Source organism: Musca vetustissima, unplaced genomic scaffold (genome assembly GCF_032173495.1).
Source record: "Musca vetustissima isolate MV318-11 ecotype Yass unplaced genomic scaffold, APGP_CSIRO_Mvet_v1 utg2750, whole genome shotgun sequence".
In the NCBI taxonomy this organism is placed as follows: Eukaryota; Metazoa; Arthropoda; class Insecta; order Diptera; family Muscidae; genus Musca; species Musca vetustissima.
The window spans coordinates 259,305-547,662 of NW_026884925.1; the positions used below are offsets into that span (position 1 = coordinate 259,305).

A 288,358-nucleotide genomic window follows, 5' to 3' on the forward strand; every position below is an offset into this window, starting at 1 on the left:
AAGAGTATTAGCTTAATGTAATACCTTTGTTTATATAAATCAACAACATTTGAAATTAAATTTAAATGAAAACAAGCAAAAACTAAGTTAATATCTGCCGGACCGAACTTTTTATACCCTCCGTCATGTGATGAACATTCAAAAGTTCTTAAAAGGATTGAGACCTTTATTGGTTCTATGTCGAAAGATAAACCTACATCGAAAATATGTTGGAAATATGTTTCCCCCTACGAAAATCCGGATTGCCAAATTATAGCCAATTGGTGGAACAATGCAACTAAAACCTTCAATATACCGCTTCGAGATGGAATAAATAAGGAATATCTCTTAACATGGACTTATATAGCATATTTCCTGTGAATATGTTTTTCAGTCTCCCAAAGTCCCAGTTTCTACCCAAAGAGAAACCTATATATTAAATTACAGAAATCGCAAAAAGTCGCAAATCGGGATAAATATTTTTAATAACTAGACGCCTTAAAGTAATTTTGGTATTTTGCTAAATAAACCTATAAATGTAAACATATTTCGGTTAAATAAGAAAATTGGTCTGTTTCCGTACTGCAAGAACATACTATTTTATACTACGATAACGAAATTTCATTTATGTTATCGAAGAAAATAGTAAAATCAAGTAGATTCTTGCAGTATGGGAACAGACCAAATGTTTTCATTCATTTTCGCCGTTTTCAACGGACACACATGTAAATAAGGTCTTTGCGTATTTGGGTAATACGAACGTTCAACAAACCCTATAAAGGTGAGAAACGCACTGAATTTAGGTACAGGCCCTATTGATTTTTTAAATATTTTTTTAGAACACACTAATATAAATTTTTAATAAATACCCTTTGTTTTAAGGTCGATCAATTAACTCAAGTAAGCAACATAAACCACATCGCGTTCTATATTCAAATGTACAGTCGAATTCGGATAAGCGAACGCCGATTTATCGAAAAAATCGGTTAATTGAAACTACAAATTTTAAACTAATATTTGGAGTGAATTTTCAAACACTCTACTTCGCTTAAAAGAAAAACCGGTTAATTGAAATATGTATAAGAGAAGGACTCTTTTTTTTTGCAAAAACAAAATTATATCTGAAACGAGCACCGTTTAAGAGAAAAAAAAATTATTTTTGTAAATTTTAATTTTTTAACATTTTTTTGTGCAACCCTAAACTTATGTTGCACATTTTTCCAACCATCCAAGAAAATGTCTAAGACAAAAAATAAGTTCTTACTCAATTCATTTCATATGATTTATAAATTTCACGATTTTTTAGATATTGATTGAAAACTTCATTTAAGCGCAACGAGTTTCGATTATCCGAAGTTCTTTTAATTGAAAATTCTGCTTAAGAGAATTTTTTTTTTCTAAAATTAGGCGTTTTCGCTTAACCGAATTCGACTGTAGTAAACAAATTAAACTTCAGTGGCCCACCGTTATAACGGGCTATTACATATTACAACAACAAACATATTTTTAGAGTGTTTATTCGGAGATTTAAATTCAAAAAAAAAAACTTCAATTTCAAAATTTTATCTTTTGGCCAAAGAATGTGTCAGTTTGGACCATTTAGATAGAATGTATAATGAAGGTTAAAAGATTATCTACGTATTTGCTAGCACATGTGGAGAAATGCATACTCCGAGGTGAAGTTCCAATTTCAGCAGGATGGAGGTTCTAAGCACAGTTATTAGGAATTTGTTATCTAACCAAAAAATTGATGGACTCTGGCAAAGTGCACAAGAGGAATGTAACAGATGAAATCATAAAATATGGTGGAGAATATGCCAAACCACACTAAAATGGTAAAAAAAGAGCATAGATTATGAACAAAGTATTTAAAATCGCTTAATATTTTGATTTTTTTTTTATACGTGCAAAAGTGTTCGAATTGAGTTGTTTTTTTATTTTAATTGTTTCTTTAAAAATGCAATATAATAAATATGAAACCAACCCTGAAATATTTATATTGCGCTATCATCCATTAAATATTTTTGGTCTGTTCCCGTACTGCAAGAATCTACTACTTTATACTACGATAACGAAATTTCCTTTATGTTATCGAAGAAAATAGTAAAATCTAGTAGATTCTTGCAGTACGGGAACAGACCATTTGTTAGGGTTAAATCAAGGAATTTCTCAACATTGGTACACTTTTGCTCCCACTGTATGTTTCCAAATAGCGCTTAAAAACGTTTAACATTGCTTGCACTGTTATGATATCATAGGAAGAGAGAAAAGCCATCTATCGGAATTTGTCGACGTATGAGCCAAAAATATTTGTTTGCAATTTAAAAATGAAAAGAAAAATTACAACAATGGGAATGTTACTGAAATTCGTTTATAAAATGAATAGGGAGAAGCAAAAAATGAGAGATGCGGATTCGAATTTTCGAAAATGGTGGTTGAAAAAAGATTAGTGTTTGCCATATTGTAATTTAAGTTGTAAATGGTGTTGCTATATCGTAATTTAAGTAGTAATGTGTGTTGCCGCATTGTAATTTAAAATTGTAATATTTTTCATTATTTTATTTATTGGGTTTTTTAATTTGTTACTTTACATTGTTATTTAAACTTTATAACAACATAAATGTGAAATATCAAGAATCCGCTGTAAAACTACAGCTGGCACAGCTGTTTATTGTTTAGATACACCACCTACAACAGATTGCAAATAAAAGAAAATTTTGATGATAGCAAAAATCCGTTCAATGCGGTTGTCAAAAACAACGAATGATGAATGAAAAGACACAACGATTGAATTAAATTAATTTGCAGTTTGTTATTTCACTACATAATTGTGCGCCTTTTTATTAAATTTCGATATTTTATATCCTCCAATTCTTAAAGTGACCAATTATTTTATGACCTGTTCCTCCTCCTTCATTTCGTCCTTCAAATTATGCACACGTAAGTTTGAAAGAAACATTTTTTTGCTTTCTTTCGTCAGTACCATGGTATAATTATTACAAGGTAGGGCACAGCTACCAACTGATTACAATTTTTTCTCGAGGTGGCTTGTTCAATCAAATCAAAATACATATTTTGTGTATGTGTGTGTATTGTTTTGAATACAATGCCAAATAAATTCAAAATAAATTGAAATATATTCAAGTTTAACAACGTTAAGGGCTAGGCAGAATGCTCGCGTTGAGCCATCCGTCGCGTTATATGTTATCGAAAATACAACAACCACAAGGAAACGATATGCGCGTGTTAGGTTCTCAAGGAAAGGAATTAGGTTCTCAAGGAAAATATTTTTCTCACTGATTGAATCCTCCGATCATACATAACATGAAGGTTTATTATAAAATATTTTTGTGCAAAATAATAATGTTGTATGTATACTAACAAACATCAGCTTATTGAAATTTAGATCATGATTATAATGTATTTCTGGATTTCGTTAATCGATTCGATTTAAAATCGTATACGTAAATGTACTTTAACACCCTATTATTGGATTTCTGTTATCAAATCGTTTAAAAGTGGATAGTTTTATAATACTTTAAACGTAGGCTACAGAGAGTTCTCCATCTGTACAAACTATCTGGCTGGTGCGCACCATAATCTCTCTCTCTCTCTCTCTCTCTCTCTCTTGGTGTAATGTGATACTAGGTGTGTCTGGTTCAGTGTTGAACAGAATTAAATTAAGAGTAAGTGCTTGAGAGCGTAACTGAGAGATCATCAACAAAAATGACTGACGCATAGAGAGACAAAGAGAAAACTTGTTTGGCCATCACTTTTTTGTGCATTAGTGGTCTGGTTACTTTTCTAGTAACATTTACTCAGTAAGTTCTAGTTCAGAGAGTAAGCTGTTTTTACTCTCTTTTGTGATAATACTGAGAAAAGTAAACAGACAACATTTAGTAAGATTTAGCAAATAAACAGCTGATTCAAGAAAACGTTTTTATTTTCGCCAAAATAAACAAACAAAATATTAAAAATAAAATGAACAATACACGAAAAATTGATTTTGTATGTTCCCCGGGAACATGTAAGCTTCCTGCACCAATACATTGCCCTCTATCTGCAACTTGCCTAAAAATATATAAGGAATTAGTTTCTAATTTAATGAAAATTTGCATTACTTACGAATTTTCAGTAATTTGAACTTTGCAAATTAAAAAAATGTTTTGAATAATTTTTGTATTTGGTCATAAAACAGCTGATCTGAGCTGGCTGAGTTTGCAAAATCGTACTGAATAAAATTCTTCCAGTAAACTCCAGTAAGTTTGTTGTTGTTGAACTGTCAAACTTGCTCTCTCACTCGACTCTCTTTTACTAGATTTTTGGGTAAACAGACAACATCTAGTAACATTTGGAAACAATTCTTACCAAATATGGAGTAAACAGACAGAGCTATAGTAACATTTGGAAACAATTCTTACCAAATATGGAGTAAACAGACAGAGCTATAGTAAAGCAGAAATATACACATTTTCTGTAAATTTGGCAGCACTGGCAAACACTTGTTGTCAGCACCATCTATTGAATGGGTAGATTCAAAAATCGATTATACAAAATTTAATGCGGTGTACACACTGTCATTTTTTAATGGCACTCTTGCCCAAATTTTGCTTGTTTGATAGTGTGGCCTCACATGTTTGTCATTCACCAGGCAACCACAAAAATATTTATGGTTGTTGGACAGTCAGTAATCGATAAAAAAGTTGACAGTCAAAAATGATAGTGTGTACACCGCTTAAACCTCATTTGTTGTTCTTATAAAAAGGCATTTACATTAGAAGTTTTTATCGGGTTAGCCTACATTATGAGGATTTATTTGACATATATACATTGGAATTGACAATTATAACCCACTGGGTTAACTAAATCCGGTATAATGTCAACGTACTATAACTTTGGACACTTAAATGGAAATGGTGTAATGTGAAAGATATATGTTCGCCATAAGGTGTATATATTCTGAAAGTATGTTTCGAGACCTTTCAACTGATGTGGGTCTCCATACTGCATCCATTTTAGTTTTTGCGCAATATGGCGTGTATATATTCTGAAAGTACATTTCGAGACCTTTCAATTGATGTGGGTCTCCATACTACATCCATTTTAGTTTTTGCGCAATATGGCGTTTTCTACCCAGAGTCCCCACTGTCACTGAGACTTGCAATGAAAATCGAGAAGGTGTATATATTCTGAAAGTACGTTTCGAGACCTTTCAATTGATGTGGGTCTCCATACTGCATCCATTTTAGTTTTTGCGCAATATGGCGTTTTCTACACAGAGTCCCCACTGTCACTGAGACTTGCAACCAAAATCGAGAAAATCCGTTAGGCAAAGTTTTTTCCGCCATATGGTGTATATATTCTGAAAGTACATTTCGAGACCTTTCAATTGATGTGGGTCTCCATACTGCATCCATTTTAGTTTTTGCGCAATATGGCGTTTTCTACACAGAGTCCCCACTGTCACTGAGACTTGCAAGGAAAATCGAGAAAATCCGTTTAGCAAAGTTTGTTCTTCGGCATATGGTGTATATATTCTGAAAGTACATTTCGAGACTTTTCAATTGATGTGGGTATCCATACTGCATCCATTTTAGTTTTTGCGCAATATGGCGTTTTCTACACAGAGACCCCACTGTCACTGAGACTTGCAAGGAAAATCGAGAAAATCCGTTTAGCAAAGTTTGTTCTTCGCCATATTCTGAAAGTACATTTCGAGACTTTTCAATTGATGTGCCCCTGTTCTGTGTAGTAAAACTTAGTATATCATTGCAGTACGTCAACAGAGTAATAATTGTATACTTTTTGCTAGTTATAGTAATGCAGACAATTTCCGAATTCAAAATTGAATCCTCAGTTTCTTTGAAATGCGAATGTTATACGCTTCGAAAATTTGACTTCAAAAACTGGTTTACCTTATTTGAATCATGGTACTGCCCATGATGCAATAATAAGGTGATGTATCAAAACAAAAACATTTTTTTTGTCTCGATTATCTGTCACATTTTTCTTTATAATATTTCAAAAACTTGGCAGCATTGCACATCGAATTCAAGTAAAATTTACAGAGTCGCCACTGTCACTGAGGCTTGCAAGGAGAATCGAGAAAATCCGTTTAGCAAAGTTTGTTCTTCGCCATATGGTGTATATATTCTGAAAGTACGTTTCGAGGCCTTTCACTTGATGTGGGTCTCCATACTGCATCCATTTTAGTTTTTGAGCAATATGGCGTTTTCTACACAGAGTCCCCACATTCACAGAGACTTTGAGGGAAAATCGAGAAAGTCCGTTTAGGAAAGTTTGTTCTTCTTCATTTTGAAAATTTTCAACTTTGACAGAACGTATTTTTTTTCTTTTGTTGAAAATAAAAACAAAACATTCAGAAAATATGAAATTTCGAATGTGAACATAAAATATTTGGATTAATTTAAAAAAATGTCAACTTTGTTTTGTGGTTTGTTTTGGGTAATACGACCGTACACAAAATTTTGCAAAAGTGGGGAAGTTGAATTTTTCTGTACGCCCCGTCGGATTATAGGTAAAGGGCTAAGCAGAATGCTCGCGTTGAGCCATCCGTCGCGTTATATGTTATCGAAAATACAACAACCACAAGGAAACGATATGCGCGTGTTATCGTTTCCTTGTGTTTGTTGTATTTTCGATAACATATAACGCGACGGATGGCTCAACGCGAGCATTCTGCTTAGCCCTTTACCTATAATCCGACGGGGCGTACAGAAAAATTCAACTTCCCCACTTTTGCAAAATTTTGTGTACGGTCGTATTACCCAAAACAAACCACAAAACAAAGTTGACATTTTTTTAAATTAATCCAAATATTTTATGTTCACATTCGAAATTTCATATTTTCTGAATGTTTTGTTTTTATTTTCAACAAAAGAAAAAAAATACGTTCTGTCAAAGTTGAAAATTTTCAAAATGAAGAAGAACAAACTTTCCTAAACGGACTTTCTCGATTTTCCCTCAAAGTCTCTGTGAATGTGGGGACTCTGTGTAGAAAACGCCATATTGCTCAAAAACTAAAATGGATGCAGTATGGAGACCCACATCAGGCCTCGAAACGTACTTTCAGAATATATACACCATATGGCGAAGAACAAACTTTGCTAAACGGATTTTCTCGATTCTCCTTGCAAGCCTCAGTGACAGTGGCGACTCTGTAAATTTTACTTGAATTCGATGTGCAATGCTGCCAAGTTTTTGAAATATCTTATGCCGAAAAACAAACTTTGCTAAACGGATTTTCTCGATTTTCCTTACAAGTCTCAGTGACAGTGGGGACTCTGTGTAGAAAACGCCATATTGCGCAAAAACTAAAATGGATGCAGTATGGATACCCACATCAATTGAAAAGTCTCGAAATGTACTTTCAGAATATATACACCTTATGCCGAAAAACAAACTTTCGCCTAACGGATTTTCTCGATTTTCCAGTGACAATGGGGAGTCTGTGTAGAAAACGCCATGTTGTGGAAAAAAATTAAAATGGATGCAGTATGGAGACCCACATCAATTGAAAAGTCTCGAAATGTACTTTCAGAATATACGCACCATATGCCGGAAAACAAACCTTCGCCTAACGGATTTTCTCGATTTTGGTTGCAAGTCTCAGTGACAGTGGGGACTCTGGGTAGAAAACGCCATATTGCTCAAAAACTAAAATGGACGCAGTATGGAGACCCACATCAATTGAAAGGTCTCGAAACGTACTTTCAGAATATATACACTTTATACCGAAGAAAAAACTTTGATAAACGGATTTTCTCGATTTTCCAGTGACAATGGGGAGTCTGTGTAGAAAACGCCATATTGCGCAAAAACTAAAATGGACGCAGTATGGAGACCCACATCAATTGAAAGGTCTCGAAACGTACTTTCAGAATATATACACCTTATACCGAAGAACAAACTTTGCTAAACGGATTTTCTCGATTTTCCTTGCAAGCCTCAGTGACAGTGGCGACTCTGTGTAGAAAATGCCATATTGCGCAAAAACTAAAATGGATGTAGTATGGAGACCCACATCAATTAAAAGGTCTCGAAATGTACTTTCAGAATATATACACGCCATATTGCGCAAAAACTAAAATGGATGCAGTATGGAGACCCACATCAATTGAAAAGTCTCGAAATGTACTTTCAGAATATTTAACCCAGTGGGTTATAATTGTCAATTCCAATGTATATATGTCAAATAAATCCTCATAATGTAGGCTAACCCGATAAAAACTTCTAATGTAAATGCCTTTTTATAAGAACAACAAATGAGGTTTAAGCGGTGTACACACTATCATTTTTGACTGTCAACTTTTTTATCGATTACTGACTGTCCAACAACCATAAATATTTTTGTGGTTGCCTGGTGAATGACAAACATGTGAGGCCACACTATCAAACAAGCAAAATTTGGGCAAGAGTGCCATTAAAAAATGACAGTGTGTACACCGCATTAAATTTTGTATAATCGATTTTTGAATCTACCCATTCAATAGATGGTGCTGACAACAAGTGTTTGCCAGTGCTGCCAAATTTACAGAAAATGTGTATATTTCTGCTTTACTATAGCTCTGTCTGTTTACTCCATATTTGGTAAGAATTGTTTCCAAATGTTACTATAGATGTTGTTTACTCCATATTTGGTGAATTGTTTCCAAATGTTTAGATGTTGTCTGTTTACCCAAAAATCTAGTAAAAGAGAGTCGAGTGAGAGAGCAAGTTTGACAGTTCAACAACAACAAACTTACTGGAGTTTACTGGAAGAATTTTATTCAGTACGATTTTGCAAACTCAGCCAGCTCAGATCAGCTGTTTTATGACCAAATACAAAAATTATTCAAAACATTTTTTTAATTTGCAAAGTTCAAATTACTGAAAATTCGTAAGTAATGCAAATTTTCATTAAATTAGAAACTAATTCCTTATATATTTTTAGGCAAGTTGCAGATAGAGGGCAATGTATTGGTGCAGGAAGCTTACATGTTCCCGGGGAACATACAAAATCAATTTTTCGTGTATTGTTCATTTTATTTTTAATATTTTGTTTGTTTATTTTGGCGAAAATAAAAACGTTTTCTTGAATCAGCTGTTTATTTGCTAAATCTTACTAAATGTTGTCTGTTTACTTTTCTCAGTATTATCACAAAAGAGAGTAAAAACAGCTTACTCTCTGAACTAGAACTTACTGAGTAAATGTTACTAGAAAAGTAACCAGACCACTAATGCACAAAAAAGTGATGGCCAAACAAGTTTTCTCTTTGTCTCTCTATGCGTCAGTCATTTTTGTTGATGATCTCTCAGTTACGCTCTCAAGCACTTACTCTTAATTTAATTCTGTTCAACACTGAACCAGACACACCTAGTATCACATTACACCAAGAGAGAGAGAGAGAGAGAGAGAGAGAGATTATGGTGCGCACCAGCCAGATAGTTTGTACAGAGAGAGAGAGAAAGTATTATAAAACTATCCACTTTTAAACGATTTGATAACAGAAATCCAATAATAGGGTGTTAAAGTACATTTACGTATACGATTTTAAATCGAATCGATTAACGAAATCCAGAAATACATTATAATCATGATCTAAATTTCAATAAGCTGATGTTTGTTAGTATACATACAACATTATTATTTTGCACAAAAATATTTTATAATAAACCTTCATGTTATGTATGATCGGAGGATTCAATCAGTGAGAAAAATATTTTCCTTGAGAACCTAATTCCTTTCAGATATTCATGATTGGGTTGGATCGACAATTTCACAAAAAATTCTGAGATTTTCATTCACAACTTTTTTAATTGCCGATTTATTTAACTGAATTTAAATGTTATTGTCACCCTGTTATTTCGATGACTATTTTGGAGGATTCAATCAGTGAGAAAAATATTTTCCTTGAGAATCTAATTCCTTTCAGATATTCATGATTGGGTTGGATCGACAATTTCACAAAAAATTCTGAGATTTTCATTCACAACTTTTTTAATTGCCGATTTATTTAACTGAATTTAAATGTTATTGTCACCCTGTTATTTCGATGACTATTTTGGAGGATTCAATCAGTGAGAAAAATATTTTCCTTGAGAATCTAATTTCTTTCAGATATTCATGATTGGGTTGGATCGACAATTTCACAAAAATTCTGAGATTTTCATTCACAACTTTTTTAATTGCCGATTTATTTAACTGAATTTAAATGTTATTGTCACCCTGTTATTTCGATGACTATTTTGTTATCGAAAATAAGCAATGTTGTAAGATATGAGGTAGTCGTATCACCACAGCTGTTAGTACAAACTGCTGTCAAACATGTTTTGTCATTGGAAACGCAAAAAATTAAAACCAGAACAATAAATGAAAAAAAATCTGTATTTTTAAGATATGGTTTGATGATGCGTTTTCTAAAATGATTTTTTTTAAATAAAATTGAGGAAACTGCTTCTTTTTCCAAAATATTTTTGACATAGCATTGTTCTACAAATGGTGTTTATTGCAATCGCTTGCTTATGCGGCTACATTATAGAATCACCTTGTTGCTGTATTTAGAGAAACTATCTCCAACTCACATTCCAAACAAAAACAATGAACGGAACAGAGGGTTTAGGCAAATTGACAGAGGAGTCTTTGAAAAGGAAAGAAAAACTAAGGCAACTCAGAGAAAAAGCTAAGAGATTGGAACAAAAAAACACCACTGGAGAAGAAGAAGGTCAATTGGCGAGGTATTTATGCATTTGTAAATAATGATAGATGGCACATTAATTCATGCTATGAATACTCAAATATTAACAAACGCATGATGTTTAATTTACAGGCCGGTATTCAGAAGTTATAGACCACAAAATGAAAACACATTGGGTGAAATTATTCCACAAGAGCCATCTGGCGACATTGAAGAAGCTGTTGGGGAACAATTGAGTTTACTTAAGAGTAATGTTGTTGTAGAGGACATCGATATTGACAATTTAGCTCCACGTAAACCTGATTGGGATCTAAAACGCGATGTTGCAAAAAAGTTGGAACGCTTAGATCGCAGGACTCAAAAGGCAATAGCAGAGTTAATAAGAGAACGACTAAAAAATAACCAGGATGGTCAAGATATTTTCCAAGCTGTAAATGTGGCCACCGCTCATGCAGGGAGTACAAATATTTAAATTCATTGAAAAATTTATTTAAACAAAATAAAAACAAATGTATTGATATAGGCATATCAGTTTTATCCTGTCTTTTTGTGTTCCCTGTCCACAGGTATAATCTTTGTTTGCATAGCAGCAATTTCTGCAAAAAAAATTGAGTTTCAAAATGTATTTGTAATAGAATTCACTTTGAAATAACTGTTAATGGCGTACATACGTTCCGAATATTTTGCATCCAGCGCTGTGGCGTATTTCCTCATTGATTCCAGCTCCTTGGGTATTTCTACCCGCAACGCTTCCACAGTTTGTTTGAGAAATGCTATTTGATCCTCTTGCTGCTTTATTTTAGTATTCTTCGCTGCAATAGAATGCTCTTGTTGTAGTGCAACTTCAGTCCGCCAGCTTATGGCCTTCTTTAGTTTATTCAGTTCTTGACTCTGTTTTAATATAATTTGATTCGCTTTAGAAATTTCCTCAGTGGCAATTTCGAGTGCCTGTCTTTTTGTTTGACTTATTTTCTTTTCAGCTTCTATTTCAGCTACTAATTCTGATTTGTTTTTTTCGTGTCTTTTTATCACATCCTTTAATTCGCTAATCTCCTTTCTGTAGTCCTGCAAATGCATTTCGCGTTTGCGTTCGCTATTTTTTGATGTTGATATCTCCTGCTGAAGTTTTTCATTTGATTCCTTTAATTTGGTCAATTTGGCCTTTAATTCCACTAACTCGTCATTTAAAATTTCATTGCGTTTTCCTTCCTGCCTATTAAAGAATATGAAATAAAAACGTGTATACATATATACATATGAAGCTGAAACTTACATTCTTTCATTAAGTATGGACTGCTTTTCCATAACTATTATATCTATTTGCTTCTGCAGGGAGCTGATGGTGCTCCTACTTTTTTCGCAATCTTGTTGCCGTTGTTCGGTGCAAATCGCAATTTTGTCTTGTAATTGTTGAATTTCATCGGCATGTTTCTGATTTGCAGTCCGGACAGCTTCAATTAGATTTTCTCTTAGATTTTTACATTCTGTATCCAATGTTTCAATTTTTTGATTTCGTGTACAAATTTCATTTTGCAACTGCTGATTACCCTTTTCTTGAAGTGAAACTTTTTTCTGAAAATTTTATTCAAATGGAAAAATTGTTTAAAAGATAAACCTTCAAGAACACCCTATTAATTCAAATTGTTTTAGATTTCCCCTTTAAAAACTGAAAAGGCTTTACCACTAGGGTAGCTCTTTGTCAATGATTTTATTACACTAGCAATAATTCATGTTTCAGAATATAGTGGGCATGACGAATTAAAGGTTTTGTAACTCGACCACTTTTACTACGGTAACGAATTTTCATAGTAAATAACAGTGGATTCTTGCAGACCAATAGATGAAAAGTCTATTAATAACATTTTTTTTTTTAAATATGAGAGAAAAGCTTAATTTTACTAAATTGTTATATAGTTTCTCTTAAGACAGAATGAATTTGCAGAGTACATACTGAAAAATTCTGCATCAACATTAACCTGGAGTTCATAATAAAATTAATGGAATACATTAAAAGGTAAACTAACATTATTGAACGCTCAAAAAACCCAAAAATGGGAACGTGACATATTTTGGAATGCTTCTAACTTCCGATGACGTATTTACTCTAAGAATATAGTTTCATACCATATATACACAGTTGAAATCGTTTATAACAACTGTATTCACAGCTTTCCGTTGTTATAAGCGATTTCGAATGGATATATATATGGAACAAGTCTAGTTTAGGGTCCCCTCCCGGATCGTTTTGAAATTTTTACCACATGTAGTATACTGCTGTAATCAGGGCCCCAAGGACTACATGTGGTAACATTCAAAACGATCCGTGAGGGGGCCCTAAACTAGACTTAAGCCATATATATGTATATATATATATATATATCTTTATAAAGATAGCTTACTTGCAATGCTTCCAATGTGTTGTTCATATAAAATAGAACTACATTAAGTGGTGCCCTTCGAGTTGGCAAGCTTAGGTGAACTAAATTTTTAAACGATCGTCTTTCAATAAATTGTAGTTGGTATCCATCCATATTTTCACTAAAACTGTTTATTGCTGAAGTTGTCGTGCGTTTATCCTTCTGTGGTTCTATTAGATTTAGTTCCAATTTTCCAGCATGACATTCTTTCAGTAAGTATATCAAGTTCTCCACAAACCCCGAGAAACTGACATGGAGAGACTGGTCCTGTTTTAGTTCCTGGAAAGAGTTACTATCCACTGTGCTTATATACATTTTCCGTTGATCACATTTTTCTGTCAAACGCAATTGCTACATGAAATGCACAATTAATTTCGCTTTACATATTACAGATACCATACTTACAATCAATTCCTTGAAATCAATCTTTTCTGCATAAACAAAACAAAGCCTTTTCAAATGCGCATCGCCACGAAATGTGACCATAACCTCAGCAGTTGGTATTACACATTCAATATTTTTGCTATTATTAACGTTAACAAAACAATCATCTTGCACGATAGGAGCAGGAGGTAGATATGGATTTTGAAACATTATTTGTGTATATTGCAGATTCAGGTCATAGAGTTGTTTGCTAGTTAAAATAAAAAATAAATAACCAAAACAAAACCATAAAATAAATCTATTAAAAACTTGGCACGTAAAAAAAACAAAGTAGGATACATTGAGTGGTTTCTTCATTCAGATCATGGAATTTATAAGTTGCTATAGCTTACCTTGAGTAATTGTACCATGATTCAGATATAAAAATGTAATTAAAAACGAGAAAATGGATGAAACGTAAGGATTTCTTCCCAAAATACAGTAGAGAATAGCATTGGTTTATTCTTCTGTCAAATATAAAATTAATTTAAATAAAAATAATAAACCACGTCCTTCCGGAGTATACATGGATCAGCATATATTCCCATTTGACCAGCATATATTACATTCGAGACATCATATATTCATTGCGTTCATAGTTTGATATCTTTATCTTTACAAACTAAATGCTTTAATCGATTTAACTATAACATCTCGGTTTGTTCCCGCAGTGCAAAGATCTACCACATTTTACTACATCTAGGTAGGTATACCTACTTTTCCAGAGTTATATCGGCACTGCAAAATAAATAATTGAAAAACAACGCGCCTAATGCGACTACCTTGGTACCTTGCGCGCCTTTTGTCCTGTATTGAATAAACCGACCTAATTTAAAAACGTTCCTCTTGCAACGAAGAAGAAAATGTGTGATAACGAACTCGAGACAGAATGAACGCTACCTGCTTTGTTTACGAATGAAGGTGATGCATAACACCGATATCATCGTTTCGTTTAGGGTCTCCATGTCATGGAGGACTCCATGTCATGCAGGACTCTATGTCATGGAGGAATGGGAATAGTTCAAAGGGAAGTCGTGCTATACAACTCTGTCGATAGGGCGACAGAACGCCGCCAATATGCCAGTGCAGCGTCTTTGTCAAATTACAAAGTTGTATAGTCCGCTTTTCCACAGGCAGATTTTTATTTGACAATTTTTTTGTTTTCTCTTTTGAAATTTTCGCTTGCTTTTCCATTAGCAAATTTTTCTTTGCTAAATTTGCGAATCAAAATACAAAAGATAGAAAAAAACGTCAAAAGCGTTTGCATTTTAAAGATTTATTTAATATTGTATTTATTTTTTATATATTTTATTATATAAATTGCAAAAATTAAAAATTAAATTTCACTTGCACAAATTAAAGCAACAGGTTTGTAAACAAAAGCCGGCTGTGTGACAGTAAAACGAATATATAAATCATTATATATATAATGATTTATGATTTATGCCGGACTGATTTATTTGGTATGCACATGTACATAAATAGAGAAAACGAGTGGCCTCTAAACGAAAGTACCACATATCCGTTGTCACAGATACAATTTTTCGTATGAGCTACGCGTTGTGTAGTGGTATTTAGTCTACTAAATCCACTCGATCTCAAATGTCAATTCCATTGTGTATTGTTGTTAATGTCCGTTTAGAATTACGGAATCCACTCGATCTCAAATAGAGTTTTTACAAACCATTGGTCTGTTCCAGTATCTGGGATTATTGGCATGATTAAATATACAAAAAACATGAGATATTTGCCTGTGAATTTTGAGTTTTTAGCGGTACATTACATTTTACACCATGATCCGCGGATCACTAAAGTGAATTTCTCTCTCATTGGGAAATTGAAGCAGTGTTGGAAAACATAGGAACTGAAAGTACGAAATTTACCTTCAATTTTACTTCATAATTGTAAAGAAGTTTTGACCAATATTTATGCCAGTTATTTACAATCAAATTATATATTATAATGTAATCCTAAATTTATTTCGAAGAAGATACGAATTTTAGTAAATTCGTACCTTCTTCGAACAAAAAGTAAACTTGTTACAAAATAAAAAATAGCGCAACTCTAATACAAGGCAACATTCGCGATTCTCGAATCATGATGCGAAATGTAAAGTAACGCATATACATTGAAAGAACAGTGTGGTATCATACATGTGGCAACATACTTGCATAATTTACAATATGGCAACATTTTTCGAAAATACATCCGATTCTTTGCGTCTCCCTCTTCGTTAAAAATAAGACGAGTAAAAGAACAGGAAAAGTTTCTCAAACAGATACACGTGCGCTTGATCAATATAGTTTTAAAATTATTAATATGAAACAAAAAACTAGCAAACAGAATAAAAAGGCCGGCAAGGGAAATACTAAAAATGAGATTGTCGAAGATGAGATCTTACGCACTGAAGAGCCCGTAAACGAAGAAGAATGTGGTAAGTACTGAGGGCTAAAGCCGTGTAGTTTTTTTTCTGAACACCAAATTAAATGTCTATTCAGAGAATAACTCCGAAGAGTCGGATGACCAGGACGACGAAGAACCTACCGAATGTGCCATTGAAAAGGATGAGCCAACCATACCATCTAAAGTGAAGGTAGGCCCAGTTGCAGATGATGTACCTATTGACTGTATTGTACATGTAAACAAACTGCCCAAAAGTAAGTGTTTGTGGAATACAGAATTGTGTAATTGGCGGGAATTAATAAATGTTCATGTGCAGAGACAAAAGTGATCGATATTGTGGAGGTTTTCGCGGAATACGGACCAATTGACACTGTACACATACAAGAAGGACCTGCAGCCTGTACTGCAAATATTGCTTTCAAGAACGCAAAATCAGCTACTGCAGCACTATCCGCAGACAAAGCGAGTATAAAAGGTTCCAACATTTCTGTCACTAAGAAGCAAATATCTGCCAAAAAGCAGAAAAAAACAAAAGAGTCAGCACCGAAAGAAGACGCCCGTGAACGAACTGTTTATGTCAAATTTCTAAAGCGTGGAACCACTGAGGAGCAGTTGAGAGAACATTTTAGTGCCTGTGGTGATATCGAAGATGTACGAATTATTTTAAAAAATTCTATAGCATATGGTTTTGTTGCTTTTACCGAGAAGAAGATGGTGAAGGAGGCCCTCAAACTACACAATTCCATACTGAACGGGAGTACAATTGGCGTACTCGAAAGCAGTGCTGATAACAATAAAGTGAGCAAGCGTGATCCCTCTCTCACTATAGTGTTGAAAAATACCCAAAATTTGGAAAGTGTCGAAGGAGATAAACTTGAGTCAATATTTGAAAAATGTGGTGAAATAGAATCAATGGATGTGGTATGTAGAAAAAATACATTGGCCTTCATTACGTTTAAGGAAAAAGAAGCAGTCGAAAAGGCATACAAATTAAATGGAAAAAAGGTCAAGGACATTTCATTAGATTTGGAAGCATACAATCCCGACAAACCAAAGACATCCATATTTGTAAGCCATATTGGAAAAGGTTAGTCAATAGCTATAATAATAATAATTACTCGTTATAACGAATTTCGTATTATTTTGTAGATGTAACGGAGGAAGACTTAAAGGAGCACTTCTCAAAGTCTGGGGACATATCTTCTGTAATTCTGAAAAAAGGATTTGCAATTATACACTTTAAGGATTCCGATGGGTATTGCAAATCATTCTTGTTGAACGAAAGCATCCTGAAAGGACAAATGTTATTCCTGGAGCCACACTCGATCCGAAAACAAACTATGTTAAAGACAAAGAATAACAAGGGTACAAAACGTCGCTCCCAACAGCCGAATGGTGTATTTAGCGCAAAGAAAACGAAGTCTTCGTGATGTATTTAAATTGTGTCAAGATATTTTAGTAATAAATTTTGGTATAATTTTTGATACCTTGTTAAAAAAGTATTTTCGTTGTGACAACATTAAATACTGAAATGTGACAGATATTGTTGTGACTGCATTTAATATGTTTTTAAATTTGACTAATAAGGTTGCATGACTGTACCCATAAGAGAATGTTTTCTTTTCCAACCAAATGTGACGATATTTTGGGAGTGTATGCATTTTACATATATGCAAGGCGTGCATTTTATTTATTTTCATGTTGCTATAAATTGATCCTGCAATTGATTCAATGTTGTATTTTAAAAGAATTTTAATGATATAAACATGCCAAAAGAAAATTGGTTATGGCGCGTTTCATATGGCTCATTTTTTATTTGAGAAATCCACCCTTATTACTAGTAAATGTTTGTGTTACGTAAATCTTACGACTACGCTAAATTATGTAATAGATTTTTCTTTACACTGTTCCAAAATAAAAAAAATCGTAAAATATTTTACTTTAGCTCTGTTATGAAATCAAAACAAGCATATTTTTGAATTCTTTAAAGTTGAATGGAAAAACTACATAATTTAGATGGCATTCTAAAAATAACACAAATGTTTGCTCCCTCATTCGTTGTTCTACCTTTATGAAATAATTACTAAATTTCACACACAGCATACACCAATGAATTAATCCGTTCATACTATTCTTAATTCATATCATTAGAGTTTATTTTTTGACCTTTTTATTTTACACCGAAGTTTTAATATATTTGCGTGAATCGCATATGGATCTAAATAGAAAAAATAATTCTCTTTCTCCATTTCCATTCCAATTTTATATTTTTTCAATTCAAATATCCTCCTTCGAAATGTACGCACAACACGTGCCCAGTGAAAATAATTACAAAATGTTAAATATTTTGCAGTTTCGTGCCTCTATAATCTATAAATATAAATTGTAACATCTATAGTTATATTTAAAAACAATATTAATCATAAAATGGAGACATTTATTTACAGAAAAAAAACTTTTTAATTTTTTAAAAAATCTGCCATAAAATTTTATGGAATTTATTTTTTAAGCAATTTGAAATTGATATATGTGTGAGTTCCAAATTAAAAAGATTTTGTTCGCATTCTCGCTTTCGTCTTATTCTGAATGAAGTTCGAAAGCGAAAAATCCGCTTTGGCGAAAAATTACTTATTCTGGATTACAGCGAGTAGAAGAATGAGATGACATGTTTGTAATATGTTGTTGTTGTTGCACCAAATTGCATCAGCTGTTTCACATGCCATACTGATGTTGCCATATTTTCAAACTTTTATTTATTTTCTTTTAATTACTAAGCAGTTATATAGCGGATTCTTGATATTTCACATTTGTATTGTTATAAAGTTTAATTAACAATAAAAAGTAACAATTTTTAATAAAAAAATCAATAAATAAAATATTGAAAAATATTACAAAATTAAATTACGGAAATTTGAATCCGCATCTCTCATTTTTTCATTCTCTCTATTCATTCCGAATAAGGCGAGAATGTGAAAGCGATTTTTTACATGCGAAATATCTCCCTAGCGAATAAGGCTGATAATGTATTGATGTGCATCATCACCTTATAATCACCCTTATTGCGGTTGTCGTGTCGTTATAGTGCACTGTCGTATTTATAGGACAGATTGGTATTATGAATGTCGTTTCAATACAATCACCCCTATTCCGTATGTCGTCGTCGTTGTCGACGACGTTTCTCTTTCGACATCACTTCGCATCGACATCGACATCACTTCGACACTGATTTGGTATTCTGTAACACTCATGCGACGATGTCGACTATTTATCGATAATATCAATAAAAACAAAAATTTTGTTGCATATTTTTGGGCAAAAATGTGTTTGTATTCTTAACCGCACTGTGGCACAGGGCATTATGTCTTGGTAAATGTGTTTGCAACGACCAAAAAGAAACGAGATAGACCCATAGTTACTTTTTAGTATATAGTATGTACATAGAATTATTTTTCAGTCGATTTATGCATGTCCCTCCATTCATGTATTACTTTAAACAAGTTACATGCCACCATTATGATCCGAACGGTATGAAATTTGGAAAAAATCCATCCAATTGGGATGAAATTTTATTTCCAAATAGACGAGTCCTATTGACATTGGTCAAAATCGGTTTAGATTTATATATAGATCCCATATATTTTTCTTTATTTACACTTTATTTTGCATTAAGTATTGAATAGATTCTAGAATGATGTATCCTGTTCTTGTCCGGTCATGTTTTTTTTTTTTTTAAAAAAAAAAAAAAAAAATGTTCAAACGCTTCAGTCGTCAACAAAAACTATGACGAAGAAATCTTCGACATCGTCGTCGTCACACATTGTTACGGAATACCAAAAATGTTTCAATAGTTATCGATAAATGTCGACAACGACATAGGGAATACCAATTTGCAAAAGACGACTCTCTTCGACGTCGATTCGTGTCGACGACGACATACAGAATAGGGGTGAATGTTTGCTTTGTGTTAAAAATATATTAAAAAATTTGGCGTAGTCATAAAGTTTACATAATACCCATGAAAAACTACTACGACAACGCCTACATCTACAAGAGTTGGATTTAGAATAATAAATTTTCCCCATGGCGGACTTTGTTCACATTGAAACTTTATTTTTGAAATGCGTAAAAAGCCAATAATGAAAACACAATTCTTACATTTGGAATGCATTCGGTTTAGTCAATATACTAAAATACTTCTAAGGTTTTCATTAAACATTCATAATCAGCCTTATTCTGGATATTTGCTAGGGAGATATCTCGCATGTAAAAAATTTTCGCTTTCACATTCTCGCCTTATTCTGAATGAATAGGGAGATGCAAAAAATGCCGAGTTTTCGAAAATGGTGGTTGAAAAAATGATCGTGTAATCGTAAATTAAGTTGCGCTGTGTGTAGTTGCAATGTGTGCTGCCCCATTGTAATTTAATTGTGTAACATTTTTCAATATATTATTTATTGATTTTTGTTATTAAAAATTGTTACTTTTTATTGTTATTTAAACTTTATAGCAATACAAATGTCAAATATCAAGAATCCGCTGTATAAATGCTTTGTAATTAAATGAAAATAAATTAAAGTTTGAAAATATGGCAACCTACAATATGGCTTGTGAAACAGCTGTTCATTGTTTTGATGCAAATTGTTGCAACAACTACAATAGATTACAAATAAAAGAACATTTTTTTATGATGGCAAAAACACAACGAATAAAAGGAAGAAATCTGCGATTTAATAAATTGATTCACAGTTTATTATTTCACTACATAATTGTGTGCCTTTTTATTTAATTTTGATATTTTATCTCCCCAAATTCTTAAAGTGGTCAGTTATGTTATGATTTGCTCCTACTCCTTTCTTTCTTCCTTCAAATCATGCACACGATAATTTAAAAAAAAAATATTTTTTGTTCTTTCATAATTTTTATTTCAGTTTTTCACTGTTAAGCGGCTCATCAGGCAAATTTGGTTTTTCCATAATTTTTAAAATTTTTTTCTTGAGAGACAGATCCTCACACAAATATCTGTATTTCGCCTCCAAAATGCATCAAACTCGACTTAAATATTCCTTATTACCTTCATACATTCTTGGGCAATACTTGGTTCAGCATGCATCGTTATCAATAGGATTTCCAATGGCATTTTATTGGCTGTTTTCCAGTTAAAAATTTGCTTACTATCATTTATAATATTCTAAATCGTCATAGAATAAGTATTGTGTAAATATTTTTCATAAAAATAGTTATTACTTATGTTTTTGTAGTCAACTCCCCTTAAATTTATTAGCGAAAAATTTCGCACAAAATTTCATCTCATCTGTAATTCAGAATACCTAATTTTTCGCCAAAGCGGATTTTTTCGCTTTCGAACTTCATTCAGAATAAGGCGAAAGCGAGAATGCGAAAAAATTCACAGGAAAATGTTGTTCAGAATAAGGCGAAGGGAAAGAGCGAGTAAATTCACATGGAATTGACATCCAGAATAAGGCTGAATATATAAGTAATCTTAATGTCACCAGTAAGATTTGTTTATAACTTTGACTAAGCGGTAAATGCATTCCGATTATCTCAAGACCTACTATGAACAAACAATTTTTTTACCATGTTTATGCTCAGATCACTCCTTCCCAATTTAAAACACATCATACCTTTTAATCAACATTTATTTGTATTTAATGGTTAGTCTGTCTTGAGTATCTCATATGTATGTATGTCAGTGATTCTCCCACCACATATATGTTATAGTGTTATCGTTTTATGTTAGCGCACCAACAATGACGCTGGAGTCTGTGGGGAAGAAAACTTAAATTCATAACATTAAAATAATATTCTAGTCTTCTGAATAAATTCCATATTTTAAATAGCAGTAAATATAGTATTTAAAATGTTTTTCAGTCTCTTTATGTCAAATTCGGGAATCGGAGTGTATTTTTTTTCAGAAAACTCTGTTAATTATGTTAAGTATTAATGTATAATATGCAGAATAATAAAAAAGAAACAATCGTATTTACTCAAGCAATATATATGAAGAGAATATGCAAACGTTACGTTATTTATCGATAATTTTAATAATTGAAAAATATCTGTTTAAGGCAAATCAAAGAATAGGGCACTAAGTAAGGTGAAAATTCAAGCACAGTCAAAATGATTATCTTTCAAACCATATCGTCCGTCCGCCAACAGACCGCCATGGGTCCAAAAACAATAAAATAAAAACAAACCAAAAATTAAGTAAACGTTACTTCACAAGGTATAATATATATTTTTTAAATACTCGCATACAAAAACATAATTTTTTGCTTCTTTAAAAAAATAGGTAAAACGCGAAATAAAATAAAAATAATACACTGGGAACAAGGAGAAATAACATTGAAATGGAATTTCAGCGTTTCATCGTAACAGGAACAGATTTGAAATTCACATCAAGTTAAAACCATAACAGTCTATAAAAATAACTCATTGAATAAACGAAAAAGGTAAGCTGAAACCAAGTTCGATAAATAAATGAAATAAATAAACGAAACACAAACGAATATAATTGAAAGTTGTATGTATGTGTTTTTGAGTGTTGTTCATTAACGAGTCCTGTAGAGTTGAGTAGTTCAATATTAGTAATAGCGAATATAAATATGCTTATAGAAGACTAAATATGTAGAGCATGCATATAAAAATATAAATTAAAATTTTCTCGTTTTTTTTTTGTTCATAAACACAAACTGTTTTTATAAAAACTACTCTAGATATGATTGGTAGACATCTTCTGGTTAAGAAAATAGTATTAATATTTTTTCGTGATCAGAATACTTTAAAAGAGACTTGGTTAGCAAAACTTGCGATTTTCGTGCTACCGGAGAAAACGCCAGTAAGAACACATGTTGTATGTGTCAGTGTTTATTTTGATTCGCATTATTGCACGAACATGTTGGCAGCTATATTCCCATGAACCAAGCCATGGATTCCCAAGTCACTTTTACAATGAATTCTCGATTTAAGTATGCATCTGTGGTATAATAAATGTGTTTCAAATACTTTTTTTAATTATTAAGTTTCAGGCGATTACTGCAATTAGTCTGCAATCGAAAAAAAAACTATTTTTATCAGAGTTCGACAATTTCTACAATAAATTCAATTTTTTATGATCGGCGGACCAATTGCAGATTGCCACTAAAATTGATTCAAATAAAGGTTCGTTTACATGCAATATGCTTTTACGAGAAAAGCTTTTGATGAGTACAATTTTAGTTGAAAAAATAAGCTCCTTGAGAGTGTTAAGCACTACTCATTTCAACTTGCATTGGTTGTTCGGTGTTGCCATCACCCTCGCTCGGAATTAATAATTCGCTGGTGTTAGGAACGATTTGTTCGCCATTTTCTGATGTAGGCTGTTGGGGCTCGATTGGCGCATCATTGATAGGTGATGCGTTTCCATTCAGTTCCTTCTCTCCAGCAACAGGTTTTGTTTGTGTATTCAATTTGTGTTCGGTAGTTTTTTGAGTGTTGGATTTTGTTATAGGTTTCATTGTAGTTTTAGCACCAATGGACGATGTGGCTGACGACTTCGTAGGTGTCTTACCAGCAACTGGTTTTGTTGGTGACGATTTTCGTTGTGTAGCACTCGTGGTTGTCTTTGATGACGCTTGTGTGGTAGTGGATACGTTGGCTGTGCCACCAACTGTTAGGCGTCTATTGGTGGTAGATGTGGATCCTACAGCAGATGAAGTTGTCTTGGGAGCTGGACGAGCAGTAAATTGTTTGGTTGTTGTAGTAACTGTCGTAGTGGATGTTGTTGTTTTAGTGCGTGATCCGACAGAAGATGACGTCGTTTTAGTCACTGAGCTGGATGTTGTAGTATTTTTAGTTGGGCTTTTGGCTCCTGCAGTCGTAGCACCTGGTGCTGTTTTACGCAGTTGCGACGTTAAAGTGGCGCGTGGTGAAGTAACTTTGGGTTTGGCAGCTGCATTTGCTGCTGAAACTCCAAGTGTAGTTGGCTTAGTAGCAGCCAATGTATTACCGGATGCTGGTCGAGGCTTTGTAGTAGACGTAGTTGTGGCATTTGATGACAAAGGCTTGCGTGTTGTAGATGACGTTGATGCAGTTGTGCGAGTAGTTGTTGTTGGCTTGGATGTCAAAGTCTTCGCATTGGTTGCAGAGGGTACAGAACGAACTGTTGATGTACCCGAAATATTTTTCGTTGTTGTTTTAGTTGTAGACGTACCACTTGTAGTAGCGGTTTTACGTGGACCAGCAACGCCAGTAGTAGCCATTTTAATAGGTTTCTTGTCACCGACAGTAGCAGCACTGCTTGGTTTGGTTGGAGCAACTCTAGGTTTCGCCGCAACTCCAGTTGCTGATTTCAATGTTGTCGACTTTTTAGTCAATGGTGCAGTTGCTGATGGTGGTTTTGACTTCGTTGCACCAGCTGTTGCCTTCGATATAGGTTTTTTAGCATCATCAGCCTTAGTTGCCGTTGATGCCAATGGAATTTTGTCAACAATAGATGAAACTACGGGCACAACATCAGCTGCCTCGTTGCTAGATTTTTCTGGTTCTGATTCTTCGGTAGTAGTAGTTGCTACAACAGTCTGCTCTTCTGATATTTGTTGAATTCCTTCTTCGGGTTTTGGGTGCGATCCGTTAATGTCGTTAACTGTAGATTCAAGTGTGTGTGACACAATGCTATTATCACACATAAGTTTTTCGTTTTCCATTGTATTTTCAAAGGGATTCGAGTTTTCGTGAATTGCATCTACTGCTCCGCTATTAGACTGTTCAATTTCACTCTTCGCATCCAAGGAATTATTAACTAATTCCATCGTTGTGTCGTTTGTAGACACATGTACTTCAGAACTCTCATCATTGATCAAATTTGTTGTTTCCTGTGAGGTTTGTTCTGCGGTATCTTTAGATTTTTCTTCGGAAGGAGTGTCCATGTGTATCTCATGTGATATTTCCTCATGACTTTGATTGTCATCTGGTGTAGATACTTCCAGTTCAGATTTCAATGGATTTTCAAGGTCTAGTAAATCTTCAACTTTTTCTTCGGAAGGTGTGTCCATGTGGGACACATTCGATGTTTCCTCAAGAGTTTGATTTTCATTTTGTGCTTGTTCTGTTCCTTGGGCAGAAGACAAAGGTTCTAATACCTCTGGCACATTATCGGTATCCGATGGTTTACTATTGATTAAATCTTCATTTGGAGATTGGATAACTTCGCATACACTAAGTGGTTCCAACGAAGGTTGGTTCTCACACTTATCAACAGATTCTAATTTTTCCAGCTCATTGATTTCTGATGGGCCAGTAAAAATATTGGAACTAATTTTGTCGCAGGATACTTCGTTAGCAACCATTTCATTTTCATCAATTGACATTTCCTGAATATTACTTAGTAAATCCTCAGAAATTTCCAATGGTTTATATTCTGTTTCCAACAACAAGTGTTCAGCGGGTTTAGTGATGTCTTCGGTTACGGTAGCAGCAGGGGAAGTTTCATCCATCTACAAATACAAATTTCATATTTTTTAATACAAATTATAGTATACAAATTAAGTATTTATAGAAAGATAGTTTTGGATGATTTTTTTTTTTTTTTGCTTAATATGCCGTTCGAAAGAAATTAAATCTTTTTAATTTTTCGTTGTGCGACGCGCACATGTTTGACGTTTGTGGCCTGGTGTGTGGATATTTTCTCATTTGTTGCGAAATTTCGTGGAGTGTGGATCAGCGGACAATGTCAAACATATGCAAAAAAACGTTTTGGAAGATTTTTTTTATGTTTTTTACACATACTCTACAGTGTGGCAATAAAAAATGTTTTCCCTGAATAAAAGAAAAGTATTTAATAAATTTATATTAAATAAAAATATTAGGTCTTTTTTCCGACATAACTATCACTGTCCATCTTAAGGCTTCAAAAATAAATAAGAAATGAAGTTTTGTGGATCCGTTTGACGTGTGTGGGCTAGGAGCTTCACACCGATCGAATGCACATGTTTGACGTGTGTGGCCCACTTTACTAAATGTTGTCTGTTTACCCAAAAATCCAGTGAAAGAGAGCCAAGTGAGAGAGCAATTTTGACAGTTCAGCAACAACAAACTTACTTGAGTTTACTGAAAGAATTTTATGCAGTAAGATTTTGCAAACTCAGCCATTTTTGGATCAGCTGTTTTATGACCAAACACAAAGATTTTTCAAAACATTTTTTTAATTTGCAAAGTTCAATTTGAAATTATGTTGTATAAAAATTACAGAAAATGGAACAAAATTCGTAAGTAATGCAAAGTTTCATTAAATTAGAAACTAATTCCTTATATATTTTTAGGTAAGTTCCAGATAGAGGGCAATATATTGATGCAGGAAACTTAAATGTTCCCGGGGAACATACCAAATCAAATTTACTTTTATTATTCATTTTATTTTTATTATTAAATGCAATACTTTGTGCTCGTCTTTTGTTTTTTTTTTTTGCGCAAATAAATGTTTTCTTGAATCAGCGTTTTATTTGATAAATATTACTAAATGTTGTCTGTTTACTTTTCCCAGTAGACTAGAACTTACTGAATAAATGTTACTGGAAAAGTAACCAGACACACCTATTATTTATGCTACCTGGAGTAGTTTTATCTTTTAAGATATATTTAATTGTGTACGATGTATATTGTAATTCTGTTCGTTAATGGGCTCGATCGCCTGGAATTACATGTGAAATAAACGAAATGAAATTTGTGATTTTGGAACGAGTTTTCAAAGATCGTACATATAAATATAAAAGTCTCCAGAAAAGTAGCGAATTTGTAAAAGTTGTTTTTATACCCTAAACAATTATGTTATGTTATAAGTGTTACGCAGCGAAATGTTGGGTCCACCGTTTAGTACACCGATCATCATAGCTATCGAACAATCGAAAAGGCTACAGGTTTTATAAGTATACAATAATAAATAAATTTAGTTTATAACAGTTGTATAATTTTCGAAGATATTCGTTAATTAACGAAATTGTGAACAAATGAAAATTTGGCAATTTCGTCTTTAAACAGATACATTAATGATTTGCCTACTATATTTAATCTTCGAATTTCAATTCAATTTATTAATCAAACAATTCATCATTGGGACACATTTATTTGATTTGGGCATCTTTGTATGGTGCGAACGAATTAAACTATTTGAGAATTATATGTTTATATATAGGATATTATTATATTGGATACTTAAATTCAAAACACACATTGATTCGTTGGCTGGTTGAGTTTGGGAAACATTACGCAGGGGATTAAGTCTAAAATGGTTTTCTCCCTAAATGGGAAAACATATTTTCCATTTGGTGTGAACAACATTTTAGCTCATTAACTTGATGGGGCTTCTTGTTATACTTAAAAAAACTCCACCAAATCGTGAACACAATCGTCAGATTTTTTATAACATTCGTATGCGAGATCATACAGTGGTGGTCATATCATATACAACTGAAATTGATTATGTGGAAATATGCACCCTTATTACGGTGGGTGTAGTCGACTACGACTTTTTTTGGTGGGTATTATGTAGAATTTACGACATGGTACAATTATAAAAGGTAACAGCAAATCCCAGCTGATTTGATTCCAACGTAATACTAGTGTCAATATGAATTTGACAAATTATGTTTTTAAAAATCACCCAACAGGAAAATTTGATACAATTTGAAATTGTTCATTATTAAATGTGCTCCCGTATTCAATTTACTCAATAAAAATTGAAACACATGAAGAAAATCTTTCAAATTTATATTTCTATCGCTTCCCAGCATTTTCATATGTGTTACACATATATGTGTAACACATTATAGGAAAATGCTGGAATAGCGAGAAATATTCCTTGAAGAAAGATTTTCTTCATGAAACTTTTTCAATTTTTATTTTGAGGATTTGAAAATATTTCATTTTCAAAATAAAAATAATTTGATGATAATTTGTTTGATTTTTAAAAACATTTTTTGTCAAATTCATATTGACACTAGTAGAACTTACAACAACAAATTTCCATGTGGATGTTGCTGTTTTTTTATAATTGTACCATGTATTATACCATGAATTTACGACAACGTTAAATTTTGTAATAGATTTTTTTACTCTGTTACAAAACCAAAGCAGAAATTGTACTTTTAGAACCCTTTTTATATTGTATTGGAAAAACTATATAATTTTGTAATTTTCTGGTAAGTGTAATTCTTATGAATATTGAGAAATGCAATAAAATAAAATCTAACGTAACAGTAATATTGTTAAAATGCAATCTTAACATATTTTTATTATTTTTTTGTATGCTGTCGTCTAAAGAATCTTGAACGACAAATTTGGCGTATTGTAACGACTTTCATCATACCGATTTGTCGTATAAGTGCGACAGGGGCCAATTATCGACACGAAAATCTGTGTGGGCAATTAGAAAAACGATTGGAATATCACTAAGAGACATGTCTGAAGAATATAATGTACCCCGAAATTCAATATCACAACGTCCTGAAAAAAATTAACTGATTTCATGCCATGTTCTGACGGGCATTCGAACAACGTAGTTCGCTCTCAGAATTACGTACATGAATTAACCCGTTCATACAACACTATTCCTAATTCATGTCATCAGAGTTTTTTATTTCAAACTTTTTGTTTCTTGTTTTACGCCAAAATTTAACATATTTACATGAATCACATATGGATATTAGAAAAATTAATTCTCTTTCTCCTGCTAATTAGAACCATATCTATTTACTTTTAATTCATGTTTTCCATTTTTTTCTAAAAATATTGTTGTTTTCATACATTTTTATATTTTCTAAATTCAAATGTCACATATAAAAATTTTATAAATTTTTTGTTTGTCTGTCAAAATTTGTTTCTTGTTTTGTACGCTAATTAGAACCATGGGGAAAGAAATTCACATTGCATTATGTAGATAACAAAATTTGCATCCTGCTGCCTATATAAAAACTAGACAATTTTTTACTTTTCATTCATCATTTTCAATATTACTAAAAAAGTTTGAAAATTTTATAAATATTTTCAAGCTGTCAAAATTAATTTATTTTCGATAATGCTTAGTTGTTAGGGATGGGACAAATTTCTTGGTGATTCAAGAGATCGAACAACGTACAAAAGTCGGTGTTGGCATCACATTGTCATCAAAGAACAATTATACAAATATTTTTTGCTATGAGAGATGTTAATTAAAAAAAAAAAACATAAAAATGGATTAAGTGTCAAACAATCCGGATTATAGAATACGCAATGTTGCGAAAAGTAATACGGATTCGCGAGGTTCGTATTATATCGATGTTAATGTATATATATATAGCCCAATTGTTTTCAGAAGAAAAAAACATTAGACCCAACTCTATCAGAAAATTTACCATTTGCATTGTTATTCGGAGTACATGTTGTACCCTCTCGTTCTTCATAAATTAAGTTGTATGTATACTTCCCATGAACACAGCTTGATGCCATAACGGGTTAATGACTTGTTCATTTAATCGTTTTTTTTCTCTTGCTGTTTAGTAAAATTTAGGAAATTCATTACTCGTCATATTTCTTTTTCTTTTGTATATTACACTAGTTTCATAGGAATTTCTTCATTTCCCAAACCAACAAAAACCGGCGTGTGATTGATGTATGTGCGTGAAACTTTCACTTTTAGTCCCGGACAGGGTACTTCTTGACAGGATAAAATTGCATTCACATACAATTCTTGCAATAACGTATACTATTAATATCTTTAGCAGAAGTTTTATCAATTATACTAATTACCATCAATAATATTTGAACGTTCAATATTTTGTTTCTGACTCATTTCAATTATTCATCATTTTGTTATGTCTTCTTTTGGTAAAACCATTGTTGGTACAAAAGAGTGGAGTTATGTAGTTTGTATGTACGTACTTGTGCGACACATACACACAGACGCTCTGTGAAAACATATAAATTTCTAGAAATACAACGAACGATGACATCAACAGACTGACTGAGTTCCAACCAAACAGCAGCACTGCTTGCAGTAAATTTAAATGAATGCCGGCAAATGAAATTGTAAGACCCAATAGAAAATCGCACACAGTCTGCGCCGCAGAGCAAGGCAATAGCAAAACGTATGTAGCACAACCTTTAACAAAGTCGACATAACATCCGAAATTCGTGGTGCGTGGTGGATGTAATATAACTATGGTCATTCGTATAATTTACTTGTATGTACAAAGCGCGAATGAGTAATATATGAATGAAATGTGGCAACAATTGTATATTTTTAGTATATATTTTTCCAAATGTCCATTTTTGTAAAGCCACGAAATATTCAAAGATATGATAGATGGTTTTGGTTTTAAATATGTAGGAAAGGCAAACGTTGGGGTGTTTGATAGTGGTTGATTGTATGGGTTTCGCACTAATGTACCCATTTGAATATTCTTATTCTCTGAACAACTGCTTCGATCTTGTTGAGGCATTGTTTAAATAATCTGGTTACAATTGATGAAGGTGAACAATCATGTACCACACATACAATTGTGATGGAATAACTCTCTCCATTCCAATTAGCTCCAAAACCAACGATTCGTCATTCAACGTTCGCAAGATGCTATGAATCCATCCGCATGCGACGCACATTATATTTCCAACAAATTCTACTAATTTGTTAGATGTCAACAATAATTCCCAATAAGGTCAAGCATAATTGCTACGATAAGCAATTACCCATAACAATATTCTATTACCATACGACTATGTAAATGCTTCCCAAAGTGTAAATTGTTGGGAATTCGAATGGGTATGACGGCTTCAAATTATCTATTTTAAAATCGTGATTACAATATTTTCGATATTCTTCAAGTTTTATAAGAGTTGATCATGATGATGAGATAGGATATTTTCAATTTTTAAGTCAAACAAATACATACCTGCATACATTCATCATCAGCATTCAATGACATTTTGCCCATTTGGTCTTCCAAGTCGCAGTTTTCCTGAACAATACTTATAGGCGTCTCTTTGGTTTCTTCCATTAAATGCTTCTCATCGACATGTGATGGATTTGACAAGGTATCAACATCACCCTGAATAAAATCGTCTATTATTTCGGAACAGGGTTGATCAATACTGCCACCAAGCGTCGATGGCAGTGGCTGTTCGTGAGAGACTTCTGTGGGACAAAGGAGCTCCTCCTTTTGGACATCCCCTACAGATTCATTTGTATCTTTGATCATCTGACCTTCGGCATACATTAGGTTATCAAAGGTGCCACTATTCGATGGCGGAGCATTTTCAAGTTCGACTTGCATTTCCTCAGTAGATGGAGAATTGGATATATGTTCCTTTTCTTCTGTTTGCAGTTGTTCTTTCTCACCAACGAAGTCTTTCTCAACAGTAAAGTCATCCATGAATGAATTGTTGACGCTATCAATTTCTGTTGGTATTGGTTGAACGCTGTTTAAAACATCTTCAATAGGCTCATCACTTGCCATGTATATTGACTGTTTCATAACATCATTTTCGATTAAGGATATCTTTTCAAATGCCTGTTCTTTGGCCATATCCTCATCAGGGTCAACAGACGTCTCGGGACCTTGGTCTTCGTTCATATCTAATATGGGTTCGCTGCTAACTACTTCAGTGTTCGGCATATCAAATTGCATGTTGTTATCCGATAATACTACTTCGTCTTGTGTTAATTCATGAGGACGTCTGTCAGCTTCCTCATCGAATTCCTGTTCGGCCGGTAAGGAGATGACATCCATGTCCCCGCAGCGACCTTTTCTTGGGCTGTGTGCAACAAAATCATCATCATCCATTAGACGACGAGGTACAGCCGACGGGGCTTGTCCAAAGAAGTCGTTACTGTCGAAATTGGACGACATAATATCGTTAGGATGTGGCGAAAGTGGAGATGCTGGATTGGACCCGAAATTAGGGACAAATTCTTTAGCATCTGGATTTAGTGGGCAATGCGTTCCCTCAATATTGACATTTGGTTGTAATTGTATATCCATATCGCCCAGGGGCGTCGAAAGCTCCTTAGTCTTTTCCATTCCGTTCGCAAACTGTTGTGCCACGTTTTCACTCAAAGAACTTGTGCCATTCGAGGCCAACGAACTTATGTCTTCCTCATCACCACCATTGGCAGAGTATTTCTTGTTCTCCTCCACCTCCTCCTCCTCCGACTTTTCAAAGCTTAGTGGGGAATTTGTGTTTTGAGGATTATTATTGATATTTTCCATTACTTGTTGTTGCAGTTCTTCAGTCTTGTTAATTCCATTGTGTTCGTCGTTGGAATTGGTACTCACAACATTTGCGATTTCTTTTTCATCTTTCATGTCAACAGCAGCAACATCGCCATGGCCAATTTTGTATTGCTGTGTTGCCTCTTCATTTTCTGCCAACTCATTGCCGCTGTTGTAATCACCAAAGTCTTTACCACCCGTCTGTTGTTTTTCGCTCTGTTGCACTTCTTTAACGTACTTCAATTCGTCATCATCGCCAACGTCATGTTCTTCGGCTTGAAGTTGTTCATCGTATTTAACGCCCAAGATTTCGCCACCACTGCCAACAACATCAGCAACCCCAATACCACCACAGCCGGCAACGGCGTTCATATTATCTATGACAAAATTTTGTTGTCTGTGTTCTAAAAATTGATCCAAAATTTCATGGTCCTCCATTTTACTTAAGTGTACCCTGAAGTTAGCAACTCCTTTTTTTCTGCTTGAGCCGATCCCTTTTCTCTCGCCGCTCTCTTTTTAACACCGTTTACACCTAACTTTTGTCCTGCGCCACCAAGATGGTTGGTCGTTTCGTTCCTGCTTTTCCTTTCCTTTCACTTCTTCTTGTCGACAAATAGTCCTTCTTCCTTACAACCTACAAAGGCAAAGAGAAAAGAAAAGCGAAAATATGACTGGACTGTATGACTATAATAATTATAAATATAATTTCTTTCATTCGAAATGAGTGGTCCGTTCGCTCGCTCACTCGCAGTAAATGCAAGCACAAATTTGTTTCGCGTGATTCACCTTTTATTTTGCCGATTCTCTTTTGAAATGTCTTCTATTCTTTATATATCTATTTTTACATACACATATAATTTTGCACGCACTGAAAAATCTGTATAATGTTCAAGCGGAGCACGTATTTTGCATCCTACAGGAAGATAAACTTTAGAAAATGTTTTTTTTTCATCTTTTTCTCATTAACCAAGACCACCACCACCATCACTGAATGAACTTTGTCTATTTTTAAATTGTTAATTTGCAAATGGAGAGAATTTGAAAAGACGCGCCTACTTTTTCTTGCTCTTTTCTGGTTTCGCAATTTGGCAATTGCCGAGTTGGTAACTTAATTTAATTTCTGTAATGTTAGTGCACTCCAAACTCACTGTATGTTCCGTTGCGCTTTTTATTTGTCTATATACGTATGTATTTAATTGTTTAATTATTAAACAATCTCTCTCGCTCTTATTCAAACTCCTTGCAATACTGAAAATACGCTTAACCAACCACACAAGCACACAATGAAGTGAAGTGGAAGAATAAAAGGGATAAAAATTAGTATCTCCTATTTATAGACTTTTGCCAAACTCCAAGGTCGGTATGGATAAATCCACTTTGCCGGCGAACTCAACTAAAAACTAGCTTTGTAAAAGTGGATGATTGTTACCATATTGTCCGAAGCAATAATACAAATTAATGAAACTGTCATGGTACAATTATTTAAGGAAGGCTAAAGCATATAATAATTTTCTTTTTTTTCATATTGTGGTTTGTTATGCCAAAGTCGTATAAAAATTAGTAACTACATGTGTGATGTTTTGAAAAATAAGAGCACTACCTAAAATTCAACTAGGGTGTTCGACGTTATTCACCACATAAGTAAAACACATGTATTTATAAAAATGTTACCGAAATACGTAGACGTACGAATTTTCGAAATTGAACAAATTCAACAATGACAGAACTTAGTTTGGTTTTTTTTCTTCTTTTGTTGACAATAGAAACGAAACAGAAATAATATGAAAATTTCAATAAAAATGTAAAATATTTGAATATATTTTATATTTTTTTAATTTTGTTTTAGGTCGTAAGATATGTCAATTCGACGTATTACAGCCTTACCTAAAATTCAACTAGCTCGTTCGACGTTTTTCACCCCAAAAGTAGAACACATGTATTTTTATGAATGTTACCGAAATATGTCGACGTACAAATTTTCAAAGTTGAAAAAATTCAACTATGACAGAATGTAGTTTTGTTTGTTTTCTTTTGTTGAAAAAAAGAAACTAAACATAAAGAAATATAATTTTTTTCAATAAGAATATCAAATATTTGAACACATTTTATAAATTTTTAATTTTATTTCGCGATTTTGTTTAGTTCGCTAAGAGAAATGGATTCGACGTATTTGAGTAATACGGCCGTACAAAACATTTTGCCATAGTGGGGAAGTTGAATATTTTTGTACGCTTCGTTGAATTTTAGGTAACGTTGTTAGGGTAATACGGCCCTACAAAATATTTTGCCATATTGGGGAAATTTAATAATTTTATACGCCTCGTTGGATTTTAAGTAACGTTGTAATATATAAACAATTTTATTTGTTTAAAGTTGCATTTTATAAAAGGTCGTTTACATTGAAGCGGATTTGGTTAACCGAGTGGGTTTAAATTTTTAATTCCTTTGAGTGTCTTTTATTCAAAAATGTAAACAAAACATACAAATTATAAAAAATGATTTATTTTAAAAACGAAATACAGTACTTTTTACCATGGTACAATAACAAGAGGCAATGATTAAAAACGATAGCCATTTTAGGTTCGTTCGTTTACTTTCCAAGTAATATTTACTCAGTAAGAATTTGCAGAGAGTAAATACGAATTTTTCCTTTTCAAGAGAGAAAACTGCAAAAAGTAAACGAACAACATCCAGTAAAAAGATTGTTTCGACACAGCTGATTAAAACAACAAACAAATTGGCTCAAACTAAAAAACAGCATTTTTATTAGAAAAATGGATAACAAGCGGAAAATTGATGTTGTTTGTTCCCCACAACCATTTAAAAGTTTGTGACCTGTTATTCCTGTATCTGCAATTGATATTGGGGTGGACATAACCGATGGTGTTCCAGACATGTTAGGGATGCACACTTTTTTGTTTGGATTTGGAACCTAAAAAATCGTTCGCCAATTACTCTTGTATTACCTTATTTTTAAATACTTGCGTTTTCTTCATCCATTTTGGTATTTAATGATACAAAATAATATAAAATTCACAAAACAATCAATTTTCTTGAGAACAATTTTTTGTTTGTTTACAAAACATAACAAAACAGCTGATTAAATATCAGCTGATGGTACAAGAAAAGTCTTACTGAGTAAATTGTCCTGGTATGAATTTGCAAATACTCAGTAACACAACTGTTAAATCTGCTCTCTCAATTCACTCTCTTTTACTGGACTTTTGGGTAAACGAACAACATTTTGTAATAATTTGTTCAAATTCGTACAAATTATTGAGTAAACGAACGAACCTTTTGTGTGGTTTGCGATGATGTTTTAAAAAGTAAGACTGTTTTTAATTTGATATTCCCTGTGCAGCTAAATTCAAGAATTTTAAGTAATGAGTCGGGATAAGTTCAAATATGTTTTGTGTGTTTAAACAAATTTTTTGGGAGTGAATCTGTAAAAAAGTACCAAAGAAATGTATTTTGGGTAGCTAAATCCAACTATACAGCTACATCCATGGTACAATAACAAAAAGTAGAAATACTTGACGAAATTAACTAATACTGTAGTCTAGTGCAAAGTCTTAAAATGTCACATTTCCAAAATTTTTTGTTTATTTGACATATTTTTACAATTCTATTAAATACGTAAAATATCGCGAAACGTGAATGGAATGTCAAGTTTTTTTCAAAGTTTAGGGTTGAAAACTTGATTAAATTATATTTCTTCCCTTTTATTTGCAACCTATTTTGAAAATATATATACCAATTGATTTATTGTTTTGACAGAAAAGGAACACCACAAGAAAAAAATGTAATCAGTCGGAATGTCAAGTTTTTTTCAAAGTTTAGGGTTGAAAACTTGATTAAATTATATTTCTTCCCTTTTATTTGCAACCTATTTTGAAAATATATATACCAATTGATTTATTGTTTTGACAGAAAAGGAACACCACAAAAAAAAAATGTAATCAGTCGGTACCACCAAACTACCTCTTGTCATTGTACCATGGCTAAGCTATGTACAAGGCAGTTAAATCAAAACCTCAAAATAAACCTGAAAAAATGGATGGCTGAAGGTTTTGTTTATTTTTCATGTCAAGTTTCTTTAACAGAAAATACATTTTAAACAAATTAAGCAAAATGAATAAATCCAGTGGATTATATTAGACGTATACCGTATGAAATTGTCATTTGAGATTATGTGGATTTCGTAAATATAAACGCACTTTAAAACTTAAAATATTAATTAAATCAAAGGCAATTTTATTTTTTACAATTCACCCTTAATACTTTTTGCAGTATTCTAAGGCTATAAGCATGGTACAATAATACAAGGTAGGGCAGCTTAAGGTGAATAACAAAAAAGCAACTATGCACGTGTGGCCTCTTCTGCCAAAAATAAAATAAATATATGCAACAACACATAACTAAAAACGCTAAAAGTGAATGAAAGGTTATGATTTCTTCCCAAAATTCAGTAGGGAATACCATAAAATGTTTGTTTCATCCATAACAAAGTAATTAATTCCAGACGAACGTGTTAAAAACTTTGCTTTCATTTCAATTAAACTTGATATATTTCAATTTATTTTGAATTTATCTGACATTGTATTCAAAACAAAACACACATACACAAAATATGTATTTTGATTTGATTGAACAAGCCACCTTAAGAAAACATTGTATTCAGTTGGTAGCTGTAATAATTATACCATGGGTATAAGTATATTTACATATACATATATAAAAATACACCCAAATTGTTTACACATAATTGTTACACATGTTTGTTAGTATAAATACAAAATTATTAATTTGCGCCAAAAATATTTGCTTGCAGTATGAAAATGAAATGACGAATTACAACAATGGAAATGTTTTTGCAATGCTGTGATCGTTTAGATAGTAAAGGGAAACACCTTAAAACACACAAATTCTATAAATAATTTTTATTTTCCTTTGATCTTTCATTTTTGTATTTGGCAACCGTTTTTTTCGTACAAAAACAGCGTTGCATCTCAGTAGTATCATGATTTAAAATAAACCCTGCCGCACGATTATTTAAATTTGTATGATAAATCATGGTAAATTCGGACTATGAACCCTGATTCAGCCCTTAATCATGATTAAAACGGCATATACATTAGAACTTTTTACGGGGTTAATCTACTTTATGAGGATTTATTTGGCATATATGCAAAGGAATTGACAATTGGAACCCACTGGGTTAACGAAATCCGGTTAAATGTAGACATATTATAGTAGTACGTTTACATTGTACCGGATTTCGTTAACCCAGTGGATATAAATTGTCAATTCCATTGTACATATGTCAAATAAATCCCCATTAAGTCGGCTAACCCGATAAAAAGATATAATGTAAATACCGTTTAGATGTTACATGTAAATTTATTTTTCTTATTTTAACGTACTTTATTTAAAGTATATTTTTAGTGTAGTTCCGGCCGTTCATTTTACACTTGAAATAAAATGTTTGCAAACAGGATTTGTTTTGGAACGCTTAAAACTCCATCTTGTTGTGTCACGTTTAGTTCTTTTGCATTTATTATTTTAGATCATTGAACATTGTTCGCCGGTTAAGTCCTGTCTATAACCTCACATCATATCACCATTGCCCGTTGGTATTCGCCAGAAATCTGTCCACTTGTGAAATAAGATGGAAACGAAGAAAAACTGCCGAAGAGAAGGTAAGAATAACAAAAATTAAGAATTTGGTTACATTATTACCGGTTGTTACATTACAGAAATCTCCGAAAATAATAGAATATTCTCCGAAAAAGAAGAACACAGTAGACCTACAGGGAACTGTTGAGGTTTGGAGGCACATGACCGTTAAACAATTATCAGAGTCAATGAATAGATCATTAGGTATGATTTGAACTCAATTTATATTATAAGAATATGCACGGTACCTAGCAGAGGAAGGAATGCCACAAATATGGGGCTTTTCCCAAAACCGCATTCAATTGTAATAAGCATGTGAATTGCAGCTTTATTGCAAAAAAAAAATCAAATTGTTTTCAGTCTACATCTATTTTCGGCTTGGTCGATATAGCTAGCCTTTATACTGAAGTTAGGGTTTACAATAATTTACCGAATACCACACTCGAATTGAAATTTATAGATATTATTTGATTGTTAAATTTAAGATGATGTACAGGAAGCAATGCTCTTTGTTAAGGATGCTGATAATATCGAACCAACAGCCCAATTACACGACATAAAAATTATACAAGAAATTGCCAAAAAGTTGGGCACTCGCATTCGCATTGTAGCTGAACCGACGCTTGCCGATGTAGATGTAGAGTGTAAGGACAAAGATGTAACGCCAAGACCTCCAGCCCCTCCTGAATTATTAAAACCGCGACCTCCAGTAGTAACTGTAATGGGTCATGTCGATCATGGCAAAACGACTCTGCTTGATTCTCTAAGGGGTGCCGACGTTGCATCTGGCGAAGCAGGTGGTATAACACAACATATAGGTGCGTTCACAGTTACTTTAGAAAATGGTGATAAAGTAACATTTCTCGACACTCCTGGCCACGCTGCGTTTAGTTCAATGCGAGCAAGAGGAGCTGTTGCAACAGACATAATCGTACTGGTGGTTGCTGCTGAAGATGGAGTAATGGCCCAAACAAAGGAAGTTATATTATTGGCAAAGGAGGCTCAAGGTAAATTTGTCATAACATTCAGTGTTCTATTAATCGTTAACCTATTATCCGTTTCTTCTTAAAGTTCCTATAATTGTAGCTATCAACAAGATAGACAAACCCGAGGCAGACATCGTGAGTACTGTGAAATCACATTTAGAAATTTCTCATAATATGCCAGCTATCTTACAGGAAAAGACAAAGCAGGAACTTTTTCAAATGGGGTTGCCTTTGGAAGATTTTGGTGGAGACATCCAAGCCATACCGATTTCAGCGTTAAAGGGTACCAATCTTGATTTATTGGCAGAGGCTGTTAGTACCCAGGCTACACTAATGGGCTTGAAAAGCGATTATACTGGATTTATGGAAGGCGTTGTTGTTGAATCAAAAACGGACCCACGTAGAGGGTATGTTTATTTAACAAAAATTATGTACATATTTGTAGTTTTCAACAGTCGTTATATCAATTGGTCAATTGGCTAAGGATCAGATTTAAATTGAAATACTATATTTGTTAATCCAAATTATATCACATTTTAAAATACTTTTATTTATTTGAACTGCTTTAACATGTATACTAAGCCTCCGGGCCAAATAAGAGGATACATTATGCTTAACTACTTCAACAAACATGCCCATACTAAAAGCAAAGAAAAAAACTAATAATATTAATCTTATCTAAAAATCACTATATTCGATATACTTTGCAGAATATGATATGAATATATATGATCAGGGTCCGTTGTGCGACAAAAGTCGCAATTTGCAACCTTTTTGATGCCTTGTAACTCTGTTTGCAACTTTTTAAGCTTTGTGCGACCTTACTTTCCTGCTTTTGTTAAGTTATATTTTCCTTTTTATGTGTAAATTCAAACTTATTTTGATTCGTCTACTTCATTTTTAAAGTCCAAGGCTTTCTGATATATTCTAGGAACAGTTTTATTGACGATTTTACTTTTCTGTGCGACTTTTTTCGAGGGAACGATTTTTTGTGCTACTTTTTTAAAATTCCCAACGGTAACACTGTATATGATAATAGACTTTAATTATATGTCATATGTTGATGTAATTAAATATCATAAGCTAATTATCATTTAGAATAACACATAATACATTTGCAATATTAACCATGTCTGTTATTTCAAGAAAGCTTTCAACGGCGATTGTTAAAAGGGGTACTCTGCGTAAAGGATCTGTTCTTGTAAGCGGCTTGGCACATGCCAAAGTACGAGGCTTATTCGATCATAATGGTAAACCAATGGATAAAGCTGAGCCGGGAACGCCTGTAGAAATTCTTGGTTGGCGAGAACTACCATTAGCAGGAGATTTGATTCTAGAAGTGGAATCTGAAGTATGTATTCTCGTTTTTTCTCCTAACTTACGTTAATTTAATTTAATCCCTAAGAAAAAAGCCAACTCTGTTCTAAGATATCGCCAACACGAGGCACAAAAAGAGAAAGCTGAACAGAGTTTAGATGAAATTAGAAAAAAAGAAGAAGAACATTTGGCAAAGTACCGAGCAGAGCGGGATGCACGTCGACTGGCAGGTCGATTCCGTTTGCGACAGGGTCCACGAGCGAAGGAAGTGGTAGATGACGATGGAACTCCACGCGTTAGTGTTATTGTGAAAGGAGATGTTCATGGATCCGTAGAAGCAATTTTAGACGTGTTGGAAACATACACTGGCCATGACAAATGTCGCCTGGACATTGTGCACTACGGTGTTGGCAATGTATCAGAATCCGATGTAGAATTAGCCAAGTCGTTTAATGCAATTATCTATGCATTTGCCGTAGATCCACCTGCTAAGGTTTCAAGTGATGTGTCCATACGATTGTGTAACATAATATACCGGTTAATCGACGATTTGAAAGAAGAAATAAGCAGTAAACTTCCACCAGTAGAAGTCGAAGAGATCTTGGGAGAAGCCAATGTTTTGCAGATGTTTTCAATTTCTGAAGGACGCAAGGAAGTGCCGGTAGCGGGCAGTCGCTGTACAAAAGGCGTTTTGAAAAAATCACAAAAATTCCGTCTCATTAGAAATGGCGAAATTATATATGATGGTAAACTGTCTCAATTCAATATTTGTCATTTTCTGTAACAGCTGACTGTCGATTTTTATAGGTGCTTTGGAATCCATGCGTCACTTAAAGAATGAAGTAGATACTATCAAGAAGGATGTAGAATGTGGACTGCGGCTCAAGGACACCAAAGTTATACCACAGGCTGGTGATATAATTATGTGCTATTCCACTCGCACGGAACCTCAGAAAACAGATTGGGACCCAGGATTTTAATAAAACCCTTAATGCGGAAGGAACTCATTGTCACTACATATTTTGTTACGTTTGAACGATTTTCTAGTATTTGCATTAAAACAATTATCAAAGTTCTCCTATTTTGTATTCAATTGAAGAAGGAATAGTAACAACATATAAATCTATTAATTGAATAATCACTGCCACCGTAAATATCGCTGTTTATGGATGATCTGCAACTAATTGCTATTGTGTTTCTGAGGTACACGGCAATATTCTATATAATAATTCATTGATAAACTCATTAACATAAAAATAACAACTAATATACAAAATAAAGGCGCAATCGTTCCAAGAATTGCTAAATATCTATAAATATTTTGAAAATAAATATGTGAAATAAAAACACAAAAATTCACTTCAAATTCTTTTTTTTTTGAAACTCCCAATCTTTTGACTTTAAGGCTGTATACAGCAATTAATGTTAAGCAACAAAATTATATGTTGTGAATTACTAATGGAATTCTCGAATTACATTTGATATGTTTTGAATGACATGTGAAAAACGTGTAGACAACTGGCAAGAACATGTGTGGTAAAATTATACAAGATAATTGCAAAACCCAGCTGATTTGATCCCAAAGTAATAATATGACAAATTATTAGATTATATGAATAACATTAATATTCGTATGTTTTTTATGACTAAATAGGGTATATCACTTTGCTACGGCAAAAAGTGCCTCATCGAAATATTGGTTTCGACCAATATCCGTTTCAGACAATTTGGAGTCGATTTACATGTCCGTACGTCTGTCTGGCTTATAATGACTTTCCTACACAAACAACACTTGCAATTATTTCTGTGCAGTCAAGTCAAAAGATACTTAAATCGCTTATCTGTCTCAACGTGCACGTAAGTGAAATCACTGCATAAAAATAGGACAATGTTAAATTTGTTTAAATACGCGATCAACGCTAAAAATCTAATTATGAAACAGAAGGACTATTGTTTTTGCCGCTGTGAGGATATTCGTTTTAACAATAAAATTTAAGATTTTTCAAAAAGGGTGCAGTGAACGCTTCATATATACTTCAGATTTAAATTTAGTTCGCATATAGATTCGGTCAATAGTATCTAAAAATAGCCCCAAATATCCGACATTAACAACGATATAATATAATTTATAAATATTTCATTGGACATTTAAGTTAAGTAAACTGTAAATCAGGCGAACAGATTTTGAAAATGAAAATATATGACTCAAGAAAAGATAAAAATGTATATCATTATTATTTTCATATTTTACACGACGGGAATAGGCCATATAAAAACTACAATAAACAATAATCATGGTATAATATCATAAGGTAACAGCAAGTGTTTTTTACATTAATCGGAAACAACAACAATATAGAAATTTACTAATGTCTCACGACAGCTCGATTCAGAAAACTTGGACTTCATTCACTGTTCTTAACATACAACACTTGCATTCAAAATCAAAATATAGAAAATAAATAATTTTTTTAGTTATATAATGGTCCTTTCATTCAGAAAATTGTTGTTTATTAATTCACACTAATATTACCCTCAATAAAATGTCAAGCAGTTATCTTGTATAATTACACTGTGGATCAAGGTTTAAAAATATAGATGGCTTAAGATGACATATTATAGAAATAGATGACATGAATTTTATAGATCACTGCAAGTTAAAATATATGATTGTCCTCTAATGATTTCCTATTATGATTTCTTTGATCTCAGAATAGACAATTGGACACACGCTAAAGGTTGTAAAACAAGATGGAAATCAAATACATGATTTCCATGTGATGATAATACAAAAAAATGTAATGTCATTGTTCGATCTCCCATCCGTTTGTCGATCCTTAATTATAAAATAATTACTTAGTCCTCCACATTGCACAATGATAAATGTAGAATTACTTGACTGAGGGTTCCTGTTGGTACATAGAGGGAAAGTACCGCACAAAAAGTTTACGAACTGTGGCCATAATTTGATGTATTGTCCAGTTTTACTGTTAATGCGAAATTAAAGGCAGTCACTAGAAAGCTAACAAAATTATAAATGTTTTGGTAAAAATGATATAAAGAAAATCGATTTTGAAAAACTGGACTTTGCATTTTTCTCCAAGATCAAAAATTGACTTTAACTTTTTTTGATTTTTTAATCGATTAGTCGAAAGGATATTTCATCAAGCCTTTCGCGCTAAATAAATAAAACAAATATTACTGCTTATTAAACATTTGTGAATGAATTTTCCCGTTTCGTCGGGTGGACGACGTCAAGATTGCTACATTTGTACGTACGTTCATTCATCGTGACCCATTTTTATTCTAACTTTGATAAAAATTCTGTTTTGCTTTCAATGAACAGCATACATCGTTACAGTAACGCTGTGTGTATGCATCGAAGAAAAATAACGATCATGGTTACTTCGAACAGTGAACAGCAATTTTGAATTCTGTTGCTGTGTTTTGCTGTTATCAGTCCTTAGTTCCGCTCACAGTGATCTCGATTTGCCTGTATCGCTTTTTTATTTGTTGTATGGAGTGTTGTTATCCTAAACAGCTAGCCAGCATGTGGGTGAAGGGTGACTGCCATCCATTGGCGTTCACAACTTGTTGTTGTAAATATTAGTAGATGAATGAATGATGAATAAAAACACATTTATTCGAAAGTGTTATTTTTCAATGAATCGCTACGTTTTTTCTATTCTGTTGTTGTTCCTAATTATATAAAACGGATTTGTGTATAAATCAACCATTAGAATATTTTAACCGGAAGTTAGTTTTGTTTAAATTTGAAAACTTCTACCACGATAAGAAACACAAAATAATATTTTATAAAAATAAGATGTAGTTCTAAATTTAAATAGGATATCAGTTCGATGTTGACAATATCCGGAAATACGACTACCGAGTTATTACGATCATTAGAATCATCACCGAGCAAATGCCTTACATAAATCCCTGTAATTTTCACGTGTTCATAATTTTCCAATATTATTACATATACATATGTATAAAATATTGGATAGTTTGAAACACGCAGTGGTTTTATATCGTACAAACGTCTTTATTAAAGTTCTTGAATGGAATGGAAAAAATATTGAAAATATTTTTTCACATAAAACATGTATATGTATATATATCAATGTCTACTAAATTTCTCTAAACAAGGTAGATATATATACAGTACGATATTTGGTTATACATTGTACACCAACACCCCTTCTCAATGTATCAGATATAGTTAACGTAAATACATATGTATATACATTTAAAGCTAAACTGATAATCCAATTAAATATCTAAATTTACAAATATTAATTTTTTGTAACGGTTTAGTTAAAATATCAGCTAACATTTTATCTGTTGGGCAATATTCGTAGCTTATTTTTTCAGACCTTCGCAAATCACGAATAAAGTAATATTTAACATCAATATGTTTGCTTCTTTGATTAATTTTATCTTCCTGTAGAATTTTGAGGCAACTTTGGTTATCTTCATACATTACTGGATTGGATATTTTGATTCCAAATTCTTTCATTAATTGACAAATCCATAACATTTCCTGCGATGCTTCCGCTAAAGCTACTAACTCTGCTTCCGTTGATGACAAAGTTACGTTCGATTGTTTTCTACTTGCATAGCTTATGATGGCGTCACCAAGTTTAAATACAAAACCGCTTGTTGATTTTCGATCATTGGCATCTCCAGCCCAGTCAGCATCAGCATATCCTTTTAGATCCAAATTTGACTTAGAACCAACACACAATTTCAAATTTGGACTGCCTTTCAAATATCTTAACACTCGCTTGACTTCTGTCCAATCTCTTTGACTTGGTTTTTCTATTTTTCGAGATAATATGGACACAGCAACTGAAATATCCGGACGTGTATTATTTGCAAGGTATAGCAGAGATCCAATTGCCTTTCTATACAAATGATTATCTTCCAGCAATTTATCATCTTTAATATCCTTTAAATAACCCGGATCCATAGGAATTGGAGAAGTTTTTGCATCAGATAGCCCAAATTCTTGCAACAACTTTGTAACATAATTTTCTTGACACAAATAAAAAACTCCATTTTCGTTACGTGTAACTTCAATTCCCAAATATAATTTGATATCTCCTAGTTCGGTTATTTCAAAGTTCTGCTTAATGGTTTTTGTAACTGTCCTTATTTCCTCGTTACTTTTACTGGCAATAATGATATCGTCTACGTAAATTAAGACATAAACAGTTGAGTTGTTCAATTCTTTTACGAAAAGACATGGATCAGCCTTTCCCCTTCTGAATCCAGAATTAACTAAAACATTGTTTATTCGCAGATTCCAACAACGAGCTGATTGTTTTAGACCATAAATGCTTCTTTTCAATTTACATACCAAATGTTCTTTGCCCTTTTCAATGAAGCCTTCTGGTTGCCGTATATAAATTTCAGAATCAATCTCACCATTGAGGAAAGCGGTCTTTACATCAATGTGTTTCACGTTCATATTTTTATAGCTTGCCACTGCTAATAGAGTCCTCAACGTTGTTTGCTTTACCACAGGCGCAAAAACTTGATCATAAGTTTCTCCGTACTTCTGGGAATATCCCTTTGCTACATATCTGGCCTTGTACTTGGCTCTGTCGTCAATGGTTTTCTTCACTTCAAAAACCCACTTACAATCAATCAACTTGTGTCCTTTAGGCATTTCCACAAGATCCCATGTCTGATTGTCATGTAGCGACTTGATTTCCTCATTCATAGCTTTCATCCACTCCTTGCTGTCGGATTTCGATACAGCATCCTTGTAAGAAACAGGATCATCAACATAAGAAACTTTACACGCATATCTTTTAGGCGGTACATTTTTGTTTGCTCTCGTTGAGACTCTTCTTTCAGCATTGTGATTTGATGTAACATTTTCAAGAACTTCTTCTCGTTGCGATTCATCAGAAGATGACGTAGAATTTATTTCATCTGCAGACTCAAAACCATAAAACTCGTCTTCCTCTTCTCCACTTGATATGCCTTCATTTTTCATATCAGAATTTGAAACTTCCGAGGGTACATCAACCATATTCTCCGACGATCTTTCAACTTCAATTAAATCACTACCCTTGTGACGACGACAGTCTGGTTCAATAAATTCCACATCTCTACTAATAACAATAGCGTTTGTCTTAGTATTGAGTAATCGATATGCTTTCGATTCATCACAGTAGCCAACCAAATTGCATTTGATCGCAACATTATCTAACTTTCTTCTCTTTTGTTTGTTAATATGTGCGTACGCAACCGATCCAAAAACTCGAATATGGCTTAAGCTTGGAGTTTTGTTGAACCATAGTGAAAAAGGAGTAACATTTGTAATGGAAGTTTGAATCCTGTTCTGAACATAATTTGCTGTATTCACAGCTTCCGCCCAAAATTTTACATGAATTTCAGAGTCATTCAACATGCAGCGAGCCATCTCCATCAAGCTTCTATTCTTTCTTTCGGTTACTCCATTTTGTTCAGGAGTGTAGGGGCCGTTAATTGATGAACTATTCCTTTTGACTTTAGGTATGTTTCCATCTTATTGCTACAAAATTCACCCCCACGATCAGATCTCAATATTTTCATACGCTTACCGAATTGATTTTCCGTCATTTCCACAAATTCTTGTATTTTATCAAAAACCATATCCTTGGATTTTAAAAAATACACATGACAGCATCGGCTGTAGTCATCTATCATTACTAAAAAGTAACGGTTACCACTCGGAGTTGTATTCTGCATTGGTCCGCATACATCCGGGTGAATTATTTTCAAAATAGCCTCGGACTTTGTTTCTGACATTTTTGGAAAAGACTTTCTTGTTAATTTTGATTGTAAACACACCTCACATGCTGACGAACATGAGCATTTCTTTATATTCAATCCAGCCGCTAGACCTTCACTAGCACTATTTTTGATTGCCTGAATATTTCTGTGACCCAGTCGACGATGCCAAACATGAACGCATTCCGCATTGACTCGACATAATTTATTCGCCATTTGACTACTATTAAGTATATACAAATTGTTCCTCAGACTTCCGGTAGCACAAACTTGACCATCCATCAATATTGAACAGCTATCTGATTCAAAATGCACCTTGTATCCTCCATTTGTCAATTTCCTTACTGATAATAAACTTCCATCAAGTTCAGGAATGTACAAAACATCTTGTACACATATTACTTTATTTTGACAAAACAGACGACATTCACCGATGCCACTTGCTTTTAATTCGGTACCATCAGCCAAATATATTGAATCATTTCGTTGCCTATTCAATCTGTAAAATAATTCTTCATTGCAGCACATATGGCATGTTGCAGCCGAATCTATGAACCAATTATGTTCCTTTCTTTTCGATGTAACACCGAAACAATGATTTTTATTTTCCTTATTCTCCGCAACATTTGCTCGACTTCCATTCAGTTTTCTATTCGGACAATTTTTCTTTATGTGTCCCATCTTACCACATGAAAAACATTTTGGCTTGAATTTCTTTTGCGTTTTAAAAACAGTATCAGCCATTGGAGCAACTTCAGATTTCCGTGTAAATTCTTGAAGCAGTTTTTCTTTTACCAAATCCACGGTTAAATCATTCTCTGGACGCATTTCCAATGATGAAACCAACGAATTGTATTCCTCCGGCAGGCTCCCAAGCAAAAATGCCACCGTTTTGTGCTCACCAATTTCCTCACCAAGGTCATTTAAACGATCCACAATATCCATAAATTCTGTGATGTGTTCTTCCATCGCTTGACCTCCTTGCATTCTCTTTGTTGACAGTTGGCGTAGAAGACTTACTTTATTTGTTAAATTTGACTTTTCATGGTGCTTCTTTAAAACATTCCAAAATTCCTTAGCTGTCTTAAGCTTCTTGATATGTACTTTTTGAGATTCTTCCACCGCTAAACCGATAGTTGCCCTTGCTTTTCCGTCGCGAATTAACCACTTCGCATCAGGAGCACTTGGCACTTCTTGAACGATGATATCCCATAGTTCCCGTTCCAGCAACAATAGTTCCATATTGAATTTCCAATTATGATAGTTGGACTTTGAAAGCTTGGGATATTGCACATTTGTTCCATTCATTTTTGCCGTTAAAATACACGAATTACTGATTTAAATCAGTTCTTGCAAAACGAATTAAAATTACCGATATATTCCACGTAAGCTCTGGGCCTATAACCTATTGGATAGTTTGAAACACGCAGTGGTTTTATATCGTAGAAACGTCTTTATTAAAGTTCTTGAATGGAATGGAAAAAATATTGAAAATATTTTTTCACATAAAACATGTATATGTATATATATCAATGCCTACTACATTTCTCTAAACAAGGTAGATATATATACAGTACGATATTTGGTTATACATTGTACACCAACATAAAATACTACTCCGTAACTTACAAATACCTAAATAAAAAGGATATGCGTATAAAATAGCCACATTTGCAGTTTTCAATGTACTTGTGTCTGTAATTGTGAGTAATAAAGTCTCGTATGATTATCCCAATTGTGGTTATTCAATGTCACAGTCTGCCGTCCAATTAACCATTTAAATGTGGCAACAACGTTTTACAAGTTTCATTCATGGTTTCATTTTACAATTTTCATTGTCGTCGCAGTGCGATGTTGAATGATGTACTTATTGGCGATATCATCATTACCTTCCTGTGTGCAGCGTTGGTGCACAATATGTCAATATTTTTAATTGTTTGTGAGGCAGCCATCAAATGCTCTGAGATATGAGTTTACATTTCATGAATATTTATAAATATGGGATCGGGATCCATAAGTGTTTATTCATCATCGAAAATAGCCCCCCACAAGGGGTCTTTTTTCAAATAACACTTGTGACAGGCAAAAGGAAAAATCCAAGGTTGCTGTGTGGGGACACGGTAACATTTTCGAATTGCCTAGGGAATTCCTTGCTCCATGAAATTATTCTAAGTGGGAAATTACACATGTTAACAATAATATTTTGATGGAGTTTTTATGACAATATTTATGTACACATGACAGACAATGACAACATCTCACGAAGGACGATTATCTCTTTGGGTAGTTGATGTGGCAATATTCATTGTAGATCTAAATATTGTTGTGACAGATCTTTACATTGGGATGATATACACTAAATATAGGCTTAATTGTTCGTCTAACATTTGAAACTCTATGGAAGATGATCGCTCAGAATACAAAGAACTCTGCCAAATGTGTGGACAGTTAGTGAAGTTCACCGGCATCATTCGGTGGTTTTTTGCCTGTAATTCGGTGGTTTTTTGCCTTCAATCAAATATTGGATATACAAACGTCATTATGGTGATATTTGTTGAGTTGTGCTTATAGTTTGCATGATTATAAAAAAACTGTTTAAAAAAAAAATTAAATATATGGTAAATTTTTATAATTTTTCCACACCTCAGCAATGATTTCACAAAGTTTGATGCACATATGGGAAATTACAAAAATGTTTTAAATTCCTTGAAGCTGAGGTTTGCAAGCTTATAATTCGCGAAATATGAAATGAAGTTTTCTTGTCAATATTTTAAAATATTGTTAATAAATAATAAGTTGCGTGGAAGCTGTGATGGTGGTAATATAAAACAAGTGAAAAAGCTTTAAGTTCGGCCGGGCCGAAATTTAGATTCCCTCCACCATAGGTATACTGACAGGTACTTAAAATGAAAACATAGGGAACATACCAAAAAGTGAACCTATGTAAACCACAATGTACACCAACACAAATTTCAGTAATTTTTAATGGATATTTATACCCACAGACTTATAGCTAATGAGGGTTTATGCACTTTGATACGATGAAAATGTGCCTCATCGAAATATTGCTTCTAGACCCCATGTTTCTTTGGACCGAATCCGTTTCAGAAAAGTTGGATTTCATTCAAATTTTGCACCTCTTATTATTTCTTCCAAAGTTAGTTAAAGTTCGAAGATGGCGAATATCGGTCCACTCCTTCTGGTACGTCCCACACAAAATTGTGGGACATCCCAAAATACCGAAATTTGGGGGGTAACCTTATATGGGAACTATGTCTAAACGTGGACCTTACCTGCCTGCAGATAAAAGACAACATTGTGCAAAATTTCAGCACCCTATCTCAATTCCTTCAGAAGATTACCGCAGACGGACGGACAGACAGGCGGACGGACATGGCTAGATCGTCTTAGAATTTTACTCTGATCAAGAATATTTCGGTGAGTTACAAACGGAATGACAAAATTAATATACCCTCCATACTATGGTGGAGCGTATACAAAAGGGGTGAAAATGTGTTGAAGCAACAAGTTTTTTTGTGTTCTTTCCTGATTTGTGGCTAAACTACACAACGAACGCACATGTGATTAGTGACTATGTAGAAGAATACCCCATGGACAATAAGGTTCCAATGTATGATTTTTTTATATAATCACTGCATCGACCCAAAACGGATGCTGACATTTTGCTCCAAATTCTTGAAGACATTAGTAGACTTTAGGGGATATCATATTCTATTTTTTATTTAAATCATAACTTTTACTAATATATTTCTTCGGGCGCAACAGGATTTCGTAAATCGAGTGGATTTAATATCGTATATGTAATTTTAAATTTGAAATATAAACGCCGCTATAAACAATAATCGTTGAATTTGCCAACACTTATCTTAATAATTCTCTTCCAGAAAATACCTGTTCCTAGCTAAGAGACTCCAACAGTCTCAGAAGAGAAAATGCTCCCACAGCATCCATTACATACAAAGTTTGGCAACACATCAATAACAAGAACAACAACAACAACAAAGGGAGATACAAACAATCTGCAATAAGTGATCATGTGAAAATATTCGCACAGAGGCGACCACCAACCAATCTCATATATTTTCTGACTATCTTTCTTTCAGATAGAATTCAGCGAGAATGAATGGATGGACAATGATGCATTGGATTTATCTGTTTGCCTTCTCCTCAGGAAAGAGACCGAACAAATATTTTTGTTTTGTCGGTTAGTCAGTCACATCGATAGAGTGTATTGGTGGTTGTAACGCACTGAGAATTTACTTCACTATCCAAATTATTATTTTTAGCAATGTGCCCGAACTTTTGAAATGGAATTTCAATATAGAAGTTTGATTTGTTTTATCAACAAGTGGGGCTGTGTGACACTTTAGCCAATTGGAATTGTTGTTGTTGGTTGTGGCTGGCTTCGGTGACGATAAGGCCCTGGAAACACCGACAAAATGTTCATATCCGTTGTTAGTTTGTATTTCCAGAGTTTGAGTGTGGTAATCTAATGACAAGCCTTTCGAGCAAACTCGGCAACACATATGCAATTTGAGTCTTGCAAGCGTGCTACAGATTCGTGATGGAGGACGCCGTCCCTCATTCGTACACATGCACACATAAATAAAGCGGAAGTGTCCGCGATTGATTCGTGGGAGTGTAAAAGTATGCGTTCTAATGAACGAACTGCTTCGTGAGCTCCACAAAAACTAGAGAACTAACCGAGCACTGATATCAGTGGCGATCGTGTGTGGTGTTCAGCATCGGGAGCCGTTGGGATACCACCACCACGTGTGTATCAGCACTTATGTGTGTGTGTATGTGTGCGCGCATTGGCATGTTCTTTTGGTATTGCTGCTACCACAATCACCACAAGTTCTGCTGTCGCGTTTCCCTTTTGGGGAGCGATCGAGAGTTTCGTTTACAGTTCGCTTTGAGTAGTATGGTCAGTTGCTCGCTGGCACTCTTTCTCAACGGTTGTGTTCGTTCGTCATTCATTCCAGACAAGGAATGCCAATACTCTTTGCTTTGACCCAATATTGTGCAGAAAATAACGCGCGGTCCTGCGGGATATATCCATTCTGTGCCGTTGTGCTTATATCGCACACACACATATATAACTGCTGAGTACAAGGATACTACAAAGGATATGTGCGAAAAATAATTATTAAAATACATTAAAAAAAACAGTTTATTCAAAAGCAAAACCAAATTAAATTGAAAATTGAAAGTGATCTACACCGTTTGAGTGAGAATTTACAAATAACATTACTCGAAAGAAAAGGATATTGTGTAACAATAATAGTTAAACCCTACCCAAAATGGATTTATCAAGGCGGTCCCGGTAAGCAAAAACGAATTTCTATAATAATATTAGTTTTTAAAAATAATAAAAGCAGCAAGGACAATATGAATGTAGGTCATCCTGAAGTGAAATCCTAGACAATTGAACGTTTACAAATGCAATAACTAAATAACAATATCTCTGCGGTGAATTGCGTGTTCATCGAACAGGGAATTTCAAAACTATATTTTGATTATAGAGTAGTGTCATGTATCTACGATTTTGCATTATATATCCCTAATAATTGGCCAAAGTGGGCTTTGTTACATGTAAGAAATTAAATAAATAAATATATTATGCACAATAGCTTTAAAACGTCGAAATATTAAATTATATATTTTTTCAATCCTGTTATATAAAAATGTGAAATTAAAATCCTTATGAAGACCAGAACTATTATTACAAATGTTGATCGAAGATCAATATGATATAAAAATATAAAAATATATAAAAATAAAATTAATAATATATATTTGTGAAGTGATGCTAAATGCAAATCACATGTCCACCATATTTTACATTTAAAAATAATAATGTTAAAGCTATCGACATTTTAATATTAGACGTTACCTATATTATTGGGATATTGCTGGAATGTCATGATTTATTTCTAAAACGGAATTTAGAATATTTTAGACAGGTTACTTTTGGTCTATTCCCATACTGCTAGACTCTACTACACCTTTTCCACACGTTATTAAAAACATATCAAATGTAATTCCATTTGTAATTCACAAACATATAATTTGCAATTCATAGAATATCTTTCGAATTCATAGAATTCCATTTGAAATTAATAAAATTCCATTTTTCCTAACACAATTTTTGGTAACACATAAAGGATATGTATGAATTTGAAATTAATTGTTACGAATTACAACTGAAATTTCATGAATTACAAGTGAAATGTTAAGAATTTCGAATTTAATTCTTTGAATTTTAAAAGAATTTCTTTAAATTTCAAATGAAACTGTACGAATATCAAATTGAAATATACGAATTACAAATAAAATTTTTTCAAATTTCAAATCGATTTTTTTGAATTTCAATTGAAAAGTTTATATGTAAATTTTTCGGTGAATTTTAACTAAAATAAAAGAATAGCTCTAATATTTGTTTCTGAAATTTCTTGTAGTAAATTAAAAAATTACTATGATTTCATTATTTCTTCGAACAAAAAACGAATAATTTTCCTCAATATCTTGTTTTGTTGTTGTTGTAATTTACAAACCGCTACACAGACTTGTGTGATTTTAATCAATTTATCAATTTATAGATCACGTACATATTTATAAATAATTTTTTAGGTGGATATATGACTTTAATATAATTTTAATAATGATACAATCTCCTATAATTTTCCCATATTTCGCGAAAAAAAATTCACGAATTTTTATAATATCTTCATATTAAGCCATATATCCATGCTTTTGGTCAATATAATAAACAGCGAAATTTAATAATATATAAATATTAAAATATATATATATATATATATATAATGCCCAAAATTAAAACCTCCATAACTTTTGCACGCACCAACCAAAAACTTGATCGCGGAATCAGAGTCAAGACATTTTTCTATATATATACATAGTTAAATCATCAAAAATCATTGATTTACTACGAAAAAAAATTCGATTTTTTGAAAATGGAATATTAAAATATTGCATATATATATATATAGGATCAGTCTGTTAACCTCAGATATATTGATATTGAAATCTGATTCTATCCTGCTACGAATGCATGTTACGAACAGTTTTGTATTCCATTTTCTTTGGGCAGTTGTTGATAATGTTTAAGCAGTCATTTTCAGCGGTGTTAACAATTTCAGAACTTTACTTGTTAGACAGCAAAAAAGCCCATCTTCATAAAAGATTATATATTGTAATAAAATTATATAAAATTACTTTCTGCCCTATTGTGGCAGACCATTTTAGAGTTTTACAATTCTTTGAAACTTCCAGTAAACAGAAATGTAAAAAAAGTCACATAAAATGCCTCACTGCTTGGACTGTGTTTTAATTTATTACCATCTTCATCTTTTTGAAGGTATCTATGAAACGGGCGTAATAAATTCTTTATAATTCCTCTGGTTCTTCTTTTTCTTATTCGTGGACGGTGTTTTCTTCTTCTTTTCGGTTGCGTTATTTTATACTTATTTTTGGGATTGTATCTTTTTAGTGTTGCAATTACTTGACCTAAGTTAACGAACTGAAATGACGACCGAGTTGCTGACTGACTGGCTAGTTGGCCAGACGGCAGAGTACTGTTTCACGTGTATAACTCAAATGGATCAAGAAGGGCAGGTGGGGTGTACGAGGGCGACACAAGCAAACATGTGCTATGTTTGTACGTATGTATGAAGATGGCCAAAAGAAAAGTAAACGTTAATATTTTTTTTTTGCGTTTCGTCCACATTCGCATTTGCCGTTGCCGCTGTTGTCGTTTTTTATGGCTTATTACGGACATGGGACATGCGACTGACCGACAATATGAATGTCTGCCCAAATTCGAAGGAACAAGCAAACGGTTTTCATGTTGGTCACGAACATGTGGGCACACAGAAAGAATTTCCATTCGAAAACCAATGATTTGAAGTTAATAATATTGCTAATCTTTCGCGTGTTCTTTTTCAATTTCACAAATAAACATTGTGTCTTGATCAACATTTTCAATTTTCAAACAACAAAAACAACACTTTCAAGTGTTAAATTTTCGTAGTACAGTAAAGTACGGTTATAGCGAACTAGTAGGGACCAATCAAATTAGTTCGTTATAGACAAAGTTCGTAAGGCAACACCAAGGATTAGGAGAAAAACATATTAAGTTCACAAATATGTAATTTTTGTGTCCTTTTTGGCAATACTCTAGCTTCTATTTTCCTTTGATGAACCTGAGATTTTTTGTGAAGATTGCAGAATAATTTTTGAGCAGGTTTGTCATCATTAAGTATTTTGTACATTTATGACAAGTTCGTTATAATCGAATTAAATTAAATAAAAGCAGAAAGATGGGACCGAATAGATACTTCGTTATAAAAAAGTTCGCTATAAGAGTAAAGATTTGAATGAAAAGTATGTCTTCAAGCGTTGGGATCAGGAAATGTGTTCGCTATAAAGAAAGTTCGTTATAAGCGTACTCGACTGTAGTAGTACGTGCACGTCTGAACTCTGTGGCCACTTTTGGATTGTCGAGATCTGTGCCTTTCACGCACAATACTTGTTGGAGGAATGCATGTCGATTAGGATCACATGAAACCAATTGAAATCTTCATCATTTCTGTACCCGCTAAGCAGTGATTTGATATCGGATCTCAAGTGCTACAGTTCAGGCATTAGAGCAATTGCATGTTAGGTAGTTGTTAAAATATTGATTTTCTGCAAAAATTTGCCAGCATTCCAAAAATGAAAATAAAAACCTTCACATTCAATTATGTTTAAACAAAAGTTCTACGTTCCAACATATCGTATCGCTGTGTGTTAAATTCGCCTTCCATATGTTGATGCGATAATTCGGTAATGTGTATGACCGAAAATCAAGTGAAAAATATTTGGAAAATGAAAAAAAAAACAAAAAAAATTTTTTTTTTTTTGAATTGTTGTGACTGAATTGTCGACACGGACAATTGTGGATGATGGAAAATTATAGTTGTTGTGTTTATCGAGCATTTTTCTATTATGTTGTTGTTGCTGATATGAAAATCGCTTCACCATATATCGCTCACTTGCTGCAATACCGGCATAAATCAAAAATAGCGATTTTTGAGTTAATAATACAGAATTGTTCGCAATATCAAACTTTGTGTTTTGGGAAAAATAAAAAAATGAATATCTCTTTCATACTCTGATTGAGAAGCTGTTAGAGTTAATTTGTTCTTTATAAGGTGTAAGTAACTGGAAAATTTAAAACAAATTTTCTGCAAAATCGCTTTTTTATTTATGCCCGTCTTTCAGCAAATGATCGCAGTGTATGTCAGCCGTTAAATAATTTTGGTTTTCCTTATGCCCATATACGGATTTCCGATGACAAAAGTTGAAAGTGTTGAAGTTTTCATCATAGCCAAAGCTGGAAAAAACTATTTTTTTAATTTTTGGTTATATAACAATCCAATCGTTAACTTTGGATCCAAAAGAACTAGTAAAAATATTATTTAAAACGACCGCCGGATTTGTGCGCTTTAAACGATAGTCGTTATATGCGATACCAAATGAATAGCTTTCGTTATAAACTATTTCGACTGAATGTTAAATAAACACCGGCAATATAAAGTTATGTTAATTTGACATTTTTTCACACATTTATTTTTTCCATTTAAAGATTTTCCACAATTGGAGTTCCACGTAAATCTCTGAAATTTTTTCCTTAACAAAAAATTAAAAATTATTTGAGGTGAAATATGAAGATATCCATTATATTTTGTCATATTTACTTATAAATACATCCAAAATTAGTTTTACATATTTGACATTATTAACTCTCCAATATTACTCTAATATAATTTATTTCGAAAACGAAAACGATTGTCTCCACAAATCTTGTAATACTGAATTGTAGTTACAAGCAAGTTTGAAAATATTTTATTTTTGCCCAAACACTACACATGTACAGGATGGCGATTTTATCCGTTTTAGAGGATTCTAAGATTTGACCCAGTTCTCCTCGACTTGTGGCATTCTGAGATGAAATCTAATTTCATCTCCATGTCGGATGCTCCAGTTATACATTTGTTTAGATTTAAATAAACTTGAAATTAGTTTGTCTTTCTCTGGCCGTCCAACCACCCAGACCATAGCTGGAGAACTATGATGCGCACTCACTTCAAAGTGCTTCAGTGCGGGGAAACACCAAATGCTCCTTTATTTGCCGCTATTCAGTGGTTGCGTGAGTGTTTACATGGAAATCTTTATTTAGCCGAATTAGATTTCTAGTTTTCGTTAAGACGGTGGCAAAGGTGAGGTTGGCTGACTGACTGAATGACTGTCGATAAAATAAATATTTACATTAGCGTTGAACGTTAAAAGCTAAACAATCGAGGAACACTTTGTATAGCTGTTGCGACGGCCAATTGATGGGTGGGGAGGATTCTGTAGCGAATACTTTATATTTCCTAAGTATTTTTTAGTAAACTCTTCAAATCAGTATCTGAATTGAAATACACAAAAAAGTTACATTTATCTTTAGATAGATGAGTAATCTTCCATTTTATGAACTCATACATACGTATATGAACTCATACATATATAGGATACGTGTGTGTTCAGGATTGAATAGTTTGTTAAATTTCGAACATTTTCGCGGTTTATTTTCACGTTGATGTATAATAAATATTAATTAGGCAATAAATTATGAATGGACCGAGGAGTGATAAGATATCTTATTATGTATTAATTTTAATGTATGTATGTATTAAATAAACGTTAAAATTAGAAACGGAACACGATATGCAATTGTAAAGATTTCTTTGGTTTTGATAGTTGAGCTTGTATGTAGTAATTTTCTTCTTCATACGATTTCAATTTCAAAGGCAAATCTATAACAAATGTATTTTTTTTTTTCAAAATGTTAACTTTTACAAAGAACTTATTTGCCCTTTCGCTAAAAACCATATTGAAATAGTGCTGACCTTATACAAAACTTGGCATTTCCATGTGTGTCTTTACTTATTCTATCTAAAGTCGAAAAAATATAGCTAAGTACAGGCACTCATGCCTAATCATTTAATGTTGGTAAATACACTCAGAATTCACATTAGAAATGTAAACATATCATGGTTCAATATCAATCCAATGCTCTCATGTTTTCTTTTTTTTTTTTTTTGGTTAATCAAAACACTGCTTTTGTTGATGGTTTCGTAAAAATCTGACGTAACATTTCATTGTTTTGCTTTCATGGACGACGGGAGATTTCTTGATGGACATACCAAAATGTGAGGTGGGGCCAAAATATAAGTTCCAATGTGAAACAAATTAGAATTGCAATTGCAAGTTGCAGGTGATTGGAGTATTTTTTTTTCTTTTAGAATTTCAATTTGAAGTGTAGAAAATCATGTTACATCAGTTATGCAAATAGTTTCTGGCTGTCATTGGCGAACTTAAAACGTTTCAATCAAATCAAATTGACAACAACAGTAATGCTATAGTTTTATTCCACGAGCAGGAGATATTTGGTGGTTTTGAAAAGGAAATGAACATTAACAACATACATACATGTACACATGTATATTAAGAAAAACTTACATTATTGTATATACAAATGTGATTTCATAGTGCAATGTCGTCTTCGTCTTCTGATATTTTGCCACAGCATTATTTTCCCTAGAAAGTTATGTCCCGCGTTTTCCATTTATTAAAAGTCACAGTAGCCGTCATTTTAATCATGCGACTAATTGCTGTCATTCACATCATTCGGCTTCTCTGGAGTGTTCAATATGGCAAATGCAACAATCGGATGGCCCATTACGGTCCACATTAGTATGATGCGTTCTTAGCGGTCCGTTTCTGTTGTCGCCGTCACTGTGGCATATGTATGTGGTTGCAGGGCAACTTCATGATAATCATTCACCCTTACCACGAAATATGTCTTCAACTCCTTCTGTCTTCTCATCCATCGAAATAAGTGCAACAGAAATACGTCTTTGTATATTTATTTTTGATGGGATGATTGAGGATAAATTCCAAGGAAATTTATGGTGGTTTAAAAAGGAATTTCTCAAGACATTTTTTTGAAATCTTGGGTTAATTTGTCTCAAACCAATTGCAACATGTGTTGTATACCGAGTTTAGTTTTTAAGCGAATAGTATAATAAGTTTGGAACATGTATAACATAGATGGATGGAGTCATTCTAAAAGTGTTTTAATTTCATTCACCCTAATGTCACGTCAAAGAAATTAGAATGAATTTCCTCAATGGTATTTAGAGAGAATATACGTTCATGCATACATATGTATGTAATACTTGTATTTCCAAAAAATGGAAAAAAGATAACACTGCCCATAACAAATGCCAAGAAGATGAGGTTTTTCTTTTAGAATTTGATTAACCTCTGCATGGAACACATTTTATGTTCACATGCGTTCTCTGAGCCCCATGGCCGAACTGAACAACTTTTATGGAAATTTCAAACATAAACCACAAAAATTTGCATTCTCCCAACAGTTTCCACAGTGTTTGAGTTCGTTTTAATTAAATCAATGGATATGGAAACACTATTGAATCTTATCGAACATCGACTTTGGGGTAGGTGCTTAGTATTGGAAGTGCCCAGAATACACAGGAGTACTTGCCACCATTTGTGGCACCTCGACAAGATGTTTGCCCATTGGTAGCTGTCTTGGTAGCAACATCAAATTTGTTATGCCACTCGAAGCATGCTGCCCCGACTGTGTGGCTTGGCACATCAACATTTATAAAAGTGTTTTATAAAATAAATATAAAAGCCTTCGGGCTATGTTTAAGAATAACAACCAAAAACCGCCACACATTTGTTAAATGGTGCCCAAAACATAATCAAAAAAGAAACGAAAAACAACAACAAACTCGGATGATGTTAGTAAATGTCAGACTTGGTTTCAAGTTTAAGGAGCCAAACCAGAGAGATCAGGTTAATGAACTTCATTTCCAGAAACAGTGAATCCCTTTGTTCAGATTCAGTTATAAAAGATATTGTGCTCCCCTCTCCCTCTTCCCAATATGAAGAAGGAGATGTTGCACACCATCGGCAAATGTGGCAAAGATCAAGAAAATTTTTATATTCAAAGAATTTTTATGTTGCGGCAGTCTTTCCATATTTGGGTTGTTGCAGAACAGTTAAACCGAAAGCAAAAACAAAAAATTGTCGCATGTTTCAGATGACACATCGGTAGTCGGACTAAAAATGCATTTTTTGTGGCGGATTTTATATTCAGCAGGTTCCCTAAGGCAAAGTGGTAGATATGATTGGTTGGAATTGCAGAAAGGCAATGTGTCCATACCCAACCAAATTTATTTATATATGTACATATATATAGATTTTATTGTGTCACTTTGTCTTAATTATGTTCAGTTGCTTCTATTAATTAATTACTATTCATCGGCCCGAATTGGTGTTACCTTATTAGGAAATTAGACGTGATTTTAATTATCAAAGATGACAAAGATGTTCTCGCATTCTTCCGAACACTTCCGTATTCTTTGTAACTATGCAGTGCTGTGAAAATAAGCATAATTTCATTGTAAAGCGTGCGGAAGACTGATTAAGAAATTGAAATGTACACACTACATTGCGATACAATCCAAAATGGACTGTTTATAAAATTCTGTGTAATGGAGCGTAAGCGAATTTCACTGTCTACCACTGTTTGTCCTGCTACATAACAGGTTTACCTGTGTACGCGTGTGGTCGACTTTGAAAACGCAAAAAATAACCGCAAATTTGTCGAAAAGGAGAAGATGTCAACACCGAAGAAAGAAATTCAGTTAAGCAAACGTTCAAGATTTATTGTTTCATTCTTTGAACTTACAAAAGTGTTCGTCAAAATGAAGACAATCATAAGGAACAGGTTAAATACATAGGAATGCCGATGTATGTATGTGTGTGGATTTTTCAAATATTCCAAACAATGTTCAATAGTGGCTTCTAATGATTGGCGGTAATCTGGATGCATTAATTGCTTGTGGTGAAGTCATCTTTATGTGCATTCACTTATTGCTGTGTTCTTTGGAATAAAGTACTTTACAGCTTACAACAACAACTCGTATGGATGGCTGAACTTGGGAGATACAAAACACAAGGCAATCATACGAGTGTCTGTCTGGACTGTTTGCTTCGTGTTCATTTAAACCACCAACCACCAGTGGTTGCTTTGTTGAGGTATGCCTTATATGGTGTGGATGTCTGCGGTGCATCTCTGTAAAACACTTGTTTCGTCATGGCGTTGGCGCCTAGTCTTCCTTTTTGATTTTTGGAGCAAGTTGTAATGTGTTGATGTTGTTGTTTGGTTCTCCCGAATTTAGGGAAAATATTTTTTTTTATTGCCATTATGTTGAAAGTAAAGTAATATTGATGTCATGAGTACCTTACATAGGATTTGGTAAGGTAAGGCAGTACTTTAAAGATATAATAGCATGTCTCTAAATGTCAGATTCTTTGATGTTGTTAAATTATTGTTATTGCAACTAGTCCATGTAGAATAAGTGTTGTATTTGAATATTAAATATAAATGAAACTTGCATGAAAATTGCTTGAAAGGTTTCCTAACTGATCCAATCATAATTGACGTAATACAGCATCCAGGAATGGTTTTGAAAACATTGGTGACGGAAGTAAATATTTACAAAAGTAACAAAACAACAACAACATATACTTTTAATTGCATGCGATGCTACATAGTTTTGTGTATGTACATAAGATGGGGTCAAAGCAAGAAAAGTTCTCGCTGTTCTAGGCAAAAAAAAATGTTAACAACAATTTGGCATTTTATGTGTTCTCTTTTTTTTCTTAAGTCATTTCATATAGAGGATATTCAGTTACTCTCCCACACTTTTATATTTTTGAGCATTCCTGGTCTGGAACAAATATATATATATTTTTCCTTTTTATTAACAATCATTGATAAAAAAAAAAAAACTTTGACGACCCTCTCTAATAACTATACAATGTACGACTGAAATGTATCGCCTGATTAAGAGGGTTTGTAATGAAAGTAAACATTTGTCAGTGCGCATAAAATTGAGAAAAAATACACCACTCGTTGCAGGCGGCGCAAATGAATTGCATTCAGATTGCGATGCCTACATACACACACATATGGTATGTTGCATGCAACGCATTCGCAATCATCCTTGTAGCATTGTAGCCAATGCTGACTGGCGATGACAACTTCATATGGCACAGGAACACATTATTGTTTTTGCGTTCATTTGAAAACAAACAGAAAAAGAAAAAGGAAAATCCTGAAAAAATAATTAAAGCTAATTGGCGGTACAAAATAGCACACACACACACACAAAAGACAACAAATAAACATAACAAAACAAAATTAAAAGAAAAGAAAACGGGTAGAGGAAAACCAAAATAAAAGGATAGTACTTACAATGCCGTTCGGGTAATAGAAAAACGTATACCATAGACTTGCTGGAATGAGCAGTAGATATAATTGAAGTCAGTGTATTTTAGCTAATCACTGTCCGCTTACTTAAGACAGGTATGCCATTGTCGCACATTGCAATACAGTTGAATTCGGCTAAGACAAATTTCTAGCGCTTAAACTTATGATAAACATGAAATTAATAAATAATTAAATGAATTGAGTAAGAACTTACATCCTCCGTAGATATTTTGCTTTGATGGTTGTCAGAATGTGCAACATAATTTTACGGGTTGCATATTTAAGAAGTTTTAATGAATTTCGTCGGCATTACAAAAATGATATATTTTCAGTTATTCAAAGCTCGTTTCGTATATATTTGTGTTTTTTCCAATAGCCTTTCCTATAAACGGATTTTAAATTAACTTGTTTTTCTTTGAAGGCAAATAAAGTGTTTGAAAATGCATTCGAAGTATTAGTGTCAATATTAATCGATTTTTCGCTTATACGAATTCGACTGTACAATGCAATTTACTGTCCAATTGGTCATTCTTATTGGAAAAAATCTTTCTTTTTCATCGTAGTAGTAGCCGAAGCAGTGGTCGATATTTCAGCAAATTGTGTCTTGTTTTCCTAACACATTTTTTCAAAAGCAAATATTCAGCATTGCATTTATTTCAAAAACTTTCTGTCAACAATTTGTCAAGTTCGGAAGATTTTATGTTCAGCCAGAAGTGCATGATCAAAGGTCTGGCATAAACGCTGTTTACGTCACTTATAAACCTAAACACCTGGCCACTTCTCTACAAGTTAGGATTTAAATCTTATATATCGTATAGTTTCTTGGAATTCATTTACAAATTAATCAGTATAATTTAAAAATTATAGTATAACCCATACTCAATAAAAACTGAACGAATAATCGTGTCTGACTTGTCATCTTGTTTTCTTTTCCATGTTAGAATCACCACACTGTGGTGTAGGGTGTTGCAAACATGCAGATACCTCCAAGTATGCTGCATGAATTTCTCGATATTTGTTTATTTTCTATAAAACATTGTTCAAGTTCTCAACATTCCACACCCCTTACTCTGGTACTAGGCATGAACAATTCACAAACGCACCTACATAGTTAATGCGAAACATTCTGTTTATCCTACGTAATCGAATTGACCATCGACCATCGCATAGCGATGATTAGTTTTATATTTCAGCATAGAGAAACGATGAACAATGCCATTGAAAAAATAAAGAAATTGTATGTTTAGCTTTTCTCAGTTTGTTCTAACCAGATCCGCCCACATCGCCAGCGGTCAGAGGCACCACATAGTTGGAAACTTTGATCACGTCTATTGGTGTAGTATTCGGCGTACAAAGGAAAAATGCCAAATGTTTGGTTTTGCACGTTATCATCGAAATGAGTGAATTTATTGAATTTGCCGCAACAGGATTTTTTGAGATATTTTCACAGACAGTGCGGTCTATATAACAAAATATTTGATTGCCTATTTGTGTGTTTTTGTAAGCGTATACCGCGTTAATTGTTATGACATGACGATGATGTATATTAGTATGAATATCTGACAAACTTCTCGACATATATTAATATATTAATATTTGTATACCTAATTTAGATGTCGGGTTCCATTCAAATTCAAATCCCTTAGCCTAATTATGGTATCTGTTTTTTAATTATTACTTGATATGCAGAATCTAAATATAATTTTAGGACATAACATAATTTAATGAATAATTTTCAGTCCTTTATAAAAAAAACATCTGGGGATAGTATAGGCAACAAAAATAATTATATACTTTACTTTAATTCTATACTTTAAATAAGGATACACATTGTTTAAGGCATAACCTCAAGATCATTACATCATAGGACGGCCAATCAGGTTAATATACCTGATTGGCCGTCAATCAGGCAATTAAAAATTAAACAGAAACAATATTGGTGTTTTATGTCTTGGAAATCGTATCTACTCATTGCCCACAGTGCCCGCAATAGTTTAGTACAGCATCAATCAATGTTTGCCAAATAAATTATTGGAGGGTATTATTTTTTGTTTTAGTATTTCAACACATAATTAGAGAACTTTTACTTCAAAGAGATGAATGGTCTGAAAAATAATCAATTTATTTGTTGACCTCATTTAAATTGTTGGCATTGGGATGTTTCGGGGTAATGCCGCTGCTTCCTATTTGAGTTCACTACCAGTACCTGGTATGTGTATTCCACACTGGAAGGATTTCTTGTTTATTGCCAATTGTGAAGTGTTTTTAAATTGTTCGTAAGAAATTTGTTTATTGTAATGTTGGTGTTGTTAGTTGTTGCTGTTATATAGTCATTTATTATAATAAACTCTTCGGTGAATAATTTGAGAACATTTTCTATTTTAATAATTTTATGTTCAAAGAAATAAACATAATTTAGATGTTGACGTACAGAATTTGCAATTAACAGATAAATAATATATTTTTTTTTGAATACTTTACGCTTCATCATTATGATAAAATAATTTACCCTAAAATTATGTTCTCTACATGAAACGGGACGAAATCAAGGGCATTTGTTGTTTTGCATATTATAATATTAGTGTAAATAAAAGATGGTACAAAGTCCAAAGTGGACCTACTCGTATGTGAGACATTTTATTTGAAGGTTTTTAGACACTAGAAAGAAATTAGAATTATGTTTGCGAGATCGATGATTGGGAAAATAACGCGATTTTATTTGGTATTAAACGCTGACTCATATAACTTCAAATTAGAGATAGGTGCCAATTCAAATCAAAGTTACCAGAAGTTAGACCGATTCTCACGTAATTCAATAGGGTCCAATAGGGTCAGTGCCAAAATGTATAATTTGTAAAATTAAAGTAATATTTTGATATTCTGTAACCGCTATATAATAATGTCGTTAATTAAAGAAAAAACAAATCGGAAAATTAACAACTAACATAAAATAGTCGCTAAGCCCAACCGGCATATAGAAAAATAACTTAAACCGACATTTATTGTTAATGGCTAATAAAAAAAATACCCGAAGATGACTGCCGAAAACAGTCGAAATATTGGAAAATAAAAATAAACAAAAAGAAAAAAAATAAAATTAGCGATTTATTCAATTGACCTAGAGCTAAGCAAAAATCCACAAATGATTATGTTAATCCCACTAAGCCTTAGCACTGATTTATTTCATATGCTTGGGTATATACGATACTCATATGTCTAATTTTTTTTTAAACAAAAGCATGATTTCCAAATTAATTCCTTGAGTATTTATATCATGTAGTATATGACAATCGGTAACATATCTACGATAAAAACCGGCCCAAGAATCAGCCTATTGCATTCCGGACACCTGCATGTTATTCTTTCTATTATTAACATATTGAGTTTCATTAGAATAATACTCAAAATATACTTCTTAAACTGGGAAGAAATTAAACAAACTAATTTATATATCCGCTGTATGTTCTGACACAACAAAATGTTAAAATTATAGAATTGTTTGTTTGTTTATAAAAAATAGAATACGGAATAAATTATTGCACAGTTGGGGTATTAGTGGGAAATTTGAATAATTCCATAGAAATGGGGAATTTATGTGGAAAAACTATTAAAATATATAAGTGTGCATGTGTGTGTGTTTGTATTGCATATTATCTAACCGATTGGAAATGGACATTTTTTAAAATATCTGTTTGTGTGTTTTCAAATAAATTGGAGCATAAAGGATTGTCTGTCCCCAAACCGGAATACACGTACGAAGCTTCTGGAAGGTTTTTCTGGCCGACACCACCCCATCGTACATTTCCCTCCTACGTATGTGAGTTCAATATCTCCAATTGCACCATGCCATGTGATGATACAATCACTGTTTATGCGAATTCTGAAACACATAATTATCGAAACATAAAGTTTTTTATGTGTTCCTTTAATGTCTTTTGTTTAAAAAAAGAACATTTTCACAAGAATGCCACTTGGCACACATGTTGCATTTATAGCAAAAAAATATTTTGTTTGCAACAACTAAAATCGCCAAAATAACTCGAAGCAGAATACATGCGTTCAAATAGTTTGACAAGGTCGATTTTCAAACCACTTTCCTTGTCGGCACGAGTCGAAAATGAAAGTGATCGCAGCTTTCGACTCCCCTTTGGTTTGTCATTATGACAATGAGCTTTCTGTAAAATATATTTGCTTCTAAATATGACAAAAATCCGAAAGTACCTATTCTTCAATGCAGATACATTTCTTTTTTCCAAGTGGCATGATAAACAGATATTACTGAGCGCACCCAATAAAAATGCGAAATATCAGCAGCAAAAGTTGCATTTGTCTTCAGCTGCCCTGCATCCAGGACAGTAAAAACAGTCAAATGATTCCCTCAGTGTTGTTGCTGAAGCAGATACGCATACAAAGCCCACATCATTTTGAATGGGTCGACGAAGCAAGGACGGACATAGAACACAAATGCCGCAAAACTGAAAGCGATTACAAAACATGAAACAAGTCTCCTTCTCACAGGCACTAAGCGACGAGACCCACAGACGCACACCAGTTGCGGACGACGATGATGCTGTTGCTGCTGCTGATGATGGCCCAGTCACAACAGCCACTGCCGCTAAATTTGATGGTGTTTGCTACAAAGAAAAGCATGAGGCAATATTTGTGCAAGTAAACAACGACATGATAATAAATGATTTTATTATTTATTTCGTTAGCTTTTGTACTTAGATCGCACAAATGCCGGCGAACACACTGAGTCAGTGAATTAATTTTAGGCTCGAAGGTGTACAATTAAGGCGGAAAAATCTTCGATATGTAAAAAAGGACATTTTCGGATGTGGATTGCTTTAATTGACAAATAAATTCGGATTATTCCTCAAGACTATCGACTTTGTTAGTTTTCAATTTGATTAATTTAGAGAAAATAGACATCCATCATGTTGGATGGTTGTATGTGCAAAATGAATATTTTAAAAATAAAGAAAGCAATATCCATCTGGTTGTAATGGGGGAGTGGTGTATGTGTCATCATGCACGCGCCTTTCACAAACAAGAATAGAGGTCCAACAATAATTTACTGACTAAATTATTCGTCTTTCTTGTATCATCTTCGTCTTGCTGCATGTGCAACGGCTTGTTGTATGCGACATTATTGATATCGTTGCAAACAACATACATATCTTTTTTTTGCGTAGCATTTATTAGCGGCTTCTTAACTAGACATCATAACTATAGACCTCATGGCATGGCTGATTCGCCTTTGTTGTTGGTCTTCTTTATCGTCGCCAAGAAACGTCCCAAGAACAACAGCAATGAGTAATTCCATAGGCACCTAACCATGTCCAACTGCACAACTACAGAGTGGTGATGGACACCAATGTGTGTTGGTGTCCGACCATGTATGCATCTGTTGACTAGAAGAATTTCTCGGGTATCCCTTTACTTTAGTAAGCACTGCTTTCTTCATCCACAAATTGGCTGTGCCATAACACAAATGGGAGGAGGTGCCCTCATCATCTTCTTTAAATAAATTGTTGTAACGATATTGTAGTATAAACACCACCAACAACAATAACAAACAACAACAACAAAGTAAAAAAGAATCGGCATAGCCAGAGAGAGCATCGTTGCAGTGTTATTGCATCGGGTTAATCAAGTGGCATGGGAAACTGTCTGTCATGCTGTACACTTGCCCATTGAAGGCATTTCTGGGTTTATTGATGGGGCTTTTCAACGCACATCAATAAAAGCAATACCATGGTGAGAAAGAATTCCAAACATCTCCATTGGAATAACATCGAATTGGTAAAGTAAAATAAACATTTTTTTCCATCATCCAGAAACCGAGCCATAAATTCTAGCAATTACAGCCGGTGGTCTATGTGAATGTGTGTTGTATTTGTTTTTGTGGATTTCAATTCAACAGGTGTAAATTTTCGAATATAAAGTTGTGTAATTGTTCTTAAAGTGGCTCTATTTTGCTATGCATTGAAACTTTGTTATTCGTTTAAAGAAGAACAGGTTGTTGTTTGTTTGTTTTATTTTCATTAACACCTCAATATTGACTTCATTGATCGAAGGATCAAGTGGCAAAATAGTTCAACAGATTTTAACAGAGTGAATTTTGCCTGGAGTGTGTTGCAAAACAATTTGAATGCAATTCATTCATTGAGGCATTGCTGGACATTTAGATGGAATTCATTCAAATTTATTGAACGCAAATTTTGCGGCAATTTCAAAAAGTGTATTTCTTTCTTTGGTTATTACTGATCCAATTTTTTTATGAACAAGCATAACTGTCCACATGGATTGGATGTAACATATCACATCGAAGCTTTGGTAAGGCTTCTTCCGTCGTTGTTAAATGGAATTTTGCAGACGCATCAGAGGTGCATTCATTTTTTTAGGTTTCACCAAGAAATGTTTGTTAGGGTCGTTGTTGGGTAGATTTCGTTATTGTATTTTTATAGCTGATTATGGCAGACATTGTAAATAGTGACTTCTTCAGGCATATGGAGGTTTTTGATGGCCAAAAACTAAAGCAACTGAAATTGTAAACTGAATAAATTACCTGTAACTTTTTTACAATTACAAATAAACTTGTACGTGGCATTGAATTTATAAGAAGCTCAATTTGATTCTTGGGTGTACTTTTCCTGATACCTTGAACCTTTGGGAAGAGGTTATGTCTGTTCAACTGTTCAGAGAAAAACCTTCGAGAATTATTTTTGTTAACATTTAGGAAACAAATAATTAACCGGGTAATTTTATATTAAAAAATAATATTCATATAAATACAATTAATGTGAATTTAAAATGCTTCCGATTGTAGAGTCTCAGGTCAATACTACGATGCGTTAAATATTTGATTCCCCCAACAATCGACACTGTAACATTAGGACAAATATGCAAAACGTACAAACGTGTATGACACGCACGCCAAACAAATATCATGTGAGAAAGTATGACCATAAACGTAGACAGTTGGACGCCTGTGTTGCGATACGGCTCAACCAAATAATAATGAACAACGATAATCTCTTCTCTCCCGGTCGTACAAACACAGACAGGACCATGCTAAATATTTATCTGTTTGTATGTAACACCTCCCTACCAGGCCCCTCCGATGTTCGTGCAATCTAAACGTATAAACGAAATGACTGCAAGGTTTTGTGTTTTTGTTTGACTATGTTTGATTTTGGATTTTGGTCCGCTGCCAATTTCATTTTGTCACTGCGAGTGGCACGCGACTTTCACATGCCAATATTTGTAGCAACCAGCGATGGCAGCGGGAGGGACAATACTGCAATGAATTGGTAGTGGCGCTGATATGTAACGTTACGCTTTGACGCCTTGCCCCCAGCAGGCATTCGCTGTACTAGACTAACTGTTATTTTCCTTGTTCGGTGTGGAAATTTATATTCCAAAAAAATGTTGATTACTGTGTTTGTACGAAATGTGAGAAAGATGAGTGTTATGAAGAAGATATATATCGACACGACTGAAATTGGTTCGATATTGGGGAATCTCTCGACTCGTATGTGTATTTTCATCATAAAACGTATTTTCATCGTAAAACGTACACAAAACTTCTTGATTAAGATGCAATTATTTATGTGACTTATTCTCAACAATAACAACAAGAATGGGTTGATTTCTTCGGTTGGAAATTGTACCAATGTCCATTAAGACAAAATACCGGCTGATAACACCCGCAGGGTGGTTGTTCTTATTCACCTTTACATATTGTGGTGAATAAGACATGTTTAAAACAAATCGTTCGCTATAAAAAATTATAGCATTTTATAGTATATAATGCGCCCAAAAATATGCTATTTCTAAACTGGTTGACTGTAACACCAGTGTTGGTAAATGCAATTCTATTTTTGTATGCATGCCACAATAAAGGACATTGAAATTGAGTTCAGTTTAAAATAAACACGAATTGATACGTTGAATTTCATTACATTTCGCACTCAAACAGGGGCATAAACAGAAAATATTTTTTTCGATTTAGTTTGAGTTAATTACAACAATTTCAAAATTAGTATTGAAATGGAGTGCATCTCCATCAGATGTCACTTATCCCCCCGCCTACAAAAAGAGTTTTGTTGATATGTTGAGTTTATTTCGTTTATTTCCGGCCGAAGATGAAATTGTGTTACATGTCAAGCATGTGGCATTCTGAATATAGCCTCTTAAAGACATCACAAATGTAAGATGAAAAATATGAATATTCCTAAGAAGCAAATAGACATGTTTGTGTCTTTACACACACATGTGAGTAGACCTACAATCGACTACGACATCTAGAATTTTTGGCTCCCAAAAATAGAAATAATTCGGGGAGTATTTTAACTCCATACCGGAAAACGAATGCAAACAAAAAATATGAATGCGTCATTTACGATAATGGATTTTCTCAGCAGGCCATTTGGTTACGATGAAGTTATGTTGTACAATGTTGATCTGTGCAAAACACACGGTGGCACCAAATAATCTACGCGATTTGGCCTATTCGATTGCTCTCAGTTAATTCGTAGTTTAAATTTTAAACTGAGGGCTAAGGGCTGAGTTTTAAACTTTAAACCTTGCTGTGTGAAACAATAAAACATAATAACTAAGTAAAGCTGAACCTTACCCCATAGCCCATTGCCATCATTTTGCAATTGCTATCCATTGAGCAGCGATTGTATCCATAGATATTGGAAGTGATGCAAATGTGGTATAGGTTGGTAATGTGGTATAGTCACTTTTTTTTGTAAACTGAAAATTTTAGAATAACTGAAACATGTTGTATAGTTTGTTGTTCTCAAAAAAATAAGATAGCAATGATCTGTTTAATTTATTTAAATCACGTTGAGAATCAGTACCAAAAATTAAAATTTTCATGAAAATGACTTTTTTCGGTTCAAGTTTAAAAATAATTTTTTGTTTTACGGATGTAATTTAATCGTTATTACTAAAGCATTAAAATAATTAGTATGAACTAAAAATCAAATAATATGCGCGATTCCACCACATAATCACCAATTTAGGAAAAAACTAAACATTTCTTCAGTAAACACAAGTGCAGGTAATGTGGTATACCTTGAGTCTGCATGAAAAAAGCCAGCACTAGACAAAATCTTATTACTATTTGAAACATTTGTACTCTACGAGAGTACCACAAGGATGAAAAACAAAGGCTATGAGTTTTAACGACTTCTCCATACAAAAATTAAATATTGCCATGTGTAGACATTATTACATATTACAAATTAAAGTTCCACTCAACCTATCCGTTCAAAATCTTAACAGACATAAATCTCGAGCTAATTCGCATTCATTAAAAACAATAAATTATATAAGATATTAATTGGAAGTGAAAATTATACTATACCACATTAACATCATGTGGTATACCACATTACCTTCACTTTTTTTTATATCACTTTTAATGGAATTTCAAATATTTTCTCAAATATCTCTTAAATTGTTAGAATAATTTTATTTTCAAATTGATACATGAAAAGACAACACATGTAGCATGTTATGTGCAAAATTTCAATTTAATCGGATAAAAAATAAAAATTTGGCAATCTAAAAACAAATGGGTATACCACATTTGCATCACTTCCTATAATACTAATTTTTGGGAGCTTATATTTCATGTCATATCCTATTTATATTATTTAACGATGTGGATTCTTTGAAACAAAAAAAATAATAATTATAAAAACACTTTTTTCCAAAACTTAGATCATCAAGCTCGACTCGAAAGAGTATAAAAAATCTCTTAAAATTACTTTCAAATGATCACTGCCCTTACAAGGCAAAATTCAAATAACAAAAATCACTTTTTTCCAATTTCAAAAATGTTTACAAATATTTTGGTTCAATTATATTTATTTATTTAATTCATGATTAGTACCATGTGAAATATATAAAAATAACTTTATACTAAAAAGTAGTGAGTTGAAACAAATTAATACGAACAAAAGTACATCAGTATATTGATAATCCGCCCTCTATAATTATCTGATCCTCATCAGTTGATTTCTTGGAACTTCCCGTTCTTACTACGCGTTATGACCATATTAAAAATATTTGTTTACTTTTTGGTAATTTTTAAAATTGTGAATGTTTGTGCAAATTCAGATTGATGAATGAAAAAGAACATCAAACAGCGACTTAAATTCAATGAAGAGCTTAGGAAAGGAACCGGACGTGGACTATTTATCCTTGAATTTAAATGCATTCCATGTACTCCAAATGAAATTCGAAACAAATTTAAATATACCATGAAGGCATACAAAACGTATTTCGGTGTCGGAAATAAAGCAAAATTTAACTGCTCCAAGATTCACAAATACGGACAAAATATTCTGGATGTAGAATTTTGTTCCAAAACAAGTGTTTCCACTATATTTTTTTGTTTAAATTTCATCTCCTTTTCTGTGTAAATTTCATCTCCTTATGTTATCTGTTGTATCAACTGAAATTCAAGTCATATCTGTGTGCCCATCCATCTGTACTTCATTAAGTTATGATGTTCTTTCCGTTCTGGTCAAAGGCAAAACCAATAGTTTTGGCAATGACATTTTGAAATGGACTAAAAACTTTATTTCATTTTCTATGAAAGTCATAACTATGGCATTGTTAGAGGCTGAAGTATAAGATAATCACCGCATAGTTTTGCTCCGCAAAAAATTTAAGTTCATAACATGTATTTCAATAAAAATAAAAAAATTTCAAACGCATTGTCATGATTTAGATTAGGCGAGTTTACTTGCGGCAAGTCTTTGTTTGTAGGAGAGAGGGGCAAAGGGATAAATATACCTTGCTCCAATCTGTTCTCATTTTGGTAATATGTATTTGTGTAAGGAAAATTGACATCACTTGTGTCAAATTTGGAATATTGAGTAAAATTTCGTGTCAACCGGAATATCTGAACCGATTTTCATTTTTTTTTCGCATTTTTAGCAATAAAACATAAATCTAATTTCATTTTTTTACTAATGTGTTCTTAATTATTATCCTCAACAGATTACCGCCCTTGATAGCATTCCTTATAATTGTCTGTGTGCAGAGTTCTCAAGCCAGATTTGTAAGTTAAACCTACACACTACACACAACCTTTCGGAATTCACCCATCACATTTTCTCTTTTGCAGTTTGGAGACAGACTTAAGCGACAGAATGGCGCGAACATGTATTTACCAGCTAGTTCAATTGTTCCCGGCGGCGAAGGTAATGATCCTAACGAATGGACCGAATGGAGTTCTCCATCCGAATGTTCACGTTCTTGTGGTGGCGGTGTTTCGTATCAGACGAGAGAATGTAGGAGAACGGGGTAAGAATTAATGCAAACAAGTGCTGGAGAAAAGAAGGATTCCTTTCAACATATTGTGTATTTATAGGCCTGACGGTTCGCCATTGTGTAATGGTGGTAATCGCCGATACTTCTCTTGCAACACTCAAGATTGTCCCGAGGATGAGCCCGATTTCAGAGCTCAGCAGTGTTCGCGTTTCAACAATGTACCTTTTGACGGTATCTACTACAATTGGGTGCCCTACAAAAGTGCGCCCAATCCCTGTGAACTCAATTGTATGCCCAAAGGTGAACGATTCTACTACCGACACAAGGCTAAGGTTATCGACGGAACTCGTTGCAACGATGAAGATTTGAATGTGTGCGTCGACGGTCAATGCCTGCCGGTGGGTTGTGATATGATGTTGGGATCGAATGCCAAAGAAGACAACTGTCGTCAATGCGGGGGAGACGGAACTACGTGCCGCACCCTGAAGGATCGCTTTACAACTAACAACTTGGCTGCCGGTTACAATGACATACTCTTGGTACCGAGTGGAGCCACCAATATTCGTATAACTGAAACCGAGCCTTCCAATAATTATTTGGCATGTCGCAATCTCACCAGTCACTACTACTTGAACGGAAACTGGCGCATAGATTTCCCCAGACCAATGTTCTTTGCAGGTTCCTGGTGGACATATCAGCGCAAACCACATGGATTTGCCGCACCAGACCAGCTAACTTGTCGTGGTCCAATTACCGAATCGATTTATATTGTTGTCCTGGTTCAGGATAAAAATGTCAGCGTTGATTACGAATACAGTATTCCTCAGACGGTTATTTCCAATACCCCAGCTGTTTACAATTGGACGCATATGGAGTTCGGACCCTGTAGTGCTTCCTGTGGTGGCGGCATTCAACATCGTAATGTCAGCTGCAACAATCGCTTCAACTTGGACAAGGTGGATGACCATTTCTGCGACGAAAGAACAAAGCCTGTCGAAAGCCAAGAATGTGGAACTGAGCCATGCGCTCCCCATTGGGAAACATCTGAGTGGGGCAAGTGTTCCAAGGGCTGTGGTTCGGATGGCACCCAAGATCGTAATGTCACTTGTGAAAGGATATCTCCAACTGGAGAACGCACCGTGGAAGATGATTCGGTGTGTTTACAAGAAGTAGGCAACAAGCCCGCCACGCAGCAAGAGTGCAATCGCGATGTCAAGAATTGTCCAAAATACCATTTGGGCCCGTGGACACCGGTATGTATAATTTAAAAAAGTACACCAGTCCAGATGTACCATTAACTATTGCGACTCCGCATTATTTTCAGTGCGACAAATTGTGCGGAGAAGGTAAGAAGACGCGCAAAGTAACCTGTTACATTGAGGAGAACGGTCGCAAGCGGGTGCTAAGTGATGAAGACTGTGTCGAGGAGAAGCCCGAAACAGAGGCGACGTGCATGTTAGCCCCTTGTGAGGGAGTCGATTGGATAATTTCTCAATGGAGTGGAGTAAGTGGAATCGAAAACGTGTTTAGAGAGTACCCTTTTCAAACCATCTTTCATTTCAGTGCGATGCATGTGGACAAACTACAGAAACACGCACCGCCATCTGTGGCTCGAAATCTGGAAAGGTTTATCCCGATGAATTTTGCGCTCCTGAAGTTCCTCTCCTCTCAAGACCCTGCGAATCGAAGAAATGTAAAACTCAGTGGTTTACATCGGAATGGAGTAAATGTTCGTCTCCTTGCGGCAAGGGTGTCCAATCGCGAATAGTCCTTTGTGGAGAATTTGATGGAAAAACGGTAACAAAGGTCACTGATGAATCGAAATGTGACGTTGCAACGAAACCAGAAGCATCCAAGGAATGCGAAGGAGAAGAAATGGAATGTCCTGGTCAATGGTTTACTGGCCCTTGGGGATCTTGTAGTAAACCATGTGGTGGCGGTGAAAGAAATCGTGAGGTGATGTGTTTAGCAAATGGAATAAAATCCGATAACTGCGATGAAGACAAGATAGAATCAATTTCTGAGAAGTGTAATACACACGCTTGCACAGACGATGAAGTCATGCCCGTTGATAGTGCGGACAAAGACATTTCCGACGATGATGATGAGGAAGATTGTGAGGAGGAGGAAGACGAAGATGTTAAAGTGGTTACAGCCAAGATGAGTGAAGATCTAAAAATCTCTGACGGCATTGAATTGGATGAAGAAACAACTGTTTCCTCATTCATCACCGACGAGCTCATGATGAGTGACAGCACTCCACCGACTGACACAACAGATGAAGCTGGCTCAACTGATGCCACCTTTACTACTGTCGAAGGTTCTGGAGATGGTACAGAAAGTACTTCCGTATCAAGTATGGATACCGTCGAGGGTAGCGGCGACACAGAAACCACTTCTGAATCAGGTGTCACGGAAACACAGACAGGATCTACTGAAGGTTCTGATGCTACCGAAGATACAACTGAATCCTTATTGGAGACGACTGGTTCTTCTATATCCGATGATACTACAGAGGCACCAACCACGGACACAACCGAATCTGCCGCTTCAACCGAATCTTCTACAGATATTACTAAAGAAACTGAAATAACCTCTGATTCCACTCAAAGCTTCTCTGAAGAAAGTACCGAGTCGTCTGCCATCACTGATGGTCTTACCGAGGGAACTGAACCTACTGATATGTCGACATCTACAGATGCTACCCAAACTACTGATATTAGTGCTTCTACTGATTCTTCTGAGCCCACTGAAACAACAGGCGCAACAGATTCATCATCCATCTCAGGTTCTACAGATGCATCTACGGAGTTCTTTACTACCAGTGATGTTAGCGACACAACAGATGTTTCAGATTCAACTGATACAACGTCATCAACTGATGTTTCGGAAACCACAGATGCATCAGTTTCGACTGATGTTACAAGTTCAACTGATGTCACAAGTTCAACTGATGTTACATCCACAACTGAAGTCTCGCCTACATCAGATGCTTCAACGGAAACATCCGTTTCCACTTCTAGCGATGTCACTGAAACGACATCGAGTGATACAACAGTTACCACCGACACCACATCAACCGATAGTACACCATCCTCTGACAGTACAACTGAATTTACGACCAGTACTGACATTTCGGAGTCAACTGAAGCCTCAAGCTCGACCACCGAAAGTTCTTCAGGTTCTACAGATGTTTCTGATACCACCAATGCATCAGTCACAACCGATGTTTCGGACTCAGATGTATCTGCCACAACTGAGGTTACAGACACAACAGAGGAATCTACATCAACTGAAAGTTCTGACTCGACAACAGGTGTTTCCGAGACCACTGCTGCATCGGCTACCTCTGACGCTTCTGCATCTACAGATACGACGGTTAGCTCTGACACCACCGATATTTCCGGTAGCACTGAAAGCCAAGTCACTACTGATTCATCTGTGTCCACTGATTCCAGCGATGTTACTTCCGAATCAAGCTCTACAGATGAATCTACTGAATCGTCTGGTTCCACTATCACAGATGCTGAAACGACATTGTCTACAGATGAAACTTCCGATTCGTCATCTGATGCATCCACAGTATCTACAGACGCAGAGACCACAGAAATTGATTCAACCACACCTACAGTTATCACCGACTCCACAACAGATTCCGGAATTTCTACCAGCACTGAAGTTACAGAAGACACCACAACTGACGCCGGTGAAGAAACCTCATCTTCGGAAACAACTGGAATTTCAGACGTTACAACAGAGGCATCATCCGATTTCACCACATTGGAGTCAGAGACTACGGAAAGCGCGTCAAGTGAGCCGACAACGACTTCACAAGGTTTGTCTACCCCATCAGATCTTTTCGATTCGACCACCGAAAGTTCTGGTGACAGTTCACTCTCAACTGAAGATGCTACCACAGTTGATATTTGGACATCGGAAGACGACGACTTTGAGAAGAGTACTCCCAATACCTTGCAAGCTATCATCACCAAAGAATCTAAACCCAAAAAATGCAAGCGTAAGAAGACAATACAATGCAGCAAAACCGAACACGGTTGTTGTCCAGATGGAAAAACTGTTGCTAAAGGTCCATTCGACGAAGGTTGTCCCATTCCCAAGACATGTAAAGATACAGAATTTGGTTGCTGTTCTGATGGTGTGTCACCTGCCGCGGGCAAGAATAATGAGGGATGTCCCAAGTCACAGTGCGAAGAAACACTGTTTGGATGTTGTCCAGACAAATACACCCCCGCTGAAGGCGAAGACAATGAGGGTTGTCCTGAACCAACTACTGTACCACCTACAACAACCACCGAAATGCCTGAAGAAGAAACCACAATATCCACCGAACCAGCACTCGACAATTACGTGTCAACTGAAATTCCCGAGTCTGCCGAATCTACCGAAGTTCCCGAAACAACAGAGGTCCCTGTTACGCCCGAAATTATTGAATCCTGTTCCTTTGCATCATTTGGCTGTTGTCCTGATGGCACAACTGCTGCTTCTGGTCCCGACTTTGCTGGTTGCGATGTTGCTCCTCCTACCAGTTCTACGGACTGCAGATTTTCTGAATTCGGTTGTTGTCCAGATGGTCGCACACCTGCCACAGGTGCCGACAACCAAGGCTGTGCGGCGTGCACATATGAACCATATGGTTGTTGCCCAGACAAGGAAACTCCCGCTCACGGTCCATTGGGTGAAGGTTGCTGTCTGAATTCTCCATACGGATGTTGCCCCGACAACATTAACAGTGCTCGTGGTCCCGACTTCGAAGGGTGTGACTGCCAGTATTCTCCATACGGATGTTGTCCAGACAACAAAACTGCGGCCCGTGGTCACTACAACGAAGGTTGTGGCTGTGAAAACACTCAGTTTGGCTGTTGTCCCGACAAACTTACACCGGCTCAAGGACCTAAGTTTGAAGGATGCGCTTGTCACACACTCCAATTTGGCTGCTGCCCCGATGGCATCACCATTGCCCAAGGACCCCATCACTACGGCTGTCATTGCTCACAAACCGAGTTCAAATGTTGTCCAGATGAAAAGACGCCTGCCAAGGGACCCAACTTTGAGGGATGCACATGTCTGGAAAGCAAATACGGCTGTTGTCCTGACGGTGTTACCTCAGCACAAGGCAACAAATTTGAAGGATGTGAAAATGTCAAGGAACCACCTCAGAAGGCTTGTGGACTACCAAAAGAGACCGGTCCATGTGGCAACTTCAGTATCAAATACTTCTTTGACACATCCTACGGAGCCTGTGCCAAATTCTGGTATGGAGGCTGCGAAGGCAACGGAAATCGTTTTGAAAGTGAAAGCGAGTGCAAAGAAACTTGTCAGGAATACAAAGGAAAAGAGGCCTGCTACTTGCCCAAGAGTTCTGGTCCATGCACCGGCGACCTTACTAAATGGTACTTCGATGCCGAACGCGGTCGATGCGAGCAGTTCAAATACGGTGGCTGCTTCGGCACCAACAACCGTTTCGATACAAAGGAAGAATGCCAGTCCTTCTGTGCAGTTAGCGAGACGACACGTAAGTTCTGCCGATTTATCTGAGATATTTAATGGAAAACTATGTGTATGTGTATTTGCAGCTCCTTGTGATCAGCCCATGGACGAGGGACCATGTGAGGGTAACTTTGAACGCTGGTTCTACGACAACCAAACCGATGTCTGCCGCCCCTTCCGATATGGTGGCTGCAAGGGCAACAAGAACAACTATCCCACGGAACATGCATGCAACTACCATTGTCGCCAGCCAGGAGTCCACAAAGGTTTGACTATTCTCAAATTGTAGATGCAAATATATTTTATGTAGTGTTAGCCACTGGCGAATGCTTTTGGCGGTTGTGATTATAATTACAAGCTCTCATTATACCCCTCCTCATTTGGTGATGGAATATTTAATGCTCACATATCCATTTATTTTCCCCCTCCTCCCACTTTATGTTTGTCATTGCTTGCTTTTTGTATGCCTGTTATCCCCCACACACATACACACGCTCTCCTTTCCAACTGAATCGTATGAATGTAATGCACGTGCACGATCCCCGCCTGTCAAGTAGATTACTGCTCGCTTCCCAAGCAAGCCGGTGATTGCAGTGAGAAACATCCACGTTGGTACTTCAGCGAGACCGAGAAGAAGTGCTTGCCCTTCTATTACACGGGCTGCGGTGGAAACAAGAACAATTTCCCCTCATTGGAGTCTTGCGAGAACCATTGCCCCAAGGAAGTTGGTAAGGTTTTCCATATTGATAACAGTGCCTGCAGCCATATGTGGAACGTGCCGTGGCGATGTTCAGCAGTTTTGCCTTTGAAGTAACTGGCCAGTGGTCACTGTTCCAACTATATGGCTGTGGGTACGCGTTTGTCGGTCCAACCGACTGTCTGCCGTCTTTTGTAAATACCCATTTGATAGATCGATGTTTGTCAGCTTAGATTGGCAAGTCAGTGTTGTGAAACAATCGTAACCCCGTTCCGTTTTGCAGTAATTATTATTAATTGATGGGTTGTGGTTTTTCTTCTTGTGCCAAATTTAGCTAAGGATATTTGCGAAATCCCAGCCTCAGTGGGAGATTGCAACAATTACGAACCCATGTGGTACTACGATACGAAAGATCAACGCTGTCGCCAATTCTACTATGGAGGCTGCGGTGGTAACGAAAACAAATTCACTTCCGAAGAAAGTTGCATGCGACGCTGTGAAAAGAAACCGGAACCGGTCCCTGAGCCGGAGCCGGAACAACCAGCAGTCATTACCAATGTTTGCGATGAGAAACCGGACCAAGGTCCCTGCGCCGACTATACTCTTGTGTGGCACTACGATAAGGAAAACGATCAGTGTCGACAGTTCTACTACGGTGGCTGTGAAGGAAATGGAAATCGCTTCGAAACTAAGGAAGAGTGTGCCCAACAATGTGCTAGCCACGTCGAACCCAATGTGGAATCGCAGCCCGTTGAAGAACCTTCACTCGCAGCTATACCTGAACCAGCGCCCGCACCTGAGGAACCTGTGGAGGAAAATGTGTGCTTGCTTGCTCAGGATATGGGTGATTGCGATAACTATGTCTCCATGTGGTACTATGATTCGCAGGATTCTCGCTGTACAATGTTCTATTATGGCGGTTGTGGCGGCAATGGAAATCGTTTTGCCACTGAGGAAGAATGTAACAGACGCTGCTCCCCCGAAGCCGCACCAGAAGCCGTACCCGAAGCTGCACCCGAACCTGAGCCAGAATCTGTGGCCAGTCCTGAAGTTGAGAGTAGCAACAAGTGTTTCCTTCCCGTTGCCCATGGCAATTGCCTGGAGAATGAGGTTCGTTGGTATTACAACAGCGAAGATGGTGTGTGCGATCAGTTTGTGTACACTGGATGTGGTGGAAATGCCAACAACTATGCCACAGAGTCCGAGTGCGAGGATGAATGCTTCGCAGTTCACAGCACCTGCCAGTTACCTGCTTTGGCTGGAAATTGCAACGAAACTATGATCAGATGGCACTACAGCGAGAGTGAAGGAAGATGTGTCGAGTTCGAATTCTCCGGATGTCGCGGTAATCGCAATAACTTTGTTACCGAACGGGAATGCATGTCGATGTGTGGTGGTGACGAACCACAAGTACCGGTAAGTGTTAGTGCGGGTTTGGCTACGTCTGTATATGTGATGAGTCTTAATTTTTCGTCTTAATTCCCGTCCTTCCAGAGCTATTCAGTTTGTGACCTACCCTTGGAGGCTGGTGAGTGCGACAACAGTACCACTGCTTGGCACTACGACAGGGAAAGCATGTCTTGCGTGGCCTTCACATATACCGGATGTGGTGGTAATGGAAACCGATTCTTGTCGAGGGAGCAATGTGAACGCCAGTGCGGCGAGTTCAAGGGAGTGGGTAAGTTAATCTTCCATAGTTCTTTAGTAGTGTTATAAACGGGTAAGTTTAATCGCATTGAGCCTCAAGTAGATGTCTGTAACGAGGATGTATCGTCCGGACCATGTCGCCAGTGGCAGACTCGCTTCTACTTTAACAAAGAGACGCGAACATGTGAACCGTTTACTTACGGCGGCTGCCAAGGTACTGCGAATCGTTTCGAAAGTAGGGCTGAGTGCGAATCCCGGTGCATAATTGGACAAGAACCCACGTACAGCGATACCAAAGGTATATCAATTAGCTTGATTATTGTTTATCTTGAAACTGGTTATCTAAATGTCCCCTCCGTGTTATGAGTTCAGATATCTGCAAGCAGCAAGTGGATGTTGGGCGCTGCAATGGACAGGCTCTCACCGAACGTCGTTGGTATTACGACGATGCTCGCGGCAACTGCGTGTCGTTCATTTATTCGGGTTGTGCTGGCAACCAGAATAATTTCCGCTCCTATGAATCTTGTTATACCTACTGCTCAAGTAAGCCCAGATTGCCTGCATGGGCGCCTTATTCCCGCACCTTTGTAGCGTAAAAATAAGCACTTGCACCATGACCATCCACTGCACCAATTAATTAATTTAAATGCACCTTCACATATCCACCCAGTCATACTGATTTTCCCTTTTGCACGCTCACCTTTGTAGTTAGTTTTTAAGAAGCACGGGTAATCTAATTGGGTTATGGGTTATCTTTGTATTGTTCGGGTGACGGGGTAGATGTTATCTTTAAAGATTTAGTTTCCGAACGAAATCTAATCTAACACAAATAATTCCCTTTCCGTTTAAACAGAGGCCGATCCCTCAGTTAACGAGGTGTTGCCCGTCAATAGATGCGAAGAGTACGAAAAGGAATGCTCGGCGCTGTCCTGTCCATATGGCAAACACCGAGTGGCCGTCGACGAGGAATGTTCGCGTTGTGAATGTGACAATCCATGTGCTGACTATGTCTGTCCCGATGGCCAACAGTGCGCTGTAGAGGTTTCCAGTGAAAGGTCTGGAGAATTCAAGCCCGAATGCCGCCTAATCAACAAACCTGGTACATGCCCCCATCTGACGGCCAGCGATGGTGTTTGTGGCCGTGAATGCCACACTGATGCTGATTGTCGTGAAGACAATAAGTGCTGCAGCAATGGCTGCGGTTTTGTGTGTGTACATCCAGCCGTACCTACCAGGCCGACAACAGCACCCACCACCCCCGCACCGGTCGTAGTTTATCCACAGGATGTCAAGGTGTCGCTTATTCCCAAAGAAAAAGCCGAAACAGATGTGAATACTCCATTGGGTGGAATCGCAGTTCTCAGGTGCTTTGCCACTGGCAATCCCGTGCCAAATGTTACATGGTCGCGCAACAACGTCGTGGTAAGTGCACAAAGTCCATCGAAGGTTGGCCCTACCCTCAAGTGAAATTCTTTTTTTAGGTTGACACCAACCAAGGACGTTATGTTTTGACATCTAGCGGTGATCTGACAATTGTCCAAGTGCGTCAAACTGATAGCGGCTCATATGTGTGCTTGGCCAGCAATGGCTTAGGCGAACCTGTGAGACGTGAAATTGAGTTACAGGTGACAGGTATGTAAATGGCCAACCAGCCAAGCCGAGTTAGGCGGTGTTTGGATAACCTTTTACTAACAATTCCTCCTTGGAATGGGCTTTTTGTTTTCATTTGCTTTGTTCTATGCATGCTCTGGTGTTTGTTGCTTTTGCTTTGTTTTCCCCGACACTAACCCTCAACAGATCCCGTCCCAATGCCTGCTTATGTATATGGCGATAAGAATGTAACCCAAATTGTTACCCTGAATAGACCGGCTGTGGTGCGTTGTCCTGCTGGTGGTCATCCAGAACCGATGGTGCATTGGTGGCGTAATCGCAGACGTTTACCCTTGTTGAGTAATCGCTTCGAATTGACTCGAGATTATTCCTTGACATTCCGTTCGGTGCAATTGACCGATTTGGGTCCGTACACATGTGAAGCCTGGAATCGTTTGAGTGTCCGTCCCTCGTCGATAAAGGTAACATTGGTAGCTGTGGGGCCGGTGCGAGCTGCAAACAATGACGAGTCGAAATATCTGCAATACATCATTGAGTCACCAATGGCACCGGTTACCCAAAGACCTACGTATCCATACAGACCCACCCGACCACCAGCAGTACCACCACCATATGTTGTTGGTAAGTGTTCGAACATGACATTTGTATTTGTATGCGGTGTTGTGTCATCTTTTCTTTGGACAATAAATTACGTTTTATCTTCGTTTAATTGCATGTGTAATTACGCACATTGTACACATTTACATGTTGGTATTAAATTAATATTTGTATTCGGCCGTTACATAGAAATTCTTCTGCGTCTACGATTATTCGAAGTCTCCCAAATGAAAAATCGGCAATAATTTAAAGTTCTTGTAATGGAGGATGTTAATGTTAATGCTAATAAAATACTAAAAAATATATGATCTCAAATAACGGTGCCGGTTAAATACCCCAACAGAAGAAAATGCTTCGATTTAAATCTTAAATCAATGTGTGTGAGTTTTAATTAAACTATGTTGCATAACGATTTATTTATTTACATCTAGGGTTTTAGGTTTTATTTATTCATAATACTTATAGACGTTTATCTCTTGGGATAATCTTTTGTTAAACTGATAGTTATATAAAATGATAAACAATGCTCCCATTATTGCTGGGAATGCCGGTGATTTGAACTTAGCTATCATTTGATTGATACCGGCTGATTTTTTTTTTGCCATGTTCATTTAATTTCCAAATCAAAACGTTTTTAAATTATAGCTTATAGCTAAAAAGTTTGAAAAATGCATATCCATATAATTTAGAAAATGTTCGGGAAATGTGGTATAGTTATCCTTCAACGATGCAGTCGAAGGATGGTCAAGATTCGTTGACAAATAATACTCAATGTTTTTTTTCGTTTCTGGGTGAAATTTGTAAAGATATTTTTTAAATCCTGGCCCCCATTTTCTTATTTAACCAGGGACTTATTAAAAAGGCATATGAACTAAAACAAGACTAAATAAAAAATGGTTAACCTTTAAGCTTTATTTTTAGAAAATGTTCTAGTCTTTGACTAAGGAATACCAAAATGATTGCTTAAAGCAAACGATTAATTCTAAAGGTTTGACAAATGTCAACAATAACACCAACTTCAATTTGGAACAATAAAGAAAATACTCTCACAAATACTCCCACGTATTAGTCAGTTAGATTAGTTAGTTAGATTTATGTTTCGAGCTTGATACCTTTATTGTTATGCTAATTTTCCAAATTTATTTTATTTTCTCTAAACTTAGAATGGGTGAAGTTCAAGTCCAACATGGGTATAATTAGCTTTACGCTACTGATTATTTATCAAGATACTGATATGAATAGAATACACCATAACACTGAATCGATGTTTTGTATATACCGATTGGTTTTTATTTGCATGTCGTTTTGTAGCGAATTTAATTTATTTAATTTTTTTTCTGCCATCTAAAATGTTTTTTGTTGCGTTACTCGATACAGTTCCCGTCAACGCTGTCATTGGCAAGGATCCTTCAAATACCTATCAACCCGGATCTACGGTTGCCCTCAGCTGTTCCGTTCAAGGATATCCAACACCAAATGTGACCTGGACAAAGGATGGTCTGCCATTGGTACCCAGTGAACGTATCCAAATATCAGTTCGTAAGTAAAACTATTCACGCAGTGACAAGCAAAGTCAAAATAACTTATTCTGAACTCCCTATGTTCGATGCAGGTGAACCTTATCGCGTGATTATTAACAATGTCAGTACAGCCGATTCCGGTAAATACGGTTGCAAGGCCGCCAATGCTGTTAACTATGGCTTCAGTGAGGAGAATATAAATATTGAATGTAAGTAACCACATCGATCTCTGAAGGCACTTCATAACTCACACTCTGTGTCCTCTTTCTTGCAGCTACTATACCATTGAATCCAGAGTGCATTGACAATGGCCATTTCGCCAATTGCAATCTGATCGTAAGAGGACGATACTGCAAGAACAAGTATTATGCCAAATTCTGTTGTAGATCGTGTGCCCTGGCTGGTCAGCTTTGAGGTTTCTCTGCTGGAGCCCCAATCCACTGACTTACGACAATCTTTAAATGATGCTACATTTTCTATTTGATATGATACTAATCTAATGTAAGAATCACTTGGGGAGACTCCTCCCTCTAGCTATCCTGTCGATCACCTGCAATATCGAAGAGCGCACAAATTCTTGTCCTGACCTTTAGACGAACCAATAATTCATCTTATGCACATTTTCCATTACTTAACCGTTAAGAGTAACCTCAGGCCATCGTAAGCGTTATTTGTTAGCCAAGTATGAATTAATTTGTAGAAACCAAAAATGTATCTTTGTTCCGAACAGATTCCGTTTTGTAATTACTAATTGATGGATATGGTTTGTGTCAGCAGCATAGAATTCAAATTGTAACCGAGTTTATTTTATATATTTTTTTCATATTAACTTTAAGAAATGTTAGTGAATAATTTGTTCCTATTTATTGCCCGAGTCAATAAAGTCGATGCGATCAAGTATTAATTTTTAAATTTGCCCCAAATGAGAAGAATGAGAAACAATGAAAACTAACGAACCCACTTTATAATGAACCCCTAATCTATTTAGAATAATATTCATAGATGAAGCATGTAACAGAAATTTGTGCATTTAATTATAAAACATTTTTTTATTATATATAAACTTTGTAAATAAATAAAAAGATAAACTGTATGAAAATGAATAAAAATGTGTTGAGGTTTTTCATTCATCCAGGTGGTGCTGTATATTGTAAATATGGGCTATTCAGAAAGCGAATTGCTACAAAAAGTACAACGTTAACACATTTCCGGCTATTTTCGTTACATGTGCATCATTACATATTCTTACGTTCTTGGATTTTACTTAATCCCGTGTAGACGTTGTTTTATTTCCCAATACAGTTCGTACTAAATAAAACGCGGGTTCTTTCTGATTACGATTATTACAATGATTTTATTGACACAACTTTACAGCTTTACGTTACTTGACGGTTTCAATTCGCGATCTGATTCATAACTGACTAACTGCCTTGCCATTTCCCCTATTTATATGAGCGTTGCCTGTCGCTACAGAAGTTTCTAGATTTCTGGTAACACCTAGATTACGAACAATCTACCAATGCAACAAACACATACAAACTTACATTGAGTGAACAATAACAACAACACATATACAGGCGAAAGAGGAATTAAGCGATCATCAATGATGACGTTTAACAAGAATTGTACGTCAATAACAAAATAGACAATGAAAGAGGAAATGGAAGAAGGTAGAAAAATCTATACAGTAGTTGTTGTTGTGAAGTTATTCGAATAAACTGCGTAGTAGAAATTTACGTTACAATTCAAATTCTTAAATTAACGGAATTCATCTAAATTAACTTAAGGGGACCCCCCCCATTCTCGAGATCAAAAATTTTGTTGATATAATTCGAATCTACACTAATTAAAGAATGTCCCTACAAAATTTCAAATGAAAATCTCAAGAAGTCTTGAAGATATAGCCGATTTATTGTATCAGCATTAAGTGACGGCTGAAGGGCTTCTCAAACTTTAAACGCGTTTTTCTCTAAACATTTTTTTGCGAATGGCGGGCACGATAACTCAAAAACTAATAACCCAATCGACTTCAAATTTTTACACGTTTCTCTGTGAGTGTGTAGCTATCGTATGAACTAGGATAAAGCCAATCGGTGAAGTTCTTCCTTATTTTTTGACTTGGGTTTTGGTAAAAAATCGGCGATTTTCCAAAAATATTTTTTCAAAGGTCCGCCACTTTGTTAATTTTAGAACGAAGTCAATAATCCTAGTTCATACGAGAGCCAGAGATGTACTCTTTCTAACACCGTTGGAATTTTCGGATTCCGATGTTCCAGTGAGGAGTTATCATGCCCGCCATCGAAAATAAGGACTTTTCTTTAATTACAAAAAACAACAACAAAACAATAACAAAATTGTTTTGTAAATTATTTTTCTTCTCTTTTAAATCTTCAATTATATATGTGTAAAGTTACAAACCTTAACAAGCATTGGTATTGATTTACCAGCCCATTGAAAATCTTGAAATATTAAAATCGAGAATGGGTGGGGTTCCCTTAAATCTAAAGTTATATTCCTAACAATATGGAAGATATATAAATATCTTCCATAAATAGTTTCGTTCGAAAAACACCCCAAGTATATGTAATTCCAAATTTAGTATAAAATGGCGTGTCTCAAATTTTGTTTATATCGAGATGTATTGCAAAATGGGGTAGTCCGTCCGACTTTTGTCCTTTGGAGTAAGTCATTTAGACTTACGTATATATGCCATGGTCTTGTTTGTAGTACATACAATTTCATTTGCTATTTTATGAGTATTTTCTCAAAAATAATATGACCATGTCGGAAATTTATTGATGATGATAATATATAGTGCCGAATTTTTACAATTTATTTAATCGAATTCTGAATTACAATACAGTATAAACTCGATAATCCTGACCTCGCTAATCCGGATTATTCGGTAATCCGGACTGCATTTCACAATTCATTGCGTATCCTATAATCCGGATTGTTTGCAACATGACAATCCGGATTATGTTCAAACATTATTTATTTTGCTTTTTTATTGAAGTCGTAAATACAGTTTGAATTATGAGCAACGAATGTTTTGTTGTTGCACATTCTTTATCAGTTCAGTAGTTTTGCACGATGAAAAAGAAAAAAAATGCTCCTGAAAGAAAAACGTGTAAAGAAAGAATAACATTTCTTTGCGGTTCCAACAAATCCGGTGACCACAAGCTAAATATTGTTGTAGTCGGCAAATCTCGGAACCCAAGGGCATTTAATAAGAACCCTCCTGTAGAATACTACTCCTCAGAAAATGGTTGGATAACAACACATTTATTTACAGAGGATGAAGAGGCTGATACTTTAATTAAAGCTCAACCCGTAGAAGCAAAATATGCTGTTCAAAGTTTAGAAAAGTCAATTAAATGGGCTGAAGAAAATAATGTCGGCATAGAAAAAGTTTTTGTTCTTCATGAATTGCGGGAAAAGGCATTAGAAAAATGTTTATCTAATTCGCGGCAAACAACTATACTTGATTACTTTCCGAAAAAAATGAATGTCGATTTATGTTAACTATGAAATATATATTTTATATGTCTGTACCTATTATATTTTAAGTTTGTATGTTTGAAATGAATTTCTTTTTTAATAAAAACAAAAAAACTATTTAAAATAACACTAATTTAATACATATTTAAAACATTTGGAAAAAACTCGATAATCTCGGTAATCCGGATTTGGGTCTGCAATCAATTATCCGGATTAACGAGTTTCTACTGTATATTAATTTATATCGCTTATAACAACTACCTGTTATAGCGTTTTCGACTATACATACATATATTATTGTTTTGAAATTATTTTCAAGTTTTCGAATTTCAACTCCATTAAAATGTTTTTTCCCAACTGGCAACACGCGTCGTTTGACACATGTCTAACGGTTATGTATGTACTCCAAAACTGTTTTTATCTTCAGCTGATACGACTCAGACATGCGCAATGCTTACGAACATAGATTATTTTTTTTTTCTAAAACAACGCACAATTAAAGGAAAACAACATCAAAATAATATTCACGAAAATTGAAATAAAATTATTTAAATGCAAATAAAATGCCACTTCTCGAAGACAGTGGCATTGAAAGTGAAGACAAATCATCGTTTATTATCGAGGAAGCTGACATGGATACGGTAAATAGGTGTACAAAAGTGTCCAAAGACACGAAAAGGCGAATAAGTTTCATTTTAATTTTTCCATGGACAGAACACTCGTTTGAATCATGACGACACTGTGGACCATATGGCAGAATTGGAAGTGAGCTTTCGGGGAGCAGTTGATACCAAAACTACCTCATACAATGCCAGAGATTCATCACCCACACATCACAGTAGCAGCGACCTAGAGGACAACATAAAACCTCCCAACACTTGTCGCATCTTGCAACGGAAGTTGGAATTGAAAGTTGAAAGGGCAAAAAGGAACTACACCCACTATCAAGAGGAAAATGTAAGCATCGATGTAAAACTAGAACCTCAGTGAAACATTAATCCGCAAATTTTCAATTTAGAAACGGAAATCACAATCGGCAACACTTATACCCATCAATCGGCTACCCATACCTGGAGATGTGGAACAGAAGCCCTTGGTAGACTACAAATCGGAAAGGTGAGTCCATTGTGGTTGGTTAACCATTGTATTACTGAATGGCTTCTCTTTTCAGTGATGAATGTGAGGAGATCTCCTTCTTTCCTTCGCACATGCATAAGAGTCGCATGCGGAAACAAGCTGAACTCTCCGATACCTTCAGCATTCAGGAAATGACAATCGATTCGGATTTGGAATCGAATGATTCACAGAATTTGGAACTGCTAACACCGCATCTGAAGAGAAGTTTTGTTGACTATTTGAAAACTTGCTTTTGCCTACAGCCCTCGAGTTAACGAAACGGTTTCAAAGTGCCGATGTTTATCGCTATATTTGCTTCCAATACTATTTATTATATCTAGCTCTATATAAATGCTCCCTAATAAAACAGGTTTTCATTTACTTTAAGTCATCGAGAATGTAAAGTCTTGTGAAATAAATGGGTGAACGATTTGCTAGGACTGCAATACCCAAAAGAGAATTTGCTATTGTAGAAATGTGTATAGGTAAGGGAGACTGGGGCACCTTCGGCACTTTTTGTTTAGAGCTCTATATCACAGTACTTATTCTACAGATATAAAAACTTTATGGCTGATTATTGTCATCTGATACTTAATTATAAAAACTAGTACCAAATACATATAATAAATTAGTATTAGTTAAACATTTTTACAGTTTTGTAAACTGTGTAAAATTCACCGAATGTGCCCCTACCCGGTGTAGCTTCGGCATTTAATCAGGCACATTCGGCAGCATAGTCATAGCCTGGTAATTATCATTGCTATCAGTCTGGTTGAAATTCAGATCCTCTAAATGTTCTATTTTGTTTTAATACGCGACTCAATGTTTGACTTTTAAGCCTATATTTTCTAGCGGCGGTCGTTGACATCTCAAGGCATTTTCGTCAAAACAAGCACGTTTGGTCTTATATAAGTAATTTTGAGACATATTAAAGGATTATTTTTAGAGACGCACTCAAAAACATTTTAAGGAAATAATATTCCACTATCTGTATATGGCCGAATGTGACCCACTTCAAATGCCGAATCTACCCCGAAAGTACTTTTTATAGTTTTTTAATTTATTTCTATCCGTCTTCTAAAATGAATATATTTTTAATTGTTTTTATAAGAATACTCATTGCAATTAACTACTTTTTAATAATAATTCTTTAAAATTGAAAGGTTTTATACACGAAATACTTACGAAATGGAATGGGATTATTACAAAAACATTTGTAAAAATACAAAAACATGTCTATTTAAATAAGATTATTAGCTAGAGATTTCAAACTTTGTGACAGTTATTTATTTTTATATTCTAAGCTAGTGATCTACGGGGAGAGCTTCATATCGAAAGCGCGATTGTCGAATGTGCCTCGATGCCGAAGATGGCCCAGTCTCCCCTATAGGTTGCCATCGATATAGATTGCAATGTAGCTTATTAATTTGCAGTTTGTTTTACCATCCATCATCTCATTCCGTATGCAACACCTCGAAATATTCACCGGAGACCACATAACGTAAATATTCTTGATCTGAATAAAATTCTATGTCGATTTGTACGTGTCCGCCTGCATATCTGCCCGTCTAGAGCTCTGAAATTTTGCACAAGCATTGCAAGTTATTCTAGGATCTTTGGTATTGCAAATGCAAATATCTGTCCACGTTTTGGTGTAGCCCCCATATAACGGTACCGCCACCCAATTTATTGTTTTTTTAATGCCATCCTCATGGTGTAAAATATTCGACCTGACCGGACTGAAAATCGTTTTTACTTTTTGTATTTATATTTTCATAATGAATGATTCAAAATTATGGGAGAATCATTAAAGAACACAGATAATCTTAACCGAAATGTTAGAAAACAGAAATATGATTTAATTTTATCGGTCTATCAATTGCCACTCAAAATTTATGGAAGCCTAATTATAAAACTTGAGGCTATTTTTTTAAATATAGGCGAGAAATATTCCATTGCAAAATTCACCCATGAGGTTTCAATCAAAATATTCAAAATTAATGGGGACTCTTAGGAAAACTCCATATTATGATAGGACCTTGAACATATCAATAAATAACGTGAGAGAAAAATGATTGAAATGCTCAAAATATCTAATAGTGGTGCTATCGTTGTATGGGGCTATAAAAAACCCTTGATAACCCAAAATACTAAATTACAGGCAGTTCGGTTGGGAAACGTATCCAAAGTCTCCAAAATACCGAATATTTGTGGCGGGATACCGTTACATGTGGTATAGACTTACCATATAGGTTATACCATGGAAACCCAAAATACCGAACGACAACCAATTCGGTTAGAAAAGGTCACCAAAAATCCCCGAAATACCGAATATTGGGTGGTATCATTATATGGGGGCTACACCAAAACGTGGACCGATACAACCCATCGTCTATTGCCGTACGTGCAATTATTGATAGCTCACTATCTCAATGGAAATTATTAACTGGTATTTTCCAGATATCAGTTGATTAAAGAAAACATTTTATTAAAATAATGTCATAATTCTAGCAGTCTTATGTTCAGTATAAAAAATATAACATTCAGTCCCGATTTAATGTCAAACAAACACCCTGCAGTATCCAATGACTCAGGTCTTCTGCTGTGGCCAAATCTGCTTCGAAGACAAGTCCAACGCCCATGGCATTACGTCGCAAGGACGTTGTATAGACTGGAGCACGGAAGGTGTTCTAAAGAAAATTACATTGATCATGAAATAGAGCTACTTAAATTACAGATTGTCAATACCCACTTGTAATTTCAGTCTGTGTGATTCAATCGGAACCACCGACAATATTGGCAGATCTTCGACCAGTACTTTTGGCAACGAACGTCCCAGCTGCATGCGTTCCATATCCCAACGGGCACCCTCAATATGTAATCCAGATATATAGCAACCCTAAAGAGTTGGCATAAATATACATACGTTAGCAGTGTAATGCTCTGTGTCTGATTAGAAATGTTGTAGATACAACTTACCGTTACAGGTCTTTCTTCAATATCGTCTGGATCAATGAATTTCGTTACACACGTATACATCTGAGACCTATCCAAGGGCCAGCCATTTTTGCGACAAGCAATCTAAAAAAAATGTTGGTGTCTTGGTAAAATATGAATGGGATATACTTGTTTTTTAATTACCTGCACCAAAGCCGTTAGGTAACTTTGCGGAATGTGTAGACCTGATAGCCACATGACCAGTGGTTCGCCAGACATTGACCAGTATTTGAACTGGGTAGCACGGCGCTGTACGCATCATACATCCGAGGACAGTGGGAAATAAGTTGGAATGATAAAGCAAATTTGATGATGTTTTGTTTACAAGTAACAAAGGTAGATGAGATTGGACATGAGTAGAGAGCGGTATATGTGTATATTGTAGCTTAGCATTTCTTTTGCGGCTGGAATTGATGTAGTTGGGAGTGAAAGTTGTCGATATTGCTATTGATTGATTTATGATTGCAGAAGGAAGAGAAATGACTGTTGTTTGTTACGACCATGCAACAAACACACACACAAATACATTTTCGTATTTGTTACATATAGGGAATCCATTTATAAAAATAATGTGAGCGGGGATATATGAGATATTTGAGATTTCGTATTTGTATTTGGGGTACAAATCATATATTGGTCTTACTCAAGATTCGCACACTCTTCTTCTGGGTTCGAATTTGTGATCGAACGGAATACCCTATGAGTATATGCCTACTTTATAATATCAGCACTTGAATAGAGCGTTGGGATACATGATAAATGTTGCAAGGTATCGAAAGACAATTGCCTCAATCATTTGTTATGCCGAGAAGTTTATTGTCTTTGTGGTCGTACAAGCCATCAAGTGTGTTCGCATGTGTTCACTGAAGATTTTTTATATTCCTGCACACTGATGTGTGTGTGTGCGTGTGTGTAGGCGTGTATGTGTGTTACTTGGATTACGAAACGTTACCTGTAAATGTTCCATCCAACTGCCCAATTGTTTACATGTATCTGGGGCCAATTTGCGCCAATCGTTGGGCAGCAGACCGTTGAATAATGAATTTGCAATGCTGTCCAGAATATTGTCCATACCAATTTCACCAGCAATTGCCTGTAAACGAAAAATATATATGCATATAAATACAATGTTACTTGAGCTCCAATATAGCACTGAATATGATTTGTCGGAAGGGGAGATTTCCAATGTCTTGGCCTTAGGTTATTCAAATGCATTGTAGAACACTGATACGTAGCCAGTGATGCAACATCAATCTACTCCATTAACATTCAGCACAATATCAAAATTGGTATTTACAGCAGAGAAATGTGTCAATCTGGCGCCACAACCTCATGTGCGCGAAGTGCAAATTCACAGACTTAAGTTGCCCATTGTCAATACCTAAACGAGTCATTTTGGCAAAAATAAATCTTATGTTATAATATGAAATAGATACATAAGGTGTCGACAGATTGCATTGTCACATTTAAAATGTCCAAATTTAAATGTTCATCATTAAAAAAAAGATTTAATTAAATAGTACCATTTATAACATTATGTAGGGTATCAAATATTTTGGGGAAACATTTTCCATTGTCCTTTTGTTATTCCAAATAGCAACTTTGTTTATTTATAGATATTCAAATACTAGTTTGGCTGACGTTCAATAACGAACAAGTCTGGAAAATGTTTTATTTTTTGCTGAAAAGCAAACAACAAAGTCCTTGTTGGATATGGGCATTGACTAACACAAACTAAGGAGGATTTGTGATATCTATGTGTGGGTGTGATGTACGTTTTACTCCTTTGGCTCGGATTTGTTGTGAAATCAAATCGCATTAAAGTTTATTAATGCGCCAATGTTTTCGGAAAGCAATAATTCACGTAATGTCCTGGATAAAATACATCCAAATAGATATGTTTGTCGAAATGAAACGTTATATGCATTTACAACATATACACTAGTGGCCAAAACTAAAGCAACTAAAATTGCAAAGATAATAAATGCCGCATGATATTCTCAAAAATAAAAATAATGTGTTGGTTCTTTCAGTTTTAAATAAGGGCCTTTATTCACTTTTAAGAAAACTTAAGCCTAAATGCAAAGTTGATTTTGAAATAAATAATAAGATATGGAAAAACAAATTGTCTCAAATGTTGCATGGACAAAACTAAAGCAACTCTTCTGTACAAACAGATGAACTCCGACATTTTAATTATTGTTACCGTTATAATTACTATGTTTTGATTTCTACACTTACTTCGACTCTTGTCGATAATTTTTAAAAGGCTATTATTGCAAAAACGATTTTGACTTACTGCTAAAAATGGCTAGAAACAAATACAGTACAGCAAATATGAAAATAATTTCTGACAGAAAATGATTTCGGAGGAACGCTCTATGAATATGTCAGCGATTTCTAGAATTTTAAGTCGGTTTTTGTGCATCTAGACCAGTAGTTACAGTTCTTCACGGAGGAAGGTTGCAAAAGAACATCACTTCGTACTAGTCAACAAATTGCTAGAAAAAACACCCATTTAGGAGTTCAACGGAATTGACGAGAGGGTTATCTTTGGATATAAACTCAGAAACAGAGAGTAGACAAGCTGTGGTCTACATACCTGGAAACCGTAAAAAATCCATTTATTTCTTGAAATGAATCGGAAAGCCATATTGGCTTATTTCAGTTGAAATCCGAATCAATGGAGAAATATATGTTGGAGAAATATGTTCTTGGATAAATTTAAGTTTAATAGTTAAGGCTTAGACGCGAACAAAATTTGCTGTGAGAAGGCCTAAAAATGAAAGACCTAGTATTGCTGGGAAGCACGGAAACGAATCGGAAAGCCACATTGGCTTATTTCAATTGAAATCCGATTCAATGCATAAATATTATATTCTTGGATGAATTTTAGTTTAAGATAAGGCTAAAAATGAAAGAGCCAGTATTGCAAGGGTACATGGAGGAGGTTCAATAATGGCCTTGAACTATTATGAAGTATTGGATCGGATTGTTTATATAAATGTGTTGGAACAGACAATGGTTCCCATCGCTGAAGTAAATATAGCATGACAGTAACCTCAAACATACATGGACACATGTCAAACGTTGGTTGCGGAAGTCAAAACTCATGGTTTTATAATAGCCAGCACAATCATAGGATCTTCACCCTATAGAAAAATATTTGTAGTATCATATGTAGTAAGTAAAAAGAAGAATTTCATAAACAAACAGACATAACCTCTTCCCAAAGATTCAGGATGCAAGGAATAGTATACGCAAGGATGAAATTGAGCATTTTTTGATTCAATGCCTCGTGCTGCTGCCTTAATAAAAATCAATAGTTATGTTGTCGATTACTAGCAAAATTCACTTATTCATAAGAAAAAAAAAAGAAAGTTGCTTTGGTTTTGACCAAACAGGAGTCGCAGAAAACAAGGATATTTTTTCTAATCGTATATGGCTTGAAGTAAAATTATACAAAGTTACATTAAAAATATTCGAAGAGGAAAATGGAGAACGTGGGATCACTCTAATCTATCCTCAATAAACGGATGTGAGTGGTAAATAATTTTGATTGACAGTTTTGATGAATAATGGTGTTTTTGTATCAATATCTGACATTTATTTAAAACTTGTCTTCCACAAATTTATTTAAATTGCCATTTATTTAAAATTTATCGTAGTGGTCCTAATGTTGGGTGTGTCAGCCGGAGTACGAACTAATCGTAGTGTTATGCAGTTGAAACACTATTCCTCATGCAATTTGTAAGTGATCTCGACGTAGTCTTTGTTGACTTATTTGTGTTAAACAATTCTAACCATATGCTTAACGAAATATATCTTGCCTCTCTACAATTTATACTTTACAAATTACACTAAAACACTACCGAAACTGAACTCACAGGGTGTTATTTAGCCAGCCAGCCAACCAGTCAGCCAGCCAGTTGTTCGTTGGTGGTTGGATGCCACACAAACTTTAATAAGAAAAGTTTAATTAAAAGAAGTAACTGAAACAGTTTCTCATTTTCAGTGATTTTTGCATATTCGTGTCGTTGCATGTTCATGCAAGTGATTATGTGCAAGCTTCCGGATGCAAGTCAAAGCTGGCATTTGCATTTAAATGATTTTTGTTACCTACGATTTGGAAGTTGGTTGCAAGTAGGACGTTCTCATTGAGTTCTTTCCCTCAGATTTGGGCGTAGTGCGTGTGGTTTTTATTTCCTTTTTTAGTTTTGTTTTTGTTGGTGGAAATAAAGTTGCAAATTGCCTTGTAATTATTCAGGTGATAATTTGTTGTAATTGCTCTTACCTTTCTTAGCAACTCGAGAGTTTTCTTAATGCGCGCAACGAGAATATTGAAACGATCCAATTCTTGAAGTAAAACAATGCCCGTCGGTGTGAGACTCATTTGAATCTGTTTCTTGACACGCCACGTTTCGAAAGCTGCTGGCAGTTTATCGAGAATATCGGCGGCTACATTGTCGATGAAATCATCTCGAGTAAGACCGCCCGATGCATCACCTATGTAATATCAATAACATATTAATAATATCAATAACATTAATGTGTGTAATTTTGAATATTCAGATATTATAAATATTTTAGATACTTTAGTAATTCCATCCTCAAATAGAGCCTGTTCGAGATATAATTTTTTAATGCGGTGGACCTATGTCTATTGTATTCTCAAAAAAAAAAAAAAAAAAAAAAAAAAAACAAAATAACAAATTATCAAGAGCCCAGCATTTTAAATTATATGTCCATCGGTTGGAAAATGCGCCTAGGATTGTGAAAAAAGTGAAAGGGGTCGTGACCTACATACGAAAGATATGTCTGTCGGTGAAATATTTTAAATAAAGTTTTGAAGTGCTTTTCGAAATTGCTCATGTTTGCAGCATATTTGATAATGACGGATACATCGGCCAACTTTTGGAATTGACTCCATATGTGTCAACATCATTTTGTGATGTGACTGCATTTCAAATTCGAATTCTTATAAGGTAGAATATAATCTGCCAGATCGTAGAATATTTTATAATACGGTTTGCATTGATGAGGCTGTGTGGCTACATCATAATATAGAAATATGATGTGGCCATCGTACAAAGTACAGGTCGCATTTATGATCCGAATTGAATGAAATTTGGCACAGCTCATTTATTTGGCTCAGGGACGAACCAAATTGAAATTGGGAAAAATTGGTTCAGATATAGATATAGCATATATATATATATTTTCGTCCGATTTTTTATAAATGGTGCACAAAAGCCCCACTATTTTTTTCGATTTCCACGAAATTTTGCATAGCGTACTGAATCGAGTCTAGAACAAGTAAAAAAGTGTCAGTCGGTGTTGCCGACAGATATATACCCTCACCCTATGGTATGTGGAGGAGGTATTCGGAGTTATACACACGTTTTATTATTCGTTTTATATAATGTACATGTATAATTAAAGATGCTTCGGATTTTATGTTGATCAAAGGGTCAGTCCCTTTTTGTAGGATGTACCAGATGAGTTCCGAACTTCGGTCTTGATATAGGCTTGGTAAAGATAATAGGTTGTGCAAAATTTGGTTCAAATCGGGCATTCCATTCGCCTAATATTGGATTTATAAATATTGAAAATGTTGACCATTTGTGTGGGAGGTACCAGAAGGAGTGGATCAATGGGACCCATCTTCGGACTTGATCTAGATTTTGTAAAGATAACAGGTTGTGCAAAATTTGATTCAAATCGAACATTCCATTCGCCTGATATTGGATTCCTAAATATTAAACATTTTAATCCTTTGTGTGGGGAGGTACCAAAGGGGTGGACCAATGGGTCCCATTTTCAAACTTGTCCAGGCTTAGTAAAGATAATATGTTGTACAAAGTTTGGTTTAAATCGAACATTCGATTAGTCTGATATTGTATTCGTAAATATTGACAATTTTGACCCTGGACTTGCTAAAGATCATAGTTTATACATCATTCGTTCGGATAGATCGTTTGCATGTTATTATAAGTTTGGAAGAAATATTAAGATGTGCACATTTTCTGAAACGGATTTAGTTCAAAGAAACATGGGGTCTTAAACCAATATTTCGATGAGGCACATTTTTTACGTATCAAAGCGTATGTACCCTCATTAGCCATAAGGCTGAGGGCATAATGCTGTGTGCTAAGTTGCGTGGAAATTGGCATAGATCTAGATTAGTTCCCATATATATTTTCGTCCGATTTTACATAAATGGTGCACCAAAGCCCCTATATTTCTTTCGATTTGCACTAAATGTTTCATAGCGTACTAAATTAGGCCAAGAATGATGCAAGTCTAGAATTTTGTAAGTACTAAATGGGACCTACAATAACGTGTATTGGATTTTTTTTAATATTAAGATGTATATATATGTATATATTCATGTAAATAGTGACCCAAAAAATTGAGATACAATGCAACTTTTTTTATAGAGTTCAGAATGGTATTTGTATGTGTTGATTTAATTTGGTTCAAATGTCTATATAGATCACATATTTAATTTCGTACTATTCCATTATTTTCTATCGGCAGGATATTGAGCATGTGAGCAGCTCTTGTATGTACCCAAAGTGGTGAAGGCTCGGTCCGTCCGACTTTTTAACTTTCCTTACTAGTTTTTACACACGATATGTCACAATTTATAAATTAAATAACTAAAACTAAATAAACATTCTATGGATTTAATTCTAGCAGCTCCAAATATGTGCCAGGCCGGGAACATGCTTTATTCCTATGTTAAGATGTGAATTTGAAATTACCTTTCTCCGAAGGAATCCATGGGTCAGCTACAGATTGGACATTTTTAATGATTTAATTAACGTCTAATTATTAATATTTTAAATGTGTTAGTATTGTATTTATAAGTATTAGATTGATAATTTACAAATTGTGTGTTTTCGATGTAGATTATTTAATTTGTCATGTATTTGTTGCTATCGGACCTGAGACGCGATTCAGGGTGACCGAATATACGAAAAAGATATATCTTGTGGTAACAACAAAAAACGAAAATCTGAACACTTTTAGTCTTTTTTTTCTCAAAAAATATTTAAAATTGTATTGAATTGAATGAATGAATGTTTGATTATTAATAATTAAAATTAGGTTTATTCCAATTAATTATTTAAAAAACACTAAAACTTTTTATGATTATAACAAATAAAGGCATTCGTGGGATGTAACCGGTTATTCTAAATTGTGTGTGGCTCTAAAGCTTGTGATAAATTATATATTTGCTTCCAATGACTCAAACAAGTTTTCAAAATTTCTTATACATTTTGAAATGTGTAGTGTAGATTTTTTTCGAATATCCTCAAGATGTTATCTAATCGCGTGTAAAAACACATGCAAATATTAAATCCTCAAAAAAGTCATAACCCTACTGAACACACACACACCTACATTTGTGCACTTTCCAACAGATACATTACACTGGTCTACAATTTATTGATGTACTGACAGTGCCAGCAACAGTTAACAATGCGGTGCAACGGCTATGCCGATAATGATCTTCCAAACCACGGCAATGACAAGGACGGTAATGGTGTTAGTATTGGTGGTGCCAATAATTATGATGACGGTGTCGTTGGTGGAATTTGTAATAATGACGATGCTGGCTAGCTGGCTGGCTGGCAATGCATCACCGATGGCGGTGCAAGTGGCAGGCGGTGTGCAATAAAGTTAATTGCAAAACCACAACTAATTAATTAAATTTAATTCAATTCAATTGAATATCTATAATAAAATATGTATGAATTCATTCATGTTTTATGTGCATTTGTTGATGTCCTTGTTGTTGTTGGTATTTGGTATTGTCGTTGCTGTTCTGGGTGTTGTTTTTGTGTCCATTTGCCTTTTCACGTGCAATTGCCAGCCGTGCTAACGATTATTTGTTGTTGCTTTTGTTATCGTTCGGCCGTGATACTGAACTAATAACAAAAAATACAAAAAAGCGAGTCAGTCAGCTATGCGAATGCAAATTTTTGGTGGTGGCCAACAAAGTAATTAAAAAAATAAAGGATTACTCTGCGGTTGGTGTAAAGCAATACGGCAAATTGAAAGGACAGTGCAATGGCCGCAAATGAGTGCTAACAATTGCAGGATTAAGGCGACATGCGATTCAAACTCAATTCAGTGGTGACCGTTTCAACAATGACTTACCGGTTTGTGGCTGCAGTTCTATTAACGAATTCCATATGCTTCGCGCTGCCTGTGTGTAGTAGCCGATTTCGGCATTTGGATGTAAACCAAAAACGTCTGGCTTGTTGACAAGTGGCAGTTGATCAATGTGCGCTGCGGAATTTATTGATGTTTCAAAAGGGAAAAATTAAAAAAAAAGAAGAATTTATTTCTTTACCAATGAAATCCTCCTTTTGTACCACGTCTGGATCAGGTAAGTAATAGTCGCTGCTGTCATCTTTATAGAAATGAAACGGTTGCGAGGAGTCGAAAAGGAAATCACCCATATACTCGTCCATATAGCAACGTGTTATCCGCCGATCAAAATCATCGATGACACGCCCACCGTACATAACCTAAAAATGTGTGGAGAACTTAGACTTGAAAGACGCTAAGTTCAATATCTATTGATTTACCTCTCCGATAAGATATTTTAAGCTATTCCATGGTACTTTGTCATCGGAGATTTTATTCAGGTAAGTTTGTAAGATATCTAAGCAAACATTGAAATCTGATTCGTTAAAATCATAGCATATATTCCAACCAAGTTTGTCATATTTACGACGTTCCTGTAAGAATAAAATAACTGTCAAGGATAAATCGTTCCCAGAAATGGCTTATAAATTATATTGTATAGTTGTATATTATAGTTAAAAACATTACGTACAATTTGTACCGACCGATTAGAGGTACATGACAGAAGATTAAACATGCCATAATAAGTGTACAACGTGTGAATATTTACTATTACGTGTGAATATTTACTATTATTTTGTAATATTTTTTAACAGATATTACTAAATAAATGTATGTAGTAAATAATCACGGAAAAATATTTCATTGAATAAAATAAATACTAAAGTCGTTTCGTTTCAACAGTCAAATGATTTTGAGTCGCTTTACTATCTGCTAATTGACATTTTTCCCGTTGCCCATACATTTTTTCGAGTAACTATTTTTGCAAAATGATTATTGTTTCGAATTTTGGTCTCCAACAAAAAATAATGAATATGTGAGTATGCAATTTATTCTCATTATTTTTGCGAGTCAACAATTACAAGGGCCACATGTTTAACGAAATAATATGTAAGTGATCAATTATTATTGAGTGACCAATAACAGCTATCCTTTTAGTACTTACTTGCACTACGCCATGGAAAAATGCCAGAACATAAACTAATGGCAGGAACGCTTTGTGCGAACAGCTCTCCAAACGGTCCTGGCGTACTTTGAAAAATGTGGATCGTAAATTCAGTTTCAATCCGTTGGGCGGTTCGGTGACAACTGAAAAATGCAATAGATGGAAACAATAGAATTGAATGAATATTTTATGTAGTTTTTAAAATGGAATATATTTTAATGTTAACATCTAAGAACGAAGCATTGGCATCTTTGAAAGCGTTATCGAATGGTAGGCGAAATTAACTTACCCTTTAAGGATTTCTGTAAAATTCCAATTGGAAAATTATCATTAGCATCTGTAGTAATCCATAGACGGAAATCGGGATGGGGAGCATCGATTTTTTCCAAATACTTTTCCAGTTGTCGGACAAAGCTAATTAGTAGATGCCCATTTTGCAGCATTAGCCACATGCCCTGTCGTACAGCATTGTCCAAAAGAGTGAGAGCAGCCTACAGCCGACATGTTAGGATGATATTTAAGCGGATGACTTGCATCGAAGAAAGTTCTTATTTGCCGTAGTGTGTGTGTGTGTGTCTATATGTATGAATAATACTATGTATATTCATCCCTCTTGAACTCGGTTGCTTTTATTGCCGATATATAAATACGAATATATAACAACGTCGAAAAAGCATAAGCAAGAGCAAACTAACAACATAGGTGATTGTTTTTTATTGAACACCCTATAGATTTCACTCATTCCTCATTCACTTATTAGCTATGTACACCGTATGTCGTCAAAAGTTCGTGACTGCCAGTTGATGTCTGATATTCGAGTAAGTATGTACATACATACGTATGAGAACTTGTGATGAAGTGCCGGCACAAAGGAATAAATCGTCAAATGGAAGTAACTGACACTAGCGTTACTATCACCGACTACGATGATTATGTTCATATCGAGGACAGTATGCAGATAATGAGGAATTTTAAACATGTTATAGAACATACCTCTTGAATGCATCTATATGTGCTATAAAAATGTTTTTAATTTATATATCTTCCACAACCTAAATAATAATTGTAGACCGAAGGAAGTCTATTTATAATCAACGTGATATTATGCTTGGCAATTGTCGAACTTATCATATCGGTATGAGGTAATATAATATAACCTAATTTTCTGATCACTTGTTCTTCTCATATGGAGCTTTTGGGGGTGTTCGATTTTATTAACATTTTTATAATAGTAACCCGAGGGAGTTTGTCAGTCTCCTACCGGGCGCGTCCCCAGGTGGCGGATAGGGGGAAGTTGGATGATCAGACTATCTCATTACTATCAGCTAAACCCTGGAGGTAAAGGAATAGTCTGATCACCCCACTTTAGGGCTTTTGCCCCGCGGACCAAAACTGACTACGGGGGTGTTCCCTTAAAACAAAAAACAAAAGATGGAAAGTAAGGAAGAAAGAATAAAAGTTACGGTGCAGAGCCTAAATAACTCAGTACCGGCGGGTGTCGTTGATCTGCCCACGAGTCACGCCCCGTCGTCATCCAGCGATCGTGAGCAAAAATCTCCTACAGATGTGGGTGCCTTGGCATCTGTAGTCGAGGGTATTGCTACAAGCACTCAGCCAGCAGGCACAAATAAGGTAGACTTCAGTCACCACCGGGGAGGCGAAAGCCTGACCCAACCTTCAGAGGCAGGTGGGGACTCGAATTCTAACTCCGGGTCTGACCAAGAAGGTAAGACCGATATAACCGTCCTAGAATGCCGGAAGAGAGAAGAGGCCGATAGGATGGTGGAAGAAGTGAGCAAGGACATAGCAAAGCTCACAACAAAAAGAAAGCAGTTATCTGGGGCACAAAGGCGAAAACTGGCCAGGATGAACCGGAGAAACAAAATCAAACAGGAACGGGATGCCCTGAAGGATAAGCCTGACCTTCCCTCCACTTCCTCGGAAGCGGCGAAGAGGATTAGGTCTCCGGAGGAGCAGACCAGTGCCAAACCTGCAAAGAAGAAAAAGAGCTTCACGTCGACCGATAGCAAGAGAAGGCTAAGCACGACCCCTAGTCAAGGAGGCTGTCCACAGAATCCATCGACTGAGGTTGGCGAAGCTGGCTCTAATATCGAGAAGACGGGCGCTACACCGAAATCTTCCGATAAGACTGGGAATCCCAAAAGGAACGCCCGGTCTTCGCGTAAGAGGAAGGCAGTAGCAACAATCGGTAAGGAGCCGCCATCTTATGCAAAGGTTGCCAGAAAGCGTTACAGGGACGAGCTCTGCTATGCAGTAATCGATGAACGTAGCGCATTCGGTAAACTAAAAAAGGAGACGCATGATGAGGTGATGAATGCGGTCAACAAAAAGCTCATGGAGCACCTGCGGTAAGGAGGGGAGCCCATAGATCTAAATAGCTGCGAATTCAAAGGGGATTTCTTAATGCTGGAGTTCGAGTCTTCGAAGAGCATAGAGGTCCTCAAGAATTTAGTGGCAAGTATTGCCCCCACGGACGAGGCAATCAAATTAAAGCTTGTGAGGAAGAGAGACATCCCACACCTACAAAAAGCTACGGTCTTCGTTAGAGGTTGGGGCAGCGACTTCACGACAGAGGACATGCTTGAAGTCTTTGGTCTACAAAACAAGACACTGCTGGTGAAGAAATGGGAGGTCTTCCACAGGGAGGAGAACAAAGACGGGACCCTCCTTGTGTTAGGCTTGGACAGGTCTTCAATGGCAAGTCTGGCCAAGACTAAAGGCAAAGCCCACTACGTGTCAAACGCTGTCTACTTCAAGATCGGGAAGGCGAGGATCGGAGAAGAAGAAGCCAAAAAGACCAGCGAGGGAGAAAAACCCAACAATAACGGCGAGGGAGTCGAGGAGAAGACAACTGACTCCCAAGAAGATCGCCTTTTGGATGAAGAATGATCGAAGTCATCCAAATAAACCTCCATCGGAGTGAGACGGCAACAATGGCTCTGATGGAAAAACTAGTTAAAGGTAATATACACATCGGTCTAATCCAGGAACCATGGACTGTTAAGAACAAGGTCTCTGGATTAAACCACATAAATTACCAATTATTCTATGCAAATACAGGTTCCCGACCAAGAACCTGCATAATATGTCACAAAACTAACGACCTAATTACTCTTAACATAGGCAACGAACCTACCTTCGTTAATAGAATTAGAGAAGAAGTATTAGACATAACAATATGTTCAGCAAACCTAATAGACGAGGTACAAGAATGGAGAGTCTCACATGAATACTCCTTCTCGGACCATAGATATATTAGGTTTAAAATCCTACGGCCACCGCCGAAACCCATATACTTTCGAAACAAGTCCAAAACAAATTGGATAAAATTAGGAAAATTACTCAAAGAAAGGCTAGGGCAACATAACTATGACAGCATAAGCACTGACGATATAGACAAAAATGTCAATAACATAGCGGAAGCAATAGTACCCAAGCCCGGCAAGGCAAACTACGCAACACCAAAAGCGTATAGGCCAATTAGCCTTACTTCATTTCTACTTCATAAACAAGGCAAATACGCAACACCAAAAGCGTATAGGCCAATTAGCCTTACTTCATTTCTACTCAAAACCATGGAACGAACAATCGACACCATGACAAAGAGCAGCATCCCCAATGACACGTTGAAATACAAACAACATGCGTACGTAAAGGGGAGATCAGTGGAAACCGCTTTACATGAGGTAGTACACCACATCGAAGGAACTTTCGATAAGAAAATTTACACTTTAGCAGTCTGCATTGACATCGAAGGAGCCTTTAATAATGTCAGCACCGAAACACTTATCCAATCCTTAGAAGCCTTTAGTGTTGACCAGGCAATTATAGACTGGGTCAACCATATGCTAAGGAATAGATGGATAAACTGTAGCCTACAAGACATAACTATCAGGGACAAAGTAGGACAAGGGACACCGCAAGGAGGGATACTGTCACCACTCCTGTGGGTCACCACTATCAGTAGTCTCTTAAGGAACTTAACCGAAGATGGTTTTGAACCAGTCTGTTATGCAGACGACGTTATAATAATTCTAAGGGGAAGGAACCCTAACTTACTATGCAGGAAGGCTGAAACGGCGTTAAACATCGCCTTTAATTGGGCGAAGCCGAGGGGTCTAAACGTAAATCCGGACAAAACGGAAATATGTCTCTTCACTAGAAAGACAAAAATAGGACAGTATGAAGAACCAATCTTTCAAAAAAAAGTTATAGCAATATCAAATAAAGTCAAATATCTTGGTGTCATCCTAGATTGAAAACTTAGATGGAAAGACCACATACATCAACGGGTCGAAAAGGCCCATAGATGCTGGTCTTTCTGTAGAAGAGCCGTGGGCTCTAAATGGGGATTCAACCCAAAGATGGTACACTGGATCTACAAGAGCGTTATTAGGCCAATTCTAACTTACGCGTCTGTAGTCTGGTGGACAGCAATAGACAAAAAATGTAATGTAATAACATTACAGAAAGTCCAAAGAACTTGTTGTCTAGGCATATGCGGGGCAATGCGGACAACACCAACTAGGGCACTGGAAACTATACTGTATATACACCCAGTTGACATCCAAATAAAATACGAAGCGGCCATCGCAGCTTTAAGACTTAAAACCATGAACGAGTGGATCGAAAACGGACACTACACACCGCACGAAAACATACTGCAGGCTACGATCGGATACTCAATTAACCACTTTGAGTCAGATCGAATACCTGAAACAAGAGCAATCACGTTGTGTGAAATCCTGATAGCGGGAAAGACGGGACTGGGACTCTTTATTGAAGAACCGGGGACTGAAATCTCACTTCGCCTGCCAGATCACAACACGATCCTACAGGCGGAGGTTCAAGCTATAACGGAGTGTCTAAGATGGTTAAGCTCTAACTCTGGGCATAATAACATAAACATCATGACAGATAGTAAACATGCTATTAATGTAATAACATCCAAGACAGGTACATCAAAAACTGTACTGGAATGCATAAAAACAATAAACAACTTCTCACGACACGGTCTTGTACGTATAATATGGGTACCGGGTCACTCAGGAGTCATAGGAAACGAGATAGCCAACCAACTCGCCAGACGTGCTACGGACCTAATCAACATAGATGTGAACAGTGCAAAACCTTTTAGCGCTTCACGTCTAGAAATGAGGTCATGGACGAAAGAGGCGCACAAAACACCCTGGAATAACGAGAGGACTGGAAAAAAACACAAAAATCTTATGGGGAGACCCAAATGAGGATAAGACTAAGCAAATACCCACGCTAAACAAGAAAGAACTAAGCAGACTGATGGGCATTCTCACAGGACACCTTAACCTGCAGTCACATTTACACAAGATTGGGTGTTCGGGAAGCAGCAGGTGCAGAGCGTGTGGGGAAGACAACGAAACGTTGGAACATTTTCTATGTCACTGCCCAGCTTTTGCATTCATCCGAACCCAATTCTTGAAAACCGACACTATTCCTGAACTTAATGACCTAAGGGGGTGTGAATGGAAAATACTAAAGGACTTCTGTAAAAACACAGAATTCCTAGAAGAATAGGGAGACCAAACAAAAGACTTAAGAATAATTCCAATCTAAATACCTTTCCTTCCTAGAGCGCACAACAGGCCTACTATGGCTTATGTGTATGTCCCATAATGGACATGTGGTGGCTTTTAAACCACCCCTCTTTTCAAACTAATAATAGTAATAATCGATATTTGGTCCAACGTTGCATATCTTAATAGTACTCGTAATATCAATCTCCTTCAAGAAAAAAAAATTAATTAAGGTCCAAGGTCCCATGTATATTTTATAAGTCTCAATAAAAAATAAGTAAGGTCCAATATACATTTTATAACTCCCAATAAAAAATATCCTGAATTTGAACTACACATCGAACGCCAACCCTCATATTTTCAACTAATTGAGTTCGCCTCAGTGGCTGTCAGCGATGTGCTAGTTTGTTGTTTGGTTATTCCTTCATAGATTTATTTATTTGTTTGTTTATTTGGCTGTACTCCTCCCTATCCCTTTATGTTTTGTGTTTCTATTGTTTATTTGCTTTGACAGCAAAAATAGAAAAAAAACAACAGAACAACAAAATAAAATTGACACAATAGACGTGTGTTGGGCTAATATTCATTCGTTTGCTTCATCCAATGGATTTCAAGGATATCATGAACCCATCATCAATACCACTCTCTGTACATCCAATACACAGATACCGATGCGTATTTACTAAACAATGTTGGAGTAAAAACCAGACCAACACAGCTATACCACACAACAATAAAAACGCGGTCATAACGTGTCGTTGCCGAGTTTGTTAGGAATGAACTCCTCATTTGTAAACAGTAATTGTTGTTAGTGTTGCCTCAGATGCATACACATGCACATACATACTTATAAACACACACCCACACGCCGCATGGATATTCAGTTAGATTTGCACTTACCTTTTCCTGTCCCTGGCCCAGAGAAATGTGACAAAAGTTAGCCAGGCCACCGCCAACTTGTTCTGCTAACTTCATCAAATCACTCGTCGGATCCGAGCCGGCGCTCAATATGAAGCACACGGGTATATGGCATGTCGTCTGTTCGTAAATGGCTGCAAAGCTCACAACCGGTGGCATAATGAAAAACTCATCCATGGTGTCGACAATATACTGATTTATCGAACGGAAAATTCGATCGACACGGAAACACCGCAAAAACATTAATTTCTTTAGTTGGAAAAACAAGAACGGGAGAACAGCAGGTTAGTCACGGGGCGACGATGCGATGCAGTCGAAGCAAATAGCACGAATGTAGATATAGGAACTAATGAACCACAATAACAAATGCAAGTGGCACAAAGCAAAAACGAAAAAGATGCAATTTCTTCTAATAATCTGGAAAATCTGTGACAGTCGATAATGAAAATTTATTATCGTATGCTGAAGGGTTATAAAGCTAGTCAGGAACAAGTTTTTCTAGTGGATAGTCTTATTTTCCAAGAAAAAAGAAGCAATTGCAAAAAAACGTATCTATCATTTCAGTTGTGTGTACATTAGGTTTTAGGATTTTATTTTAATTTATCAATAATTGGTGTCCAAATATTTCGCATTCGAAGCATTTTTGTTCGAGTGAGAATATGATGCCGATGCTCTCGCTATATCTGAATTTATTAAGGATGTTTTAATGAATACATACACTGAATCTTCGCATTTGTTACGTTTAGAGGAAAATTAATTCAATTTGTCCTATTCCAGCTGGAACAAAGATTTCCGGTGACCACAACACACTTATGGAAATCATAAATTTTTATTTCTGAAATATTTTTTTTATTTATAATGTCACAAACACAAATGCAAACAAACATACTCGCACACACACACAACAACAAATGCCAAGAAAAGCCAACACAAACAATCATAATCCACAAAAGGACATAAAATATCGTAAAGTGGAATCCAATTAAGTGTCTGCTGTTGTGTGCGTGTGTGTACAGTGGTTGGAGGACGGTCTGAGGTTGTGTTGGTGTACGTATTATTTTCCATTGGTCCGTCCCATTGGACAATTTAGTCAACCGATCGATGTTGGCATTTTAAAGTAGTTTGTGTGCACGAGTGTGCGAATGCAATACAAAATAAAACGCCTGCAGAACAGTAAAATAAAAATCCTTAATAAGTTTCTCTACGGCAAGTTGCAGCTGGGTCGGTGCTTTCGACAGCATATCCATTCACAATAAAATACTTAACTTATTGCATTTTCAAATGCATATGTGTGTGTATCCTTGCCTGTACCGACTTGTGAGTGTGTGAGCGAGCAGTATTCAGCTCCTAATGGAAAATATAATATTTCCGAGCTCTAAGCAACATGGACAAGAATAGTGACAAACGGAAAATAAGTGGTATCATCATCAACATCACTATCATTGCAAAAATAATAAAAAAAAAAAACGAATAAAATATTTGAGTGAGCACAGTAATTGGAAGGAAACCAATGCCAATATTATTAACAAATCTTAATTTTTGTATATTGAGTTCGTTTTTCGTTTGTAATTCATCAAAGTAACCATTTATGACCCTATATGTTGTCAAATAGAAATTTTGAATGGTCTTTTATCTGCAGGTAGGTCAAGTCCGGAGATTGACTATATTCATTTCCAAAAATCATTTGCAATATTCGTCCAGATTTGATACAGTTAACCATAATCACTCCGTATTCAAAATTGTCACTTTAGATCCTACAAAGTACATATATTCAATTTCGGACTTTATCAGTCTACGTTTTGGCATTGCCCACTATAACGATATTCACAGTTTTTTTTTTTATTTTAGAAGTCTTATACAGTTCTCGTAAACTAATTTTCTTAAATTTGATATTTTGTTTATATAACGAATTAATGTATGGTTTCTGACTTAGGGACAAATCTTCTGTATTTTATTTTATTCAAAAACAGGATTTGTCGAAACGATGTTGATGTAATTTGACATTGCGTGTTATCATTGTTGGCAAAATTGTAATACCAGAAGTAATCAATATTAGTTTATATTTAGATATAGGTGGAGTCTCCAATTCGCTGAATTTTGTTCCACCCTCCAAAAATTATCAATATCGGTTCACGTGAGGGGGTTTTTAGAGTTTTGAGATCTTTCGAAAAATTCCCAATATCTCAAAACCACCAAAGAACTATATCAGACTACGGATTCGATTTTTAAGGTCTTCGATATTTTGATTAAAAAAATTGCCTATATTTGGTATTTCTTTTCCATGGTTATATGATTCTCTTGAAAAAATGTTTGTATAGGTCCACTTTTTTATACCCCTTTATATATGAATCTCGCCCATTATTCATTACCTCATAATATGTTCCATTAATGTCAGTACCCCCTGGAAGGAAGTCAAAAGAGGCTGGGACCGAGTAATTTTGGTGCGCAGTGGGTTACAAGATCTCAGTGGAAGACATTATGTTCTTTTTTTAATACCACCCTAAATGAAATTCCTTCCCGGGATTTTTTTGCATCGGAAGTAGTACACATCTATAAGGGTTTGTTGCATTTAATTGCAACTAACTGTCTGTATCTCTTTTTACTTGTTGTTACTTAATTTTCTGATTTGTTAAATTTTGAAAAACAGCCTATCTCGTTTTGTTATATCATTTAAATAAAATCGGACAAAGTTATATGTGGAAGCAATTTTTAAATTGGAAAAGATTTCATTCAAATCGGACTAACTAACCCTATACAGTCTAATTGCAAACACTGTGCAATGGTATGTCGACATGTGTACTTGTAGTTTTCAAGTGGATTTTGTGGGAAGCGCATTAACTTGCCTGAAAGTGTTTGCAGTTGATATTATATTCCCTCGGACAAGGGACATCTTCGGGATTTTCTAAATCATACCACTAGTACGGCAGAATACCATCCATGACGTCAAAGGCGTAATAGATGAGGTTGTGGTTTTCAAAAATGAAAATTCAATTCGCCCAAAGGAGCAGCAGCGGCAGTCGTGGCATTATAATGACCAGCATGCACAAAGCGAGAATAGCCAATGCAGAAAATTCAATGTTCAATGGCAAAGCCATCGGTTTCCGCAGCCATGGCAGGATTTGACCAGCAATCATCGTCGTCATCGTCACATTAGAGGACCAACATTCACAGCGACAGTCGGCAAATATCGAATGTCGTACATACGAAAAAGACGAATTTAAGAAGAGAAGGAAAATAATGCGTTATTAATCGATTCTATTGCGTGTCATAAATATGTAGAACTTCTTCGAGCACATACGAAATACATAACACTTATTCGCGTCACCGAAACTATTATGTTGAATTCCAACGAGTAGAATATCTTGCAAAATACATTTATCTCCATGTGATCATGTTTGGGGAAGCGCACATCTCACATCTATTTTGTAATATTAATTTAGGTTAAGCGCGGAATAACAACATAATAAGCTTTTAGATTTTTTTTGGATGTGCTCGGAGGTTTATGAAATGCTCATTTAATTTCTCACCTCTTTCCATTCGTTGGGGTATTTGGCAATGTGATCGGGTAACGATTCGAACGGCTGGGGAAATTCGCTTGCCAGCTTCATTATATCTTCCCAACTTTTGTCGGGCAGCCATTTGACCGGACAGGGTCGTTCGCTTTTTGTTAATGACACAGATCCCTTGATGAAAAAGTCCAACTCTGCTTGACTAAGCTGACCTTCCCGTTGAGCTAGTTTGGTGGCAATTTGAAAAGAGAACAACAGTTTGTGACGTTCGAATATGCCGGTGCAGCCATAACTGTAGACATTCTCCGTGAGCGTCTTTATGATGTTGTTGAGACGTTTCGAAAGCACAGTGTCCGGGACGGACTTTCGCAACGAAAAGGTGAATACGTCTAGATAGGCTGCCAGTGCGTACTGGTACATTGTGTTGACGGTGGACATGTCGGAGAGGGCAAAGAACAGAACTGCACCCCGTTTGGCCGCCGGCCTGTAGCCATCTCGTAGCTTTTCAATATCTTTTTGTGTTTCAGCAGATAACACCAGTTGTTCCATGACCACTGCTGCCTTGGACTTTGTGTTCTCCAATGTGTCCACCAACTCGACATTGTCCAACATATTGCCCGTTGAGGTGGCCAATTCCCTCAGCAGGGAGTCCTCCAGTTGTTGTAACAACTGTTTATTTTCACTTGTTCTGGCTATCAGCGTTTCGCGTTGGGCTTCTAGATCCGGTCTTTCCGCTCGTACAACAACGCTCAATAGCTGATCCTCCAGGCCAGTAAGTGTTACAGTGTAGTTAATAACCATCGCCTTTGCAAAGACGGCCGGATCAAACTTAGGATTAGAGAATTTTGTGGTCAAGTACATTCTGAAGTTTGGGTCATAGTCGACATCCTTGTCGCCTAGCATGACAAATTTACGCCCGCTCACTAACTGAATGTTCTTTTGGAGGACATTGTCTATCACAGGGTCAATGTAGTCGTCGACGTCTTCGAAGAGGACGGGAATGCCGTACATGATGGACATTTCCAACTGTTTGAGGAAGTCTGAATCGTTGAATGAGAGAACTTTCAGGTGATTCTTTTGTTCCTTTCTCTTGATCCATGTTAAAGCCTGTAGCTGAGGATCGATGCATAATGGGAAACGTGATGCCCGAGCTGTGAGTATACCGTTTTGAACGGACAACTCGTCGGGAGGTAGGCCTTCTGAAGTCCACGTGGATATTTCAACATCGGTTGTGAGGCTTTCGTCAATGTGAAACGGCGTTTTAATGGGTATTTCTTTTTGGATAATGTCAGGCAACCAGTCCTCAAAGACCATAGTCTTGCGGAATTCCCACGAAAATGCTCCCGTGTATGCCAGGAAGGAAGCACACAACAGACATTGGCCCAGCATAACCACCAGTTGCTGGCCATAGTTTTCAAAGTCGTGGCTCCAACGAATACGTTCAGAACTCAAGCCGCTAATCAATTTGTCCGAAGCAATCTAGAAAGATAGGCATATATGTGTTAGTATCTCACATTGATGAAAAGAACTAGATTGGCTCACCAGTCTTCTTTCAGCCGTCTGCATCATCTCGGTTAAAACCTTCATTTTCTTCATTGACTCTGCATATCGGTGGTTTAGTGAGTCCAGCTGGGCTTCCAACTTTGCAATTTCTGCATTCAAATGGTTCAGAAGTTTGATCTGCTGTTCCTGCTCAGCCACCAGGAAGTCGACCCGTTCCTTTTTCGGCTTTACTTCCTTGTAAACTTCGTAGAATCCAATTACGGCTCGGACGAACTTCAATAGACCAGCACCAGCAATGGATATCTTTTCCATTTCATCCAAATGCTGGGTTTTCATGTGATTGCGGCACTGGTTGATTTGTTTGCCTGTCAGAGCCTCACAGTCCATTTCCATGAGGCTCTTCAGAAAGTTGACATCAGACATCATTCCCTTGGCCGTTTTCCAATTGATTTCCTTGTAGCCCTTTAAAATGGCAACACATTCGCATACAACCTGAACCTGAGGAGGTGGGGTGGCGAACGAACGGATTTCAGTTATTTGAGCCTTATCCAGTTCCGAGAGAGCTCGTCGAGCCTCTTCCAAGGCAGGCATTGCTTCCGCCAAGGCTTCTTCGGCGTCTTCCTTCTCAATTGCAATTTGCTTGCCCTTGATCTCCACCTCTACGGACTTTTCTGATGCTTCGGTTTTCTTGGTATTGGCTTTTTGCGTGGCTTCCTCGATTTCTATCAACATCTGCTCGCATTCCTCCGATGCAATGCCCACCTTATGTTTCTGTTCGGTAACCAATATTCGAAGTTCGTCGATTTGTTTGGACGCCTCGTCAATTTTGTGAATGCCTTCGTGTAGACGGTCTCTCTGCATTGTTATGAAGGCGTTTTTCTCCTCTATACAAAAATGGCAAAATGTTTAGGAATTCCGCATAATTCTCCTGAAATCTTACCCAATAGTCTTAAGTATGTGTTGATGTAGTCAAGATAATGCTTGGGCGTAACATAATTGTTGCGCCGGAGCTTTTGCAAGTAGTCCTTGGAGTAATGATGCATGCTACTGTGCACATGAACGACATGGTTCATAATGCGTTCGCGTTGAGTGCCAGGAATCTAAACAACATCCGCATGAAGTCGTGGTAAGATATAGAGTATACGAGGACTTTCGCTTTGAACTTACCAATTCATGTTCACTTAGAAATAGCTGGGCTACTGCGGCTAGTGCCTGCCTTGGCCATGGGAATACCCAATCGATGTAGGTACTGCCTATTAAGCCCGGAAAATTGCGGCAACGATTTCGTAAAGCATCACCCGATGGAGACATACTCAAAACCACGTGCATATTCTCAGAACATTTGCCCAAAAAATAGGTCCATACCGAATCTCTGAAATGAGAAAACGCCGATTTTAAGCTGAGAATAACATCGAGTTAAGTCGAGTTTTACTTGGAGGCAGAGAAGCCTTCCTCTTCGGCGGCACTGCGACACGAATTGACAATAGACTCTTTTTCTTCGTCGCTGAAGAGGGCCGGAACAAGACCAACAGTCAGTATGTTATTGATGAGTTCTAGAAATCCTTCTTCCACCACCTGTAACAAATATCGGTCAATTAATGTAATTCTGTAGCCATTGCATGTTCGTCTACCTGTGCCGCTGTAAAGATGAAAACCGTTTTCTTCCGCTGCACACCAGCCATGGTGTAGAGAGTCTTCAAATCTTCCCGGAATGATTGTTCGCCATATCCCCTAGCCACAGTGATTTCAAAGACTTCACATTCCGCCGCAAATGCTGACAAGCGACTTATACACTTTTTACCGCTTCCACCAACGCCCACTAACAGGACATGACCGCGGTGCATTCTCAGGGTTCGATGTACCCTTGTTAAATGCTCCAAGCAATCCTCGAACAGAACTAAAGGCATGTTTCCTCTACGTTCTTGGTATTCATCCAATATCTTATGGATCAAGAGAAATTAGCTGGTAAATTAAAGATCGACATCGGGTTTACTTACTTCGTCGTAAAGCGCATAAACTGCCTCGTAATCCAGGAGATCCTCATAAAACCTCGGTTCAGATTCATTGACAGCATTACGAAAATCGCCGAATAGTAATGGATCTCTCATTACGTATTGAACTAACGTAAGGGGTAGATCACCATCGACGTCTTCTTCTTCATCGTCGTCCAGGTGATCTATGCTACGTTGCGGTAATCCTAAAATCGGAAACAGAAATCATTTTCGGGAAATATAAATGATTATTTTATCAAGGTTTGTGACTATTCTCAGAAATCAATCCAATGACCTAACATGTGGTGCCTACGAAAAGTATTTGCTATATTTCAAAATCGACATAAAAGCGATAATGGCTCTGGGATTCGATTCCAGCTGGGTTGCTATGTCCGGACTGGCGCGCACGATAACTTGCACAGGGGCAGGCGTCTTCCAAACTTGGAAGTTGAAAAAATCAATCGATTTTTTTACTATCATGCGATTTGAACAACACTTTGAGCATCGAAATAGGTTTACGAAACCTGAAGTTGAAGTTTGTTAATCCGCGGAAATATTTTCTAGATCAGGTTGAAAGATGAAGCCTATCGGTTTTCTTATTCCGATATTTTACACAGGAAAGCCAGAATTACAATTAAAACATATACCTTATATTAAGAGAATGAGAATCTGATTTTGCCCGAACTTTGTACCACTTTAAATATATAACATTTATTTGATGTATATACGTCCATATATATATATCTATAATTTTATAACTGATAAACCACTATTTATTAAACTATAACTATTATTAAATAGACACTGCAGATAACGCCGACAGATATATTCTAAATAGTTCAAAAAAATACCAAAACTATATAATCCTTACCTGGAATAACAATTTCCGGTTCCGCAAATCCATTTTCAATTTCAAAATCAGCTGGGAATGTTTCATTCAATTCCTTCTCCATGTGATGTTTCATCAATTTCAAATCCTAATACCAACGATAGAAACATTATCTCAGAATAGAAAAAAAAACGAAAAATAAGCAGGACACATAGGTGATATGTGGTACGATTTGGGTTTTACATACAACTTGTCATCGATTATTGCAATCTGTTCAGACATATTTATTTGTTTTTCAATTGTACACAACCTGAAGTTCGACGGGCGAAAGAAAATTCACTTTAGTTCGTCTTTTTGTATTTTGCCGATTCAGTCAGTCAGTCAGTCAGCCACCCATCCATCCATCCGTCTGTATTAAGTTATAAATGTAATTGATTGTAATCTTGGCAGCGATTGTTACCAATTACTTCAACGGAAGACGTTGTCGCTGTTATCCATGCAGAAGCAGTCTTGGTGCCAGTCTGTCTTCATTAATGTTGTACTCAATGAATTATGTTGCTTGTGTGTGTGTGTGCTTGGGATACATCGAAGTTTGCGGGTGGGGAATGCCCTTGTTTGTTAAGCATTTTAAATTAAAATAAAGGTAATTCAAAATCAATGCAAATAAATTGAATCCAACAAGACCTTCGTGCCCTTAATCCAAATATCTACCGACAGAGATGTGAACGAAATCAATCAAAACAAATAATTTGCATGTGTTTCGCAGCAATCCGTTGTATCGGCTCCCAGCCACCACCCCACGCATTCGTGTGTGAGTGTGTATACATACGCCTGTCAAACAAGGAGATGGATGCGAAATTTCATAAGCTTATTTATATATGCATATGTATGTCTGTTATCAGCGGATACATTGGCGTATACCTGAGGACATTGGGGGTAACAGTATACACCAGCTCTTAGTATTAACTTAATCTCTTCAAATTACTTTCAAATGCGGCATGTGTCTCAATGATTTTGTCATACACCGGAGAAAAAGGAGATGCTACCCGGTTTTAGATGAACATTTGGAAAAATCTATGATAATTGGAAATGTGTGATGGTATGTACGTGCTATTTATTTGGATCGGATAATGTCTATATTGTCTATTGGCACCCGTAGCAATTTTTTCGAGTGTATTCCATTCACCTTGCACCTTGCATGTCCTTGGAACACTTACCGCTTCAGAAATTAAACGGTCGCATATAATGCGTGTAAACTCATTACGCCATACACGCACCAGATTCCGCAATGTTTTAAAATAATTCGAGTGTATCAGCAGCATGCCGGCAAAGATGCGTGAGAGATCCTTTAAATTGAATATGTAATGGAACTTCGATGGTGTGGGAGGCAGTTCGGCAATAACAATCTGAAACGAAAATGGGGCAAAAGAGCAAACCGAGAGGAAAATATTTTGTCAATAGTGGTAAGCAGGCGACAAATCGAAGGAAAAGTTTTTGTTTGGTAAATATTGACGAAAATTGCTAATGAAGGGGAAATAATCCTGTCAGAAGGATGTGCCATTAGATATGTTCCACTTGGAAAGCAAAATGTTTCGAAAAGTATTTAATGACCTATGACCTTAAATGTGGTAGTGAGAAATCACTGGGGCTGGAAAGTGACAATGTGTCAAAGTTCGTAGCGTCATGTACGGAACGGATGTTGATCAGGATTGTTGTCAGCCACCACATTTCTTAGGTTAATATGCTAAATGTCAGGTTGGCATTTTGGTGTGGCCGTCACCGTTGTAGGATAACTGTCAAAAGTTTATTGAATAACACAATCAGCAATTGTTTAAGAGCTATGGACACATCACACTAACTTCCGTCATACGGTCAATAGACGTGTATATATGAGTGTGTGTACGTCAAAAATGCAAACTCTTAGCCAACATTACTAATAGGAATTTATACATCAATACCAATAAATAGTGAGATAGAGAGTATGCCCACAAGGCTCCAATATGGATTGAGAAACATTTTCAGGACTGTGAATTATGCAGATGCAGACGCACATACACACACATGGTTATTCCTTTTGACTGCAAATTATATTCAATACCATCCGCTCCTATATTGTACGAATGTTAATGTGTGTGTGTGTGCAATTGTATGACATTTATAATGCTCATAAAGACAGTTTGCATCTTTATGGGGTGTTGTAGCATTAATGGTATGTGCTAAACACTGGACTGTATGGGGAATTTCAATTTTATTCTTATAACTCATTCTCACTGCTTTCGAAGTCGTTGTACACTGCATTAATAATGCCAACGACAAACCGCATAAAGAATGGCATCCAGTTGAAATAGAATACAGTGGAACGGGAGTTCAAATGATCGGCCTAACTAAAACTAACGCTTGGAAATGGGTATTACAAGGCGATGTTACGTACGGATTTTATTACATAGGGACTGCTGAAAAAGGACTAAACTATTTTGTATAGGTTTTTAGGGATTGCAATTATGAAATTTTTCTATGGCATTATTTTACACCGAAATAATCAGCAGTGTTATATGCTGTCGCATATGGTAGATGTGCTAACATATTTATTGGGGATTGCTGATTATAATATTGATATATCGGCGAACATATTTGAGTTCAGTTTGCATTGCGTTCTAGATGTAGGCCACCATTCCATGTTATTTTTTCGTTTAATGTCCATTAAATATTAGTATTCATAACTGACGAAAAACTAATTTCATCTTGCCAAATCGATCGATATTTGTTATTTAACTTTTTCGATTCTGAATATTTAAGTTTCAAATTAAACGTTTAATTGAATTACTATTATTTGGTACATCGAACTTAATTCCGACTGTGTACTGTCATTGATATGGAAAAAACAAACATTGAAAAATATATTCTCAATAATAATTTAAACAAAAAATAACGTATTCACTATTCAGTGTAAATACCAATTGAAGAATTGAAGGCACAAAAGACGGGGAGGCGGTGGAGATGAAGGAAGACGAAGTAAAATAAATGTTACCGACTACCATAATATTTCAGTGACAAGAATTGCTTAAAGTACCATAAACTAATATTTCACAAGGTATTCAATTGAACGACCACAATAGCTTCTTCGTTGAGTACTTGTGGCCATGTTCCATAAATGCATCCACTCATTTCCTCTTTTCTTGTGGAACGCATTCAAGCGTAAATTTATTAGGGATTTTCCCCTCCACGCCGTCCGCTCCGTTCCTTGGCCAACGTACTTAAGATGTCACTCGAAGCAAACGGAAGTAAAAAAGAAACTGTTATTTTGGTTTTCCTTTCTGACTATGTTCAATATAATCGAATCTTCTTGACCACAATTACAAAGGATCCACCTAAAGAAAGGTTGCTGCAGCAACTACAACAATAACATGTGATGCATCAAGCTCTGCCAACAACAACAAATGAGGTTTCTCCCGGGACAACGGTATTCATGACTGCAGCTGAATTGTAGTGTGGAACACTGAACAGTCCAGAGGCTATGTACACTGGTGATGATGTCGATGTAAGTATTTGTGTGCGAACCCATATCTTCAGCTACAACTCGATACTGTTCTGTTAGATTTATTGTCGTTCTCAACCCAGCCAGTATAGTTCGGCAGCTCTGGCTCAGTATGGGAGGAGGAGGAACAAACGTTTTTCCGTTGAATGGCTTTTGAATAATTTTCGATTGTAAAATAAACGATTTGGCAAAGATTATGAAAAATTGATGTGATTTGCATATGTAAATCGCTTGCCATAAATTTTCTACTCACAACATCGTCACAAATTATTTACACAATTTTTCTTTGAATGAATGTTTGCTACTGCGGAGGCAAGCACAGTCGTTGGGCCAAGACTACGATGGCTGCTACCAACTTACCTTGAACAATCTCAAAGTCATTTGAACAATGATGTCAGCAATTGGCAGAAATTTACTCTCGAACGAACTGCTATACTGCAGGTGGCCTCTGAATATTGAGGTGTAGATCTGTTGCAGGGACTCGTCGTTTGGAAAGACAATATTGTAGACCGAAAACATTGATATAAATCGGGGATCAACTTCATTGCGTCCCCCGCCAGCGCATCCCATGGCCGCATAGAAGGATATATCTTTGAATTTTTTCCATGACAGATCCTTTTCCCGGTCGTACATGCCACCGCGTTCGAAGAAAAGCTTAAGGAGAGCAATGGGTTGTTGTGTTCCGTATCTGAAAAATTTAGAAAATACAATTGAATATATGAGTAATTGTGAAGTACATAAAACAACGTCAAATATAAATATGTCCGTCAGTCACTCAGCTATTTAAAAAATATTAGCAAAATGGCATTTCATGTTGTACATCGAAATGTCGGCTTTCGGCCCTAATTTTTTTGGTTGGATTAAAAATATAATATGGATGAGAGCAATAAAACAAGTTTAAGTTCTAGTAATAGTTTGTTTATGTCATACACTTTGTCCTCATAATATTTGGTTGTGATTTCTATGTTCTATTGTATCGGAAGTAATGTTATTTGATTTTTAAACATCGTTTGAATACACCTCAATCACCGGCATAGACATTTGTTATTACATCTTCAAACTACTCCACTCTACCCTGCACCATTGAAGACATGATAACGATATTTTGCACCTACCATTCATATGTACTCCGCGTTCAACATTCATGTCGAAGATGTAACTTATGGTCGATGTTCGTACTTACTCATCAACTTGCGGCATATTCATGTCATCAATAAAACATGCAATCTTCTTTCCCATCGGTGGGCCGAATGTGTCTTTTGTGCGCTTCTCAACAGCTGCCTCCAATGTGCGCTGCACATCGATGGATGAAGTCCTCGATGAAAAATTAATATTCAATAAAATCTGTGGAAGGAGATAAAAGGAAACAATATTTTCGTCATCATTGCCAGGCATTAATGTTTGCACAAGGGGTAGCATTGCAGGTAAGTGTATAGCTTAAGTATTGTATGAGTGGCTGGACTGATTAATTATTATCGGTGAATTCGAGACAAATGTAATTAACAAACATTACAAAATATAGACTTAGGTCTGCAAACAAAACAAAACAAGTTAGAACCTCGTCGTGTCCGACCAGATCCAACATTGTATAGCTGTCACGAGGTGAATATTTTTGGATTAAACCATGGAAAATCACTGTCAGGTTAAAATATGTTTATGAAATCTTCAAAATACCGAAAAGTTCTGGTACCGATATATTGGGAGGAAGGGGTGATTCGGCTCGAACGATTTTAAACCCAATTGTAACCCGAACTTTCTAACTAGAGGTTAAACAAGGGAAAAAGCGTTAAGTTCGGCCGGGTCGAACTTTGGATACCCTCCACCATAGGTATACTGACAGTGGACCATAATGTGAACCATGTTCCAGAAATTTTTGATTTCATCCAACCTGTGCCTATCTTATTATTTCTTCCAAACTTAGTTCAGGTTCGAAGATGTGGACTCCTTCTGATACCTCCCACACAGGGACTAGGCCTAAATGCGGTTTATAGTTCATGTATTTCGATATCCTCCGCAGGTTAAATGATTACGACAGACTCTTAGAACCAAACCCAAAACCCGGAACAAATTAGATAAATATTTTAGTATAAAAAAGGGAGTTATATGGGGACTACTCCAAAAAGGGGACGAATATAAATAATTTTTGGTAGGGAGATTTGTTACCATATACGACTACTAAATACAATATTGCAGCGAATTCGGTTGAAAAACGCGCTCAAGAAGTCCAAAATACCGAATGGGAGCGAATATGGGAGCTATGCCTAAACGTGGACCGATCCCATCTTCGAACTTGACCTGCCTGCAGACAAAAGACAACCCTATGCAAAATTTCAGCACCCTATCTCAATTCCTTCAGAAGATAGCGTGATTACAACAAGCGAACGGACGGACATGGCTAGATCGTCTTAGAATTTTACCCTGATCAAGAATATATATACTTTAGAGGGTCGGAAATTAATATTTCGATGTGTTACAAACGGAATGACAAAATTAATATACCCTCCATACTATGGTGGAGGGTATAAAAATGTGTCCCAAGTAGCCAACAAATCGAGATATTCCAATCATTGAGGCTTCAGTGGGTAATCTTAAAATCTCATAAAATTAAACATTTTGGGGAGTGTTACTAAAAAATCAATCGAGCGTATATAGTCAGATTCATGTAATAGGCTTGGATACACAATTCTGTAGTAATACTCACATTGACATCCTTGTTGAGACTTCTCAGGTACTGTGATATAATAGCCGTTTTCGATGTACCAGCTTCACCAACCAATAACACGGGTCGTTTTATCTTCCAAATATATAAAAACAAAAACAATCTTAATAATTGGTAGGAAACAACACTCGTTATTAGACCATGCAGACTGCACGCCTCTAACAATACTCGACTGTTGTTTTTTGTCGCAAACAAACAAACTTACATCACTATTCAAAGCCAACGTGTGCACCGTTCGTGTGCTGTCAACTGTTGGCACCAAAATTTCACTGAATTTCATTTGTGGGTCGTGCTTGTACTCTGGCACTACCCACTCCCATGCCATCCAACAGTTGTTCTCGCGGCAATAGAAATATTCGTATAAGGTCGTTTTGCTCGTGGGTAGCTGTCCCCCCGACGCTGGCTTATCTTTGGAATCCTGTACACAGGGAAAGCCGGAGATGCGCTTTAAAAACTCATCAAAGACTGTCTGATCATGTTCAATTAAACAGGCACCCAATGACGAATAAATGCATTGAATAAATCCGCACTCCAGTGCATCCGTATCGTAGGCCACCGGTGCTGGTGCTCCAAATGCCAAATCATCCTGCTTTTCGAATGGTGGCAGCAGAGCATCGTACATGTTGCAGAACTGTACAACCATATTCAATTCCGTTTGCATGATTACTGTTTTCAGGGGATTACCTTGCGATGTGCCATCCAGGCCTTCGTGAATGAAAGCAATCGCTGGTGTTATGATTTTTTCAAACATATCCTAAAAGAGGGGGGAGCAGAGTAGTACTTGTATCTATGATATGTTTTGTTGATAACATATCATAGATACAATTGGGTTGCACTCACATTCAGAAGTTCTCTTTGAGACTCGGGTCTGGTTAAGACCCACCTTTGCCAATAGGGGCTGTAGCGCAAATTCTTGGGATCAACATATACCATTCCGGCACGAGAAACAGTTGCGGGAGAAGCGTAATTTAAATTGCCAACCTGTTGAAAATATAAAATACCGAAATACCTAAGTATCGTGTGCAATTTGGGTGTTGTCGTGGATGCTTAATTTTAAGTTGAAATACGATTTAATCATGTGGTCGATTGCATTTGTACATATGCTAATTGGGCATACAATACAAATCTACACATATATATTTAATATTAATTCGATTTGGGGTTTCCTCATCTCCCTGTAATCGTTATACGTATAGCATTCGCAATGTTGTGTTTATCATATTTATTTACTTTTCTCTGTGTATTTATGCCAACTCTTTTCCATAATTCTTGATTACACAATTTGGTGTTCAATGGATGGAGGTAACGTACCAAAGGTTTGATCGATTAAATTCTACTATTTTCCAATCTGATAGCATTCATCTTAATTCAATGCAGAAGGAACTGTCGTACATTGTAAGCAGATATCTGTCAAAAAGTGAAGAATCTCGCTTACCCATTATTAATGTAGTCATCTCTGTTCGTAACAATCATTGCCGGGACACATGCCGACAAAGCGCAGTTGGTGAAAACTACTCCACCAATTCTCACTGTTGGTGAGAGGCCCGGTCGTGGAATGAGTGATATAGATTTCACATTATTTACTTTGTCTAAAATGTCACACAATACTGGCAAGAATGTGAGGGAGTGTGTGTGTGTTTATTTTTTGTTTTCTGGCGTTTATGGTACTGTTGGCTGGTCTTGAAACTAAACCTGCTGCAGTTTAATGTTGCTAGTATACCTATCCTCCTGAGATAAAAATCTCCCTGCCAGTACACAAACAAAAACTAAACTCCCTATAATATTGAGTGTTTCCTCCTCTTCTACACCAAAATGGGAGGCACGGTTGTTTGTTTAGCTTCACTCACCTGTGATGCTTGGGTGCATCATTACCTTTCGTTGGCCCCTTCTCACTAACTCACCTCGAACAACAGAGCGCAGTAGTTTTCCAATCTAATACGTTCGCCATTTGCTAATGTCAGCAGCTTATTATCATCCATAACCGAGTTCATGTTTTCAATCCATAGCGCATCAACGTCTCCGTCAAAACAGACATAACGGCGTTCCTGTGGGAATGTGCATTAAACTGATTGTATTAGTTACAGTTTTTTTGTTGTGTTTGTATGGGTGTTTGCTGTAGCATGTTGCCGTCTTTCCCATGCAGTGCCCCATCATCTCATTTGGAGCGTTGTTGTTTCAGAACCACGCCATGAAGTGGTTCATGAAGAATCATAACAACGCCACCCGGCCAACATCCAACATCATAGTTTCGTTGCAAATGTATTAGTATTATGTGATATCGTATAGAGGGGTATGTGTCTAGATGTGTGTGCGACTGTGCGCGACTTTAATCATACTTATGTAAGCCGTGATATGGCAATGCTGATTATGGATGGGAAATGCTCTTAACTTTTATGTTGCAATTCTAAAAAAGGAGATGTAATTTCGGAGGATTTTTAAGCCCGTTGATGATGATGTAAACCTCTGAATAGGAAAACAGAAACGTCTATTAACTTTTTTGTGAAAGAAAAAGAACTACCGTGGTCGACCAACTCATATGAATACTCTTATTGATGTAATTAATAAGTAAATCAAGGAGAAATCGACGAATTATTTCGATGCTGTGTATACGTGAATACGTTATGGAATTTACATGAAGCCATAGAGGCATTTCACAATCTTTTTAGGCTACATTTCCTTATGAGGTCCTTAGGGTTATCAGACCAGTTATTAAATCAAAACATTACATTTATCTAATTAAATTAAGATATTTGCTGCATACTCCACCTTTGCATAACCACGCAAGCATTCAACAATAAAATCCGCTCTTCCTTGCATCATTAGGAAATGATGCAACATAAACCGAAGGAAATGGAATCATTAAAAAGTCACTTTGCATGCAGGAACATCTCATTTAGCGACTACGTCCGTGGGCCACAGACTCATTGGTTATCCTTCCCTTTCCCAGCTGGAATATCAAAACGTTGCACGACGATACATGCATGCCACACTATGACGCAGAACCGCGGGAGGGATACACAAACTTGTGATTTTGCATCAATATTATTACAGAGATGCATTTGTGACTTTGTAATTGGCACTGACGTTGGTTGCTGCCATTGCAAACGTGAGCTTTGTCAGGATAGGAACACTAATCGGAAAAGGAGATTGTGGCGTTGCATCTGCAACACAGGCGCACACATTGCACCCTCATATGAAAACATACTCGCCGCTTCATGTTGTACGGTTGCGAATGAGAGATGCAAAACTCATTCCCCGCTGCCTCCCGCTCCCGCATTGGTTGCCTGCAGGGATTAAGTCAAGTTGCCATCTCAATGACACCACAGGTTTTGCCGTTTGTGTAAGCTTAAAAATTAGATAATATGCAAAATACTAGAGGATCTCACATTTCTGCCACGCGTTGATTTTCTCTGGCTGTTGACAACAAGGCTGTTGCATGAATTTGTTATTGGTGTCGGCAATGATGACCTTTTCACGTTACATACTTAGCAAACTGTTTTGACATTTATTTGCTTTGATTTTATTAAGCAAAATTGTTTAAGCATTGCAGACTTCGACAATTTTGATCAACACATAAATGGAAAGTGAAAAGAAATGCGTTGGTGTGAATTATTTTTATGAAACTAAAGATGTTTAAAATTTCGTATTCCATCTTCGTTCCATATATTGTTCTACTGTGAATCGTATGATGTTGGGCTGGTCCACACAGTTTCTATTTTTTCTACTTGTATATGTTTATGGGTCGTTGGTTGCATGTATTCGAATGAAATGATTTCATCGTATTCGTCTTATTTTAACTTTTTTACCTTTTGAAGCATTTCAATACATTATCATGATGGATGTCTGGTTTCGAATATCATGGGCGAAATCGGGTGTATATTTCTCTAACAATCCAATACTTACGTCACGTTCTATTGGTTTATTCATCTCTCGGAAAATATTCGAAAACAAGCCATCCAACCAATCACGTGTATCCGGGTCCAGGTATCCGTATAATTCAATTACGGAACATGCCTGTAATTAAATCGAGGGGAAAAACACAAAATGCAATGAATTGTTTTTTATTGACATCCTTGTAAATGTCATTTAATTAACACCCTTCCCTGTTTGCACGTTCCCGCACGAATGCAAATTGAAATGTGTCACTAAAAATATTTGAAACGCATTTCAAAATGCAAACCACACACATTAAAAAAAACGAAAATACAGGGAAATGTAAAAGGTTTAGTTGTTTCATTTAATGGTCGATATAAATACACTATTTGTATGTTGCCGGTTAGTTTGATTTGCAGACATCAGTAGCTAGATTTTGTGAAATCAACCAAAGCCAAAACATTGATGAATAGTCTATAGTATACCTAAATTGGGACCGTCCGATTTCACAACAGCAGATGAAGTATTTGGTGTTAGCTATCATATGGGAAATACTAAATTTTAGTGGAAGAAGTGTGAGTCGGTCTTAACGACATATATTTTAGTATCCGTTAAAAATAATTGCCATTAACGGTTTTCAGCTAGCCACGTATATACATTAATTATATAATATGAAAATTCAAATTAGTTGAATCATTAAGGATTTCATTTAAATGTCAATCGCTCATCAATTATGTTAAATGCATTGTGACTTCTGACAACTAATTTGTCTGTGCTGTAATTATGATCTAAATGAAATGGGTTTTTGTGAAAATATCGTCATTAGTGGTCAATAAAATATGACATTGTATTAAGATATTATACATAAGTGATTTTGTGATATTAAAGTCTATTAGATAAATTAACAAACTGCGAAACGCGTCGCATAGTGGTCCGTAGGTTCTTCTCCTTGACTCGAAAGAGTATAAATAACTCACTTATATTTTTTTTTATATCTAGACAATATATATCATACGAGTGGGGAAATCATCAAATCAAAAATAAAAAAAAAATACATTCGATATATGTTTGTTAATATTAGTCCAGAGTTGGAGTCCATGTATGTTTGGTCAACTGCGATACCGATTCTGCAGCCCTGGAAGTAACATATACTCATATTTATGTTTTAGCGCAACGCGTAGAAATCGTAAAAATTCACCCTTTCCTGTCAAACTCATTATGAAAGCAATGCAAAAAGGGACAACGAAAGGAAACCATCTCACCATGTCATGATTGTTACTTACCTTCGGGTTAAGTGTAATGCATTTTGTTGGCAGACCCATGTAGGTTTGAGCCTTAATTAGAGTATTTATGACAACCGTTTTGCCGCCACCTGTTGGACCAACAATCATGGTCGAGTGTCGGGTCATCATCGTTTCGTACATTTGAACTACTTTATCCTCCTGAACGAGACAGCAAAGTGGTACGACATGCAATGTAAAAAAATTGGAAAGGACTCATTAGTACTAAGAATAAAAAGTAGTGTTATGGTAAATAGAATGGACTGACAGATAAACGAAATTTGTAGGAACCATTGGTCGAAAAGTCATAACAAGGAAAATGCTGTGATAAGTGTGTGTGTGTGTAGCAAAAAAGTACAAGAATCTATTGTCAATGCTTGTCAATCCACAATCTGCCTTCTTTGATAATTACAAGTGTTATGTAGCAAAACTAAAGCAATTAACATAAAAGGATATGGGGATGGCAATGACAACCAAGTCAAAGGCAAAAACTTGTAATGGCCAAGGATCAAGTACCAAAGGTATTTGCTGTTCTTCTGCTTGTACGTGTGTATGTTCACAAATAAAAAACTCACCATTGATCAAATCTGCTTTGATGTGGAAATCTTACTTAAAGAATCCTGTATTGAAAGACTAAAATATAAAACCATTATCCTGATACATTTAAATCTAGACAGAGCTACATACATATGTGCCAGTCCATTATCTATAGTAAATAATGGATTAAAACGATAGATTATTAAGTATAAATTTATGTTTGCCATACGAATCCCAAACGGCATAATACCAAAAAACATATTTCGATTTTTGAAACTACATATATTATGGAGCAGGCCATACGGTGTTAATTCAGGCACTATGTTTTTCTACAATCTTTAATGCGTCAAAATGTCTACGCCTGTTAGGTTGCACGAGAAATAGCCATCAAGGTATTTTTCTTTCTTTTGTCTTGTCATTTCGTACCGTCCTTGATGTGGGTGTTTTGTTTATCCCCTCAAAATCATTGTTAAGTGTCAGGGATAATAATGGCAAAATTATGACATTGTTGTTGGCAACGTTTGCACAGTGTCGAAAAATTACAGTCTCTTTACGAGATATTCATATTAATCAAAAATAAAATCAGGTGTTTAAAGTCATAATTACAAGTACGTCACGGAGGATGATGACGTGCACAGACCATTTTTTTAATTATAACGACAGTATCTAAAGTCTCGAACACAATTCTGTCCTTTATTTAGTATAGCTTACAACGACTTTCGCTTACAACGACTATCGCTAATAACGAATATCGTTTATAGCGACCAATTTGGCCGCCCCCTTGGTTGCCGTTATTAACGTTTCCGACTGCAGTTAGTCTTTCAATTTTATACTGAATATACTTTGCAATTTGATTCTACTGTTCGAAGGTTCGTACAGTATATAACGCAATGTTGTGTGTAAAGTAAAATTACTTGTTCGAAACAGATGAAAAAAACATTGCAAAAATATATATGTATGTGTAGTGGTGTTTTGGTACTGCTGCAAACAAACAAGAACACAAACAAGCCAAGATCGAAACTATGTAGAAAAACATTGCTATTTTCAATGCCGGAAGCTTGCTTAGAAATATTTTCGTATACATAGAAAAGTGTTTCATACTTCTGCAGTCATTGTTATGAACAGTCATTGTGATGTCCATCCTGAAAAGGACAAGTAAAAAGAAACGAAAAGGCGTTCTTGAAAGAAAATATTCAGGAAGCAAGAAAATTGAATCCGTTCAAGAATTTTCCGTTCCTACACTAATGGATATTTCACTTTGAATTGAACGAAATAGCACAAGTAAAATGCATAGTTTTTCTTTCAATGCCTCGAAAATAGTTTTTCCTCGTCTAAAACGGCTGAATATGATGTGGAGGATGAATCATATTCACGCACCGTCGTATGTTAAAATATCCATTTGATTTATTTTGACATAACTTGTTACTGTTCTAGTCCATACAAAGTGAAACAACTGAAAAAAGGGAAAACATACCTGGTCCGCCAGAAGAATATAGCCGTCATTTACCAGACATTGGCGTACGGCGGCATTGAAATCTGGGTAACCCACACGAGGACACTCAATGCCCGGAAACAAATCCTATGGGAAACATTATATTAAATATGTGATAGTTTTATTTTCGGAAAGTTCTGGCAAGTCAGTTATGCATTCACATATATTATGGCTTACCTTAATGAGTCCCAAAAATAATGGCACATCTTCAAAAACAAATTTCGGAAAGTTCATATCACGCAGCACTCGCATTAGTACCACCGCCTCGGGCAAATCATCTGATTGGCGTTTCATAACACCCGCCATACGAAGCACAGAATTTAATGAGCGCAGTCCCCAGTCATAGTGGCACTGCTTCGACAGCTGTTCCTGAGCCAGGGCATATAGAACAGTCATCTTTTTGGCTAAAACCTTTAAAAAGAGTTAAAAATTAACAGCGACGACACTAAAACAGAACGACCAATAACATAGATGTGGGGTATATTCAAAATTTGTCTTTTTTGTAAGAGGGATGTATGAAATTATTTAGAATATGTGAGCCGCCGGAATGCAAAATGGCAGCCACATCTGCAATATAGCGACTACGTCAAACCAAGAACAAACTAAATAAAAATTGAAAATGTTCTTCAAATATCTGTTAAGAAATATTGCAGGTTGCCTCAAATTACCGAAACTGGTTTGGTACTGTTATACGAACACTATACAATGTTTCAATACCAAACAACACAGGCAGTGGCAATGTATTTTTAGGATCTTCCCTAAATATTGTTATTCCTATCGTGATTTAATCGGACGGATATGGCTAACTCGACATTGACTTTCATGCTGATCGAGAATATAATTTATGAGGCCTCCGACAAATATTTTGGGGTGTTGCAAACGGAATTACAAATTTACTATATACTCGACCAAATTCTGCACAGCAAATACAACAAAAAGTTATAGAGAAAACATTACTAATACTAATATTTGTTACTAAATTATTATACCCAGCTCGAATAGAATTATAATTAAGTTGCTGTTCTAATTTCCATACGTTTGTACAGAGTACATAAGGGGCGTAATTGTTATGGTGTTGGCTGTTGAAAAGCTTGACATTGATGGCGATGACGGTTGTCGGTGGTGATGGTGACTGTGGTAGGATTTCGCCGTTAAGACTCATTCTGTCGAATAGTCTACAACAGCTGTTCGTGATGATGTTGCGATGATGACGGTGATAGCAATGACTGGCATCGAAGAAGAAGGAAAGAGTTCTAATTATGTTCAGTGTAATGGGTTTTTTTTTTGGAAAATGTTACTACGAAATCGTGTATACCCTTGCAGTGGTATGTTTATGCATGAGAAAATTAACTATTAGCGTTTACTGTTGCATTTGGGGTTAGGACGTCTCTTTGGGTAATTGCCACCTTTACTTACTTTCGCTGTTAGAAAACCGTCTGAGAATAAAGAGATCAAACAAATTAACTCCAAATCCGGTTTTATACATGTCACCGGTCTAAAAAGAGCCTTTACAGATTCGGGCAATTCCGTGCGTCCAGCATAACCAGGATTCATGGTGACAAAAATGCCCACCTTACGATCGATTCCAATTTCACTTCCTTCAAACTGAAAGGAATACAAATCGAATTAGATGACCCGAAACATACCAGCCCTCCAGCCTACTTACCACAAATCGATCCAATTTCCTTAACAGAGCATTTCGTATGGTCTGTAGTTGAGTGGAAATTACACTGAGCACAGAAATATCGATGCGATTGAATTCGTCGAAGCAACCCCAAGCACCACATTGTGCCAGCCCTGAAAGTATTGTGCCCACCGCTCTAAAGTCCATTCCTTCGCCGCAGTTAGTGACGACACACAGCAGAGCCATGGCTTTGGCCAAATCCTTTGTGGTTTCAGTTTTACCAGTTCCTGCCGGGCCAGCTGGCGCGCCGCCCAAATTCATAAGAAGGGCTTGCGTAATTGTAAGATAAATTCGGTCTGTCAGCGGAGTAATTACCAAGCGAGAATTTAAACCCAAATACTCATAGCCGTAATCAAATCGGCCCGTGCACTGGATAACATACAAATTGTCATACATTTTAATCCAATAGAAACGCAATTGGCTCTCCCAGCTAAATTCTCGTGCATCCAGCACATTGTCCCTTACGAATGTTTCGATAATGTCGCGGGCATGTACGTCTATTGTTGCAATGGTTCGGAATTTCTTGCGGTCGTTCGAGCTGAGGTTGGAACGCACTTTCAACACCAATTCATCCATTTGGTAGTTTTGTTTGTCCAGAAAATCTTTCATGGCTCTTAAATTGCCGAAATTCTGAGCTTGGTTGAATGCCTCCTCCACCTCTGAAGTCCACCATACCTGGCTGGCGGCCAAGCCAACCATACTTTGGTAATTCATTAGCCAATCTGGTCTGGTGGTGGAAGTTCAATGAAAGGAAAAAATGGATCGTGGTTAACGGCAAAATGTGAATGAATCAATTTTATGACATAAAAGCGATTTCATTAAATTTTACGACACCAAATAAAACCGACACATGCACATCCTCCATACACCCCCTTTATACCCTGTGGTCACCACGGCAGTGTGGTGGTACAATGAACATCAGGATAATGTTCCACCGACCGGCGCTCATCCCCATGACACTTGCCATCCACCAACCCCGCCAAGAACTCAACCATCAGCGGCAGCAGCACCATCATGGGGAGTGTCATTATCATTGGCAAACGACAGTGTTATATTGGTCTTGCGGTTAATCGATGTCAATAAAAAGATAAATCGCTTATAACGACAAAATTATTCATTGTAGGTCGTAAAAAATATAATCGAACAGAAAAGCCATTGCAACGACCAACAGCCGTCGCCACATTTCAGTTAATGTTTAAATATAATGTTCTTCCAACATATTTGGGGCATGTGCATGTTGGCTTTGATAAATTGGAATTGGAATCGGAATTGGTCACAATGAAAATGTCTTCAATGTTGACATTGGTCATGTACTACTGGTGTCAGTAAGACTGTACACTATTTCTCACCTGGTTATTTCGAGATCAGTTCCATAATCATAAATTGCTTTTTTGGTTAGGTATCGATTCGATCGCCGCATCTCGTCCAAAACGTCATTCATCCAATTCTCCACACGTCCCTGGGCACGAACTGTGCATTCAAATTGTGGAATATCGTATAAGAGAACACAAATAGGTAAAAGAGTGAGGGAATTTTAAAAAAAGATTTTGAATAAAATGATAGAGGGCATGTCGATATTTATAATAAATTAATAATTAATTTTATAGCGGAATTTTCAACACATTTTACTGTTATCATTTGAATTAATAGCCCAAAAATGATTAGTTAAAATCCAATGAAATACATGTTTTGAAATGGCTTGCCCAATCCCCAGGTCAAAATTCCAAAGAACATTTTTGGGAAAATATCAACATTTACGAAGAGTATCAGAGGCAACAATTGACAAATTAATTGGGTGAATGCCTCGTTTTATGTTTTTATAAATAATATTTTAGTTTACATTGTTATATCAAGACTTCAAAATTGAATACATTTTTTATTTCATAATATTGGAGAAGAGTCTCTTGTAAAATTTAAAGTAAACATTTTGCCATTGAATTGTCATACACAATATGTCCCAATAATTGTAATTGCCTTTCATAACAAACGAGAAACAAAAAAAAAAAAAGCAAATTCTTGAATTGTTTAATTTTCTTTCACAATTTTTACAACGGATTCTTGTCCCTTGAAATCATGTTCCCACGTTTGTTGTGTTTTGTGGCACACAAATTGGGGCTGGTTGGAGGCAGAAACGAAACAACCGATAGATATTTTCGATTCACTTTGATTCCATTTTTTGGCCAAGTTAACCATTATTACTGTTGTACTGCTTCCTGTTTCCCTTTCAAATCCTCTGTTCTTTTCTTTTCTTTTTTGCTGTCGCATGTCAAAAGACTTGAATCTCTTCATTTGATCGCATCACAAACGGAAGAATTGCTTAAAACAGCATTCGTTGGGTCGTTGGACATAACCACTCAGCCAGAGAGAAAGAGAGCGGGATCCAGATTTTAGGAAACGGAAGTTTGAGAAATTTCCTATTTGGAATTTGGTCAAACGTTTGATTTTAATGAATTCTTTATCGTTGTTTCGTTTTGCCTCCTTCTGTTGCATTGCAAATTTCGTTTGGACTTTTTATTGTTCTGGTTTTCTTTTATTAGTCGCACCAATTTATATTGCCATTGTCATAGCCGTAACGAGCCATTGAGTCGTTATTAATGACTTCGTAACAATAATTAGATCCGTCAACAACAAAAACAACATTTGGATTGGTTGCATTTGTGTAATTATTTATGCTTGATATATTGTCGAGGGGCGTTGGCTTCAATTTGTATTTGTTTTTATTAATGTTGATAAAAGTCATTCATAATAAATTTAAAAAGATAAAAATGAAGAACGAAGGCTCGAAAATTGAGTAAGTTGAGGACTAATGGTGTTATAACTGTAAACCTGGCGAATCCATAAATGTGCATGTGTATATATATATATATACATATCGAACAGTAAAGAAATATACATAATATATATAATGAGTAAAGAAATTATCAAAGTCGGACAGTACCTTTGTACCTTTGGGTATATGTAAAATGTGTTCAATATAAAGTACAATTGAATTAAATTCGAGAGTTAACATAACAAGCTTATGTGTCATATTGTGTTTCAAAATTAAAATTCCTAATCATTATGATTTAGAAAATTTACAGGACTAAGTATGTTGATTTATTGTTATATTATGGCGACCAATGTTATAATGACATCGAATAAACTGTGCATTTATACGAAATATTGAAAATAATCGTCTTCAAATAATTGAAGAGAAATAGAAAATAATAAATTTTACTTACCTTTTTTATTTATTAATTTTTCCGGCTTGAGGTCATTGAATATTAAAAAGATTTTTGGTTTCTTTTTTAATTTATTTTTATTTTTCCAATATTTCGATCATCGTCGATAATCATCATCAGGGATTGACTTTAAAAAACAAAAAAACATAATTACAAAAATATATTAACAAAATTACAAAATTGGTTTTTAGTTACATTTTATTTTTCTTATTAACACAGATTAACTTCCACTCTCATTGAATTGACTAGATCAACTAACTTTTTTTTTTGATGGCGCTTTTTTCAATGATGCTCCTGTAAATTTGTGCACAATGTTCTGTATCTGTCTTAAAATTTATACGGTTTTTGGCAGGTACATTTATTATGTGTAACATTTCTAACATAAATTAACAAAATATGTAGATGACATATTTTGCATAGTTAAGAAAGACCAAATTGACAATACCCTTGCAGTACTAAACGAATATAACAAACAAATAAAATTCACAATGGAATGTGAATCCGAAAATAAGCTGCCATATCTTGACTCAATGATACATAGAGAAGGACGCAAACTAAAACTAGATTGGTACCAAAAGCCGACTGCATCCGGAAGAATCATAAATTTCCATTCCACCAAACACTCTCGGAGTATTAAAATTACCACTGCCACAAATTTTATAAGGAGAGTGCTCAATATCAGTGACAAGCAATTTCACCACAAAAATAAAATAAAAATCAGACAAATATTAAAAATGAATGACTTCCCGAGCCAAACAATTGAAGATTTAATAAAACATGTAAAAACGACTAAAACTGCTAAGGACGAACAAAAACCTGACACAATATACAAAAAGTGCACATATGTACCTGGTCTATCGGAACGCTTCGCCAATTCCAACCTATATGACAAAGAACATTACAGACTTGCTTTAAAAAGTAGCAATACAAATAACAACTTCTTTAGTCGAACAAAATCAAAAACCCCTCCAGACGAACAATCTACAATCTAATTTAGTTTATGAAATCAAGGTATATGTTGGCACTACAAAGACAAAACTAAAAACAAGAATAAGCGGCCACAAGTCTGATCATAAAAATAAAAACAAACCTCTAGAACAGAAAATAGCCTTAGCAGTACACTGTTCTCAAACTGGACACACACCTAACTTTAGAGATGTTAACACGCGAGGAAAACTATAAAAGAAGATTTATGTTAGAAATGTTACACATAATAAATGTACCTGCCAAAAACCGTATGAATTTTAATAAGAAAAATGTGTTAATAAGAAAAATAAAATGTAACTAAAAACCAATTTTGTAATTTTGTTAATATATTTATGTATTTTGTTTTTTAAAGTCAATCCCTGATGATGATCATCGACGATGATCGAAATATTGGAAAAATAAAAATAAATTAAAAAAGAAACCAAAAATCTTTTTAATTTTCAATGACCTCAAGCCGGAAAAATTAATAAATAAAAAAGAAAGTCCAAAGGTCAACAATCATTTCTCAACATTTTACTTACCGCTTTGACGGAACTCCAAAATTTCGCCTTCGGTAGATATCATTGCGTTGACAATGCTCAGGGTGGAACTCTCCTTGATTATACGCAGCGATTTCACATTGTCGTACATCTGATCGATATATAGAAAATGATAGAATTTACAATAACAAACAATGTCGTAAGTTGCCCTTTTCGTAACTCTAAAATTGTCGTAATAACATTTATAATATTCTTTATTCGAAAATGTTTAGTTTTATACAAGCGGCTAAAAAGCGTTTTCTAATTGCTTGATAATTGTCGTTATATACTTTACCTTTATGATATGATGTTGGACAGCAGTTGGTTCCGAGCTTCCCAAAATGGACAATAGCTCATCTGTGGAAATGAAGTAAAATCTGGGAAATATTCGTCGTTTGGATTCGAGATATTCGTTCAGAGATTTTTGACAGTTTTCCAGTCCCAAGCTCAGACCTTGAATTTCGGGTAGCCGCCCGGGTATTGTACAGAATGGTACAACTAACGGATTTTTAGCACAATCGATCATTATCTGAAAATAAGAGCATTATTCCACTTGAATAAGCCTTCCACGCAAAATTTTATCGCCACCATAAATGCAATGGTACGTAATTAACTTTTATTTATTTTACAGGTGAAGGAAAACACGTTATAAAATCTATAAAAATGGAGCATGTATGTAAAGTTTTAATATACTCGTTGTTAGTAGGTCGTAGCTCACATTCCATATCGATCCACGTTTTCTCAATTTCCCTAAAATCTGACTTCATTCGGAAATGTGGCACCAAAAGTCGGTATAATTCCGAAATAATATATGTAGCCGTTTGCCTATTGTTGTTGCTAATCACTTTCAATGAAAAATATTTTTTAATAGAGTATAGAGTATAAAAAAAATTACATAAATCCCATTATTAATTGTAATTGTTACTATGTTACCCATAGAAAATTGAACTAGTTACATTAGTATTAACAAAAAGTGTCAACATCTCCCCACATGCCCGAAAATTGATGTCCGAACCTTAACCGTAGCCAATCTCTTTTCTATTCGAGACAAAAGAACATTCACAGCCATCTAACGGACGCCTATATTTGTAATCACTATGAAATCGTTATCACTTTTGTAACAAACAAAATTGCTTATTCAGTGCACTGCAATTTTATAGGCAATCAGTCCTCGCGGTTACGTTGACCCCAAATCAAGCCGGCTGCTTCCCATATTTTCAAGACGTTGACCCTCGATCGATTTGTTTTGATTGCCATATTATCTACACAAGCACGAGTTAGAAACAATCAGCATTATGTTTGGTTTTTGTTAACAGCTTTGCAAACATGTGTCCTAGCTTTTTTGTTTTTTTTTTTTTGCTACGAATCACTTTCGTCAGACCAGAATAGATGCAATCTGATATGTAATCAGTTTTAAAAACGTATAAAAAGGGCTCGTGCAAGGTAGTTCAGTATGATTTCGCAAAATGAAGTCGTTCACAGCAGTTTCAGTCGTCTGCTTGGCTATCTGCGCCTTGGCCAATCCGGTCACGCAACAAAAATTTGCCGACAAGGACTTCTTGGAGAAGCAAAAGTTTGTGTTGGAAGTCCTCCAGCATGTGTACCAAGACGATGTGTTTGTGACCAAATTCGATGAGACCTACACCACGTACAAGCCTTGGGAACATTTAGACGATTACAATAATGTCGATAAGCTGACGGAATTTTTTGAATTGTGGCAACACAAGCCGCTGTGTGATGAAGTGGTGTTCTCCCCCGTCTATTCCACCCATGTTGAGTACGCATTGGGTCTGGGACGATTGTTTTATTTCGCCAAGAATTGGGAAGCCTTCACTCATGCTGTATACTGGGCTCGCGTTCATGTGAACAAACAACTATTTGTGTACGCCCTTAACCTGGCCACTGTTCTGCGCGACGACTTACACGGCGTCACTACTCCTGCCGTCTACGAGGTTCTTCCATGGCATTTCTTTGATGTGGAAACTGTGACAAAGGCTGAACATTATGCCCTCCACGGATTCCACAATGTCAAGCAGTTGGACAATGTTTTCAATGTTGTTGTCAAGTCTAACTACAGCAATGTGTACGACAACGTTAACTACGACCACACCTTGGCGTACTTCACGGAGGATGTTGGACTAAACGCTTTCTACTACTACTATAATCTGCATTATCCCTACTGGACCAAGGGCCCCGAAACTCATGAATTCAGCAAGGATCGTGTGGGTGAATTGTATTTGTTCTTGCACAGACAACTGTTGGCTCGTTACTATTTGGAACGTTTGTCCAATGATTTGGGAGAAGTGCCTCAACTCAATGTACACCAAAACTATGGTCCCGGCTATTACAGCAACCTAGCCTACTACAAAGGAGTTAGCTTCCCCGACCGTCATAACGACTATAATTTTTATAACAAAGAGAACTACGACCTGGTAAAGGAGCTCGAATTTTACTTAAAACGCGTAGCTGACTTTGTGGACACTACCACCGATGAGTTCCATACTGCTGTCGAGAAGCTTGGAAACACCTTGCAGGGTAATGCTTATAGCCTGGACAAGAAGAACTATGGCAGTCTCGATAATCTTCTCCGTGAAGTTGTGAACGAAGGACGTTACTATGGCAAATTCGGTGATGTGCTACCCGGTACCTTGTCTCAGTACGAAACCTCTTTGCGTGATCCCTTGTTCTATTCCTTATATAAGGAGCTCCTTAGTTATTATTGGCGTTTGGCTGGTAACTATCCAGAGTACAAGAAGGAGGATTTGGAATTCACCGGTGTAACCCTTGACAATGTCCAACTGCCTGAAAAATTGACAACCTTCTTTGAGTATTTCGATTCTGATGTTAGCAATGTTGTCAACGTTGAAACCACAAAAGTGGAAGGTTCTAATGACGCTCTCTTCAAATTCGGTCGCAATTCCGTCCACAATGGCCAAAGTTTCGTTGTTAAGGCCCGCCAGAAGCGCGTTAATCACCAGCCGTTCGAATTCACTTTGGATGTCACCTCGGACAAGGCACAGAAAGCAGTTGTCAAAGTATTCCTTGGACCCAAATACGATGAAAATGGCCGTCTGTTGAAATTGGAGGATAACTACCAAAACTTCTTTGAATTGGACCACTATGTTGTTGACTTGGTTGCTGGTGTGAACCATTTGAAACGCAGTTCGGAAGAATTTGCCTGCTCGACAAACGATCAAACCACATACTTTGAACTCTACAAGAAACTTTTTGATGCTACAAATTCTGATTATCAATTCCCTCTTACATCTGGTCAATGTGGTTATCCACGCCGCTTACTTTTACCCTTGGGTAAAAAGGGTGGTCTAACGTTCCAATTGTTCTTTGCCGTGTATCCCTACCACGCTCCTGAAGTAGCTCAGTACTCCACATACGATCCCACTGTAAGCTGTGGCGTTGGTTCCGGCAGTCGCTATGTTGATGCTTTGCCTCTTGGTTATCCTTTGGATCGTCCTGTCGGCCATGATTATTACTTCCAGGTTGGCAATTTCAAATTTTACGATGTCACCGTTTACCACAAAGACGATACTACCAATGTGGTCTAATTTAAAATTATTTCCCAGTGTGGATTTGATCCGACTTGATTGGCATTATTTCTTTAAATTTATCTTTGTATTTTTCTTTTCTAAATATAATAATAAAAAATGTACGTAATTGAATGATATTTTTATGCGTAATATAATTGAAAAGACGACGACATAATGTAATCTTTACATTATGTCTCATATGGAACATTGGGGAAATTTCACCACACGGTGGTACAGGGTATTGGGTATTTGTGCATATGTTTGTAATATGCAAAAGAAGCCATACCAAAATTCCATGTTAGGCCCAATAGCGATCCTCATACTGCATTTCATTTCAAGCTCGAAGAAACATTTAGTCGTTACTGCTCTAAGAGTGTCATTCACTGATAAATATTGTACGGGACAATCTATCCCATCACTCTAAGGGGCTGATGCGTGTGGGTGGTCAGTTGGCTAACACGACTTTGTTGTTGTTACAGTTGTAAAATGTCTCGGTTATTAACGCTTCGAGTTTTAAGAACAGAATTTTGGATACCACGAGCAAAAACCTTGCACCAGACTCGAAGCCAATTAATGGACTCTTTGCCGATTTCCCGGACTATACCGGATAGACCGTTCACGTGAACAGGGGTTGATTTTTCATGGCCTTGTGATATTAAAAATTACACGGGACGGACTTGTTAAGTAACGAAGGGTTACGTTTGTCTTTTTGTGTTTTTTTGTCACACGTGCTATTCACGTGCAGTCGTGACTCCTAAGAAACCCGTTGGTGCTCGAAGTGTGGAGGAGTTTCCCGGATTGCAGCTGGCTGACGAACATTTTTACACTTTGGCTCCACTCCACATAACATTAGGTGGAGGTGCTCTGGGAAAACCCTTGGCATAATTCACTATGTTTGTGTACATAATAACCGGGACTTATACCCCATAGTTACATGTAAGGCATCACGTATATTTCCTTTAACCATGATACAATTTGCAATTTAACCTCTTGCAGATTCCCTCCAATTGGATTTTTTTGTTCAATTTGCTGAACATATTATTTTAATGAAATTTAGAATTATTATAATTGAATGAATTTTACTGACAGTTTTGTTTGCTTTATTTATGATTTCTAAATTGTATTTAAAGTGAAATCAATGTGGATACTTTATTGTGCACTATTACGACAACCTAATAATTCTTTTTGTTTCTATTTTTATTTTTTTTCGAGCTGGTTTCAGAACATTTTGGTTCCGTAAGATTAAAAGGTGGCCGGGCGGTGCACGTTCATGAAATGTCTATGTTTGGAACACCCTGTCTGACTGAATGGCTGAATAGATATCTATTAAGTTTTTCTTTTTGTAAAGTGCTCCCTTCTACTGTTGAAAAAAAAAACAAAACAAAAGATTTCTAGGAAATTTATACTCAAATTTCTGCGTCACAAAAACCGCATATTAAATAAGGGACACGATGACAAGTCGCCATTGTCTGACTGGCAGACAATATCAGCATATCATCGTTGTCATAATTATTATAATAACGATGATGAGGACGACGACGATCAACACGATCATTTGTATAATATAATTACATACAAACATGCATCCACATATCGACTATGTACAACAATAAACGTTTAACAAACTACCTCCCAGAAATAACTGGAAAAACAAAAGGTCAAACTCATCGCATAATATCTGTCTGCATCATATCATCATCAACATCCAGCATCCATCCATCCCACCAAGATGACCATTGTGTTTTTTGGTGTTTTCGTTATAAATCTTGTAGAAAAGTTAATATTTATCCAATGGTAAGCCAGCAGCAACAACAACACCACCAACAGTCAAATAGCCAACCAACAGCAGCAGCAGCTTATGGCAATAGTGGATGTAGGGTTTGTAGTTTGTAACACCATCGTAGTCTCGCCGAACAGCAATAGTTTCGAACCTAAATCCAGATGATCTTGTTACTTCTTTTCGATCTTCTTCTCTACGTACGACTGTGGTTTTGTTGTCTTTGTGTTTTGTTTTGCCATGCCATTGTGCCTGTCCATTTTTGAAGAACCGATAGCGTAGGTATCCTGAAAGTTGATGTTAGGATCACTGTTGGGGTGTAGGATTAGGGTATGTATGAAGTTTTGGAAACTCGTATTAATATGTACCAAATGGTACCAAAATTGGATAAACCGATTAAGCTGGAAATAGGGTTACTGTTGTAACGTAGGGTTTGGGTATAGATGTAGTTTTTGGAAATTCATATTAAATAGTACTAAACTTGGTACAATTTCAATTTTAGATAAACCGATTGAGGTATGATCCTGAAATTTGGAGATAATATCAGTGTTGGGGTGCAGGAAGTTTTGGAAATTCGTATTAAATGTTACCGAATTTGGATTAGGGTCAACTGATAGAGCTGGAATCTTGAAATTTGGAATTAGGATCACTGTTGAGGTGTATAATTAGGCTATGTATGAAGTTTTGGAAATTCGTTCTAATGTGTACTAAATTTGGTTCAATTTGAATTTTGGGAGAACCGATAGGGCTAGAATCCTAAAATTTGGAGTTAGAATTCCTGTTGGGGAGTAGAATTGGTATATGTAGGTAGTTTTGGAAATTTGTACTGATGTGTACGAAAAGTACTTAATTTGATAAATTTGGATCTAGTTTAGTATTGAGTTTTGTAAATAGATTTGGAAATTTGACTTATGTGTACCAAGTGGTATAAAATATGGTACAATTGCAATTGGATTTAGGCGAACCGTTAGATTGGTGTATGTGGGAAGTTTTGGAAATTTCTACTTATGAGAATTTATATTAATGTGTACTAACTGGTGCTAAATTTGGTGAATCTATATATAATTTGTATTTTTTGGAAATATATATTACAAGAGTAAAAGGGGTAATGACTGATGGCAAAAGAATTGGTGTGTAGTAAAATATTGTTTTGGAAATACCAAAAACATTTTTAATATGTTGGTAATATATATATACAAAAAATTAGCTTTTTTGTTTTTGTGGTACATCAATGATTTTTGGTACACATATAGAAAAAAATGCTCCGAAACCGTTCGCGATCAAATTTTTGGTTGATGCGCGCAAAAGTTATCGAGGTTTTAAGCATAAGAAAAAATAAAATTGTTTATTAATTGACATAACACACACCTAAAAATTAATTTAAACATATGTACATAATCTACACACCATGATGAATCAAATGATATCAAAATCACACAAGTCCGTGTAGCGATTTGTAAATTACAGCGACAACAAAAAAATATATTGAGGGAAAATATTTGTTTTTGGTTCGAAAAAATAATGCCATCATATTTATTTTTTAATTTTATACAAGAAATTTCAGAAAAAGTGATGAGGTTATTCTGCTATTTTACCCGAATTTTGCCGAAAAATATAAAACATATATAAAAATAATCACTTTTTGTGTATACTTTGTGTGAAGTACTGAAGTTTATCTTCCAATCCATGTATATTTTTCCAAATTTCATTTGACGGCTAAGATGTACTACATGTTGCATTGAAGTACCCAAAAACTCGTAAAACGCGAATAATTTCGAAAACTCCATATGCCATTAACGCGCATCCGATTTCGGTGTGCACCCTAAAACAATATATCGATCTATACCGATTTCAACGCCGTCCATTAAGGACCATGGATGACCCAGCACAATCTATTTTTGAGATAAATTGGGTACATCCCTCTTTCGGCTGAAGATTTTAATGCTCTCTTTTCACAAAAGTACAAAATCCGTAACAGGTCATTTATTGAAACGGAAATGATCCACAGAAAATGCAAATAAATCCGCGATATGTTCAAAAACATTTTTTGCCAAATTTCGTGTTTTCGGAAGGCCAGTTCCCGCCGTTCTAGTAGATGGATTTTCACGAAGAAGATTTTATATCATCAGAAACGTAAAAACCCTTAAAAATTTGGACCGAAAAATAGGTTTTTTAGAAACTTGATCGCACAAAATTCTCACTTTGGAATTTTAGGGTTCTTGAGCGCGGTTTTCAACCGAATTCGCTGAAATTGGGTACATTGGGTTCTTATTGGGTACCAAATTTCCCCACTAAAAATTATAAATATAAGTCCACTTTTTCCAGTTTTTGGGGGGTTTTGACCGGATTTTTCACCGAATTGGCTGTAATTTAGTAATTTCTGTTTTTATTGGGTATCAAATCTCTCCACAGAAAATTATGAATATGGGTCAATTTTTTCGGGTAGTCCCCATATAAGGGTACCCCCAATTTTTGATATTTTGTTCTTGAGGGTTCTTGAGGGCGTTTTTAACCGAATTCGCTGAAATTTGGTATTTTGTAGTCGTATATGGTAACAAATCTCCCCACCAAAAATTATTATAATTCACCCCTTTTTAGGGGTAGTCCCCATATAACCCTCTTTTTTATATTAAAATAGTTATCTGATTTGTTCTGTGTGTTGGGGTTGGGTAGTCGTTAGACTATTTAGACATCTGTTGTAAGCATTGCGCCTTCTAAAGATATTGTGATAAAAGAAAACTCAAGCATGACGAGAATGAAATATATCGGCAGACATTTAGGCATTTTCTCTATATTCTCTATAATGAAACCTCCTGAAGGAAGGAATTGAGATAAAAAATTAAAATATTGGGTTCAATATTGGCATATACCGGTCATTAATTAGGCATAGCCCTCATATAATGATATTCCCAAATATTCACTATTTCCTACACTATGTAATCAATATTGGTCTCCTTTAGGCATAGCCTCATATAACTTTGTAATCTAAATTACAGTAGTTTGAGGATTTTACACTCTACCATGCGTTATCCTGATACTGATAACGCATGGTAGAGTATTATTCATTTTTTTGGATCTTACAGATTTTAGTTAAAATCCCCATTAAAAATTGCTGAAGTTTGTATTTGGTGTACATAATGGTTTACATAAATCGGTTTGTAGAATTACACAGTGACACATTTTTCAACTTTAAAATCTTGAACCAATCGAGACCCCCAAAATCTTGAAGCTTGTGATGGTGGAAGAAAATCCCTAGCTGGGTTTTGCATTATTAGCTAAGGTTTTTTTTTTAAATTCATTTTTAAAATATTCGACTGGGGCGGATTTTAGCACAATTTTTGAATAATACGTACTTATTATTGAGTCTATATCTCGTGAACTATTCGAAATATTGCTTTTCTCTCTTAAGCAATATTTTTCCTCTTAATTAGATCTAAAAATTTTCTCTTGAGATAAAACCAATAAAACAACACCATCATACTGAAAATAGCAAAACTGCAAAAAAAAAAAAATTTAGACATACTTTTTCCATGTTTTTCACACTTTTTTCAGAAACTGCTACTGACTCGGCCAAACAGTATATGACAAGAAGATAGCCAATAGCAAATCAAACAACTTTTCTTAAAACCCCGATTTCATTGGTTGACTCCTTCACATAGTTATAGCCTCACAAATTCATCAAGATGAACCAAAGAAATTCACTCCCAATTGTATGTTTATAGAAATAAAAATTGCTATGCTTTTTTCAATAAATAGGTACAAAATTGAAGTAAAAATTAAACATGGAAAAAGTATATCGAAATTTTAATTTTTTTGCAGTTGTGCTATTTTCAGTATGATGGTGTTGTTTCATTGATTTTATCTCAAGAGAAAATTTTTAGATCTAATTAAGAGGAAAAATATTGCTTAAGAGAGAAAAGCAATATTTCAAATAGTTCACGAGATATAGACTCAATAATACGTACGTATTATTTGAAAATTGTGCTAATTTTAAAAATTAATTTTAAAAAAACCTTAGCTAATAATGCTAAACCCAGCTAGGGATTTTCTTCCACCATCACAAGCTTCAAGATTTTGGGGGTCTCGATTGGTTCAAGATTTTAGTGCTGCACAGTGTTATCGGTATATACCCACTTTTTAGTATTCCCTATATTTTCATTACATGTATCTGTCAGTATAACTATGGTGGAGGGTATCCAAAGTTCGGCGCAGCCGAACTTAACGCTTTTTCACTTGTTTATTTTAAAAAAGCTGATTTTTTCCATGTGTTGGAGTTATCCCATATAGCTGCATTCCACCATAGTAGGGGGGATATTCGGTAGACGAAATTTTCAGTTTATTTAATCGATTTAGCCATATGTTGTAATCATTTTTCTATTGGAGGATATCGACATAAAAAGTAGAACGTGAGGTTTGAGAATTAACTATATCGACCCGCATTTAGGCCCAGGTCCTACATAAAACATCCTACCTATTTAATATTTAGTTCCATGCACGGTATTGGGATTCAAAACTAAAACATTAGCTTGGAACTAGAGCTATATCAGCCCTTAATTATACAATGAAAACACCAAGTATTCGCTAATCCCTACACAATGTTTGTCAGTACTGGTCCCGCTTTAGTATGCCTCATATATAATATTACCCCCTAAATTGGAGTATTTTCAGGATTTTATACACATGTTTCACCGCACCACGCGTTAATAATATATATCAACATTTTAGGGTTTTGAGATTTTAGGAAAACCCCCATTGAATTTGCTGAATTTTCTATTTGATTTACAACAGTCGATTGGAAGAATTCTCGTTATACGAATGACCCTTATGTTTTTATTTCATATATATATATATATATATATAGGGGAGACTGGGATACCTTCGCCACTTTCAGTTTAAAGTTCTATATCTCAATACTTATTCAACATATAAAAAAACTTTATGGCTGGTTATTGTCCTCTGATACTTAATTATAAAAACTAGTACCAAAAACATATAATAAATTAGTATTATTTAAAAATTTTTACAGTTTTGTAAAAAAGTCAAATTTGCCGAATGAGCCCCTACCCGGGGTAGCTTCGGCATTTGATGGGGCACATTCGGCAACATAGTCATACCCTGTTAATTCAGGTCCTCAATATGTTCCATTTTGTTTTAATATCCGACTCAAAGTTTGACTTTTAAGGCTATATTTTCTAGCGGCGGGCGTTGTCATCTCAAGGTCACACACACCATCAGAAACAGCTTTTTTCTATTGCATTTTCGTCAACATTATTTTTAAAGACAAACACAAAAACATTTTAAGGAAATAATATTGTATATGGCCGAATGTGCCCCACTTCAAAATGCAGAATATACCCTGATTTATTCATTTATTTCTATCAATCTTCTAAAAATATTATTATTTTAATTATTTTTATAAGATTAACGTCTTTTTGATAATACTGCCTTAAAATATGAAAAGTTTTCTACACGAAATACTTACGAAATTGAATGGAAATATTACAAAACCATCTGTAAAAATACAAAAAACGTTGTATCTAAATAAGTTGATTAGCTAGAGAAATAAAACTTTGCGACAGTTATTTATTTTGATAGTTGATACCTATGTATCGCAACTAGTGATGTACGGTGAGAGCTTCATATCCAAAACGCGAATGCCGAATGTGCCCCGATGCCGAAGGTGCCCCAGTCTCCCCTATATATACATATATGGACAATATTGCTAATTTTTTAACATAGCTGAAGCCGAGGTTCACCCCTTTATAACTCGGGAATTCTTTAAGTATATAAAAAAAGTGAATAGTTTTGGGTTCATTGATCTGTCGTTGCAATCTTTTCATGATATTGACCACAAAACTTTATTTACGTAGATGCTGTGTCTACTTTAATGTGAAAAAATGTGTAAAAACAGCTTGAGGCGAAGCAGTTTTTTTATGTTTTCTATCGATTTGTGACTAAGCCACTCATTTCACGGCCTTCTTGTCAATCTAAATCTAGGAGCCTACAAAATTAGGAGTACGTCTCCTATGTATCATTTTTTAAAATTTTATCTCCATCTACCTTTAAATTGACGGAAATATCATTTTAAGTTATTTAAATAATTTGGACTGTATACACAAATTAGTACTGTACATATTTTTGCCTCTTCTCTATATTGAAAGGCTCATAACTTTACCGAAAATTTGAATATAATTAAAAGTTTACAAAAACACCTTTTGCTACATCTGAATATGCGATACTAGAAACGCGGGTGCCGGGCCGTGTAAAATTAAAATGAAAAACTCAATTCGAACACGTATGCATATATAAGAATCAAAATATTAAGCGATTTTTTATATTTTATCCACAAGTTTGCTCTTCTTTGCCTGCGTACGTCCCTGCAGGGTTCTTGATGGACCGCATTGAAATAGGTATAAATCGATGTATTTTTTATGGTGCACACCGAAATCGGATGCGCGTTAAAAGCATACGGACTTTCCAGAAATTATTCGCGTTTTACGAGTTTTTAGGTACTTCAATGTAACGTATGGGGTCATCTTAGCCGTCAAAAAATGCATGGATTGGAGATAACCTTCAGTACTTCCTGGAAACCGCATGCGCATTAAATGATTTTGAGGATTACCCTATTTAGACGCAATTTGAAATGTACAATTTATTTCTAGAACCCCAAGATTTTTCGGAAGGGTCTTGCTATAATCCGCAAGTTGTATACTTATACACAAGAAGTGAATATTTGTATATATGACGATTTTTCGGTGACATTCGGGTAAAATAGAGGAATAACCCAAACATTTTTCCGCAATTTCTTGTTTAAATTAAAAAAATAAATATGATGATATTACTTCTTCGAACCGAAAACAAATAATTTTCCTCAATATCTTGCTTTTTATCGCTGTAATTTACAAACCGCTACACAGACTTGTGTTATTTTAATATCATCTGATTTACCGTGGTGTTTAGATTATGTAGATATTTTTAAATTAATTTTTATGTGTATGTATGTCATGAATATAATGACATAATCCCCTATACTTTTATTATTTTTCCATATTTCGCGAAAATATGCTACCTTTTCGCGATTATTATAATATCTGCATATTCATACTTTACGAATGAAGTCATATATCAATATTTTTGGTCAATATAATAAATGGCGTAATTTTAAGATTTTTTTGTTAAGCTCAAAATTAAAACCTTGATAACTATTGCGCGCCTCAACCAAAAAATTGATCGCGAACGGATTCGGAGTCAGGACATTTTTCTCTATATGTGTACCAAAAATCATTGATGTACTCTGAAAACAAAAAAGCCGATTTTTTGAAAATGGAATATAAAAAAATTGTGAATATTGCCCATGTATATATTGCACACTGTATTTTTTATTTGCACGAAATGGTGCATAGTAAATTAAATTTCGTGTAAACATGTTCATATTCAGATTTAGCTAGTATATGTATCAGATTTCATGAAATTACCCAACGTTTGTTCTATTGCACAGCGTTCAGAAATAAGTCAGAGGAAACGTGTGTTAATTGGTGTTTAAATTGTTACAAATTTATATATATATATATATATATATACTAGCGGGCCCGGCAAACGTTGTCTTGCCTAGCAATATTTTTTTACGTTTGTTTTTATATTCTCCACCATAAGGTGTATTGTACAGATTCTTGTAATACAGACTTAAAGTAACATTACAGTACCGAATATCTAAAATTTGATATTAATGAGCGAGTCATGTTGCTATTTTTGTCATCTAAAGTTTCGGTGGATATAAGGTTAAGAATTATTAAATTCATGGAAAATAAATTTAAGTGCACATATAAGTTAGACCTTCGGTTATAATTCAATTTTTCGTAATATAATGGTAGCGCAATATAAAGCTAGTTTTTTTTTTTGTAACCTCCACAATTTAAAATACAACTTTGAAATTTGCACATAAATTTCTACTACTTATATGATATTTGATATTGAAAATGTTCAACATAATTGCTTCTAATTTAATATTAAGAATACTTATTGAGCAGGAAATCCCCCTAATTAACAATATCAATATTGACCCAAGTATTTGGATAACTCCCATATAACAGTATCCCTTAATATTCGGTATTTGACTGTAATTTTATATTCGCCCAAGCTTTAAATATCCCCCGTCTAATAGTACCTCACATTTTTTGATGCTGTGGGGGATTTGGACACGTTTTTAAATCTAATCGGCTGTAATTTGTTATTTGGTTGTTATTTGATAGAATGAATCGCCATAAAATTATCTATATAGGTCCATTCTTTGAGGTAGCCCCCATATAACGGTACTCAAAATTTTCGGTATTTTGGGGAGTTTGTTCCAGTGTTTCAACCAAAGTGACTGTAATGTTTTATTTTGGATGATCAAAACCTCTTTACTAAAAATTATCAATATTGGTAAAAGTTTCCGTGCAGTCCTATATAATGGTATCCTCCATTGTTTGGTATTTTCTCATGTGTCCTTCCAAAAATTAATATATATACATTCCCATTGTAGTAGCTGTAATATACCATAATCGGATATTGAAGGGCAACACATTTTTGAGGACATATTTTAAGTTAGACCCAATCTCCTACATACAGGTCCCACTCCATTTTCGGAATTGTGAAGACTTTGATCGAATTTTCTCATAGAGTTGGCCTAACTCAATAAAAGAGAGCCATACATATTTCCCGTTTAATTGCCGGTGCGTCTATAATTTTGAACATTATTGTTAAAGAACATGGACAACCTACTACCTAATAGTGTTTTAACATTGTACCCCTATAAATGTCCGGACAGATTTAAGAAATATACATATGAAAAGGTATGAAAAGTTCAATCTTAACAACATCTTTAAATGTTATTATATCTCCTAATTTAATTTATTTGTAATTTTATAGTCACATATAGTCACGAATAGTAACATCATGTTTTTTTATGAACATAACGATAGGATTTTGCACAGAAGATATCATCGTACATTTATTAGTTTTCTCTGAGATACACATTATTGGTATCGGATATATGCGGTGTTAAGTGTATAAGTTCAAAGATACTAACCAACGAATAGGCAAATAACCACCATATAATGGTGCCACCTGATTTCCCGTGGCATGGAACTATTTTTATTATTTTGAGAAAATGACTTAGGACATGGATCTTATAATCAAAACTCTATTCCGGATGTCTTCTGATTTGCATCCTTGCATTTGTCCCAAATGTACGGACATTTTATGGAAAACGTGTAAATTCAATGATACTTCTCAATTATTTTTTTGAATTCTCACAAAATTTTTTTCAATACAATGTCAATCCAATTGAAAAAAAAAAATATTTTCAAAATTTTCAAAAATTGACAAATGAAGGCTTAAAGGAATGATACGCTACCAATTTTCGCCTAAAATATCCCAAAATAACAACTACGACGTGGTGCAATCATAATAGCTCAATACTAATTTCGTGGAAATGCAAATATGCTTCATAATATTTTTTCGTAAATTTTTCGCGGTTTTCGACTTTTTTCTCAACTTTTAAACCTTCCCTGAAGCTCGAACATTTTTAGACTAAGATATGAAAAATCCGTTCAGCCGTTTTCGAGTTTTAGCGAGACTAACGAACAGCAATATATTGGAAATTACAAAATTCTTTTAAAATTCCATTAAAAAAATTTTGAAAAAATTTTTTGCGAGCACATTTATGATTTTTGGTACATAGGTTAAGAAAAATATGCTGATTCGAAATCTGTTCGCGTTCACAAATTCGGATGCTGCGCACAAAAGTTATAGCGGTTTTAAATCTTGTATTTCAAATATAAATTAAATGGATTACTATCCGTTGTAATTCGTGAATTTCTTCACAAATGCTTAAACACCATTGTTTTCTTTGCATACTAGTCAAATCACACTGAAATACGGTTTAATAGTCGCGAAAAACAAATAGAAACATGAAGATATCGGAAAATAAAATAAATTAATTTTTGAATTAAAACAATTTTTTTTTTTGAATTTTCGATTTTTTTAGTATGGTTAAGAGGATACGATTTTGCCTTAATCTTCTAAAATATACGACGCTTTCTTCTGCAAATTCTTTTAGATGATTGTTAAATATCGGCAGATTCATCTGATAAGCGTTTCGACGTCATTAATGGCTAATATATTGCACTTACAATACATAAAAATGATCAATATTGAAAAGCTTGCAATTCGCGAATTAGTTGAAATCAGTTGATGCGCATGCGATTTTCGTATAAACCGAATCAATGTCTTTCAATAATTATTAATTTTTCGATGTTTAATTTAGCGGTCAAAGTGTGCCACTCGATGCACTTTACTATGCAAAAACCCTAAAAATGGCTAAAAATCACGCAACGTGCATACGACTTTTATGCGCATCCGATTTTAGTAATCTCCTATGAAAATACGCAAACGGACACCTATTTTAAAAGGATCGGTTAAGAACCGCGGATGTGCCTCCACAATCAATTTTTGATAAAATACGCATATTATTCGCGTATCGATGTATTTTTGACCTATTTCCACACAGATTCGCGAATTTGACAATACAAGCATAAATGCATGTAAAATTAATTCGAAGAAAACCGCGATTTTTTACGCGAATTTGTCAAAATAAGTTTTTGCATTTTTTTCCACATTCAAGGTACTTATATCCGCCGTTTTATTGGACGGAATTGAACATGGATGGGCTCATTCGATCCGGCACGTAAAAAAACTAAAATCACGCGGGGTTCCACGGAATTTGAATGGACTTTCTTAATTTTAGACTCAAAAAATATGTTTTTTATAAAAATTTACGCACCAAATTTTCGTCTTTGGAACCCAATTGCAAAGAAGCTACAGTGAGCACATTCATGAGATATACACTAAACGAAGTAGAATCACGAGTTCTACGATCCTATAATTAGTTTATTCTATTATCTGGATGCGCATCCTAATTATAAGAAAAATTCAAAAAACATCGAAAATCCGGCTTCAAAATGTCAGCATCCATTTTGGGTGGATGCAGTGATTATATCGAAAAATCATACATTAGAACCATATTGTCCATGGGGTATTCTGCAACTTAGTCACTGATCACATGTGCGTGCGTTGTGTAGTTTAGCCACAAATCGGGAACGAACACAAAAAAACTCGTTGGCTTCAACACATTTTCACCCATTTTTTTACATTACCACCATCACAGCTTCCACGCAACTTATTATTTATTACCAATATTTCAAGATTTTGACAAGCACACTTCATTTTATAGAATTGAATTTAAATTATATGCAATATGTTCATATTTCGCGAGTTATAACCTTGCAAACCTCAGCTTCAAGGAATTTAAAAGATTTTTGTAATTTCCCATATATATATATATATATATATATATATACAGTGAGTGTAATAAGTATTTTGCCTCAATAAACATGTGAAAAATTCTAATATATACGCCTAAAGCCAGCAAACTAAAGATTTAAAATGAATTATGTATGATGGGATATGTTTGTGGACATATTTAGATCTTATTTCTGCATGAATCACTGCGAAAGACCTATTGGTCACGAAGATATCGGCCAAAATCTATACCAACACAAAAATGATTATCACAAAAAAGTATTTTGCTTTTTTTTCATTTTTGAAAAAAATCATTATATAACACACGCTTTGTCTTTTTATAGTTACCATTGCGGGTAACCACATACTAAAAGCGATTTGGCGACGATTCCAATAAACCACGGCATTTTTTCGCGAATATTTTCTCACACTTACGTTCAATACATTCTCCAGCAATTTTTCATTTAATATATGGTAATTTCTCGTCCTAATCTCAAAATGAGAGTATTAGATATGGTCGTCGCGGCTTCAAAACATCCCAAATAACTTTAGAATAATAAAAAGGAGGTTTTGCAAAATAAATCGCGAGGACAGGACCTTAAAAACTATTAAAACTAAAATCCGACAAACAAATTATTAAAAAAAATATCGCGAAACCCAATTTTTCTGACTTTGAAATCCTTATGGTTCATTAATATTGATCTAGGAACCAATATATGCGATTAAAATAGCAATAAGGTGGTCAGAATCTTAATCGATTTTGACTAACATATGTTTTCGTCTATACAATTATGAGTGTCACTATCTGCTTAACACGTTGGGTGACGATCGAAAGCAAAGCGAAAAAGTGTTATTCTCAGCTCGGCTCCAGACATAGAAACAGTTCACAATGATTTTAAAAATAATGCCAAGTATGCACCGATTGCAACTATAATTAACGTTGGTTTATGTGGGGTATACAAGGAATAACGATTTCGAATCACATATATTTACTATACAATTGTTTTTGTGTTTTTATTGTAAAATGTTCTGTTTTGCTTGCAATGCACTGACATATGTCTAATGTTGATAAGAGATTACTAACCTTTGATTGATTATAAACGTGTATTTCGTTTGTTTTCGACAGGTATAAGAAGGGCCTGTGCAAGGTAGTTCAGTATGATTTCGCAAAATGAAGTCGTTCACAGCAGTTTCAGTCGTCTGCTTGGCCATCTGCACCTTGGCCAATCCAGTCACGAAACAAAAATTTGCCGATAAGGACTTCCTGGAGAAGCAAAAGTTTGTGTTGGAAGTCCTCCAGCATGTGTACCAAGACGATGTGTTTGTGACCAAATTCGATGAGACCTACACCACGTACAAGCCTTGGGAACATTTAGACGATTACAATAATGTCGATAAGCTGACGGAATTTTTTGAATTGTGGCAAAACAAGCCGCTGTGTGATGAAGTGGTGTTCTCTCCCGTCTATTCCACCCATGTTGAGTACGCATTGGGTCTGGGACGATTGTTTTATTTCGCCAAGAATTGGGAAGCCTTCACTCATGCTGTATACTGGGCTCGCGTTCATGTGAACAAACAACTATTTGTGTACGCCCTTAACCTGGCCACTGTTCTGCGCGACGACTTACACGGCGTCACTACTCCTGCCGTCTACGAGGTTCTTCCATGGCATTTCTTTGATGTGGAAACTGTGACAAAGGCTGAACATTATGCCCTCCACGGATTCCACAATGTCAAGCAGTTGGACAATGTTTTCAATGTTGTTGTCAAGTCTAACTACAGCAATGTGTACGACAACGTTAACTACGACCACACCTTGGCGTACTTCACGGAGGATGTTGGACTAAACGCTTTCTACTACTACTATAATCTGCATTATCCCTACTGGACCAAGGGCCCCGAAACTCATGAATTCAGCAAGGATCGTGTGGGTGAATTGTATTTGTTCTTGCACAGACAACTGTTGGCTCGTTACTATTTGGAACGTTTGTCCAATGATTTGGGAGAAGTGCCACATCTCAATTTGTACACCAAATACGGACCAGGATACTACAGCAACCTAGCCTACTACAAAGGAGTTAGCTTCCCCGATCGTGGTAACGACTACAATTTTTACAACAATGAGAATTTCGATCTTGTGAGAGATGTTGCGTTATATTCTGAACGCGTTGCTAAATTTGTGGACACTACCACCGATGAGTTCCACACTGCTGTCGAGAAGCTAGGAAACACCTTGCAAGGTAATGCTTACAGTCTGGACAAGAAGAACTATGGCAGTCTCGATAATCTTCTCCGTGATGTTGTGAACGAAGGACGTTACTATGGCAAATTCGGTGATGTGCTACCCGGTACCTTGTCTCAGTACGAAACCTCTTTGCGTGATCCCTTGTTCTATTCCTTATATAAGGAGCTCCTTAGTTATTATTGGCGTTTGGCTGGTAATTATCCAGAGTACAAGAAGGAGGATTTGGAATTCACCGGTGTGACCCTCGACAATGTCCACCTGCCCGAAAAATTAACAACCTTCTTTGAGTATTTCGATTCTGATGTAAGCAATGTTGTCAACGTTGAAACGACAAGAGTGAAAGGTTCCGATGACGCTCTCTTCAAATTCGGTCGCAATTCCGTCCACAATGGCCAAAGTTTCGTTGTTAAGGCCCGCCAGAAGCGCGTTAATCACCAGCCGTTCGAATTCACTTTGGATGTCACCTCGGACAAGGCACAGAAAGCAGTTGTCAAAGTATTCCTTGGACCCAAATACGATGAAAATGGTCGTCTGTTGAAATTGGAGGATAACTACCAAAACTTCTTTGAATTGGACCACTATGTTGTTGACTTGGTTGCTGGTGTGAACCATTTGAAACGCAGTTCGGAAGAATTTGCCTGCTCGACAAACGATCAAACCACATACTTTGAACTCTACAAGAAACTTTTTGATGCTACAAATTCTGATTATCAATTCCCTCTTACATCTGGCCAATGTGGTTATCCACGCCGCTTACTTTTACCCTTGGGTAAAAAGGGTGGTCTAACATTCCAATTGTTCTTTGCCGTGTATCCCTACCATGCTCCTGAAGTAGCTCTGTACTCCACATACGATCCCACTGTAAGCTGTGGCGTTGGTTCCGGCAGTCGCTATGTTGATGCTTTGCCTCTTGGTTATCCTTTGGATCGTCCTGTCGGCCACGATTATTACTTCAAGGTTGGCAATTTCAAATTTTACGATGTCACCGTTTACCACAAGGAAGATACCACCAATGTTGTTTAATTCGATTTGAACTTGTAACATCTTGATTGGTTTTTATTTTGTTATTGTATGCAATAAATTGGTGTTTTCATTTTTAACTTTTTTAAATTTAATCCAAAAGTGTGATTTATTTCCAAATATTGGTTAATGTTTTGTATGAGTATATGTCGTTTGTGTTGATGTTTGAGCGATTAGACAAGGGTAGCATGTTTTGTATTTTTGCTGATCTCGTACCGAATAATACCAATTTTCATGTAGAGTAATAGATTATTTTTTGATTATGATGGAAAGGAAGAAACTGTTTTCTTCTTTCGGTTGCCTGTTTCAGGTATAGATTTCACATGAATTAACCTTGACAACCAACCGTGCCGAGTGACGGCAACATAAAGACCGGTTGACAGGAGACATCAACGCCAGGTGAGCTTGATTCATTTTCCTGTGCCACGACTGAGGGTAAACACAACATATGTTTCACTCTGAGAGGCATTCCCACTGAATTACTGGAGGTAAGTTAAGAAAAAAAGAGAGTGTCTGAAGGAGTTTGGAAAAATGCACACGACTGTCTTCCATTGTATTCAATGCATGCATCATATGTGTATTGTAATAGGTACAGTTTGTGTAAAATATAATTTTGAAAATACTGCTGTCAAATGAATTTATAAATAAAATTTTACAATAATGTAAATCCCATTTAAAGGTTTCTGAAGATCACAATTAAATTTTAAGTCCGTGTTAAAAAAGTGGATATCCGTGTGCTTAAGTGGATATTTGAAGCCAATATAATATAAGATGTCAATTTTAGTCATCAGCCTTTTATTTATATGAAATATTTTCCTGCTTTTGTAAAAAATATTTAAGATTGTTTTCATTGATATTTGAGTTGTGATATGACATAACACATGCGTCGATATACATTTTAAAACGATCCAAGTGTTCCTCATAGAAGTAAGGCCAAGTGACAATGCACTAAATTCGTTTCTTCAAATTCAAATCTGAAGTCATTTAGAAATAATTGAGACTATCGGTCACAATCTATTGGTACTTCCCAAAAATAGTTAACATTTTTATAACGTAATCGACCATTTAAACCGTGTTTGTTATTTGTTGTTAGTTGGAGTGTATATTAAATTTGTCGTTTCGTTTGCCTCACTTAGAAATATTCGTCGGATGTCGATGTCGATTAACAATATTATTATGAAATATTGCACATTTATTGCTATTGTTGCTGATGAAATATGTAGTATTCAAAATGGGATGTACACATGTCAGACAATTATAATAAAGTGCAGGCCATTATTGAATCAAAATTCCCTTCTGCACTATACATTCGTTGTTCCTCTTCTTCAATGAAAATGTTCAATATAGGTGCATGTTTTAAGGCAGCTTCCCCTTAATATGAATGTCCAGATCTATTTTCTATAGATGTTTGCCTATGCCTCCGTTATGAGTGTAATCTTAGGGGAAACACAGCCCTTAGAAACAATTTACAATGTCATTGCCCCCATATATAGGTCCCGACCACTTATAGTTGTTATTTTATAGGGCGTATTTCAAATGATCCTACTGATCGGATTAAATTATTTAAGAGTAATCTAATAAACAAATTTTTATTTTCACAGATATGTGTAGTTAGATATTTGACTTCAGCCTTCAGACTTCAGGCCATTACTTACCCTCCGATATGCCTTGTCAATGTCATCGAATTTTTTAGCTTCTTCCGGCAGCTGAGAACGTATATCTCCACCAATGAAAATGCCCTCCAAGTACAGCCATTTACGTTGCACCACTAGCCACTCATCGATGATTTCCGATATTAGAGCTAAATTACGTTCCCACCGATTGACCGTCTCAAGGAATGGTCCAATGAATCTGTAATCGCAGACAAATAAAAACACATAATGCGATCCTAGCTATAGAAGTAGAAAAGCAAAAGGGACGATGAAAATTGTCATATGGCCAAGCATGTTGCTCGTTGAACATCAACTCAGCAGCCATTGTCCCATATTTGTCCGTGCCAAACTGTCGTTTTGTTGCAAACACATTTGTGTTGTTGTTGTTCCATTTTTACTTACTGCGAGGCACCCATTGATTGAAGGTTCATTGAATTATCTTCGAGCACCTGAACGATTTCATCCACTGCTCCCAGTGTATAGCCACGTTCTTCGGATCCTTTGTAATGTTTGTGCACTTTAAAGCTCATGGCGGCCCAAGTATCCTCAACAGCTTTAACGCCTTTTTCAATGGCCAATTCTTTGATGGCATTATTTAGGATTTGTTCGGCAATTTCCTATTGAAATGAAATGATAAGGTATGGAAAGGTAAGGTTAGCGAAGTAGCGCAACAAGAGTGTTGCAGCTTGTTACTGCATCTGTATTTGGTATTTGTGTATAAATGTGTAGATGGGCGTTTGCCTGCAATTGCTTTAGAATAGTTTGGGTGTATTCGAATTGTGTTAAAGTAGTGTAAAGTTAGTGGAAAAAAGACATGAAATTAACATTAAATATATGTTATTTAAACATTTTAAAATCATAATACGTATACATACTAACATTATAAAAATTACTTTTTGTTATTAAATGGAGCATTAAAATTTTAATATAAATTAATTAAATGTTTCAAACAAATCTTAATTGGTTTGATTTTCCTTCAAAATTATATACAAGATATAAAAAGTAATATTTGCAATAATTATTTTATTCTGTAAATTTTATTAATTTTAATGCAGAAAGGAGGCAATAAATGTCTCTTTAAAAATACATTACAATTATCTATGATAATTCTCTCAAAAGACAGTTTTTACGCTAAGCCTGGCAACCTTTACAAAAAATACCAGCTGTACTGCCATCTTCATCAAAGGAAAGGAGAAACAGCATAAATATTGACCCATTTCTAACTGAATATAAAATCGAGTACGTTTTTATAACGAACTTGCTATATATACTTAATATTTAACGATATATACTTAATGTTTAACGATGACAATCCTCCAATTTTATGCTGTTTTTCATGATTGATCTCCCCCACATATTCATTAGTATAGCACTTTTATTAAATACATTTATTTGTTTAATGCTTAATACAAATTAATATATTTAGGCCTCCTCTTGTATATAACGAACTTCCTCTATAACGAACTAATTTGCATGGTTCCTACACGTTCGCTATAACCGTACTTGACTGTATTATTTTTTTCTATAGCGATTTCCTTCTATAACCTACACTTCACTGTATTTTACGTTTGAAATGAAAAAAAAAACAATTTCTTGCCAAACTTTATGAAAGCATTACTATTAAGATTTGGTTATATAATCATTTACCTGATATTTATGCAATTGCATTGCAAACATATTTTCAAGAGTGAAACGTTCTGGAGTCATATCGAAGTATTGACCCGTTTTTTCCATCAGTTGTAACCAATGGCGTTCTCGCAATGCTTCATTTTTTAAGCTCACCATAAGCGGAACTGTTCCCTTGAATTGCTTCATTTGCAATTCCAGCATTTGACCAACTGGCAATTGACGCACCTGTAAGCAAACGGTTGTAGAGCATGGGTAAGCCACCGGCAGATATACATTTTGATAAACAATTAGGAAGGAACAAAGTTTACAGCTCATCGCTGATGTATGGAAATTCCCAATAGATTTATTTATTTATTTCAGTCTATGGAAGTATAAATCCTTACAGACTAGATTATTATGAGATATTGGGTATATTCGGATTTTGGGTATATTCGGATTTCTGATACATATTCGTTGTTGTAGTTTTTGTTGTATGCATTACGACAATCAACAATAATTGTGTGATCGGCTGAATGACCCATGCCGCATTTTATTTAATTTGTTAAAGCTGGTTGCAATAAATTACGACTATAAATTTAGCATCGTAATACGCTTTTCATATAACAAGTTTTGTGCATTGACCAATATTCTATTTTGGGCAAATTGTTTAGCTACGCCAGCACGTAATAACTGTTATTACGACGGGAAACCGCGATGTGATTTGTTCAAAACTGATCAAATGATTATTTTTGTTTTCATTTGGACGTAGTTTTGTAAAATATATAAAACAGTTACATTCCAAGTCGAAATAATAGTCAATAGATGTTTAGGAGACAACCCTGATTTTACATTGGCCTAGCCAACCGTATTTTAATCGATAAAATTGTTTTTCGGGGTACACCTATTACTTTTGATGCCAGAGAATTTTTTATTTTGTTCTTTAATTTGAAATTCCCATTTTTGTTGTTGTTTATAAATATAATATAATATTCCAAATAGAGAAATGTGTTTTTCGTTTGACTTGTATTGGGTTTTATGTAAAGGGTTTGGTACCCATTCAAATTAAAATCTAGAAAGTATATTTTTTTCAAATATTTGCTATAAACTTTCATAATTTTTCGATTAAGAAACTTATTACGTAAGTTTAATTGGCACAGAGAAAAGGGTATTAGTTTGGGATTTGAAGTATTTTATTTTGGTTTTGGTAAATAGTTTTATCGAGATAAATTTTAACCGCTTATTATCAGTGAAATGGTATAAAAATAATATTTTGAAAGCATTGCTACTTTTTTCCTTATTAGAATCCAGATAAAGACTAAAGAAGGACTTAGAAATCAATTGAATTTATATGAGTTATGTGTTCTTTATCAACGCCTTGATCACTTCGACTTGGTCTAGGTTTCATAAAAAAATTATATAAAGGTCGGAAGGGTCATCGTGCGGACAACTCCAAAAATAAAACAGAGATGAATGCTGAATATTTTGATATAACATAATACTAAGGTTGAGAATCATGGGTCCAACTGATTTACTAGTATTTTTTAAAAGTACCCGACTGAGATAATTGTTAACCAAAGTCAGCAATATTTTTATAAATAGTATCATTGGATCTATAACCGTAACCTCAACAATAACCCAATGTTATCAAACAATTCTTAGAATTTCCATCACACCAAATGTAATGAAACTATTTCATATTCGAATGCCATTAACTTACCTGTTTGGGAAGTTTACGAAATTCTTTTAAATAACTTTCCACACCCTCTGTCAGCACAGTAGGATCCAAATCGGCCCACAATGTCTTCGACCATCCCTCTCGTGCTGACTTTTGGCTTTTATACAATTTGTAAATCTGCAAAGAAAAACAAACAAGAGCAAAAAAAGCAAAGAACGATAGCCAATCATCTCTTGTCAGTTTTATGTTTCATATTGAGAGGAAGTTTTCACAGAACCCCAGCAGAAACACAAATAAATTAATTGAAAAATTAAAGTTGATCTGTGTCTTTTAAGCTGCTTGGTAGGGAGATGCCCTCTCATGGCCACCATCAAACTGGGCCCCATCAAAAATAGTTATTTTGTGTTGGGTGTTAAAAATTGAAAGAGGCGTCATTAACTTACAATTTGCATTCCTTCGTAGTCCTCCTTGAGATGAGTAAACTCATTGTAGTCTTGCATTGGCATATCGAAGAGTTTCTCAGCATTGGCTGTAAAGGTTGGTGTGTTGTAAGGTCGTGTCAAATTGAAAGGGGATGTGTCATTGCATTATTTGTTCGGGAGGGAAATATTAACAAATAAGTGAATTTGTTAAATTCATATTTTTTTAATTTTTGACAATCACAAAGGGAACTTACCCAGTTCAATTCTGCGACTTTCAAATTCGTTCATTTTATTGCCATATGGTTCCATCAATTTAAAGCCACGGTCCAAATCGGGTCCAACAGATCCGGGTCCGTTGTTCTTAAAATCGCTTATAAATATTTCTAGCTGTGTATTGAAGAAGAAAATTGTTTACATAAATGCATGTGCAAAGATGTAGTGTAAGCAAGATATGCGTTCCGCACATCTCGGCGACAGCGTGGTATGGTCTCTATGTACACAAACAAATTAAAAGCAGCAGATGTGTTTGCCGATCGTAATGCATATAATAAACACTTTAGGTTAATTCGTTTTTCCTGCTATCATAAGTTGCGGTTGAATGCCGTTTCACTTATCTAATGAAACAGTTCAGTGGGGTTATGTATCGCGATGGAATAAGAACCACAGCCCAGTGAATTTAGCGCCACCCACCCATTTTGTATCAAACAGCCGCCACAAGCATTATTTGTGTACAGTGAATGACGGATATGGATGTGGCGCTTATTGAGTTGCGAGCAGAGGAAATGGAAATCAGTCAAAAGGTAGTTGCATGCACGGCATACCAATACTTTTCCACAGCCTGGAGAAGAATTAAAACTAGGCGATGATGCATCAACAGTGGAAAGGAAACGAAATGGAGGAACAAAAAATAATATTCTATTGATTCAGTCTTTTTCAATTGTTAGTGCAATAAGTGGCCAAGGGATGGAAAATCTTATTATGAATGGTGATATTGTTTATGGTGGAATCTGACGAGGTGTTACTTAACAGTCACAATGATATACGTTTTTTTGTATAACTAGTATCGAATATTTTTAATGAATATGTCGTGTAATATAGCCAACTTTATATTACACGACACGGTGTTATTAACCGTTGTTTATGTACGACCCTCCACCTTAAATCATTTCCTCGCATTATACGCAACCTCCGTTCAGAGGAGACCGAACGAATGACTCACTGTGAAAAACAAAATCCAATTAAATTCCCATTGAACTGCTATGAAAACAGATAGGGGCAAGAAATGAACGAAGAATAGAAACGGAAACAAAGGCGAAACGAATTAAAAACGTAAGCAACTACATTTTAAAGTGACTACAGAAATATGAACATAGACAAAATACAGCAACTAAAAATTCCAGAATAAGGGAAGAAGTTGAACATGTTAAGCAAATGTTAAATGTGGCAAAATCTACAGCGAACCCCAAACCAACGTCCATACAAATCATGCGATTCTAATTAAAAACTCAGCTCCTTCATCAATGGAACACGTAAAGTGTGCTACCACCCAAAAGGGTTCAGAAATGTTCATTTGTTGTAAAAAAAAAATGTTTGGAATTTCTTAATTTTCTCTCGAGTTAACAATAAATTGTTGGAAAGCTATTTGTTTGTTCGACGATTACTTACCTCCTTCCAAAAGCTGGATATTTCGAGGGACGTCATATCGGCGAATTTTTGTTTAATCGGCTGCACTTTGTCCAGCCGATATAGAGCTGAACGATAGAGGCGTTGCCAACGTTTTCCCAAATGATGAGCCATTAGCATGTCTTCGAAATTAAACTGCGAAATAAGAATTAATCAGTGGGGCGGTGAAATTGGTTGTAAAAAATAACATTTCAATTTTGAATAATTACAAAATACAAATGAAGAAAAAGGTATTTCAAGAAATAAGAAAAAGCGAAACTTTTGTTATTAAATAATCAAATGTAACAAAGGTAACTCGATACTAAAAGTTTCACGTTAACGTTAAAATGTTTAAATATTATTTGAGACAATTTTTATATATTCAGAAAGGAAAGTGAATTAACTTTAATAGAAATCTTCTCAAGAAATTAAAATTTCGAAACTAAAAAGCAGTAAGGAAAGTAATAAAGTCGGACGGGGCCGGCTATATAATATCCTTCACCACTTTGGGTATATTCTACATATCGTCACCTAAAATGCAAAAAGACGTAACTAACAAAAAATTGAAAATTGACTTTTTGAATGAATATTGTGAATGTCAATAAACTACATGTGTTGACAAAGTTTTACACGTCTGCGGTCAAAAAAGGAGCTTCTATTAACAAAAAACAAAAAGACGTAACTACAAATGGGTTTATTTTGATAAATGCAAAAAGGCGTAACTAACAAAAAATTCACGTTTTTACTTAATTGTTATGACTGTCATTAAACTAAATAACTAAATTTGTTAAAAAAATATAGTCTATTATTCGTCATATGCAATATCATCCTGTCGGGCATACTTTTTCATTTTACATGACATGTTTATAGTATTCATTCAAAACAGTTTTTTGCTTCTCCTACACAATTATGCTTTTGCTAGTTACGCCTTTTTGCATTTTAGCTAACGATATGTATCCTAACAGACGTCGGGTTTTTGTTATATATCAATATCTGAACCGAATTCGGGGAAACTTGCCAGCGACTTATGTGTATTACTTCAGTACGTTGTGTCAATTGGTCTAGCTATGGACCTTTTCACGAAGCTTAGCAACATCATTCTAGACTTGATTCAGTACGCTATGCCAAAATTCGTGGAAATGAAAAAAAATCCAGGGTCTTTGGTGCACCATTTACCTAAAATCGGGCGAAACTATATATTTGAGCTATATCTAAATCTGAACCGATTTTTTCCAATTTCAATAGGGTTCGTCCTTGGGCCGAATAAGTGACCTGTGCCAAATTTCATCCAATTCCGATCATAAATGCGACCTGTACTTCGTTTTGCAATTTAACATGGACAGACAGACAGACAGACGGACGGACATGCATAAATCGACTTAGAAAGCGATTCTATGCATATTCCCAAAAGGAACCATGGGTCTATCTCGATTATTTTTGCCTGTTACAAACATATGCACAAAGCCTAATACATGTACCACAGTGTGGTGAAGGGTATAAAAATTAGATGGTAGTCGTATATAGCCCATGAATGAATACACTCATCATATAATTAATTTACTATAATTAGGTATTAACACGTGGTCAACATAATAAATACATATTACAACAATAACAACAGAAATTTATGGATAAGGGAATTATCTCAATTTTTGCTGGAGAAAGCTAAATCAACTGTACAGAATAAACAGGTTAGCTCTAAAATTTTTGTTATTATTACGGTTATGATTACTATGTTTTGGTCTTATTTCGATTCTTATCGATAATTTTTAAAAAGATTTTATTACAATAACATGTGTCTGGTTTTCAATTTTGGCTTACACCGTTAAAAAAGCTAATTACCAGTGATTACGAGGACAGTTCGGAATCTTCTTAGCCTAGTAAAAAAAGTGCGGTATAAAGTGAAAAAAGTTACGTGTTTTGGAGACATCCATCTCTGTTATGAATATATGTTAAATTTTCTTTCGATCTGGCAACTCCTTCATGTATAAACAGGTGTTGATGAGACATGGATCCACCAGTATACTGTCCTCTTGCGGACCATAGACAAAAGAACAATCCATGTAATGGACTGAAGCTGGAGGAAATGCCCAAAGAAGGCAAAAGTAATCCAATTGACTGGTAAGGTTGTGGCAACGGTTTTTTGGGATTTCAAAGACATTTTATTGATTGACTATCGGCAAAGGGGTAAAACAATAAATTTAGAGCACTAGTGCAACATTTTGGACCAATCGAATTTGTACATTTAACTCGAGAAAAACGTCCTGGCTTACAACACAAACAAATAATTTTTCATCAAGACAACGCACCAGCGCACAAGAGTGTTTTCACAATCGTTTTTGATGTTTTTCTTTTTTATAGATCAGATTGTTTATACAAATGTGTTGGTAGAAGAAAATATACCTCTTGGCTGAAGAAAATATACCTCTTGATGGGGTGTCTCAGCATGACAATAACTTCAAACATACATCGAAACATGTCAAAGATTGGTTGTGGGAGTCAAAAATCAGGGTTACATCTTTGTAGTATCATAGATAACCAAATCTATGAGAGAGATTCACAAAGATTTTTTACTATAACTTTATTTTTAAAAATTGTGCATAAATTAATTTAGAGTACAAATTATTTTAAAGTAATTTAAAATTTTATTCTGTTTTGAACGAAAACTATTCATATTATTTTGTCCATGTTTGTATATTTTTTAATACAACGGTAAGAGGACAGTTTCAATAAAAACGAATGACAGACAGAATCGTTGATTTTTCCGATGTAATTTATTGCAATTTGTTATATATGGCCCTTATGTTGGAGGAAATCTCCTTATTGATTTGCGGTATTAAGGGCAGAGAATCTTCCTACCAAAAATTGTAAAAATCGATTCATGTTTAGCTGCCATAAAGCGATATCGCGTGATATATTTTTAGAGTTGTAATCAAATTTTACAATTGAATTTAATGTAATTTCGTATGTAGAAGACCTTCACGATACAAATTTTCTACGTCAGAAAAGAGTACCGAGGTTTTTAGACTTGTGTCTACCAGCCGCAATCAGGTAAACTTTTATGAATTGTTGTCTCGCTACATCTTTACGTACAAAATCACGATTTAGAAGGGTATACCTACATGTCCAATTGGAATCAGCTACATTTTGATATTTCTGTTTCCAGTTGGTAAAAAAGTTTCTTTGCAAAAGTATTATATTTGGTTAACCCCTATATAACGATATCGGAAGTTTTAGGTATATAATACAATATAGTGTGGTATTTGTAGTTCCGTGTTGGAAACTACGGGTCAACTTCTTACCGATTTGCGATTCAGTTTATGAATGTTACGATTGAGGATATAAAATAAAAATCGAAACTGGAGCTGCTGGCTATACCAATAAGAAGGTTTAAGAAATGTTTCGCTTTAATGGGGATAATAAACAAACGGTTAATTGTTTGATCAGTCCTGTAGGAAACTGTGGTTCAAAATAAATGTAACTTTTTTTAATGCTACCAACACAACTGAACCTCCCGATCTTAGGCACATGTTTTCACCAAATTGACTGTGTATAGAAAAGAAATAGATTTTCATTCATTTAAATTTAGATCAGTGCCAGATTGTAACCTGTGCCGATTTAGAATAAAATGTTTCACTTTAATTTTGAAACGCAAAATCAAGTGTTTAACTATTTACAACGTTTGAATAGTTGTTGCCTGTGAATGTACTTATGTGCACATATCAATTAAATAGATGCCTCTTTAGGCGTAATTTGATTGAATTTGGAAATACGTTTTTCTGCAGCATGACCATCAAAAAGCCAGACAAAGCCAGTTAATGCCCCATTGATGATTTAAACCGAAAATGAGTGAAATGCAGAAAACTGTCGACGTTTTGACAATTTAATACTTTAAATCACAAATGGCAAAAGCCTTTATTCAAATGCGCATCAATTAATGGACGGACCGTGTGGTCGGACAGTCGGTAACTGCTTTTTATATCTGCTATCAGTGCTGGTGTTGTTGTTGTCGCTGTTGCATATCCTCTTTAGCCTTTTTTGATAGGGAATTTAAATACGAATACAAGTACATACATTTGTATTCGCAAACACATGCAAGATCCTAGAGAGCAGTAGTAATGGTATGGTAGCCATATATGTTATTGGCAGAGTCGGAAGGGCGGAGAGATTGGCAAGTATGGAAAAGGGATTCATTGTCATTTGTTTGAGAATAAAATGGTAGTTCCATATTAGAACACCCTACATTATTTGCAGTTGTCCATCAGATGTGAGCGTATCAAATGGAATTTCGAAACGACGTAGCTTCTTTTAATATTGCATCTTTACTCGTATTTCTCAACGTTTAGGGCACTCGAATATCTTAACTGCATGCTGATCCGTTCCCCTTTACCAGCAATTCCGTATCTGTATCTATGAACGAGGCACTACATGTTGCATATAGCCAAGCTCCCATATGTATATGAATATATATTCATTCGTACATTGACTGCCCATGGGGGGTGGAAAATGAATCGAGTTGTCCATGCAATGCTTGTAAATACAGCCACAAAATTGACTTTGCAGAGATTTTCTAAAAATCCTCATTTGAATTTACAGAAAAAATATTCCTAATAACAGGGAGCAATGGTTTCAGATTTTAAGTGACCATGACAAACTTTCTACAGAGGATTCATTTTTGAAAACTCTATGGCTGCAGTTGATTCCACTTTGTCTGTGGATACAGATGTCTGTATAAAGCCACATACTTATGAACATTCATAAATGGTAGGGGATGGGTTGGAATGGGGGTGGAAGTATGGATGGTAGAGCAATTCCCAAAAGTGAAAACATCACAACGGGAGCAGAAAACAGAGGGATGGCAAGTGGAAGGAACTCAGCAAATACTAAATAATGTCACATGAATGTTAAGTTAAATAAAAAATGCAAATGTATTTTCAACCAAAAATGGCCATCAATGACCGAGGTCGGATCAGTTGCAGATGCTGTTTCCACAATTGCAAAAATGGCATTTTTAAAATTTAAACTGTATTTCAACATATTTCTGCGTATTAAATTAAATAATACATACATACAAACACACACTATTTTTTGCATTTTATTTAAAATGGAGAAAATATTTGCTTCAACTGTTGAAAAAAATGCAGAGTTCGTTAAGAAAGTTAGTTAAGTTTGAAAATTAATCTTTTTCAATTTTACACAATTCGCCTCGATTGTTTCTACTATCGATAAAAACAGTTCTTATATTCGAATTTCTATTGTATATGGATAGTTTTAAATAAGTTGTAGCATTGTACAATATATAATCCTTTACGATTGCTAGCAATCACATATTTTTACATACATTACATAATACCTTTCAATTAACAACCTCTGGATAGAACTTTTGTAATTCCATTGGCAAGAGCTTAAAAAATCCAGCATAGCAAAAAATAGAACGACACAAAATGTCTTTGACGATATTCGAAATGATGAGCTTAAGCAATTGCCAGACAAATTTCCAATGAAATTGAAATGAAACCTTAAAGTAAGAACTGAACAGAAATTTCATTCGAGTTGAATTGGAACCAATAAGAGGAAATCCAAACTGTTTCGTCGAAGAGAATGTTCATGGAAATCCATGCGTACGGTGGTGGCATGCTATGGTCCAATAATTTCCAAATAGTTGTATATGATGATGAAACTATGATTTGATGTTATCCCATCGTAATACATACACATGTACATACATACATACATACGTACTAAGATCCCATAAATGTTTGCTTCTTTAACAATAGCGTTTCCATTCCTTAGTTAGTTTTGATTTTGATGAATAGTGCGCTGTTGTAGTTGTTGTACTTACATTTATATTGTGTTCACTCAGCACGGTGTAGGTCTCCTGCATTTCCCGGATTATGATTTCGTGAGTCAACGTCGTCGATTGAATTGTTGAAATAGTTTGCATAACCAATTTGAAGTCGCTGAGTTCTTTTGTGGCCCTATTCAAATTTTCACTGAGTGTCTGTAACGGAAATTGGAAAGTTTCGCATTGGAATGGCATTAGAATGGCATTTGCTGTTACGGATTTTACATAAAAGGCAGAGTTTCGTAATTTGGCGAAAAAAAGTTACATTTGAAGTTTACTTTTTTCCCAGATGGCAAACAGGCAAGGAGGAGGACGAGGTAAGGAAAATCACAAGTTAACGAGTTAGCTGTTTGACATTCAAATGCAACGAACAGGTAGGTAGTCTTATAAGGCATTCTTCGCCAACTGAAGCTGCATACAATTTACAAGTGGTAGCTGTGTATTTCTATTCCTCAATCTAATTGTGCTGCATATTTATTTTGTAAATTGCTGGGGTGACACCAACAATAATTATTTTTTTTTAAATCGGGTATTTTATTAACAATAAGTATTTAAATAAAAGCCAAAATCATTGATTTGATTTCGTTTTACGGATGTTCATTCTAAGGGAAGCAGGGGTCCAATCTATCCTACACGAAATTTTACTACTTTTCTTTTTTTTTGTTGAACAATTTTGTGTTACTCATCTCATTTGAATGTTTATCGAGAAAAAAAAACAACTACATTCCGTCCATACTGAATGTATTTGCAATTTTCTTCAAGTACTTTGGAAAAGGAATTGAGTTCATAATTCTGGTATTACATATGTAATGACCTGAACAACTGTTATCGCCCCAATCTCCCCCACTCATTCATATTCAATATTCACCCTGTTTAAACAGAAAAATATGAATATATTCCGGTCGTTCTCCTGCTTTATCATGGCTCTGCCATTCATTTTACCGCCAATGCAAAAATTAGAAACGACAAAAAGGGTAAGCTTGCACAGAATCTTACAAATGAGAAACTTCTTGGGAGTGACTCGGCCTTTTCTCACACTCTCCCCAGTGCCCGGCTAGCAACTTATTTTGTTATACTTACTTTAATTTCCAATCGCATTTTATCCATATTGGCAACAGTGCGCTGTGCCAGCTTTTCGCCCAATTTGGTGCACCATTGTTGGGCGTGATGGCAAATGGTGTCCAGCAGTGGCTTCAAATTTATGCGTATACATTGGACATCGTAGTATGTTGGCAACTGCTGCAATTCGTTCCTGATATTTGCATAAAATGTAAATTTCTCGTCAAGCTGCACAAGTGGCACACCACGATCCACATATTTTTCACAAATTGTTTCCTTATCAAATGCCCACAGATTGTAGTATTTGCGAAATCTGTGAGAGAATAGGGACAACACAATACAAAAAAAAAAAAAAGTACGAAAGAATGAGAACGACAAGTAAAAGGAGTAGAATAAATATGAATTGGAAATGGGTACAACAAAATTATACCAAAAAGGACTTAGTTCTTGTCGTTGTCCTTGTAGTTCTTTCATAATATGTAATGTTTACGTTGAAATGGCACAAATGGACGAGAAAGTCAAATATGGACAAAAACTGACGATGCTAGTCGACTTCGTTGCTCAAACTATGCACAACTATTTTATTTTGAATTGAAATTAAATTTTTTTTTCATATTTAACATCTCTTAATTTTATTTGATGCCACTACTAGGCTTTAGAAATATTTTAATTTCTGTAAAAAATATTACATTTCTGTAAAAATACTGTTCACCCTACCAACATGGCGATGATTCAGATGCACTGGAAAAACAAATAAACCAAATATGAAATGTTTAGATTATGTGTTGAAAAGTCACATTTATCTGACATTTGCATGGTCCTTTTGCCAAGTTGTGTCATCTTTTGCAAAATATCGTTAGTTTGGTTTTCTTATGATTGGACCAACACGTTTACCTATTTTCAAGTATTTATATATATGTAGATGTCTATAGATGATGGTACCCTGTGTTGGGATTTCCCGTGATGTTCCCCCCATAACCTTCGTATGCAACTGTTTTATTTTCCTTGCATCTCAATTTGCGTGAGTGTTTGTTGCCTATGACGCTTCAGAGCCTCCATCCATACATGTGTAGATGTAGAGAACACAAGACTATGACTACTACGGGTATGTTTTCGCATGTTATGGGAATTTAACAATGTTGTACGACGGTTGGCCTGAACTTGCTGTTGGCTTGTTGTTGCCTAATGCATGACTGTTGTTGGCTGGTTGTGTTGCAATGGTTTTATCATATGGTAAACACCACTTAAACGCAGTCAAGCGAAAATACGAGAAATAGACAAAGCCCCCCAACGAACAGAGCTTAAGACGACCGTAAACAAGGAAAAAAACTCAAAAATGGAGGAGACTATATAAACTTAGTACATTTCAAAAAAATCCTCAAAGGATTTATAATAGAATAACAGTAAAATAATGAATCATTATAGAAAATGTAGGGTATCATACAATATCTTACCCTGCACGAAGTGATGGGAAGGGGTTTATGAAATATATTGTAAAGTATTAAACCATAATTAAATAAAGGATTATAGTTTCTAACTGAACTATTGATGATTTTCAGTCTTATGGTCACAAGAATGGGAATCTATAATTTTATGCATTTAACAGACCCTAAAGGAAGCCACATTATGAACAATTTGTCTACAATTATGCCACCAATAAGTAAAGCAATATCAATATAATTTGAACAGACTTTAATCAAACGTGTCATAAGATCTTCTGTACTGAATATGATTCGTTATGAAGTCGTAGAATTTCCATTGCACGAGTATCAGTCAGACTCAATTGAAATTGAGTGCATAATAACAACAGATCAACATTTTGTAAAAAATCGGGATATATTTCCGGGCGATTAAAAAAATTTAACGAATATAAAAAAAACTTACTTTTGAACACAGTTCTTGGCATCTTCAACCACACGATTAGCGAGTTCTTGAATTTTCACAACTAAACCTCCAATTGTTTTTATCTGTGAATTGCAATAATTATTGATCGAAATGTTCATCGCTTCGGCGATGTTTTAACATACCTTTACGACATCTTCGTAGAATGTGAACGTGTACTTCCCATCGCCATCATTATCAATAGGTGAACAGGGTATACATGTCCCATCCATCCAGCGTGTGAACATTTTTAAGCTGAGAAATGTCAAATCAAATAATACATATCTATAAGAATTAATGAGTAGCTTACCGTTCCAAGAAATCTTTACAGGATTGGACAATCATATTCTTAACTTCATTTGCGGATGGTTCGAGCATGATCTCCGATAGAACTATTATCGCATTGATTTCAAACATGGGCTGGTTTCCAAGTAGACGGTCCAAATAACACTCTAAATTTTTATAAGTGAAGCTATTGGAAAACAAAAAACATTTATCTGTTACTTAGAAAATGTGGAAAATGTAGCAAATGCGGTCGTATTGGCTTAAATGGTTTAATGGTTTATTTCTGGGTTGTTACTCACTCTAAAATACATTTATAGGTTTCCTCTTCCCAGAATACGTAGTATTCTCTCATTTTCTCCGATCGACCGGTGAAGGTGCCCAATACCAAACTTTCTAATTTAATTAGAACCGGCCCCAATGAATCGTACGTTTTCTTCATCTGTGAACATTTTTCAGTCCGTGCACTTTCCAGGTGATCCATATAGACTTGACAATGATAAATACCACTGCCGCAATCCTTCCTGTCTGTAGTCAGTGCATCTGTCGAATCACGCATGCGAATAATTTGTATTCTTTTTCCTTTATCTCCATCCATTTCTTGATCTTCGCTAGTTTCTGTGGAATGTTGAAGTTCCGATTTATTGTCAACTTCAATGTTAGCAATATCGGCGCTTTGGACATCATCAATGCTAAACAGATTAAAGTTCTTTATTTGATTTATTCGATTTCTTATGTCGATGCGTATATAATTGATTTGTGAAACAATGGATTGTAATTTTCGCATAAGGCCGCAAACTCCATCACAGTATTTCTTGATATTGAACGATTGCCATGTGTAGCGGCCAACGCCAACATGAATGGCAACTTCGGTTTCATAAAGGTGATCACGCAAGAAATTAACCTGGGATGTATAACTTGTATTACATTTTTTTCCAGCAGCAGTAAAAAAAGAAAGTAAAAATCACATCACCTACCTCTGATAGTGAAAGTTTGTCTAGCAAAGAGTTGTATCGGTCTATGACAGTAGACACAGCTTCGAAATCATTGAACAGCATTTCCTTTTTCATGATGGCCGTTCGCAGAACGGAGGGAAGCGCAAATCCAAAGTGTTCAAATTGCTGGCCCTCAAACATTATTTCAAAGATATCTGCGAATGCCACAAGAACACGGTTAAGATATAAACGGTTTCAAGTGTTGGCACCTAATGTAATACCTCTGGTTAAATTGACAGTAAAACGCATTTCATATTCAATCAGTATCTTGTCACCCACTAAAGCACGCCACGTTGGAAGGCCATCCTGAGTTGATGTCTTGACTAAAACTGAAAAATAATAATAAGAAAAAACAAATCGACAACAGAATTCCCTTCCGTTTCCTTATGGTCTATTATTTAATGTATTATTGAACATTTTCCTCTTTTTTTGTTTTTATAAAATTCACATAATTTCGTTTATTACTTTCTAAATACTTCTTTCAAAAAGTTCCAAAAATTGCCTTAATTCGTTTGCTATTACATCTTAGCTGTATTTGGAAATAACTTTCCTACAAAAAACAAACGAATTATGGGAAATGACCACACCGAAAATATGCTACTGCAGGATATAAACTTAAATCCCAGAAAAGAAAATATTAGAATTGATGCGAGGTATGTTGGAGGCAGTAACAAGAGCTGGTAGTATATAAGGCCTATCAATATATTTCGACCTGTTCTATTTTAGATGGAGATATTTTTCGGAATAGCTTCGCTTATTGAATATTGCGATATATTGGATACAATTGATGCATTCATGAAGGCAGACAATTTAGTAAATGAACTAAGAATTAGTGACCGCTGACTGTATACGTCGGTAGTCAAGAGGTGATTAGGCAATCAAAGATCGATCGATATTCCAATAATGAAAATATTGGATGAACCCGAAATTTCTTCCTCAGTACTCCACTCCTTCAAAATAGACTGGAACACTGCCTTTTTTACTTAAGACGCCGACCTCGTATCATGTCCACCATTTTATAACTGTATGCTTTATGCTATGGTATTTTGCGGTTTCCAGGCCGACCCCATAATAATAAGCCTTGTTACATTTTAGATTGGTTTATTTCACAAATATTGTTTCTGCGTCCCTTCCACCCTGCGAGCTATTCGGCAATCGATGATTTGCTTGGGGTTTGATGAACATTAAAGTTATTTACATTTGAGATTTTTATCGTTTGCTTTGGTTTGCTGATTGTTAGTCATCCCTATTAGTGGGTACGCCTCACTGAAAACCAATAAATTCCATTAAATACTTCTTCAATCACGGTAAGAGTTTCCTCCATTTTCATCATCTGTTTTGTTTCATTATTCCTTATTCTACACTTGGTCCTCTTTGTTTCGGACATTACAATAAAGTGTCTTTATTATGCCGAGAAAGAGAAACAAAAATAACCATCTCCCCAGAGAAGAAACTCAAAAGACACTTAAAATCAACTAAAGTTTTAGTGAATTAAATTTACAATAGCGTAGCACAGTGCGAAACGCAGATAAGTTCACTGAGTCGACCCTTGCCCACCCCATTGATGAGATTGTAATTGCACAATTCAATATCGCTGTATGGTCATCCAAAATAATATTTATTTGTATTTGAGGGTGACTATGTGATGGCAAATTCTTTAATGAAAATCGATTGGAAATTGGAAAATGAGGGTGATTAGACAGATCTTTAGTAGAAAAAGTTGAAAGGTCGAGAAATATTTAATCTAAGATATAAATGAATGAGTAGTGTACGGATATAAGACTAATTCGCAATGGTAAATTCGTGATTTCAGATGGTAACTAAATGCATATCAATTCATTTTCTATACAAATGTTGATGTTGCTGATTCTTACTAGTTTTCTATTAACATACTTTTGCATTTATTTGTACCCTGAGACCGATGGTAAACGTTTTAATAATCAGCGGTTAAGTGGTTATAAAATAAAGCCCTTTAACTCTTAATAGAATATACTTACGTTCGCATTGTTTTATACAAAATTTATCTCTTTCGGTTGGTTTTACTTTTCCCGATTTCATTAATTTTAAAAATTCCACCGCCTTTAAAAATTGGCCATCGGCAACTGGTTTGCGGCCCATTAACCACTGTAGCAATGTTGCTATCACTGTAAATTTAGTTATTTTGCGAATGAAACCGGTTGGAACGGTTTGACTAAATGTCTCAGTGACACTAGCGACAGGTGCGCTCGATTCATCCACAGATTTGCCCTTTTTCAATTTTATAGTCTCCAAAGCATCTGATATGTAGGTCACTGAAATTAAAATTGACGGGGTATTGTCTCAAATGAAAGGCGTGCCTCGGAGGTACTTACGTGTCTCACGTTTACAAATCTGTATTTTAAGAATGTTCTTTCGCATTAAACCATTTACTAAGTATGTGGCCTCGGAACAGTACTTTTCAAATAAATTATTTTCGTAAATGTGCATTTTATTCACCAGCTCAAAGTAGGACTTAAAAGCACTACGCTTTAGGTAGCTATTCTTTAGGTTGGGTTCATTCTCCATCTGAAATGAAATTCAAAGTGTTTTTGGCTCATATAATTCTGACGACGAGGTCAAATATAAGAAAAATACTCTGCCTGCTCCGATCAATTATCTCAATTATATGTATATTTGTACCTCTGGCTAAATACGAGTATATAAGGAAGATTACGAAGATAATTGCAAAACATACATATATACATCAGTCGATTACGCTGTTTTTCCGTCATTGTTTCGTTAGATCCACCTACACATACGACCATTACCACCTCCCTCCAGCGAACACCAGAGTTTTATTTTAACACACAAATTGCATCAAAACGCAGAATTGTTTGTTTATTGAAAAAGCGAAAAATTGTAATAAATGCATAAAATTGAGGATGTTGTTGTGAAAGGCTCAGTAAATAACGCCGTTGTTGTTGTAGCTGTTGTCGTCATTGTTTGGCACTCACGCCTGTGATAGGACTGGGCCATGTCGCTGATTTTTAGTCAGTCAGCTAGCCAGCCAGTCAGTCAACCAGCAGTCATTGGTGGTCGTGCCATTTGACCATTCAGAAATGTTCCATGCCACCGCGAGAATGAACCAAACAATGAAATCATTCATGTGCGATTGAAAGCGGCGAACGGGATTCACTGCACAGGGAGGTGATATTGGCACTGAGCTGAGTGCGGTGTTGGCCAGATTACTTACCCGTTTAAATGCCAATACGGATATTTTCAGTTTGGCGCTCAATAATCGCGTCCATTGTATGGCGCCGATTTTCGCTGGCTGATGTTTACCAATTGGCGGGGCTTTTTTATGATTCTAAAAAAGAGAGGAATGTAAAACAATAACAAATCAAGGTTATGCCTGGGTGAGAGTGTGTTAGTTTGTTCTGTTTGTATGCAAATTGTATATTGCACAACATGAAATATTGTTTTTAAATGTAATAAAATCGATACAATGGACATTTGTAGGGTACGTAGAAATTGTTTTTATGATATAATAATTTGTAAGAGAAACCAAACAAAAAACACAATTAAATGAAACATTTTTTAAAGTGAAAATATTAAAACGTCAAAATTGTATATTTAGTATACAGTATACAATACCGATACGGCTCTGTTTTAATTGTCTTTACTAAACTTTCAACTATTTGTGATGAGAAGTGCAATGGACATTCGAATGGAACATCTAGTTGCAAAATAAACTATTTCGGAGTACTTACCATAAATTCACATTCGACTGTATTTATTTCCGTAACAAAAAATCTCAAAAGGTTTTCGTGTTTCGTGGATAGGAAGTCCGTTAGAACCTTTCTAGTGTCCAAAAATTTAACATCGCGTATTAGTTCCAAACCTAGATCGGACGATCTCAACATTGTTATACTCTTTTCAATCACTTGCTTCGCTTCCGATTCCACAGCATCTAAGCGTTTGTAGAACGTACTAAGGGTGTGCTCCCAATTTTCCCAATTTCCGGGTCGAAAAATATCGTAATCCACACTAGATAACATATCATCGAGTAAACGGTAGACTTTGCGCATTAATCCTTCGACCAGTGTTGGGTCGGTAATTATGCACTTCAAACGGTTTCCAAAGAGGTTTTCATATTGAATGAACACACGCCCCACTGAAGCAATGTCTCGGCTAATTCGAGTTATGTGATCAACATCGTTAAATAGAGCATTGCGATCGAATTCCCATCGCGAGCCGGCTCCGGAATCTTCAATATACTTTCGACTCATTAGGTAGGCCGTTTTCCAACATTTCAATAAATTTGCACAATTGGTCGCTGTTTCGTATGTGTATCGGGATGAATACCTTCAAAAGATAAGCACAAATGTTAATTAATTGAAAAAATAAGCTAATCGATTCAAACACCATCATAATTTTTTTGGTGAAACATGGTTAGGAACAAGCGAAGTTGTTTGCTATAAGCCATAGCCATTATGTGCAATAAAAAATAAAGACTGAACCCTTAATGCGTTTTAGAGAACTACAATGCAAAAACACAACAGATATAATTTACTAATGGGTCGATTATGGAAGGCAACCAAACTTCAGTTGCGAGTTCAACTGGCAACGCAATTGATAAAACTTAACATTATGGATATCAACTTTTCTCAGTTGCTGTCGATAATACTGTTTTGATATTTCTAAAACTAGAAATATTGTAAACAAACAAAAAATTAATAAAATATTTCAGAAAAACAAATTATATGTGATGATAAGCTTGGTGGAACTAATTTTTGATGATGAAAATTATGTTCAAGGTGTGTCATTTATTAGAAGGCATTTAAGAGAGAGTAGATGCTGACGTTTAGAGAAATGTTCAATCAACAGCTCATATTAGCTTGAAGGCTTATTTTCGACTACCAAAAGATGCCGTTGTGTACATAGATGAAGCCTTAAACCCTGATTTCCGAAATGTCTGGCGGTCAACATCAATGTTGTAGCAATGACTTCAACCTTGGCATGGCTCGCCGAAGTTATCCGGCTAATAAAGGAAAAGCTGTATAAAATTTTGATTGTATCCAAATTAACGGAGGAGAAAAAAGAGAAGAATAAAATTTTTTTATTCGAAAACTAAGTTCCAGGGTGTTGTCGGATGTATTGATGATACACACGTACATATCATGGTCCCACCACTGTCTGTAATTCATTTGGAATGCGTGTTGGTTGGCCATAGCCATGGTGAGCTTCCATCCGGGCAATAAGGACCTCAAATTGTTCTTTTGTAGTAATATTAACAATTATGGGAAGCCTACAAAGTTCAGTTATTATAAACAGCAACCAGAAATAAATGGTTGCCGAAAAATTATATTTGAAGCAACTGAAGTTGACTACAGTTGCCATCCATAATGCAAATTTGGCAACTGGCAACGCAACTAAACTCTGGTTGCCATCCGTAATCGACCCATAAGATTTTTCGTTTACGATTTTGTTTTTTTTAAAAAAAGTGACATTTGCCCTCTATACAAATATTGCCGTTTAAAAATGTATGATAACGTTTGTCTCCAATTTTGTCTTAACTCTTTGTGGCCCAATGTTGTCCACGGACAAAAAATATGCTAGAGTTTATATTTAACCCTCTGTTCCCGATTTTTTCGTAATCATAGAACAATTTTCACTTCACAGATTTAATGCAACTATCCTAAATAGGATATGGACAACATTTGAGATCGCTACATCCTTGACTCGGGAGATACAGTATGTCCTTTCTGAAAAATAAAAGTCCAATATCAGGAAAACCAAATGCTAAATCGACGGAAAAAAATCATTTGAAATTATTCTCTATATTCTTTTTTTACAAAAATCAAAAATAATTATAATGAAAGAATTCGGAAGACTATAGTTTCGGATCACGCCACTGATCACCATAAGTTTCTTTAGTTTTTGTTGGGATATTCTCCCCAGAAGCTATTTATTGCTTCTATACAAAAAACCGTTCATACCCAAATGTCTCTTGTAACCTGCCTTAAAAAAACCGGGATTCAGCCTGACTACCCCAGAAGCTATTGCTTCTATACAAAAAATTTGGGTATGAAAGGTTTTTTGTATAGAAGCAATAGCTTCTGGGGAGAATATCCCAACAAAAAAACTAAGGGAACTGATGAGGATCAGTGGCGTGATCCAAAACTATAGTCTTCCTTGCCTTACCCCTCGGCAAACAATGCCATACATTCCCCACTAATAAATAGTTGTTTTTTATAAAAACAAAAAACTGGGATTCAGCCTAACAGTTGATAAATTCCTACATTATTTTTAATTTTTGACATTATCTAAATCCAACATAGAACATCAACGGCGTTGTCAGTGTTTTTATAATATTAGTGCGTTTTACAAATTTGTTCTCGATCTTATAGACTAAATGTTTATCTTATTCGTTCATGCACTAAATTTAGTGCCATTTAGTAATATGTGGCCCACTTTTATATATGTGTATCAGTATATGTGTAGACTGTTGTTATGTTGTAAAGTTTTACAGCAACAATGCATAGAAATATCTGTCGAAATCAATTTGCCATCGTTTCACAAATATGTAAATAACTACTTACCGAAATATTTTCTCAAAACACACTATATTTTTGACCTTCTCCGTAAAGACATTCGAAATCTGGCACAAGAGAGTCTGCATTTTATCGTCGTGACAGTAATAACTTGACATGGTCCATATGTGACGCAAACCCACCATAACATTGGGTATCAGCAATGTCGTCATTCTGAAACTTTCGTAAGTGCGTATTTTCTGTGGAATATGAAATGCAGGTATCAGTTACTTTAGAAGAACGCCAGTACGGTTTGCGAGTTGTGTTTTGAATTACCTCCAAGTAATCGGTTATTGTACCAATATAGTCAGCATTTTCTTTGGCCAAGCGAAATTTCTCAGCAACATTGTTGACAGTCTCTGCCCAACGGCCAAGAACACTTGAGTTGTTATCTCTAAGAACATCTAAGTACAGAAAGACAAAAAATGTATTTATATGTATATGTATGTGTGTTCAACTTACCCAATACGGCTACAACAAATTCTGATTTTAATTGTTCCAATATGCCATTAAATTCTATTTCACGAAAATGCCACAGGCGATATTCGGCCATTGGAGTGAATTCGTCCAAGGGCTTGACATAGATAAGAATTAAAGTTTGAAAAATCCTTTGGGTGTTTTGGTTTTTTATGTTTGCATTATTTTGGGTACACTACCTTTTCCTTTAGAGCTTTTATTCGTTTTTCAATGTAACGCATCCACCCCTCGACCACATCCTCCAGTTGGTCTTGGGTGTAGGTGGGAATAAGGTTAATCCTTTTAGGATCAATGGGAATGCGCACCTTCGACTCTTCGAATTCGACATCTTCCTGGCCAGGGGCTGTGTATGATGTGGGCAAATTGAATGCCCATACAATATGGTTGACGGTCCATTCCACTTCCTGTTCGAAATCCTTTAATTGATTGAGCAAGGCCTCTTGATGAGGTGGCAATTTCTCTTTGACATTTTCAGTTTCACGGCGACGGCATTCTATTTTATCGTGGGTTTCCTTCAACAATCTCTCCCATCTTTCGCCAATGGTAAGTTTGACATCCGGCTGTTCCACTGATTCGATTAAAGGGCGTTAAGGACAAGTGGGCGAAAATCAGATGGACACCGAAAAGAGAAATGTTTAATGCCAATTATGGTTTTAGTCAATTCCAAATTTCCTCTGTTTCCGTTTTATTGACGCAATCTAATTTTCAGAATTTTTTGCCTATCAAGGTGTGTTGCTTTGTTTACGTGTGTGTGTGCGTCTGTGTTTCTTTTTCTTCTCGTTTGGCCTTTTCGTCTCTATCTTATTTCAGTTGACCACAAACTGTTTGTTTTTACTTGAGATAATTAGATTTCCGTTTTCTACTGATGTTTTTTATGTGTACAAATTTGAACGATTGTGGTATGTTAAGGTAAAGGATGAGTATGGAATGTTATAAGTATTCGACCGATTTGAAATCGGAGATGATCAAACTAATATCACATCGATATACATATCACCAATTTATATACATATGCATTCCACCATGGCTATGTTTCAACGGCGTTTTCAGATTCTGATACTATTTTTTTTCTTAATACTTTTTGGATATTTTATTTAATATTTTAGGTAAAATATTTACTCAACATTTGACGTTACATAACGTGTTACATGCTCCACTCACCCACATCTTCTTCAGACGAAGTTATAGACATTTTGTCTTTTTGCTGTTCATCTGATAACATATCGTCATCTTCCTCTTCATCGCCGTCGTTTTTCTTTTGACTAGATAATTGACCTTCGTCTTTAGTTTGAGGTCCGCCAAGCGATTCCTCGCCTTCATAGTCGGCTTTCTTAAGCGTTTTCTTCTTGGCTTCCTGTGCTCGTATTTCAGCTAATTTCTCCATTTTCCTTTTTTGTTGGCAACATTCGGAAGCGTTTGTTGGTGGTAGTGACGATGGAACAGTCGTTGTAGTTGTTTGCGTTGAAAACAATTTTCATGAAACAATCCAATAATAATTATTGTTAAATCAGTAAAGAAAAGGGTTTATTTGTTGACAGACAGGCGAGCGAAAGAATGGTTCCGCCAGGGCAATGTTGGCGAATATTTTCGGCATAGCCATAAAAAAGGTCAGTCCGTTTTCAGCATGTCTGTCTTTGATGTTCAGAGGGAACCGGGCGAAATCATTGGGTTATAAATAAATACTGGCAAATGCAATATTACGGGTCTTAGAAGCAAAAAGAAACATTACAAAAAATAAAACAAAATAAAAACTGCGGACAAAACAAATTAACACAAAAGTAATAAAAGCTCCCGCTGATAAGCGAAATGAAAAATACCAAAAATACGAGATATATTTCATGTACCCTCATACACACGTACAAACGCAAAACCAAAGTAAGAAAAGGGTTGCAGTTTGAGAATAACGAAAACGAAACATATCCAGTGTGAACCAGGATTGTTGGGAATGTCATTGAAATTGCTTATAATTCTAAATGAGTTTGAGTGTCAGAAAAGGATGGAGCCAATTTGCCATTACGCACAAAAAAGTTAGACACAACATAATATTTATGTTTATGCTTAACGCCAAAGACCAACTGGCATAGTCGGTGATACATATTCAGATTTTTATATTATGCCAATATTAGAAAAATATTAAAATGTCTTACACCGATTCCTTTCAAATCAAAATCTCACATATTGTTTGTATTAAATTGTTCTTACAAAGTCATGAATTACTGAAGATATATTTATAATATATATATATATATATATATATATACATCCAAATCTTTATTTTGATTCATTGATATTTGTCGGACATGGGATTCAACCAAAGTGCCTCTATTGTTGCCGTCTACGTCGATGATGAGTTGATGTGCATGTTGCAACAAACAATATTCGTGGCTCGTTGGCGCGTTCATTCGTAAATACATTCACTTTTTCGTTTGTTTGTTTGTTTGTATCACATCAGGACGAGCATAACAACTTAAATTTCACAAAGAAATTGTTGTGTTTGAAAAAAAAATAACGCCAAAGAGCCAGAAAATACCAGGAAACTGAGGGGAAACACAAAAAACGAACTTAATTGCAAAAGAGTAGCAAAAAATCCGATTAAAAATGTTGAAGACCAGAAAAAAGGGGCGAAAAGAATATTCAAAAAAAATTGGCATAGCCGAATAGCAACTTTCTCTGTTATCAGATGGTTTATTGTAATTTATACATCATACGTAACAAACCGAACAAAGAACATGGTATTTGTATGAAACAAAGGCTGGCGTTTGGTTTGGTGCATCGAAGTGACCAGCAATAAAAGTGAGTGAAAATGTAAACATGGGACTTTTCATCACGATACTGTGTGCATACATATATAAACGTAACGAAGGGCAAATACTTACATAATGTTTATGTCAAGAAATTGTTCTTACCGTGATGCTTGCAACATCGTTTGTGCTTTTTAGAAGTATGGTATTTTACATTGTACAAAAGCCATGCTAAATTTCTCTAAAATTGTCTGAATTAGTATACTAATCGAAATTTTGATTCTAATGCCAAATTTCAAATTTGCACTTACATTCGCTTCATCAATAATAATAAACACGAATTTCATATATACATACATTGAAAATCATGTGAAGGCTTGATGATGTCTTAATAAGTATTTTGCTGGGTAGGCAAGCACTTGTTTTTACATAAAACCAACAATAAAAATTGATAAACAATGTTCAGTAACGGACAAAGAGGTGGGTGGATGAAGCCAAAAATGTTTGCGAACAAAACAAAAACAAGACACTACCAAAAAATGCGTACAAAAAAGCGAAAAATAAATATGGCCGTTTAGTATCTTTATCATTGTAAGCAGACTTCCTGAGGGTTGAACATTTCGCTTACCGATCATTTCACAACAAAATTGATGCTTTACATACCTCTTCTGTTTAAGAGCTTTTAAACGAAATTCCGATGGTTTGGCCAGTTCTAATAGGCCGGGTGCTGTATCCTTTACTTCGGTCGTTTCTGTACCAACCTCACCGGGTGTTTGAGATTCGTAATTTTCCATGTGTTTGCCTTCAATTAATTTTGGTTCGCGAAATTGAAATTCAATTGCCTTTTTAAATATCTGTGGAAATCGAGGCAAATGGATGCGATAAATGTTTTCTTTAATTATGATAACAATATTTTAAATCATAATATTTGCAGAGAAATCATTCACAGCGTTACAACGGTTTTCCAGATGTCAATGTACTGAGTTGAGCCTATAGTTTCTTTTTATTTATCTATTTTGATATTATTATCCTGTGCTATGATGAACAAATGAATGATAGTAACATGCTTTCCAACAGCTGTCGCAGTTGTCATTTGTAAGGGCTTTAGACTACTTACTTTTATTCTACATGGTCCCTGTGGAACATCACTTAAATCTGTTCTCAAGGGCCCGATACTCAGGCGGCATTTTGATAGATGGTTAATAATGTTCATGCTTTCATGCCACTTTATCATTGGTACGTAGTAGGAAATTAATTACAGAATTTTTTCATTGCTTTAGTAAAGTGCTGCCCACAAAGGATCAGCTCAATTGCTAACGTCAATTTCATAAAACAGCTACAGAAGCTAAACCATTTGAGCGACATTTTTGGGTTAAAGAGAAGGGTGCAAAATAAACGGGGTGGTGATTAATTGAAATTGTCATGAAAGTTACTGGTTAAATTTCTTCTAGTATCTAGCTGGATAAATCAGCCCAATCCGTTAATTTTAAATTTTTCCCAAAGTCAGAAAACATTTTTTTGTATGAATTGTCTAAAAAGTATATTTTAAGCATTTTAAGTGAAAATGCGTGATATTTTGCAGAATCTTACTGGATGTTGTCTGTTTATATTATTGCAAAACAGAATAAAAACGGCTTAGTCTCTAATATAGAACATACGTAGTAAATGTTACTGAAAACACAACTAATATTATTTTGTGTATTTATTAAAAAGTTATTTGCGTAATAATTAATATGCTTTAATTAAAAATAAATCACGTAGCTTACCATATCAACATCTTGGCTCATAGACTTTATTAGTTCACCTCTTACAGTTCCAAAGATAAAATACTGAGACATTTCGGCAAAACATTCGTTGATATCTGAGTAGAAAGCTGAAAAAAGCGAACAAAAAATAAATAAAAATAACAAGCAAAAATTCCTTAATTCGGTGGAACCTTTAAATGGGACGGTATTTTTGCTTTGAAAACAATTTTTCCAAAGTACCGACACTTAGGTTGGAATACGGGGTAGGAACTTCAACATACCGAAAATTAAACTTTACATTTGTATGGGGGATATTTGAAATATTAACAAAAACCAGTAAGCGAGGCAATATAGTCGGACGGGTCCGGCTATATGATAAAGTTTCTGTGGATCTATGTTCCGAACCAGGGTAATATTTCACGACATTTGCATTCTCTTGACGGATTAGAGGTCAACAGCTGCTCTGCGGGATGTGTTCCGAATCATGTTTTCCGGGAGTAAAAAAATCAGCTATTCAAATTGGTGATCAGATTGCCTTCCACGTTTGTGAGTTTGGTTTGTAATTGTGGTGACTATAGCGACTATACATAAAGCCAAAAATAAAGTTGTCGGTCCATTTCATCTCCGACATATCCTCTGATAATTATCGAGACCATAAGCGGAATCGCATGTAAAATTTCCTAGCCATAAGCTCGAAATGTATGCCCTCTAATGTGGTATTGGTAATACTAACAAAATTCAAATACTTAGACATCTGTAATTATCTTAGTAGAACTCCCACATTCGAGTACATACAACCACTTCTCTTACTCGAACTTAACAACTTCTCGGGAGTAAGGTAAGGAAAATATATAATCCATAGAAAATCTGAAAATCTGCTTCTCTTCATCATCTAAGAAATTTCTCCCTATCAATAATATGGCTTTCTATGAGCTATGAATATAATGCAGGTATAAGAATAATCACAAATTAAAAACGCATTTCATTTGTTAAATTAAATGTATCCACGCTCTTAAAGAGAATGACAATAATGAAATATCCATTCCACTACATTTTCACACTTATTGATAACGTGTCAAAAATCGCATACTTAAATAAACAGAAAAAATCATGTTCTGTACTTACCTATTCCGTTAACTTCTTTGCGTATCATATACACATATTTGATATTGTTGTCGAAATGTGTACAGCTCAGCTCCCCAAAGTGGCAATGCAATATTGGGGTCTTTACAAACGTTGGAATGATTTTCTGTAACGAAACCAGGAGAAATCAGTATTGAATTTGTAAAAAAAAACCTGCAAATAAAAATAAATATTTCATACACTTGCGACGGTAGGAGTGCCGCATCGCGAAGCACGAAAGAGAATTACTTCACATGCGAGGGCAGGCAGATGTGAGTCTCTCTGATTTTCAATACCTGTAAATCAGCGAATACAATATGAACTCGGTCCCACCATATCGTATATCATTTGCAATGGTGGCGCTTATTGTATTTTTGTTATTGTGTATTGGCATCCTTCGTTTGTAGCTGTGTTAGGGGCAATAACATTTACGCGTATGTATGTGTGTAGTCGTGTAGAATATTCATTGCAATCATTTTTTACACACCTTTGAGATTTAAATGTTTCTCCGCTAAGCCGGTTTTTCGAGAGGAGTGCATAAATTGGCTTCGATATGTCCGTGTGTGTGTGTGCCTCCGATATTAGATATTAGTTTATGTATGCATATGTTTAAGTGAGTGTATAAGAGGGTTTCGCACGTGTGTACGTGAATGTTTTGATTCCCAACAGTGGTGTTTTATTTACATCGCCAAACACAAATATCTCGACATGAATGTCATAATGAATTGATTTGGGATGTAAATTCCCTTTTGTGAAACAAACAAACAGGCAATGAGATGTAGAAAACAACAAATACATATGTATATGCTCGCATATGTGAATGTTCTTTTGATTAAAATGCTCAATACAGTAGATACATCCCTCTTCATTATGCTCTGGCATCTAATTCATTCCGGTTGGTGTTACATAATAAGATGCAACATAATTAATTTAGATTTTATGATATAGAGAAATAAGGTCTAAAAACAAAAAAAGGCACTATCCTTAAAACAGACAAAGTGTCCTTTCTATAGATGGTTTATTTTTTTTTTTACGAATTTCCCTAGGAAGCATTGTTGTTCTATCGAGAATGATGTTCCAGATCTAATAAGTAAAAGCAATTATTCGACGAAGCTCAACCGCAGTTTCAACACACTTTTATACTTCTAATATACATATGTATATGATGTCTAAGCACAACAACACACACAAGCAAACATTCAGATTTATTTTATGATGATTATATCTTTGTTTATATGTCGTATATTAGATCGCTTCTACCTTTAATGATGGGCAACGGAATTATAGAATAAATATTTACACTGAGACTTGTGGCAGTGTCTGTATGACAGGGTATCCGCAGCTGTAGTGTCCCGTAAAATAAAATGACGTGTACTGTTGCTTACCTTAACTTCCACATAGACCGGAACAGGAGCCTGTATTGTCTTGCGTTTCTTTTTACGTCCTTTGCCTTTGCCACTCTTCCTGGACCCTAGAAATACATGTACCCACATACAACAATTACAATTCACACAGATACTATGGCTGTGTGTGTATGAAGACATTATGATGTGAATAAAAAATCCGTAGAATTGTGCTACCAAATGAAGAAGGAATGAACGAATAAATGCACGTAAAAAAGAAGAAGGCAAGAATGAACTAATTTGGTGTGTCAACATTATTTACATTGAAATAACTTGTAAAATGTTGTTGGCAATGATTACGGAAAGTATTACAGCCGAATTAAGACATAAGTTGGTGGGATTGTAAAAGGACAAATGATCTGGAGTTCTACCATCAAGGATGGCATGATGGTTGTTTGTCAAGCATCTTCCAATATAGGTATTTATATGCAGTGTAATATTATTTTGAATACAACATTTTACAATTGTATTAACTGTAGGTTATGCTAGTATAATAATAGAGTATAATAATACTCTAATTACAATCGAAACTAATAAAAACACGTTGTGTTTCCAATTACCAATTAAGTAATTGGCTGATTGCTGAATGATGAATTCATCAGCGTTGTGTAAGTGGTAAAATATTATCACTCCTATACGGCCAATTGCGACTGCAACAAACTACACAGTGCAAATTCTAGTCCATTCCAAGAGAATTACTACATTTGAAGATTATGTAAATATATTGGAATGTTGTTTGTTTTTTTTGTTCGTTGTTAGTTGAATACATTATTGCTCTTTGTTGGCAGCCTTTAAATGAAAAGTAATTTATATTGAAATTAAAAGATTCTCTGACATCTTTGCTCTTCCTTAAGAAAGTCGCCAAGAAGAAAATAAACCAAAACGAATAAAATAATCTGGAAACGGGGTTATTGCTTCTCGATAACTTTTGCAACACAGGGATGTGAAAGGGTGTTTTTTTACCCTACACCACGCTGTGGCACAGGGTATTATGTTTCTGTGCATATGTTTGTAGCATACAAAAAGGAAACAAGATAGTCACATAATTATTTTTGATGCTTGCGATGAAATTTGGCACAGCAACGTAGGGTGGGGCCCAGTGTAGTAGAGGAAAACATAGGTTCAGATTTTTGTGAAGAAAGTCTCGCGATGTCTTGCAAATTTAAAAATGGTGCCAAAAGTCTGTCGGCTGACATGAACTTGAGCATATACTGCAAAATGTCAAGTGTATGGATTGAAGACTGTTCATATATAGAAGGGTGCACCAAAGACGATACATCTGCCCCATATGTATGTACCTTTTGCGAATACCCAAAGTGAGGTAGTGTATAATATAGTCGACCACGTCCTACTTTGGCCTTTTTTACTCCTTTTTGCTTTTATTCTATTCAAATATTGTGCGCAATAGCTGTTGATGTGTGTAGCAGTGTGGAAAAAAAGTTCCACTTCGAATCAATCCACCATTTATTTTTTATATGACCGAGTGACTCCAAAGATTAGCCTGTTCTGTTCATATTGCTTGACAATGAGCAAACCAGTTCATTTCTTAACTGCATCAATGACATTTTCGGAAGTACTGGGATTAATGGATACTTCCGAAAACCTGCCTTCTTTACCGATTGTGTACAAAGAGAAAACCACCTAAAGATAGGCGGGCCGCATTCGCATTCCCTTAAATCCTTGATGCATAACTGTACCTCATTCTCGAAGTAAACCATCCCTGCCGACGGCTTGTCATTTCACATGGGCTTCCGCTAGCCCGAATGGGTTAAAGCGTAAATTTGTAATTTGGATAAAAGAAACCATTTCTATCCTTTTTGCATTAATGAGGTTTTTAAATATTAATGAATGACGAGAACTGAAGAAGAAAAGAAGAAAAATTATATGAAATGAAAAACTTTCACAATTAAAAGAAATCATACAAAGCTGAAAGATGGCAGTAGTAGCGCCAGTAACAGAAAGTCTCTGTGAAAAAAGCAACGTTACGTGTTACATACATAAATCATTTCTTATCCTTTGCGAGCGAAAACAAACTAAAACACTTCCAAACAATGGCAGCAAAAGATATTCGCAGAAATGCCTCCTCAAGTGTAAACAAAAAATGATTGTAATGGAAAAAAAGATGGCAAATGATAACACAGTGACAATTTCAATTAAAACATAAAACAAATAAATTTAGATTTTTAAGACGTTGAGGGATAACTCCAGTAGAGATAATAGAAACATATCTATGTTATAATTACCAATTTCATCGTCATCGTCGCTGGCTGCATGTTAAGTGGGAGAATGTGGTTTTAATTGGGATTTTATCAAACGAGTTTATATGTATTACTCACCCGATAAGGCAGAACTCTTTACACTTTCCGCTCCAATGTCATCGCCTGCACTGTCAGCCCCCGTATCAATACCAGCATCGAAATCATCACCACCTCCCTTTTCTCGTCCAGAATCCTTGGCTGTTTTGAGGCCTATTACAATATTTAAAATGTGGTGAAATATTCTTTGATTTAATTCAATAATGTTGATCTATTTTACTTCGGACTCATTATGATATTTTAAAATAGATAGAAAATAGTAACCTTTATAGATAATAGTTACCTTTGTTCGGTGTGGACGCCTTTGCATCTTTTCCAGCTGTCTGCCCTTTCTTTCCTTTTTTGCCCTTTTTATCTTTCTTCTCAGGTTCAGTAGGTAATTCTGGTTCCACTGTAAGACACAACCAAATATGACATAATTTGTAATATTCAATTTGAATTAAATTAACCTATTTACTACCGACATGTAATATCGTTTTCTCATTTGTTATTGTCGTTTTGTATTGATGAGTGATGGCGTTAAGTCCAATTCATCACATGTTGCTGGCTTAATATCATGTAAAGGTTCTAAGTCTACTTTTTATTTTGACGATGTTGGACACGTTTTTTTAAGCCGAATTAACTGTAATTTGGTATTTTAGGTGCTAATGGGGTAATACACCTTCATACAAAAAATATAAATATTGGTCCAGTTTTTAAGGTACCCCAAAATATAACATTATCCCAAATATTCAGAAATTTTGATGGTTTGGGGGCGAAATGGATGTAATTTTATCTTTGGGACTCTCACTGGGTACAAAATCTTTGAACAAAAAAATAGTTTCGAAGTAGCCCCCATATAACGTTACACACATTATTCGGTATTTTGTGAATTTTTGTTCGTTTTCCTCTTGGCAGTAATTTACCAGTCAAATACTTGAAATCGATCGGTATTTATATATAGGTGTTAATATAAAAGCCCCAATCGATGTTTAATAAAATACCCTTACAATACAAAAACAAATTACATTTACAGATTTAAAAAAAAAAATATTTATAAAAAATAATTGTTTTTTGTCTTTTCTGGAAAATTGTGAAATGTGGACTTGTTGCCCTTAACATATTAAGCCAGCTATATGTCTATAACAAAAGTGAATAAATACTCAAATAAATGACATTTACCACGTTTGGTTCGATTCACATGAGGTATTCGACACATTTAACTTGTTTTATTTTCAAAAATGTTTATACCGCTATCAATATTAGAAATATTTCCATAGATATCTGTTGAATCTTAAACGTGCCTGTAAACCTCGACATTGGTATTGGAGTATAGCCCAAATGCTTTAACTTGATAGGATCAATTACTGGGAGCATTTCAATATCCGATAAGAACATTCGACGAATACATACATCGGAAGAGTTGATTCATGTAAATCTAAAAGGAATTCTTTCACCAAGTGGAACATATTTTCATTTGGAATATTTAAGATTCCATATTTAAAGAATCCTGCCAAAAAATGTAAACAATTGGCCCAGTATAATATAATTACCATTTTTTAGGTTCTTTCATGTGAAGGCAAAGTGCTCAACTAAAAAAATGAATATGCAGGAACTAAAGAAGTGGATGCAGTAAATCGTGTTGATTGTAGTTTCGCTCAATGGAAATGTTCCTCTATTTGAGAGGAGTCCCACGGAAATAGCAAGTGTTTTGTCACCCCGGTGCCGGAAGTGGCAATAGTAAAGGAAAGACCAGCAACAGAAAAGTACAATCCTAACTCCAGCGACTGAAAGCTAAACAAAGAGGATGTTGAAATGTTTCTGCTGTGTTGTGCTTCCAACGTTACACCGTCAAATTTCCACTTCGCCTACATCAAGTTGCCACATGCTATCCGCATTTTGGCATAGGGAGCATTCTTGCCTCGTATGCAAATCAAAAATGCTTGCATAAACTTAGTTTCCCTCTTTGTTTGTATTTTCTATTTATCCGTTCGTATGATGGAAGACACAACAAAAGACAAACGTGAAACAAAACAAGCAAATCCTTCACAACCACAACCACTTCATCAGGAGTATCACTTGGAAACCGAAACTGCGACAGGGAGTGTGACTGGAGAATTCAAAAGACAAAGTAAAACATGATGCTGTCCTGGGCTGCTTCTAAGCTACGGCATCAATGTCAACTCAACGCCAGTTGGAGAAGTCTCGAAAAAGTTTCTATGCCATCGTATTTCACTTTGCAGTTAATCCACCAGTTCGTGTGGGTGGACACAAGCCTGTTGTCAGGCTTCTCAAAACGCACTGCCTGTTTACGCACCCACATTCCCATCCGCCTTTGTTCTCGGTCCAGCATTCGTCAGAACGGTAGCGTTGAAGGCTAGAGCTTAGCGCTTGGTTTTATCTTTTCGTTGAAGTGCTTAAACTATACAAAAGGATTTGTGTCCCGAATTATAGCCGAGTAGTGAATGTGTGGGAAACTTTTCTATGTGCATGTTTATGAGGTATTATCTAAATTAAATTTGACCATAGAATAGTTTTTGTTAGCCGACAATGGAAAAGAAAAACGTCATATTATATTTCGTGAAATCATAGAAATATGCGAAGTACCCAAATACAATTGTCCATCATGTAAATTCATGTAACAGAGGCTTTCGCATGTAATTTAAGTCCGCCAATGTACATTCTGTAAGGAAAAATTGTGCCAATTGTGGCAAATTATTTTTCTAAATTATCAGTCCGCGACATCTTATACTTTTATTTTCAAATTTCCATGTCAATCGTTTTTTTTATTAAGAATTGATGCAGATACAAATCTATATATATATATATATAACAGAAAAAATCTGTTTGTATGTTCCCGTTAGCGCAAAAACCGCTGAACAGATTTACAGTATATAATGATATGCCTTCGATAGTAGTCGTACGTCAAAAAATGCACTCCTTATTGCATTGAAATCAATAATATAAAAAATTTATAGAACCACTGAACAGATTTTACTAAGATGTACACAGTACGTCAATCGATCCCATGGAAGTAACATAGGTTAGATACAGTTCTAAAAATCGGCGCGGAAGCGGAGTAATAGCATCAAAAGTAATCATAACTCTGAAATAATTTATGCATGTAAGTATATTTTCTAGGGGTATATCATAAGATGGGTTACATGTAAGGAATTTAAAATTTGATTCAGTAACATGGATGCAAATACGCATCATCCGATGAGGATATATTTTGAAATACATAAAATACAAACATGTGTATATTAAAATAAAAAAATATTAGGCCAGTACCTAAATTCATTGCTCTGCGTAGTAAAATACACACCTTCTCACCTTTATAGAGTTTGTTGAACGTCCGTGAAATATGTGAACACATTTTGATAATTTTTTTATTTCTGTTTCGAGATTTTGTTTAGTTTGCTAAGATATATGGATTCGACGTATATGGGTAATACGCCCGTACAAAACATTTTGCCATAGTGGGTAAGTTGAATATAATTGAATTTTTGTCAATATGTGAAGAACATTTTTTCTTTGATTTAAAGAAATGAAACATCAATACACCTATATGCTATTCAAATTTAACGTGGGTCCAGCTAGTACAATATATATTAATTAACAGAATTGTATTGTCTGGTAGATGTGGATAGAATAAAAATTGTATTCATTGCTGAAAAATCGGAGCCTACGAATCGTTGTTGTGGATTAAAACAATAAGTGTCTATAGATTGAAGAGCTGTACTATTTTTAGATTTTCAATTAAAATTGACAACAACTTCATGGCCAGCTAGACCAGTTTGTCCATACATTAAGAGAACTTTAAATAAACGTTTCATTAATGATTCTTTACAATATGTAACAAATCAATGATTTGATATTCTAGAGGATTTGTTGTCATTGAAATGTAAACACTTTCGGGCTTTATCGAAAATAATTACTCTGAATTCTTTGTAAAAATAACAACGAAATCGATTCGATTCGCATCCATATCTTCCAGCACAAGTGGTTTCAATTCAGCAGCAGTAATAACAATTCTCCATTGTCGAGCTGAAGTGACGAACACAATCGAAATGAACGAATCGCATCATATCGATTCCGAAAAGAAGAAATCGAGTGCACCATCACTAAATAATTCAATATTTACTTATAAATTCAATTAAAGTTTCTTTGGCACTCAGTTGGCAAAACAGAAAACCTTCTTATCTGTGCTTCAGCTGAAGTGCCATCCCCATCGTTCGGATGGGCACCTGCCTGTGTGTTCGTGTAATGGTCTGTGGACAAACTTACCCTCCTCCAGAACGGTGATCTCCTCCTCAACTAGCTTGTCATAGAAGGTGCGCCACATATACAAAACGACTTTATTGATATCCTCGTTTTTGGTGTATTTGTCCTCCAGGAAACTCTTGAAATCATTCATATTATCATAGATAACGGCATTGACAAATTCTGGTTCGAATACACCCAACACATTCGAGATGGTGCACTTGAGCCATAAAATACGATTATCGTCCATGATGCCGGCCATGGTGGTCGCAGTCTACAACGTGAGAGATGTCGGTTGTTAATATTCAGTTCGGGCATTTTTGTCACAGAAAGGGTGAAAATAAAAACTCCCCCCAATAAAAGTAATCTACATACACACAAATATACATTGGAAGACGTATTTTTGCAATGAAACGTGTAATTTCACGGAGGGTGATATACACGTTTTTCTAAGAATTTAGAAATGAACAGTTTAAATTTGCAATATTATTTTTCTTTACAATTACATATACTCCACAACCCTTTACCTACCGTTTTTGAAATTCCGCCCGCCGAATATTTCCAAACTGTTTGCAATTCTTGGAATATTTGTTTGCAATTTCAACGATGTTGTTCTTTGTTTGTTTTTAATTCAGAATTGTGGTGTTTTTCCTCAAAATTCAAATGTTCTTTTTCAATTTCAGTTTCGATTTGATTAGAAAGTCATAGGTTGGTACGGTTGCCACAAACGACCACACACACACACATTGCCTCAATTGTTGCCGTGACATTATTGTCGTTGGTGCTACTGTTTATTTTCGGTTGCCACAGTAAGTGCCGCATATGTGCGGGTATTATAGAATCGTTCTCCCAGCTGAGACAGAGTTTGTCGAATTGCTCAGAAAGTACATAACCAGAACGTTTTTGTTTACGCTCGTTCGGAGCACAAAACGAGCAGGGCAAATATCAATATGCATGTTGAAAAAAATAAACGCAAAAGCAAAACCAAACGAAACGAAAGAGTATTTGTAGCGTTGGTTACAAACTACACAACACTATTGCAGGACGATGACGATCAATCTATTTTGTACGCCGTCCAGCATAGCATTTGTGATTGCAATTCCTCATATTATCTGGAGGAAGTATAGCCACATGGTTCCTTGGGCAAGAATGAAAGACACAGCTGACGGAGTGCGAAAACCCATTTGCAGCATATAACCGGATGCCGATTAGTAAAAATTCTCACTTTATAAGTGGATACATATACTTGCGTTAATTTTTCTATAAATTGTAAATTGTAAACAAAGTACAGGACGCATTTATGATCCGAATTGGATGAAATTTGACACAGCTCATTTGTTTGGCCCAAGTCCGATTTTAAGTAAATGGTACACCAAAGGGGCACAGCATACTGAGTTGAGTCTAGAATGATGTGTGCTAAGTTTTGTGAAAATCGGTTCAGATTTAGGTATAGCTCCCATATATGTATATATATATTCTTCGATTTTATGTAAATTGCGCCCTAAAGACCTAAAGCTTTTACGATTGACACACAATTTTGTATAATGTACTGAAATTAATATAAACTAATCTTTTGCATGATTCGTTGTAGTCGGTTCTGATTTTGACATAGCTTCCATATACGTTTTCGAAATTTTGCACAACGTATAAAATTATCAAATCAGATTAGAATGACGTTATTGCGTTTTATTGAAAATGGTGCAGATGCAGTCACAGCTTTCACATATATTTCAAACGGGTGCCTGACTAATATTAAATTTTGAAGTGTGCGGCCTACCGAATAGCGCGTATCAAGTATGCTGTAAATCGATTTACATAAGTCCCTTTGTACGCAAACGACTCTAAACTTGCCCGAATGAAATGAAATTTAGCTTAGGTTCCAGAAAGGTATAAATATCACATACGGAAGTTCGTTCAATTTCATGTCAATGTTCTTCCGAAAAGGCGGAGTCTGTTAGGAGATAAATGTAGAATATACCCAAAATGGTGAAGAGTATCATACTTTCCTTACTGGTTTAATTCAATGCTAAAAGTAAATATATCTTCACAGATTTCATATAGGTTTAGTAATAAGTCCATATATTAAATTAATTTTTATGACCCAAAAATAAAAATAAAATGAATGAATGAATACAATGTGAAAATTAAAATAGTCGAAATTTAGTAAAGCAAAGCAAGATTTTTATTCCGTAATATAATAAGGTCACAGAGGTCATATTAAGAGGGAGTAACATTTACCACCATCTCAATGTTAAAGGTAAATATAAAGTCCCCGGAGAATTACATTTAAACTATTATAATCGTTTAAAATCACTGGCAGCTGCGGTGAGCTGATCTGCTGAGAGGAGTATAAAAACAAATGTGAAATCAATTCGAGATGTTTCTCTTTTTCTTCTTAAATTATAGTTTACAAAAAAAAAGCTAATCAACATAGCAATTTGCTACATATAATCGTTAGATGGTAAGCAGGAGAATGCTAAAGGGGAACAAAAACACCAAACAGATGACACTGATAATATTGACGTAAAAAAGATGCGAAGTCTAATAGAATCGAGTGAACACTGGGTGAAACGAAGTCATGCAAAAATAAGAACGAAGGTGTACGAACGAACGGAAATAACAACTGTTGCCAAACAAAACAAAACAATTTCGGTAGCATATCACGACATAAGCTTTTCATGAATTGCAAAAAAGAGGAGAAGTTTTAAAAAAAGGAAGACCTACACCAACACCAATAATGGCAAATGTAGCAAAAAGTAAAAGTTCTTTGCCAAGATGCCTTATTCCTAGGTGTGGAACACAGTTTCGCATATAGTACATACATATGATCATAGAAGTGTATATGATGAGGTGGGAAATTACAAATTTGAATATTTAGGCGTAGTAATATAGGTAAATACATATAAAACAATATAAATAGGCATTTTTGTGTTAATTTGAAGATTAATATATTTACGCCAATTGCAATTAAACTGCTTTGTCTTTTTTACAAACAAATTCATACGTATGTCTGATTTATTCAACATCAAGTAAATGCCTTTGTGAAAAGATGTCGGCAAATAAAAAACAATGGAAACATTGAAACAAAGCAAAACAAATAAAACATTCCAGGTGTAAATTCTTACAGCAACAAATATGCCAGGCAACAGAAAAAACGATGATGAGAAATAAGAGAAAATAGCTCACTCATACACATAGCCAGTAGTTCTTTGTTTTGTTTCGGTTATCTGTATCGACATAATCATTCTTTAAAAGGAGGTATTCTTCCAAGTTTTCTTCACTAACATTGATGTTCTTGCCAGATTGTTTAGAGCGTTTACTTTTTTCTCTGTTCGTATACGAATAAAAGGCTTTTTGCCACTTTGTTACAGACAAAAACTAATCAATTTCAGTTTGAAGATTTAAATTTGCATTTGGGCATTTGTGAAGCTATATAAAATAGAACATAGAAAAGAACCATTTTGTATTTAATAAGTTTTGTTCAAGAATATGTGTTACAATGAATAAGTTGTAATTTCTTGCACAAAAGCGTTGGTTTATTTGAGCAAAATGTTGCCCGATCAGCATTAAATTCGAATGTATAGTCGTGATTCTGCAGTGACATAATCACTGCAGTCACTCTATAGTTTAAAATCTCACATGTACTGCAGTAAAAATTTATTAGAATGTTAATTCGATATCCAATTACAATTTTAAAATATCGAATTACATGCCAATTCGATCCAAAATCCATAAAGTATTGAAAACGGGCTCTTTAATTTAGTCCATCGGGGGTTAATGTTATATGGGGCGATACTTAAAAGTGGAACAATATTGAAAACTTCTAGTATGCTAATGTCCCTTATAGTCAGAACCCAAATATACAATTAACATTTTCAAATTCCAAAAAATCGTGGGTTGTATGTTATACATAAAAAAGGGTCCAGTTTTTATAATTTTTAGTTGGAAGATTTTCTACTTAATGGGAAACCATAATATCAAATTACAACTAACTCCGATAAAAAATATGACCAAAATACTAAAAATACCTAAAATCGGGATATGCCAATAAGTGGAAAAAGGCTGATACCAAATTATATCCAATTCGATTGAGAAACGTGACGAAAATATAGTTAGCCCTCGTACTTGATTTAACTCAAAATGAATATTTTTTATTTATGTATTACAATTATGAAATGCACAGTCTTTCCACCTAAGGGTGTATCCAACATTTAATGTTGAGGATACTGGACTACTAAAAATAAATATTACTGTAAAAATATAAGTAATAATAAAAAATATAAAAGAAAGGCATCAAACTCAAAATATACAAATAATAGAATAAAATAATACCCCCACAATATAGTTGTGTTATATATTTTCTTCGTGTTATTATAAATGTGTCGTAAAAATTTGATTGTAGTGAAAAGTTTTATAAATAACTCCTCAAAATTTATAAAATCAATAGAATCGGGACCGTTGTAGAAAACAACAATTCTTAATCGATTTGGGAATGCTTATTATTTTAGTAGTTGTTATGGATGTGTGTGTTTTTAATATTACAACCTATCCTTAGTCGACGGATACAATTTCATAAAATGCATTCCAATAGATGGGAGTGCGTATATTTTATTCAAATATCGGACGTGCAGAATGCGATTATTACACTTTTGCATTATATACGCATTTCATCAAGAGTTCCTGAACTAAAATCAAAAATAAACATAGTAAATAAATAAATATCTTTTTATACAATTTTAAATTTATCAAGATTGGAGAAAAATGCATTACATAACACCTGAAATTCTCTAGAAAAAAGACGAGGAAGAATTTTACTTAGCCTCATCGTTCCGCGTGAAACGAAAGTCATTCTATACATTAACAATTTGCAATAGTGTTTGCAACTCGACATTCATTTGACTTAAGTGTATGGACGTCTGAATGTGCAGCCAATGTTAAGGACTACCAGTAATAATAAGAAAACAATAGCAACGACAGCAGACGAACAAAGAGAGTTACATCAACATTGTTTTAATCATCAAGAACTACAACAACAGCCACAAAGTTAAACTGTTGTCAAAAATACAGTAACTTAGAATAGAAGGAAAGCCAAATGCTTTCCCCTTTCTCTGTCAGAGCAATTCAAAATTGCATAAACAAAAAGAACAAAAACAACAATGTTACCAAACAATGCAATCATTTGTTAAGCAATTTACCGTAAATTCGAGTAGATGGCACTACCACCGACATTTAAGCAAAGCAAATGATGTTAAAAACACAAAGCATCAAGATAATATCAAGACAAGCGAACTAAAACACACATACAAAGGTGTACGCATGACTGTACATGTGTTTTAACACACGCATACATAACATACATACTCGCATAGTCAGTTGTACATAAAACCAGTGAGCGGAACAGTATAGTCGGACGGGTCCGACCATACGATACCCTACACAACTACCAAAATTATTATCTGATCATAACAGAAATTTATAGGCGTTGTCCTTGACCCCAAATGGAATCTCATGGAAAATTTCAAAGCGATCAGCGCTATAGTTCCGACCTCTAGTGTGATAATGAGTTACTAAATAATGTCTCAGTACTTAAGCACCTGTAAATATTTAAGTGTATCGTCCACATCCGAGTACATACGACAATATAATTGGTATCAATTTAAAGGCCAACCACCCTTCTGGGATATACTATCAACTTCTCGGCTCTGTGTCCTTCAGGAGTATATTTATACGCTATAGAATACAAATTTTGTCATTTTCACACAAAAGTCAGGGTCCATTTGACTTCTAAATATTGAAAGATCTTTGTCAAAACACGCTTATTCTTTGGCCCGATCCCCTTCTCCATCCAAAAATTCGTGGTATTTGGGCCATAATTGTGGCCTCTGGAGCGATCAGAAAAACCGAAAAAAATAAAGTTTTGGTCCATTTCATCCCCTAAATATTAACAATAGGGATCTTCATCGGCCAGAACCCATCCTACATGCAAAAATTCGTGAAAATTGGTCCACAACTGTGGCCTGTATCGTGTTTACAAATTATAATGGACAGACGGACGGACGGACACACATATATACTTAAGTATACTTAAAGTTGGGTCTATAACCAATATTTGGCGGCGTTACAAACTTTTGGGGCTGCACAAAGCTATAATACCCTGACAACATAGTTGTGTAGGGTATAATCATTCTAAACAAACAATGTTGTATTTCCGGTTTCCTGTAGTAATCAAATCTAAAATGCAGCTGTGTTGTTGTGTCAGTCACACATAGACATAACATCAGACTGTGTTACCAACTTAACTTAGAACGTTGGACTTTGTAGGCATTTATTTAAAACACACGAGTGGTTTCGGTGGAAGGTTCAGAAATTATTTCTTTTCGAGCAAACTATGTAGAGTTTGATTTGTTTAACACTTACTTCGTATGTTTTTCATGTAAAACTAATGTCGGACCCTTTCGTTTTACACGATATTTCTGCGGATTCGATAAGAATTTAAGTAAGCAATCTGTTATAACAGGAATAGCTTTAAACTATGTTACCACAGAATTATATTTTGTGTAATTTCTCCCACAAACAAATGTGTATTTAACTCTGCGCTCATTTCTAACCTGTAGATTCAACCCAGCTGCAGTCAGTTTTAGCAGATGCAATGCAACCACTGAAAATTCGAAAATCGTAAAAATCCATTAGCCGTAGCTATGATTTCGAAATGTTACGAAAAACACCATTAACAATTTCCTAATGACTGTTTGGTAAATTAGCAAACATTTGCTGGATGAGAAGTGGCAGCAATTTTGGTCATTTATTGTTTTGTCCGCCGTCAGTTGGTAGAACTTAAGCATTCATGATGCATTTTGCCACTACTTCCATGCGATGCGATACGACTCGATGTGATGTTAGTATTTTTTGGATTTTTTTTGTAATCATTTTACTTAACGCCTGCAATAGAATCATTGCTTTGTGTAGTCTGTGCAAAAATGGGGGAGTAGATTGTTTAGGAGGTTCGTTCGTACAAGAATATCAATGTAAATCCATTGTTAGTTGGTTAGTTCAGAGACTGTAACTACGCAGCAGGAAAGTGTTATGTCGTCAAAACATTTTCATGTCTTGTTTTTTTTTTATGGTCTGTATATTGACTATTTTTATCATACCTCACCCTTAATACCGTTCTGATTTCCCACTTAACGTATGAAGCCGCACACATATATATGTATGCATGTTTATACATCCATATATGCATATGTATGTGATTATTTATGTCGATTGCCTAATTAGTGAATTTAATGTAAAAACGTTGAGTTAGGCTAACAACTTAAAATGGAAAGCTACAACAACGATTGGATCAACCACAACATAGCAAAATCCATGTGGATGATCATGGGGGAACACGATGCTGTATATGTGCATGGCCCATTTGCAATTTTTTATTTTCAGTGACGTCAACATTTTTTCTGCAATTTCAAAAATAAAATGTAACCATATATGGTCTATTAATGTAGATTTCATTCGTAAAATCGTCCTATAATAATCAATTTTACAGGGGTTTGGGTTAACTGATGTTTTCAAATTTTTCAAAAATCGGTGTCGGTTATTTTATTTTTCAATATTGCTACCTCTAAAAGGTCAGGTCTGAATACTAATGGAGACAATAACTAAAAATACTAAGAGAACTGATGAGGACAGTGGAGTAATGGTACGTGACACCATTTTCGAGCACATGGACTTCTACTTTTAACTTCTTGAACTCTCACAATGTTTGTAACTAATATTAAATTAGCATCGTACTTTATTTCCTTCGGTGCTGTATATGTTGATTATCACATCATCTACATTCAATACTTTTGTGTCGGCATGCCCGAATGTACAACACATTCTTGTACATATGCATGTTGCTCGGAAGGTAATGATGTGTGTGGTGATTATAGCAATGCTCTTCCTCACCGAAAAATGTCTGTATGAATTCGAACATATGTAGTTGATTTCGTAACATATTGGCTTCGTCTGACACTCTTATCTATCGGATGAAATAGGCGCAGTCATAGAGCAATTCGATAGATTCTCAAATATTTTGTTTTTAAAAATCATGTAACGCTAAACAATTTGTTTTATTGATGAAATAATTTAAATAATTTAATTTGTGTGTACATCACTTTATGCTTTAAAAACCATTATTTTGATGATTTTTGTATCTACCCACATTAATGTATACCCTTTGAGTTGACTTATTAATAAAGACATGTCATTGAAATATTTGTATATTATCATTAAATATACTTTGAGGTTAGTTAGTAGGAGAAACTCTAAGGGATGGTATATTAACACACCAGTTTCTATTCGCATGATGTTCAGGTAAATATTGAAACCATAAATAGTTTACTTTATTCCTTTGTTCAAAATTAATAAAATCAGTGTATAGTGTACTAGGAATTCATATTTGGAAATGTAAACAGATTTCTTTTTGCGGATAATCTAGAACATGATTGCAAACGGATAATTTCATCGTTGATTTCTAGATTTACCACAAATGGCCATCTGGTTTAAATTTTAAATAATTAATGTAAATTTAATTTTAAATAATTATTTCTGAACACACTTCCAGGTTTTTATACCCTCCATCATAAGATGGAGTGCATATTAAATTTGTCATTCTGTTTTCAACACCATAATGTATTAATATTGGTCTACATTTTAGGGTAGCTCCCATTTACATAGCAATGTTCTATTTCTTCACCAACTTTTTGAAACCATTATAACAAAACCAAACAGGTTTGTTTAATAGTCGGACAGACAGACTATATGTTACCCTTCACCACTTTGGGTACATACAAGAGATGCTAATATTTACAATACTGTCCGACCGTTGGTTCATGTTAAATTGTAAATAGAGTATAAGTCGCATTTATGATCCCAATTCGATAAAATATGGCACAGTTCATTTATATGTGGTCTAAGGACGAACCCTATTGAAAATGGTACAGATTTAGATATACCTCCCATATATATTTTCGTCACCAAACTACTAATATTTATCCGATTGAGACATAATTCTGCACAGTGTACTTAATTAGGTCCAGGTTGATGTATGCGATGTTTAGATTTAAATATAGCTCCCATATATAGTTTCGACCAATTTGTGTTGATGACCAAACTCCAAATATTTGTCCTAATGAGACAAAATTTTGCACAGCGTACTAAATTGCAGATTGATATATAGCTCCTATATGATGAGTTTATGATTGTTCGATTTACACAAAATTTGCAAAAACCAAATGGTTGATCAATTAGATCCATGTTTACATATAGCTCCCATACATAATTTTGCTCGATTTCATACTAATGGTACACCAAAGAATCCAAGTCTGCCCATTTGACATGCAATTTTTCATTGATTTCAGTATGTTTTTTTAATTGGTTAAATATATATGAAGATTACACATTTAATTCCACCCGATTCGATCTCAATGGTCATCCAACGATGCTATGTATATTCTTTCTATGGAATATTGTGTAAATTAGCATCTCTTCCCAAAGTGGTGAAGGGTGTCATATAGTCGGCGCCGTCCGACTTTTGAACTTTCCTTACCGGGTTTTAATTGTTAAAGATACATATTATGTTTCAGTTTTCATCTCTACAGGTTCCCTTACAATATTTAGTATATATTTATTACGATTTTTAAAGTGATTACATGTTTTTTATTTAACTGATAATTTAAATAGTTTAATGTTTTTATTAGAAATAAAAAAACTCATTGCAAAAATATCAATATTATGCTAAAATTTTCACTAAACGCTACGAAAAAAATTGTTTAAAAAAATAATGTATCCCCATAATCCTGATTTTAAATTATAGAATACGAAATGCGTTGTGGAATGCATAATTCGGATTAGCGGTTCCGGGTTATCAAGATTTTATTGTATTCAAAATTCCGAACTGCTGAATCGTAATACCGCATCATGAATGCTTTCCCACAGTACGACCACTATTAAAGACAAACTAAAACTGTTGGAATTGCAATTTAAAAGCAACAATTTGAGGTTCGATGTGTTCTGCCTCCTTGTGATATGAAAGGCATTGTTTCAGGAAGAACCCAGCTCTGTACGTTTGTGCTTCTGCGAGTTTGTTTATTTTGGAAGAGTGCAAATATGTGCGAGTGTATTTAATTTGGCGTGCGCGTATTTGTGCGAACAACATCAACACTGGCACCGCCAAAGCATTCAAAGCTGAATAGACAATAGTCAGAATATTCAAGAGTTAAACAGTTTGATTGCGTACAAACATATATACAAACACACACATTGACTGGGGTGCTTTTGTGCGTGTGTGCTCGCATTTGTTTATGTGTGTCTGTACAACGTATGCGACATTTATTTCAATTAGTGTCGCAGTGCATGAAATGCATCACCAATGACATGACATTGCTATTGCAATTACAAGGGCAAATGTAAACGGAATGCGAATGCATTGAACAGAAGAGAACGTCTAAATACATACACGGAGAAACTGTAGCCATACAGCCATGGCGGTTAGCTTTCGTATTACATCTAAAATGAATATAAACAGCTTTGTACCCTTAGATATAGATATATACGTGTGTACGTATCTAAATATGACTTTATGCCTAAGTCTCTTTCCGATCACAGAGAAAACATATGTGCATACATAATATGCTGTGGAAGTTGAAATTAGTTGCATCTTTGCTGAATATGTACCATTTTCTAGCTTATCTTTTTCATGTCGGGTGCGTTATTAAATTACTACAATAATTAAGGTGGTGCTTCATAAACATATATATTACACCTTTTGTGATTTATCAAAATCAGGGTGTCTACACATAAAATTTTTGTGATTGTATTTGTGATGAACTAGAAATTTTACTAATTACTGTAAGTACCAATGGTTATCACAAAGTGGATGACATTGGGTAATTAAATTGTCCAATGTCTGCGTTACCAGTATACAGTCATTTCGGTAGTACAAAATTGTAATTGAAATTTTACTATTGTATTATATTCAGCTTCTTGGGTAGATACAAAGTATAAACTAAATGCCTAGTCACGTACAACTATTTCAAATATTTTATAAAATTAATTGTGTCCCATAAGTTTCTTCCCTTTTCATACATTTCCATACATCCGTCGTTACTGGGCGGCCGTTGCGGTCTTCATTTTGCAAATCAAAATTGTCGGCTCTAAATTTCTTAAACCAATTTCGGACGGTCCTAATGGTCGTAGTACCACTCCCGTAAATGGTGCAAATCAACCTTTGCATTATTGCCTTTTTTAAAGCAATGAAGCATAACATGCCATAAATGCTTCTTTTGGTTCTCCATATTGAACGGGGCAGAAAAATTTTAATGAGGCTTTGTCACCAACGAAACGTACTTTGAAAGAGCTCTGGAACCACTGAAACCCATGCCATAAACGGCTAAGAGATAAGCCTGCATGTTTATATAAGCATAGCCAGTCAGACTCATTCATAGCGTGGCGCGGAAGAAACTTATGGGACAACCTAATATTAGAATTTTGTATATACATACATTATTTGATCCATCCGAGAATTCCCAATTCGCGTTTCTTTTGCCGCCCTAGTCATTTTCAAATCCGTCTACATAAAGTCCTCTTTGTCATTGAAAAGGTACCAATTGAAAATCGGTAGAATACCCCTTTATAATGTATTGAGGAAGGTAATTTATTTTTGGAAGGATCTGTCCCTATCCCTTTGGATATTCTCTCAATTTGTGATGGCTTCTGAAACGACATCAATAACAAATCTGTAAATGAAGTCTATAGAAGAATTACATTTGCCTGCATGTTACAATATAACAAATAAAAACCTGTAAGTCGGTGTTGCCGACTGATTAATATCCTTAGCCTATGGTTTGCGGAGGTCTTCGGAGTTACAAACAGGTTTTATGATTCGTGTATGTCGAAAAAACAACAAAAAATTTATTTCAAATTTTGAGGAAGATACAAATTTATATTATATTTTCTAATATAAACATAGATTTTCTTTATCTTTGCCTACCGCCATAGTATTGGTCGTATATTTCGGTAATTTTGTATTTTATCTTTCATGATTATGTGCGTGAAAAATTTAACACACACACTGACAGGTCATGGGACCTATTTTAGGCACTGCTGATATAAATGGGAAAAATAACTTGTGTGCCGTCGGAAACAACTTTTTATATTTCGGTAGGGAAATTAATGTTGAACTTTAGAAATACATAAACATATTTCCGAAACACTATAATTTAACAATTCGATTGGAGAATTTACCCGTAATATTATATGACTATATACCAAACAGTGGGCTTTATTTCGAGAGAACCAAGACTCTTAGTTCTATTGCGATCAGTTCTAAAAGTTATGTATATTTCTTTACATATATTTAATGGTACAGTAGAACAAAATTTATATTTCATCGTAGGGAGCCAGATTGATTGCATAAAATGATAAACAAACAACCAGTATTTCATACTATTCATTTTATTCAATATCCAGCAAATATTTTAAGACCATGACATACCGACGATTCAGCTTCCCTCGCGAAAAAAAAACACAGAGATGCGAGGGGACACACATACACACGTATATGCGGACAATTTTATAACGTCACACGACTGGTAAATATAAAATTAAGATGAAAAAAATCAATTACGTTCACACAAACATAAACGTCAATATGCACACATTTCATACAAGATGAACGAACATGCACAGTTGCACACAATTTTCTAGGCCATAAATACGGTTGTGTTCGTGCGGCTAGCAGTTTTTTGTTCAGTAAGTGATGTCAATGCGGTTCATGTCATTATTTCCTGTTAAATTTCGAAAAAACGCTGAGGTATTACTTTTAGCGATATCGTTTGCTACTATGTTTTATTTCAACGCTACAATTTTCAATTAATTGTGAACAATTGCTGTTCAAAGGAAACGCGAGCCAAGCAATAGGGCCAATCTGATCATGAATACATGCTGTTTTGGAACTGCGTATTCAATTGGCAACTTCGGGCTATTTACTTATAGTTAAACTAGCATTTTATCGAGTTTCATTACAAAAAGAAGAACTATGAAATTAACAAAATTTCAACCATTTGGTGTCAAATCCTAAGATCTTGAGGGTCAGTTGATATCGCTACAACGTCTTGGTATAAATTAATGTGAACTCTTATTTGCCCGATGTAAGTATACCATATGGCACATTAGATATTCTGTAATTCTGTTTTTGCAAAATAGTCAGGCTGAATCCCAGTTTGTTGTTTTTATAAAAAACAACTATTTATTAGTGGGAAATGTACTGACTTGACTATTTTGCAAAAACAAAATACAAATGGTATCCCAAATAAACCGCCAACACTACTATTCTGTAATTCTCTAAAATATATTTTTAGTCTATCTATATATTGTACATTGATCAATACATTTGACTAATTTCACAACAATTTCGAATAAAAATATCAAACGTAAACAATTTAGTAAATAACATTATTATTATTTTTTTTTTTGAAATTATGTTGTTGGTGCATTCTAAAAAGTTGACACCACAGCTACCAGTGATAAAGCAATTAAGATCCACATCATTCGCACGGGCATATGAATTCCTACCGACTCACACATACATGCACACAATCGTTCTCATCTAGAATCTGCACGCTTCATCCTCTCATTGCTGTGTTGTCCTTCTGTTGCAGCCAAAAATAATATTTTCCTTTTATTATTTAAAATGTTGTTAATTAACAAAAAATACATCATATCTGGCGAAACATGGACTGGAGTGAAGCAAGGATGTGTGGATGTATGAATTGTTGACTGGATGTGTAGGATGCTGGACACCATGGATGGATGTTCCATTGACAGCCATTTATTCGAGGACTTTGTGTATGGCATCTGCATTTCAATGTTAAACTTTAAACATTTTCTGCAGCGTAATACGCTCCGGACGAAAACCACTGCCGGGTTTCATTTAAGTTGGGTGATGTTTTCATTTTCACTACACGTTTGTCATCGTGGTCATATCTGTAGACTGATGTTCACAGTGTGGCAGCATGGTATTTAGGCTATATTGAAGAGAAAGTAATTTTCGTCCAAGCAATGAGAACGCATTATTGAAAATTGGATATGGTTTATTATATCTACTTAAAAACTTACAAAATTAACGCGTCTTGTAAATTCATCTATATAATTCAAAGATTGGAATCAAAGGAGATCACGCGTTTCACTGTATCCTTGCAACGACAGACTGGAACACATTCGAACTCACGCGTTTCCCATGTGTAATCAAGTCTTTAACTGGAATGATGGATTTTTGTATGTTTTTATTTAATAAAAGATATTTCCATATTCGCCAACACGTTTCCACGAATACTACATAGGAAAAAAAAAACACTATGACAAGGACATTTATCACATCTCCATTGCTGTAACCGGCCAATGAAATACGGCCCTCTGTCATCTGTCAGCAGTATGACGAGCAAGGAAGAGGCCGCAAAATTGTTGTGTATAATTAATATAATCGAATAAGAATACACAATTTTTGCCAACACTGAATACTATGAATCCATTTGTCAAACGAAGACGAACCCGTCCACAAATAATTCTGTTCGGCTGACTTGACTGCTGAACCCGATGGAAAATGGCACAAAAATCAACATCTTTAAGATTTAACAAATGTTCAAATGATGAAAGATCTTTATTACAAGAAAAAAAATGCAAAATGCGACTGTGAACATTCACTTTCTTCACTATACAATTTTTAATATATAATATTTTATGGATATGGACATATTACAAAAATATGAGCTCTATACAAAGAATGGGTAAATATACCACCTGATAAGAATGTATTCTCACACATTTTTGGAAGTAATCATATGAACACTAAGGATATTACTAAATAAGCTTTAGATACAAAAATACACACTTTATTTTGTAGGTGCATCCCATTTTGTCGATATATCTATAAAATGAGTTTTTTAATGCTGGATTTGGAAAATGGAAAACTTAAATGTATAAAAGTTTAAATAAAATTATCTTCGCCCGTTACCGTGCACAATTAATCACAATCAATACTAGTTCATAAAACATGCGAATAACACACGTACACACATGCAATATTAACTTTTCCAATTAACCATTGGGATGTAGTTCTTTAAAAATCGTCACTGCTACAAAGTAGTTGGCATGCTCACAATTACCGTCATTATGGCAATTAATTATCGTTAAGTTCATTCCTTGCAGCTATCATCATCGTCATCGGCTACCAGCTGCTTACCTGCTCGCTTGTCCGCAAAAACGGACATTGCGTTCAATTTCGTATCTTCATTGTTGTGGATGTACAATTTGCATTAAAAGAGAATTAAAATAAAATGTCCATTGGTCCTTTCGTTTATTGGTGCTGTTTTTATTACATACGATCTCGTTTTAATGGAATATTCCGGGGGCGATATTATAATTTCCATGCCACTGCCATAAAGAGATGACAATTTCATTTGTCATTAATTACTAGTTAAATTTTGTAAGTAACAACTACATAATGAATTACAATTATTAAAAAACGAGGTATTTTGTCTTTGGTGGTAGAACTATTTATATATAACGTTGGGTGCGGTATGCATGAGTACACTGATTAACTACTGGCTTTCTCGGCATATAAAAAAATAAAATACTGGCATATAAAAATAAAAACATAAAAAAGACGATGGGATACAAAGTATATCCTTTGTGTGGCTTCAGAATAAAATCGAATGAAATATATATATACAAATGCTATGTCTACATCTAAACCGATTCCCCTCATATTTTGCAAATGTGCTTTTGTTATTTGACAGGGTCTATCTGCGTCCACTGATTTGTTGTCTCCAGAACCTTCCATTGGGCCCAAGAACAATGTACACAATCTTTTATTTGTACCTCGTGTACTACTTACCATACCAGCATCTGTTTATATTTGACTTGTTTTGTACTTTTCACAAAATCCACAACAATATTCAGACTTAACCCCTGAAAGTATTACTAAATCATTATTAAACACAAATTAACAGAAACTCCAGCAGGTGCTACATGTACGACGGTGTCCTGCTTTACAAGAGCCACATCGTAAATGGATTTTTACGACAGGACCATATACTGGTATTCGTTGGTAGCGTTTAATTTGTATTTGGTAAAATTACAAGTTTTGTGGTCAAAACGAAATGTGGCAAAATGTTTCACTCAACAACAGCATCCGAATAGCTGCCATTATTTTATAATTAAACAAGACGCTCTCCTTCCCACATGCACTTGATCATTAATTAACACGTTTGGTTTAATTCAAATGTATAAATGCAACTTTAAATGTTCTCAACCTGGAATCGAGTAGGAAGATATAGAATGTATACGAAAGAACTGAAAGTATGCTAATTGACCAATCAAGTAGACAATTATTTACTGAAATATGTTTTGACAAATTAAATATGCTGTGCTAAGTTCGATCCAAATGACCGTGGCATGATGGCTGGTTTTATAATGTTGCTAATATAATTTTTAAGTTTAAAAGTTTCTGTCGATGTTGCCTACAGATATATATACCCTCAGCCTTTGGTTTACGGAAATCTACGAGATTATAGGGGAAATCGTAGGCGAGGTAACCTTTCATTGTATAAATATTGGGATCTGCCATGTTTAGCCCACACTGGATTCATTGTTACATTTATGTAAGGTGTATATTTTTTTTATCAAAGAGTTGATATCAGTGGGGAGGTACGAGAAGAAGTTGTCCTATAGAACCCATCTTCGGATTCAATGCAAGTTTGGTATACATTACTATAAATCAAATTGCTTATTTTATTCACTTCAAATAATGACTTAATGTTGGCTAGATAAAAATGTGGACCGATAAGTCCAATCTCTCCACATTATACAGGATTGGATAAAATATTAGTTTGAGAACATTGGACAGCCTGTTCGCATAATATTATAAAACAAATTTTCAGTGAAATTTTGACCATTTTAGGGGGGGGGGGGGGGGGAAGTACAAAAAGGAGTGGACCGATATTCCTTATCATTAGAAGAATGCAATATGGTAATAAAATCGGCTACATTTTCCAGAATTAATGGTGCGCACATATCACGAACTTTTGTAAATCGACTCCATATTGTCTGGATCGTATTTTGTCTAAAACAAATAATTCGACGAAGTACATTTTTATTGTAGCAACGTGTAAATTCCCTTATTAGGACTAACAATCGAAAGTTCGAAAATAACAAAAATAGAAATTGAGTTTCCGATTAGAAAAACAGATGCTATTCAATTTATACTTTTTTAATAATTATTTTTAGATACTTGTTAGATACATGTTAACCTTGCTGCATTTTAGAATTACATATATTTTTAAAATACAACTTTACAACAACAACTTTACACATTTGTATGGTTGATATTTCGTACGTTGATTAACTTTGTTCGATGTAAAACCGCCAAATATTTTATAAGAAGTTAAATTCTCCCACGAGAATTCTTTTGTATGGACCATGAACTGATGCACTGATTTTATACAACCGCACACAAGAAAAAGCTAACCAAACCATTCAAACACGAAACCGCTTACTAAAATAATGAAGAATTAAATGAAAAAAAAAAAACAGACAGACAGACAAGAATATTCTAACATCATGGTACGCAAATATCTCTTCAAGATGTGGGTTGTACCAAAGGAAATTGTATAACGAGTTGGAAAGTCGGTGTAATCTAGCTGCCTACATTGGTACACCCATTATATCATGGCCACTGTATTATAATTTTTTGTATTTACTCACACACCGTCCAAATAACGACCAACATTTTCTAAACCGCGGAAGAGTTGCCAGTTTATTTGAGTATGTCTGCGCAGATGAAGAGACTACGCGCAGTAGTGTCGTATAGACAATTTGTGTAAATCATACATCACATATGTTTATAGACAAAATTATTTCGCAGACCGTCCGAATTATTTCGCAGGTACATTTAGGTTCATCTACAATACTTGCGATGGAAATCAGCACGTAAACACTAAAAGATAATACAAATCTGTTGAATAAAAATCCCATCTCAATGTATTCTAAATGCTGTTCTATTTTATACAAAATAAACAGTGTGGCAACAGCATCAACTGACTCATAAAACAGCGATAACCTCAACAGTGTATGGTCGAATTGGGGGCATGGGGCGTAGAAACGTTCTCAGTTCACTCTATACAGAGGGATATAGTTTTGTTGGTGGTAGTCAATCCACTAGTTAATGGCCACAAATTAAGAAATTACCACCAAAGAAAATTCAACGAATCTTTTAGGAAAGCAATAACCACCGAATTATTATATACGTACACGTCTTCTTACACACACACACACACACCCTCTGTGCATATATTGATGTGAGTTTTAAGAATCGGACCACTCTGCCGCTCGTTCAATTGTAAGTTAATTGTTAAGCAAGTTTGCCCAAGCCAGCCACTTGCTTCAATTCATAATTAATTTTCGCTTGATTTGAGGGGGAACGAAGTGAAAATCAAAAGATCAACCGATTGCCTAATTGAACATTTTAATCTGATTTTTTGTTTGTTTTGCTGGTTGTTTATTTTATGAACATTAATGCAATCATTAAAAGTTCATGAGGTCGTTATTCCATTTATTTAGATTAGAAATTTGAATGGGCAAACATTTGTACTCTACTAAAATTTGATCCACATCCACAATGGGAAGCGACTAAAATATTTTTTTTTTAACTAATGAGTTAAGAAATTGTATTTTTTGACTATTTACCATATTTGGAAATTGTGGCCTTAGTTCCTTGTTGTGCCCTTTAACTAATGTGTATCTAAAAGTATAAATTTTAAAATATTGATTTTGATAAAAATAATATTTGTTCATTATCTTATGAAGTATTTTATGTATTTTATGTGGTTGAATTTAACGAAATGTGCAATAAATAATGCAAATAAAAATACTATTTTTATTCTCAAGGGGTAGAAAATTTCCCTAGAAAATCAAATTGACCAAATGTTAAAATATTTATATATCTGTTTCTAATCGATCTAAGTCCCACAAAATGATCCAAATTGAACATAACTATATTAATTTTAAAGATAATTTTGTTGAGCTTAAAATCGACCTTTAAAAATTTATTCATTTTAAATTAAAAATAATAAGGAATTGACATACTTAAAAATAAATGTTTTTATTTTTGGCCATAAAAAGTTCGTACGACATTAATAAACTCGATGTAGCATTGAATGACAGGGATATAGAGACCGATTGAAAATGTATAGAGACTGCCCAATAAGCCAGTATAAAGGAAGCAGGGGTTTATAAAAACCAATTTGTCTTTATAAAGACATATGCTGACCAATTGGGGTTTATAAACTCTTATATTCTCAAAACAATTAATATTTATAAACAAATAAATAAAATGCATGTCGTTGTGTACAATTTGAACCATTTTGGAGTAGCAACGAACGAAGGTTTGAAACTGAAATTTGAATATTTTAACATCATTTGAAGTTATTGTAGTATAGCGGTACTCTCTTACTTAGTTTTTCCAACTGTACCGACTCTAATTAGATAGATAAGACTGGAGTCTGTGTCGTTGGGATTTCAACTGCATTATTATTATTTTTTTGGGTAGTTTATTAGGTTAAGCACTTCATATGCATTTTGTAATTTATCTTTAATGGACCTGAAGGCTTTGAATTACAAGTTAAATAAAATAAAATTCAATTTGCTGCAATTTATTATTTTTGGTTCACATTGGGTTGCTATAAAAATTACAATATCGATTCATGATGTGTTACCCCCTAATAGTATTTTTATAGGATTTCGGGCATGTTTTGCAACCGAAGTGGCTCTAATTTGATATTTCGTGTTCTCCTAAAAAACATGTAAGTATCGACATATATAAATGAGGATTCTATATACCCACCATGTTGCGCCATTGTTTCACCCACCTATCAGATATATTTACCTTATGCAATTTCGTTATGTTGATAATTTGCATTTATATCGAAGTTTTTGCGAAATTGTACCTGCGAAGTAAATTCAAAATTCGTCATTACATCACAACAATCCTTTCTGGAACATTCCTTTCTGATTATTCGGAAGTAGAGGCTTTGGATTTATAAGGCTCTAAGACGCCGGACGTTAAATTTCAGTATTGAAAATGTTAATACAGTAACAATTCAATAATAAATAATAGATGAATATTGTTTTTGTCTTCATTATGGTCAGTAATACTGAAGAAGATATTGCTTTTAATATATTGTGTATATATTGCATTTCCGTCAAAAGTAAACCAAAATCGAAGAATTTTTTTAATTGTGCTTAAATACGTGAAGTAATGACAAAAAGTACAAGGAAAAAGCACTTTTGTCACTTTTTCTTCTTGTTATTAAAAATTCAAAAATGTCGCGTGAGTTGCGTTGCGCTAGTGACCCAGAAAACTCCTTCTCAAATAAAGGATATGTCAAATTTTAAAATTTTGAAAGATACTTTGTCGAACAGTCTAATACATATTGATAGCTGTTCCTTTGTGAAAATATTTTCAAGTAATATTGTTTTGAATATAATTTGTTTTTGCCAACGCGAAAGAAAGAACGACAAAAAAGCGACAGTCAGCGGTACAAATCTAGAAAATTGTGGTTCCTACACACAGTCAACAAAGTGGGTTTTTGGTGGATGGGGCCAAAAATATTTATTAATGTCATAATAATTTATTTTCTACAAATGTTGTCCCATTTGTAGGCGTATGCGGCTATGTTGCAAAAATTCAATACAAAAATAAAACAAATATAAAAACTGTCGAAACATTTTCGGCCAGAACATAAATCGAGGAGGCGTTCATCTTGGCAATGTTTCCCAAAGATTACAACATCCTTTATCTGTACAGTCACTTACATAATTCTTCATTGGATATAAATTTCTATGGACGATATTATGGAATGGGACTGTTGTATTTGTAACTTTTTATTTGTCCACATACTAAACAAATTTTCTTAATTCGTTCGTTGTTGTCTTGGCTCGCCAACATTCGTGAATACCCACACTCACTCTACTGTTCACAATACATACAATCGGGGGGGAAATGGAAAATATGTCGCCAAATTAGATGACGCCATATCATTTTCATGCCACAGTCGAGTTGCCACAACGCTCTTGGCCCAGTCGACAGTGGATGCCATGAAATGGCCATAAATATTTAAGACATCAATTGAAGCTAACAGAGCACAAGTAACACGAATTCCACTACCCTGCTGATGTTTCTGTTTCTTGCTGTCTGCCTGCCTGCCGGCGTTTATGGGCAACATCCTAAATGGAACATTTCAAATGCAGTTAAAATCTCCTCCTGATTTCCGTATCCTATGTTGTGGCATCAGATCTTGGAGTTTGATTCTAAGCTTGCTGCAATCGTTTCTGCCGATTTTATGCAATTTAAGCATTTTATTGCTATGTGACGTTTGTTCGACGTTGCGTTTCCTTTGGCTTTCAGACAACACTTAGCCATACTTTGACATTAATATTTTGTGTTGTTTTTGGGATTTTGGTCAGACTGTAAACATTTGCATTTTATATTAAATTTTGTTTCACACACAGAGCACCACGAGCATTTAAATTCGGGCATTTTAAATGCACAGTGAACCAAAAGAATGGTATGAAAGATATGTAATCATTGACTAATATAAAACTCTCATATCCATGCAGAAATGAAGTTTCCAAACCTCCTGTTAATATTCCTTGCCTTTAATCCCATCCCACTTAACCTCTGTAAATAAACACCAATATTTAGTTTTAAGTTTAGTAGTTCTTAACACTAGATTGCCGAAGGCGGTCATATTTACCGAAGAGCTATAATTGGCGAGTACAACAGTCATATGGACATTCCCGGCAAAAGGTATACCAAAGTCAAAGTTAATTGTACTTAAATGCGTGAAGTTACGGCAAAAAGTTCAAAAAATAACAATATTTGTAATTTTTTCTCCTTGTTCTTAGCATGAATACTAATTTAATGGCTATAAAGGTAGCCACCAAAAAAGGACAAAACAAAAATAAATGTAATAATGATTCATATTCTTTATTTATATAACGAATATTTAAAGTTCAAAATATTCTCAAAATTCGCATTGTTTTTAAATTTAATGGACTTCCACGTTATTTTTACAATTTTATTGTTAAGGAACTATTGCCCACTGTATTTAATACATGTATAACATTTCTTTATAGACACTGTGGCATGTCATAAATCTTCGCAGAATGTTGCAATCATTATCTATAAGCCAATGGTGTGAAACACGCACACTGCCACAAAATGTTATGTGATTTGTCAGAAATTCAAAATCAAATCCTATTACAACAAATTTTAGTAATACAAATAAACTGAATTGTAAATTATAAAAACGAAAGGCTGGGAAAACTAGTTCTATCATTTGTATTTTTTGGCTAGTATGAAAAGTCAATGCAAATGTCGGCCGGAAATTATTGATAGTTATCTTCTGGTAACATGTATACAATTAAGTATATAGCTCATAAGAATGTATTATGTATTATTAACTCATAAGAATATCATTTTAACACACATGTATCCTATCCTTGTGTATTAAAATATATGAAATGAATTTTCTTTTAATAATATATTTACAAATTCATTTGACCTATTTTTTTAATTTATTGTAAATTCAATATCATCTTTTGGTGTAAAGACCTACGAAATTTAAAATAGTTGCGGGCATAGCACATATATAACCAAAAGTCTGGCTTTCCTTTTCATTGCAACTCCGATCATGTAGCTCATCTCGAAAGAGAAATTAATAAAAAAACATTTACATGAATGATCTTCGCCCTAAAAAGGCATAAGAACAAAAAATCAAAAAATTCAGCTTGAGCCCGGTTGGGATTTGAACCCTGGTTCCCATGGCATCTGTTGATGTCCGGCGCCTTAGCGTTCAAAGCCACCTCCTTATCTTCCTAAGGTTGCACAATATCCAGTTGCATACCATTGAAGAAAAATATTGTAGTCTGTAGGAAAAAAAGTCCGTTACTACAAGAAAAATCTGCTCTGAAAAGGAATGTTCTGGTGTGATGCCAAATGTCTGAACCTTGACAAGGTTGAATTTAATTCGTAGATGCAATTTCGCAACAATAGTCGACATAAATACAACTTATCAAGTAAGAGTACATTTAAGCCACATTGCCCAATATGCCTGATGAGCCGCTTAACCAACGGAGAAACGCGTCGCATAGTGGTGGGAATGTTGTATCTCTCTGGCTTTCCTTTTCATTGCAACTCCGATCATGTAGCTCATCTCGAAAGAGAAATTAATAAAAAACAAAAGTCTATAAATTTTGTAGAATTTTCCCCAATTGAAAGGTTGAAGAAAGATGTGAGAATGATTGCATTGAATATATAATTGCAATGTTGAAAATTTAGTTAAGCTCTTATTGAAATCTGCAATATAGCTACAATTGGTGAACAAATTCGACTTAAGTATATTGTGTTTTAGACTACACTTGAACTTTATATACCTTAAAAAGATGTTTCAGTTTATGTATTAAAAACGACATTAATATACATTTTATATTTGCTTTATTAATAATAATTGTCAGTTATTTTCAAAAATAAGATTGGTCTTAACACACCTTGGCATTAATCAGTCCTACACAACATTGACGGGATCTTCTTTGTGGTAGATCTTAACGTCGTGGAATTTAAAGTTGGGAACATCAAAGTGATAATCGTGAACAACGGGACGATTGAATGGGAATCCAAATGGCAACGAGTCCACATAACGGCTTCCAGAACCAACACCACTGCTGACAACCGGATCATAGCCGGAGTACTGTTCAACCTCGGGTGCATGATAGGGGAAGACCATGAAGAAGAATTGGAAGGCAAGCCCACCCTTTTTGCCCTTGGGCAACATAATGCGTTGTGGCACACCAGAATGGGCTTCGTTTTGATTGAGGTGGAATTTGTAATCGGATGTAGTGGCACTCAACACCTTTCGGTATAGTTCGACGTATGTGGTGCGATCTTCAACCCAATAACCAAAATCTTCGGACTTGCGTTTTAGTTCATTAACACCAGCTACTAAATCCACCACATAGTGATCCAATTCAAAGAAGTTCTTGTAGTTGTTCTCCAAGTGCAGTACACGGCCATTTTCGTCATATTTCGGACCAATGAATATCTTTACGACAGCCTTTTGAGCTTTGTCGGATGTAACGTCCAAAGTGAATTCGAAGGGCTTATGATTCAGTCGCAATTGACGAGCTTTGATGACATAACTTTGACCATTGTAGACAGAGTTGCGACCAAATTTGTACAGATAATCGGATGAAACGTCACCTGAAACGCCTTCCACATTCACAGCGTTGCTGATGTCAGCATCGAAGTAATCGAAGTAGGTGTACAGACTCTCGGGCACATGAACATCGGTGATCGAAACTCCGGGAAAAACGAAGTCATCGTATTTATATTCGGGATATGTGCCTGCTAAGCGCCAGTAGTAGCCGACAATATCCTTGTAGATCGAATAGAAGATTGGGTCGCGTATTGAGGTTTCATATTGCTTTAGGATGACAGGCAAGTTATCGCCATATCTGCCGTATGGACGGCCCTCGTTAACTAATTCGCGGTACAGTAGGTCCAGACTGCCGTATTTTTTGTAATTGACAGAATCGGCGTTACCTTGCAAAATGTTGCCTAATTTCTCTACAGCAGTGCGATAATCGTCTTGGGTGGTGTCAATATATTCGGCAATGCGGCTGGTATAGAAGTGAATATCCCTTACAATGTCATAATTTTCCGGATGGTAGAAGTTGTAGTTGTTGTCACGGTTGGGGAAAGCAACACCGTTATAATAGCGCAAATTGCTGGGGTAGCCGTGTTCGTACTCTTCATAAATATTGAATGGAGGAATTTCACCCAGGTCATTGGACAAGCGTTCCAAATAATAGCGGGCCAACAATTGTTGGTGAAGATACAAGTAGAGCTCGCCGCGTTTGTCCTTGGCAAGTTCCTTGCCAGGAACTCCACGCATCCAATACGGGTAGTCGATGTTGTAATAGTAATAGAATGCATTCAAGCCAATATCTTCCGTGAAGTAGGCCAAGGAGTGGGCGTAGTTGACACCGCCGTAGACATTGCTGTAGTTAGTCTTGATCACGACATTGTAGACGTTGTCAAGTTTGTTCACATTGTGGAAGCCGTGCAACTTGTAACGTTCTGCCGTCTCCAATGTTTCCACGTCGAAGAAGTGCCAGGGCAAGATTTCATATATGGCTGGTAAAGTAATGCCATGCAGATCATCACGATATAGACTAGCAACTGTCAATGAATACACGAAGAGTTGCTTGTTGACATGGGTGCGGGCCCAGTAGACGGCGTGGGTGAATGCCTGCCAGTCCTTGGCAAAATAGAAAACCTTTGCCAAACCTCGGGCATAATCTACATAGCGCTGGTCGACAGGAGAGAACACTACGTCGTCGTGCACAGGCTGGTGTTGCCACAGTTCAAAGAAACTCTTCAGCTCATCAGAATGTTTATAATCGTCCAGATGATCCCATGGCTTGTAGTTTTTGTATGTTTCGTCAAACTTTGTCACAAACACATCATCCTGATATATATGCTGAAGGATATCGAGGAAAAATTTCTGTTTCACCAAGAAGTCCTTATCGGCTACCTTCGACTCAAGGTGCCGGGAATTGCCGAACGAAAACAGAGCGACCACAAGAAAGGCAACCACAGTGATTGACTTCATGTTGAGAAATCATGCTGTGATCCATTTTCATATCGTCTATTTATACCGAAGAAGACGATTCTGAAGCTATTGCATTATCACCATGTAACCTTCGGAACACCCCTAATCTCCCAGCTGCAATGAGAAAGTATACATCCATGACTGTCATGTGTGTGGATGTTTTCATTCTTGCATTCACCTATGTGTCAAGTGTTATCGTAGAGCCTGCTGCACTGAGCGTTATGCACTCTTCTTGCAAAGAAATTAATTCGATTTATTGACGCCTCGATGCCTAGACAGATGTCATTAATCAATAAAACCATAAAACATAAGAAAACACTTGTCATTCATTATTGCAACCTTAACAACATCGAAAAATTCCATTACAATGGGCATTTATTTTGCAAGCATCTAAAAAAGGAATATGCTATCAGAGTTCAATGCCTTCTGTTACAATATTGTTTGAATCGATCGTCGACAAATAGCTGCAATAAGTAAGCGTAGGAAATCTTTTGAGTACAAAATATTTTGAAATACTAGTTATTAGTTATTTTTATCAGTATACTGAAATTGTAAACGAAATGTGATATGGTTGGTAATCACTGTTGATATCTCTTGTCCATTCTATAAACCCATTCGTATACGTAGTTTTGTATTGATTGTTTACCTGTTCATTTCGAATATAATTAACCCATTATTATAGTTTGTGTTTACAGCTTTGAATTCTGCAAGAATGGTAAATAAATAGCTGAGGTGAATGGGTACACTTCCTTGTTTGTGGAAATATAATACAAAGTAGCGTTGCTGGTTTATATTGGGATGTCATTTGCATATTTTTTAATCCTAGTTGTGTCGTTCAGTACGATTCATAAATTAACAATTGACATTCTGATATTCATAGCGTTTTGATAAAAATAGCTTTTGGAGAAAATAAACATCACAAAAACTACATGTCTGATGAGGATTAATAGCAAAATCCAAAACGTTTGACTATCTACAAAATACAAATGGTGCACTAAATAAACCGGCAACACCACTCTAATTGTGGCTCAAGCTCAATTATTGGTTTGGTTTTCATTTTAATAAGCAAATGTCTTATAGTAGGATTACAAATGACATTTGTGTATAACCATTTAAGGGGACTCGCCCCTTTCTAGGTTTCAAAATTAATTTGGTTTTTTATTTAATTCGAACCTACACTAACTCAAGAATGCCCCTAAAATATATCAAGTGCAAATCTCAACAACTATTGAAGATATAGCCGATTTATTGTGTTCGCATCAAATGACGGCAAGAGTGATTCTAAAACTTAAAAGGCGCACGATTACTCAAAAACTACTAATCCACTCACTTCCAATTTTTTTATATAGCTGTGGCATGAACTAGAATAAATCCACTAGGTAAATATCTTCCATATTTCTTGAATTTAGTTTCAGGTCAAAAATAGTCGATTTCCCAATTTTTTACCGAAGTCAATTAACCTACTTCATACGAGAGCCAGACATGTACTCTTTCTAATGCCACAGGCATTTTCCTTAAAAACCAAAAAAGTTTAATGCATGAATATTGAAATGAATGAATTTTGAGTTATCATATCCAGGTAACTTTTTACACAAAAATATACAAATATGATAAACGTGAACTGTACATCCTCAGCATATAAAACTAGCGCTCATGCGTATGTTGGTATGTATAGTTTTTTTTATAATATCTACGGAGCCCTGGTTTGAACTTTAGTGAATGTATTACAATTGTAAAGTTGAGATTAATTTGAACGAAATATGTTACTCGACTCAAATTGTCGCAGGGAATTGGGGTTTAAAACTGATATTTCGACGAGACACATTTGTATACCCTACCCTACATACGCATGTGCAATTTTTATAGTTTGCAGTCGTTGTTCGTTTGTGTATTTTACCACGGTGAACATATTGAGCTTACTGAATAAATTGATTAGATTAGTGGAAGGTTGTGCCATTAACTTAGAATAACTACGTCGTGTCTGTTTGATTACGGGTTCGTTCAACCTTCTCCCATTATTAGCAATGATGTCTAAAGTCATTTATATTTACGGTCGCGTGGGTGACCGCTCAATTTTTTACCACTAATAGTATTTGTAAAATAATACAAAAAAAATTTCAGTGTGAATTGTAAACACTATAATATTCGGTATTTTGGGGAGTTTTCACTTGAATTTACAGTAATGGCTCTAATCGAATATACAAATTAATTCAAGTGTATCTCCTAAAAATATTATAATATAGCTCCCATATAACGGATTTTAGGATTTCGAAGTCAAAAACTATATGTTCCTATCTCTGTAACTGTAATTTCACATTGCGGGGTTTTGGAGGTTGACATAATTTTTCGGTACGTTGATGTTCGTATCCCAGTTTTTAAACCAAACTGAGTGTCTGTGATTTAGTTTTTAAATTTCCCAAATAACCTACTTGCAGAAAATTTACAATAACATAGTTATCATATGTGATTGAATGCACACCACACGCTGGAGGGTACAACAAGTTCGGCTCCTACGTTTTTACTTGTTCCATTTCAAGTCGAAATTTACATATGCAACATTTGTAAGCAACTCTGTTCATAGGAGAGGGAAGTATGACGAGTGGGAAGGGGTAAGCAATTGAAGAGAGAATCGTCAGGGTTATTGGCCCCAACCACGACTTACAGTCAATCATTTTGAAATATTCCATTGGAAATAAAACAAATATGATTTCAAATTATTTGTATATAATTATACTTTTATTTATTTTTGATTTTATTGTATTTTCCGTTTAACATATAAATGGTTTTTCATTTTTTAATTCTGATTTTGTCTTTAAATATTATTTGCACGTTATCATTGACAACTTAAAATTAAATATATTTTTTTTAATTATTTTCTTTTGAACCACTTTAAGCAGCTAAAAAATTTAACTTAACAAAATTATAGATATCCAATAAAAAATGTGAATACAAAATTGTTTTAATTACTTTTTTTTCTGTTGTGTAATGTGGGAGGTTTTTTTCACTTCATTGTTTGTCTTTGCGCTTGACGTAAATGTATTAATTGATTTCCGTTTGTAATTTTTTTCGTACAGGTGTGTATACCATGTAGGCATCCCTTCCATTGGGACAATCAGATTTAATTAATATTGCCCGTCTCTCTGGAGACATTTGTAATTACCTCTTCTTATACTAATATTTGTTATTTATTTGTTTTTTTTTCTAAGTTATTGTTAATATTTTTAATGTTACCTGTAGCTCTTTAGTATAATGTTTGTTGTTATATTAGTTTCATTTAATTTACAATGAATTGTTTGCAAGAGGCACAGAAGAATCTCCCCCGGCCCGTCAGTTTTCAATTCGGTTTGATTTTTAAGTTTACAACAATATGATTTTGTTTTCCTTTTTTTTTGCTTCTTAGTTTTTATTTTACCACAATTGTGTTTAGGTAAAATTACGTATAGTTAAATGCCTTAATTTATTAGCTATATATATATATATATATATATGTGTGTGTATATAGTAATTAATTGTATTTTTTTGGGTTCGGTATGAAATACTTTCTATAGTTAACATTGTTCGGTAGAAACATAAAAGCTAGAAATTAAATGCAATATTCTTTAAATTTCCTATTACAATGTTCGTTTCTTTTCTGTTTTGTTCGCGTTGCTAAATATACATACATATTCATACCATTAACATGTATAATTAAACTAACGGCTTTGAACTGAACGTTCCCTACAAATGACTTAACAAATTATACTTTGTACACAAAAACATACAACAACACTTAGTGATTTATTAGTTCTATCTTTATGGACTTTTTATACAATATTGTGGTTATTATTATTATTTTACAACATGTTTGAGTGATGATGCACGTTGAAGACTGTGTGTGAATGCAGCTAGACGGTCAAAGATGTAAACGAATCGAATAGGGGACTTTATTTATTTTCATATTTGCTTTCGATTGACAAAAGGGCAATTTACTTAAAACGGCATCGTCGAACAAAATGTAAAAAATAAAAAAAAAAAAAAAACAGTATTGGTACATTTATATGAGTTATGGATGTGTGTTGAGAATTTTAGGCAATGTGAAAATGAAAATAGTTTTGACTTCAAAATTAAAACATTTTCAATTAAATTAATTATTGCAAATAGAAAATGTAGTTTAAAATTCCATTTCCGGAAGAAAACAACCAATTGCATTTGCAGTTCGCCTAAAATTAGTTGATTTTGTGGGCGGGTTCTATGCAATTAGTTTGGTCTTTTAACAAAATATCTCCTACTTGTATTGATTTGATTATATTTTAAAAACAAAAATATTATGTAACTGACTTTATATGACATATTGATGTTGTTAGGTAATCTGTGTGATGTTGAGTAACTATGTGTGTATTGTAGATAGGAAAAAGTTGTATGTTTGTCATGTAGCCAATTAAGTAATTCATTGAATTGATGTCATAATTTTGTGGTTAGTTTTTTTACAATTTCCTGTTTATATACATCATCTTATGTAATAAAATATTATTTTTGTTGTATCATCATTATTTTCATTATATTATTTATGTTTCTAGTTTTTTTTCTATATTTTTTATTTACTGTTTTACTGTAATTATACTTATAATTAGTTTCCATTTTTTGTTCTTTTACATTGTTGTTTTCCACATTTTCACTCTTAATTTGTTTTTCATCATTTTTTACATTTGAACACCATTTTTCAATTTTATTATTTACTTTAATTATTACTAAAATGTATTTAACATAAAAATTGATTTGTGACATCTGAGTCGTGAGTTGTGGTCAATAGTCGCCATTGTGTACATATTTTCAGAATAAATGTGCCCTATATCCTAATAGAAGTATTACGAATAAAAGCTGATATATTGCAGTAAAAACATGGAAATTGCTTTTGTGTATCTAAGCGTTATATAACACCCCAAATCGGAAAGAAATGTCTAGCATCTTATGGGAGAATCAGAAAAGTTACATCTTATATAAGAAGACATTGACAATTTTTAAAGTCATTTTATATGGTGGATTCTTACTTACTCTCACATACTTTTATTATATTTAGAAATTCCAAGAAGCCCTGGTCAACGTCTTACAGTTCCACACAGAATAGTTATATACAGGCACAAATTAGAAAAAATGGTTTTAGATTTTAAGCGTGGTTAGAAATTAAATGAATTGTTTGAGGAACTGCCTAAAAAACAGTTTATGGGAAATTTTACACTTTTCGAATATGTTTCATATATCATTTCTTAATGTGGTCTACTTTCTTACTAAAATAGATGGGGGAAAAATGACATGACACATTTCCCGACTTTTGTTTTCCTTTGTTTACTGTATACATTTTGAAATCTAGAAAGCTATTAACCATTTATAGTGTTTTAACTGAATTCCAGTTGTCATAGACGCCATAAGATTAGAATTCCCTTTCAATGGCTTTACAATGCGAATATCTCATCATTCGTTTGCTAAAATAAACTAGAAGTAGGGCACTTTAAATTAAATTATTTACTTATTGTATGTGACAGTTGTAGTAGCTCTCCTGTGTTTGTTGGTTTAATGTTTTGTATGTGCGGACGCGTGTGTGTGTGTGTGTCTGTTTGTATGTGTTTTTTATGTTAAACCAATATTCATATGTCAAAATTATCATAATTTTATTTGCTTTTGCGCTTTTTTTCCTTGGCCGTATAAAATTTAATTAAACAATTTCAACATTTTAATAAAATAATAATAATAAACAGTTATTTCATTTTTTGGTATCCAATATTGTACGTTTTATTTATTAAACATAAACAAAAAGTTTATCTGGCGATTGTTTATTTACCACGGCGGACTTCTGGCACCTGGCTCTTTTCATATTGTTGTTGTTGCTATTTCCCAATCGATTTTCCCAGATCGAATTGGAGTTTCAACAATGCTTTGCATATGCTTGAGTGTTTGTGTGAGTATTGTGTCGCTGTGTGTATGTGTGTTGCCTATTATCTATGGATTGTTATTGTTTGTTTTTGTCATGTTATTGTTTACTTATCATATAGTATTTGTTGTTGTTGTTATTTTGTTTTTTTTTGCGCAATGCAATAATTTTATTATAATTATTAAATTGTTTTTATTGTGTATATTTGTATGTGAGTGTGTGTGAGTAAACGTGTTTCTTATTTTAACAGAAAATTGTATAATTTTAATTTATTTGATTTCAGCATTTATGAACAATTGCCATTTGGTCACAGTTGAAGGTATTGTCGTGCTGATATCACGGGCGCTACACAAAGACCAGAACTTCTCCCTCTGCAAAGCACAATATATCTCAGGAGGAATCCTATGATCAGTGCCAGTGGCAAGAACGATGGTGTACATTTCGACCCAGTGCCGGTCAATGCAGAATTGTCCGGGTCCCCATTCATGCGTTTCGAGCCCTCAAGACCCAAAAGATTTGGCGAAATAGTTGTTGGTGGTCCAATGCTGAGGTATATACGGTTCTGCACATTTTTATGAAAGACGTGCAGAATAGAGACCTCGCACAGCAGCAGTATACTGGTTTGATATTTTGGCATGGCTTGGAAGAATCCCTGCAGCACCTGACTGTGGGGATAAATATCCAGGGATGACACAGTGCCGGAACCTTCGCTGGTCGTTTGTGTAATCCGTTGAAATGGTGTTTTATAGACCTATATGAACAAATAAGATAAAAATTATATTTTTTATATTTCAAAATTGTTTATTTAGAGACAAATTTAAATTAATTTAAAGTCAAATTAAAGTGAATTTAATGATATTATACCTATTTAAGTTACTACTCCTTACCTTTCTGCCATTTATGTACCACGTTATGTTTGCTGCAGGATACGAAGGCCCAATTGTGCAGACAGCCTTAAAGTAATCGTTGGCGGTTATTGTTTTCTTTTCAACCTGCATGGTGGGATCGTCTTTTGGTAATTCAATGACCTGCATATGAGCCGATCGGATGTCTGTGTGGAAGAGAGGGGCATCTTCGGAAACTTCACATTGATAACTGCCCGTCAATTCGCGTGTAACGCCTTTCAAGGTGACTGAGGTTGCATCTGAATTTGAGAGCTGCAATAGAAAATAACAAAAAGCGCGATAACACACAATGGGGAATATATTATAAAACTGAGTGAAATAATTTTGATAACACAAGAAGCAACATAGAGAAATAAATTAACAAAAAAATCAGCGATTAATGATCAAAAAAATCAGCTAAAAATAAACTCGACGCTGATAAGACGGCACATATGCCTACATCAGGCGGTTGGAGAACAATTAATTTCTGTTGAATCTAAGGTGTTATTTTTTTTTGGAATAGTCAGAAAATCCATGAATATGTTCAAAATATTACTATGGATTTATGAATATATTAATTTTAATAACTTGAAACCAGATTTGTATCGTATTTCAGACCTCATTATGTAAGCGCAAGTTCTACATTTACGCATTTCCTAATAGTAGCTTTGGGTGTGCTCTCAATTAAATTTCAGTCGTCAATAGATGTTTTATTGTAAAATACAATTCAATATAAAAAACTTTTATTCGCTTTGTTGCGACATTGGATGTGCTTCTAATAAATTACTAGATTATGATTTTTTACACATCAACATTAATATATACAATTACTATTATTTGATCGATTTTCATTTTCTTAATTATCTAACGTTGATTGGTAATATTAACCCTTTGAGCCCCGATTTTTCCGCAATCTTGGAACAAATTTCTGTTCACAGATTTAATGCAACTAACCTAAATAGGATATGCACAAAATTTGACATCGCTACATCCCTGCATTCGGGAGATACAGTACATTATTTCGGATAAATTAAAGTCCAATATAAAGAAAACCAAATGCAGAATCGACAGAAAAATCATTTTAAATTATTCTCTATATTAATTTTTACAAGAATCAAAAATAATTCCGATGGCAGAATTCGTACAATTCGAATGCGACGCGATTTAAAAAATTTGGACTGTATACTAGTACTGTACACAAAATTACCCTCTTCTCTATATTAAAAAAGCTAACACCTTTACCAAAATTTTGATTTTTTTAAATTTTTCTTTTGATGTGTGTCGTCCATAATCAGGTCTTGGCATATGAAATCCAAACAATATATATCTACCATATATCTATATCTAAATATAAGCTCTAAAACACTTTGTTGCCTGTGAGAAAGATTGGGCCACAAAGGGTTAAAAGTACATTTATATGGAATAATGTCTTGTACATTAACGGTACATTTCAACAGTCAACAGTTTATCTATTTCTCATTAACGATAAAAAGGAAGCTATATTTGATATGGAAGAGAAAAACAGAAAATATGGGAAGAATTACTTTGAAATGTAAAAAGTGAAATTTATTGCAGAAATGCTCAAAAAAATACATTCACATGTTTTATCGATTACCAGAAAGCTTTCGGCTCCGTCAAGCATGACAAGTTAATGAAAATACTCAACTCTATAGGAATACCAAGGAAGGAACAGCGTTATATAAGGAAATTGTACTGGAACCAAGCAGCAATGAAAAACCCATCTCAAAAGGGGTAAGGCAAGGGTGTCTGTTATGCCCACTACATTTTCATATATACTCTGGGAAAATATTTCAAGAATCACTCGAAGGCGAAACTTTCGGAAGTCATATCTGTTCTTCAAAATTGATTGAAAAACTTGCACATACAAGTGAGAAGTATGGAACCAAATTAATATGAAGTAAACAAAATACATAGTGATTAGCAGGAAAAATACATACATAGATGTAGCGCTAAAATTCAAAATTCTGAAAAAGAAGTTATAAAGACACCTCAAAAGAAAACCAAATAAGAGAGATGCCCTTTTAAAATACCAAGAACTCTTGGTATAAATGTAACAACAAAAATGCTAAGTTTGGTCAGTTCTGCTATATGGTACCAAAGTTTACGAAAGTTGGCCGCATTCGAAATGTGGATTAACGACGAGTACTGAAAATACAATGGACCTCATAAACCACAAACGGCAAAGTACTTAGAAGAATGAATGTAGACCGGCAAGTAATAAAGATAATAAAAATACGCCAAATATTGTATCTTAGGCATTTACTGAGAAACACCAAATATGACTTCCTAAAAGCTTTAATCAAAGTCAAAATTGAAGGGGAAGGGACTTGAGGCAGAAAATTAACATCATGAATCACGGACTGGAAGTGATTAAATGACGAATATACAATTCTACATGCAGCCAAAATCATTGTAAACCAACAACATCGGATAACGGATGAGTAAAAACGAAGAAGAAGGTCCACAATATCTGACCTAAACGAAATAATTCGTTAGTCGTTGTAAGCTAAGGCAGAAGTTTTTTCGGGACTTCTAGATACCGTTATTATAACTGATATTTCCTTAAAAACGATGTCGTTAAAAAATTAGTTGGACTTACGTATATTTTCGTCTTATAGATGCGAACTTTTGAACGAGCAAGGATCTGCTGCTGATTGATTTAAAAAGGAAAATTATGAAAGTAATAAAATAATATTTAAATGTTTGAAGTTTTTAACAAACCCCCACTGTGGTGGGTACACGGAGTTCTGTCCGGTCATTTCACTTATCACCGAAAACATGAAGGTATATGGCATGTTCGTACAATTTTTTATACTCTATTGGTATTGTATTTAATTTGTAATTAAAATTTTGTTATATTATTTTATTGTTTCTGATTGCGTGCAACTGTGTCTGGCTTGTAGTGACATGTACACTTCATTAAGTACCAACGCTGGAAGCCATGTTAACATAATAAACTACCAGTTCGACTACCTGACTGCCCAGGGCGAATGTCGTGAACGGTGTAGGCCCTTGCCGCCGCTGTATCGATGTGTTGCCAAATTCTGACAATATAATTTATGAATAGCATTCGGTAGCTGTGGCACAGCATTTTCCTATGGCTTTGCAGCTTACCCTTGCTATTGGCGTGCCAAGGACAGAAATTGAAATATACATAAATTTTTAAATTTCAATTTTAGGTGTGACCAATTTATTGTCTATAAATTTAATAGAATTTGTGTAAATTAAAGCCTGAAGCTTTTTGTTGTTAATTTGTAATTGGGTTTTGGCAGCCGTAGCGGCGCCATTTTCTACGCAGACAGGTGCAAATGTTTACAAAGGAATTATTATTTTTTACTTGTTTGTCGTTCGGTTCAACTCCATTACCTTTTACAATCAAGTGTCGACATAGCCACTTCACAAGTCGACAGTGAATATGGGCCTAAATTGAAAATTTATGTTGTAAAAATTTCGTTACCGCAAATTTTCAATTTGTCTACCACCCTTGCGGTGTTTCGTGCAGTGAAATGGCCGCAAACGAGTGTCAGCCCCAATCATGCATGCACACATTCATATACACCCGGCAAGTATAGTCTGTGCAGGAAATGGCTAAAAGAGCTTGTGAACGACAGCATTAATGGATGCGAGACCAGGATTTAGGAAGGAATTGATGAACTTATGAATAGAATGTCATAACCTAATAGTTAATTTTGAATGTCACTTGGCGATTTTAGGATATATTTATGAATTACTTGAATATTCTTTTGTTGTTGTTTTTTTTTTAACTTTATGTCAGATTGGCCTGGTCTAGAATTTAATAAAAATTATTGTTGCCATTCAGATCCCTGTTAAAATGCATACGATTCCAATTCAACATATTGTATGTACGATCTACGATGACTGTATGTATATACCAATCCATGACATCTCCATGCACCAGCTGTAAATGTGTTTCGACCACAAACAAACCCTTTATCAATTTTCGATAACTTAATTAAAACAAATTGAAATTTGGTCAACAATGTTGGTTTTGGTTTGAGTGCGTCGTGGTTATTCGTGTTATGGTTGTAGACGACAAGGGGGTGTTCCGTGACATGGAATATGTTTTTGAATTTATCCCATAAACACTCAGTATGACACTCCCATTTTGTTGTCCCATCCCATTCAGTGTATGCGTGAAGTTCGCATCGAACCATCCAAGTGGTTAACGGACACTTGTTCTCAGCGCCGTCATGCACACATATTGTTAGGACGAATGTATTGAAAATATAAAATAGTTTTTTTGAATGAATGACTAGATTTTACATAACTCGAAATAAACACTAATCTATGTATATCGATTCCTAACAATTCACATACATAACTGGATTTTTGTTTTCAACGAATATGGAAACTAAACTGAATTTTTCGGGTATCTTCTCATCCGCAATCAATGAATGAACCTCAGGGTGATGGTATGTCAGCTGCAACCATGGTTATTTGTGTAAGCCGCATCGGGAATTATGAAACGTGCATGATATACCGCGGGGCAATATTTTTTTTCCATACGAACACTACTTGAACACTATCGAACAAAAGGTTTGATTGCAATTTATATGTAGAAAACAGCAATATATATTTTTGTATAGAAAATATATACTATATACTTGAAATCGAAACACACAAACATTTTGGCAAATTAAAAAAAAAAAACTATATATAGAAAATATAAAATCTAAATACAGTTTCGAACATACAAAATGCAACAGCGAGTAAAATTATGTTTAAGTCCGGTAATTTTATAAGTATTTGTCCTTTTGTAAAAAAGGATTTAACTTTTCTAAACCGAATTTGGAACGAACTTGCTTTAGTTTGAAAACTTATAATTGAAACAATAAACGGCAAAAGAAAAGTTACCGTTAATTTGAAACAAATGTAATGCAGTGGCTCACTACTAAAATTAACAGTCTGTAAGGTTGAAGGGCGTTTTTATTCTTTCACAACGTTTATACTTGGTATCGATCCTTAACAATGACATCTCTATGCATTTGAAATGAGACGAAACATGACTTAAAAATTATTTCATTGCTCTGCTGCATAGCATTACCATATCGGACATTTTACCCTACTTGAAATGTGTCTGCTGACAGCTGCCTAATGAACTCGATGAACATTCCTGCAAGCTTGCCTACCGACTGAAACAAGCCGACACCAGACGGCCCAGCTGTAGTTGTTCTTAAGGCTGGATGGGAAATTTACATTTTGTTGCAAATGTCGCCAGTCTATGTCGGCATATGCATCTGCAAGTGATATCTGTTCGTGGTGTGCCGTCCTGTCAAGAGACATTTTATGCGTTTTCTAGTGGGCATGGAATGTTATCCTTGAGTGGAGAAACTGCATTGGAGCGAGAAATCTGTAGTTAAACTTCATTATTGGAAAATGCAAATTTTGAAAAAGTCAGACACATTTATGTATGTATGTGTGGAGGTAGTTATGTTTATCATATGTAAGGAAATTTCGGATAAAACAAACATTAGGCGCAATGAGATTTTGGATTTTCTAGAAAAATATATTTCAGTCCCTATTTTGAGCACATAAAAACCAATTTCTAAAAACATAAAAAATATAATTTATTTACTAGTTAATTTTATATTTGATTCGAACAACACACTGTGCGTGCCATATCATTTCCCTTATAGATTTCAAACCATATTTACCCCACAATAGTCCTTGCAAGCCATAAGAACTTCAAGTGTAATGATATCTGTGACTTGAAGTGATTATTGTTGGTCTGGGAATGACATTTTACACTAAAATTAAACCTGGCATTTGTATGGGGTTGATGGCCCCCACAATCAGGGTCACTGTAGGTGTAATGCTGATGCAATGCAAACCTCCCCACTCTCTCCCGCCAACGATGTCAGTGTCACTGGCGTTCATTTATTTTTGTCTCCTGCGATATGCAATCATTTGACTGGATGTTGGTTGGTGGTTGGGGTCGTGTCTGAGCTTTTCATTTGAATTTTAAACATACTTCAAAAGATTTTTTTCAACAGCTATGACGTTTTTTTAATTAATTTTAATGATTCCATTTTCACAGCAATGCCAAATCCCTAAACGTGCAATGATTGTATGCTAGGTTGGCAGCCGACTTCGTTCACAGGCTCTAACAGCCGCTGGTGTTGGTGGGGAAACGTTAATTGTCGTCGCTACTGTTCTTGTTCTTGTGGATAAGTCCTTGTTGTCCTGTTGCCAACCAACGCCATTTCATGTTGAAGTGTTGATTACTGTGATTTGTAAATAAATTTTTTTATTTGATTTTGTTTCACTCTGCTTTGGAGCTTGTGGATTATTCTGACATTTCGGAGACATTATTCTAAGTAAATTAATTATAATGAGCTGCGAGATGGTGGGAAGAGAATGTGTTGCAGGGCCCACAATTATTCGGTATTAGATTTTTTAAAAGGTAAAACAAATAATATATATATTTTTTTGAAATCTTGTGCGCATACTTTGCTTAAGTCTTGCTGACAATTCAAAAAAAGTAAATAAAAAAAGCTTGCGATAGTGAGAATTAGACTCATTGACTGGACATTATAATATATTATTTTCGTTGGATCGTTCCTCTTGAATTCCCCTCACAGTTGTTCAACTTTCATAATGGTATATTCATAATGGTATATATTTAAGTAAAGCGTCCTGCTTTGTCCAAACTGGGCACACCTTAACATTTATAGTAAATATGAGGTTGGGGAAAAAGAAATCCATACTTTTTTCGGCAGATGACTGTACTCGTAAAGTATTGATCAAATAATTTCAGATTTATGCTCGCTGGAAGGGTGAAGGGTGTTTGGTGCATTCAGTTCTGAGTTACAATGGAAGTGAACAAAGAGAAAATTCGGTACATTTTACAGTTTTTCATTGACAAAGATGATACTGTAACTGCTAATTATGTGCAATTTGGTTTCGTAGATTCCGTTCAGGATTTTTTGATGTTAAAGATACACCTCGCACAGGTAAGCCAGTCGTCGAAAATGTCGAAAAAATCGGAGGAATGATTGAAGTTGAACGCTATGTTAGCAGTCGTAACCAGGAGCTAAAAATCGACCACAAAACTATTTTAAACCATTTACAATTTACCAGAAATGGCCAGAATTGGCCAACAGTAGAGTTGTCGTGTTCCACAAGGACAACGCTAGGCCACACACATCTACAGTGACTCGCCAGAAACTTCGGGAGCTTGGTTGGGAAGTTGTAATGCATTCGCCAAACAGTCCGGTCTTGGCACCAAGCGATTATCATATTTTTCTTGCATTGAAAATTTCTTTAATGATTAATACCAATTTTGGTATTTAGGAAAGATTGTGAAAATCGACTACTAGAGTTTTTTGCAAATAGAGAGCGGGACTTCTATGAGAGAGGCATTATAAAGTTACCTTTAAAATGACAAGAAATCATACAACAAAACGGTGCATATTTGACCCAAATCGGACATTCCGAAGCATATTAAATAAAGTCCTATAGTTCATATAAAAATAATGGATGTTTTCCCAACCTAATATAAATGTAGTGCACATATTGGGTACATTCATGATTTTTTAACACATAATAGTATGGTGATAGTCATTTTTGAAAGCTAAGTCAGGCGTGATCCCATTTTGTTCTTTTTTTGAAAACACCAAAAGTAAGGCAGGGAAAACTATAGTTTCGGATCTCGCTACAGATCCTCATCATTTCTCTTAGTTCTTTGTTGAGAATATTCTCCCTAGAAGCTATTTGTTACGTCATTACAGAAAACCATTTATTCCCAAATGACTCCTGTAATAATTTGGAGTACCTAAGTAACCAACAATTCCGCCTTCAGAAGTTCGTTGATGCCTGACTTTGTGGTTAACAAGGTATAAACATTATTCAAAGTTGAGCTTTGATTTTGTTAAGTTCAAAGATATGTAATGATTAGGAAATTGCTTTTAAATTTTAAGTTTAAAAGAGAATAAACATGTTTTTTTTATAAAAAGTATTCAATGATATTCAATGCTTCAGCACATCACATAATTACTGATTAATTGTAGACAAAAAATGTCCTAGGCATAATGTAAATTGACTAGTTAAACTCGAATCATTGGTTATTGTTTTACAAATTTACACTTTATTGTGTCACTTCACTGTTGAATATATCGAAATGACCTTATACAAATGTTTAAAAGACATGTTCTCAGTCGCCGTATATAGCATATTACATTAGCACGAATTCATTCACCTCTGAATTTATTCAAATTTATTTTATTAATTTGGCAAAACATATCCTCTATTCATGTTGAACGATGTGTTGGCGTTGTTCCGCTATAGGTGATGTCCAGGTGGTTGTTCAATATTGACATTAATCATTACTACAACCACCAATAACCACTTATGCAATCCAACCACTCACACTGAGCTCAACCTCAGGGTTGCCACCATAGCAATGCATTTTGCAGACAAAATGAATTTTTGTAAATGAGTCATGGTTTATTTTCTACATCTATACAGGACAATGCCTCTTTAAAGTTGTTTTTTTTTTCGTTGGCCCAACAAAATGTCGGTTATTTGTGATTTTTGTTTTGTTATTACCGCTGGAAGCGGATGCTGTTGCCGTTGCCAATTGCGATAGTTTGCTGAGCTTCTGCTTCTGCTGCAATCAACATTGCTTAACCGCAATTTGGCCAAATACATGTGATTGGTTTGTTTGCTTCAGCCTGCCAAATTCACTATCCGCACCTGATCAATACCAACAACTGTGGTGTATGTGGACATTAGGGTGAACCAGTAATTTAATAAGAAATGTTTTTAATCAATATGTTGTCTACTGAAAATATGTATTTGGGCAATATTGCCAATTTTTTAATATTCTATTTTCAAAAAAATCGTTTTTTTTTTGTTTTCGTGGTACATCAATGATTTTTGGTACACATATAGAGAAAAATGTTTTGACTCCAAAACCGTTCGCGATCAAATTTTTGGTTGATTCGCGCAAAAGTTATCGAGGTTTTAATTTTGGACATAAGAAAAAAAATCTTAAAATTACGCGGTTTATTATATTGAACAAAAACGTTGATATATATCTTCCTTCGTAAAATAAGAATATGAATATATTATAATAATTGCGAAAAAGTTGCACATCTTCGCGAAATATGAGAAAAATAATAAAAATATAGGAGAATACGTCAATATTTTCATTATATTAATCACATGTATCAACCTAAAAAGTAATTTAAAAATATGTACATAACATGATGAATCAAATGATATCAAAATCACACAACTCTGTGTAGCGGTTTGTAAATTACAGCGATAACAAAACTAGATATTGAGGAAAAATATTTGTTTTTGGTTCGAGGAAATAATATCATCATATTTATTTTTTAATTTTATACAAGAAATTTCAGAAAAAAAAACATGTTAGGGTTATTTTTCTATTTTACACGAATTTCGCCGAAAAATTGACATATATAAAAATAATCACTTCTTGTGTATAAGTATACACGTTGCGGATTGTAGCAAGACCCTTCCGATAAATCTTGGGGTTCTATAAGTAGGAATAAATATTAAAATAAAATTAAAGTGCGTCTAAATTGCGTAATTGTCAAAACCATTTGATGAGCATGCGGTTTCCAGGAAGTACTGAAGTTTATCTTCCAATCCATGTATATTTTCCGATATTTCAATTGACGGCTAAGATGTACTACACTTTGCACAGAAGTACCCAAAAACTCTCAAAACGCGAATAATTTCCGAATACTCCGTATGCCATTAACGCGCATCAGATTTCGGTGTGCACCCTAAAAATATACATCGATCTATACCGATTTCAATGTGATCCATTAAGAACCATGGATGACCCAGCTTACACTATTTTTGAGATAAATTGGGTTCATCTTTCTTTCGGCTGAAGTTTTTAATGTTCTGTTTTCGAAAAAGATCAAAATCCGTATCGTGTCATTTATTGAAGCGGAAATGATCCACAGAAAATGCAATTAAATCCGCGATATTTTCAAAAACTTTTTTTTGTCCAATTTCGTGTTTTCGAAGGCCAGTTCCCGCCGTTCTAGTAGATAGATTTTCACGAAGAAGATTTTATATCATCCGAAACGTAAAAAACCTTACTGATCGCGGGTACCAATATCATTTAGTTGACAGATCTAAAAATTTGGCCCGAAAAATAGATTTTTAAGAAACTTGATCGCACAAGATTTCCACCTTCGAATGAGTGTTACTCTGAAGCTGTGCATACTAAATACACAAAATATATATCAAATTACTCAGATTCGCGACTACAGTAATCTTATAAACGATTATTAGAAATTCCTGTTGGCGTATTAAAAAACACTCAAAATCGATCAGCATCATTTAAAGGTAGATGCAGTTAAAATTTTGAAAAGAAGACAAGACAAGAAGACCGTGAATTGTGTGGCTCAGTCACAAATCGATAGAAAACATAAAAAAACTGGTTCGCCTCAACCGGTTTTTGCACATTTTTTCGCATTAAAGTAGACACAGCTTCCACCACCAACCGCAGATCAATGAACCCAAAACTATTCACATTTTTCATATAATTAGATAATTCCCGAGTTATTAAGGGGTAAACCTCCGCTCCAGATATGTTGTCATAAATTATTGGATCGCAATGATCGAAACAGCCTATTGTAAATAAATTTAACATTTTTATGTGGAGAACATCATTGAAAAGGCAAATATTGGAAGCACAACACAAATGTGGTAGCCACATCCATCCATTTAGGATGGCTTTGGAAAACATTCGTTAAGGCACTATAAACAGCAACAGTAGCGTAAGCAACAGGGACATAAACATGACTATCCGTTCAATAAACACAGTTTGTCCGTTGGCACACAAAGACCCATTCACTCGCATTTAAACTCATCCATTTAGCCATGTCAAGATTGACACATATGTACAAACACAATCTGAACATATAGTTACATACACCTTTCTATGAGTGTGTGTGTGTATATTTGTATTTGCGAACGCAAGTGCATATAGAGAATTTAAATGAGGCTGATGCGGAATGATCTCTGCAGGAATGGTAAGTTGTGAATATAAAACTCAAATGTTCTAGGTCAAACAGGTCGAACATTTTATCTTTGGCAGAATGTCCACCATATAACAAATATGGGGGAAATTTTGAAATTAGTTAAATGATGATGTTTCAAAAATACATAAAAAGATTTAATACATTTTTGGAAAGAAAAAAAGTTAATTTTTTATTTCAAATAAGCTGATAAGTTCAATGCATTTTTTTAAATTGCAAAATTTATCTTCATTTAAAAATATACTCTGCGTTTAATTGGATCTAAATAATGTTACATACATATCTAGATATTTATGTAGATTTAATTTTCTGTATCTAAGAATAATGTGACAAGACATTTGCCAAACTTTCGTTTCGTATAGTCGTTGTCCTATATTTTTCAGTTAGAAATGAGAAAGGATTATAAAAGGACATGCAAATGTAGTCACACTCCTAAAACCGAACTCATACTGTCAGCAATGGTCATGTAATTTGGGTTTAAAATGGACAAGCTATACCCTCAGAGTGGTGTATGTGTGCGTTAAAGTTGGCGGAAGCTATTTAAGTAAATGAGTGGCTTCCGGACCTTTTAGTGTCCTCGTCCAACACAGTCGCTGTCTACTTATCATGAATATACATGCACGTCAGTTCATATGAGTATATGTGTGTGTGTTTTTAAAATTTTTTTTGTCAGAACTGTGAAAATAGATGTTAACTTTAGGATTTGTTTGTATTTTTCGTAATTTAATTTAGTACAAAATAATCGTAAACTACAATTTTGAATATTAGAATTACACAATTCACTTATTGTCTAATTAAATGTTCATATTAATTATATGTTTATTACATTTTATTATTTTTGTATATTAAGACATCTTAAATAGACGAAATGTTGCATCAAATTGAAATGTGGAGCTGTTTTTGAAAACAAAGGTTCATGTATGCATTTCTCATATAAGGGATTAAAAAGGCCCTTGGATTAATATATATTGCTTTGTTCACCAAAGAATAAAACCGAGTAAAGTTTTAGACCTTCCGTTAAAACCAAATACTTTGACTGCAATGATAAACAATTAATTCAAGCACTATCATGCCATCAAGGGAGATCATGAGTAACGCCGGTTTTCTTTTTAATATTGAGCGGATGAACGTAAAATCATGAAAATATATCGGGAGTATATTCAAATTAGAACCAATCTAGACAAAAATTTAAATATGTCATTCTGTCAAACGGAGAAGTAGTTGACAATAAAAATAAAATTTCAACGTGGGGCACCTTTGAACAGCGCTCATAAAATCTCGGTTTAACATTTTTCCGACCCGCAACCACTTTTTTGTATTTGGCAATATTGTTCTTTATCTGCGTAAACCATTTTGGGTAGCTTTTTCAGTTGTCGACAAAATTTACATGACTGACCATGTTTTCGCAGTGCAATGGTAAACTTTTCTCTCGTTAAACAATTTTTTTTGCATTCCAACAATCATTTCAAACTTAACTAAAGTATTTTCTTTTATATATATATTACCTACTAAAAAAATTATTACAAATTTCCGTAAAATGTCACAGGTGGGGGAACTTTGAACTAGAACAGTAAACTCCAGTAAAAAACGGAGTTTTTAACTTTCGGCATCGATTTCTCAAAATTTCAAATTACATATGTACCTATTAGTAAAAATTTATAAGAAACCACAAATTATAAAATAACAAATTTTGTGAGGCTTGAAAGAAAAAAGTGTTCAAAGGTGCCCCCCCACTACTACTTTCTTCTTTTTTAAATTAAATCTAAATCTCGTGCTATACTCTTCTAAAGACACGAATTAAATTTATTATTAAATTCGAATCAAGTCGTCAGGGTTTTTGCAAGTACAATTTTACAAGTATAATTTAACCATGAATAAAAGTTAAGTTCTGCTGGGTCGAACTTTATAACCCTCCACCACGTGGGGTGCATTCAAAATTCGTTAAGTCGATCGAGACATTTATATGGTAAATATGTTATTTTGTTATGTGAATTTGGATCGATCAAAATATACCAAAGTACTCTTAAAAATACCGATTTGTTAATTTTTGATAGGAAGATTTGACGACCCATACACATTTTATAAATCAAATTAGAGCGAATTCAGTTGGTACACTCGTATCGAATAATAAGTGTACCATTAAATGGGGGCTACACGGATAATTGGACCAATATTGATTATTTTTGGTAGTGAGATAAGAATTCAAAATATAAAATCACTGTTAATTTGGTTGAAGCATATATTCCAGCTCCCCAACATACCGAAGTTTAGGATGTAGAGTTATATGGGGGATTCCCTGAAAAGGAAGATATCGCATACCGAATATTAGGGGGTTCCTCAAAACATAAGTCAATACTACTAATATGTCGTAGACAGATCTGATAGCCAAAGTGGATCCAAAATACCAATTTACAGCTGATTCTGTTAAAAGTGTCTAAACCCCCTATGGGGCTACACCAAAACGTGGTGCAATTCCAAACATACTAGGAGTACTAGGGTTCTTTCAGAGCGCTATTTTAAACATTGCGATCTCTAACATGATTTCAACGATATATAATTTTATTCCGATCATGAATATGTATACTTTTTTGGGTATCCGGTGAATATTTCGAGGTGTTGCAAACGGAATTTGACTCGCCAGAAACTTCAGGAGCTTGGTTGAGAAGTTTTAACGCATCCGCCATACAGTCCGGTCTTGGCACCAAGCGATTATCATCTTTTTAATAATTTAATATTTAATATTTCAAAATTTGCCATACCAGTTACCGTTCAAATCGAACCGATTGGAATATGTATACCAACATTTCGCTTTCATTTTACTAAAGTTGCTACTTCATAGCAATATGTAGACAATGAGGATATTCGCGACAACACCAAAGACATTGGATATTTTGCATTCCAACACGTTGAGCTTATGAGAATGCCAACAGAGATGTTTTAAACACTTTAAGAGCCTCTTGATGCCATTGTTCGGGCACTTTTCCCTGATATAGCAAATGACCCCTCAATATACTGATGATACCGACGAATACCTGAAGTGCCTGTGCGTGTTCATGATTTATAAGCTTACAATGCAATACACCGGCAGTAGTAGCATCACGTCAATCTACCATTCCCGGACGACATGTTCGGCCAGATATTTGTGTTTGTTTGCACGTTTTGTAGGTAAAGAGAACCAAACACCGCCTAAAGTGGATTTAGTGCTACTAAATATATTACAGATGCGCAGGAGCGCATATTTAGGTATGAGTAGAGCGCGGCAATGGAATGTGGTAGTAGTTGATAGATGGGTGTGTGTGTGTGTGCAATATATGGGTGGAAAAGCATAGATACGATGAAATGATGTTACTGCAAAACTTACATCGACATTGATGCCAGACACCGGAAAGACCAGTGTCGGAGGTGACTCTTTTGGCACGTAGCGATAGAATTCCTCGGTACCAAAATACCAACGCACTGAATATAACGCCGCCTGCAAAGAGAAAGAAAACACAAACACTCACTAGTACACAAGATATGAAAGAAAAATGAAGATGAACAGCGTCAGTTTAAGAAACAATTTCACTTGCAATTAATTTAATTAGGATTGTTTTTTGTCTTACTTGAAAGTAATATTTTATTCGTGAAGGGTACAGAGTGAGTGTCTAGAAGGACTTTGGGATGAAAACTAACTTTAAATGTAAACACTTATAGAAAATGTAATTTACTTTTACCATTTAAATATATTAATCAGTCGAATATCGGCATATTTTAATCGAAAAACGATTAAATTTAGAAATGAATTTTGAAGTTATGGCATGCGTATTAATGATATTTGTACTTCAATGTCTCACAAAACATCGGATACCAAGATGAACGTTTTATTAATCTGTTATTCCCATTTCTATACTTCGACTCAGTCAACTATTTAAATTAGATACAACTATTTTTATTTCTAAAAACAAAATTGCTGTATATGTCTTCACTTTGTATCATGCTTCCTTCTAAGGTTCCCCTATTTTAGTAACAGCAACATTGTTTATCGTTATAAAATTATTTAAAGTCATCGAAGTGGGCTCACGTCCAACGTTTCATTCTTCCAACTTAATTACAATAATTCTTTGTCGTCTTTTTTGTCAGTTTCGATACCCTCGATGTCTTCAAAATAGTAAATAAAGTTTTTTTTTGTGCAATGTGAAATTATGTTTAACTGACATGTTCTATATGTGCCATCGCAGAGATGCGAGAAGGTAAACTATACACTTACCTGTTCCAGGTCATACTGACACGACAGCGTTGCAGCATTGCCCATAATAACAGCATCTGGTACGAATATTTTTAGATCTTTCAGACAATCAACTGGAAAATAAAAACAAAAAACGACATCGGGTTAAATTTATGGCACAAATTAAAATAATAACACATTTTTTGGGATAATTAATACGAATAAAAGTGTAACAGTATGCATTATTTAATTAATGATAAAAAAATCTCCCCAAAATTAAGACATTTCTGAAGCTACGCTTTATTGTAAACATCACCAATAAGATAGTTATCTTTTTTAAAACTCATAACATGTTTTCAATAATCAAAAATAATGTCGCACTGCATTAGGAAGGGAAACATGTGGTTAATATTTATTTTAAGGTTGTTTTTTTCTGGGCTTTTTATTTTATTTCCTTACCATTTCTGTAAAAATAGGTACTATTTATTTCATAAATCACTTTATTACGAAAAAACGAAACTTGCGCTGTAATTGTTATGCAACGCATATGCATACGTCTCTTTTACGGTACGCTTCTAGCGTATACTTCATTTTTTATCATTACGAAACTCATACGCTCCCACCTGCGAAGTGGGCTCAATAATGAAATTTCATTTGGCGGCAGCCATGGCCACAATTAAAAATCCCAAAATAAAAAAAAATAAAAATGATAATCTCTCTCTGTTACATGATAAATTAAATGTAAATTCATTAAAGCGTTTAATTATTTAATCGTAAACGTTAATGAATGACGCGCAAATTGACAAATTTCATTATTGTTGGCATTGTGTAATGTCACGGGTCTCCTTCAATTGGCATTGTCATAAGAACTGACAGATAATACTGTGCACTCACGGTGGATGTGTGGAGGTAAGCGCTTCAAATACATGCAGTGTATGACATAAGTATAGCGACAAACATTGGATTAATGATGAAATAGCACACGGAAAAAATTAACCTAATATAATTCGCTTAAAGTACAAAGAATTTGTACAGTTTTTAGGGATATATGTGGCACATATTTACTTAATAAGGGTAACCAATTAGAATTGAATAAATATTTGATTATATTGAAAAATGAATTTCATATTTGTTGGGAATATTTCTTGAGTGTAATAACGTTAATAGGCTCGATTATGTGCCATTAAAAGTAGTACTTATATGCCATACTAGACAAATGACATACGAATTTTGCATCTGTGCTTGACACCTCATTAACAAACGTGAATTTATGGAAAATATGATAAGTGTTCGATCTATTGAAAATAAAACAGTCATTTACCAAACAATGCACTGATAAGGCACTTGCCTGTACACACACACACACGTTGACAACTTCAATTTCATGAACTCACCTGCCACAAAACAAGAGCAATTCATATCAATGGGCTGTTCATCATATAGACGTTTGGTATATATGTATGTATTTTTAGATGTATATGCATATATTAGTGACAATATTAATTTATTTATAATTTCAATTAAAAATTACAAGTGGTTACGGTAGAATATTGAGAATAAATTGATTTACTAAACTGATTTATTGTACACTAATAAATAATTATTATATTTAATTTCAATTTATAACTCATGCTAGTATTAAGAACAAGACCCATAATTATAGTGATTGGCACCACTTGTGTGCTATAAATGGATCTAAACGAATGTTGGTGGAAGTGGCTATACATATATGCTGATATATCATTATGGTTATCGGCTCAGAAAGTGATTAAGTGTAGCTATATGCTTCAGATTACTATTTTCTCTTTTGTAGTTGTATTCCCTCATTATTATTTGATAATGAATAAATTATGCTCCTTAAATCGGTGGGGAGGGACCTTCAAGGGGACTATAATTTAAATTGTCTACTACTAACCTACAATTAACAAAACAATTTTTAATAAATAATTTTTTATATTTAATTCTGCTCCCATAATATTTTGGAAATATTTGTTTGCTCTATAGTTTACAAATCAATTTATGATTTCAAAGTTGTTAGTAAAAATTTGTACCACCCACTATGTTAGTGGACATTGGCACCATGAAGTATTATTGTACTTACCACATATACTTATATCTGAAATTATTATCCATATGCCGAACATCCAGCTAAACCATTGATATAAACTTTTCCTTTTTCCAATCATTGTGAAAGCTTATATTTTTATAAATTTAAAACCTGGAAAGAAAAAACAAAAAATAAATAATATAATTAAATTATTTTAATGTTAGCAGGCATTTTTAATAAAATCTACGAAAACAATATATATATATATATGGCTTACGTTTAATATGAATTAAAATTTAGTACTTATTAAATGGTTTACGTTTCGAGCACTTCGGGCCTTTTATTTACCTTTTTGTAATATCAATATAATATGCTTGTAACGAATGCACTTTCATTTAATTGTATGTCATATGTGTTTATGTAAATACATACAAATAATGTTTGAGCATTAATAATCTAAAAAAAATCATTGTCTTTTGGAAGAGTCATATTGCTATAATCGTATATGTAGAGTTTTTATTCGTTTAAATTTATTTTCTTAAAATTGTGCGATTTTGTTTTTCATTTATAAAAAGCGATGACAGCAGGCGGAAAACACATATTATGCGTACCTTATTTTTAACAATTGAAAAGTTGTACATTTCTTTTGCGACAGAGTTTCGTATTCTGTTGAATTTTTTATGATGATGTTTAAATAACTTTTTTAATTATCTTTTCAGAAACATAACAATAATAATAACTACAAAAGTGAATCCATAAAACAGAAGCATCAGAGGAAACGACTAGCAATGATCTGAAAATTTTTATGCCCTGCTGGTGCCGGACAGAGAAACCTGCAATGTAGTGGACTGACATAAAGTGAATCGTAGTCAAGCAAGTATAACCTCATAAAAGGACATAGCATTTCTCCAACAGCATATGAACACACCTACACACATATTTTCACAGCCCGTTGCAATATTATTCTCTGCAGGAGATTGTCATTACATACCAGATTGTCTCTGTGTTGCCAATATTCGGAAAATTGGACATTTTATTTATGTACAACAAATTATAAATATATCATAAGATGTATAATGTAAACTATTAAGTTGCAAAACACAAGATGGATACCTGAAATGCAGAGATGGAATCTCGAACTCGGTAAATTTTGGTACTATTTTATTTTCGACTCCGACGAAAATAAAACAAAATACGTTTATAAAATGTTTCCCAAAACTTCTAAGTGTATTTTTCAATGGAAAATATACATATATTTGCAAACTATATAAAATATTAAAATTTAAAAAGCCAAACAAATAACGAGAATAGGTTCTTACATCTGAATTTACTTTCGCTTGCTTCATCAAATTGGCTAAAAGTCTATATACCTTGCAGTATTACATGCTGAATTTCTATTGATAAAAATGACTCATGGTCCCAGCCACTATAGAGTGCAATTTGAAATTTGACATTTCGGGATTGTAGACACAATTATTGTCAGTTATATTTCTTTTTGAACGTTATGATCTATAAAGTCAAAAACATACCCTGAGATATAAGCGTATTATATAAACATTATATAATGAATTTTGCAGTCTATAAACTAAGGTATTATTCTTTTACTGATATACCACATATATTCGTATGTATAAAAATATATTTATAACATGAAAATAAAATGAGATTTGAGACTGCATATACATATATCGTCTATGTACTTAAAATTTTATGTTCCTAATAATATGTGAGAGAATAAGGGTTTATGTTTTTTGAATTAAAAAGGGGCAAAGCTTAATTAAATGAAGAATAAGACAAAATATAAATGTTTACGAGTTGTCATATATTTAATTGGATACATATTTATTCATAAAAAACTGCGGGATGGTGACAAAATTGACATACTCGCCTTGTAAATGTATATATATATATATATATATATATATATTATCGCAATTATCTTAGTAATTTTTCTATTTGAATTGTAATTTTATGATATAGATATATGGACAAAACATGAATGGTATCAAAGTATTTACTATTTTCAAAAATTTAAATTGCATATTTTTTGTTATTTTGAATAGTTTCTATATATTATAAATATTACATATTTTTCAATCGAAAGAATCGAAAACAGAACCTTAATGATTACAAGAATCAATACCAGGAACCCGTTATGATTTTTTCCGACAACTCATCAAAATCATCAACAATCTAACGAATTGCCAACAAACAATGAGAAATAAAAAAAGAAAATAGCAATGAAGGGTGGCAAAGTGGAATTTTCGGAATTTCAATTTTTGGTTTCATTGCAAAGTTAGAAAAAAAAAAACAATAAAGAAACAACATGAAAATTGAGAATGAAAGAACTCACGATTGTACCCGTTTCCTTTATTCCTATCTTTCGATATTCATACTTAAACAACTGCATAACAAGACACAATACAATGGAAAACATGGTTTGAAAAATCACAAATTGGGAAAGTAAAAAATCTGTAAAAGTGCGTGTGTGATCTACAAGGAGATGAAGTATTCATCAAACAATGCGGAAACCTTTGAATCATTACTTTAGACTTCCGTTTTAAGTGATTTGGAGTCGGATGTTGGTTTTTCGTTTTCGTTTTTTTGGGCTGCCTCTATTCTTTTATCTTTTCTTTGTTCAAATTACTGAAGTCAGATTTGTGCTCGTTTGCTTTCATGCTTTGCTAAGTCTTCTTGCAGTTGATACTCAATCAATTTGAATTGCACTTGATGCCTCAAGAGATGACAATCATTTTAAAGTGAAACAAATTATATTTCGATGTGTGTCTGTGTGTGTTTTAGTACGTGTGGTTGTACAGAATGAAAAGGGGGAGTGGTGTATGTCATACTTCGAGATGTTCAAGGCCTGGGGTCTATGTGAATGTATTGTCTTACTAGAGTACTACTTTCATTTTTTCAGTATTTCTTTCGCAAAACCTATCATCCATTTTATTCGGTAGATTCATTGGGTGGGCGTGACATCATCTGTCATTTTTGTCACCACCCAACTTTGTGGTTTGAACGGATGTTCCTGATATGCACCGTGGTAAACACATTTAAATGGAACCCTTTTTTTAAACGGACGTCTTTAGGCATTTCAATATTCTCAAATTTTTTGAAATGCAGAATATATTTATGTGATCTGACGAAAGTAAAATATAAGTGTAGGAAAAACATTCAAACATTCAACTTTGAATATAGGATATATAAAATATTAGAAATATTATATTATAATAATATTATTAAAATTTTTTACTTATGTATTTACAGAAATTATTTTTTTTTAATTAGAAATATTAAAAAGTCTACATTTGCTGTAATTTGGCATTTCTAACATATAACTAAACTCGTTCAAAATTTGTCTAGATATGCCGACTCTTTGATAAACAATCCGTAGAAAAGAACATGTCATCCGATTTTCAAAATGTCAGAGTTTTTCTATTATTTCGAAACTCCTTGGAGTCTGACATTTTCGAACATTGTTTAATATTTACTTTATTTTTGAAGACGCCTTTCTGGTTATTTCAGATTGATCAAGAAACTTCCAAAACTAAATACTCTGAATTTGGTAAAAGCACATTTCGATTTACGCAAAACCACTGTTTTTAAAATCATTATGACTTCGTTATGAATACATCATCCGGCAAGTCATTTTTCTTCCTGCTCCCATCTGCTGTGTCAGATGATGGAATATTTTTCGAAATATAGCCTTCCATGCCTATTACAAATATCTCTTCATTGTTTATAGAATTGGTTTTTCTACGTTTCCATCTTTCGTAAAACGTTTCACATTTGTAGGATGTTTATGTCTTATCTTTTGAGCAAGTAAGTGTTTATTGATTAAAGGACCCGGATACGTCTCTGTGACGCCGACTGTGACTATGGCGAACATGCCACACAGCGAAGACAACAGAAAAGACATGTGTGTTTGTTTGCTAAGCAATAAAAACACTCTTACAGACATTTGAAATGTTGTAGTTTGGTTTTATTTATTTCTGTCATTCGTTCATTTAACATCATGAATGGATATTTAAATGGATTTTTGATTAAGTCCTATTTATATACTCGTATACTGGCAAAGTGGGTTGTTTTGTTTATCAATCATAAGAGGGTCATGACACAATGTGGAAACTATCTGCAAAGGGTTTCGCCACACTCATTTGTCCAAATGTAGCAAAAATAATATCATATCCTTTGAATGTCATCTTAGGCCACATCATTGACCACAGATACGAATAATTTAATTGGGATGATCTCAGTCACAACAGTGCATAGAAGACATCAGCCTCCATCAATGGGAGTTTACGCATATAGAAAAGAGAAAATATTTCAATGGTTCGAAGTTTCATTTATTTTGGTATGGCACTTTTGCGATTATATCAGAAACTCTCATATACAAATATTTCTATTTTACTTATTTTTTTTTTTTAGATTTTAGCATTAATAATCTAACTTTTGTGGTGTACCATGTAGCTGATTTTATAATTCCCGGCCAAGGTAAATGATAATCATAGTAACCACACTGTAAAATCTATTTATTTTTCTTTTTGTAGGATGTACGTCATTTGAAAATAACCAAGTCTCGTCCGTTGACAGGGAATACGTGCTGATGGAAGAGAGTAATTCTTAAGAACAGCATCATTTATAACACTTAAATTCACGAGTAATGACATAGATTGGCATGGACATGCTGGTAATGATGATAAAGAAAAATACGATTTACCTAAATTATTTGAGATTTTAATGGCAATAACAGCTGAGACACCAAGAAACAAGTAACCTTGAGAAAATTACACTAACATATTTATTTTTTATGTGCTAATATATGTAAGATAATTTTGTTTATAGTTTTTTACATTTTGACTACAACATATCATATATATTATATACAAAGTTATCTTGAATAATTGTGATCGATATTCATATTACAATGTGTAAATATTTTATATATTATTAAAAAAATATATAAATGCTACACCCTTGTGTCACAAAACAGCTCGAACATGCTTGCTACATTTAGTTGTCCTACCCTACCATCTAAATAATTCACTTTTGTCCACAACTCCCTTTCAGACATAATACCTTTTTGATAACGAATTATTCAATCTATAAATCTCGTTTTTAATTAAAGTTTTTTTTACTTAACCCTTCCAGCAAATTTCAAAATCTCATTCATTTTCCCAAATAAACCATTGTCACATAACGAAAATCTCTAATTTAAAAAACGGACGATGATTAATAGCAACGCCATCGACACAAACGAAACGCAAGGAAAACTTTCACAAAGTAAAATGTACGCAAAAGTTTGACCCACAAGTAAGGGGCTTAACTTTGTTCTGCATTTACGAGGACAGGAAGTTTTTACGCTTCGATGTGTGCGCGTCTTCGGGAAATATATGAATGGCCACCCGGTTATTTCTTTGGACAACAAATGAAGCATAAAAATAGTTTTCTTTTCTTCAGCTAAAGTGTATTTGGACAACAAGTTGAAAAAATCCGTTTGATAACTCCCCCACCATTGGCGCTAACAATGTTTAGGGTTGCATCTGTATATTTGAACACAAAGGAACAATCATTGAATGTTCCCGTTCCAGTCGCCATGAACGGATCATTTTGTCGATTTTTTTGTTGCTGCAGTCAATGACCGATAGATAGAGAAAGGAAGACGGGTGGTCTTAAGAAAACCCCGGTATTACCGAATTCTCAACTTGCAAACAGTAATATTTCATGAGTGACTCATTGCATGGAAGGAAGTGTTTGTATGTGACTTAAATAAATCCTTTGCGTATATTTGTGAAGGGAGAAAAGTCCTTGTGGAAATGGAATCACTGATGGAATACTGCAATTTCTCCAATAAATATAGGAGAGGATTTAAGGGAATTGTTCGAATTCATTTCAAATTACTGGCTATTGTTTGAGGTACAAATGTTTCATAGCTCAACAACTTGTTAAGAAATTTTAAAAGGATAACATATGAATTTCAACGTATAAGGTGGAGGAATACATTTTGAAAATGCATTATAAAGAATGACAATTTGAAAATAATTATTTGAATTTGAATAAATAAAGGACATAATTAAATTAAAATAACCATTTGCAATGACACATTTTTATCCTCGGAAAAAGCAATGTCAATATTATTGATCAAGTTCTAATGTGTTTTAAATAGGCCCATGTATATTTTAGCTTCGCCTTCAATCATAATCTTTTCCAAATAAAGGTCTAAATTAATATGTTTTTCCTGAGGGAATCAAAGGACTGCAGTTTGGTATTTATTTTATCCCATGGTGCAAGATTGTATCCAATTGATTTGTATCAGAGTTGTTGTTGTTTTGTTGAAAAAATTTTTAAATTAAATCTAATAACGTTTAGTCATATGTATTTACAAAATAATCTACATTAAAAAAAAACATATATTTTGAAATAATTTTCTATTCAGGCTCCGAGTACTGATAAACTCGACATTACCATTAAAGATACTAATTTAATTTCCCTAAACTAAAGTAAAATCAAAGTTTGCAACGTCGCGTTTTTTATTTAAAACTAGAACAGAAAGTAGACAACCCAACCAAAAAATAGAAAACAAATAAAATTTATATATAATATGATGTGATAGATTAAACGATTGGCTAGGTAACCTTGATCTTTTGTAATATTCATGGAACAGTTACAACTTTTCTACTGAAATTAAGATTTCATTCACTTCTGTATTCTGTTTGAAAAAATTACCTTTCCCAACATATTCGAGTTTTTATGTAATTTCATAAAGCTTCTCGTTGAATTATGATTGTGCTGGTTGATAGGAGGAAACGAAATGAATGAGACTTTAAGAGATTTCTACTTGAGTATAGGCGTATGTACACAAGTATGCCGTCTTGTTTCAGCATTGCCGTTTTGCTGACAACAACATACAAATTAAACCAAAAAAAGAAATAAACAAAAACGAAATGAAACCACAAAATATGAGTTGAAAAGGTTGGCTGCCATAACAAAGACAAAAACAGAGACTCAGGTGGAATGGTTTCGCAATCCTCATATTCGTCATTGTCCTCTCGTATAACGTGATGAGTGTGTGTGTGTTTGTGTACATATGCTATTTCATGTGTCATTGTATTGTGTGTGCGTGTGCATGCTTGCGTTCAAAGTATTTATGCAACAATAACTTTATGAGTATTTCATAACATGAAATCCTGTCATAAATTTCAGCTGGTTGCTTCATATGACGTTCTCGTTGCTGTTGTTCTTATTTTTTGGTTCGCAATCTATGAAAAACAATGAACAGATGAAAGGAAAAACTTAAGTGAAGTTTAATGAAGTTGGTTGTTAGCACTGACGTGATGAAAATTTTGACATATCAATTTCAACCAAAAATACATTTTGAGGTTAAGTAATCGAAAAAAGAAAAGATGATATCATTTTCAAATTATATCTCGCAAAGGATCATTAATATCATAACAATTTATATATATATATATATTAAAAAAGTATCGTTAACCTGTGAAATACGATATTTTAAAAGGAAATCCATTGTACAACGTTGAATATTTTATCTATTAATCTTATATTTATGATTAAAATATAACAGGATTACAAATATATTAATATATAATGGAAATTGGTGAAGTTGTATTATCACTAAGAATTGTTTTTAATAATGTTTTTTTTTATATATCATCACCCCAATGTTCCCTCTTTTATTTCGCATATCTGAAAGTGGAAATATTGCTTAAAGCTACACAGACTCTGTGTGTTTTAAATATAACTCTGTGGCAACTCCCACATTTGTATTTTTTCACGCAAGCTTTACTCATGCGAAACGGGACAGGTTGAAAGATGTATGAAATTAAGATCAAGTAATTTTTTCCTATTTTTGAGGGAGATAAAACTAACAAAAGTGTGTTATAAGTTATCCGTTCCTAATAAATAATTAGAAACAGTTTTAAGTTGAATATTATTACAAATTTAAATTTTTCATAATAGTAAATATGCAAAAAAAAACACTTAATAATTGAAATACAATTTCCAAAACTTTTTTATTTTATTTTTTTGTAATTGTTAATAAATTAAATACTGACATATCAGCATATATGTATGTTATTGTTTTGATGGAAACGCACTTTAGTAAACATTTCTTAATGGAGAAATTAACAAATTAATTAGCTATACGAAAATGTCATGTATACATTTGGAAATGGCGCATATTGTTCGGAAAGCGAATTGTATTAAATTTATGAATTAGAAAAATTTATTTCAAATTAAAAAATAGTTTATTACATTCCAGACAAAACACAATTTCGTGTTAAATATGTAGATATTCGAGGCCTTCGAATTTATATTTCGTATATTTTATACGACATTGACTAGTGTATTTGTTTTATACATTTTCCAAATGAAATTGATCTCCTGTCATTGAGATTTCATACATATCAACATTTTAATTCCATCTTAATTGCCTATACCACAAGCGTAAATAACTCGGTGTTCAAAACACATTTGTCACACAAATCACCCACGTTGAATACCACCGCTTTTCAAATCTTGTCTTTCGACACTCAAACATCAAAGATTGAAATCTTAGCCAAATGTTTGTTGAACTACTTTAGATGCAGCGATAGTTTTGAAGTGTCTACCAGGGGTGTATCCGCAATTGCTGTAGTTTTTGACTGCAGGCTACTTGCTTTGTTTTACACTCCATGTTTTAATTTATTTATTTTGTTTACACCCGTTTGTGATGAAATGACGACAACGACGAGCTGTTGATGTTCATGACGATGACCTGCATTTAGAAAATGTTTTTTATACCTTGTCATGAGGGAATCCTTTTTTTCCGGTACTGCCACTTGCTGTCATTCTGTGGGGTTTTACACAAAATCAAATCACTCTCGGCGAAGAAAGTTTTTGTTTAGGAATATTTTAAATGCATTCACTCCTATTAGTAGTTTGAGTTTGGGGCGGATTTTTATGATGATTAATGCATTTTTGATGAGTTATAAACAAGTGCAAGTTTCCAACAGGGGTTCGCCTCAAAAGGTATAAATGCAAAGTGTCGACAATAAAAACATCATTATATTTCGAAAGTAGATTTTTATGGAAATACATACCGAAGAGGTTAATTGGTGAAAATTTTAAGGTAGGTTAGAAAATTAATTCAAAGTAAATAAGAACAATGATTAAAATAACATTTTAGGTTTTACTAAATGATTAATTAGTTTTTCATTTCAATGTAACCAATACCATTGAATTAAAAAGGGTATTTAGTTTGTTTCAATAATAATATTATTGAAAAAATATTATTTTTAATTCATCGAAAGGGCCAAATAGAGGTTTTATATTTCCAACTGGCTCTGAAGTTTGAAACCAGAATCAGTAGAACATCTCCGACAATCTAGCTATGAAAAATTAATACTTCTGCGCCCTGAATCATTCATACAGCAGAGAATCGAGAGACATGCATCAAATGCAAAATTTGTTAGCAAATGAGGAGGACTCGGACACTGATGCCGCTAGTGCTCGTGACTGTGTATATACGTATATAAATTTGTTTGTGTGTGGCAGCATTCTATTCGGTGAAACATTTTCATTTATATTTATGAGTGTTTCCACTAGTTTGCCATAGAACGAATAGTTGGAGAGCAGAAGAGCTATAGTGCAAAAAAGAATGCTATAATGCAAATACTAAAGAAGGTAAAATAAAAACGGAGCACTTGACTGGCCCCATAGAGAAGAGTATACAACTCTATCTACATAAAAACACAATTCACAAACCCACACACACACAAACATGCTTCTCATAAAGACCATTACATTTAATTTCTATACACAAATACACAACAAACACCAACCATGATTTATGAATGCCGCCCACATTCCCACTGCTCGCTCAAACAGTGAGTTAGTTGATGGTGCTTTTAAGAGCAAAATGCATTTTAAACTGGGTTAAGACCCATACGAAAAATTGCCCCAAAAATGTATCGATTCATGCTGAAACCAACCATGACCTAAAACATTTCTAAAATAGTAGTGCATTTCATTTAGAACAGATGTGTTTTGTAAAAGTACTCTAGTGTGCTTTAGTATCTGAAAGAGCATTGTTTTTCACATTTGAATGCAATGGCGATGAAGTGAACTCCTCCATGTGCAGTTCTTCGGTGTCGTTGTTGCTGTGAACTGAAATTATTTTGAATGTATAAGCAAATCGATTAAACATAGATGTTCATGTTAATTTTTGTTTAATGTTGCATTAAAAGGTTATTTTGATCGTATGTTAATTTGTATGTTATCTACGAAATGGAGGAGGGAGTACAATGACTCTGTTACAAAATCTTGCTTTATTTAGTTGTTGTACGATATTGTAACTAAATGTCAGCAAAAATGCATTTTCAATTTTTTTAAGTGTATCTGACTATATTTCTGGGAGTATCTATGGGCATTGAACATTTTCTGCAAGGGGAATAACAAAATTAGTATACCTCCTTTTATACAGAGGATGATTTAAATAAACTGGTTTTTATTCATATTTTGATTTAATCTGTTTGCAAATATTTCAAATATTTCAGGTGTTTTTTTTTACAAATCTATTTTCGGAATATCATTTTTCTTATTTGAAATATATTATATCAAAATATTATAAATATAATTATTTTTTTTTTCTGAAAAGATAAAATCATCTAAATGACAAAGTTTGAATATTCTCTTACCGGAATTGCGAGGTTTAATTATATGACACATTTATGGTTAATGTATAATCACAATTTTTGGTTTTTTGTTGGTATATCTAAAACCTTTTAAATCAGAACTTGTAAGCACTTCTTAATTGTTTCCTTCCCGAATACTTTTCCACAAAGCACACAATATTTGCCTTTATATGCACAGAACTCAATGCATAGACATTAATTCGTAAGGGTTTCCTTCCAAGTCCTTTTTTTGTTTCATGTACATTGAATAAGCTAAATTGCCTTTGAGCATTAGCTGGAGGAACTTAATTTCAACAAAATTCTTTTTGAGCAGATTAAGGGGGAAAAGTTTGTTTTCTTTACATTTGTTCACTGATTTTCACTGCTCGACATATTTGGTTTTTTTTTTTTTGTCGATTCCCCACCATTTTTACTGGTGATGTTGAAAATCATTTTCAAATGAGTTGCCATTTATTTCGCTTGGTATGTGGAAGTTGTTGGTATGAGTTTTCTGAGCCCCTGTGTGTGTTGCCTGTGAAAACATTCACAAATGTGTTTGCTCTGAAATTGTCCTCTTTTTCTCTGAAAGTACTTGATTAACTTTATAATGACACACGTACATATATATGAAGGATATATTTGCATATATTGTGTATTCCGTAGATACATTACTTGCATTCTTACACTTTTGGTCCCACAAACAAGTGAAGGTAAATTCTTTTAAAAGAACATATTTCCACTAATCGTACATGGGGATAATATACAGTGGGGACTGTAGGTGAAATGTATCGAATGTTAAGCGTATTTTCACTAAAAGCACACAAAACTTAGGTAAGTCCAAGGGGGCAGGGAAATTCATACATTATTCTCGCACAATCAGCCAGCATGATATATACATTTCAGAGATATTTTTGAATATTCCCATCTTGAAATTTCTCTCCCACTGTGAATAAAATTCGGAAAAAATCTTCCACAAGTAAAAATAAAACAAATGCAAACAAGTGCGATTTTTTAAGTACCAGTAAAAGAATTTGTTGTACAAACAAACAAAACACAACAAAAAAGTGAAGTGAACACAAACCAAACTTTGTCCTTTGACTTGTTACTTGCCTTTATTTTGAGCTGCATGGCGCTGATGAAATCGTTCATCCTTCCAAATGTGCAGACGTATGTTAAATTTTTAAGGTATCACATTTAGATCATTTACTGTTACCGCTGTTGATGGCGGCACCGATTCCGATGCTGAGTTTTTGCTAATGAAGGGTCGTTTGTTTGTTTGCTTATTTGACACATTATCATTTTTTTCTTTTTTTTCCAATTTTGTGTTTTACTTGCAGAGGAATAGGGCAAATCGTTTCCGGCATTTGAGCTGAACTCACAGTAGGATTATATAATACACACACAACCAAATAATTTATAATGAATTCCTGTTGAAAATTCAGCTGAAACGCATCAACAACGTATACGACTTTCATTTGTATTCATAAATGTATGCTTTCATACATTTGGTCGGGAAAATGGATGGGGTTGATTAAAATTAACGGCCCATGCGTAAACTCCGGCAATTTTTTGTTGGAATTCTTCAATTTGAAAAACAAAATTTAACTTCCGTAAATATTTCGTTAATCTTATGAAATATGGGCACGTGTCTCATATTAGCGAACTCCGAAATTTTTTAATCTCTGATGGTAATAAAAGCTTACAAGACTTTTGTTTTACATAAGGTCTGAAGGAGAAATATGCCATTTGATTTGGCAAACATTTGGAGGACGGTATTTTAGTTCGCACGAAAAAATGTCAAACTATCAAGTTTGTCCTACTGAAATAGTTAATTAAGTCATGAGCTTGGGAATAAATGTGCCTGCATAAGTCCATTCCCTGTACCGGTATATTCCTTATACTATGGTCGCCCGATTATTCATTACATCCGAATTCGCGTAGTGTAATTGGAAATTCCTCGTTTGGTTGGGAATTTCATGGCCAATAAATGTCACATGGTGGAAATTTGGACATAAATATTGGCATTTCTGGTCTGCAGTTGTTCATAAGATATCATTGGTTGGTTGGTTTTTTGATTACAACAGAGCCACAGAAATCGGCTTAGAAACTAACTAACATGTGGCGGAGTGTATTCAAATTCTTCAGGTCGAAATTAACACTGTAGCTATTCCGGCCCTTGGTTTAGTATTACCAACATATAGCTGTATCGGCCTATTTTAGAACAGATTTTGGACTGATTTTCCATACATTCCATCTGCTTATAAACCACTTTACAAATATTTGTGTGTACAATTTCTAGTTAATTATTACTAACTAATTTGAAAATTTTAAAACATGATATTGTGCTAAAAACATGAATGTATCTTCGAAATCTAGCAGATTTTAAATATATCCTTATATTTATTTTATTAATGGCTTCCGTTTTGTTGCTGTCAATGCTATGCATTTTTAATTACTTTGCTGCCTAACCCATTTCTGTGAGTAGGCACTTGTGCTGCTTTCACCACTAAATATTCGCTTTCATTTTATTTCATATTTTCCTACTTAACAAGCTCTAGTTTCTTTATACGACTGGTTATATAAAAGCAGAATATTTGATAGAATGAAATGTTGTGTTTGGTAGCATTAAACATATACTTGTCTAAATAAATGTATTTCAATATATTTTCATATATCAAAAATTAGAAGAAATATGTATATATAATGATTTGAACATTTTGAAACATACATTTTGAAAAATACATTGACATCAGTTTGTAAATCTTTTATTTTTTATTAGTCATATCAACATTGACTTGAAGGTTTTTTTTTACATTATCACATTATTTTGCTATTGTCAAATCCGACTAAAAGTTATCAACTGTACGCACAATGCGTCTTAAGGTCTTGACGGCATATGAATTAAGCATCGTCAAAAAATGTATAAATAAATTTATAAATAATTACCGACAGAAAAGAAAACGCTCACTACCCCCCAAAGGATGCCTTTGAATATGGTCATTGCAGGAGTTCATTAACTTAGAGACAATGACCATGGTCATGGTTAAGTCATTCCCTCGTCGTACAATAAACTTGTGGGACATAAAACGGTGATTTGATAGTCAATTTCTTCACTACGCATTGGAGGGCAACACGTAAACGAAAAGCATTTGATAAACAAATTCGGCAGAAAACAACAACAAAGCAAAATCATATAAAATTGTCGCCCAGTTTTGTATGCAAAATATTCTCGACTACAGCCAGAATCCCTGGCATATTATTCTCATTTCACTTGGCTGTGTCTGGAGAACATTTTATGTTCACATTTTCTTGAGATGTTAATAAAAAGTGTTTTACACTGATGAGTAAAATAAAATTAATATTAAGATATTGTCAGGCCAAAAGTGGGCAGGAAACTAATGTCCCACATATAATCATTGTTCCAGAATGTACTTGTTATACTCTCGTGGTGTTATTATTAGGTAACAAATCTCTCCACTAAAAATTATAATTTTTTCGGTAGCCACCATTTAACGGAACCCCACATTTGTGGGTATTTTGGGGGTTTTTAGTGCGTTTTCAACCGAATTCGCTTTTAAGGGTAGGCGCCATATAACCCCTATTTTATACTCTTCACCACAGCGTGGTACAAAGTATTATGTCTTTGTGCATATTTGTGTGTAACAAAGTACAGACCGCATTTATGATCCGATTTAGATAAAATTTGGAACAGCTCACTTATTTGGTCCAGGGATGAACCCTATTGAAATTGGAGAAAATCGGTTTAGATTTAGATATAGCACCCACACAAATTTTTTGTGTCCGATTTTATCTGAATGGTTCACCAAACTCCCAATAGTGGTCCAATTAATAAAAAATTTGCACAACGAAGTTTTTTGGAAATAGGTTCATATTTAGATATAGCTCCCATATATAGTTTCGTCAGATTTTTGGTAAATGGTGCACCAAACTCCCAAGGGTTGTCCGATTGATACAAAATTTTGCACAGCGAAATAGGTTCATATTGATGCATACAAAGTTATGTGTAAATCGGTTCAGATTAAGATATAGCTCCCATATATATTTTCCTCCGATTTTATGTAAATGGTGCACCGAAGAGCCTACGTTCATTCGATTTACACGAATTTTGGCTGAGGTGAGTTTAGAGTGATGTGTATTAAAGTTGCAAAAATCGGTGTAGATTTAGATATATTTCCATTTATATATATCTTCGTCTAATTTTATGTAAATGGTGCACCGATGAGCCTACGTCTGTTCAATATACACGAGATAAAATTGTGGACATACCAAATGGTATATGCCACGGTTGCTCAATTGGGTCCATATTTACATATAGCTCCACATACATTATTTTGCTCAATTTCATACAAATGTTACAGAAAAGAATGCAATCTTTCATAGATTTCAGAATGGATGGGTTTTGTGTATGGGTTTTTTTAATTGGTTCAAATATCTATACATATCACACATTCAGTTTCGCCCGATTCCATTTCAATGGTCCTCTAAAGATTATATGTCTGTTCTATCTACAGAATATTGTATATATTAGTATGTATTGTATGTATCCAAAGTGGTGAAGGGTATCATATAGTCGGTTCCGTCCGACATTTTTAGCTTTCCTTGCTGGTTTATATTAATGAATTAAACTGATTTCTTTCGCGTTTTGGGGTTATTTTGTAATAATTCTACCTTCGGGGGATATCGAGACAAAATACTACAACGTCAGGTTCAAGAACGAAATATGTCGGCCCGCGTTTAGGGGAAATCTTCATTGCTGATATTTGTATTTAATGTACCATACAGTCACGTTGTACAATTTCTGGTATAGGAATATAATTCTTGGTATATTCCCTATATTTAATTTCAAGTAACTATTAGTATACCCATGGTGGAGGGTATTCAAAGTTCGGATTTTTAAATAGCAATGACTCCAATTTAGCGTGGTCTAACTGTCTTTCGAGGAATCATGCAAGAATTTGCAATATTTAAGCAGAGTTTCCAATATCGGTAGACGTTCTTACTTGTTTTGGAATTTTTATCTAGAAAACAAAATTGACGTGATAATAACGTATGCCCTTTTTAGGTTCCCATATAATTTCGTCCCATTAATGTACATGGTATATCTAACCATATTCAGTATATACTAATGTGCCTTATGATTGGTTTAAGTGCTTGTGTATATTTATATGGTCAAATTTGAATTGGATTTATTGGGAGTGCTACAGAAGTATGAATTATAGTACGATATTCCACAAATAATAACTTAATAAGAAAAAAATATATTTAAATATTCCACAAATTGTTTGTTTAAAGTCGATATATAATTGGTTACCTTTATTGCAAATTTCTTAAATTCGAATAAATAAAATGTTCGCTGGGTTACCATGATAATTTATCCCACATGCTTATTAAAACGTTCCCTTCTTCCTTGGCCACTGTTTGTTTTTTCTTCTTCTTCTGGTTTGAGGACAGTTAAACAATATGCTAAAAGTAATATTAAGATGTCCTGTGGCCTGCATGCTAAAATACTACATAAGTAGGCCTTAGTTTTATTAGCTTTGGACGACTTTGTAACGGCCACCCTCATGCTTTCCTTTCCAACATTTGTTTGTGTTTTCTTCTTATTTAGGACAACCGTTGTCTTTGTGTCTCGTCCGAAAAATATGTTTGACTTTATGGACAAATAAAATAATGAAAATTGCCAAATCACAATAAAAAACAACAACAGGAACAATGGGAGTTGTAAGAACAACTCCGACCCCTGCGGACAATGTCGTCCACTATCGTCCGCATAGAGGGTACTCGTTGGCAGCTATGGTCATAGTTATACTCCATCTTATTGATGACTGTTGAATTGAGGCAATCAGAGGTCCGAAAGCAGACAGCTGAGGGATCTTAGTAAGCGAGAATGAAGTGTCCATTGTTTGCTTTTATTGGGACAGTAAAAATGTTTATTTTTATCATTGCCCTGCTGCTGTTGTTGTTGTTCTTGTCTTCAATGGTTGTGTTGTTAGCATGTGTGTGGTTTGCACTCTTCGTGATTTGATTCAGTCTTCGGCAACGATTACTTATTCTTATAGTACTGTTGGCAATGTCCTTGTTTTGTTGTTTTTTTATTGGTTCACTATGCATTTCCGTCTTCGTCAAGTTTTATTTTTATGGTCGGGAATTTATTTTAATTCTTCCGGCAAAAAATTAACATTGGACCTTGATTTGTGGTAGGTGTGCTACGAAATGTACGAAAATATTTAAAAACATATCTACATATCTGCGGTTGAAATATAATATGGCAATGCATTTTGTTTAACTTAGATATTTCCAACTACAAAATTATGCAGGTTTTAACTACTTGCTGCTTTTCTGTATAATACAATGGACTCAAGGAGAATGGAAAAGTGATTAGATAAATTTATCATATGCGAAAAATTATATTATGTCTATTTAAAACAAAAGTAAAGTAAAAAATATAAGAAAATTGTGTTTAACACATTTTTCTACATAGCTCGTTTTCCAAAGCTCACATACTATTACACCACTGACTACATTTATGTATATTATTGGGACATTGTGGTTACCATTCCATTAGCGGTCCCAGCTATCTGCCGCGTTTAATGCAAAATTAAGTTCAAATATCAAACGAAACATAATTCTAGGAATAAGAATAAAAGTAAATAATAGTACATTTGCTTCATTTTTATGTTACTTCTGACACGACGGAAGTGATGTCGCGGCAAATGTGGTGGGAGTGCAAATCTACTATATTTATACAACCTAATAACTGCCCCATTTCATAAAAATATCCATAAAGAAACCATAAAGAGAAAATAGAAAAAAAAAAATACGGGAAACGAATTCGTCGGTGTGTTTGGTGTTTATTTGAGTTGTTTGCTTTGTTGGTTTTGCTTGTTTTTGTATTTAGAACGAACTGAGTGGGCCGATATACAGGATTGAATCATGGATATAAAATACCACAAAATATTTGTAAATAGTAAAGTCCATCATGCTGTTCCTTTTGAGATGCCGTTGTTGGTAGACCTGTATTTTTTTCTTTGTTACAATTTCGAGGATGCTTTGTGGAACAAGGTGTTTGCGGTGAGAACGTTTTAAGGGTTTTACCAACACTTTGTTTTATTTCAACGCAGGAATAATGTTTTATTTATTTTTGTCACTTTGTTGGAGAAAAATGTGCATCCATATTTGTTTTGGATAAGAAGACCTACATCGTTTCCTCTCTATACCAAACAAGTTGGTTGTTTAACAGATTTTACTATTTTGTTTTGTTTAAATAATTTTCATATACTGTCAATCAGAGCACAATTTGTACACATAAATACATATTTATTTCAAAAGAGTTTTTTAATAAACTACTACTGTAATTTTGAAATAGATTCTGAAAAATTTTAAATGTTTGACATGCTCATTAATCCCCTGTTTCAAATTAATTTTTTTAATTGAATTTTCTTTAGAATATAAATGGGTTCATTCATTTAGTGATATGAAATGTGTACGCACGTTGCATCAATGAAATGTATCAATATAAATAAATTGAAATACATACTTCACAACTACTTGAATAGAGTTCTAAATTGTAAGTTAAAGAAAGTCCTAGTAAAATAACTATTGTAAACCGAAGATCAAAATTAATAATATAGACGCTAAAGAATTCATATAATCGAATCCCTTGACTATTTGTAAATTCATTCATTTTCTGTACATAGTTACGGAATCTGAAATTATTCCTCTTCGCGTAGGATGCCTTGTTGATACAAGGTTTCTGGTAATCTATCGAGGTCGAATTATTTCATATATTCAGACAAAGGAATAACTCCACAAAAAAGGTTCCCTACGTAATGGCACAAACCAAAGGCTTTTTTCACCGAGATAAATTGTCTGTCTAAAAATAAATATTGAAATTTATACATAGTCAAAGTCAAGATTTATTCATAAGGTTAACAGGGAGGCGAACTCGAAGCCTGCATTGACGGCCAAATTTACAGTTTGAAGAATTAATAAACCAAAAATATTTTTTATTCCAACCTAAGTATATGTGCACATATACATTACTATCATTACGTTTTCTTGAAAGATATTTTGAGAGAAGGCTAAGGCATGAATTCGCCTACCTGTTAACCTTATGAATAAACCTTGGTCAAAGTGATTGATATCAAATGTAATAATACGTTTTAAATTTCTTAAAATCGCTCCACGTTTTGCCTTTGTTTAAAGAATATATTCCACTGACAAGTAACATTAATTTATATAATAAATATTTATGTTAAATCACATTTTTCGAATGCCAATCAAGAAGTTTGTTGAAAAAATCAATGTTGTTTAAATCAAATGTCATTTTTAAAAACAAAATATTCCTTTGAATGAACCATTTGGCCCCTTGTCAAGGTCAATGTTGATTTTTATTCAATATAAATAAAAACGTATGTGTCTATGTGTGGGTGTACTTAATCAATCGATTGGAATGGGAATGCTTTTCAAGGAAATTTTGTTTTGCAAAAAAGGGTCTTTATCAGAACTAAACTTGTTGCCAGGTATATACATTCGTTTTGCGATGTTTAATGCGTTCAATAAATTCTACAACAATACACATCAAGGTATTACAATTGTCTTGGCCCCTGGCTGCCTTTGAATCACTTGATTAAATTCGAATGGTAGAGCGTTAGGACGAAATCAGTAAATATTTCTACTTGAAATTTCGAATATCACAAATCGTTACAATCAAAATCAGACACAATCAGCCGAAAGCAATGAACGAAAGGTGAACGAAGGGATGCTTGTTGAAAGGATTTACTTCGTCGACACCTCTTTACAATCAGTCTTCGTAGGAACAAATCACTTTTGATCCTTTTTCAATTATGTGTATGGATGTGTACACACATACTAACACACTATTATATATATACAATATATGTATGTATATATGTTGTGTTGGGTGTTAAGCTGAATGTGGGTCTATCATTCCATTGTAACAGCCGAAAACTTGAGGTAGGTGCTGTACGTTCTGGGTCAACACAATGTAAATAAACTTCTACTTCATTGATTTTTATTATCTGTTATTTACATGGATTTATAGTAAGTTTACCTTTTACGTCTCAACGATTTCATTCTACCTTAGTTTAATTTATTGTAAACAGTCTAGGAGAAAAAATTAAATATGTGTAACAAGATTTGTATCTTTCAAATTGTGAACGAAAATTCACAGAGGAATCAATGAAATACTTAACGCACACTATTTGCATGTGTATGGCCTACACAATCATGTTGTTAGGGAATAAACCAGAGGGATGAAAGATGCACAAAATGTTGAATTTAAATGGTTTACTTTTATTATGTTATGGCTAAATTAAAAAATTTAAAAACATTAATGAATTCAAATTCAGATAAACGTGTTCAGAGAACTGAACAGTAAGCCTAATATTTAACTATATGTAAAAACATTTGCAATTTCAATAATATGTCGCCGGTTAATTTACAAACTTGTGTTGCACGGGAACTTAAAAATTCCCCCACATAAAATTGTATTCATACACTTTAAGAGAGGTTAACTCTAAGAGAGCTTTTTGTGTTATCAGATCGAGTGATTGCAAAATTTAAAGGTTGAATGTCATTATATAGATAGATTTCGTAAAGTGTTGCCAATGTCGGGATTTCTGAATTTTATGAATGCAATTCATAAAACTTGTCACAGAGAGATCGTGAAAATAACTTCGGAGTATGGTGTCGGGTTTCTATGGCACAAATATTTAGTCGTGTGTGGATGTAGCGAGCCATAGCCATAGTGAACACGATTTTTTACTGGAGATACAATAAAATTTCAATTTCTGAGCGTAAACAACAAACGATGGATTCGAATTCTTACACTATATCCAGACACGACTGTATGTTCTTCTCATTTTATGTTATATAAACATTATCCAAATAAAATTTATTGTATACTATTGAGCAAAAAACTATATTTAGTTTTTGGCTATGCGGTTGAATGCACAAAAACAATGTTGTAACTCGAAAGCAACAACACACGTACCCTTAGAAAATAGTATAACCAACTTGTCTATGTTGTGGTTCGTGTGTCTGCTCTTGCCATTTTAGGTCTTTGGGTCATTCACTGTCAATCAATGCTAGATTAAATCGCATTTTGTTTGGTATTGGGCAAATATAAATATGTACATTTACTCCCTATATATATATATATATATATATATATAGAAAAATCAGTTAGAGAAACTAAAGTATACGATTTTTAAATTAAGATTTAAAAATTAGTTTTTATTAAACTTTGTATTACTTAATTATAATTATTAGAAAAAAGATTAACATTTATACTTATAATCAGTAATTAATTACTGTTTACATTTTAATGTTGATACTTAAAAAAAATTAATAGCACATCGGTTCAACACAAACAAGTACAATCGAATGACCCATATTTATTCAAATAATGAGCGAATTTTTGAAATCACGTACATTCAACGCAATCTTTGCGAAATCCATACGTTTAAAACTTCATGTGGACACAAGTTAATTTGCTCTCAGCATGCTAGCACGCTTGTCTCCTCTGTCAATCATAAACAATCTATTTTCATTCGATAAGAAACAAAAGTAGACCAACGGCAACATCAATATTGGCTAACAAACAAGGCTGCAAATTATTTCGTTCAGCTCGCTTTCCCTATCTGGCTACAGTAATATCTGATGCTAGCAACAGCTACCAGCAGCTCCGACAATTGTCCGTTCGAATTCCCCATTGTCAGCTCTCGGGCACGTTTTATTGAAGTGTGTTATTGTACCGCATGGAATATCAGAAATGATTGTGATACACCACACCGACTACGACTACCATGCTTCACTTGACCCAAACACACAGCAGTACCAAAGTGTAAACTTACATGTGAACCCACGCGTACTGGCACTTATGCGGGACGGGGGCGACGATGTAGAGAAAATAGGGCCACAAGTGATTTTAATGCAACAGCACAAACACAACAGGCAACAACAAAAACTATTACAACAAAACTTAAAGCATCTACTAAGAGACATCCTGCAGCAGCAACACAAACTAAGAGTAGTAGTGGTGGCGACGAGAGGAGATACAGATGATGTTGAATAAACGAATGAACGCAGGCAACACAAACACTATTTACATGAACACGCCACCGGTAAACACACTTTCAATTACACACACCCATATATGCAAACAGGCTCCTCGAAACTGATGGTGTATGGAGTGACTGAATTTGCATGGGTGGGTGCCAAGTTCGAGAGTGCTGTGCATAACAAACACACTCACAGAGAAGATACAAAAGTTTCATTTAAAGAAGTCATCGAGAAAAGACATTGTACCCATACATAAGTTAGTTGTTTACGAATTTACATGTGTGCGTGTGTGTGTGATTGGCTGATAGGTGTTGTCGTTAATGTTGTCGCAGTATCTGTCTGTGGGTGATGCTACCGTAAAACGGGGAGCGAAGAATTTGCAGGGGGCATGGATAGGCAAAAAGTTGGTATTTGGTTTTGTGCCCTTTTGACTTTGATTTATTGATGTGGGTAATGTTTCTGTGGCTTTCAAGGCGACACAGGCAGTACACACATACACACACGAAAATATTTACATATACATAGGTTGTTGTCATATCATCAAATACGAAGCACACATTTCCACACAAGTGAAATTCCAATCCCATCTTTGCTTTATTGTCAGAAACATAGACACAAATGGACATTTTCGATCGATGTTTAGATAAAAAGCAACATATGTAAATGTTTGCCAGGGACAAATTTAACATTTACACAATCAAACACACACGTACACACAAGCATGTATATTGGTAACGGCAAGTGGTTAATAATACACACACATCTGTATACATATGTATATGTGCAAGTAAAGCAAGGAGTAATCTAAAAGAACATATTGATGTGGCTGCTGCAACAACGATATGTAAATACACTTTTCATATTCGATTAAATGGATTGCTTAAAACTTACCTCAATATTTGATATTGATTTTAATTTAATTTAAAATTTGCCGTCGGGTGAGATGGAAATGCCAACACTGAGTATGACGCCAGGTCTGCAACACAATAGAGAAACTAATTAATAATGAAAATAAATGTGAAAGGCAAAATTATGGTAAAATAATAAATACAAAAGTGTACAATCATGAAATTGATTGATAATATGCAAATTATGCATACATACATATATGTCTGTCAGAGTATTCCGTATGAATTCCCATATAACAAACAATACAAATGTAGAAGTATGATTCATCACATAGCCTTAACTTTTAAGGAGCACATGCTGAATTTAAGAATTTAGTTTTTACATGTCGACAGGCTTTGGAGACTTAAAAGGATATATATGTATATATGTATTTATTTGAAATGTACACCTGTCAGATCCTTCCCAATTCTAATTGTATGGTTTATTGCTTTGTAACACACTTTAATTTTGTTCATGCAAAATATCAAGAATACCTATACCGAAATGGGATTCAATACTTCAACAACACAAACCAACATTCTAGCTCTTTAATGTATGGTTTTGGCTTTCTGAGCAATGTTACGAAATCACTTGTAGGTGAGTTCGTTGCACAGGTTCCGTGCGTATTAAACCGAGTGTGTTTAAGTAGGCCCATGCCAATGGTACGAGTAATGGCTGGGATTCTGGTAATTACATCCCATTAAGTCAGACAGCAACAATTCATGTAACAACACGGTGCCCATGCAGACACAACGATTCACGTCCAACACAAAAACAATTATTGGGATTTTAATCACCTGACAAATTGCAATTACAAAGCATATTTACAAACGTTAGTCAAACAACGAATGCCGAACACAATGCCGAAAAAGGTACAACGAATGCCAACGAATACCATTGGCATAAATAAAACATACAAATGTAAAAATCATTTGCTAAATAACTGATGAGTCGTTTTTTTTTTCGAAGTCGAAGAGAATGGTCTTGTTTAACATACCCCATCTTTCGCTATTCTTTCGTAAAGAATGAGATGCTTACGCACATTATCTGAAGTGTTTATTTATTTAAGACTGCATTTGTTGTCTGTCAGTGTGTGTGTGAGTGGGGGGAGTGTACACGCCCTGCTTTTTGTAGCCCAGGTACAACAGATCATACCATGTACGGTAATAAAGTATACTTGTAAAACAAATTATTTATCATCACCATGTATCTTATTTGTGAGTTGTCTGTACTTATCTATACCAGTGTCTAGTGGAGCACATTCTCATGAACTGAAATCATTCTGAAATTTGTAGTACAATTTGTTTTTATATTTCCATTGGATATTATTGTTCTCAATTTTGGAGGGTGGTATAAAAGATATAGATAAAAAGTACAAAAAAATTTTGGATTTTTAATACATCAACAGTAGCGCTTGAACATTTATACGGCGTGCTTAAACATATTCACTCGATATAGATGTTTTTAATCCAAATTGTGTGTATTTTGTGTGTTCAATATATGGGCACATGTTTAAGTGTATGATATCTGTAGATATATAACTAAATTTCCTACCAAATATGATTAATTTAGAATTCTCAAAACTCAAATTTTCCAATATTGTACTACTTGTGTACAGTAGGTTACCAAAGACAGTAGGAAAACATTATAGACATGGGTCTAGTTTTTTTATATCTTTTCGGAAGTTTTAACAATACTTCCAATATTATTCGCATTATGGAATAGTTAAGTATGGACTTGAAATTTCTTTGCAAGTGCATCTGTGGCTTTTGATATCAACAGAATTTATTTCATAAAATTTGAGAATATTTGTTAAGGATTCGGATTTGTAATTTTAGATTATAGAAGGTCACATACTTCGAAAAAGAAGTATTTTTTTAATACTTTAAATAGATAGATTTTTATACATTACCTACATATGTATGAGACCTTGTTTAGAGTTAATAATTGTTATTAATTAGCTCATAAACATCAGATCCAACCCATTTGAATTTCTTCAACTCCAAACCAAACCTCGTACAGTTTATTGTTACCCCCTGGATGTGGATGTTGGTGAAGCACTTGGCATGTCTGTTGTTTATGGCTGTTAATTACATCTCATAATTTGTTTTATTTCCTTCTGCATGTTTTGTTTTTCGCTTGTTTGCGTTACTCTTCATTTGTTTTTTGTTGCTGTCGTTGATTTCGTTTGTGGATCACTACATCCGCAAGTCTTCTGGAGTCATTCTTCTTATGTAAGAACAACAACCGTCTTATAATGAATGGCTGCCAGTTTGGTTGGTAATGAGGCAAATTTAAATTAATTATGAAAAATTGTTGTTAAAGATTTACAAGAGTTTTACACTTATGAGGCCATGTAAGAACAAACCGGAGCAGGATTAATGTGTGGTTTCGTGATATGAGTAAATAAAATATAATGCAAAACAATTTTACATGACACATGAAGTAAGGTCATTTGTACTAAATCTACTGAAAGCGTTATTTTTAGATTTTTTCCTATATTGTATTGAATCCGAAAGAAGGGATTCAGAAAATGTTTTGAATGTTAGTCGCTTTCCAGTAAAGCCTATATTCATATAAATGTATTGTCAAAACGCCGTTTTTGGCGAATGTAAAGTACATCGGAAAAATATGAAATCTCCGATGTCTACTGAAATAAAAATGTTGTTCGTTTAAAAGGACGGCAAAAATATATGCATTGTGTTTTTAATGTATCTTATGACTGCACTTAAATGTCCACTGCCCGCAACATCCTTGACCATATAAAATATTTATGACATTTTAAATAGTTGCATTTGCTTATAACTGATTTAAGTACCACATACATATGTATATATGCGACTTTAGCTATCCTTCTTATTATCCTACTGTCTCTGTCGAAAACTTATTAAAACGTAAATTTATAATGTACTCGTAGTGCGGCTTCTTTGGCAAACAGCCGCCAGCATATTCAAGCAAATTTGCATTTCCGCATCCCTGAACAATATCTTCTCCAAACATTTCACAGTGTCTACGACAAAGCAGCTTTTCCCTCTTTCTCGTAAATTGGAAGTGGAGAACATGGTAATAACTTCGGAGTAAGTCCTAATATAGTGTGTAAGTCATAATATCGCATATGTTATGACCATGCACTCCTTCAGACACAATCGCACCTATGCACATACATATATCAAATGAATTCCAAATTTCCCGTATGGCCGCAGACATACCCTTATATTGCGATTACATGAATCAGACACAGACACACACGTTTATTATATGAACTTAGAAAAATGAAGCTAACATGTTGTAAATGCATAAAACCAGAAGCGGAATCTAAAAGCGACACAGCGGATAAACCAAGAGGTTGAGTGCAAGAAGCACCAGACGAGCTAAAGGAATAAACTGGTTTTATTATAAACTGAATTTGAATATTTAGCGGTAGAAGCAGTTGTAAAGCTTCTGTGGCAATGTACGGCAAAATATTTGTAATTCAAATATGCATTTAAACGGTGACGTATAGTGACATACAACTTGCAGGATTTGTATACAACGTGATGGTTACGAATCACAAAAGAACTACATTTTACAAATAGGACGTTTTGCAATCTTGGACCAAAACATTAACATGAATAGAAAATACACATATGTTATCCGTCCCCAAATATATTATTTGTAGAAAATAATGGCACACCCGATTCAATTGATAGCGATCTACAGTATCATTATAAATAATAACGTTTTTATTAAAGAGTGTAGCAGTTGCTGCTTGTAGGGTGTCCGCATTCACATACATTTGTTTTCAGGGTACATATGCAAATTTCGCCGCTACACCCGCCCATTTCATTGTCATAGTAGTTGCTGGTGCCCGCTGCATGATTATTTTTCTTGTTTGGTTCCTGCAATTACATGCAGTCCCCTTTTGCAAGATTTCTATGCACTGCTTCAGGAATGCTTACTTCCTCGCTTCCAACTGACAATTATTTACATTATCTGACTTTGACTTTTTTGTTGGCCGCCCATGTCACTTTTGTTTCTCTCCACATTATTTTAAATGCACATAAATTTACAGATTCTGTTCGCATTACCTCTAAGCAAAAAGAAGGCGCGTCCACACTCACACACACTTATGTATAGGTCTGGGGAGGCAGATTATAAGTAAGTATTATGTTAAACAATTACTATTGTAATATATTGGGTCAACGCCCATTTGAGGTTTTATAATAAATGTTGCCAATTTTATATTTTTCTTTTTTGCATTACAATGTATGTGTGTGTGTGGTAAATGATGGGTAAACGTTAGTTTGAGAGATTGTTCATCAGAACCTAAAGGAAGAAACGTTATAAATGTAAAACAATAAAATCCACACAAAAGGGCGTGCATGTTTGCGTTCAAAAGGGGATGAATGGACATTGGTATTTAAATAATTCCCCAAAAGTATAGAAAATATAAATAATCACATTGAATCACATTTATTTAGTACAAATATGAATGTTCGGACCAACTAAGAAGAATCATGTCTAAATTTTTGCAACTGATTCTATGACTTTTCTATCCCCAGGATATTGCAAAAACCTGTATGACTATACTATCTTATAAATTTCATACATTATTCTTTAACATGTTAAAATCATTTAAAAAGTTTTGCACGACACGATATTTTCAATGCTTTGTTCCGCATATCTATCTTAACAAATTATTTTCTTAGATAAATGCCGACTGAAAATGTCAAAGTGTGCTTTGAGCTAAACGTTGTGTCGAGATATGAAACCGTCCCTTACCATCAAAAATAGAACACACGTGACAGGCAATCCGTTCCACTGAAATTCGAATGCCAAACAAAATATCCCTGATAAGTCATTTTTTCCGTTGGCATTCTGTTTTTAACATGCAAACGTCAAAGTCTACGAAAGCTTTTGGACAAAAAAGAGCAAAAACACAAAACGTGATATTTCCATTAAAATGGTCAAAAGAAAAGGCGGCATTTTGAGACACCTGGAGCCATCAGGCATGACTAAATGCCTGAATGATATGGAACGTAATGACATAAGACGCTGGTGAGTGGAACTTGACGATTCATAGACGGCTGCATTTTGGTTTTCCCATTGGGGAATATTTCGAACCTGGTATTAGTGAAAATGAAAATATAATAAGCTTAAAAATAAGAGCAACACGACTGCGTCACATCACCTTCGAATATATTCGTTACGTGTAACTGTTTATGCTACCCTTAAATGCTGTGAAAGGCAATTACTTAGACGTTTTGAACGGTGCGATTAGTATGCCCAATAGTCGATATTAAATGTTCCCCGGGGAATACAGATTTTATGAAGTGTCAACCATTGTAAACATATCATGAATACATTTTGTGATGCCTTGCATAGTTACTCATCTTGTAGCCTTCTTACATTTTGTAGCCTTCTTACATTAAGAAATTCACGAAATATATTGAACATTAAGATGGTACTAGAAATAGTAAATTCTAATATAGTCACTTATTGTTTAACCTTGTTTATTCAAATAAATGTCCTTTCCAATTTGTACACCATATCAACCGTTAGATTTTTTCCATTATATTATAAAACCAAAATAAAATGCTTTGTAGAATTTAGTAACAAAGATCTGGCAGATGAAGTTTTCTATTCCATATCAAAGTATACAGTGATGAACATGGAAGCGACCATAGTAACGAAAAATCGACTTGTTCCGATTAATTAAATCATCGCATCAAAGTATGACTAATTATAATTTGAATCGCAACATTATTATCCTCAAAGCTAATTTCTATTTTTTATGTCTCTATTGATAACATGTCCCATCATAAACATTCTTCGGATTATCTTTGTGACATTTAATGGAGACAAAATATGTACTAGGAAATCGAAGGACGTAAGCGGACGCGACGTAAAAACAAACTTAATTAAATCTGATTACTACGATTGCTTGTGTTTGAAGTTCAAAATTTTCTTTTTGCTATGGGTGGTTGCTTTTTCTCTTGTCTTAAATTAAAATAAAAAAAAAACTGAAATAAAATCTGATTTTCAAATAAAACCATATCACAGTGAATGCGAAAAATTCTGACAAAAACCATCAGCACAGCAACTGGAAGTCTACCACACACCAAAATATGGAATGCCAAGACGCAAAAATAAAACATTTAAAATTACCACTTGTCTTTGATCTTAAATCATGACTTAAAGCTAAAGGCGACATGACTCCTGTCAGGCCAAAATGGCTGTGCTAGCAAAGTGGGAATATAGCAGAACTAAAAGCCAGTCCAAAAGAACTATTCTATGGCTGATGCGAAGGACAACGTTGGCAATGAAGAATGAAAAAAAAATAGTAGCTCTTCCTCCTCTACATACATGGAACATAAGTAATTTGGCTGCGAAAAAATCAGAAGATGAATGAACGCGAGCGAAAGATGCGGTAACAGAGAAGAAAAAAAAACAAAAAAGAAATGAATGATTCAATTTAGAAGATATCTTCTTACTACAACAACTAGAAATGGAAGAATGAGCCCCAAAAGGAAATAAACTCTCACACACGTACATGAATGTGATGGTGTGAGCTCGCGGACAAAAAATATAAGCTTATCCAATACAAGCATTTTAGTAATTTTGCTACCACTATTTTTCTTCTACGCTCCGTCTTACTTTCGAAAACGAAAACAAAAAATAGTTTTTGTTTCTGTAGACAAACAAAACAGCAAAAAATATTAGTCACCATTCATGTTTCGCTGTTTACTGCCAACCAACGTCACAGGAAGAACCACCATGGCACTATTATTGTAAAGCACAATTATTGGAGGGATGTACAGTGGCTACTGAAACCGAATAGTGGTAATCAAGAATATATAGAAACTGATAGTCTAGGAAAATAATTGTATTATGTTTAAATATATTTCTCATACTAGTTTTAGTTAATATTTTTAGCTGCTATTTCATAATAGAAAACCTATGTCGTTTTTAAACTATTCCAAGAATGTATAGAACTAAACACACAACCTAATTTTGTATATTAATTTACACATTTTCTTATAATGTTTGATAACATAACCTCAACAAACTGAAAACCACAAACAGTTTTTAACGTCTACATAGTAAAAATGAAAACAAAAAATGAAAATGTTGATACGTAGTTGATTTCAATAAGTTTTCACCACACTGTGGTACAGGGTATTATGTGTTTGTGCATATGTTTGTAACAGCAAAAGGAGATAGAACCATGGTCCCTTTTGAGGATATGCATGGAATCGCTTTTTGAATCGACTTCCGCATGTCCGTCCATGTATTTTTGTGAACAAAGTGCAGGTCGCATTTATGATCCAATTTGGATGAAATTCGACACAGTTCACTTATTTGACCCAAGGACGAGCCTTATTGAAATTGGAGAAAATCGGTTCAGAGATTTTATGTAAATCATATACCATACTCCCAATATTTGTCCGATTGAGACAAATTTTTGTACAGAGTAATGAATTAGGTCCAGATTAATGTCCGCGAAGTTTTGTCAAAATCTATTCAGATTTAGATATAGCTCCTATATAGCTTCATCCGATTTTAAGTTAATGGTGCACCAAAATAAAGTAAATTAACACACAATTTTGCATAAAGTTTCGTTGATATCGGTTCTGATTTATATATAGCTCCATATGTATTTTCGTGCGATTTTAAATCAATAATGAACCAAAGAGCTTAAATATCGCCGATAGGCACAAAATGTTGAACATCATTCTGTGGCAAGTTTCATTGAAATCGGTTCAGATTTGGATATATCACCCATACATATTTTCGCCCGATTTCATGTACGCAGCAAACTCCTAATGTTTATCAGATTGCGTTTTAAAAAAATGCATAGTCTATATATTCGACCGACTTCACGTTAATTGGGCTCCAAATAATCAATGGGTGTCCGATTGAGATTTGGTTTAAATCGATTTACATAATTTTGTGTCATTGCAACCAAACGACTCTTTATCTGTCCATATAAAAAATGTAGCATATGTTGCAGAATGACATGTGTAAGATTGATTTAAATTGGTTCACAGTTAGAAGAAGATCACATATTTTAGCTTATCCAAAAATGAGAGAGGGATGCATCTGTTGAATATACTCAGACTTTACTACTTTCCCAACTGGTTTTAATTTAACCTTACGATTAATATTTGTACATTTTTTGAATAAAAATACTGAAAACTTTTCAATAATGGGTATATTTGGATTAAGTTTTGAGGAATTATTCTTGGGGCATTTTTTTAAAGATATTACCTTCGTAGACCAATTACCGTGGTACATTTTAACTCAACCAAATTCATTCATTCAAAAGATGAACTATCCTGCAGCTTATTTGCTGTAAATGGTCCCATGTTGCCTAGGGCCACAAAAATTTGCATAGGGTTTGGGGAACTACTAAATAAGATCACATTCGAAAGCCATAATTATATAGATTATCATTTAAACATGGATTTTAATATATATTATTTTTTGTATATATAATTTTGAGTTTCTACGTATATATCAGATCCGTTAGACTAATCTAAAACAAAAAATCTATATATATTTGTATTTAAAAATTGATTTAAAATCGTATTTAAAACATGAATAAAAAAATACATTCCTCATTTTGTCCAAATATTAGAACGATATAAATTAATTCCATTCAATTGAAATGCATTTTGTGAAACTCCATCCGATTATATTCGTAATCGTTGCGCTCAAGTAATTGTCTTTGACAAATGGGACAAAAAATCAACAAAATCTAGATTTTTTATAATAGTAAGGTCCAATTTTTGCTATACCAAAAAAATATTTTTTTTACATATTTATATTGAACTCGAGTACATTCCTCATGACAACCCTTGTTGTATTCTAGCTAAGGGCATATATCAAACTGCATCAAGAACATTGCATCATTTTAGAACATCCCATTTTCATGTCATTATTTATTTAGATGGTTTCCCATTTCGTTTTCGTTCATAGTTGCAACCATAACGTGTTCTCTTAAGAATGTGATTATTTATGTTACATTACTTGGCGGGTAGGGATGAATTTTGTGGTAACGGCCTTGATCCTTAGCTCACATACACCTACGATACTATATATTAAAGACGATTATAAATATTAATGTGTATTTAAAAAAAGTTGTTCACCCATCCCCCGTTTTGGAGCCACTCAAGGTTAAATCGTAATTGATATAACCAGAAATTGTTGTTTTAGCCTTAATCAACTATGAAACCTAATATAGCCTTCATTTTGTGGAGATTTTTTTTTCTCCCAAAAATTAAATATTAATACGCACACATACATACTAATACACTTAGGATATGTGAGTATCATTATATAATTACAGCCCCAAGAGAGGAATAATTATGAAAACAACCAAACCAGATGATATTTTTTTAATAAAATTATTTCATGTAGTTAATGTGAGGGTAGTTATCCGAATGTAATGAGGAGTAAATTAAGACATTTTATGCTGAATGCAATTTGTTTGTATTACGTCCTTGACATGGAAATGCTGTTTATGAGATTATTCGTATTTATTGTGTACTTATACATTGGTAAACTGTAATTATAAAGATATTGCAATCATATGTGATTATTATATATAGTAAGAACATTTCAGACAAAAATGATATTGGCACCAGTTAATGTATGAGAAATGTAGCAAAAGTTGCTCTACGTGGAAAATCTAATGGAAATAAATACATTATTGTAATCCCATTTATATGTCAGATGAAATATAAAAAACTTCATTGACGTCATTAGGTGTGATATACAATGAATGACATTAACAAATCGAACGCTTAAATAAATGTCCAAGAAAATCCCAGCTGTGTCGTCAGGGGTCGGCTCCCTTGCTGTCTTTAGAACGAGGATCCCTAAATATTAGCAAAAGCAATATAGATACAGTTGTGGCCTTAGTTTGATAATATTTAATAGACTGACTGAGAAAGTTTAGTTATGAACAACGGTTTTTAAACGGAAAGATTAGAACATGTGGGTTATTGTAAAGACATATATTTTACAATATATTTTGTTTTAGTTTGAAACAAAAGATATCTCCCTTTGCTTCTTCTATTTATTGTAACGAAAAATTGGGCGAAATATCGTAATTTATTTGTTTGTCAATGTAATTATATTAGCTTTAATATTCTGAGAAATCAGTTTCCAAAATAATTTCAATTTAAGTTTTGTTGAATAATCACAACAACCTTCGCTTAATTAATTTCCATTTCAGTTAATAAATGGAAACTTTGTGGGGTTGATGCCTTCGCAAACCTTATACAGCTCAGTGTTCGTCAATCACAAACTAGAAAATTATTTACCACATAATCAGTTTATATTATTAAATGCATTTGGATTTTGCCGTTTTAGGAGCATTAGCCAGCCATCTGTTTACCCTCTGTTCAAAATTATGTTAGCATCCTCTAGAAACTCCAGCAACTTGGAAGGTTTCCCGCTATATTAAGTTTGGTAAAGATTAGGGACACAGAAATTAGTATGCCGCATAATCACTAAGTAAATTGTTAAAGTTTCTCCTTGCCTCCTGGCTGAGAACATTACGAACGTTTTTTTTTTTTTGGGGTTTTTGTTTTTGGTTTCTTTGCCTTTTCCCCAACATGAATGTCTTCATTAACTTTAAAAGGGGGTGGGTGAAATGAATATAGGTCTGAAATATGTAAACCGCACAGCACGGCTGTGTGCACAGGAAACGGAAATGCATAAAACCCAAAATCCTTGTCCCACCAACATCGTCAGTCACTAAGACGCTAAACTTCGGCAGAGCGAGTGATGAAAAGGATACTTCAGGTAATGAAGAATTCTGCTTTCACGCAGATGACTCGCCAAGACAGGATGAAGTTTTGGTGGGTTCTTTGCCTGAGGTAGTAAATAAGTCATGGTAGCGATTGAGGTATGACATTAGTGGTGCGAAATTACGCCGTACCGTAGATAATGGGCCTAGCACACCGACTAAGGTAACGAGCAAAGCAAAGAGTCCTACTGCTGCTGCTGCTGCCACACAAGTACTTTTAATTGCCGATGGCAGCTGCCGCTATTATGGCTGTCATTGTCGTTAACAACGTCATTAGATTGTGTCGTCTATGAATTGACTAAAGACAACGCACCGCAAATACTTAAACTGTGTTGCATTTCTTTGGGTTTGGTTTCGTAGCGACAAATGGATACAAAACACAACACTAACAATCATTAATTATGTCTTCAAATGAATGAAGTAGAGAACTGTCAATGTAATGGTTTCTATAAAAAAAGGACCAGTGCCTGTAGTTATAATTACAAAAAATCGAAATAATAGAAATAATGGATTTCACGCGAAAAACTCACTCTACTCGAAGTTGTATGCCATTCTCATTCAAAGTGTTCTATGAGACTGGATAACTTTAAAACAAGTCATCGATATAGATTTAAATTTAGAATTCTAACTTAAATGAAAAAAAAACATCCATTGATGGAATGCAATTACAACTGCAATAGTTTAAAAAATATCTATCATAATGCATTCAAATGATTTCCATACAGTCACGATGGGTTTTCGTAAACATTTAGTTCATTTAGTTTTTAATTTTATATTCATTTCCATAGCCTGAAACGCCTGAGGTGAACTGAACCATCAGTAAGCAATTATCGCTTAGTTGTTTCCTTGAAGAACGTTCGTTCAACTATTTTTCCTTGCCACATTTTACATTAAGATCCAGGCTTAGATGGAGAGTTATTAGTGGTGTGCCACAGTCATAAAAGAAACGAGAAAAGACCAGAATGAAGGACGACAACAAGCAAACACCCATAATGAATATAAAACCGGAGAATAGAACGCTGCGACGACGGCAGTGACTATGGCGACGGTGAGAACGAAAGCGATGACAAAGTCCTTGTGGTAACAACATCGTTAGGAAAAGTTTCACTTGTTAGCATAAAACTGAATTTGAGGCAACAGCTGCCGACGAAGGAGGTAGGTGCACGGCAGACAGAGATAGAATAGTTCAAAATGGACAACTCTCTGTCCGTCTATCTGTTTCGCAGGTTGCACAGCTTTTGTCTATCAGTTGGTTGCAAAGTTTTAATTGCTTTTCGCCTGCTCGACTCGTTTGGGTTTTACCAAAAGTAATGCAAAAATGGAAATAATGTGAATCTCTTCCGGTTATGTTATTTTCTGCCGCCGCAAACTCCTCAGCTTGCTAACCGACGAACGGTACAGTACTGCTCACATGCCATGCTCGTGCTGTAGCAACAGCATCTTAAGAAAATCGATGTAAACTTTAACACAAAGAGGTGAAATTGTTTCTGACACGTAAGCCCCAGAGTTAAGAACGCCATATATACTCTGGGGGCCACAAACCTTGCGATGGGGGAATATTGTGCTGGAGAAAAGTGAATTGAAATATTGTAAGCAATCACTGGCAACAGTCTTCTGGCAATAGTGAGTCGGTGAAGCGTGGTTAAGTGTATGGCAGGCAATAAGGGAAATGCAAATTCGAGAGTTTTAGCGTGAATCGGATAGCGTGGGTAATAGTTGGTAACTGCATTAAGTTTTTAAACGATCATTAGCGGCTATAATTTGCCATAATGCCTGTGCAAAGGTCACGAGTACAGCTAAGGCAATAAAACCACATGGTTTCGAGGAAAAAAACACATTAGTTTCACAAACCACGCTTATATCCCCGTTAGGTAGGACACAAATATGAAATGAAAATAAATTACATATGTCTGGTTGGAAACTTTGAAGTCTGTGTTCTCATTAATCTCAATAGCTATTTATATACCCAATTTTTGGTTCTATTTTTCGATTTGCAGGATTTTAGTAGTTCGTCAATTGTTTTAAATGGGAAATCATTTTTCCTTAATATGTGTCGTATCTTTTCCTCATTTGCTTGATAAAATTGTTCGTCGCTTATGTTTAATACTCTGTTTATATTTTTAGTATTTCCCTGAAGATGACTGTCGAAGACAGTCGAAATATTGGAAAATAAAAATAGAAAAGCAGAAAACAAGATACTGAATTTTATTTAACCTTAAGCCGAAACAAATCCAAACAAGAAAAATTTATAAAATAATTAGAAATATTTTTAAATGTGTTTTTCTCCTTTCTGTAATCTAATTCAAACCCAATTTATGAAATTAATAATCCCGGAAATATTCGGGAATTCCGGAAATACCCGGGACGAGAATTCCCAAACCTATTTATAATCCAAGAGTTAGGGTCAACAGTTGACTGCATCCAATGTGGTAAAATGTATATATAAATTTAGAACAACAATATAGAAAAATCTTACGAAACCTATTGCAAATTATGGGCAAATAAAGTAAATGGTAACGAATATTAAAGTTGTAATCTTAAATCAATTATATTGCAATATTAGGATATTTTTTTGGAATCTCACAACATCATTTAAAAAATAATGGATTGTCAATGAGGTCAGCAGTTAAAGTCGGAAAGGACCTCTCGGAGCCCTCCAATACCGAACGAGGATTCAGAGAAGGTGACAGTTTGTCGTGTGACCTGTTTACCATCCAGCTGGAAAAAGTGAACGGAAATGGCCAAACCAAACTGATTGTATCAACGCGCAAGACGTCCAGTAGACTCGGACCAACTGTGGAACTTGAAAACTGCAGCTTCGAGGTAGTGAACGAATTGTTATACCTCGACACCGCCATAAACAAAACTAATACCACCAGCTTAGAAAACCGGAGGAGAAAAGTGGTGGCCAACAGATGGTATTATGGTCTGAGTAGGCAACTCAAAAGCAAGGCCACCACTCGCCTGACCAAACTCACACTATACAAGACGCTGATATTACCCGTGCTGTTGTATGGATTTCAAGTATGGATATTTGCGCCAGCAGATGATGGAGTGTTTTCAAGAAAAAATCTCCGGAAGATCTATGGGCCGATCTTCGTCGACGGTACCATACCATATATTCTCGAACATCGACATAGTCAGACGGACCGGGCTACAGCGACGTTGGCTAGGTCATGTTGTGAGAATGGATGAGGATGCCCCAGCTTAAAAGGCACGTAAAGTCGACACAAATGATGGTTCATGCAGAAGGGGATGGCTACGAATCCGACGGAAAGATCAAGTAGAAGACAACATCTCTGAACATTGTATTTCAAATTCAATGAGATGCACACAAGACCGACGCGCTTGGAGATATTTTTTAAGCTCGGCTTATAGAACAGACTTTCTGTAACAAGCCAGCTAAGTAAGGAAGTCAATGAGGGCCAACCTCATGTATAATCTATTATTATGTAGATGAAGCATATCCAGATATTTTAATAAATTATTTTTCAACTCCAATAAATTGCCGAGAGCAGTCAGTTTTTCGTAAATCCGCTAAATTGATTCATACGAGGAAGCGTTTAAACAAATTGGATATCATCTTATTTATGTTCATAACCATTTATTTCAACGACTTCGTTCAGTTTCCTCGGTTTGGTACTACTTTTAACAAAATACACACACTTAATCATGAACAGGATATGAAGAGACAAAAACAAAAAAACTATCAATGTTTATTTGTGGTCAAAAGGATAAACAAATATTTTCGTAAATCTTCCGACAGACTGACGACATGAGTAGCGTATTGGGAATAGATGAACAAAGACAAGAAAAATAAAAGCATTTTTATTTAATGACTTCAGTAGTGGGTTAGTTAGTTTCATTTATTTGTTTGAGTCAACAACAGGACATGTCCATGCCCAGTTGTTGGGGGTTTGTAACTCAATCTGTGAGATTATAGAAGAATAGTAATATGATGCCATAGTTGTGACTATCTTTAAATTCTATGCACTGAAGTTTTTGCTGGACAGTGTAGATAATAGCGTTGTGCTGCCGAAAAATCCATTTGTCATACATGTATAAATTTTAAATTTGTATTTAGAAATATATTGGGTGTACTAGTATATTTATCAATATAGCGCTCTTATCTCTCATTAGTTAAACATTTTTTTAAAAACAAATATTGTAATTTGTTAATTGGGGAACACATTATCGCAATGTTGTTTTTTTTATCAACTCTTTGTGCGTGTGCTATAACTCAAAATATCTCATTAAGCCTGATTTCTAAATCATTACACGTCCAATGTATACCGAATTTTTCAATTTCATTCTCCAACACCGAATCACTTTATCCGAAATTCTATCAAAATAGTACAACTAAATTGATCATCGCATCGGAAAAATGTATCAATTTGAATCCTTTGTAACAACTAAATCCAAAAAAGGCACAAAAACACGTTAGGAGCAATTTTATTGAAATAACAACAACATTTTCAATTCTCTTGAAATTGAAACCAATTGGAAATGAAATGTTGGCGGAGGAGTTTTGTAACTATTTTGTTTTCTATTTTGGGTATGGTGAGAAATAGCACCCCCCTCCGAACCTGACGCAAAACAAGAGCATACAATACATGTTAACTGACATACAGGCAGACAGACAGGCAGCCAGCCTTTGATTCGAATCAGGCAATTCTTTTGTGTGTTTGTTTTTTATGTGGGGAATCGTACGCAATACAAAGTGAACTGAACAAATTTAGGCAAATTGTGAATTTATTTGCATGGGGGTTTTTGTTGCTTTGCATAGAATGTTTATTTAGTGTTTCTGTTTTTCATTGCCTTTTGTCGTTTCTCTTTGTTTTCAATATATTCGAGTGAATGTGAAACAAATAATAAACAAATAGAGTTCGGTCGACAAACTATTGGTCTGATAACAGGTATCCTCCACCCCTATGACGAAATTATTCTATTTTCCCCACGATGTTTAGTATTAAAAGTGGAACCGCATCTTGGGAAAATCGAACTTGTGAGTAGTATGGGAAATAACTCGTAATAAAAACACACAAAAACGACTAAATAATCGAATGTGATATCTGAAATTGTTGTATGTACAACCTTATGCATCGATCGATATACGTCGGTATAATCGAAGCGCTTTTCGTCGTCTTGATAAATATTTGTTTTATATTGAATTTGGTTCTAGGTGTAATTAAAAGATCAATTCAAATGTTAGTCGATGGCAATAATAAATGAACAGACGCACGTTCATAAATCGATACAAATTGATTTTCAGAGTACCGTACATAGATACATTGTAAGGTGCTCTGAAAATCAATTTGTATTAAGAAACAGAATTTCCATAAGCATGTTACACACAAATGCATGAATTCATAATATCATATTCCATGTGGTATTTAAAGTTGTGTTCCCAGACGCTTTTTTGATAAGTAACCTCTGAATAAAACATCCCAGTGATTTTTTTACGAAAAGATCCTTGGTTTTTTTGTCTGATACTTTTCTGAAAAAATATCAACATTTTATCTAATTTTTTAGCCTAACTTCTTGTGCGTATAATCGCATCACAAATAATTAATCTGCCGTTTCATTTCCCTGTAACTACTGTTGTCAATTATTAAATATCTACATATTTCTTTTTAAAATACCTAATAAGGATTTGCTCAATTCATAAAATCTCTTTGTTATTTCTACCCATTTCTTTACGAGAAACATTTTAACGGAATACAAATCCAAATGAGGTTTGAATACAAATCCGAATGAGGTTGGAATAGTTAGACCTTTTCTAAAACCTCTAATTGTTTTGTTTGAAATTTCGTTACAAATCACTGAATAAATAGCAAAACTTGTAGGACACGCACATCTGTCGTTGTTATTGCTAAAAGGCAAACAAGAGATCTTCACCACATAATTCTCACTGCAATAAAGGGTCGCTTTGGAACCCTCATGAAATACTTCCTCTGTCGATTCACTAACCAGGGCAACTCATAGGTAGATGTTGTTACTCTTTCTGTTTAATGTTACGGATCATACGTGGGAATGTTTTATTTTTCATAGATGTGTGTGTGTGTGTTTGAGTATGTGAGTGTATTTAAATTTGTGTTATTTATATTCAGTGGTGGTTATAAAGGACTCTGGGTATTACTTGTATCAAATATTTACCTAATATAGACAAAATGTATCCTTTGTCGCCCACATACTCAAGCACAGAAAATAAATACATATTTTTAACTACAAACTAAATAAAACGAGAGCTTCCATATCAAACACACGCAAACACAATTTCCTCAAGCGGCAAGTGACAAAAACAATGCAAGGGTCACAAATTAGGAAGGGTAAATACTCTTGACAGGGTGTGAGCGTGTTTGTTTTGCTCCATTTCAGATTTAGCTTCTGTATCTATTTCGTTTGTAGTGTCCCAGTCCGACAATGGATTGCCTTTGTTTATCAAATATTTGTTAGAGAGTTTTTCAACGCATAATGGTTACAAATTGTTGTTGTCTATTGTTTTCGTTGGTTGTTGGAAAACTTTCATTCGGTCGTATTTGTTTTGACAAAACAATGCCGAAAGACAGGCCTGGAATTTCGAGAACTTTGGGAATTTCTTCTTGGAAGCGAGACAAACATTGCTATTCATTTAAAATTAAGCAAATATTGTGAAAAACTGCAAACATACATACACACGCATATGTATATGTACAGATTTGCACATACAAGTATACACATTTATGCAAATATCGTATGCAGTGTTGCCAATTTAGCACTTTTAGTGCTAGATTTAGCACTTTTCAAACTCGTATAGCACCAAAAAAATTGAAAATTGATTGATTTTCAGTAATTTTTTATAATTTTTGTTTCATCCCAACAAATTTTCCCGTTTTTATACCCTCCTTCATAGTATGGAGGTTATATTAATTTTGTTTTTCCGTTTATAACACGTCGAAATAATCATTCCGACCCTATAAAGTATATATATATATATATATATATGATCAGCGTAAAATTCTATGTAGCCATGTCCGTCTGTCTGTTGTAATCACTCTAGCGTCTAAAAGAATGGATATAGATCGCCAAAATTTTGCATAGATTCGTCTTTTGTCTGCAGGCATGTCAAGTTCGAAGATGGTCCACGTTTAGGCATAGCTCCCATATAAGGGTACCCCCAAATGTTCGGTATTTTGGGGTTCTTGAGCGCGTTTTTTCCACCGAATATGCTGAAATTTGGTACTTTGAGTTCTTTTTGGGTATCGCTCCACTAAAAAATTATAAATATGGGTAACATTTTTTGGATAGCACCATATAAGGATACCCCCAAATTTTCGGTATTTTGGGGTTCTTGAGCGCATTTTTCAACCGAATTCGCTGAAATTTGCTACATTGGGTTCTTATTGGGTACTTAATATCTCCACAAATATAAATATATGTCCACTTTTTCTGGCAGCCCCATATAACGGTACCTTCTAATTCGCAGTATTTTGGGGGTTTTGCTCGTATTTTTCCGCCGAATTAGCTGTAATTTAGTATTTTGGGTTCTTAATATATACTAAATCTCTCCAAAAAAAATTATGAATATAGGTCCATATTTTCGGATAGCCCCCATATAAGGCTACCCCCCATTTCGGTATTTTTCGGTCGTATATGGTAACAAATCTCCCTACCAAAAATTATTAATATTCGCTCCCTTTTTGGGGTAGTCCCTATATAACCCCCTTTTTATATTAAAATAGTTATCTGATTTGTTCCGCGATTTGAATTTGGTTCTAAGACTCTGTTGTAATCATTTCACCTGCGGAGGATAGCGAGATTAAAAATTAGAACATAAGGTTCGATAATGAGCTATAGCCGAATTTAGATCTAGCCCCTGTATGGAGGTTCCAGAAGGAGTGAACCGATATTCCCCATCTTCGAATTTGAACTAAGTTTGGAAGAAATAATAAGATGGGCAAAGTTTGGATGAAATCTAAATTTTCTGAAACGGATTTTGTCCAAGGAAACATGGGGTCTAGAACCAATATTTCGAAAAGGCACATTTTCACCGTGTTAATGTGTAAACACCCTCATTAGCCATAAGGCTGAGGGTATAATTATCCATTAAAATTTTCTGAAATTTGTATTATGGTTTACATAATCCACTTTTTGGTATGTTCCCTATATTTTAATTTCTAGTACCTGTCAGTATATCTATGGTGGAGGGTATCCAAAGTTCGGCCCGGCCGAACTTAACGGTTATCCACTGGTTCGATTTCATATTGACGCATTGAAATTTCTCTATGTTTCACGCGATGAATTAGATTGTCCAATGTTAAAAAAGTGACAGTAGATTTGTAAGCAGGTACTTCATATGGTGACTATGACATTGTCTGCTAGTAGATTGTTTATTTGAAAAAAAAAAAAAACAAAAAACAAATACAGTGGTCCATTGGATGAGAGCGTTGTTAAACACATGAACATGAATATGTTGGAATTTTCTGAAAATAAGTTTTTTATTCACCGAAAAGGACCAAAATAGAAAAAATCAGGCAAGCATATATATTTATACCCTTCACCACGCTATGGTACAGGGTATTATGTCTTTGTGCATATGTTTGTAACAGGCAAAAGGAAACGAGATAGACAACCGGTTCTTTTTGAGAATATGCATCGAATCACTTTTTTAGCGGATTTATGCATGTCCGTCTGTCTGTCCATGTTAAATTGTAAACAAAATACAACTCGCATTTTTGATTCGAATTGGATTTATTTGGGGAGATAGGTTCAGATGTAGATATAGCTTCCATATATATTTTCGTCCGATTTTAGGTAAATAGTGCACACAAGGCCCTATATATCCTTCGATTTGCACGAAATTTGTGCGTGTGTTAAATTTCGTGAAAATCGGTTCAGATTTAGATATAGCTCCCATATATATTTTCGTCCGATTTAATGTAAATGGTGCACCAAAGTCCCTATTAATTCATCGATTTGCACGAAAATTGTCATAGCGATTAAGTCTAGAATGATCGGTGGTGAGTTTCGAGAAAATCGGTCCAGATTTCGATATATGTAGCTCCCATATATATTTTCGTCCGATTTTAGGTAAATGGTGCACCAAAGTCCCCACAGGGAGAATCCGAAATACAAAACCGCATATTAGGTTGAAAAATGTGCCCAAAACCTTAAAAAATCAAATATTGGGTATGGTGTACACAAAAAAGACCGATATATTTAATTTTCAATACCAAATGTCTTAGGAGTAGTGCAATATATGGGGAAAATTCCAAAGCTCTGTTTTCAATATTGCGACCTCAATCGGATGGACATGGGTAGGCCTTTAAGAATAAATCGGGTCTCTGATGAATATTTCATTATTACATATTAACAATTTTGTTTATATAATTTTTTAGCACTTTTTTCTGGCACTTTTTTAAAATTTCTAGCACTTTCTAGCATTTTTTTCAACAAAATCTAGCATTTTTTCTCAACAAAATCTAGCATTTTTTCTCAACAAAATCTAGCATTTTTTCTCAACAGAGTATGTGAATGAACTTTGGCATTGCAATATAAAAGCTTTTAGCTGTATTTGTTCACAAATGCAAAGAAGGAACAAATTAAGTATGTATATGTGTAAGTGAGTGGGATGTAAATATAATGACATCTAAAGAACAGTCTTTTTTCAATATTTTCAGAGTGCTAAATTTTAAGCAAATGTCAAATTTCATCAAATATTTTGTAAATTTTAATGTAACCTAAAATAAAAAAAAAACAAAAACAAATTGAATTGAATTGTGTCTTCGGCGAATTAGATGATTGACGTAGTCAATGGTTGACAATGTGAATGTACTTAGTATTGCGTACATGTTGTTGGTATATATATATCGATTTCTTTTTTATTTATATTATAGCAACAACGACGCATTTTTTATTGAGAATTGGTATTTTGTTATACTACATTGATAGGAGAGTGTAGATATAAATTAAAATTTACTAAATTTACAAATTTAAATTTTTCAAAAAGAAATATGGTGGATTCAGTAGTAGTCGATATAAATGTTTGTATGAAATTGCTAACATTGCTTCAAGTTTTTGTGTATATTGTCAACATCTCTTTCGCCATTTTATACACAGGTTTTCTCGATTTAAGGAGACCCACCATTCTCGGTTACTTTACGTTACATACGGTTGCTAAAATACTTGTAATACAATCCGTTCCAAATTTAACACGTTATTCTCTACGTATATATCTAACGAATGCAATATTAATTTTTCACAATTTGAATTTTTTATTTCCCTCATTTTGTTAATTTTTCCGTTTCTAATAATACTAGTTCATACCAGAGCCAGTTACAAACTCTTTCGAAAACGTTTGCAATTTTTGGAATTAGGCGTTCCAGTGATCGGAAATCATCCCATGGTTATTGGTGGAAATAAGTATAGATCGATGTATTTATTAGGGGGTACACCGAAATTGGATGCCCACTAAAGGCGTATAGACTTTTTGGCAATTATTTGCGTCCTACAAGTTTCTGGGCACTTCCGTGCATCATATACTACATCCTAGTCTTCAAATGAAATTTCGCAAAATATGCATGGATTGAATGAGAACATTCAATTCAGTTCATTCTGGAAACCGCATGGGCTTTAAATGATATAGAAACACACGATTGATTTAACCAAAACCAAGTTATATTTAAAAAATATATATTGAAGTTTAAAAAATATACAGTGTCATCACTTTTAAATGAGCCAAATTGGCTCACTCCGTAAATATAGTGTTAAATATTAGATTACATTGTCCCTACTTGTTTTTTCATTACTATTTTTATTAAATATTTATTGCATTTCATAAAAACAATGTTTTTGTTATTTTATTTATTAATTTGTGGACGATTTCAAATGATTGATGATGAACTTTCATTCTGTGTTCACAATTCAAAAAAATATATACATGTGCATATTTGTTGGAGGCATGTATGTATTGAACATAGTTGTGTGTTTAGTAGTCTGGCAAAATATCAAATTCCGCATTCGGATCGAACAATTGTCCGTCAGATTTTCAGCAAATGATTGACATTTTTATTTTCAATTTATTTT

General features: G+C 34.7%; 13 protein-coding genes across 13 annotated transcripts; 7 read left to right on the forward strand and 6 right to left on the reverse strand.

The window, feature by feature from the left end:
- Positions 1 to 10,579: 10,579 nt before the first annotated feature.
- LOC133332007 (coiled-coil domain-containing protein 12) lies at positions 10,580 to 11,148 on the forward strand. Its single transcript, XM_061540392.1, has 2 exons — positions 10,580 to 10,716; positions 10,809 to 11,148. The coding sequence occupies exons 1-2, from the start codon at positions 10,580 to 10,582 to the stop codon at positions 11,146 to 11,148; spliced, it is 477 nt and encodes a 158-aa protein (XP_061396376.1).
- Positions 11,149 to 11,210: 62 nt separating this feature from the next.
- LOC133332008 (spindle assembly abnormal protein 6 homolog) lies at positions 11,211 to 13,687 on the reverse strand. The gene is made up of 5 exons (XM_061540393.1): positions 13,499 to 13,687; positions 13,076 to 13,444; positions 11,950 to 12,248; positions 11,330 to 11,889; positions 11,211 to 11,272 (listed from the first exon to the last, which is right to left on the reverse strand). Exons 1-5 carry the CDS (start codon positions 13,685 to 13,687, stop codon positions 11,211 to 11,213), a joined length of 1,479 nt encoding a protein of 492 aa, XP_061396377.1.
- A 2,148-nt stretch (positions 13,688 to 15,835) lies between these two features.
- LOC133332009 (DNA-binding protein modulo-like) lies at positions 15,836 to 17,349 on the forward strand. The gene is made up of 4 exons (XM_061540394.1): positions 15,836 to 15,950; positions 16,015 to 16,173; positions 16,236 to 17,006; positions 17,069 to 17,349. The coding sequence occupies exons 1-4, from the start codon at positions 15,836 to 15,838 to the stop codon at positions 17,347 to 17,349; spliced, it is 1,326 nt and encodes a 441-aa protein (XP_061396378.1).
- A 5,832-nt stretch (positions 17,350 to 23,181) lies between these two features.
- LOC133332010 (205 kDa microtubule-associated protein) lies at positions 23,182 to 32,648 on the reverse strand. The gene is made up of 2 exons (XM_061540395.1): positions 30,838 to 32,648; positions 23,182 to 25,410 (listed from the first exon to the last, which is right to left on the reverse strand). Exons 1-2 carry the CDS (start codon positions 32,593 to 32,595, stop codon positions 23,182 to 23,184), a joined length of 3,987 nt encoding a protein of 1,328 aa, XP_061396379.1. The 5' UTR covers positions 32,596 to 32,648.
- Positions 32,649 to 32,824: 176 nt separating this feature from the next.
- LOC133332011 (translation initiation factor IF-2, mitochondrial) lies at positions 32,825 to 41,116 on the forward strand. Its single transcript, XM_061540396.1, has 9 exons — positions 32,825 to 32,835; positions 37,724 to 37,856; positions 37,914 to 38,037; positions 38,319 to 38,840; positions 38,905 to 38,954; positions 39,012 to 39,226; positions 39,966 to 40,170; positions 40,225 to 40,882; positions 40,944 to 41,116. The coding sequence occupies exons 1-9, from the start codon at positions 32,825 to 32,827 to the stop codon at positions 41,114 to 41,116; spliced, it is 2,091 nt and encodes a 696-aa protein (XP_061396380.1).
- Positions 41,117 to 52,252: 11,136 nt separating this feature from the next.
- LOC133332027 (papilin) lies at positions 52,253 to 85,815 on the forward strand. Its single transcript, XM_061540412.1, has 20 exons — positions 52,253 to 52,272; positions 73,393 to 73,453; positions 73,520 to 73,698; positions 73,766 to 74,918; positions 74,990 to 75,169; positions 75,229 to 76,253; positions 76,371 to 77,343; positions 77,452 to 79,198; positions 79,260 to 79,439; positions 79,731 to 79,901; positions 80,205 to 81,286; positions 81,365 to 81,548; positions 81,621 to 81,815; positions 81,890 to 82,070; positions 82,369 to 82,939; positions 82,999 to 83,149; positions 83,315 to 83,749; positions 85,103 to 85,264; positions 85,338 to 85,454; positions 85,520 to 85,815. Exons 3-20 carry the CDS (start codon positions 73,556 to 73,558, stop codon positions 85,657 to 85,659), a joined length of 8,790 nt encoding a protein of 2,929 aa, XP_061396396.1. The 5' UTR covers positions 52,253 to 52,272; positions 73,393 to 73,453; positions 73,520 to 73,555; the 3' UTR covers positions 85,660 to 85,815.
- Positions 85,816 to 89,275: 3,460 nt separating this feature from the next.
- On the forward strand, positions 89,276 to 90,182 carry LOC133332022 (uncharacterized). Its single transcript, XM_061540407.1, has 4 exons — positions 89,276 to 89,387; positions 89,461 to 89,703; positions 89,765 to 89,862; positions 89,918 to 90,182. Exons 1-4 carry the CDS (start codon positions 89,310 to 89,312, stop codon positions 90,135 to 90,137), a joined length of 639 nt encoding a protein of 212 aa, XP_061396391.1. The 5' UTR covers positions 89,276 to 89,309; the 3' UTR covers positions 90,138 to 90,182.
- A 2,223-nt stretch (positions 90,183 to 92,405) lies between these two features.
- On the reverse strand, positions 92,406 to 180,115 carry LOC133332015 (dynein axonemal heavy chain 10). Its single transcript, XM_061540399.1, has 57 exons — positions 179,925 to 180,115; positions 177,093 to 177,687; positions 176,576 to 176,689; positions 175,716 to 175,908; positions 175,362 to 175,655; positions 173,586 to 173,693; positions 173,347 to 173,519; positions 172,672 to 173,273; positions 172,398 to 172,559; positions 172,234 to 172,342; positions 172,091 to 172,173; positions 170,228 to 170,519; positions 169,145 to 169,303; positions 163,306 to 163,458; positions 161,895 to 162,027; positions 161,662 to 161,747; positions 161,261 to 161,395; positions 159,583 to 159,789; positions 158,338 to 158,552; positions 157,939 to 158,134; positions 136,652 to 136,885; positions 136,360 to 136,468; positions 132,980 to 133,100; positions 131,613 to 132,357; positions 131,363 to 131,551; positions 130,124 to 130,357; positions 129,929 to 130,033; positions 127,921 to 128,079; positions 126,668 to 126,778; positions 124,666 to 124,809; positions 123,605 to 123,745; positions 122,970 to 123,518; positions 122,747 to 122,839; positions 121,229 to 121,389; positions 120,406 to 120,733; positions 117,728 to 117,916; positions 116,553 to 116,658; positions 115,688 to 115,866; positions 115,322 to 115,630; positions 115,123 to 115,265; positions 114,858 to 115,062; positions 114,631 to 114,790; positions 113,730 to 114,574; positions 112,206 to 113,666; positions 111,522 to 111,593; positions 108,661 to 108,927; positions 102,477 to 102,678; positions 102,188 to 102,330; positions 101,463 to 101,615; positions 101,225 to 101,402; positions 101,029 to 101,160; positions 97,154 to 97,365; positions 93,812 to 93,952; positions 93,004 to 93,108; positions 92,842 to 92,943; positions 92,615 to 92,761; positions 92,406 to 92,552 (listed from the first exon to the last, which is right to left on the reverse strand). The coding sequence occupies exons 1-57, from the start codon at positions 180,086 to 180,088 to the stop codon at positions 92,406 to 92,408; spliced, it is 13,194 nt and encodes a 4,397-aa protein (XP_061396383.1). The 5' UTR covers positions 180,089 to 180,115.
- Positions 137,784 to 139,919, forward strand: LOC133332018 (larval serum protein 2-like). Its single transcript, XM_061540403.1, has one exon. The coding sequence runs from the start codon at positions 137,823 to 137,825 to the stop codon at positions 139,917 to 139,919; it is 2,097 nt and encodes a 698-aa protein (XP_061396387.1). The 5' UTR covers positions 137,784 to 137,822.
- On the forward strand, positions 154,169 to 156,291 carry LOC133332020 (larval serum protein 2-like). The gene has a single exon (XM_061540405.1). It carries the CDS (start codon positions 154,190 to 154,192, stop codon positions 156,284 to 156,286), a length of 2,097 nt encoding a protein of 698 aa, XP_061396389.1. The 5' UTR covers positions 154,169 to 154,189; the 3' UTR covers positions 156,287 to 156,291.
- A 2,238-nt stretch (positions 180,116 to 182,353) lies between the features above and the next one.
- On the reverse strand, positions 182,354 to 194,226 carry LOC133332012 (uncharacterized). The gene is made up of 9 exons (XM_061540397.1): positions 193,949 to 194,226; positions 190,002 to 190,109; positions 189,740 to 189,871; positions 189,647 to 189,670; positions 187,386 to 187,471; positions 186,004 to 186,127; positions 184,900 to 185,006; positions 183,762 to 183,987; positions 182,354 to 182,361 (listed from the first exon to the last, which is right to left on the reverse strand). Exons 1-9 carry the CDS (start codon positions 194,220 to 194,222, stop codon positions 182,354 to 182,356), a joined length of 1,089 nt encoding a protein of 362 aa, XP_061396381.1. The 5' UTR covers positions 194,223 to 194,226.
- Positions 194,227 to 217,600: 23,374 nt separating this feature from the next.
- LOC133332017 (larval serum protein 2) lies at positions 217,601 to 219,723 on the reverse strand. Its single transcript, XM_061540402.1, has one exon. The coding sequence runs from the start codon at positions 219,721 to 219,723 to the stop codon at positions 217,618 to 217,620; it is 2,106 nt and encodes a 701-aa protein (XP_061396386.1). The 3' UTR covers positions 217,601 to 217,617.
- A 6,212-nt stretch (positions 219,724 to 225,935) lies between these two features.
- Positions 225,936 to 249,430, reverse strand: LOC133332014 (uncharacterized). Its single transcript, XM_061540398.1, has 5 exons — positions 249,346 to 249,430; positions 241,825 to 241,916; positions 240,940 to 241,050; positions 226,516 to 226,785; positions 225,936 to 226,379 (listed from the first exon to the last, which is right to left on the reverse strand). The coding sequence occupies exons 1-5, from the start codon at positions 249,428 to 249,430 to the stop codon at positions 225,936 to 225,938; spliced, it is 1,002 nt and encodes a 333-aa protein (XP_061396382.1).
- Positions 249,431 to 288,358: the final 38,928 nt, after the last annotated feature.

What these genes read in the sequence shown, in the direction of transcription:
- LOC133332007 (XM_061540392.1), top strand. Translation starts at nt 10,580, where the DNA reads ATGAACGGAACAGAGGGTTTAGGCAAATTGACAGAGGAGTCTTTGAAA. An exon ending in GAAGAAGGTCAATTGGCGAG is followed by an intron (nt 10,717 to 10,808) that starts GTATTTATGCAT and finishes TTTAATTTACAG; the next exon opens with GCCGGTATTCAGAAGTTATA.
- LOC133332008 (XM_061540393.1), bottom strand. Translation starts at nt 13,687, where the DNA reads ATGTTTCAAAATCCATATCTACCTCCTGCTCCTATCGTGCAAGATGAT. An exon ending in TTGATTTCAAGGAATTGATT is followed by an intron (nt 13,445 to 13,498) that starts GTAAGTATGGTA and finishes CATTTCATGTAG; the next exon opens with CAATTGCGTTTGACAGAAAA. An exon ending in ACGTATGTACGCCATTAACA is followed by an intron (nt 11,273 to 11,329) that starts GTTATTTCAAAG and finishes TTTTTTTTGCAG; the next exon opens with AAATTGCTGCTATGCAAACA.
- LOC133332009 (XM_061540394.1), top strand. Translation starts at nt 15,836, where the DNA reads ATGAAACAAAAAACTAGCAAACAGAATAAAAAGGCCGGCAAGGGAAAT. An exon ending in CGTAAACGAAGAAGAATGTG is followed by an intron (nt 15,951 to 16,014) that starts GTAAGTACTGAG and finishes ATGTCTATTCAG; the next exon opens with AGAATAACTCCGAAGAGTCG. An exon ending in TGTAAGCCATATTGGAAAAG is followed by an intron (nt 17,007 to 17,068) that starts GTTAGTCAATAG and finishes ATTATTTTGTAG; the next exon opens with ATGTAACGGAGGAAGACTTA.
- LOC133332010 (XM_061540395.1), bottom strand. Translation starts at nt 32,595, where the DNA reads ATGGAGGACCATGAAATTTTGGATCAATTTTTAGAACACAGACAACAA. An exon ending in CTGATGATGAATGTATGCAG is followed by an intron (nt 25,411 to 30,837) that starts GTATGTATTTGT and finishes TTGTATTTGTAG; the next exon opens with ATGGATGAAACTTCCCCTGC.
- LOC133332011 (XM_061540396.1), top strand. An exon ending in ACAAACCCGAGGCAGACATC is followed by an intron (nt 38,955 to 39,011) that starts GTGAGTACTGTG and finishes GCTATCTTACAG; the next exon opens with GAAAAGACAAAGCAGGAACT. An exon ending in AAAACGGACCCACGTAGAGG is followed by an intron (nt 39,227 to 39,965) that starts GTATGTTTATTT and finishes TGTTATTTCAAG; the next exon opens with AAAGCTTTCAACGGCGATTG.
- LOC133332027 (XM_061540412.1), top strand. Translation starts at nt 73,556, where the DNA reads ATGTATTTACCAGCTAGTTCAATTGTTCCCGGCGGCGAAGGTAATGAT. An exon ending in ATTTGGGCCCGTGGACACCG is followed by an intron (nt 74,919 to 74,989) that starts GTATGTATAATT and finishes CATTATTTTCAG; the next exon opens with TGCGACAAATTGTGCGGAGA. An exon ending in ACCACCACCATATGTTGTTG is followed by an intron (nt 83,750 to 85,102) that starts GTAAGTGTTCGA and finishes TACTCGATACAG; the next exon opens with TTCCCGTCAACGCTGTCATT.
- LOC133332022 (XM_061540407.1), top strand. Translation starts at nt 89,310, where the DNA reads ATGCCACTTCTCGAAGACAGTGGCATTGAAAGTGAAGACAAATCATCG. An exon ending in AGGAAGCTGACATGGATACG is followed by an intron (nt 89,388 to 89,460) that starts GTAAATAGGTGT and finishes TTCCATGGACAG; the next exon opens with AACACTCGTTTGAATCATGA. An exon ending in GTAGACTACAAATCGGAAAG is followed by an intron (nt 89,863 to 89,917) that starts GTGAGTCCATTG and finishes TTCTCTTTTCAG; the next exon opens with TGATGAATGTGAGGAGATCT.
- LOC133332018 (XM_061540403.1), top strand. Translation starts at nt 137,823, where the DNA reads ATGAAGTCGTTCACAGCAGTTTCAGTCGTCTGCTTGGCTATCTGCGCC.
- LOC133332020 (XM_061540405.1), top strand. Translation starts at nt 154,190, where the DNA reads ATGAAGTCGTTCACAGCAGTTTCAGTCGTCTGCTTGGCCATCTGCACC.
- LOC133332015 (XM_061540399.1), bottom strand. Translation starts at nt 180,088, where the DNA reads ATGACGACATTGCTGATACCCAATGTTATGGTGGGTTTGCGTCACATA. An exon ending in ACCTATAAATGTATTTTAGA is followed by an intron (nt 172,560 to 172,671) that starts GTGAGTAACAAC and finishes GTTTTCCAATAG; the next exon opens with CTTCACTTATAAAAATTTAG. An exon ending in TGGGCCAGGGACAGGAAAAG is followed by an intron (nt 102,679 to 108,660) that starts GTAAGTGCAAAT and finishes TGTCGGCTGTAG; the next exon opens with GCTGCTCTCACTCTTTTGGA.
- LOC133332012 (XM_061540397.1), bottom strand. Translation starts at nt 194,222, where the DNA reads ATGGCCGGCATCATGGACGATAATCGTATTTTATGGCTCAAGTGCACC. An exon ending in AAAGAGTTCTGCCTTATCGG is followed by an intron (nt 189,671 to 189,739) that starts GTGAGTAATACA and finishes CTTAACATGCAG; the next exon opens with CCAGCGACGATGACGATGAA. An exon ending in CAAAGAAGTTAACGGAATAG is followed by an intron (nt 185,007 to 186,003) that starts GTAAGTACAGAA and finishes CGCTTTTTTCAG; the next exon opens with CTTTCTACTCAGATATCAAC.
- LOC133332017 (XM_061540402.1), bottom strand. Translation starts at nt 219,723, where the DNA reads ATGAAGTCAATCACTGTGGTTGCCTTTCTTGTGGTCGCTCTGTTTTCG.
- LOC133332014 (XM_061540398.1), bottom strand. Translation starts at nt 249,430, where the DNA reads ATGGCGACTGGAACGGGAACATTCAATGATTGTTCCTTTGTGTTCAAA. An exon ending in AAACATTGTTAGCGCCAATG is followed by an intron (nt 241,917 to 249,345) that starts GTGGGGGAGTTA and finishes TTTATTTTCCAG; the next exon opens with TTGATTGTCTGAAAGATCTA. An exon ending in TGTCTGGCATCAATGTCGAT is followed by an intron (nt 226,786 to 240,939) that starts GTAAGTTTTGCA and finishes TTTCTATTGCAG; the next exon opens with CTCTCAAATTCAGATGCAAC.